The sequence below is a fragment of the Choloepus didactylus genome, chromosome 4, assembly GCF_015220235.1.
Source record: "Choloepus didactylus isolate mChoDid1 chromosome 4, mChoDid1.pri, whole genome shotgun sequence".
Classification (NCBI taxonomy): domain Eukaryota; kingdom Metazoa; phylum Chordata; class Mammalia; order Pilosa; family Megalonychidae; genus Choloepus; species Choloepus didactylus.
In genome coordinates this window covers 36335444-36595674 of record NC_051310.1, presented here as the reverse complement: position 1 = coordinate 36595674, position 260231 = coordinate 36335444, and the positions used below count along the sequence as shown (strand labels likewise).

Here is a 260231-nt window from a genome sequence, read left to right as displayed (position 1 = left end):
TTTTCTGGGGTATATACCTCTGAGCCACCACATTCCCCAAAGTACAATGGTGAAATAGACATGACATAACTCTTACAGGCAATTTTGTTCAAAAAGGGGGAAAATGGGAGTCATACAGCAATCACAGATTCATACCAATTCTGGAATCTACCTGAGAACATGTTGCCAACTCTATGATTATGCTGTCTTTCTCTGTTGGTTGTCCTCTCTGGCTCTTGGCTCCACTCTGAATTGAAGTGTTTATTTTCCATGAGAAACTTGAGTTAGCAATTACAAAGCCTCCCCATCCTGATTCCTACATGTAAAATATTAGGGACCTAAGTACCCTTTTTCCTTTTGTACTGTCTCTTTTTCAGTTCAAGCTGGTACCACTTTCACCAGAAAAATTCTCTGAAAAACTTCTCTGAGTTTTCTACAAATCTTAATGAAGACCTGGACTGGTAAGATCATCACTCAGGAAGTGAAGCCCAATGATGCCAGCAAGAATGTGAAGGCTACGATGCAGGATAAGGAAGGCATCCCCCCTGAGCAGCAGAAGCTCATCTTCGCTGGCAAGCTGCTGGAAGATGGCTGCACTCTTTCTGAGTACAACATCCAAAAGGAGTTCTGAACCTGGTCCTGCACCTCAGAAGTGGCTGTTAATTCGTCAGTTTTGCATCACATTGGCCCAATGATGGTATTTGCCCTGATTTAAGTTTAGAAATTACCAGTTTCAGTAATAGCTGAACCTGTTCAAAGTGTTAATAAAGGTTTTATTGCATCACAGCTTAAAAAAAAAATCTTACTGAGTTTCATTCCATAAGACAAAATTCACCACTACAAATATCTAGGGGATGAAAACGTTTCTATCTTACACTCCCTGTGAGGTTGCTACAGGACAAAAACCATAAAATTCCAAGAAACACTATTATTTAATAGAAAAGATCCATTAGGCACATGCTTAAAATCTTTAGAAGAGAGGATTGTGGGAAGATGCTGTAGTAAACTTTGGGAATCAGTGCCTCCACCAAAACAACTATGGAACTGGCAGGAATGTGTGAATCAACTATTCTGAATCTCTATAATAGAGTCTTGTTGAATACTGTGCAGCTTCCAGGGAAAAGCTGGACAAAGATGTCAGAAAGTTGCAGTAAATGTCAGTGAATTTCATCCACAGTGTAGCGGCTACCATTCCCCACCCACCAGCTGTGTGGCAAGCAGCAGTGGCGACGGCAGCCTAGGCTCCTGGTGCAGTTTGCTGAGGCCAAGGTGGGCTTTAAGGACTGAATCCTCCAAAATCTGAGGAGTATGCTCTGATCACTGCTTTTTTTTTAAATGCAATTTTATTGAGATATATTCATATAACATACAATCATTCAAACTGTACAATCAGTTGTTCACAGTATTATCATATAGTTGTGTGTTCATCGCCACAATCTTTGAACATTTTCATTACTCAAAAAAATAAAATTAAAATTAAAATTAAAATATCCAAAGCATCCCCTTCCCCTCCTCCCACCCATTGTTCATTTAATTTTTTAAAAAAACAGTTTTATTGAGACATATTCACACATGCTACCGTCGTCCACAATCGATTATTCACAGCACCATCACACATTTGTGCGTTCAACAACAGAATCAATTTTTGAAACTTTTCCTTACTCCAAAATAAAAATAAAAGCAAAAAAGAACACATAGATCGTTCTATCCCCTCCATCCAACCCTATTCTTCACCTAATTTTGGTCTCCATTTTTCTACTCACCTGTCCATACATTGGACAAAAGGAATGTGAGCCACAAAGTTTTCACAATCACACAGTCACACTGTGCTAGCTACAAAATTATATAATCATCTTCAAGAATCAAGGTCACTGGTTTGCAGTTCGACAGCTTCAGGTATTTTCCCTCTAGCCATTCCAACACACTAAAAACTAAAAGGTGATATCTATATAGCGCATAAGAATACCCTCCAGATTGATCTCTCGACTCCATTTGAAATCTCTCAGACACTGGAACCTCATTTTGTTTCATCTTTCTTCCCCCTCTTGGTCAAGAAGATCCTGTCAATCCCACATTGCTGGGCCCAGGCTCATCAACAGGAGTCATTTCCCATGTTTCCAGGGGGATTTAGACCCCTGGGTGTCATGTCCCATATAGCGGGGAGAGTAGTGAGTCCACCTGACAAGTGGGCTTAGAGAGAAAGGGGGCCACATCTGAGCAACAGAGAGGGTCTCTGAGGGGTAACTCCTAAGTAGGCTTAGCCTCTCCCTTGCAGCAACTAGCCTTACAAGGGAAAATCCCCAGATTGAGGGCTCAGCCCACTAAATTGGCAGCCCTCAATGTTGGCAGTAAAATCATCAATAACCCAGGTGGGGAAGTTCAACATTTCCTCATTTCTCCCCACAAATACCCTTTTACTCTCTGCCCATATCACTCTGGGATGTATTGGGATTCCACCCCAGTCTGTACAAACTCATCAAGTCCCACTTCCCTTTCACAGATCTGTGCCACAATGATGTTCAAACAAACTGATCATACAGGTTAAATTATCTAGTGTGCTACAGAAAATATAGATCCTGCACCAAATAAACATCTCCTCCCTTGGGCTCACACAAAGCTTGTAGTTTTAAAACCCAGTCAGTATTGTCCTTTACCCTTGGGCCTGATTTGCCTTAGTCCTAACCATATCTGCTTCATTAATATCTTCAATTGAAGTCTGAACTCTTTTCTTAGCCTTTCCAACAGTTTCCTCATGGGGTAATATTGACATTCATAGCTGCCAAGCTCCAGCTCCAAGTCTCAGATGTCAAACAGATACCCAAAGTTCCAGAGATCAACCAAGTTATAAACAAGGAGCTCAGCATCTCAGGATTTAGAGATAACCATTACAACTCAGGAATAGATGTGACTGCTGTAAGAGCTTACAATCTAGGGACCATTATAATAAGCATTCTCCTGGTAAGCTGTGCCCTAAGATTCAGTTCTCAAAGTTTACACATTATTGTTAGTCCATATTAGTGAGGCATTATAATGTTTGTCCTCTTGTTTCTGGTGTGCTTCACTCAAAATGTACTCAAGATCCATTCACCTAGTTGTGTGTCTCACAGCTTCATTCCTTCTTGTAGCCACTCAATATTCTGTTGTATGCATACAGCACAGTTCACTATTCTGTTTGTCAGTCAATGTACCCGTAGACAACCTCCATCCATTACAAATTGTGAATACTGCCACCATAAACACCAGTGTGCAAATGTCCATTCATGTCCCTGATCTCAGATATTCCATAGTGGGGTTGCAGGACTTGTGACACCCACATACCTGGCTTCTTGTGATCACTGTTTTTGATTCAGCTACTTCATAACACTGGGGAGCTGGCTCTGAGGGTGGCCATTGTTCCAACCACCCTCAGGAAAAAGCAGCAGAGGAACCCAAAAGAGACAGTGTCTCTTTTTTTCTCCTATTCTCACTTTCCATTCCCTATTTTGAAGCAAAAATAGTTTGGAAAATGAACAAACTGAGGACTGCAGTCCTCAACAACAAAACCCTAAAAATCCCAGGAGTAGGAGAACTAGACTTCAGAGTTACAACAACATAATGCTCAGAATGTCAGTTCTCAAAAAAATATTTTAAACACCCAAAGAAACAGGAAAGTATGGCCCATTCACAGGGCAAAAAGAATTTGCCAGAAAACATCCTTGTGGAAACTCATACATTGGAATTATTAGTCAATGATTTAAAACCAACTGCCTTAAATATGTTCAATAAGCTAAAGTTATCTATATTCAAAGAACTAAAGGAAATTAGGAAAATGTTGTCTAAACAAAATAAAGAGATGGAAATTATAAAGTGGAACCATACAGAAACTTTGCAGTACAAAGTACATTAATTAAAATGAAAAAACTCATTAGTTAGCATTAACAGAAAATTTTAGCAGGCAGAAGAAAGTGTCAGCAAACTTGAGAACAAGAAAATATAGCCAATGTGAGGAACAGATAGAAAAAAAGAAGGAACAAAAATAAAATAAAATCAACAGAGCCTGAGGAACCTATGGGACCCCATCAAGGATACCAACATACATATTATTGGAGACCCAAAAGAACAAAGGGAGAGAAAGGAGCAGAAAAAGTATTTGAAGAAATGATTGAAAACTTCCCAAATGTGATGAAAGACATGAATGTACACACCCAGGAAAGCTTAACAAACTCCTAGCAGGAGAAACTCTAAGAGATCTACACCAAGACACATTATGGTGACATTTTCAAAATTCAAAGACAAAGATGATCATCAAATCAGGAAGAAAGAAGTGACTTGTCACATACAAGAGATTCCACAATGACATTTACAGTTGGTTTCTCATCAGAAACCATGAAGACCAGAAGACATTGGGATGGCATATTAAAGTCCTTAAAGAAAAAGGAAAAAAAAACAAAACTGTTTACCAAGAATTCTATATTTGGCAAAATTGTCTGTCCAAAATTAGGGAGAAATTTACATTTACAGAAAAACCAAAGCTGAAAGAGTTCATTGTCAGAAAACCTACCCTACAAGAAATGCTAAAGGGAGTTCTTCAGGTTGAAATAAAAGGGCAGGGCAGTAACTTGAAGCTGTAAGAAGAAATAAAGAACACTGGTAAAGGTGACAACATAGGTAAATATAAAATCCTGTATTGTTATACTTTTTTCTTTGTAATTTATTCACACACACACCCCATGTGACTTAGAAGGCAAATGTATAAAATTACAGTATAATTAAATGTTAACGGGCATACAATATATAAAAACATAACCTGAGACAATTACAGTAAAAATGGGAAAGGACAGATATACATATATGTATATGTGTGTGTGTGTGTGTGTGTGTGTGTGTGTGTGTGTGTGTGTGTATTTAGAGAAAGAGAGAGAGAGACAGCTTGTTTACTATTTGTTTTCATTTCCTATGCTTCTTAAAGCAAATGCCATGAAATGATTCAGCTTAAACAATGGGAATTTATTCACTCATGCTTACAGTCCAGGAAAATGTCCAAATCAAGGAATCATCAAGGTGATGCTTACTTACCAAAGACTGGTTGCCAGCAATCCTTGGATCCTCTGCCACATGGCAAGGCACATGGTGGTATCTGCTGGTCTCTCCCTTCTCTTCCAGGTTTTCTTGATTTCAGCTTCTTGCTTCTGCAGCTTTCTCTCTGTGTGTATTCATTCTGTTTATAAATGATTCCAGTAATAGAATTAAGACTCATCCTGAAAGAGGTATGTCACATCTTCATTGAAGTAGGCTCCTCAAAAAGTCCTACTTACAATGGGTTTACACCCTCAGGAATGAATTAGATTTAAGGACATGTTTTTCTGGGATACATACAGCTAGATAACATAAATGAAATGGACAGATTTCTGGAAAAACACAAATTACTAAACTAACTCAAGAAGATATAAATCTCAACAGCCCAATAATCACCAACATAGAATTCTGAGTCTGCCAAAATCAACCTTCAAAATGAAAGAGAAATAAAGACTTTCTCAGACAAACCAAAATTAAGGCAACTTGTTGCCAATAGATCTGCACTGCCAGAAATGTTAAAAGAAGTTCTTCAGAGAGAAGTAAAATGATACAGGTCAGAAACATGGATCTACACAAAGAAAGGAAGAACAGTTGAGAAGGAATAAATGAAGATAAAGTAAAATGTGCTATTTTTATTTTTCTTAATTGATGTAACAGATAACAGTTTGTTCAAGATAATAGTAACAACAATGTATTCATTGATTTTAGTTATGGGTATGTGAAATGAATGACAGAAATATTACAAGGCATAGGAAGGAGGAATTGGGAATACTCTGTTATAAGGTACCTGTACTACCTATAAGATGGCATAGTGTAATCTGAATGTGAACTTAGATTAGTTTTAAATATGTATTGTAAACTCTAGAGAAACCATAAAAATTTATTAGAAAGAACCATACTTGACATGCTAAGTTAGGAAAGAAAATGAATCATATAAAAGGCTCAAAAAACAAGGGTGAAAGACAAAAATGTACAAAGAACAAAAACAACAAACAGAAGACAGTAACAAATATGCTAGATATTAACTCAACTATATTCCATAATCATTTTAAATGTGAAAGGTCTAAATACAACAATTAAAAGGCAGAGACTATGAGAGTGCATAAAAAGCAAGAGCCAACTCATCTCTAAGAAACCCACTTTAAATATAAAGACACAGGTAAGGGCACCATCTCAAGATGGTGTAATAAGATGACTCAGGGTTCTATCTCCCCATAGAAGCTTTGAAAAACCAGCAAGAACTGGCAGAAATATCATTCTCCAAGCTCTGGGAAACAGTTAAAGAACTACACTAGGAGTGAGCACAGAATCAAGAAAAAGGCCACTTAAAAGTGGCAGGATCTCATGATGCCCTGGCTAGCTCCTCCCCACAGGCTCAGCATGGAGTCGGCATGTGTTCCTAGTGCAAATTCCTGCCCTCGCTCTGGAGAGAGCAGAGTAATCCTCATGTGGTGAGGTAGATATATGATTTCTGACATTGGCCCTAGGACTACAATATTATCATCTTCCCTAGGATAAAGATTCCTCACGGTCCCAGGACTGCACTGTATTTCGTACAGTTCAGAAATCCCTTACCCAGGCAGTATGACTTGACTGCTATCCTATAGCATTCTGTAAGAAAGCTCCTTGAGAGGTCTTCAACCTGCAGGGCAAGTTCTGAGGCAGCAAGTCCCACAGGCAACCACCACAGATTGCACCAGACATACAGGCTCCCAGTGTGTACATGAGGGTTACTCTGCTCCCTCCAGAACCAGGACCAGGGCCATTGTAAATGCCTCAGACAAGACACAAGCACAGAAGAAATCAGGGAACCCTATGCTTTGGCTGAGAAATATTCTCTAACTTCACTGTATGCATAAGCTCTAAAGGAGAGCACTTGCACAGATCAATCTGCTAGTCCTGGGAAAGGTATTTTCTTTTTGCCTTCTTTTTCTTTGTTAGTCCCTGGCATTCAAGGAAAGCTCTGTCATAACACTAGCTGGATACAAGCTTAAGGAACAGACATCTCAGAGTCTAAATCCCAGTGATAACATCTTAAAATATCAAAATGTCTAAGTTTCCACAAAAGGTTACAAAACATACAAAGAAATAGGAAGCAATGGCCCAGACAAATAAGAGGATTAAGACATTAGAAACCATCAATGAGGAGGACCAAACCTAAGACATTCCAGCCAAAGACTTTTAAGAAATAGTCCTAAATATGCTCAAAGAGCTAAAGGAAAACAGAGACAAAAAAACTAAAGGAAATCAAGAAAGTGATAAACACAAAGAGAATCTCAATAGAGAGATGGAAATTATGGAAGAGAACCAAACACAGCTGAAGCCCAGAGTAACAGAAATTTAAAATTCCCTAGATGGGTTCAACAGCAATTTGTAGCTGACAGTAGAAAGAATAAGAGAACCTGAAGATAAGATGATTGAAATCATCCAGTCTGAGAAGCAAAAGGAAGAAAGAATGAAGAAAAGTGAACAGAGCCTGAGGAACCTCTGCAACACTATCAAATGTACCAATACACACATTGTTGGAATCCCGGAAGGAAAAGAACAAACAGAGCAGAGAGAATATTCAAATAAATGACTGACAACTTCCCAAATTTAACTAAAAACATGAATATACACATCCAAGATGCTCAATGAGTTCCAAATGGGTTAAAACCAATAGACCCACACTATGGCATACTATAATAAAACTGTAGAAGGCAAAGATAAAGAGAGAATTCTGAAATCTGAAAGAGAGAAGCAATGTGTCACACACAAAAGAGCCTCAGTAAGATTGTGTGCTAATTTCTCTTTGGAAATCATGGAGGCAAGAAGGAAGTAGGATGACATATTTAAAGTGCTAAAAGTAAAACTTTGCCAACCAAGAATTCTATATCTGCCAAAACTCTTTCAAAACTGAGGGAGAGATTCAGATATTCCCAGATAAAAGCTGAGAGACTTCAGTACCACTAGATAGGCCCCACAAGAGATGTTAGAGAAAATTCTTCAGGTTGAAAAGAAAGGATAATAGACAATAGATTAAAGCTGCACGAAGAAATAAAAATATGCAGTGAGGATAAGTTTACAGGTAAATATAAATGTCAGTATGATTATATTTTTGGTTTGTCAACTCCACTTTTTACTTCTTAAAGGATCTAAAAAAGCAAGTACATAAAATGGAATGATAAATCTATGGGTTTCAACTCATAGTGTATAAACATGTAATTTGTAACAAGAACCACATAAAGGTTGGGGGACAAAGGGATATAGGAACATAGTTTGTATATACTATTGAAGTTAAGTTGGTATGGAAGCTAAGAAGATTGTTACACATTTAGGATGCTGAATTTAAGCCCTATGGTAATCACAAAGAAAATACTGGAAAGTATGCGTGCTCATAGAGACCTTAATTAGAGGACAGGTTTTCAGGGTGGTGGGCAGATAGAATGGGGAGGTAATGCAAAATGGTTGTAGGGCTTCTGTTTGGGGAGATGGGAAAGTTTTAACAATGGAAGGTGGTGGGGGTACCACAATATTGTGAATGTGATTAATTCCATTTAATAGTGTGTTAGAGTGGTTGAGATGGGAAGGTTTATGTTGGATGTATGTTCCCACAATTAAAAATACATAAATAAATAAATAACAACTAAACAGACAATGACAATCAAATGCAATACATGATATTGGATGCCATCTAGCAAGGGAGGAGAAAAGACTCAAAGGGACATTACTGGGAAATATGAAAAATTAGAATATAGCCTATAAGCTTTATATCAATATTAAATTTCTTGAACTTGATAACTGCACTTAAGGTGATTACATAAGTGAATATCCTTGTTCTTAGGAAATGTACACATCGTTGTTAAGTGGTCAAAGAGCATGATGTATATACCCTACAGTCTAGTGTTCAGAAAATGCATTGATAAATAGGCAGATGGATGGAGGGAGAGGAAAGAGAAGAGCAAATGTGGCAAAATGTTAAAATTTGTGGATATGGGTATTTGGGGTGGCGGCTGGGGTTATGAGTTTATTAGAGTTCTCCATACGAGGTCTGTAATATTTTTGTAACTGTCCTGTAAGTTTGAAAGTATTTCAAAATAAAAAGTTTAAAAAATATCCCAATCTGATCTTCTAGGCTTATCTAATTAAAATATCAATGATCTCCCTTCTGTTTTTCTCCACATCTCTCACTATTCCCCTCTGAAAACATGCTCTCTAAACATGCCAACTTTCTTGCCTTTACATAAACTGCTTCCTCCCCTGTGACTCTCTTTCTGAACTTTAACAGGTTCTGCTGACCATTCTGTCCTTGATTCCCAGACTACGTTGTATGTATCTGTGTTGTAGCTGCTACTATGCCATGTTTTTACTTATTTGCCAGTTTTTCACATTAAGCTGTGAAATCTTGAGGTTCTCTATTTTTTAATCCCCAGCATCTAGCACATAGTAAGCACTCAATGAATTTTTCTCAAGTGAATTGATTTTTTAAATTATATACTTAATTATAAAACATTTTGTTAAAAGATTATAATCTCTGATTTCATGTTGCCTAATTTTTGTTTTTAAGTTGATGTTCACAATTCCTAAAACCAAAAGCAGAACAGAATATCAAGGCACCAAAATATGAAAGAAAAGTTAAAATGTATAATAATAATAATAATAGCTAACATTTATTAAGTGCTTATTAAGAGTCAGGTACTGTTATAGGTGCTTTACATGTTTTAATTCACTTCATTATATATAAGGTGTCACAGCCCATGAGGGCCATGACAGTCGAGGCCAAAGAAGACAACAAGCATTTTCTGATACATTAACTTTTATTCAGGGCTTACTTACAGGGTGAGAAGTCATGGAGAGATTATGACAGCTCTCTCAGGCCGGGCAGTCATCGCCTTAGCAGGGAAGAAGACCAAGTAATGCAAAGAGGACAAAAAGTCTTTAATAAGGGCTTAAGACAAAGGCCTTCCTAAGGGTGGGGGGAGCATAAATGTGGGAACAGGTCACTCTGACCTGAGAGGTGGTGCAGGAAGGACTAGAATAACACTTGAACAATTACATTTTGCTCTTTTTATGAGACTGAGAGCCTCTCACTTCCTGCCTGCTTCCCATAAAGTTACATTTTAAGGTCAATTTACCCTTTTTCTCTTTACTGGCTTAGAAAGACAATAGATTAAACATTTAGCTGCCTAGGTCATGCAGACTGCTGTGCACCAAAGATCTGCAGGCCTATTTTGCTCAGGCCATGGGTTGCCACAATCCACCCCTGCACAACAGTTTGCTTTGGCCATAGAACAGACTTTACATCCATAATTCACAAGAACAATACAATAAACAACATAGTAATAATATACTGGTACAGAGAGATAATAAACCTGTTAGCATGTGGTGCTCTGGTCAGGTTGATGAGTTCTACCATTTAGCACAAGTACGGCCTAGGCTAAAATAGCTAAAGGATAAAACTACCAGGCATTCTGCTTTATTCTGTATCTAGTTTTTACCATTTTTTCAACCTTGACCACAGAAATAAATTTCTCTTTCCACCAACTTTCTGCAACTTTCTATATACATTCAGGTTTTGTTCCACATCGCCCCCTTTTTTTTTATTCTGATACAACCAGTCATCTAGGACAAAACAACTTCCTTTTCCTTCAATAATAATTATAATAATAATAAAGGACATCCCTCATTCCCTCAAAACAATTCTGGAAATTGTTCTTAAGCATTTCACAACATATTATTACCCATAACATTACATTTGTTAGAAGGCTAAATAATAAAAACATTTTAGTCAATGCATTATTGAAATAGTAACATTTTTTTAACAAGAATTATCAACACATGTAAACATTAAATTGGACAGCTGAGTGGTTTAACGATATATATAAACTGAGTCTTCATAGTAGATAGAAGGGTTCCGGGTGAGAGGGGTTTAAATACCATGTTTCCTCCCCCTGCAGGGAGCCCTTCAGTTTCAGAACTACAGTTAGTTTCCTAGGTAATTCTAATACCCATGGGCTTAGGATTCTCAACCAGTATGGCTGCATGGGCCAGAACCAGAGCCAACTGACCTTATTTTCCCCAATTTCTAGTGTTTGTGGCACAGGCAAGAGAAAGTTATTATCATTACCCCATTGTGACTTGAAGGCAGCCAGCCCCTTTATCTGGAGTTAATGCTGATACAGTCCTCGAGTCCATCGGTTCTATCATCCTTTAAGTGTTTAGCCATATTTACGGTGGTAAAGGCATATTTTGTCCCTTTGGACAGAGGAAAGGGGCCAATACAGTCTGTTTGCCACCAGGTGACAGCAATCTGGTGTCCTTGGTGCCCAGTCTTCCGGCACAGCCATTCAGCCACTTCATGCATCATTGGTATTAGGCTGTGGAATTTCGCTGGGCATCCACGTCTATGTTACTTGGTAATGAATTGTCGTGGGCAGAGACATGATAAATGGTTACCTCATATTTGTGGCAGGCAGTCCAGATGTCTTCCCACCAGATGGTGTCAGTACTGGGCTGGACAATAACGGATGTCCAGGTAGTGGGTTGCCCATGTGCCAATCCATGCAGTCAGGTGTATTTCCTTGTCCATCAATGGTGGGCATGGGAGGAGCCACCTCAGGAGATCATAAGGAAACAGGACATGCTGCTCTTTCACATAGGAGGCTGGTCCTAAAGTTTCATGCACCGCTGTACTTAAAGAGCCGTTGTTAAAAATGTCACATCATAAGAGGTAAACTTTCCTCTATGTCAGTGTGCTGACCTGAGCACTCCCCAAGTGGGGCTCATTTATAGTGTCCCATATCTGCATATCTGTATGCGTATGGTCCTCTGTAAGGTTACTGGGCACCTGAGTTAGTCCTTCAACACTTGCAACAGAGGATTACAAACTGTGCACAATTGCTCTTTTAAAGGGCTGTATCTGAGTTCTGTGCCTTTCCATAGTTGGGACCAGAATCTAACAGGTACACATTTAGCTTGTTGCCTTTGCCACAAACCCCACCCAAAGCCAATATTGGCACTGGCCACATCCAAATCACAGGTTATATCGGGGTCCACCTCCCTTAAAGTCTGTGCTTGCATAATAGTTTGCTTAGTCTTTTTAAACACAGCCTGCTGTGGAAAATCCCATTCCCACACTTTTCCTTTTCTAATTAGGGTATAAAAATGTTTTTAAATTCATACTAAATAGAGTATAAACACTTCCCAATAACTTAAACCAAGAAAAGCCATCAACTGTTCAGAAGTAAGCAATGTGGGATAACTTTGCATTTTAACAACAACAGCTGAAGGAATAGCCTTAGTTTTACACAACCAGACAGTACCCAAGGACTTGATAGTCAGTCTCTTCTGGAGGTTTCCACATTTGAAGGTATCCTTGTGGAAGTACAGAGAATGTCTATTGTTGTTTTCCCCACATGAAGCCTAACACAGGTTGACTGGAAAAAATCTAAAAATATTCTAAAGAACATTTTAGCAAGGTTTAACACAAAGTTAAACGGGAGCAACCAGTCTGCTAATGGCTCTCTAGGATTTTGTCAATATTGGTTACTAGCATCTTTTAATTCGAACTCTTAGAAGCTGCTGCTACTACCTCACTGTGCCAGTTTGAATGTATTATGCCCCCAAATGCCATTATCTTTGATGTAATCTTGTGTGGGCAGACATTATCAGTGTTGCTTAGATTTCTTTGAGTGTTTCTTCGGAGATGTGCCCCACTCAGCTGTGGGTGATGACTCTGATTAGATATTTCCATGGAGGCACGGCCCCACCCATTCAGGATGGGCCTTGATCAGTGGAGCTATATAAATGAGCTGACAGGCAGAGGGAACTCAGTGCAGCTGTGAGTGATGTTTTGAAGAGGAGCCACAGACAAGAGGGACATGTTGAAGAAAGCACAGGAGCTGCAGATGAGAGAAAGTTTGAAGACGGGTGTTGAAAACACTCTTGCTCTGAAGAAGCTGAGAGAGGACAAATACCCCAAGTGCAACTAAGAGTGACATTTTTGAGGAACTGCAGCCTAGAGAGGAACATCCTGGGAGAAAGCCATTTTGAAACCAGAACTTGGAGCAGATGCCAGCCACATGCCTTCCCAGCTAACGGAGGTTTTCCAGAAACCACTGGCCATCCTCCAGTGAAGGTACCCAATTGTTGATGAGTTACCTTGGACACTTCATGGCCTTAAGACTGTAACTGTGTAACCATATAAACCCCTTTTATAAAAGCCAATCCATCTCTGGTGTTTTGCATTCTGGCAGCATTAGCAAACTAGAACACCCATCTTCTTTCCTCCATGGGGGATCAGGGTGCTTAACTTCTTCTGCTTTAACCATTTGTTGGACCAGAGGTTGAGTATGCCTACTTTCCTTAGTATCAATCTCCCAGTTAGACAGGGGATCATCATCTTTTGAGGAGGAATCAACAGGGTCCCACACTTTAGGGTCCCAGTCAGAGGAAGCCAGGATACGCCTAACTTGCCCTTTGGGCAGCTTTTGCCCTCTTAGTCTAGTGTGCTGGTATGCCAATATTTCTAAACTTTTATCCAGAGCGTCTTTCAATTCTGCTTGTACTTGCCTCATATCTTTTTCTAGCTTTAATTTACCTCTGAGGTGGCTTACGGCCACCTTAGCTGCTAAAGCTTCCTCAGCAGTGGTGCATACAGCCTCTAACAATGGCCAGTTCACCGTAGCCACAATCTGGTAGCCCTTTTTTTCTTTTTGAATCCCCAGTGGTACTGTGGCCTGATACAGGACGGCTATTTGTCCAGCCAGAGAGTTATAAACATTTCCATACTCCCTCGGCAGATTCCACTCATCCAGGAGGGTAGCCACCCTTCCCCACATAGACATCCATTCCACTGGGAGGGTGGGCACCCCTCCCCACATAGACGTCGCAGGCCTCCCCAGTATCCCGCCCGGGGCCTTCTCCTTTTCCCTCCCCAAGTTCATGTCATCAGTGCCCAGGACTTCCTCAGTCTCTGGCTGGTGGCTATTTGATTCTCCAGGCTGGCTCTGCCAATTGTCGCAGCCCATGAGGGCCATGCCGTCCAGAGGCCAAAGAAGACAACAAGCATTTTCTGATACATTAACTTTTATTCAGGGCTTACTTACAGGGTGAGAAGTCGTGGAGAGATCATGACAGCTCTCTCAGGCCGGGCAGTCATCGCGTTCACAGAGAAGACGACCGAGTGATGCAAAGAGGACAGGAAGCCTTTTAAAAGGGTTTAAGACAAAGGCCTTCCTAAGGGTGGTGGGAGCATAGATGTAGGGAGCATAGATGCACTACCTGAAGGGTAGTGCAGGAAGGACTAGAATAACACTTGAACAGTTACATTTTGTTCTTTTTGTGAGACTGAGATCCTTTCACTTCCTGCCTGCTTCCCATAAAGTTACATTTTAAGGTCAATTTACCCCTTCTCTCTTTACTGGCTTAGAAAGACAATAGGTTAAACATTTAGCTGCCTAGGTCATGCAGACTGCTGTGCACCAAAGATCTGCAGGCCTGTTTTGCTCAGGCCATGGGTTGCCACAATAATATTGCTATGAACATTGGCATATAATCTGAGTCCCTGTTTTCAATTTTTTGGGTATATGCCTAGGGATGGAGTTGCTGGATCATACCGTACTTCCATGTTTAACTTTCTAAGGAATTGCCAACTTTTTTCCACAGTGACTGCACCACCATTTTACATTCCCACCAACAGTGCATAAATGTTCTAATTTCTCCATATCCTTGCCAACACTTGCATTTTCCATTGTTTTATAACAGCTATCCTAGTTGATGTGAAGTGGTATCTTATTGTAGTTTTGATTTGCATTTCCCTAATAGTCAGTGATGCTGAGCATCTGTTCATGTGCTTATTGGCCATTTGTATATCTTCCTTAGAGAAACGTCTATTCAGATCCCTTGTTCATTATTTAAACTGGGTTGTTTGTCGTTGAACTGTATGAATTCTTCATATGTTCTGGATATTAAGCCCTTATCAAACATATCATTGGCAAATATTTTTTCCAAGTCTATGGGTTGTCATTCCCCTTTCTTGATAATGTCCTTTGATGCAGATTTTTAAAATTATGATGAAATCTAATTTATTTTTTCTTTTGTTGCTCATGCTTTTGGTAGTGTATCTAAGAATCCATGGCCAAAGCAAGCTTATAAAGATTTTCTTTCATATTTTCTTCTAAGAATTTTATAGCTTTAGCTCTTAAATTTTGATCTTTGATCCATTTTGAGTGAATTTTTGCATATGGTGTGATGCAAGAGTCCAACTTCATTCTCTTGCATGTAGAAAACTCTTTTACTGAGGACCTACTACAGGTGTACTAGTGCAATATTTTAATGTTAGATCATTTAATCCTCACAATAAGCCTTTTGCAGATAAAGAACTGGATTCAGAGGTTTAATTATATATCTTGCTAAAGATCACCTAACTACTAAGCAGCACAATCAAGAGTGGAACCTAGGTGGGTCTTAACTCCATAAACATCAACCTGCTCTTTAAGTGTGTCTAGGTACTATTATCTCTAGGAAACAGGGCTTGGTGAGTGAGGGATTGCCGTGGAAGGAGAGTAATTAGGACCATGTTAACGCTCTGACCGCCTGAATTAGAATCACCTGGGCCGCTCTTTAAAAATCCAGAATCCTGGAGCAGTCAGCATTTCTCCTAATCCTTTGGACCTCAGACTTTGTACCTCTGTTGTGACACTCATCATATTGGATTGCACAGTTAGTTATAACCAACTCTTTCCTGCATTCGGGGCATTACTGGAGTTAAACTCTAGGAGGCCGCACCCAGAGGTTCAGAGTGTCCTCAGGCCCGACCAATTGGAGTACTACGTCCGCCTAGAACTGCTTCCCAGGACGGTGAAAAACGCCAAGGCGGCCCACTAGTTTTGGGACACAGCCGGCATGGCGGCGACGGTGACCCTGGAACCCGCAGGCCGCTGCAGCTGGGACGAGCCAGTGCACATCACCGTGCGCGGACTAGTTCCTCGGCGGCCGGTCACGCTGCGCGCCTCCCTGCGCGACGAGAAGGGCGAGCTCTTCCGGGCGCGCGCGCACTACCGCGCGGACGGCACCGGTGAGCTAGACTTGGCGCGCGCGCCCGCGCTGGGCGGCAGCTTTAAGGGGCTTGAGGCCATGGGGCTCTTCTGGGCCCTGGAACCTGAAAAGCCCTTCCTTCGGCTGGTGAAGCGGAACGTGCAGACGCCCTTCGTCGTGGAGTTAGAGGTGCTGGACGGCCACGACCCCGAGCCCGAGCGGTTGCTGGCGCGAGCGGTGCACGAGCGTTACTTCCTGCGACCCGGGACGTTGAGGGAGCCGGTGCGCGAGGGCAGGGTGCGCGCCACGCTCTTCCTGCCGCCAGGTGAGCGACCTGCAATTTCCAGACTGTTCTTGAGAGCCTGGTGGACCCCGGAGAGCCCCCGCCGCCCTTTGCCTGACCCGGGAGCCATGTCGCTGTGGGACTACCCAGAGCTTATCCCCGCACTCCAGAATCACGGATTCTGTGTAGAGGCTTTTCCTCTGAAGTCTCTTGGCCCTTTTGGAGGCACTCTCCCTCCCTTAGCTGTATGCTAAAGCGTGTATCAACAAGTATTTATTGAGCGCCCACTTTATGCAAGTATTGGTGTTTCAAGCACCAATTTAGGCAATGGTTTCTGCCGGTCTGCGAAAATGATGTTCAGCTTTCTTTCACACCAAACTTCAAAGGAGATTAAAACCCACAGATAGGGCAGTGCCCCATAATCGTTAAAAAACAAAAACTACAAATACACAAGTCCTCCCCGGCTATCACCTTACCTCATGGTAAACAAAGAGTCTAAGGCAGTGGAAACGTAAAGGTATTATTTTGCCTCCACCTCCCCTTGCCCCTTCAGGAGACATTTGGCAATGCCTGGAGGCATTTTTGGTTGTCACAGCTGGGAGGAGGGTGCTATTGGCAGCCAGTGGATAGAGGCTTGGCATGCTGCTAAGGATCCTACAGTGCATAGGACAACTCCCCACAACAAAGAATTATCCTGCCGAAAATGTCTGTAGTGATAAGGTTGAGAAACCCTAGTCTAAGTAAAAATAGGATACTTGCTAGATAAAAATCGGCCTGGAAACAAGACCCCTGGCCTGCCTCCTCCAACCAAATTCCTGACTTAAACCCCTAGTATTTAGAAATGCCAGAGTTGCCACAGCAGTCCTCTAACCTGAATTCTGTAGTTATCCTCCAAAACAAGAGACCCTGCTTTTGTCTTTTTTTTTTTTTTTTTTTTAGAATTTTTATTGTGGTCACATATATACAGCATAACATTTCCCATGTTATGGGGAACACTTTCAAGTATACCACTTTCAAGTATAGAATTCAGTGGTTTTAATTACGTTTACAATGTTGTGCTACCATCACCACTGTCCATTACCAAAACTTTACCACCACCGCAAACCCAAACTCTACCCACTAAACATTAACTCCCCGTTCCCTACCCCAACTTCTTGCCCTTGTGTGCCCCCCATTCCTTTATTCTTACAGCTCTTCAGTAATTCACAACCTTAATTAGTGGCTGCTCCACTAAACTGTGCACTCCTGAGGTTGAAATTGAGTCTTACACATCTCTATATCCTTAGAGGCTTGCACAATGTTGGGATACAGCTGTAGCTCAATAAAGACTTCAAAACAAAAAACAAACAAACAAAAAAAAAAACACATACACAAAAAACCTCTTATCAGGCACAGTATCTGATATTCCTGGTCTAGACAATCTTGAATTAACTATTTCTGTGTCTACTGCATGTCCTTCTTAAAGTTTATTGTTCTCTGCCTCGAAGACTTTTGTAAATAAAAGTTTTGTTCCATCATTCAACTAATACATATTAAGTCATGGATTATGGTAAGTACTGGAATCCAACAGCAAACATGGGCCTTGCTGTAGTTTATTAGATTGTCAAGTCTAGAGGATACAGGCAACTACATTTGCTCCTATAATACATTGTGCTAAGTGGTATAATAGGGGAAATACAGGCCCAGGGTGCTGGTAGAAGAGGCTATCTAACTCATTGCAGCCTTGGGTTGAGTTGAATCTGGGAAACCTTGTAGGAAGTGAGATTTAAGCTTAGACTTGAAGACTGAGTGAGCTAGGTACAAAAGGTGGGGAGAGGGAGAGAACAAGGCAAAGGGAACAGTGTCTGTTGATATTCAGGGGCCAAAGAGAACATAGCATGTTTAGGGATGGCATTGCTTAACGCTGGAGCAGAGGGTGTGAGGAGGTGGGGAGTATATTCAAATAATTCTTTAAATATGTAGAGATCTTTACATCTCTCAAACCATTCTCAAGTGGGTATTCTTTTTGAAGACAAAGAAAATATGATGGAAAATGTATATGTATATGTTATTTCTAATTTGAATTATTTTTATTATTTTGGTTTTATGAAAATACATGGAAAATGCTGGAGAAACAGCACTTTATCCTCTCCTTCCCCCCTGCACATTATTTAAAAAAAAAAAAAAAGTAAAATAAGAAGGGAACACCTTCCACTGACCCTCCCCCCAACTTCCCTGGCTTCAAAAACTTCTGTTTGCTGAAGGCCAAAGTCTGAACCCAAGAATGGCTTTTCAGAGTCTAAAGCTCTTATAATTTGTTGTGCTTTCCAGGCATGGGGCCCTTTCCCGGGATCATTGATCTGTTTGGAACTGGCGGTGGCCTTTGTGAATACAGGGCCAGCCTCCTGGCAGGACACGGTTTTGCTGTGCTTGCTTTGGCTTATTTCAGATTTGAAGACCTTCCTAAATATTTGAAGAATGTGCACCTGGAGTACTTTGAAGATGCTGTGGACTTCATGCTGCAGCATCCAAAGGTGGGCTTTGGTGCTCTCCTAAAATCAGAGGCAATTGGTAGAGGGGACACAGAGCTGGATCTGTGAGCACTACCAGGAGACGTGGGGCTGGAAGTATGCTGTAAGACACAAAGGCTCCCTCAGAAGTTACTAGGATTATTATTTCTATTTCTACCTGTCTCTCTCCAATCCCTTAAGGCTATTTTGCTTACTGCCTTTTGTACTTCTTGACTGTTCTAGTTTGCTAATGCTGCAGAATGCAAAACACCAGAGATGGATAGGCTTTTATAAAACGGGGGTTTATTTCGCTACACAGTTACAGTCTTAAGGCCACAAAGCGTCCAAGGTAACACCTCAGCAATCGGGTACCTTCACCGGAGGATGGCCAATGGCGTCCGGAAAACCTCTGCTAGCTAGGAAGGCAGCTGGCGTCTGCTCCAAAGCTCTGGCCTCAAAATGGCTTTCTCCCAGAATGTTCCTCTCTAGCAAGCTTGCTCCTCTTCAAAACATCACTCACAGCTGCACTCCATTCCCTCTCTTTGAGTCAGCTCATTTATATAGCTCCACTGATCAAGGCCCACCCCGAATGGGTGGGGCCACGCCTCCATGGGTACATCTCATCAGAATCATCACTCACAGCTGGGTGGGGCACATTCCAAGCACCAAAACGTCTGCCCCACAAGACTACAAAGATAATGGCATTTGGAGGGGGAGAATACATTCAAACCGGCACATTGACCATAACTCAAAGAGCACTGGACTAAATGTTGTAAGCCTTGAGTTCTGGTTCTGCATCTACCACTAAGTGAGCCTCTGATCCTGAATAGACAATTGCCCTCTCTGGGGTTCAATTTTCTCATTTATAAGATTAATGTATATGTGTAGGGAGATAAGTTTGAGTATAAAGAGACATTTCTGAGATAATTGATGACATTTGAACAGGGACTATATACTTGATATTAGCAATCATTTTAATTTTGTTAAGTGTGATAGTGGCAGTATGGTTTTATAAAGAAAGTCTTCATCTGATAGTGGAAAAATTAATTAAAACATTTTGGAATGATTATAAATAGAATGATAAATATTCTTTGCTATTATCTAGACTTAAAAAGACCCAAACATTCTAATATTAAGGCATAAGATGTTCTGCAAAGTCTTAAGGATCTTCTAACTCTATTAGGGTTCAGCAACTGGTCTTCTAGCAGAGCTGCTAAAACCTAGATGACCTTGAACTGTGATGATTAGTTTATTTAGTGAGACAAGGCTCTGGAAAAAGAAGACATGAATACTATCACTTCTTCCCTTAGTCCTAGACAAGAGGGACTTCTACCTTGGACCCTTTGTTTTGGATGGCCACACTCTGGCCTTCCTTTGGCTGCACTCCTGCCTACAGGGTGAGGGTCAGGAAAATGTATGTACCTGAAATCCACGTCACCTACCCCCATGCCTTTGGGACCTGGGAAACCAGAATTCTTTGCTGAAACAATACTGTTCCTGCTTCCAGGACCTATGCCTCTTCCCTGGCTCCATCAGTGTGTATTCCTGTAGGCCTTGATTGTGCAGGTTGGGTGTCTGCTTGCATATGCAAGAGGCCCCTCGGGTACATAATGAAGCCAGGAATGGGAAGGGAAGTAGGTTGTGCTAGAGATGAGGGATTGGGACGAGGGGGTAACTCTCCCCATTGCCACATTCCAGCACAGAATTCCAAGGAATTTTAAGATTTTAAATTTGAGCCTGACCTAAGTTAATATGGAAATATATTTTTTAAGAAAGATAGGAGAGTGTTCTAGTTTACTAGTGCTGCCAGAATGCAAAACACCAGAAATGGATTGGCTTTTATAAAGAGGGTTTATTTGGTTACACAGTTGTAGTCTTAAGGCCATAAAGTGTCCAAGGTAACACATCAACAATCAGGTACCTCCACTGGAGGATGGCCAATGGTGTCTGGAAAACCTCTGTTAGCTGGCAAGGCACGTGGCTAACATCTGCTCCAAGTTCTGGTTTCAAAACGGCTTTTTCCCAGGATGTTCCTCTCTAGGCCACAGCTCCTTTTCAAAATGTCACTCTCAGTCGCTCTTGGGGAGTTTGTCCTCTCTCAGCTTCTCCGGAGCAAGAGTCTGCTTTCAACGGCAGTCTTCAAAATGTCTGTCTCAACTTCTGTGCATTCTTCAAAGTGTCCCTCTTGGCTGTAGCAAGCTTGCTTCTTCTGTCTGAACTTATACAGTGCTCTAGTAAACTAATCAAGGCCTATGCTGAATGGGCGGGGCACTTCTCTACGGAAACTATCCAATCAGAATTATCACCCACAGTTACATGGGTCACATCTCCATGGAAACACTCAAAGAATTACAATCTAATCAACACTAAGACGTCTGCCCACACAAGATTACATCAAAGATAAGGGCGTTTGGGGGGACATAATACATTCAAACCAGCACAGAGAGTATATTTTGTTTTAAGTTTCTTCATTTAGGGAATTTAGATCTTCATGTATATTCTTGGTCCAGACCCCAAAAATATTAGGGGAGGGCATGTATACTAGGAAATCACTTGATTTGCTTATTTAGAAGACACACCTGAACTTTGCGGCTTAGCACATAAGGAAAGAAAATGACCTTTAAGAAAACTACTTAGATAATATAAAAAATCATTGTTTTGCTCCTTCATTTATGAAATCCAGGATTGTTCTCTCTCTCTCTCTCTCTCTCTCTCTCTCTCTTCAGGTGAAAGGCCCTAGTGTCGGGCTTCTTGGCTACTCCAAAGGAGGTGACTTGTGTCTCTCAATGGCCTCCTTCTTGAAGGGCATCACAGCCACTGTACTTATTAATGGCTGTGTGGCCAACACAGTAACTCCTCTTCATTACAAGGATGTGACTATTCCTCATCTTGCCACTGACCTAAGGAAATTAACAATCACTGAATCTGGCATTATGGATTTTATGGATGTTTGGAACGACCCACTGGAGGAAGCCAACCACCGAAGTCTCATTCCATTAGAAAAGGCCCAAGGCCCCTTCCTGTTTATTGTTGGCATGGATGATCATAACTGGAAGAGTGAATTCTATGCTCGTATAGCCTCTGAATGGTTACAAGCCCATGGAAAAGACAGACCCCAAATAATCTGCTACCCTGGAACTGGTCATTGTATTGATCCACCTTATTTTCCTCCTTGTATAGCCTCTGTGCATGCAGTGCTGGGCCAAGCAATGTTCTTTGGAGGTGAGCCAAGGGCTCACTCAAAGGCACAGGTGGATGCCTGGCAGCAAATTCAAACTTTCTTTCATAAATACCTCAATAGCAAAAGGCCTGTCAAGCTCAGCAAAATATAACCTTGTAATCATAGACCAGATGCTATTAATAAAAATTCCATTCATACAGTGTGTTGCGATTTCCAGAATACCTAAGAACCGTTTTGTAACAAAGCAACCAGCTCAGCTTCCTTGTCAGGTCCTAACCATCATTTCTTCTCTGCTGGATATCCCCGTCTTGCCCCCAATTTTACCCAATGTATAGGCTTAACCCTAATGTTTCTGGAGGACTCTTCTTAACTTTAAGCAGGAAAAATATAAGAAGTGCTTGCCCAACTTTCAGTTGCTGGCCTTAGTTCCTTATGTCCCTGTTCTGAGGACTGAGATTGTGTATTGCTCTGGAGTCCCATATCCCCTTTGGACCCTAACAGGCCATGTCTGAGCCTTGAGTATCTGCCCACTCAAGTCCCTTAAGGAATGAACTGTGCCTCCTTCTGGCCAGTACGTATCCCTGAGTATGTACTAAAGACTTATCCCTGAACCACAGTCAAGTTTGGGGCTGTTACGTCTGCTGATACACTTCCTTTATGTTGACCATCTGTCTGGATTCCCAGTCACTATATAGTACTGCCTGCTGGGATAACTGCCTGATACAAACAGACTTTCGGGGCTGCACTTTGTGAGCCACTTTAATCTTTGTTAAGTCATATCATACATGCCAAATTTGACCCTCTCCCAGCACCATCTGCTCCTATGACCTTCCTACAGGGAATGACTGGGAGCAGTCTGCTCCAGCCCACTGCAGTGCACTGGGCACTATCTAGAGTCACGAGAAACCAGAGAAGATAGTCTTCCCTAAATGCAAGAAGGCTTTTCTGAGACTGCAGAGCACATAGTTTAATGGGTATATAAAAATTTTTCACCAGTTTGACTCTGTTCATGCAAATGGATAGATCTTAACTAATGACCAGAAATGTTTCTTACAGGTAACTTAATTTTGACCAATTGTTAAAAATCTCTTCAAGTGTAGTCATTCATGATGTATTATTTTCTATAGTGTGCATTCTGGGAGCCTTTGTTTTAACTCATTTCCAGGTGGTCTTAACTATCCTAGAGATGCCCTTGGGATGGAGAGCAACTGAAGAAGTTATAAGGAAAGTGGGTGGTGGTGATGATGGTGAGAGAAAGTGAGGGCCAAAAAGGTAGCACCAAAGCTAAGCATGAGGATGATGACCAGTCATCTCCATGTATCAAACCACTAGAGCACGATAGCCCTAGACCTCAATTTCTTCCTTTCTGATAAAATAACTGTGCCAGTTTGGATGTATTATGTCCCCCAAAACTCCATGTTCTTTGATGCAATCTTGCATGGGCAGATGTATTAGTGTTGATTAGGTTGGACCTTATTGGTTCAGTGTTTCCATGGAGATGTGACTCAATCAACTGGGGGCAAGACCTTTCATTGGATTGTTTCTATAGAGGTGTTGCTATACCCATTCAGGGTGGGTCTTTATTGGATCACTGGAGTACTTTAAGAAGAGCCACACAGGCCCAGACGCAGAGCAGCTGTGCATGACATTTTGAAGAGGATCTGCAGCTAAGAGAGGACAAAATGCCCCAAGAGCAACATTTGGAGAGCACCATTTTGAAATGCAACCTGGGAGCAAGTGGACACCAGCCACGTGCCTTCCGAGCTAACAGAGGTTTTCCAGAGGCCAATGGCCGTCCTTCAGTGAAGGTACCCTTTTGTTGAGACCTTATCTTGGACATTTTATGGCCTTCAGACTGTAACTTTGTAACCAAATAAACCTCCTTTATAAAAGCCAATCCATTTCTTGTATTTTGCATAATGGCAGCATTAGCAAACTGGAACAGTAACCTAAAAATGCCCTACACTAACTAAGCATATTTGGTTACTTTCCCCTCAGAATTGACTACATTTCATCACCTGCCTCCAAGATTTTGTTTCAAAAGCATTTCGGATTGTTACAAACCTACCTGAAATGGGGTAAAACAATGTGATTTAGAAGGGAGAAAGAAAAAAGTTATCCATAAAATGAAGCCAGAAACAAGGCTAATAAAATAGTGGCAATTATGAAGTCCTATGCACTTGCCTTGATTAGGTCACTCATTCAGTCATACATTTTCTAGTGGTTTACTGCAAAGAAGGAAGCCTAATCGGTTACATAAAAATTACAACATTCATAAAATAAGAACAAAGTCTGTAAATCAACTTCTCCCAAGGATTGTCATACTAAGACACATTAAACAATAGAAAGAGTAGTATCTTGAGGGCACCTCTACAGTAGCTATAAATCCCAGGCTCCACTGCTTACTAGCTGTTTGATCTTGGGTAAGTTATTAACCCCTCCAAGCCATCAGTTCCTCATCTATAAAGTGGGGATAATAATAGTGATAATAAAAGTAACTGTCTCCTTGGGATGTTTTGACCAAATTAGATATTCCATGCAAACACTTCACATATTTAAACTCTCCTATTAGTCATTATTGTTTCAGATGAGGAAATTGAGACCCAGGAGAGTTAAGATATGTGCCTGGTTAGTGGGAGAGTTAGCTCAATGCAACTCCAAAGCCCATGGTCTTCAGTCACCATTTGGTTCTACTGCTTTCCAGCCCGAGGAGATATGCTCAAATAGTGCAGAGTAGCATGGTGGGGACTACTGGAAAGTTAAGGGTAAGTTAGGCTCAGATATAAGCCAAGCCAAGTTGAAGAGTTTAGATTTGAAATGATAAAAAACTAAGGAACCATTTCTAACATAGTCATTTTTTAAAAATGGCTATCAGTAACTTCCTTGAAGTTTAGTGGCTCAAAGCAGTTTGAAACCAGAAAGAAATTCAATTAGAGACATTTTTAAAAGAGAAAACAACAAAAACAAACCAGACTATATAACCAGATTTAACACATTGTTCTGCTTTCCTTTGTATACCTAATACCCTTGAATTTACTTCCCTTAGGGTCAGAAAGGCCAAAGGACACTTTTGAAACAAACATGTTTTTGTCATCCACTGATAATTTTCAACATATTTTAATAAACTGTTACATATTTCAGCCAACTAAAAACATAAGAATTTCTTAATATTTTCAGAGTATTATGAAATAAGCTATATTGCTCATTTATTTTAAATGATCTTTGAATCCTGGAAAGATAAAAGCTGTAGAAGGCATTCTGTTTCTTTGGGTTGTAACATGCAGGTATATACAAAATCCAATATTCATGAGTACTATAATGATGGGTTTGGAGGCAGAAATAAAAATGATTTAATTTGTTTTTTCTAAAGCTCGGGTTCAGCTAATATATAATATATCCAAAGACAGAGTGACTTGAACAGGTACTTTTCAAAGCAAAGCGTTGTTGGATAGTTCTAAACTAGAAATTCTTGGTCCAGTAGCCATATGCTTTGAATGGCAGATATATTTTTTTAATAATTCAATTTTATTGAGCTATATTCACATACCATACAGTCATACAAAGCATAGAATCAATTGTTCACAGTATCACCATATAATTGTGTGTCCATCACCAAAATTAACTTTTGAACATTTTCATTACCACACACAAAAGTAATAAGAATAAAAATTGAAGTGAAAAAGAACAATTAAAGTAAAAAAGATCACTGGGTGCTCCCCCCCCCCCATTTTTCTACTCATCCATCCGTATACTGGACAAAGGGGAGTGTGATCCACATGGCTTTCCCAATCACATTGTCACCCCGCATAAGCTACATTTTTATACAATAGTCTCCAAGATTCAAGGGTTCTGAGTTGTAGTTTGAAAGTTTCAGATATTTACTGCTAGCTATTCCAATTATTAGAACCTAAAAAGGGTTATCTATATTATGTGTAAGAGTGTCCACCAGAGTGACCTCTTGGCTCCTTTTGGAATGTCTCAGCCACTGAAACTTATTTCATTTCCTTTCACATCCCCTTTTTGGTCAAGAAGATGTTCTCCATCCCACGATGCCAGGTCCAGATTCCTCCCCAGGAGTCATATTCCAATTTGCCAGGGTAAATACACCCATGGGTGTCAGATCCCACGTAGGGGGGAGGGCAGTGATTTCATCTACCAAATTGGCTTAGCTAGAGAGAGAGGGCCACATCTGAGCAACAAAGAGGCATTCGGGAGGAGACACTTAGGCACAAGTATAAGCAGGCCTAGCCTCTCCTTTACAGTAACAGTCTTCCCAAGGGTAAGTCCCGTGATTGAGGACTCAGTGAATGGCAGATATTTTAGATCCCTTAATCAGTACACATGAAGACACATGAAAATTATTATTTCATTTATAGGATTACATGGAATAAAATATTTGAAAATGGGAATATTTCCAAAATATTCACGATTTATATATGCACCCCTCTTCCTTGACACACTGATTTAATGGAGTGTTTTCACCTGGGTTAAATAACCTTTTTTTTACAAACGCATTTTCATTAAGGCAGAATTCTATACAAAATAAAATTTTAAATTAGATATTCAATATATGAATACATTCTTCCCTGTAAAATATTCAAGTAATACAGATAAAATAAAAGATCCTCTTAACCTGTTACCCCATCCCAGTCTCCTACCAGGGGTAATTACTATTACCAGCTTGAAGTGTATCCTTCGAGAACCATTTTCTATTCATGTACATGCAAATATATGTATAGCTAGAAAAATGGTTTTATTTTGTGTGTTCAATGTGTTTTCCTTTTTTATAAAACATAAATAGTACATGCTGATTGTTTCTCAGCCTTTTGGCTAAGATCAAGTGTAGTAAATGAAAATTTAAAAAAAAATCAGTGAAATATAATAAGAAATTTGGTTACTTTAAAAAGTTGGGTTATATGTAATTTTTACTTTTTCTTATTGAAACTTTTATATGTTTTCCAAATTTTATTCAAGGAGCATATATTTGTGTTGTAATCAGAAAATAAACAATAAACATTATTTTTACTGTTATCTCTAAAAAAAAAAAAATTAGTATTGTTGATATTCTACCTTTGCATGATGCTCTTAAATGGCTTGGCATGGTACCATTACCAATGTTATCTGTATTTGAAATTTTGATATTTTGTTCACCATGGACTTTTTGCATTACTTTTGATTTTTTAAAACCTTGCATTCAAATGCTATTTCCTGAGTTTTTTGGTGCCCCTTAAATTTGGGGCACAAGGTAAATGCCTCACTATCCTTCCCTGCTTTAAAACCTGAAGCACACTTTTTCACTTTAATTATTATTCTGGTTATTTTTGTGCGTGTGGTAATGATGGTGTTGCGGATTGATTTTGGTGATGAATGTACAACTATGTAACAGTACAGTGAACAATCAAATGTATGATTTGTTTTATATGACTGTGTGGTATGTGAATATATCTCAATAAAATGAATATTAAAAAAAAAAGAAAAATAGGGGAAGGAAACAAACAGAAAAAAAAAAAGATCAAGTGTAGTATAAATGGTGCATACTGTAAGCTTGTTTCTGCATATTAAAATACACTTTCTTGAGGCGGGGCAAGATGGCAGACTGGTGAGTTGTATGTTTTAGTTACTCCTCCAGGAAAGTAGGTAGAAAGCCAGGAACTGCGTGGACTGGACACCACAGAGCAATCTGACTTTGGGCATACTTCATACAACACTCATGAAAACGTGGAACTGCTGAGATCAGCGAAATCTGTAAGTTTTTGCGGCCAGGGGACCCGCGCCCCTCCCTGCCAGGCTCAGTCCCGTGGGAGGAGGGGCTGTCAGCTCCGGGAAGGAGAAGGGAGAACTGCAGTGGCAGCCCTTATCGGAAACTCATTCTACTGATCCAAACTCCAACCATAGATAGACTGAGACCAGACACCAGAGAATCTGAGAGCAGCCAGCCCAGCAGAGAGGAGACAGGCATAGAAAAAAAAACAACACGAAAAACTCCAAAATAAAAGCGGAGGATTTTTGCAGTTCTGGTGAACATAGAAAGGGGAAGGGCAGAGCTCAGGCCCTGAGGCGCATATGCAAATCCTGAAGGAAAGCTGATCTCTCTGCCCTGTGGACCTTTCCTTAATGGCCCTGGTTGCTTTGTCTATTAGCATTTCAATAACCCATTAGATCTCTGAGGAGGGCCCTTTTTTTTTTTTTTTTTTTTTAATCCTTTTTTCTTTTTCTAAAACAATTACTCTAAGAAGCCCAATACAGAAAGCTTCAAAGACTTGCAATTTGGGCAGGTCAAGTCAAGAGCAGAACTAAGAGAGCTCTGAGACAAAAGGCAATAACCCAGTGGCTGAGAAAATTCACTAAACACCACAACTTCCCAAGAAAACGGGGGTGTCCACTCACAGCCATCATCCTGGTGGACAGGAAACACTCCTGCCCATCGCCAGCCCCATAGCTCAGAGCTGCCCCAGACAACCCAGTGTGACGGAAGTGCTTCAAATAACAGGCACACACCACAAAACTGGGCGTGGACATTAGCCTTCCCTGCAACCTCAGCTGATTGTCCCAGAGTTGGGAAGGTGGAGCAGTGTGAATTAACAAGGCCCCATTCAGCCATCATTTCAGCAGACTGGGAGCCTCCCTACACAGTCCAGCAGCCTAGAACTGCCCTGGGCGGATGGCACTCACCTGTGACATAGCACAGTCATCCTTCAACAGAGGACCAGGGGGTGCACAGCCTGGAAGAGGGGCCCACTCGCAAGTCTCAGGAGCCATACGCCAATACCAAGGACTTGTGGGTCAGTGGCAGAGACAAACTGTGGCAGGACTGAACTGAAGGATTAGACTATTGCAGCAGCTTTAAAACTCCAGGATCACCAGGGAGATTTGATTGTTAGAGCCACCCCCCCTCCCTGACTGCCCAGAAACACACCCCATATAGAGGGCGGGCAACACCAACTACACACGCAAGCTTGGTACACCAATTGGACCCCACAAGACTCACTCCCCCACTCACCACAAAGGCTAAGCAGGGGAGAACTGGCTTGTGGAGAACAGGTGGCTTGTGGACGCCACCTGCTGGTTAGTTAGAGAAAGTGTACTCCACAAAGCTATAGATCTGATAAATTAGAGATCAGGACTTCAATTGGTCTACAAATCCTAAAAGAACCCTATCAAGTTCAGCAAATGCCAAGAGGCCAAAAACAACAGAAAATTATAAAGCATATGAAAAAACCAGACGATATGGATAACCCAAACCCAAGCACCCAAATCAAAAGATCAGAAGAGACACAGCACCTAGAGCAGCTACTCAAAGAACTAAAGATGAACAATGAGACCATAGTACGGGATACAAAGGAAATCAAGAAGACCCTAGAAGAGCATAAAGAAGACATTGCAAGACTAAATAATAAAATGGATGATCTTATGGAAATTAAAGAAACTGTTCACCAAATTAAAAATATTCTGGACACTCATAGTACAAGACTAGAGGAAGTTGAACAATGAATCAGTGACCTGGAAGATGACAGAATGGAAAATGAAAGCATAAAAGAAAGAATGGGGAAAAATTTTGAAAAAATCAAAATGGACCTCAGGGATATGATAGATAATATGAAACGTCCGAATATAAGACTCATTGGTGTCCCAGAAGGGGAAGAAAAGGGTAAAGGTCTAGGAAGAGTATTCAAAGAAATTGTTGGGGAAAACTTCCCAAATCTTCTAAACAACATACATACACAAATCATAAATGCTCAGCGAACTCCAAATAGAATAAATCCAAATAAACCCACTCTGAGACATATACTGATCACACTGTCAAACACAGAAGAGAAGGAGCAAGTTCTGAAAGCAGCAAGAGAAAAGCAATTCACCACATACAAAGGAAACAGCATAAGACTAAGTAGTGACTACTCAGCAGCCACCATGGAGGCAAGAAGGCAGTGGCACGATATATTTAAAATTCTGAGTGAGAAAAATTTCCAGCCAAGAATACTTTATCCAGCAAAGCTCTCCTTCAAATTTGAGGGAGAGCTTAAATTTTTCACAGACAAACAAATGCTGAGAGAATTTGCCAGCAAGAGACCTGCCCTACTGGAGATACTAAAGGGAGCCCTACAGACAGAGAAACAAAGAAAGGACAGAGAGACTTGGAGAAAGGTTCAGTACTAAAGAGATTCGGTATGGGTACAATAAAGGATATTAATAGAGAGAGGGGAAAAATACGACAAACATAAACCAAAGGATAAGATGGCTGATTCAAGAAATGCCTTCACGGTTATAACGTTGAATGTAAATGGATTAAACTCCCCAATTAAAAGATATAGATTCACAGAATGGATCAAAAAAAATGAACCCTCAATATGTTGCATATAAGACACCCATCTTAGACACAGGGACACAAAGAAACTGAAAGTGAAAGGATGGAAAAAAATATTTCATGCAAGCTACAGCCAAAAGAAAGCAGGTGTAGCAATATTAATCTCAGATAAAATAGACTTCAAATGCAGGGATGTTTTGAGAGAGAAAGAAGGCCACTACATACTAATAAAAGGGGCAATTCAACAAGAAGAAATAACAATCGTAAATGTCTATGCACCCAATCAAGGTGCCACAAAATACATGAGAGAAACACTGGCAAAACTAAAGGAAGCAATTGATGTTTCCACAATCATCGTGGGAGACTTCAACACATCACTCTCTCCTATAGATAGATCAACCAGACAGAAGACCAATAAGGAAATTGAAAACCTAAACAATCTGATAAATGAATTAGATTTAACAGACATATAGAGGACATTACATCCCAAATTACCAGGATACACATACTTTTCTAGTGCTCACGGAACTTTCTCCAGAATAGATCATATGCTGGGACATAAAACAAGCCTCAATAAATTTAAAAAGATTGAAATTATTCAAAGCACATTCTCAGACCACAATGGAATACAATTAGAAGTCAATAACCATCAGAGACTTAGAAAATTCACAAATACCTGGAGGTTAAACAACACACTCCTAAACAATCAGTGGGTTAAAGAAGAAATAGCAAGAGAAATTGCTAAATATACAGAGACGAATGAAAATGAGAACACAACATACTAAAACCTACGGGATGCAGCAAAAGCAGTGCTGAGGGGGAAATTTATAGCACTAAATGCATATACTAAAAAGGAAGAAAGAGCCAAAATCAAAGAACTAATGGATCAACTGAAGAAGCCAGAAAATGAACAGCAAACCAATCCTAAACCAAGTAGAAGAAAAGAAATAACAAGGATTAACGCAGAAATAAATGACATAGAGAACAAAAAAAGAATAGAGAGGATAAATATCACCAAAAGTTGGTTCTTTGAGAAGATCAACAAGATTGACAAGCCCCTAGCTAGACTGACAAAATCAAAAAGAGAGAAGACCCATATAAACAAAATAATGAATGAAAAAGGTGACATAACTGCAGATCCTGAAGAAATTAAAAAAATTATAAGAGGATACTATGAACAACTGTATGGCAACAAACTGGATAATGTAGAAGAAATGGACAATTTCCTGGAAACATATGAACAACCTAGACTGACCAGAGAAGAAATAGAAGACTTCAACCAACCCATCACAAAGAAAGAGATCCAATCAGTCATCAAAAATCTTCCCACAAATAAATGCCCAAGGCCAGATGGCTTCACAGGGGAATTCTACCAAACTTTCCAGAAAGAACTGACACCAATCTTACTCACACTCTTTCAAAACATTGAAGAAAATGGAACACTACCTAACTCATTTTATGAAGCTAACATCAGTCTAATACCAAAACCAGGCAAAGATGCTACAAAAAAGGAAAACTACCGGCCAATCTCCCTAATGAATATAGATGCAAAAATCCTCAACAAAATACTTGCAAATCGAATCCAAAGACACATTAAAAAAATCATACACCATGACCAAGTGGGGTTCATTCCAGGCATGCAAGGATGGTTCAACATAAGAAAATCAATCAATGTATTACAACACATTAACAAGTCAAAAGGGAAAAATCAATTGATCATCTCAATAGATGCTGAAAAAGCATTTGACAAAATCCAACATCCGTTTTTGATAAAAACACTTCAAAAGGTAGGAATTGAAGGAAACTTCCTCAACATGATAAAGAGCATATATGAAAAACCCACAGCCAGCATAGTACTCAATGGTGAGAGACTGAAAGCCTTCCCTCTAAGATCAGGAACAAGACAAGGATGCCCGCTGTCACCACTGTTATTCAACATTGTGCTGGAAGTGCTAGCCAGGGCAATCCGGCAAGACAAAGAAATAAAAGGCATCCAAATTGGAAAAGAAGAAGTAAAACTGTCATTGTTTGCAGATGATATGATCTTATATCTAGAAAACCCTGAGAAATCGACGATACAGCTACTAGAGCTAATAAACAAATTTAGCAAAGTAGCGGGATACAAGATTAATGCACATAAGTCAGTAATGTTTCTATATGCTAGAAATGAACAAACTGAAGAGACACTCAAGAAAAAGATACCATTTTCAATAGCAACTAAAAAGATCAAGTACCTAGGAATAAACTTAACCAAAGATGTAAAAGACCTATACAAAGAAAACTACATAACTCTACTAAAAGAAATAGAAGGGGACCTTAAAAGATGGAAAAATATTCCATGTTCATGGATAGGAAGACTAAATGTCATTGAGATGTCAATTCTACCCAAACTCATCTACAGATTCAATGCAATCCCAATCAAAATTCCAACAACCTACTTTGCAGACTTGGAAAAGCTAGTTATCAAATTTATTTGGAAAGGGAAGATGCCTCGAATTGCTAAAGACACTCTAAAAAAAAAACGAAGTGGGAGGACTTACACTCCCTGACTTTGAAGCTTATTATAAAGCCACAGTTGCCAAAACAGCATGGTACTGGCACAAAGACAGACATATAGATCAATGGAATCAAATTGAGAATTCGGAGATAGACCCTCAGATCTATGGCCGACTGATCTTTGATAAGGCCCCCAAAGTCACTGAACTGAGTCATAATGGTCTTTTCAACAAATGGGGCTGGGAGAGTTGGATATCCATATCCAAAAGAATGAAAGAGGACCCCTACCTCACCCCCTACACAAAAATTAACTCAAAATGGACCAAAGATCTCAATATAAAAGAAAGTACCATAAAACTCCTAGAAGATAATGTAGGAAAACATCTTCAAGACCTTGTATTAGGCGGCCACTTCCTAGACTTTACACCCAAAGCACAAGCAACAAAAGAGAAAATAGATAAATGGGAACTCCTCAAGCTTAGAAGTTTCTGCACCTCAAAGGAATTTCTCAAAAAGGTAAAGAGGCAGCCAACTCAATGGGAAAAAATTTTTGGAAACCATGTATCTGACAAAAGACTGATATCTTGCATATATAAAGAAATCCTACAACTCAATGACAATAGCACAGTCGGCCCAATTATAAAATGGGCAAAAGATATGAAAAGACAGTTCTCTGAAGAGGAAATACAAATGGCCAAGAAACACATGAAAAAATGTTCAGCTTCACTAGCTATTAGAGAGATGCAAATTAAGACCACAATGAGATACCATCTAACACCGGTTAGAATGGCTGCCATTAAACAAACAGGAAACTACAAATGCTGGAGGGGATGTGGAGAAATTGGAACTCTTATTCATTGTTGGTGGGACTGTATAATGGTTCAGCCACTCTGGAAGTCAGTGTGGCAGTTCCTTAGAAAACTAGATATAGATTTACCATTCGATCCAGCGATTGCACTTCTCGGTATATACCCGGAAGGTCGGAAAGCAGTGACACGAACAGATATCTGCAAGCCAATGTTCATAGCAGCATTATTCACAATTGCCAAGAGATGGAAACAACCCAAATGTCCTTCAACAGATGAGTGGATAAATAAAATGTGGTATATACACACGATGGAATACTACGCGGCAGTAAGAAGGAACGATCTCGTGAAACATATGACAACATGGATGAACCTTGAAGATATAATGCTGAGCGAAATAAGCCAGGCACAAAAAGAGAAATATTATATGCTACCACTAATGTGAACTTTGAAAAATGTAAAACAAATGGTTTATAATGTAGAATGTAGCGGAACTAGCAATAGAGAGCAATTAAGGAAGGGGGAACAATAATCCAAGAAGAACAGATAAGCTATTTAACGTTCTGGGGATGCCCAGGAATGACTATGGTCTGTTAATTTCTGATGGATATAGTAGGAGCAAGTTCACAGAAATGTTGCTATATTAGGTAACTTTCTTGGGGTAAAGTAGGAACATGTTGGAAGTTAAGCAGTTATCTTAGGTTAGTTGTCTTTTTCTTACTCCCTTGTTATGGTCTCTTTGAAATGTTCTTTTATTGTATGTTTGTTTTCTTTTTAACTTTTTTTTCATACAGTTGATTTAAAAAAGGGAAAGTTAAAAAAAAAAAAAAAAAAGAGAAAAACAAGGAAAAAAAAAGATGAAGTGCCCCCTTGAGGAGCCTGTGGAGAATGCAGGGATATTCGCCTACCCCACCTCCATGGTTGCTAACATGACCACAGACATAGGGGACTGGTGGTTTGATGGGTTGAGCCCTCTACCACAGGTTTTACCCTTGGGAAGACGGTTGCTGCAAAGGAGAGGCTAGGCCTCCCTATGGTTGTGCCTAAGAGCCTCCTCCCGAATGCCTCTTTGTTGCTCAGATGTGGCCCTGTCTCTCTAGCTAAGCCAACTTGAAAGGTAAAATCACTGCCCTCCCCCCTACGTGGGATCAGACACCCAGGGGAGTGAATCTCCCTGGCAACGTGGAATATGACTCCCGGGGAGGAATGTAGACCCGGCATCGTGGGACGGAGAACATCTTCTTGACCAAAAGGGGGATGTGAAAGGAAATGAAATAAGCTTCAGTGGCAGAGAGATTCCAAAAGGAGCCGAGAGGTCACTCTGGTGGGCACTCTTATGCACACTTTAGACAACCCTTTTTAGGTTCTAAAGAATTGGGGTAGCTGGTGGTGGATACCTGAAACTATCAAACTACAACCCAGAACCCATGAATCTCGAAGACAGCTGTATAAAAATGTAGCTTATGAGGGGTGACAATGGGATTGGGAAAGCCATAAGGACCACACTCCACTTTGTCTAGTTTATGGATGGATGAGTAGAAAAATAGGGGAAGGAAACAAACAGACAAAGGTACCCAGTGTTCTTTTTTACTTCAATTGCTCTTTTTCACTCTAATTATTATTCTTGTTATTTTTGTGTGTGTGCTAATGAAGGTGTCAGGGATTGATTTGGGTGATGAATGTACCACTATGTAATGGTACTGTGAACAATCGAAAGTACGATTTGTTTTGTATGACTGCGTGGTATGTGAATATATCTCAATAAAATGAAGATTAAAAAAATAAAATAAAATAAAATACACTTTCTTAATACTTGTACCAGGCCAAAGGACAATAAAGATTATTTCATGGGGCAGCTTTCTCAGTGGAAAAGAAAAACTTATGAGAAAACGGACACCACAATCCCACGCCACCCCTCACATCTGGGCTTGTTTTAGGGCTTTGTGCGCATTCAGGCCAAGGGAATTTCTCTCCATTAATTTCCACCCTCAATCCCTATCATTTTATAGCTCAATTCAGTGCCTCATGTAAAACTTTTTAATTTTGACAGCCTTTCTTAATCCAGGGCAAGGGAGGAATAATCCGTTATTTCAAGGGAGGAAACGAATTTGGCAGGAGCTTGGCATACGCGAAACCAGGTTTAGGGAACAGTGTCCCCTGGTGGCCAGTGAGGGATTTTAGAGGCGGTGACCCGCCTGCATTTTCTGTCAGAAATCATTAGCTTTTCATTCTCTCTACGTCGCGAGGTAGGCTCGGGATGAACGCCTGCCTCTCCCAGGCAGTCCCGCCATGGAACCTCCCAAACAACCGCCGACCTCGGGTCGCCCTAAATCGGCCTAGCTGGCCCCCTTTTACCACGTGGCGCCCCACGGACCAGCCCAGGCCTTCTTTCGGGTTCGACCCCTTTTGCCCCCTGGGGCCCCGCCCCTCCCGGCCCTGCCCCGCTCCGTCCAGTCCAATCAGCCCTGCCTTTGAGCGCCAATCCTCTGTCTCTCCGGTGCCAGTCTACGTCCTCTTGTGGGCTGGGGTCATAGCCGCGGCGATCTCAGGGCTTTGTGGCTAGCGCCCGGGCCAGTCTTGGAGGTGATTTACACATCTTCCCTTTTCTCCCGCAAGGACGCGATCCTGACCGTTACACCCCAGACTGGGCTGCCCACGAGTTCCTGGATATCAAAGTGGAGGGTTTAGGCCGCCTCTTCCACTCGCTGGCCCGCTACGAGGCGGACAGCGGCGGAGAGCTGGACTTGGCCGAAACCAGGCTCTGCTCGGCAATTTCACCGGAGTGGAGCCCCCCGCGGGCGGGCTTGGAGGATTCCTGCCTCAGACAGAAAAGTCGAGGGGAGTGATGAAAAGCCCCCTCAAGGTGGAGGTGACCGTGCACCGCACGCCGCGGCAGCCAGCAGCGCCTCTGAGCCCGGCCCTAGTGCAGCGCAGTTTCTCCACCGCCGAATCGAGCCGCGCTCGGCTGCAAGCGGGCCGCCTGCGGGGCGGCTTCCTGTGGCCCCAGGGACGTGATGCCTTTTCTGTTGAAGGCCTTGCAGCGGATTTCGGGGATTGACTGGCTGCTTTTGAAAGCTGGCTTGCTTTGCTACCTAATTTATCAACTGAGAACAAAGCAATCTCCTTAATTCCTTATTTTGTCGCCTAGACATCAGGCGGGACAGTATCACCAAGTTCTGCCTAGGATCTAAATTTAATTTGCTTGGATACATCTCTTCTGCCCACCTTCTAAATTCTTATGTGCTGCAGACACTATTCCTTGTTTGCACACACCTTGCACGTTTGCTCTATTAAGCTTAAAATCGCTGTAAAGTTTCTAGCATTAAATTCTTCTTTACTTAAACACTTCTATCTCTACTAGTCAGAGCTTTGTGCTGATTTAGCTTTCCCATTACCATGTTTGGTAAAAATAAGAATAGTGGGTTCAAGTCTGTATTTCACTGGTATCTGTTCAAGCCCCAAATTGACTGAAGTCCTATTACATTGCTCACTCTTTTGTACTGGCTCCATTGGAGGATAAAGATGAACTTTTTGCTGTTGATGTCTGATGACTTGGAGACATTTGCCATGATGAGAAAAACTATTTTGTTCCTCATTTCATAGATCAAAGGACAACTTTCTTATTTTATAAATGACGAAACTGAGGCATGAGCTGCTTTTAACCAAATCAAACCACCAGGTGTCACTAAAATCAGAGTGTAAGTGAAACTCTTTGAGATCCAAGATCTGACCTTCTTTTAGGAACTCCGTGAAATAAATAGGTTTTTCATTTTTAAAAGCCCAATCTAGCTCTGTCCTTATCCCTTCCTCTCAACCCCAAGATCCTTAGGAACAAATAAGAATCGTTTAAATGAGAGATTTTAAACGTTTTCATAACTGGGGGAAAACATTGCTATTTGAAATTGCCCATATAAGGTCCTAACAATTTTCCATACTGGGGATTAAATTACTGAATTGAAACAAAATAAACAAATAAGAAATTATCAGTCATTTTAATGTGGTAATCAGGTCAGTATTTTGAAGCGTGTGGTTGGAAAACTATTCCCCTAAATGGTGTGCTATTAAATAGAGAGGATTTGAGGGTCTATATGTTATGTCCATTTCATGCTTTACTTTAGGCTTCCTGGACTAATCTTAAATCCAGAAATGCTTGAAATTTATGTAATTTTTAGAAGGGTCAAATCAGGATACGCTGAGATATCTGAATGTTAAGAAAACTACCAAATTAACATCAGCACCTTAATATATACACTCTGGGCTCTCATTTTGGTAGCTTGATGTGCCCTAGTTTGTTTCCAGATTTAAAGACTTAGAAATATCTTGGCATTTTAGATCTCTTGATCTGATTTCTGTCCTAATGTCCTTACCTCTTACTCTGTTCTTATAGATTTATCTGCATTTTTACTCTATTTGGAATAACACAGAGGCAAATATATGAAAAAATACTAGGAGACAAATGGCTGAGAAATTCTTCTTTTGGAATGGTGAATAAAAAGTACAATCTCAGATAGGAATGTTGAAAGAGACATAATAGACCAACATTGGGATGCTATTATTTGACATTTTACTACCTTTCCACACATATTGTTCACTTTTCTTGCACCTACATTAGATGTTTAAAATGGTTTAACCTTTGTTTAATTATCAATTTTGGGGATTCTGACCATTCACTGGGAAGTCAGAGCCCCTTAAAGTGGGATATCATTTTTTTAAATTAAATTTTATACTTTCATAACTCAAAGCCTGCAGAACTATTTATTTAGATTTAGCAGGACTTATATTTCACACTTTTTGCATGTTTATTACAAATTTTTATAATTTTTCCATTTCCCACTGATACCCTCACAGGGAGAGAAATATAAAAAATATTTTTATATTTACAGCTTCAAAATTGTCCAAACCAATGTCTATTTCAACCACAAGAATAAATGTATTTCAATCAAAACAGCTGTGTTTTTTTTTCAAAGCAAATAGGCAGGTGTTTAAAAGAGAAAAAAATGTAAATTATACAATTTGAATTTTATCTAGAAAATGTTGGCTGGGTGTTATAGTCCGTTAAATGTTCTGTCAGCTAATACAAGATTAATCCCTTCTCCTGGTTTATAGGAAACAGTCCTTTTGCTGGTTTGATTGATATGTTTGGTGGTGGAAGTTTAAAGGAATCTCGAGTGAGTCATCAGGTAGTCGAGGTTTTACTACTCTGGCTTTGCCATTTTTGACTCTGAAGATCTACCTCCAATCTTGAAGGATTTAAATTTAGATTACTTTAACGAGGCAGCTGAATTTGTGCAGTCACCCAAAGGGGAGTGGGATGGCAGAGGGAAATGTGTTTTGGATGAGCACATTATGACCAGAGAGGGTGAATAAAGAAAGTGGTACTAATGGGTCAGAAATTATCTATAACAAATACCTGTTGAATTAATAAATTAAAAAATGAAGCAATGGCACTATTCACCATCATACTTTCTTTTTCTTTCTGTCTTTTCTCCTTTTCTTTTTCCTCAATCGGCAGGTCAAAGGTCCAATGTGATTAATTACATAACTTTTTCAACATGAAATGTATTTCTTATTTCAAATATTAAAATACCCACATTATAGAACAATCAGAAAATAGACCAGCAAAATGAACAAAAACCCTTATAATATCCTTCCAAATATATTTATATATACCTATGTGTGTTTTGTATAACTTTTTAAGAGGCTATTTTGTTTGGTAACTTGCATTTTTACTTAATACATCATGACCATCTTTACATGTTAATAGATGCTTTACAGTATCATTTTTAGTGGAAGTATATTTCATTGTTTGGATGGTCACTAATACTAACCAATTTCCTTTTGTTGACATTTGGGTTGTTTTTCTTTTTGCTATTAAATCTTTGAACATTTATTGCTGGGCACTTGTCTGATGATTTCTTCAGGATGAATTCCTAGAAGTTACAAAGGATGCAAAAGTTTTTGAAGCACTTAATACATATTGCCAATAGCTTTCCAGAAATGCTATGTCAATTATTAAAAGCAGTTGTATTTGGGCATCCCATTTTTCCATATCCTTCGTTAACTCTTGAGTATTTCGACAATTTTCGTTTAATTTGATGGGAGGAGGGAAAAGACATCGCAGTTATGTGAAACCAACATATTCTAAAATATTAAAAATGATACTGAGCTTCTGGCATCTTTGACTCCCTGGAGAGGCCGAGAAAAGGAAACTAAGTATTTGAGGCGAGTTTAGCTCTAGACCTCATTAGTCGGATGCCCAGGTGAATCACAGCATGAAGTTAATTCTCCCTCGTCTAGACTAGGAAGGGAAAGGAATTCTGAAAGGGGAAGGAAATTAAAAGGTCTTTTATGGGAAGCGCAATTTCAAGGTTTAAATTGCAGGGGTGGGAAAACTGGCACGTAACTTCAATTTAGCTAAAATTGCTTCCGTTGGGGAAAAACACGTCTCAGGATCACTGGTTGCGATTAAGCGCTACACGTCCCCGGAGCCCAACACTGCTGTCGCCACAAAGCGAGCCGCATCGGAACAGGAACACCCGGGCGGCCAGCGCTCCGTCCCAGAATGCCTCGCTCGAGCTACCCTGAGGGCGGAGAGATGCGACTGCTGCCGGGGTAGGGATCGGCGGAGGGCTCTGAACAGTGTGCGCACGCGCAGTGACCCTAGCGGGCCCTAGCAACCAGAGCAGTGACAGTAGCAACCGCCGGAATGGTGAGTACCCTCCCGGCCTCATAACCGAAGCTGAGAAGAGATTGGGAGTGCAAAAGGGTAGCTTGGAGTGTTGAGGGTGGGGGTCCTCGGACAGCGGAAGGGAGCCGGGAGCGGACGCTAGCTTCTCGAACTCAGAGGCCTTGAGGCTAAAGAGAAGCCCGGGTAGCGGATGGTCTGGACAGAGGGTGGTCTGGAGCGGATTGGAGGTTGGGTTAGGTGGAAGACTCTGGCGAGAGAAAAGGGTGGGTTAAGCGCAGGAAATTCTAGAAAAAGAGTGGACTGGGGTGGAAAGGTGATGAAAGGAAAGCGTGTGGGTAAGGATATCTCCTGGCATAGAAGTAATTTCTTCCCCTGGAGAGGTGAGGTTTGAGAAGGGTCGCTGGTTACGCGAGGGGCGTGTGTAATACGGGCTGCAGCAGTGTTCTTAACCTGTGATATACCCAGATTGCTCTTCGAATGACGGTGCTTTCAGTTATTAGGTAACACTGTGAAACCCAGCCTGATAGAATGTATTAGGGCAGTGTTTCTCAAATACCAGTATGCATGAATATGGAATATGTTATGAATTTTTAATATCCGTTGGGGGACAGTCAGTGAGGGTGATGATTTAGGAATTTACATTTCGACAGTGTCCCTCTTGTGATTCTAAAATTGGAGGACTTTGAGAAATGCCGCGCCTTAAGGCTGAAATATACCAGTGGTCTATCTAATCAGAGCTGTTCGTGAAGTAAGGATTTTACCTAGTGATGCTCCTCAACTTCTATTCAGTGTTTACTTTCTTGCTTATATACTTGGTAGTTACAACTAGTAGTTTGAAAAGGGATATTGTTGGATATTTACAGACCTAGCCAAAGCTATTTAGCAAAATATGTGATTGTCCTGTTTATGAGATGTTTATGAAGAATAAGTATGACTAGTTGCCTACCTTTTGCAATTCTAATGCTGTATAAGTGGACAGAAATTGAGCCCAGGAGATTGAAATGATTAGGAAGTCATGCCCACACTTAACCACAAGATGAAATACCACTCTTTTTGAAGCAGGTTTTACCCCCTGCTTCCCTTACTTTATTCCACAGGCATTTGGGTGAAAAGCAGTGCCAAGGGAAGTAAAAAGTTCTGAAACCTATGTTTATATTCAGATGAAGAAAGAATCAGCCCCAAATAATTCTGAAAATACGAAACATGGAAATTATGGAAAATCTTCAACTAAGGAATTACAACCAGTAGTTAAATGAAGCTATCAGAGGTTGTAACTGGTAGTCCTGAGACCCTTCAGACTTGGTTTTTCTGGCCCATGTAGAATTTTGAAAATTTTAAATTCATTTACAGTGTCTTAGAAAGTAGCATATTTCTCACTAAAACCCAGACTCTGGCTTCTCTGAAAAATCAGAAATACCATATTTCACTATCAGACATGTTTTTTCACATTTAAATATTACTGAATGATGGTGCCATAAAATTATAATTGGCAGCATCTTTTCTTTTTTAATAGTACATAAAATAAGGATGTTACAACTAACGGAGTTTTTATAATTGAAGAAATGTGGAATTAGGGTAACTCTTGGTCCCAAATCCCTCCTGCCAACAGTTGTCTGGAGCTGGGTAGAAGTTAAACACTTTAGATGGGCTCTGTCCTAATCTTGTCAGCTTTACCCTTCATGATGTCCTCTTGGTCCTTGAGGCATTTGAGTTTTTGACTCCTGCTATCTGTAGGAGAATCAGTGATTGTATGTGAATTCTGTATTATCAGAATAGACAGCTAGATTGCCTCCAACTCCTTATTTCCAAAATGTTGTGAAAGTATTCTTGTACGTGTCTTCTTATGGAGCAATACAAGAATTTCTCTGGGAAATATACCGAGGAGTAGGATTGCTGGGTCATAGGATATATGCATGCTTGATTTCCCTAGGTTCTGTCAGACTGCTTTCCAGAATGCTCTACCAGTTTTTACTTCCTCCAGGAATGCATGAGTTCCATTTCTCAACATTCTAATCAACTTTCTACCTTTTGCTAGTTTGAAAGATTTATTTTAGTATCCCATTGTTTTACTTTTCATTTCTTTGATTATCATTGAGTTTGAACACCTCTTGATATTCTTAATTTGGATTTCATTTTCAGTGAGTTGTCTGTCCATATTCTTTGCCAGCTGTTCCATGTTTCTTTTTGTTTTTGAATTTCAGGATTTCCTTGTATATTCTAGATTGTAGTCCTTTGTTGGTTCTACATCGAAAATTTTTCCTCCCCCATTTTCTGTTAATTTTGTCAGTGCTGATCTTCACCTGCTAAACTCCATAAGTTCTAGTGTTTGTCAGTTTATTCTATTGGGTTTTCTATGTAGATGATCCTCTACACATAGTGACAGTTTTATTTCCTCCTTTTAATCATTCCAATTTGTATTTCTTTATAGCGTTGATAAAGACTCCTTGTACTATGTTAAACCAAAGCAGTGATAGTGGGCATCCTTGATGTGATTTGGATCTTAAAGGGAATGCTTGTTTCTTTCCCAGTTATGTCACCTTTTTAAAAATATTTAAGAGAAACATCCTCAACACACATATACACACATCTGGATATACCTTACCAAGCTCATTTTCTTTCTTCTTAGTACTTATCACCTTTCATATACTATATAATTTACTTACTTTTTATATATATTGTTTACCATCTGTCTTCTTCTAATAAATATAAGCTCCATGAGGAGCTTTGTTTTCTTCATTGCTATGTCCTGAGTGCATAGAAGAATGCTTGACACATAGTTGATAATAAATATTTGCTGAAATAAATGAATTTCTCCATTAAGTATGATGTTTGTTATAGATTTTGGTATACAGCTATTATCAAGTTAGTAATTTCCCTTCTACTCTTAGCTAGAGCTTCTGTTATCAATAGATGTAGAACTTTATCAAATGGTTTTTCTGTATTTATCGAAATAAACATGTTTTTTTCCCTTAATCTATTACCTGTTGTGCTCCTGGAATAAACCATTCTTCATCATCCTTGTACACCATTGGCTTTGGACATCTAATATTGTATCTAGGGTTTTCAAATCTATGTTGAGAAGTAAAGACTATTCTTTATCTGGTTATGAAATCAAGGTTACCCTAGCCTTGTAAAATAATTTGGCAGCTTTCCCTCTTTTTCTGGTTTCTGAAACATCTTGTATAACAGGGAATATCTATTCCTTGAAAGCTTAATAGAAGTCTGTCTAGGCTTGGAACTTCAGAGGAGGTTAGAGCTCTTGTTTATTATTTTCATTTTTTAATAGTTATTGGTCTATTGAAATTGTCTGATTCTTCTTGTGACAGTTTGGGTAATTTTGTGGGTTTTTTTTTTTTTTTTCTAGAAATGTATACCTTGTCTAGGTTTTCAAATTTATTACCATATGTTTGCTTATAATATCATTTTTAAAATTGTCTGTGATATCTGTAGTTATTTCCCCTTACTCATTTTCTATTTTTAATTTGTATCTTCTCTTTTTACTTATTTATTTATTTTTTTGCTCCATCAGGCTTGATAGAGATTTAAGAACCAGTTTTAGATACTGTTACCCACCCCACTCCCATTCTGTTATTCATTGTCTTCTTTGTATTTCCTCCTGCCTTCTTTCTTTGGGTATGCAATGATGTACTTTTTCAGATTTCTTGAATGCTTAGCTCATTTGTTTTCCATCTTTCTTGATTTCTGATAAATGAATTTAAAGCTTTGTTTCTTCTTAGGACTGTATTCCTCAAACTTTGTTTTATTATCTTTATAATTTTTATAATTTCTTTTTAACTTCAAAGTTATTTATTAGTTAGTCTTTACTTTTTAGACATAATGGTATATACTTGTAAATTTTCCTTTTGTTATTGTTTGGGGTTCCTTTTTTTTTTTTTAAAACAAAACAAATTATCACCAGCAATAATTCATTAACAATGTCTTCCTTTGCTCATCTGTAGAGTTTTAAATAGTGTATTAAATTGAATCTAAGAGGCATCATTATTTATGTTCCAATTAGAAAGAAAGATAAATTGGCATTAAACCATGACAAACACTTTTAAATCACTTAGATTTTTTTTATTTTACGCTTATTGATAGAGTCTTTTTAGATGTAGTTGGGTGTATAGATTTTTATCAGATGTCATCCTTTGCAAATGTAAAAAATATGTATATGAAATAACTGTGGGCTAATATTTTTCTAAAATTTTACCAATGCTACCTGGCCCACAGCAACAGTAAATTGTTTTTGATTGGAAGATACATCCAAATTTCAGAGATTTTAGAATGTAATAAAAGGTGCATCTTAGAGTCAATGAAATATGTATACATATATATTTATATATATTTTAATCTTCCCTGCAATATTATTTTTTGTTTCCTTGCATTATTTTTTATTTGTTTTATTCTGGTAATATGTATGTAATGTAAAACTTGCCATTTTAACCATTATTAAGTGTATAATTCAGTGACATTAATTACATTTACAATGTTGTACAACCATCAGCACCATTCATAACCAAACTTTTTCATCACATTACAGAAACACTGTACCTTTTAAGCAATAAATCTCCATTCTCTCTCCCGCAAACCCTGTTAAGCTCTAATCTGCTTTCTTTATATATGAATTTGCTTATTTATTCTAGATATTTCATATAAGTGGAATCATACAATATTTATCTTTTTGTGCCTGGCTTCTTTTACTTAGCATGAACCTTAGTGTCACCAAGTTTCATCCCTGTTGTAACATGTATCAGAACTTTATTCAGTATTCCATTGTATATGTATTCCATTTCCATACTTCTGTTGATGGACACTTGAGTTGTTTCCACCTTTTGGCTCTTGTGAATAATGCTGATATGAACATTAGTGCATAAATATCTGTTTGATTCCCTGTTTTCAGTTTCTTTGGCTGTACACCTAGAAGTGAAATTGCTGGGTTATGTGGTAATTCTGTGGTTAACTTTTTGAGGAACCACCAAATGGTTTTCCACAGCAACTGTACCATTTTACATTCCCAAAGCGTTCCTATTTCTCCACATCCTCTCCAACACTTGTTATGTTCCTTTTTTTTTTTTAAAGCCATCCTAATGAGTGTGAAGTAGTACCTCATTTTTGTTTTGGTTTGCATTTTCCTTGTGACTAATGATGTTGTAAGATATACAGAGGGACATTTGTATATCTTCTTTGGAGAAATGTCATTTCATGTCATTTGTGCATTTTTAAATTGGGTTGTTTGTCTTTGTTGTTGAGTTTTAACAGTTCTCTATGTATTCTGAATATTAAACCCTTATCGAATCTATGATTTCCAAATATTTTTTCCCATTGTGTAGGTTCTTTTCACTTTCTTGATAATGTTCTTTGATACACAGAAGTTTTTAATTTTGATGGAGTCCAGTTTATCTATTTTTCTTTTGTTGCTCATGCTTTAGGTGTCATATATAATAATCCACTGCCTAATACAAGATCCTGAAGATTTTCTCCTATGTTATCTTCTAAAAGTTTTATGATTTTAGCTCATTTTGTGTTAGTTTTTTTTTTTGTTTTTTTTTTTTTTTGCTTAATCAACAAATATTTACTGCATATCCATCATTTAGTAGTCTTGGAGTACTAGGAGGTGGGGTGCCAGGAAGGAGACAGATATGGTCTATGTCCTCATGGAGTTAAAATCAAGCAGTGGAAACCCATTAAATAAACAATTAAGTAGATACTAGTAATTTACAATCACGATCAGTGCTGTGAAGGGAGAACATGTAGTATTAGGAGAGCATTTTACAGGGATATCAGGTCAGGGAAGGATTAGAAAGTTTTTAGAGGAAGAACTTTCAAACCAAGCCTGAAGTTTTAAATGTTTCTTGAGTGAAAAATATTGGACATATTCATGCATTCTACAGAAATTTTTATTGCACCTCAGTTGTGTTTCAGGTGCTCATGACATAGTAAAGAAGACGTCAGAGCCAGTTGCTCACAGTCTCATGGATCTGACAGTCTATGAAGTCACGTTTAGATGACTCTATGTGTCCCTCATAATGTTGTTTAACTCCAGACTGTACTTTGTTTTGCGATAATAGTTTAGTTTGCATGTATACAAGTGGTTTTCATCTTATAATACTTGCCCATGGCTAACAGGTAGAAGTTCTGGGCATCTTTATTCATGGAGCTATTTTTCCCATTCTAACTACCTGCATCTCTGTGTGCTAAGTTTTTCATCACTTTGATCTACAGTTACCACTTCCACTAAGTGAGGGTTAGGGGCATGATGCCCACCCCCTCCCCACAATCTGGAAAATCCACATCAATTTTTTACCCCCGGATTTTAGTAAACTCCCTAGCTTGTAGATATTACCTCTCCCATTACTTTTTTTTTTTTATCTTCATTTTATTGAGATATATTCACATACCAAGCAGTCATGCAAAACAAATCGTACTTTCGATTGTTTACAGTACCATTACATAGTTGTACATTCATCACCTAAATCAATCCCTGACACCTTCATTAGCACACACACAAAAATAACAAGAATAATAATTAGAGTGAAAAAGAGCAATTGAAGTAAAAAAGAACACTGGGTACCTTTGTCTGTTTGTTTCCTTCCCCTATTTTTCTACTTATCCATCCATAAACTAGACAAAGTGGAGTGTGGTCCTTATGGCTTTCCCAATCGCATTGTCACCCCTCATAAGCTACATTTTTATACAACTGTCTTCGAGATTCATGGGTTCTGGGTTGTAGTTTGATAGTTTCAGGTATCCACCACCAGCTACCCCAATTCTTTGGAACCTAAAAAGGGTTGTCTAAAGTGTGCGTAAGAGTGCCCACCAGAGTGACCTCTCGGCTCCTTTTGGAATCTCTCTGCCACTGAAGCTTATTTCATTTCCTTTCACATCCCCCTTTTGGTCAAGAAGATGTTCTCCATCCCACGATGCCGGGTCTACATTCCTCCCCGGGAGTCATATTCCACGTTGCCAGGGAGATTCACTCCCCTGGGTGTCTGATCCCACGTAGGGGGAAGGGCAGTGATTTCACCTTTCAAGTTGGCTTAGCCAGAGAGAGAGGGCCACATCTGAGCGAAAAAGAGGCATTCGGGAGGAGGCTCTTAGGCACAACCATAGGGAGGCCTAGCCTCTCCTTTGCAGCAACCATCTTCCCAAGGGTAAAACTTATGGTAGAGGGCTCAACCCATCAAACCACCAGTCCCCTATGTCTGTGGTCATGTTAGCAACCATCGAGGTGGGGTAGGCCAATACCCCTACATTCTCCACAGTCTCCTCAAGGGGGCACTACACCTTTTTTTTTCCTTGTTTTTCTTTTTTTTTTTTAACTTTCCCTTCTTTTTTAAATCAACTGTATGAAAAAAAAGTTAAAAAGAAAACAAACATACAATAAAAGAACATTTCAAAGAGACCATAACAAGGGAGTAAGAAAAAGACAACTAACCTAAGATAACTGCTTAACTTCCAACATGTTCCTACTTTACCCCAAGAAAGTTACCTAATATAGCAACATTTCTGTGAACTTGCTCCTACTATATCCATCAGAAATTAACAGACCATAGTCATTCCTGGGCATCCCCAGAACGTTAAATAGCTTATCTGTTCTTCTTGGATTATTGTTCCCCCTTCCTTAATTGCTCTCTATTGCTAGTTCCCCTACATTCTACATTATAAACCATTTGTTTTACATTTTTCAAAGTTCACATTAGTGGTAGCATATAATATTTCTCTTTTTGTGCCTGGCTTATTTCGCTCAGCATTATGTCTTCAAGGTTCATCCATGTTGTCATATGTTTCACGAGATCGTTCCTTCTTACTGCCGCGTAGTATTCCATCGTGTGTATATACCACATTTTATTTATCCACTCATCTGTTGAAGGACATTTGGGTTGCTTCCATCTCTTGGCAATTGTGAATAATGCTGCTATGAACATTGGCGTGCAGATATCTGTTCGTGTCACTGCTTTCCGACCTTCCGGGTATATGCCGAGAAGTGCAATCGCTGGACTGAATGGTAACTCTATATCTAGTTTTCTAAGGAACCGCCAGACTGACTTCCAGAGTGGCTGAACCATTATACAGTCCCACCAACAATGAATAAGAGTTCCAATTTCTCCACATCGCCTCCAGCATTTGTAGTTTCCTGTTTGTTTAATGGCAGCCATTCTAACCGGTGTTAGATGATATCTCATTGTGGTCTTAATTTGCCTCTCTCTAATAGCTAGTGAAGCTGAACATTTTTTCATGTGTTTCTTGGCCATTTGTATTTCCTCTTCAGAGAACTGTCTTTTCATATCTTTTGCCCATTTTATAATTGGGCTGTCTGTACTATTGTCATTGAGTTGTAGGATTTCTTTATATATGCAAGATATCAGTCTTTTGTCAGATACATGGTTTCCAAAATTTTTTTCCCATTGAGTTGGCTGCCTCTTTACCTTTTTGAGAAATTCCTTTGAGGTGCAGAAACTTCTAAGCTTGAGGAGTTCCCATTTATCTGTTTTCTCTTTTGTTGCTTGTGCTTTGGGTGTAAAGTCTAGGAAGTGGCCGCCTCATACAAGGTCTTGAAGATGTTTTCCTACATTATCTTCTAGGAGTTTTATGGTACTTTCTTTTATATTGAGATCTTTAGTCCATTTTGAGTTAATTTTTGTGTAGGGGGTGAGGTAGGGGTTCTCTTTCATTCTTTTGGATATGGATATCCAACTCTCCCAGCCCCATTTGTTGAAAAGACCATTATGACTCAGTTCAGTGACTTTGGGGGCCTTATCAAAGATCAGTCGGCCATAGATCTGAGGGTCTATCTCCGAATTCTCAATTCGATTCCATTGATCTATATGTCTATCTTTGTGCCAGTACCATGCTGTTTTGGCAACTGTGGCTTTATAATAAACTTCAAAGTCAGGGAGTGTAAGTCCTCCCACTTCGTTTTTCTTTTTTAGAGTGTCTTTAGCAATTCGAGGCATCTTCCCTTTCCAAATAAATTTGATAACTAGCTTTTCCAAGTCTGCAAAGTAGGTTGTTGGAATTTTGATTGGGATTGCATTGAATCTGTAGATGAGTTTGGGTAGAATTGACATCTTAATGACATTTAGCCTTCCTATCCATGAACATGGAATATTTTTTCATCTTTTAAGGTCCCCTTCTATTTCTTTTAGTAGAGTTATGTAGTTTTCTTTGTATAGGTCTTTTACATCTTTGGTTAAGTTTATTCCTAGGTGCTTGATTTTTTTAGTTGCTATTGAAAATGGTATCTTTTTCTTGAATGTCTCTTCAGTTTGTTCATTTCTAGCATATAGAAACATTACTGACTTATGTGCATTAATCTTGTATCCCGCTACTTTGCTAAATTTGTTTATTAGCTCTAGTAGCTATATCGTCGATTTCTCAGGGTTTTCTAGATATAAGATCATATCATCTGCAAACAATGACAGTTTTACTTCTTCTTTTCCAATTTGGATGCCTTTTATTTCTTTGTCTTGCCGGATTGCCCTGGCTAGCACTTCCAGCACAATGTTGAATAACAGTGGTGACAGCGGGCATCCTTGTCTTGTTCCTGATCTTAGAGGGAAAGCTTTCAGTGTCTCACCATTGAGTACTATGCTGGCTGTGGATTTTTCATATATGCTCTTTATCATGTTGAGGAAGTTTCCTTCAATTCCTACCTTTTGAAGTGTTTTTATCAAAAAGGGATGTTGGATTTTGTCAAATGCTTTTTCAGCATCTATTGAGATGATCAATTGATTTTTCCCTTTTGACTTGTTAATGTGTTGTAATACATTGACTGATTTTCTTATGTTGAACCATCCTTGCATGCCTGGAATGAACCCCACTTGGTCATGGTGTATGATTTTTTTAATGTGTCTTTGGATTCGATTTGCAAGTATTTTGTTGAGGATTTTTGCATCTATATTCATTAGGGAGATTGGCCGGTAGTTTTCCTTTTTTGTAGCATCTTTGCCTGGTTTTGGTATTAGATTGATGTTAGCTTCATAAAATGAGTTAGGTAGTGTTCCATTTTCTTCAGTGTTTTGAAAGAGTGTGAGTAAGATTGGTGTCAGTTCTTTCTGGAAAGTTTGGTAGAATTCCCCTGTGAAGCCATCTGGCCCTGGGCATTTATTTGTGGGAAGATTTTTGATGACTGATTGGATCTCTTTGCTTGTGATGGGTTGGTTGAGGTCTTCTATTTCTTCTCTGGTCAGTCTAGGTTGTTCATATGTTTCCAGGAAATTGTCCATTTCTTCTACATTATCCACTTTGTTGCCATACAGTTGTTCATAATATCCTCTTTTTTTTTTTTTTTTTTTAAATCATCATTTTATTGAGATATATTCACATACCACGCAGTCATACAAAACAAATTGTACTTTCGATTGTTTACAGTACCATTACATAGTTGTACATTCATCACCTAAATCAATCCCTGACACCTTCATTAGCACACACACAAAAATAACAAGAATAATAATTAGAGTGAAAAAGAGCAATTGAAGTAAAAAAGAACACTGGGTACCTTTGTCTGTCTGTTTCCCTCCCCTACTTTTCTACACATCCATCCATAAACTAGACAAAGTGGTGTTTGGTCCTTATGGCTTTCCCAATCCCATTGTCACCCCTCATAAGCTACATTTTTATACAACTGTCTTCGAGATTCATGGGTTCTGGGTTGTAGTTTGATAGTTTCAGGTATCCACCACCAGCTACCCCAATTCTTTAGAACCTAAAAAGGGTTGTCTAAAGTGTGCATAAGAGTGCCCACCAGAGTGACCTCTCGGCTCCTTTTGGAATCTCTCTGCCACTGAAGCTTATTTCATTTCCTTTCACATCCCCCTTTTGGTCAAGAAGATGTTCTCCGTCCCACGGTGCCAGGTCTACATTCCTCCCTGGGAGTCATATTCCACGTTGCCAGGGAGATTCACTTCCCTGGGTGTCTGATCCCACGTAGGGGGGAGGGCAGTGATTTCACCTTTCAAGTTGGCTTAGCCAGAGAGAGAGGGCCACATCTGAGCAACAAAGAGGCATTCAGGAGGAGACTCTTAGGCACAAATACAGGGAGGCCTAGCCTCTCCTTTGCAGCAACCGTCTTCCCAAGGGTAAAACTTATGGTAGAGGGCTCAACCCATCAAACCACCAGTCCCCTATGTCTGTGGTCATGTTAGCAACCATGGAGGTGGGGTAGGCGAATACCCCTGCATTCTCCACAGGCTCCTCAAGGGGGCACTACATCTTTTTTTTTTTTTTTTTTTTTCCCCTTGTTTGTCTTTTTTTCTTTTTTTTTTTTTTTTTTTTTTTAACTTTCCCTTCTTTTTTCAAATCACCTGTATGAAAAAAAAAGTTAAAAAGAAAACAAACATACAATAAAAGAGCATTTCAAAGAGACCATAGCAAGGGAGTAAGAAAAAGACAACTAACCTAAGATAACTGCTTAACTTCCAACATGTTCCTACTTTACCCCAAGAAAGTTACATAATATAGCAACATTTCAGTGAACTTGTTCCTACTACAACCATCAGAAATTAACAGACCATAGTCATTTCTGGGCATCCCCAGAACGTTAAATAGCTTATCTGTTCTTCCTGGATTATTGTTCCCCCTTCCTTAATTGCTCTCTACTGCTAGTTCCCCTACATTCTACATTATAAACCATTTGTTTTACATTTTTCAAAGTTCACATTAGTGGTAGCATATAATATTTCTCTTTTTGTGCCTGGCTTATTTCGCTCAGCATTATGTCTTCAAGGTTCATCCATGTTGTCATATGTTTCACCAGATCGTTCCTTCTTACTGCCGCGTAGTATTCCATCGTGTGTATATACCACATTTTATTTATCCACTCATCTGTTGAAGGACATTTGGGTTGTTTCCATCTCTTGGCAATTGTGAATAATGCTGCTATGAACATTGGCGTGCAGATATCTGTTCGTGTCACTGCTTTCCGATCTTCCGGGTATATACCGAGGAGTGCAATCGCTGGATCGAATGGTAGCTCTATATCTAGTTTTCTAAGGAACTGCCAGACTGACTTCCAGAGTGGCTGAACCATTATACAGTCCCACCAACAATGAATAAGAGTTCCAATTTCTCCACATCCCCTCCAGCATTTGTAGTTTCCTGTTTGTTTAATGGCAGCCATTCTAACCGGTGTTAGATGGTATCTCATTGTGGTCTTAATTTGCATCTCTCTAATAGCTAGTGAAGCTGAACATTTTTTCATGTGTTTCTTGGTCATTTGTATTTCCTCTTCAGAGAACTGTCTTTTCATATCTTTTGCCCATTTTATAATTGGGCTGTCTGTACTATTGTCATTGAGTTGTAGGATTTCTTTGTATATGCAAGATATCAGTCTTTTGTCAGATACATGGTTTCCAAAAATTTTTTCCCATTGAGTTGGCTGCCTCTTTACCTTTTTGAGAAATTCCTTTGAGGTGCAGAAACTTCTAAGCTTGAGGAGTTCCCATTTATCTATTTTCTCTTTTGTTGCTTGTGCTTTGGGTGTAAAGTCTAGGAAGTGGCCTCCTAATACAAGGTCTTGAAGATGTTTTCCTACATTATCTTCTAGGAGTTTTATGGTACTTTCTTTTATATTGAGATCTTTGGTCCATCTTGAGTTAATTTTTGTGTAGGGGGTGAGGTAGGGGTCCTCTTTCATTCTTTTGGATATGGATATCCAACTCTCCCAGCCCCATTTGTTGAAAAGACCATTATGACTCAGTTCAGTGACTTTGGGGGCCTTATCAAAGATCAGTCGGCCATAGATCTGAGGGTCTATCTCCGAATTCTCAATTCGATTCCATTGATCTATATGTCTATCTTTGTGCCAGTACCATGCTGTTTTGGCAACTGTGGCTTTATAATAAACTTCAAAGTCAGGGAGTGTAAGTCCTCCCACTTCGTTTTTCTTTTTTAGAGTGTCTTTAGCAATTCGAGGCATCTTCCCTTTCCAAATAAATTTGATAACTAGCTTTTCCAAGTCTGCAAAGTAGGTTGTTGGAATTTTGATTGGGATTGCATTGAATCTGTAGATGAGTTTGGGTAGAATTGACATCTTAATGACATTTAGCCTTCCTATCCATGAACATGGAATATTTTTTCATCTTTTAAGGTCCCCTTCTATTTCTTTTAGTAGAGTTATGTAGTTTTCTTTGTATAGGTCTTTTACATCTTTGGTTAAGTTTATTCCTAGGTGCTTGATTTTTTTAGTTGCTATTGAAAATGGTATCTTTTTCTTGAATGTCTCTTCAGTTTGTTCATTTCTAGCATATAGAAACATTACTGACTTATGTGCATTAATCTTGTATCCCGCTACTTTGCTAAATTTGTTTATTAGCTCTAGTAGCTATATCGTCGATTTCTCAGGGTTTTCTAGATATAAGATCATATCATCTGCAAACAATGACAGTTTTACTTCTTCTTTTCCAATTTGGATGCCTTTTATTTCTTTGTCTTGCCGGATTGCCCTGGCTAGCACTTCCAGCACAATGTTGAATAACAGTGGTGACAGCGGGCATCCTTGTCTTGTTCCTGATCTTAGAGGGAAAGCTTTCAGTGTCTCACCATTGAGTACTATGCTGGCTGTGGATTTTTCATATATGCTCTTTATCATGTTGAGGAAGTTTCCTTCAATTCCTACCTTTTGAAGTGTTTTTATCAAAAAGGGATGTTGGATTTTGTCAAATGCTTTTTCAGCATCTATTGAGATGATCAATTGATTTTTCCCTTTTGACTTGTTAATGTGTTATAATACATTGACTGATTTTCTTATGTTGAACCATCCTTGCATGCCTGGAATGAACCCCACTTGGTCATGGTGTATGATTTTTTTAATGTGTCTTTGGATTCGATTTGCAAGTATTTTGTTGAGGATTTTTGCATCTATATTCATTAGGGAGATTGGCCGGTAGTTTTCCTTTTTTGTAGCATCTTTGCCTGGTTTTGGTATTAGATTGATGTTAGCTTCATAAAATGAGTTAGGTAGTGTTCCATTTTCTTCAGTGTTTTGAAAGAGTGTGAGTAAGATTGGTGTCAGTTCTTTCTGGAAAGTTTGGTAGAATTCCCCTGTGAAGCCATCTGGCCCTGGGCATTTATTTGTGGGAAGATTTTTGATGACTGATTGGATCTCTTTGCTTGTGATGGGTTGGTTGAGGTCTTCTATTTCTTCTCTGGTCAGTCTAGGTTGTTCATATGTTTCCAGGAAATTGTCCATTTCTTCTACATTATCCACTTTGTTGCCATACAGTTGTTCATAATATCCTCTTTTTTTTTTTTTTTTTTAAATCATCATTTTATTGAGATATATTCACATACCACGCAGTCATACAAAACAAATTGTACTTTCGATTGTTTACAGTACCATTACATAGTTGTACATTCATCACCTAAATCAATCCCTGACACCTTCATTAGCACACACACAAAAATAACAAGAATAATAATTAGAGTGAAAAAGAGCAATTGAAGTAAAAAAGAACACTGGGTACCTTTGTCTGTCTGTTTCCCTCCCCTACTTTTCTACACATCCATCCATAAACTAGACAAAGTGGTGTTTGGTCCTTATGGCTTTCCCAATCCCATTGTCACCCCTCATAAGCTACATTTTTATACAACTGTCTTCGAGATTCATGGGTTCTGGGTTGTAGTTTGATAGTTTCAGGTATCCACCACCAGCTACCCCAATTCTTTAGAACCTAAAAAGGGTTGTCTAAAGTGTGCATAAGAGTGCCCACCAGAGTGACCTCTCGGCTCCTTTTGGAATCTCTCTGCCACTGAAGCTTATTTCATTTCCTTTCACATCCCCCTTTTGGTCAAGAAGATGTTCTCCGTCCCACGGTGCCAGGTCTACATTCCTCCCTGGGAGTCATATTCCACGTTGCCAGGGAGATTCACTTCCCTGGGTGTCTGATCCCACGTAGGGGGGAGGGCAGTGATTTCACCTTTCAAGTTGGCTTAGCCAGAGAGAGAGGGCCACATCTGAGCAACAAAGAGGCATTCAGGAGGAGACTCTTAGGCACAAATACAGGGAGGCCTAGCCTCTCCTTTGCAGCAACCGTCTTCCCAAGGGTAAAACTTATGGTAGAGGGCTCAACCCATCAAACCACCAGTCCCCTATGTCTGTGGTCATGTTAGCAACCATGGAGGTGGGGTAGGTGAATACCCCTGCATTCTCCACAGGCTCCTCAAGGGGGCACCACATCTTTTTTTTTTTTTTTTTTTTTCCCCTTGTTTGTCTTTTTTCTTTTTTTTTTTTTTTTTTTTTTTTAACTTTCCCTTCTTTTTTCAAATCACCTGTATGAAAAAAAAAGTTAAAAAGAAAACAAACATACAATAAAAGAGCCTTTCAAAGAGACCATAGCAAGGGAGTAAGAAAAAGACAACTAACCTAAGATAACTGCTTAACTTCCAACATGTTCCTACTTTACCCCAAGAAAGTTACATAATATAGCAACATTTCAGTGAACTTGTTCCTACTACAACCATCAGAAATTAACAGACCATAGTCATTTCTGGGCATCCCCAGAACGTTAAATAGCTTATCTGTTCTTCCTGGATTATTGTTCCCCCTTCCTTAATTGCTCTCTACTGCTAGTTCCCCTACATTCTACATTATAAACCATTTGTTTTACATTTTTCAAAGTTCACATTAGTGGTAGCATATAATATTTCTCTTTTTGTGCCTGGCTTATTTCGCTCAGCATTATGTCTTCAAGGTTCATCCATGTTGTCATATGTTTCACCAGATCGTTCCTTCTTACTGCCGCGTAGTATTCCATCGTGTGTATATACCACATTTTATTTATCCACTCATCTGTTGAAGGACATTTGGGTTGTTTCCATCTCTTGGCAATTGTGAATAATGCTGCTATGAACATTGGCGTGCAGATATCTGTTCGTGTCACTGCTTTCCGATCTTCCGGGTATATACCGAGGAGTGCAATCGCTGGATCGAATGGTAGCTCTATATCTAGTTTTCTAAGGAACTGCCAGACTGACTTCCAGAGTGGCTGAACCATTATACAGTCCCACCAACAATGAATAAGAGTTCCAATTTCTCCACATCCCCTCCAGCATTTGTAGTTTCCTGTTTGTTTAATGGCAGCCATTCTAACCGGTGTTAGATGGTATCTCATTGTGGTCTTAATTTGCATCTCTCTAATAGCTAGTGAAGCTGAACATTTTTTCATGTGTTTCTTGGTCATTTGTATTTCCTCTTCAGAGAACTGTCTTTTCATATCTTTTGCCCATTTTATAATTGGGCTGTCTGTACTATTGTCATTGAGTTGTAGGATTTCTTTGTATATGCAAGATATCAGTCTTTTGTCAGATACATGGTTTCCAAAAATTTTTTCCCATTGAGTTGGCTGCCTCTTTACCTTTTTGAGAAATTCCTTTGAGGTGCAGAAACTTCTAAGCTTGAGGAGTTCCCATTTATCTATTTTCTCTTTTGTTGCTTGTGCTTTGGGTGTAAAGTCTAGGAAGTGGCCTCCTAATACAAGGTCTTGAAGATGTTTTCCTACATTATCTTCTAGGAGTTTTATGGTACTTTCTTTTATATTGAGATCTTTGGTCCATCTTGAGTTAATTTTTGTGTAGGGGGTGAGGTAGGGGTCCTCTTTCATTCTTTTGGATATGGATATCCAACTCTCCCAGCCCCATTTGTTGAAAAGACCATTATGACTCAGTTCAGTGACTTTGGGGGCCTTATCAAAGATCAGTCGGCCATAGATCTGAGGGTCTATCTCCGAATTCTCAATTCGATTCCATTGATCTATATGTCTATCTTTGTGCCAGTACCATGCTGTTTTGGCAACTGTGGCTTTATAATAAACTTCAAAGTCAGGGAGTGTAAGTCCTCCCACTTCGTTTTTCTTTTTTAGAGTGTCTTTAGCAATTCGAGGCATCTTCCCTTTCCAAATAAATTTGATAACTAGCTTTTCCAAGTCTGCAAAGTAGGTTGTTGGAATTTTGATTGGGATTGCATTGAATCTGTAGATGAGTTTGGGTAGAATTGACATCTTAATGACATTTAGCCTTCCTATCCATGAACATGGAATATTTTTTCATCTTTTAAGGTCCCCTTCTATTTCTTTTAGTAGAGTTATGTAGTTTTCTTTGTATAGGTCTTTTACATCTTTGGTTAAGTTTATTCCTAGGTGCTTGATTTTTTTAGTTGCTATTGAAAATGGTATCTTTTTCTTGAATGTCTCTTCAGTTTGTTCATTTCTAGCATATAGAAACATTACTGACTTATGTGCATTAATCTTGTATCCCGCTACTTTGCTAAATTTGTTTATTAGCTCTAGTAGCTATATCGTCGATTTCTCAGGGTTTTCTAGATATAAGATCATATCATCTGCAAACAATGACAGTTTTACTTCTTCTTTTCCAATTTGGATGCCTTTTATTTCTTTGTCTTGCCGGATTGCCCTGGCTAGCACTTCCAGCACAATGTTGAATAACAGTGGTGACAGCGGGCATCCTTGTCTTGTTCCTGATCTTAGAGGGAAAGCTTTCAGTGTCTCACCATTGAGTACTATGCTGGCTGTGGATTTTTCATATATGCTCTTTATCATGTTGAGGAAGTTTCCTTCAATTCCTACCTTTTGAAGTGTTTTTATCAAAAAGGGATGTTGGATTTTGTCAAATGCTTTTTCAGCATCTATTGAGATGATCAATTGATTTTTCCCTTTTGACTTGTTAATGTGTTGTAATACATTGACTGATTTTCTTATGTTGAACCATCCTTGCATGCCTGGAATGAACCCCACTTGGTCATGGTGTATGATTTTTTTAATGTGTCTTTGGATTCGATTTGCAAGTATTTTGTTGAGGATTTTTGCATCTATATTCATTAGGGAGATTGGCCGGTAGTTTTCCTTTTTTGTAGCATCTTTGCCTGGTTTTGGTATTAGATTGATGTTAGCTTCATAAAATGAGTTAGGTAGTGTTCCATTTTCTTCAGTGTTTTGAAAGAGTGTGAGTAAGATTGGTGTCAGTTCTTTCTGGAAAGTTTGGTAGAATTCCCCTGTGAAGCCATCTGGCCCTGGGCATTTATTTGTGGGAAGATTTTTGATGACTGATTGGATCTCTTTGCTTGTGATGGGTTGGTTGAGGTCTTCTATTTCTTCTCTGGTCAGTCTAGGTTGTTCATATGTTTCCAGGAAATTGTCCATTTCTTCTACATTATCCACTTTGTTGCCATACAGTTGTTCATAATATCCTCTTATAATTTTTTTAATTTCTTCAGGATCTGCAGTTATGTCACCTTTTTCATTCATTATTTTGTTTATATGGGTCTTCTCTCTTTCTGATTTTGTCAGTCTAGCTAGGGGCTTGTCAATCTTGTTGATCTTCTCAAAGAACCAACTTTTGGTGATATTTATCCTCTCTATTGTTTTTTTGTTCTCTATGTCATTTATTTCTGCGCTAAACCTTGTTATTTCTTTTCTTCTACTTGGTTTAGGATTGGTTTGCTGTTCATTTTCTAGCTTCTTCAGCTGATGCATTAGTTCTTTGATTTTGGCTCTTTCTTCCTTTTTAATATATGCATTTAGTGCTGTAAATTTCCCCCTCAGCACTGCTTTTGCTGCATCCCATAGGTTTTGGTATGTTGTGTTCTCATTTTCATTCGTCTCTATATATTTAGCAATTTCTCTTGCTATTTCTTCTTTAACCCACTGATTGTTTAGGAGTGTGTTGTTTAACCTCCAGGTATTTGTGAATTTTCTAAGTCTCTGATGGTTATTGACTTCTAATTGTATTCCATTGTGGTCAGAGAATGTGCTTTGAATAATTTCAGTCTTTTTAAATTTATTGAGGCTTGTTTTATGTCCCAGCATATGATCTATTCTGGAGAAAGTTCTGTGAGCACTAGAAAAGTATGTGTATCCTGGTGATTTGGGATGTAATGTCCTGTATATGTCTGTTAAATCTAATTCATTTATCAGATTGTTTAGGTTTTCAATTTCCTTATTGGTCTTCTGTCTGGTTGATCTATCTATAGGAGAGAGTGATGTGTTGAAGTCTCCCACAATTATTGTGGAAACATCAATTGCTTCCTTTAGTTTTGCCAGTGTTTCTCTCATGTATTTTGTGGCACCTTGATTGGGTGCATAGACATTTACGATTGTTATTTCTTCTTGTTGAATTGCCCCTTTTATTAGTATGTAGTGGCCTTCTTTGTCTCTCAAAACATCCCTGCATTTGAAGTCTATTTTATCTGAGATTAATATTGCTACACCTGCTTTCTTTTGGCTGTAGCTTGCATGAAATATTTTTTTCCATCCTTTCACTTTCAGTTTCTTTGTGTCCCTGTGTCTAAGATGAGTCTCTTGTATGCAACATATTGATGGTTCATTTTTTTTGATCCATTCTGCGAATCTATATCTTTTAATTGGGGAGTTTAATCCATTTACATTCAACGTTATAATCGTGAAGGCATTTCTTGAATCAGCCATCTTATCCTTTGGTTTATGTTTGTCATATTTTTCCCCTCTGTCTATTAATATCCTTTATTGTACCCATACCAAATCTCTTTAGTACTGAACCTTTCTCCAAGTCTCTCTGTCCTTTCTTTGTTTCTCTGTCTTTAGGGCTCCCTTTAATATCTCCAGTAGGGCAGGTCTCTTGTTAGCAAATTCTCTCAGCATTTGTTTGTCTGTGAAAAATTTAAGCTCTCCCTCAAATTTGAAGGAGAGCTTTGCTGGATAAAGTATTCTTTGCTGGAAATTTTTCTCACTCAGAATTTTAAATATATCGTGCCACTGCCTTCTCACCTCCATGGTGGCTGCTGAGTAGTCACTACTTAGTCTTATGCTGTTTCCTTTGTATGTGGTGAATTGCTTTTCTCTTGCTGCTTTCAGAACTTGCTCCTTCTCTTCTGTGTTTGACAGTGTGATCAGTATATGTCTCAGAGTGGGTTTATTTGGATTTATTCTATTTGGAGTTCGCTGAGCATTTATGATTTGTGTATGTATGTTGTTTAGAAGATTTGGGAAGTTTTCCCCAACAATTTCTTTGAATACTCTTCCTAGACCTTTACCCTTTTCTTCCCCTTCTGGGACACCAATGAGTCTTATATTCGGACGTTTCATATTATCTATCATATCCCTGAGGTCCATTTCGATTTTTTCAATTTTTTTCCCCATTCTTTCTTTTATGCTTTCATTTTCCATTCTGTCATCTTCCAGGTCACTGATTCTTTGTTCAACTTCCTCTAGTCTTGTACTATGAGTGTACAGAATCTTTTTAATTTGGTGAACAGTTTCTTTAATTTCCATAAGATCATCCATTTTTTTATTTAGTCTTGCAATGTCTTTTTTATGCTCTTCTAGAGTCTTCTTGATTTCCTTTATATCCCGTACTATGGTCTCATTGTTCATCTTTAGTTCTTTGGGTAGCTGCTCTAGGTGCTGTGTCTCTTCTGATCTTTTGATTTGGGTGCTTGGGCTTCGGTTATCCATATCGTCTGGTTTTTTCATATGCTTTATAATTTTCTGTTGTTTTTGGCCTCGTGGCATTTGCTGAACTTGATAGGGTTCTTTTAGGATTTGTAGACCAATTGAAGTCCTTATCTCTACTTTATTAGATCTACAGCTTCGTGGAGTACACTTTCTCTAACTAACTAACAGGTGGCGTCCACAAGCCACCTGTTCTCCACAAGCCAGTTCTCCCCTGCTTAGCCTTTTTGTTGAGTGGGGGAGTGAGTCTTGTGGGGTCCAATTGGTGTACCAAGCTTGCGTGTGTAGTTGGTGTTGCCTGCCCTGTATATGGGGCGTGTTTCTGGGCAGTCAAGGAGGGTGGGTGGCCCTAACCATCAAATCTCCCTGGTGATCCTAGAGTTTTAAAGCTGCTGCAATAGTCTAATCCTTCAGTTCAGTCCTGCCACAGTTTGTCTCTGCCACTGACCCACAAGTCCTTGGTATTGGCGTATGGCTCCTGAGACTTGCAAGTGGGCCCCTCTTCCAGGCCGTGCCCCCCAGGTCCTCTGTTGAGGGATGACTGTGCTATGTCACAGGTGAGTGCCGTCCCCCCAGGGCAGTTCTGGGCTGCTGGGCTGTGTAGGGAGGCTCCCAGTCTGCTGAAATGATGGCTGAATGGGGCTTTGTTAATTCACACTGCTCCACCTTCCCAACTCTGGGACAATCAGCTGAGGTTGCAGGGAAGGCTAATGTCCACGCCCAGTTTTGTGGTGTGTGCCTGTTATTTGAAGCACTTCCGTCACACTGGGTTGTCTGGGGCAGCTCTGGGCTATGGGGCTGGCAATGGGCAGGAGTGTTTCCTGTCCATCAGGATGATGGCTGTGAGCGGACACCCCCCTTTTCTTGGGAAGTTGTGGTGTTTAGTGAATTTTCTCAGCCACTGGATTATTGCCTTTTGTCTCAGAGCTCACTTAGTTCTGCTCTTGACTTGACCTGCCCAAATTGCAAGTCTTTGAATCTTTCTGTATTGGGCTTCTTAGAGTAATTGTTTTAGAAAAAGAAAAAAGGATTAAAAAAAAAAAAAAAAGGGCCCTCCTTAGAGATCTAATGGGTTATTGAAATGCTAAGAGACAAAGCAACCAGGGCCATTAAGGAAAGGTCCACAGGGCAGAGAGATCAGCTTTCCTTCGAGATTTGCATATGCGCCTCAGGGCCTGAGCTCTGCCCTTCCCCTTTCTATGTTCACCAGAACTCCAGAAATCCTCCGCTTTTATTTTGGAGTTTTTCGTGTTGTTTTTTTTCTATGCCTGTCTCCTCTCTGCTGGGCTGGCTGCTCTCAGATTCTCTGGTGTCTGGTCTCAGTCTATCTATGGTTGGAGTTTGGATCAGTAGAATGAGTTTCCGATAAGGGCTGCCACTGCAGTTCTCCCTTCTCCTTCCCGGAGCTGACAGCCCCTCCTGCCCCGGGACTGAGCCTGGCAGGGAGGGGCGCGGGTCCCCTGGCCGCAAAAACTTACAGATTTCGCTGATCTCAGCAGTTCCACGTTTTCATGAGTGTTGTATGAAGTATGCCCAAAGTCAGATTGCTCTGTGGTGTCCAGTCCACGTAGTTCCTGGCTTTCTACCTACTTTCCTGGAGGAGTAACTAAAACATACAGCTCACCAGTCCGCCATTTTGCCCCGCCTCCTCTTGTGTTAGTTTTTTATATGGTGTGAGGTAGGGGTCAACTTTCATTCTTTTGCATTTGTATATCCAGTTTTTCCAGCATTTCCTCCATGATTGGGCTTGGAACCCTTCTTGAAAATTAGTTGACCGTAGATGTGAAGGTTTGTCTCTGGACTCTCAATTCGATTCTATTGTTCTATATGTCCTTATATCAGTACCACTCTGTTTTGGATACTGTAGCTTTGTAATAAATTTTGAAATCAGAAAGTGTGAAACCTCCAAGTTTGTTCTTTTTTCAAGATTGTTTTGGCTATTCAAATATTTAATTCCATATAAATTTGAGGATTATCTTTTCCATTTATACAAAATTCTGGTGGAACTTTTATTGGGATTTCATTGAATCTGTAAATCGATTTGGGTGGTATTGACATATTAATGATATTAAGTTTTTCAGCCCATGAACATGGAATATCTTTCCATTTATTTAGGTCTTCTTTAATTTCTTCCAGTAATGATTTGTAGTTTTCTACACCTAAGTCCTTTGCATTCTTGGTTTTATTTATTCCTAGATATTTTATAGTTTCAGTTGCTATTTTAAATGGAATTGTTTTCTTGATTTCATTTTCAGATTGTTCGTTGCTTGTGTATAGAAGGACCACTGATATTTGTGTATTGATCTTGTACCCAACCACTTTGGTGAAGTCATTTATTAGTGCTTGTAGCTTTCTTGTACTTTCTTCTGGATTTTTTGTATATTGGATTATGTAATCTATGAATCAGGATGCTTTTAGTTCCTCCTTCTCAGTTTGGATTTCTTTTCTATTTTATGTCTTCTTTAATTTCTTTCAGCAGTATTTTGTAGTTTTCAGTGTACAAGTGTTTTGGTTTGCTAAAGCTGCCAGAATGCAATATACCAGAAATTGATTGGCTTTTTTTTTTTAATTGAAATTGTTCACATACCATAAAATTATCCAAAGATCCAAAGTGTACAATCAGTTGCTCATGGTACCATCATACAGCTTTGCATCCATCACCACAATTTTTTTTTTGAATTTTTAGAACATTTTCATTACTCCAGAAAAGAAATAAAGGCAAAAAAAGGAAACTCAAATCCTCCCATACTCCTAACCACCCCTCTCCATTATTGACTCATGGCATTGGCATAGTATTTCCTGTAGAGCAGGTATCTTGTCCATAAACTCTGTCATTCTCTGTTTGTCAGAGAATATTTTAAACTCTCCCTCATATTTGAAGGACAGTTTTGCCAGATACAGGATTCTTGGTTGGTGGTTTTCTCTTTCAGTATCTTAAATATATCACGCCACTTCCTTCTTGCCTCCATGGTTTCTACTGAGAAATCCACACATAGTCTTATCAAGCTTCCTTTGTATGTTATGGATCACTTTTCTCTTGCTGCTTTGAGGATTCTCTCTTTGTCTTTGATGTTTGATGATCTGATTAACTGTCTTGGCGTAGGCCTGTTCACATCTATTCTGTTTGGGTACGCTGCACTTCTTGGATCTGTAGTTTTGTGTCTTTCGCAAGAGATGGGAAATTTTCATTATTTCCTCTATTATTGCTTCTGCCCCTTTTCCCTTCTCTTCTCCTGGTGGGACACCCATGACATGTACTTTCATGTGTTTCATGTTGTCATCAATTCCCTGAGATGTTGTTCATGTTTTTCCATTTTTTTCCCTATCTGTTCTTTTATGTGTAGAATTTCAGGTGTCTTGTTCTCCGGTTCCTGAGTGTTTTCTTCTGCCTCTTGAGAGCTGCTGTTGTATGTCTCCATTGTGTCTTTCATCTCTTGTGTTGTGCCTTTCATTTCCATAGATTCTGCCAGTTGTTTTTTTGGACTTCCAATTTCTACCTTATGTCATCCAGTGTTTTCATTATATGCTTCATCTTTTTTGCCACATCTTCTCTAAACTTTTTGAATTGATTTAGCATTAGTTGTTTCAATTCCTGTATCTCAGTTGAAGTGTAAGTTTGTTCCTTTTACTGGGCCATAACTTTGTTTTACTTAGAATAGGTTGTAGTTTTCTGTTGTCTAGGCATCTGGTTTCCTTGGTTACCCCAATGAGGTTTTTCCAGACCAGAACGGACCCAGATCTCAGAAGGGGGCAACATTCAGTATTAGGGTTCCCTGCGGGTGTGTCCTAGAAGATTGATGCACCCTGTGAGTTCTCTAGCTGCTGCACCCTTCCCAACCTTCCCAGCAGGTGGCATCTGTCAGCCTGTTACTCCCAACTGGTGCGAGGAGGCATAGCCCACTTAGTTTCTGTTTTGGCTGTTTTCCCCCAGGCTCTGGGATCTGGTTCTGAATGGGAGGCTGGTAGGAGAGCTGGGCACCACCTCCTTCCTCTCAGGGAAGATATACCCCTCAGGGAGCTATCATCTACATTTAAATGGGTTCTTTGTCTCTCTGACTCTGCTATCTCCACCCTTGTCTGGGTCAGAGTGCTGTGAACTAGAAATGGCTGCAGCTTTCTCTACTGAGCTGCCCAGGTTGAGAGAGAGAAAAAAGGGACAGAAAGCACCCCTTCAGGTGCAGTCCATGGCCCCCCAGCTTCATCCGCCAGCCAGAGATAGCACCTGGTCCACTGGGCTCCCCCAACCCGGGACAGAGAAGTCCTCCAGCTCTTCAAGGTCAGTCGTCACTAAAAGCCTCTGTCTGCTTATTGGGGATTTGTAGTTTGCATTGAGCAGTCCACATTTGTCAGTCAATACTCCAGGTGGAGCTGGACTGAGGAACATATGCCTCTTCAGAGAGTGCTGCTGTCTGCCACAGTGAGGCCTTGCAGTTCAGGCTGCCATGGTGGGGGAGGGGGGGAGGTTCCCAGCATAGTTCTGCAGCTTTTACTTAGAGATTTTATGCTGCAATCTCAGGCATTCTCCCCCAATCTAGGTTGGTTCATGATGTGTGGGCAGTCACAGTGTCCCCCAGCAGTTATTCCAGAGCACCTACTAGTTGTTCCTGGTTGTTTATTAGTTGTTCCAGGGGTGCTAACTAACTTCCACTGCTCCCTATGCCACCATCTTCTTGGTCTCCTGATTGGCTTTTATAAAGGGGGTATATTAGGTTACAACTTTACAGTTCTGAGGCCATAAAAGTGTCTAAATTAAGGCGTCAAGAAGAGGATACTTTCACTGAAGAAAGATCAATGGCATCTGGAACACCTGTCAGCTGGGAAGGCACGTGGCTGGCATCTGCTGGTCCTTTGCTCCCGGGTTGCATTGCTTTCAGCTTCTGATTGCAGTGGCTTTCTCTTAAAGTGTCTGTGGGTTGTCACTTATCCTCTCGAGAGCAAACTCTTGGCTTCATCTCTTAGCTTAGCATCTCCAAATGTCTTTCTGTCTGCATCTCCAAGTATCTGGGTCTCTCAAGGTGAAAATTGAACAACCAAATTGCACCTAGAGACAGCTTTTTTTTTTCTTTTTTTAAAGGCAAAAGCAACAACAATCAAAGAAGCCCTGGCCAGATGGGTGAGTATATGAATTTTTCACTTTTTAGGAAACCATAAAAGGAGAATGTTGGGGTAGTTATTTAATTGTGACCACTCAACCCAAGGGATCCAGCAATTTTGGAACTGTTTAGGATTTTGACTGTGGTGGTAGATACATGACCCTACATAGATGATAAAATTGTATATAACTTAATACACAAGCAAATACATGTACAAATACATATCTACACAAATGAGTACAAGGAAAACTGGGAAATTCTAAATAAGGTTGGTGGATTGTATCAATATAAATACCCTGGTTGTGATATTATACTATAGTTTTGCAAAATGTTATTGTTTTCATTTCCTTGCTGCTGCAACAAATACTATGCAGTGGGTTGGCTTAACAGGACTTTATTGGTGCACAGTTGCAGAGGCTATGTTTGCTTCCTCCCAGGGTTGATATTTTACAGCTGGCCGGCTATCTTTGGAGTTCCTTGGCTTTTCCATCACATGGCAATGCACATAGCAGTGTCTTCTCCTTTCTCTTCTAGGTTCCTTTGACTTCTAGCTGCTCCTTGTGGCTTCTCTCTCCCTCTGACTTTCACTCTGTTTATAAAGGACTCCAGTAATCTGGATTAAAGTCCAACCTGATTCATTTGGGCCACACCTTAATTGAAGTAATGGCTTTGAGAGATCTTATTTACAGTGGGTCCAGAACCCTAGAATGCAGACCAAGACAAAGAATATGTCCAAACTGGGGTACACAATCAATCCACCATGGTTACCATTGAGGAAACTGGGCAAAAGGCACAAGGGATCTCTGTGTATTATTTCTTACAACTACATATGCATCTTCAATTAAGTAAATAAAAATTTCAATTAAATAATCTGACCTGGAAAATTTAAATATAGAAAGGCTGGTTCATCAATTATTGTAAAAAGGCTGTCATCTCCATGTTATAGTACATTTTCTTTTTCAATTTTATCATCATTAAACTATATGACATTTTCAGGTAATGGAATGCTATATGTTGTTGATTATCAAGGCTTTAGACAGATGATGTTTCTTATATAGTCCAACATAAATCATGCATAGACAAATGAGAAAATACTAAATAAAAAACTAAATAGTAGAGCAATATTAGAAAGGAAACCACATAATTTTTAAAATGCATAAAATATAAACCAGAAATATTTTGAATATTATAACATTCTATAATTTAAAGTTTGAATGCTTATAATTCAGCACAATTCATATAATTTCCATAGAATATAGAAGTGGCCCTCAGTTTCTATGACCAGTAATACCTTATTTGTCTAAGTTATTAGTAGGTATATTTTTAATAACAATGTGCCTTTTACTTTTATAGATAGGCTTTGAGTAAAAAGTCTTTCATTCTCGTTTTAGTGCTTATAAATTTCCAGCTTACTCTAATTGCCATTTTTACTGCTTTTTATTGAGCTATAATTCACATAACATAAATTTAATCATTTTAAAGTGTGTAGTTCAGTGATATTTAGCACTTTCACAATTTTGTGCAACTACTGCCTCTGTTAGTTCCCAAACATTTCATTATCCCAAAAGAAAGCCACTCACTTGGTTACAAAGAAGTTAGTCCCCATTCCTCCCTCCTTCCAGTACATTGAGCCACCAATTTGCCTTCTGTCTCTTCTGGATTTACCTGTCCTAGATATTTCATATAAATGGTATCATATGAGATAGCCTTTTTGGTCCAGCTTATTTCACTTAGCATGTTTTTGAGGTTCATCCAAGTTGTAGCATGTATCAGTACTATATTACTCTTTATGGCTGCATAATATTCCATTGTGTGTGTGTGTGTGTGTGTGTGTGTGCGTGTGCGCTACATTTTGTTTATCCGTTCTTCATTTATGAACCTAATTGCATTTTTAAAATTTGTTTCTTTTTGGTAAAGTATTTAATGAAAAATATGTTTTGTTAAAGAAAAAAAGTATGGAGGAGACTCAGTATTAGATTCAGTTTTCCTAGAATTAGATTTTAGGATTTTATTTTATTTATTTATAATAACAAGTGGTTGCTTGTTTATTTGTTCTGGCTTATAGATACTGTTTCTGGATTACATATGATCATACATCTTTCATTTTAAGATTGGGGACATCAAGCTTACTCTTTCACTGATTAATCAAACATTTATTGGGGGTTGTTCTGATTTGCTAATGCTGCCATTATGTGAAATACCAGAAATGGATTGGCTTTTATAAAGGGGGTTTATTTGGTTACAAAGTTACAGCCTGAAGGCCATGAAAAAGTCCAATTGAAGGCATCAACACAAGTATAACTTCACTGAAGGAAGGCCAATGGCATCTGGAAAACTTATGTTAGCTGGGAAGAAACATGGCTGGCATCTGGTGATCCCAGGTTGTGTTCCAGCTCCACTCTCAGCTCCTATGCATTCTTCAAAGTATTTCTCTTGGCTGCAGTACCTCCTTCTGTCTGTGAACTTTTTTACAGGACTCCAGTGATTCAATTAAGACCTACCCTGAATGGGTGGGGTAACACCTCCATGGAAATTATCCCATCCAAAGTTTTGCCCACAGTTGATTGAGTCACATCTCCATGGAAACACTCAATGAAAGGATTCCAACCTAATCAATACTAATACATCTGCCCCCACAAGATTGCATCAGAGAACATGGCATTTTGGGAGACAATATATCCAAACCAGCACAAGGATCTTCTAGGTGTCAGTTCCCGCTGTCCAACCTACATATGTATGACATACAAAAATAAGCACTAAATGGACATGTATTAGATCTCTATCTTTCGATCAATTGTATATTTTCTGTTTTTGATGTGTTGTCATTTGATTTTTAAAAATGAACCTTTTTTGTGTCTTATACTACACCAGGTTATAGAAAACAGGAAAGCAAAGGAAATGGTCCCTTAGCTTGAGGAGCTTCCAGTTTTGTTGTAGAAATAGAGCTAAAAGGTGTCAAGCCACTTAGAAAATATTATTAGGCAGCATATACTGGTATATTAATATGTGTGCTTAATATCAAAATTAAACTCTAAGGTAGAATTTAGCAGTAAATTAGAGTGGAGCAAATAGTTTTTCCTTAGATATGTTACAGAGAAAAAGTCTTCCAAAATTTTTGATATTTGGGGCATCTAGTTCAGGTTGAACTGTGTATAGAAAATGGAAGAGATGTCAAAGAAAATGGCTTATAGGTCTGAAGTAAAATTTAGGGAAAGTATGTTTACAACATGCCAGAATTTATGGGATGCAGCAAAGGCAATGCTGAGAGGGAAATTTATAATTCTAAATGCTTACATTAAAGAAGAAGAAAGGTGTCAAGTGAGAGACCTAACCTCACAACTGCTGGACCTAGGAAAAGAAGAGCACACTAAACCCAAAGTGAGCAGAAGGAAGGAAATAACAAAAATTAAAGTGGAGATAAGAGAAATAGAGAATAAAAAAATAGATTCAACAAAATCAAAAGTTGGTTCTTTGAAAAGTTCAATAATATTGACAAACCCTTAATTAGACTGACAAAGAAAAAAAGAGAGAGGGTGCAAAAAACTAAAATCAGAAATGAAAGGGGGGACATAACTGCTAACCCCACAGAAATAAAAAGGATCATAAGAGGTTGCTATGAACAAGTGTATGCCAACAAATTAGATAACCCCGATGAAATGGACAAATTCCTGAAACACACAAACTACCTGCACTAAATCAAGAAAAAATAGAAGATCTCAATAGACCAACAACAGGTAAAGAGATGGAATCATTCATCAAAAAACTCCCCAAAAAGAAAAGCCCAAGACTGGATGGCTTCACAGGGAAATTTTATCAAACATTCCAAGGATAATTAACAGCAATCTTGCTCAAACATGTTCAAAAAATTGAAAAGGATGGAACACTTCCCAGTTCATTCTGTGTGGCCAACTTCACCCCACAACCATATAAAGATGCCTCCAGAAAAGAAATTACAGACCAATATCCCTTATGAATATAGATGCACAAATCCTAAACAAAATATTAGCAAACCTAATCCAACAGCAGAGTAAAAGAATTATACACCATGATGAAGTGGGATTTATGAAAGTATGAAAGGGTAGTTCAACGTAAGAAAATCAATTAATATAATACACTACATTAACAGAAGGAAGGGAAAAAAAACACGTGACCATCTCAATTGATGCAGAAAAGGCATTTGACAAAATCCACCACCCCTTCTTGATAAAAAGTTAGAAAGCTAGTAATGGAAACTTCCTTAACATGATAAAGAACGTAGATTAAAAACCCACAGCTAACATCACCTTCATTGGTAAAAGACTGAAAGCTTTCTCTTTAAAATCAGGAACAAGACAAGGATGTCCACTGTCACCACTGTTATTCAGTATTGTACTGGAAGTTCTTGTCAGAGCTGTTAGGCAAGAGAAAGAATAAAAGGCATCCAAATTGGAAAAGAAGAAGTAAAACTTTCCCTCTGAACAGACGTCATTATCCTATATATATATATATAGAAAGTCCACCCCAAAAATCTACAACCAAGCTACTAGAGCTAATAAACACATTCAGTAGCATGTCAGGTTACAAGATCAACTTGCAAAACTCAGTAGTAAGTATTTGCAAAGTCCCCTTGAGGGACTGGGGGAAAATGTGGAAATATTAAACTTTCCCACCTGGGGAATTCTAACCCCAGGCATTAGGGAATTCCAATTCTATAAATCTAGCCCTTGATCTTGGGGCTTGCCCTTATGAAACTTATTCCTGCAAAAGAGAAGCTAAGCCTACTTGTAATTATGCCTTAGAGTCACCCCCAGAGAACTTCTTTTGTTGCTCAGACATGGCCTTTTTCTCTCAGCCAACTCTGCAAATAAACTCACTCCCCTACCCCCTAGGTGAGACATGACTCCCAGGGGTTAAGTCTCCCTGGCATCAAGGGCCAGGACTCCCAGGGATGAGCCTGGCCCTGGCATCATGGGATTGAAAATGCTATCTTGACCAAAGGGGGAAAAGAAATTAAACAGAATAGTTCAGTGACCGAGAGATCTCAAATAGAGTCAAGAAGTCAATCTGGAGGTTATTCTTATGTATTATATAGATAATCCTTTTTAGTTTCTAGTGTATTAGAATAGCTAGAAGGAAATACCTGAATCTTTTGAACAGTAAGTCAGTAGACTTGATTCTTTTTTTAATGCAATTTTATTAAAATGCATTCACATGCCATACAGTCATCCAAAGTGTACAATTAATTGTTCACAGTATCATCATATAGTTGTGCATTCATCACTACAATTTTTGAACATTTTTATTACTCCAAAAAATAAGAATAAAAATAAAAGTAAAAAAGACCACCCAAAACATCCTATACCCTTCCTTCCCCCCATTATTCATTTACTTTTTGTCCCCATTTTTCTACTCATCTGTCCATACACTGGACAGAGGGATTGTGAGCCACAAAGTTTTCACAATCACACAGTCACACCATATATGTTATATAGTTATAAGATTGTCTTTAAGAATCAAGAATACTGGGTTGCAGTTCAACAGTTTCAGGTGTTTCCTTCTTGTCTTTCTAACACGCTAAAAACTAAAAAGGGATATCTGTATAATGCATAAGAGTAACCTCCAGAATGACCTCTCAACTCCATTTGAAATCTCTCAGCCACTGAAAGTATTTTGTTTCATTTCTCTTCCTCCTTTTAATCCAGAAGGTTTTCTCAATCCTATGATGCTGGGTCCAGACTCATTCTTGGGAATCATGTCCCATGTTGCCAGGGAGATTTACACCTCTGGGAGTAATGCCCCACTTAGGGGAAGACAGCAAGTCCACCTGCTGAGTTGGCTTGGAGAGAGAGGCCACATCTGAGAACAAAAAAGGTTCTCCAGGGGTGACTCTTAGGCACAATTATAAGTAGGCTTAGCCTCTCCTTTGCAGTAACAAGCTTCATAAGGGCAAGCCCAAAGATCAAGGGCTCAGTCTACTAAATGGTAGTCCCCAAAGCTTGCAAGAATATCAGGAATTCCCCAAGTCTGGAAGTTTGATATTTCTACATTTTTCCCCAGTCCCTCAAGGGGGCTTTGCAAACACTTTTTATTTTCTGCCCAGATTACTCTGGGATGTATCCGGTTTTCATGCTAACCTATACATGCCAACCAGATCTCACTCCCTATTCAAGGTTCCATGTAATTATGGTAATTGAATAAATTGACCATACAAAGTAAATTATATGTTTGCTACAGAAAATATAGATTTTGCAGCAAATAAACATCTTTTCCTTTGGTCTCACACAGAAGTTGAAGTTTTAAAACACAATATAATCCTTTACCCTTTAGTATGATTTACCTTACTCCATATCTCTAATTGAAGTCTGATCTCTTTTTCCACTTCTTTAACAGTTGCTGTATGGGGTAGTGGGGTAATGCTGACATTCATAGCTGCCAAACTGGCTTTGAGTCTCAGGTGTCATACAGATACCAGAAGTTTCAGGGACCAATCAGGTTATACATAAACAGCGCAGCATCTCAGAATTTAGAAATAACCATTACAACTTGTGAATAGTTGTGACTGCTGTAAGAGCTTACAATCTAGGAACCTCTACAGTAAGCCTTCCCCTGATAACTTATGCTCAAGGATTCAGTTCTCAGAGTTTGTACATTATAGTTAGTCCATATTAGTGAGGCATTATAATGTTTGCCTTTTCATTTCTGATTTATTTCACTCAATAGACTTGATTCTTGATGACAGTTGTATTACTGTATAGCTTTTATCATGTGTCCATGTGATAGTGAAAACCTGGTGACTGACACTCCCTTTATCCAATGTATGGACAGATAAGTAATAAAATAATGACAAAATATATAAATAATGGGGGGGTAGATAAGTGGTCAGGGATGGTTTAGGTGTGCTTTTTTATTTTTATTTTTTTTCCTTATTTTGGAGTAATGAAAATATTCTGATATTGATTGTGGCGATGAATGCACAGCTATATGATGATACTGTGAGCCATTGATTGTATACTTTGGATGGATTACATCGTGTATGAGTATATCTCAATAAAATTGCATTAGAAAACTCAGTAGTGTTTCTCACTAGTGCATGGTGTTAATAATTGGGAGGAAAATGGAACTGTATTTTATGTATTTTATGCATGAATTTTCTGTAATCCTGCAACTTCTCTAACTTCAAAAAAGGAAAAAACACCCCCAAAAAGCAGTAGTGTTTCCTTACACTAGTAATGAACAATCTGAAGAGGAAATTATGAAAAAAATTCCATTTACATTAGCAACTAAAAGAATCAGATGTCTAGGAATAAATTTAACTAAAGATGTAAAGAACTTTTATACAGAAAACTACAAAACATTGCTAAAATAAATTAAAGAGGATCTAAATAAATGGAATGACATCCCATGCTCATGGATTGGAAGGCTAAATATAGGCAAAATGTCAATTCTTCTCAAAGTCAATTACAGATTCAACACAATCCTAATCAAAATCCCCAAAGCCTTCTTTACGGAAATGGAAAAGCCAGTCATCAAATTTATATGGAAGAATAAGGGGCTCTGAATAGTTAAAAATACCTTTCAAAAGAAGACTGGAGTTGGAGGACTCACACATCCTGTTTTTAAAACTTACTACAAAGCTACAGGGCTCAAAACAGCATGGTACTGGCACAGGAGAGATTTAAAGACCATTGGAATTGATTGAGAATTCAGATATAGACCCTCACAGCTATTGCCAATTGATTTTTGACAAGCATGCCAAGCCCACCCATTTGGGAAAGAATAGCCTCATCAAAACATGGAAAACTGGGAAAGACTAGGTATCCCTATGCAAAATAATGAAGGTGGACCCCTACCTCAGACCATGTACAAAAATGGAAGCAAAATGGATCAAAGACCTAAATATAAGTACCAGGACTGTAAAAGTCCTGGAAGAAAATGTAGGGAAGCATCTTCAGGACCTTGTGTTAGGCAATGGTTTCTTAGACTTTATACCCAAAATATGAGCAACAATAGAAAAAATAGATATTGGTATTAATCAATATTTAAAATTTTATGCATCATAGGACATCATTATGAAAGGAAAAAGACAGCCTACAGGATCAGAGAAAATATTTGGAAACCACGTATCTGATAATTCTGATATCCAGAATTTATAAAGAATTCCTATGACTCAACAACAGAAAGACAAACCAGTTTAAAAGTGGGCAAAAGACTTGAATGAATAGATATTTTTCCAGAGAAGACATACAGATGACCAAAAAGCCCATAAAAATAAGCTCAACATCATTCGCCATTAGGGAAAAATGCAAATCAAAACCACAGTGAGATACCTTTTCACACCCACTAGAGTGGTTACTTTTAAAAAAATGAAAAATAACAAGTGTTGGAGAGGATGTGGAGAAATAGGAATACAGGTTCATTGTTGGGAATGTAAAATGTTGCGGCTGCGTAGAATAGTTTGGCCATTCTTCAGAAAGTTAAGTATAGAATTACCATGTGACCCAGGAATCCCACCTCTAGGTACGTACCCAAAAGAATTGAAAGCAAGGCTTCAGACAGATATTTGCACACTGATGTTCATAGCGGCATTAATCACAATTGCCAAATGATGGAAGAAACCCAAGTGTCCATCAACAGATGAATGGATAAACAAAATGTGGTATGTACATATAATGGAATAGTATTCAGCCATGAAAAGTAAGTTTTTATACATGCAACAACATGGCTGAACCTTGAAGACATCATGTTGAGTGAAATAAGCCAGATATAAGAGGACAAATATGGTATGATCTTCCTGGTATGAAATAATTAGAATAAGCAAATTTGTGGAGTCAGAAACTAGAATACAGGTTACCAGAGACTGGGGTAGGGGTAGGGAATAGGGAGTTAATTCTTAATTGGTGTGGTTTCTTTTGGGATGATGGAAGTTTTGGTAAAGTATGGTGGTGATGGTAACACAACATTGTGAATGTAACCACCACCACCAGATTTATATATCTGAATGTGGTTAAAGGGGGAAGTTTAGGTGGCATATGTGTTGCTAGGACACAAAATTTAAAAATAAAACAGTCATAGAACTGTACAACACCAACAGTGAATCCTAATGTAAACTATGGACTATAGCTCATAATATATTGTTATCATAGTCTCTTATCAATTGTAACAAAGGTACCACATTAGTACAAAATGTTAAAAATGGGGGTGGGTATATGGGAACTCTGTATTTTGTGCATAATCTTTCTGTAAATCTACACTTTCTCTAATAATTAAAAAAGAAGTGTTAATAATAGGGTTGTATATTGGAAAAAATACAACTAATGCAAACTATGAAGAAAAAAGAAAAGTATGTTTAGGAATGAGGAATTCTTCCTAGGAAAGTGTTTTTGCTGTTGTGTTTTGTTTTTGTTTAATTGATGGATTCATAAAGGATTTTGAATATTACAGAAATAAAAGTTACTTTTTTACCTCCTTCTTTCCATTTGGTAGGGAGCTAATGAATTATTGAATTCAGCCATTTAGAAGCTTGCGTATTAGGGTGAAGAAGTAAATGTTTTTATTAACAGAATGGTAAAATGCACAGTTATTAAATTCTAATAATTGGTTTGAAATAAACATTGAAAAACCTTGGGAAATTCTGGCCTGTTTTTTGGTTGCATGTGACAATGAGGGATCATTTTCTTTCTTTTTAATTTCTATCACAGGAAGAGAAAACCGGTCAGAAGCCATCCGAAGCCAAAGAAATAAAGCTTTATGCCCAGATTCCCCCAATAGAGAAGATGGATGCCTCCTTGTCTATGCTTGGTAACTGCGAGTAAGTTCTCTTGTCTTTTTTCATCCTTCTAGTGTTGGTATTTGGTTTCCCTTCCTTTTCTCAAGGCAGGAACTAGAAAAAACGTTTAATTTTTCTGTGATCTTCATTTATTTTTTGTTTACTCTTGTAATGTTCTCTTTGACTAGGCCAAACATAAAGAGATTACTGGTTTATAGGATTATTAATAGAGGCATTCTGAAGAGTACAGTATTTTCACAATATAATTTTTATAATGTATCTGAGTATCCTCTGCCTGGAAAAAAAATTTCCTGGTCCCTTAGGAGAAGCCAAATGACACAAGAAAAACATTACTCTGTTATCAAATCTAGTTTCTCTTGTAAAATTTTCCACCAAAATTGGTAGTCTACTTATTTATCTGGTGTCTGAGCTATGCCTTTAAAAAAACTTTTCAAATTATAAAGATACATTGTAAAACATTGTAGAAAATCTAAAAAGCACCAAGAGAAAAATGTTACCATTAACCAAAATTACACCACCTTGTGAGAAACAGTTTTAGCATATTGATGTAAAGCCTTCTGTTTTAGTCTAACTGGGATCAAATTACACTGATTTTGTAATCCTGTTTTCCTATGACTTTAGGTGTCAGAGCTATATCAATTTCTTTTAATTTATCTTCTAAATACTCTACACAGTCTTTAGCAAAATTCTGTGATGGATGTGACATAATTATACCATCACATCTTATAACCATGCCTTTTGGCTGCAATATCTCTTGGCAGGGCTGTAGAATATTATAGAATTACTTGACGTTCTTTCTAACTTCTTTATCCCATGTTTTTCTAAGGGCAGTCCCCTGACTATCTGCAGAAGAGTCTCCTTATGCAGGAGATAAGCCCCACTCCAAATTTAAAGAACAGAATATCTATTGATGAAACCTAGGAACCTGTATTTATAATACACTCCTTGGGTGATTCTTAGACAGAATTTATGAACCATGCGTTAGACTGATATATGTCTTTGAGATTAAAGGGATAAGTAAAAATATTTGGTTATTGAATACAGCATATCACATAAAAATCCATCTCAGTATGCTTTTCTGGCTTCTAGCATGATTTCATATTGGTTAAATACTGTTTTATCATAGAGCCATCTCAAAGGCAAACAATTTGAGAAGGTTTTGTACCCTGTACCAAAGCACCTTGCAAACTGCATAGTTCATATTTTTGCAGACAATCTCTTTGGGCAGGCTGCTTAACAAGAATTAAAGAATTATTCCTCAGATTTCAAGCACTCCATTTTCCACTGTTAGTTCTTGGGAATGGGGATCACTAGAAAATATATGGGTTTGACCAGTAGTTTACACTGTACAGAATTGCTTTTGCTGTTTAACAAGAAATGAATAATTCCTCTTCCAGTCAAGTCATAAAGGGTAAGATCACAGGCTCCAGAGTCACATTTACCTGGATTTTAATTCTGTCTCTGCCACTTCCTGGCTGTGTAATAAATTGGGCAAATTGCTTAACATCTTTGTGCCTTAGTTTCCTCATTTGTAAAATATGGATAATAATAATAATACTTATCTTCTAGGATTATTTTGATGGTTAATACATGTAAAGTACTTAGAATACTGGGCATGTATTAAGCATCCAATAAAAATTAACTTTTATTATTTTTTACATGCAATGTACTAAGATATGAAGTATTTATTCAAGAAAGGAAGATTAAGAATGTGTTATGTTGTCTTTTAAAACTTTGGTTTTCTATAATTAAAATATGTATAGAAAAATATTTATGATCTATAAAAGTAGTTATCTCCAGGGGTGTGTGTGGGTTGGGTAAGATTACATATGACTTTTTACAATATATGTTTCTGAATGATTTAACACACAAAATAATATCTATATCCAAACATGCATATACATTGTTCTGTTTTTGACAAAAAGGAATCATGTAAAATCATGTAAAATGTATTTTTTTTAACGTATCACAAGTTTACACAAACTTTCACAGGGGTGCACACGCACATATATGCATCTACGTGTTGTTATATATACAATTTATATACACTAATATAGGTGTACACTGCTTTACACACAGCTGTACAGCTTCTTAGTAGGGTGAATGTGCAGACAGACCTACCCTGATGATATACACGCACCCAAATATACACCGAAACACAAACACAGAAGCACGGTGCAAAGGGTAGGTGGGTAGGGGGTGAGGGGCTGCAGAAGGGACTGCCTCTTAGGCAGGAACACAGGCTGAGTGCTTGGAGCTCCCTGGCAAGTGGGACAAGAGTCAGCCACTTGTTTTAATGGCAGTGTATTATTTCATTATATGGCAGTATTTGTTTTATTTGACAGATGTTTAGATTTTTTTCCTATTTACAATAATACAATAAATAACCTAATTCGCATATCTTTTGGTATTTGTATTAGTATTTCAGTAGAATTTATTCCTAGAACTGAATTACTGGATCAAAGAATACATGCATTTAAAAATTTAATAGATAACATCAAACTGCCCTCACAAACGTGTGTTGTTTTGTTAGTGTATTCTAAACAATGAGTGTGTATTATATTTGTAATCAGAAAAAAAATGAAGAATTTAAAATGAGGGAATAAGTGCCATGACTGAGGGGAAAAAGGGAACTCAGTATTAAAAAGAGAAATGACTTAGTTGTTATCTTATATGAGCATTTAAAGAATAATTTCTGCTATACCATTTAATTTTTAAATTAATTCAGGTTTCTCTTTGCTCTTTTTAAGGAAGCTTTCACTATCTACAAACTGCATTGAAAAAATTGCCAACCTGAATGGCTTAAGTAAGTTATCCACAGTAACAAATGTTTCTTGGATTTTCTAGTTACTGGAATAAACATTCCAGAGACACCATGTAATTCCAGAAGTTGGCATCTATTTTAACCACAGTAATTGTCAGATGACAGAGATAATATATAAACCGTGAGTCTTAAATTTGATTATCCAAAGAAAGTTAATGATAACATGAAAACTTGAACATTTTAAAGGTATTTTAAAGCTTTTATAGAGTTAGAATTAAGATGTCTTAAATAGAAAATCGTATTTTTTATTTTGTTTCTTTCTTCAGATTTGTCTAATGTGAATTCCAAATTTCTTATATTTAAAATTGAATTCCTTACAATCCCTTTTCTTTCTGTGCTCCTTGTCTTTGTTAGTGACATTGCCACCCTCCAGTTGTCAAGGCCCCTGACTCCCTATATGAGTTTCCTGTGGGTGCTGTAACATATTACCACCAACTTTGTGGCTTAAAACAACAGAAATTTATCCTCTCACAGTTCTGGAGGCAGGAGTCTGAAATAATTTTCTTTGGGCTGAAATCATGGTGTCAGTAGGGCTGCATTCCTTCCAGAGGCTTCAGGGGAGGCTCTCTTTTTTTTTCTCTCTCTTCCACCTTCTGGTGGCTCCCGGCATTCCTTTGCTTGTGTCTGCATCACTTCAGCCTCTACCTCCATGGTCACATTGCCTTTTCCTCTTTGGTCTATGTCAAATTTCCCTCTACATTCTATACAGATAAATGTGATTGCATTAGGGCCCTCTTTTACAAACCAAGATAATATCATCTTAAAACCCTTAACTTAATCATCTCTGTACAGCCCTTTTTTTTTTTTTTTTGCTAGGTAAGGTAATATTCACAGGTTTCAGGGTTAGGATGTGGGTACCTTTTGGGGGACCATTATCCAACCCACCATACTCGTTTCTTTCCCTCAAATCCTACATCCAAGTTCATCACTAAGCCCTGTTAACTCTCCTCTTTGAAGGAGCTCTCAAATAATTCGTTGATTTTCCATTTCCAGAAGCTACAGGTTTAATTGAGAATCTCATCATATCCCCCTTAGATCACACTTCTCAAACATTTTTGACCCCTTTCCACAATAAGAAATACATTTTAATTCATGACCTTGTACACATATTCATATAAATACACCTATCAAAAATACACCTACAAACTGTAATAAAGTTTGAAAAACAAAGTTTAGCCATGTTGCCTAGGTTGCAGTATAATTGTTTAAAATTCAGTTTCATTTTTTTAAATACTGATCACAAGCCACTAAATTAATTTCACAACCTATTAATGGGTTATGACCCAGAGTTTGAAAAATACTGCTTTATGGTTTTTGTCATTGCCTCCTAACTGATCTCTGTGTTTGCTGTCTTTCTGCTCTTCCCGTTGACTTTGAGCAATGATACCAGAATTTTCTTCCTAAAAATATTATTCTGATTACCATTCCTCCAGATGAGAGGATCTGAAATAGTTATTCTTATATAGCAGTTGGTTCATAAGGCAGAATAACTCTGTTGGCAATTTACTAAATATTTGTTGTATCAAAACCGTGAGTGGAAAACTGCATGACATGACTGTATTCAAAACTATGACTAAAAAGCTGCATGTTGTGAATATAAGAACCTCATATTAAAGATTAGAAAATAAATTTATTTTGTTGGCCTTATGTGTTGGGCAAAAAATTTATACTTTACTCCTTCAATTTATTAAGAAATAAACACACAACTTTAAAGCACTGTTTTGATTTTTATCAGAACCTTGCATGAAGAATAAAACAGTGTTGTGCTTCTAGTGGTGCCCTGCTTACACAGCATATAAAATATGCAAAACATATAAATGTGTTATTTTAGAACAATTCCTCTGTTAACTTTGATATCACAATTTATTTCCCTCTACAGTAATAAATAAGATCCTTTTAGCCATTTATTACCATTTTCGTGTGCATTTTTTTAAAAAGGATTTTATATTTATTTAGATAGTATATTTGAAGGAGTTGCATATATATGCCATCTCTAATTTCTGAGGTCACTTCTCAGTCCTCATCTTAGCTGACCCTATCAGCATATTTTGATGTGGAATGATTTTTCTTTCCTTTTTGAAGCACTTTCAGTGTTTGGCTTCTAGGACACTTCTGATTTCCTCCTACCTCTCTGACCACTTTCTCCCAGTCTCATGTCCCCAGCTTTTCAATGTCAGAGTGCTTCAGGACTCATTTGTTGGACCTTTTCTTCTTTCTTCACTCACTCTCTAGATGACCTCATCCAGAGTCACAGTTTTCCTGTGTATAAGCTGGTGGGTCCCAGATTTCTCTCTCTAACCCATATGTCTTTATGCTTCTCACTATCTGTTATGCTTCATACCTTACTTATTGTTTATCATCTGCAGGACAGGAATTTTTATCTGTATTGTTCACTGTTCTGTTGCAAATGCTTATGGTTGTTTCTAGCATATAGTAAGTGCTCAATAATATGTGTTGAATGAATGAATTTTTTAAAACTTTATATTTAGAACAGGTTTGGGTTTACAGAAAAATTGCCCACATATAGCACAGACAGTTTCCTTATACCCCACATGCATAGTTAGGAATGATTTTTTTGAATGATCTCTTCCTTCTACATGAAACAGAAAAAAAAGAAAGTGGTCATTTTTCCATATCAAGAAACTTTAAAAAATAATTGATTATGTGATTTTCTTAAATATTTAACTGTCATTAATTTATAATTATATAGGTTCTTCTTTCAGTAATTAAACCATTTCTCATGAATTAAATCACTCTTAAAATACCTTATCCTGAAAGTTCAGTGTTTTGTGTGAAAAAATTAAAAATAATTTATTAAATAACATAAATTAAAACCATCATTTATATAAATTATCTATGCCTGATACACAGACACTCACATACATGTCATTTATTGAACATGGACTAGGCAATAATGCTTTATGCTGAATGTTTTAGATACTTATCACATTTAATCCTTATAAGATAGGTATTATTTTGTCCTCATTTTACATGTAATGCAACTGAAATTCAAAGAGGTTCAGCTGCTTCCCCAGAGAGTTGGGATTTGAACCCATGTGATTGAATTTGTGTTCTTAACCTTTGAATCATGGATGTTTTAGAATGGTTCTGTCTAATAGAATTTTCTGTTGAATGATGGAGATGTTCTAGAATGCTGCCATCTCAATATGATTGCCATTAGACACAAAGAACTATTAAGCACTATTAAGAACTATTAAGTGTGGCTAGAGTGACTGAGAGACTGATTTTTTAATTCAATTTTTGTTAATTTAGATTTAAATAGTCACTTGTGGCTAGTAACTAACATACTGGTAGTTATAGAAGTTTAAGTTGTGAAAACTAAATGTGTACCTTATGTAAAAGTAGTCACAGTAGTTTCTTGGAGCAGAAATGAGATTTTCTCTATTTCACTGGAAATCTTTTTTAATTTAGAAAAATAATAAATGCACATGGTTTCATTCAAATGGTTCAAAAGGGGTTACAGTGAAAAATAAATCTTTGTCCAACCATAGATTCTTAGTTCCTCACCAAAGGCAACCAGATTATTTCTCTTCCAGAAATAATCTCTGCATATAAAATAGAAACATCCTTTTAAAAAAAACAAACAGGCATTTCATTTTTATAATGAAATTACAATCTATTTAAAATATTCAAAGCAAAAGAAGTTTTAAATACTATATCTATTTGATTTCACTTCTAATCCTTTGTGAAGTGAGGTGGAGTATACATAAATATGTTTCTGTTTTCTAGTGTGAGTCCTTATAACATAAGAGATTTGAAATAGATTTTCCTCCAAATTTAAACTTAAAATCTTCTTTACTCTTATTTTATCCCTATAATATTTTTACTAGCCAGCAATTTAAGATCATGCATTCCAAATAGGCAATTGTTTATTAACTCAATATTGGCATGATGTGAAAATTATAATTGCAGTTCTTACTTTGGATGATAGGTCAATGATATTTCCTACTTGATTAACAATTTTCATAAACACAGCTTTTCTTACACATTATGTAAGCATATTTATTACATAAAACTTCTTAAAGCTTTATTATTCTGGATTTATAATAATTGTGTAATATGATTCTCATAAACAAAAAAATTGCTTTCTTTCCACTACAGAAAACTTGAGGATATTGTCTTTAGGAAGAAACAACATAAAGAACTTAAATGGACTGGTAGGTTGTTATTTATTACTTTAAAAAAAAATGTGCTTTTTAACTTAATATAAAAATAATTCTTGTCCATTGCAGAAACCTTAAAATAGAAAAGCAACAATAAAAAGTACCTATAACCACTGGTAATTTTAAATACAGCTAACATTTTGAGTTACATCTTTCTTGATTTTTTTTGGATTCTTGGATGAAATCATGCTGTACATATTGTTTTTTATCTCCATTTTTACTTAACATATAGTGATCATTTTTCCACATCATTCATTCATTCAACATATTTCCTGAATTCCTACTTTACGCTAGGCACTGTTTTAGGAACTGGAGATTTAGCAGAATATAAAACAAAGTGCTTGCTCTCATATAATTTATAATGGAGGGAGACAATAAAACAGTTGTGTAATATATCAGGTAGTGATGAGTGTGAGGCATATTAAGAGAATATAGAGTGATAGGGTGGTCTGAGAAGTCCTCTTTGTGGAAGTGAAAGTGTGAGTCATGCAGCGTCTGAGTGACAAGTGCCCTGGGCTGAGGGAACAGCAGGCACAAAAGTCTTGAAACTTGAGCCTCTTGGTATGTTTGATTATTTAAAGAGTTTGGTGTGTAAAAGCAAGAAGAGTTGAATGAAGGAGAGACAGTGGTCCTCAGTGAGGATGCAGAAGGAGCCAGGAACCAGATCACATGGGCCTATAGGCTATGATAAGTATTTTAGATTTTTTTTCCAAGTGGGTTGCAAAGCCTTTGGAGGTTTTTGATCAGACGAACTGACTTAAGTTTTTTAAAAAATATAATTTTTCATCATTATTATTATTATCATTATTATTATTTAAAAATCACTTTCCCGAACTTCAGGGATGTCTAGGCAGTGACCACCCAAACTTGTTCATGTTGAAAAGGGGTGTCGAGTTTATGTGAAAAAGAGACACATCTGGTTGATGTTCTTGAAGATGCTTTTGCCTCAGGGTTTTGGGACTTAGCTGTCATAGGAGTTCTCTGAAGGATTTAAGTTTCTGAAGAATATATTTAGTGAGTGAAACTTTTATAGAGCCTCAGACAGGGATCTGGGTTTTCTTTAGGGTTTTCGGGACTACTGTTGACTTGGGCTTATACTGCGGTCATTTGACATATCTAGATGAAGCTTATATAGGAGTGACCTCCAGGACAGCCTCTTGACTCTATTTGAATTCTCTTAGCCACTAAAACCTTATTTTGTTGCCTTTCTTTTCCCTCTTTTGGTCAGAAAAGGCATTCTCAACCCCTTAATGCCAGGGTCAGGTTCATTCCCGGAATCTGTGTCCCACATCGCCAGGGTGACTGATTCACCTGAGGGATCCTGGCTCATGTCAGGGGAAGGGTGATGAATTTGTTTGCAGAGTTAGGCTTTGAGAGAGAAAGTCCACATGAACAACAAAAAAGGGTCTCTGGAGGTGACTTCTAGGCATAAATATAGGTGGGTTTAGCCTCCCCTTTGCAACCGTAAGTTTCACCAGAGCAAGCCTCACCATTGAGGGCTTGACTTATGAAGTAGGGGGTTCCCAAGTTCACATAGTGTATGTTATGTCCACAATAATCCATCTATATCTCACATTATCATCACTTAGTTGTACAATCCTCATCACTCTCCATTTTAAACAATTCTCATGACCCAAAACACCTTGTAGCTCTTTTCAGCCCTTAATTATTTGTCCCTAGTATTTGTGTGGTACTAGTATGGTATTCCTTTTAATTATGGTCCCTAGTATGCTATAGGTAGATTTTTCCCGTATACCATGCTGTTATCAACTCTCTGTACCAGTGTCATACCTTAGAATTATATCATGCAAGCGCCTATCTGTATTTGTACTGCTTATCTGTGGGATATATGCCTTTAAACAACCCCTTTCAATTCTATTCACCTTCAATACAGCTCTGATACTTATAATCCCATTAACAAACAGTCATCACCCTTATACATTCCCAAAACTTTGAATTCACCATCATTAACATATCTGAACTACATTGAAAAATAATTTTTTATTGTTAATAATTATGAACATTTATTAAGCACCAAAAGTATACTGCAGTGGTTGTTATATAGAAACATAATTATTAAGATAATGTTGCTGCCATTGAGCTTACAATCTAAAATGAAATACAACAAGAATGCTGTAAGCCTACCTCAAAATTTCCTTAACTTAGAAATGCCTATTTTGGCAAATGCGTGAGGCAAGATAACCTGTTATTTTAGATGCAGTATTAATAAAGCTTGAAACATGATCTAAAGAATGTTGTACTTTACCCAGAAAGAAAAATAATTTATTTTTAATTGTGATAAAATATGCATCATAAAAATAATTTTAACCATTTTTTTTTGTTGTTTTTTTTTGTTTGTTTGTTTGTTTTTCATTTTTATTGAGATTGTTCAGATACCATACAATTATCCAAAGATCCAAAGTGTACAATCACTTGCCCCTGGATACCCTCATACAGCTGTGCATCCATCACACTTAATTTTTGTTCAATTTTTAGAAACTTTTCATTACTCCAGACAAGAAATAAAGTGAAAGATGAAAAAAGAAAAAAAGAAAAGGAAACTCTAATCCTCCCCTATTCCTAACCAGCCCTCCTCAATTGTTGACTCCTAGTATTGATATAGTATGTTTGTTACTGTTTATGAAAAAATGTTGAAATACTAACTGTAGTGTATAGTTTGTAATAGGTATATAGTTCTTCCCTATATGCCCCTCTATTATTAACTTCTAATTGTATTGTCATACATTTGTTCTGGTTCATGAAGTGATTTCTAGTATTTGTACAGTTGATCATGGACATTGCCCACCATAGGATTCAGTTTTATACATTCCCATCTTTTGACCTCCAACTTTCCTTCTGGTGACATATATGACTCTGAGCTTCCCCTTTCCACCTCATTCACACACCATTCGGTGCTGTTAGTTATTCTCACGTCTTGCTACCAACACCCCTGTTCATTTCCAAACATTTAAGTTCATCCTAATTGAACATTCTGCTCATACTAAGCAACCACTCCCCATTCTTAAGCCTCGTCCTATATCTTGGTACCTTATATTTCATGTCTATGAGTTTACATATTGTAATTAGTTCCTATCAGTGAGACCCTGCAATAATTGTCCTAATGTGTCTGGCTTATTTCACTCAGTATATTGCCCTCGAGGTTTTGTCATCAACCCATTTTTTTTAATATGGTTTTGTTCACTCACCATACATTCCATCCCAAGTAAATAATCGATGGTTTTCTGCATGGTCATACATTTATGTGTTCACCACTTTCACCACTATATAAGAGCATCTACATTTCTTCCACAAGGCAGGAGGGAGAGTCAAAGAAGGTAGAGAGGCAAAAGAAAGAGGAAAAAAAAAATGACAGCTAGGAAGCAGCAAAAGGAAAAATAACCTTAAATCAAAGTAGAATAAAGAATCAGACAATACCACCAATGTCAAGTGTCTAACATGCCTCCCCTATCCCCCCCTCTTATCTGCATTCACCTTGGTATATCACTTTTGTTACATTAAAGGAAGCATAATACAATGATTCTATTAGTTACAGTCTCTAGTTTATGCTGATTGCATCCCTCCCCCAATGCCTCCCCATTTTTAACACCTTGCAAGGTTGACATTTGCTTGTTCTCCCTCGTAAAAGAACATATTTGTACATTTTATCACAATTGTTGAATACTCTAGATTTCACCAAGTTACACAGTCCCAGTCTTTATCTTTCCTCCTTTCTTGTGGTGTCTCACATGCTCCCCATCTTCCTCTCTCAACCGTATTCATAGTTACCTTTGTTCAGTGTACTTACATTGTTGTGCTACCATCTCCCAAAACTGTGTTCCAAACCACACACTCCTGTCTTCTATCACCCTGTAGTGTTCCCTTTAGTATTTCCTGTAGGGCAGGTGTCTTGTTCACAAAGTCTCTCATTGTCTGTTTGTCAGAAAATATTTTGAGCTCTCCCTCATATTTGAAGGACAGCTTTGCTGGATACAGAATTCTTGGTTGGTGGTTTTTCTCTTTCAGTATCTTAAATATATCACACCACTTCCTTCTTGCCTCCATGGTTTCTGCTGAGAGATCCGCACATAGTCTTATTAAGCTTCCTTTGTATGTAATGGATTGCTTTTCTCTTGCTGCTTTCAGGATTCTCTTTGTCTTTGACATTTGATAATCTGATTATTAAGTGTCTTGGCATAGGCCTATTCATAAGTCTTCTGTTTGGAGTACGCTGCGCTTCTTGGATCTGTAATTTTATGTCTTTCATAAGAGATGGGAAATTTTCATTAATTATTTCCTCTATTATTGCTTCTGCCCCCTTTCCCTTCTCTTCTCCTTCTGGGACACCAATGATACATACATTATTATACTTTGTTTCATCCTTGAGTTCCCGGAGACATTGCTCATATTTTTTCATTCTTTTCTCCATCTGCTCCTTTGCGTGTAGGCTTTCAGGTGTTTTGTTCTCCAGTTCCTGAGTGTTCTCTTCTGCCTCTTGAGATCTGCTGTTGTATGTTTCCATTGTGTCTTTCATCTCTTGTGTTGTGTCTTTCATTTCCATAGATTCTACTAGTAGGTTTTTTGAACTTTTGATTTCTGCTGTATACATGTCCAGTGCTTCCTTTACAGCCTCTATCTCTTTTGCAATATCTTCTCTAAACTTTTTGAATTGATTTAGCATTAGTTGTTTAAATTCCTGTATCTCAGTTGAAGTGTACGTTTGTTCCTTTGACTGGGCCATAACTTTGTTTTTCTTAGTGTAGGTTGTGATTTTCTGTTGTCTAGGCATGGTTTCCTTGGTTATCCAAATCAGGTTTTCCCAGACCAGAACAGGCTCAGGTCCCAGAGGGAAGAAATATTCAGTATCTGGTTTCCCTGCGGGTGTGTCTTAGAAAATTGCTCCACCCTTTGATGCCTCAGGTCACTGTGCTTTTCTGCCCAGCAGGTGACGCCTGTTAGCCTATAATTCTTGACTGGTGTGAGGAGGTATGGCCGTGTTCCCCCAGGCTCTGGGGTCTGGTTCTGAATGGAAAGGGCCCCACCCCTTTCCTCCTAGAGAAGACAGACCCCTCAGGTGGAGGTCATTAGCATTTCAATGGTTTCGCTCTCTGCTTGTGGTGTCTCCACCCTTCCCAGAGTCACAGCCCTGGAAACTGAAAATGACTGGGGCTTTCTCCACTGAGCCAAAAAAGAAACAGATAGTCCCCTTCTGAGAGTCTCTGGCTCTCCCAGGTCAGTCGTCACCCAAAGCCTCTGTCTGTTTTTTTGGGGCTGCGTACCTGTAGTGAGCAGTTCACACTCCCTACTTAAAACCCCAGTTGGAGCTCAGCTGAGCTGTATTCACTTGCTGGGAGAGAGCTTCTCTGTGGCACCACGCGGCTCCGCAGCTCGGGCTATGGGGGAGGGGGTCTCCCGACCTGGTTCCTCAGGTTTTACTTACAGATTTTATGCTGTGTTCTCGGGCATTCCTCCCAATTCAGGTTGGTGTATGATGAATGAGTGGTCTCGTTTGTCCCCCCACAGTTATTCTGGATTATTTACTAGTTGTTTCTGGTTTTTTGTAGTTGTTCCAGGGGGACTACTTAGCTTCCACTCCTCTCTATGCCGCCATCTTGCCCAAGTCCTATTTTAACCATTTTAACTGGACAGTTCTTTGACATTAAATGCATTGAAAATACTGTGTGACTTTTGCCACTCTTTCCAGACTATTTTCATCATCCCAAACCAAAACTCATTCATTTAGCAATAACTCCCTACCCCCATTCCTGGTAACCACAATTCTTTCTGTCTCTATGAATTTTCTGAGTATTTCATATAAGAGGAATCATACAATATTTGTCCTTTTGTGCCTAACTTATTTTGTCCAATATGGTGACTTCAAGGCTCGTTCCTGTTGTAGCATGTACGAAGTGCTTCACTTCTTTTTACCTTCCTTTTACAACTGAATAATATTCCGTTGTATGGATATACCATATTTTTTTTATCAGTTCATCTGTTGATGGACACATGGGTTGCTTCCACATTTTGGCCTTGTGAATAATGCTGCAAGGAACCCTGGTGTACAAATGTCTTCCCTGGTCCCTGTTTTCTGTTCTTTTGTGTATATACCTCGTTGTAGAATTGCTGGGTCATATGGTAATTCTGTGTTTAAGTTTCTGAGGAACTGTCAAATTGTCTTCCACAGTGGCTGTATCATTTTACGTTCCCACCAACAATGTTTCCAACACTTGTTGTTTTCAGTTGTTTTTTTTTTAATAACCATCTTAGTGGGTATGAAATGGTACCTCAGTGTAGATTTAATTTGCATTTCTCTAATGGATAATGATGTTGAGCATCTTTTCAAATACTTAATTGGCCATTTGAATGTCTTCTTTGGAGAAATGCCTTTTCAAATCCTAGGCATTTAAATTGGGTTGTCTTTCTGCTATTGAGTTGTAGCAGTTCTTTATATATTATGGATATTAGACCCTTGTCAGATAAATCATTTCCAAATATGTTCTCCCATTCTCTTTTCACTTTTTTGATAATGTCTTTGATGCACAAAAGTTTTTAATTTTGATGACCATTTTATCTATTTTTTTCTTTTGTTGCCCCCTTGCAAAATCTAAAAATCCATACCTATTAAAAAAGTCCTGAAGATATTTCTCTATGTTTTCTTATAAGCTCTAATGTTTAGGTAATTGATCCATTTGCAATTAATTTTTGTATATGGTGAGAAGCAGGGGTCCAAATTCATTCTTTTGCATGTGTATATCCAGTTGTCCCAGCACCATTTGTTGAAAAGACTATTCTTCTCCCCCATTGAATGGTCTTGGCACCCCTTGAAGAAAATCAAGTGGCCAACAGATGTGTGGATTTAACTTTGGAATCTAAATTGTATTCCATTGGCCCATTTGTCTATCCTTAAGCCAATATCACGCTGTTTTGATTACTGAAGCTTTATAGTAAATTTTTAAATCAGGAATTGTGAGTCCTCCAACTTTGTTCTTTTTCAAGATTGTTTTGATTATTTGGGGCCCCTTGCAGCCCTGTACAAATTTGAGAATCAACTTTTCTATTTCTGCAAAAAAGGCTTCTGGAATTTTGATAAGAATTGCATTGAATTTGTAGATTGCGTTAGGCAGTATTGACATCGTCACAATATTACGTCTTCCAATCCATGAACCAAGGATGTCTTTCCATTAATTTAGCTCTTCTTTAATATCTTTCAGCAATGTTTTGTAGTTTTCCATATAACAGGTCATTCACCTCCGTGGTTAAATTTATTCCTAGGTATTTTATTCTTCTAGATACTTTTGTAAATGGAATTGTTTTTATTTTTTCACTTCCTTTTCAGATTGTTCATTACTGGTGTATCAGTACTAAACTGACTTCTGCATGTTTATTTTGTATCCTTTAATGTTGCTGAATTTGTTTATTGTTCAAGTAGCTTTCTTTTGTAATCTTTGGAATTTTCTATATAAAGGATCATGCTGTCTGAAAATAGGGATAGTTTGACTTCTTCCTTTCCAATTAGATGCCTTTTATTTCTTTTCGTGCCTGATTGTTCTGGCTAGAACTTCCAGTACAGTGTTGAATCACAGTGGTGACAGCAGGCATCCTTGTCTTATTAGTGGTGACAGCAGGCATCCTTGTCTTATTCCTGATCTTAAGGTGAAACCTTTCAGTCTTTCACCATTGAGTATGTTTCCTGTAGGGTTTTCATAAATGTCCTTTATCATGTTGAAAAAGTTCCCTGCTATTCCTACTTTTCTGTGTTTGTGTGAGTGTGTGCGTTTACCACAAAAGGATGTTGGATTTTATCAAATGCTTTTTCTGCATAAGTTGAGATGATCATTTGTTTTTTCCCTTCGTTCTATTAATGTAGTATATTAAAATGATTGGTTTTCTTATGTTGAACCATCCTTGTATTCCTGGAATAAATCCCACTTGGTTATGGTATGTATTTTGGTTTGCTAAAGCTGCCAGAAAGCAAGATACCAGAAATAGTTTGGCTTTTACAATGGGGATTTATGAGCTTACAAATTTACAGTTCTAGGTCCATGAAAATGCCCAAATTAAAGCATCAACAGGATAATACATTTTCTGAAGAAAGGTTCCCGGCATCTGAGGACACCTCTGTCACATGGGAAGCACGTGGCTGGCGTCTGCTAGTCCTTCACTCCTGAGTTTTGTTGCTTTCAGCTTCTGGATTCAGTGCCTTCCTTTCTGAGCTTCTGTGGATCCTCTCTTAGCTTCTCTGGGGCTTTTCTCTCTGTGATCTTTTCTTGGCTTCATCACTCTGCATTTGAATGTGTTTTATCCTCTTATAAAGGACTCTAGTATGAGGTTTAAGACCAACTTTGAATGATATGGGTCACATCTTAATTGAAATAACCTAAACAAAAGGTTGCACCCACAAAAGGTCTACACCCACAGGAATGGATTAAAAGAACATGGCTACATAACAGCTTCAAACTGCTATGGTATTTCATCCTTTTAATATACTTTTGGATTTAGTTTGCAAGTATTTTGTTGAGGATTTTTATAATTTATTCATAAGGGATATTGGTCAATAATTGTCTTTTCATGTGCTGTCTTTATCTGGGTTTGGTATCAGGGTAAAGCTGGCCTGATAGAGTGAGTTGGGAAGTACTCCCTCTTCTTCTACTTTTTGGAAGAGTATGAGAATAATTGGCATTAAATCTTCTTTAAAGGTTTGGTAGAATTCAACAGTGAAACAATCCAGTCTTGGACTTTTCTTTATTGTTAGGTATTTAAGTACTGATTCAATCTCTTTACTTATAGGTCTGTGGAGAGTTTCTATTTCTTCTTGCATCAGATTAGGTAATTTATACCTATGGTGGTTTTGAGCTATGTACCCCAGAAAAACATGTTTTTAAACTTAATCATTCCTGTGAATGTGAACCCAGTGTAAGTAGGACCTTTTGATGACATTACTTAAGTTAAAAGTGTGGTCAAACTGAATCAGGATGGGTTTTAATCTTATTATTGGAGTCCTTTATAAGAGAATGAAATTTAGGCAAATAGAAGAAAGCCACAGAAAGCAATGAGTTGAAGGTCAGTTGTACCTGGAAGGAAAGAGAAAGACCAGAAGAGGCTATCATGTGCATTGCTATATGACACAGGAGCCAAGGACCAAAGATCACTGGCAACCAGCACCAGAATGCCAGTCTTTGGGAAGAAAGCATTGCCTTGATGATGCCTTGATTTGGACTTCTAGCTTCAAAACCGTGAGCCAATAAATTCCCATTATGTAAGCTAACCCATTGCATGGTATTTGCTTTAGCAGTGAGGAAACTAAAACAGTATGTTTCAAGTAATTTGTTTTTTCATCCAGGTTTTCTAATTTGTTGGCATGTCATTGTTCATAGTACCCTCTTATAATCCTTTTCATTTCTTTAAAGTTGGTAGTAATGTCTCCATTTTTATTACTGATTTTAGTTATTTATGTATGCTCTCTTTTTTCTTTGTCATTCTGGCTAAAGTTTTGTTGACTTTATTGATCTTTTAAAAAACCAACATCTGGTTTTGTTGATTCTCTCTTTAGTTTTTCCATTCTCTATTTCATTTATCTCTTCTCTCATCTTTACTGTTTCTTCCCTTCTACAAACTTTGGGTTTAGTTCGCTCTTCTTTTCCAGTTTCTTTAGGTGTGAATTAGGTATTGGTTTGTGGTCTTTCTTCTTTTCTCATGCAGTCATTTAGAGCTATAAATTTCCCTCTGAGCAGTGCCTTCACTGCAACCAATGAGTTTTAGGATCAATATGGCAGACCCTTGTCTTCCCCTAGGTATTTATAGAATCCCAGATTCTCAAGTTTTTCTTATAATATATAATTCCTTCCATGAAATGTAATATAAAACCAGAGACCACAAAGAAATTATAAATACAGGATTAAAAGCATGTATGAACCATCACTTGCTTAGATATCTTTACTTTTTATAAACTCATATCATTAGCACTCAACAGTTTGTTTTCTTTCTAGGATGTGTGTGTATACATTTTACCAGTCTGAAGGCATTACTACTTACACATTAACTAAAGAAAAATAAAGCCGCATAAGGGGATATAGATGCTGGACTTGAAATAGGATCACATACCAGATTAATTATTCATCCAGACACACTAGCCTCATATCATGTTTTAAATAGCTGCCTCAGTGAATTAGAAAAGACTCCCCATACCATATGAAATGTGGAATGTTAAATTGAAGAAAAGGTATCTATTTAAAACTAGTTAGGAAAACTGACTATTAATGTATATTATAAGCCCATTCATCTGTATCTATTATCTGGCCTCTGCCTTCCTTTCTGATCTCATTTCCTATTACTCTTCCTAATTGCTAACCTCCACCCACTGGCTTGCTTTCTTTCTTGAACCCACCAAGTTCAAGACCTTCATACTTGCTGTTCCCTCTTCCTTAAAAACTCTGTTACCCTGGATTTCCACATTGCTGGCTCCTTTTTAACCTTAACTCCTCAGCTCACCTTCTCAAAGATAACACCTAAAGCAGTTTCCTAGGCTGCTTCGAAAAATACCATGAAATAGTTTGGCTTTAACCATAGGAATTTATTTCCTTATGGTTTTGAGGCTGGAAAAATTTCCAAATCAAGGCATCATCAAGGCAATGATTTCTTCCCGAAGACCGGCTGCTGGGGATCATTGGCTCCTCTGTCACATGGCGAGTCACATACTGGTGTCTGCTAGTCTCCCCCTTCTCTTCCAGGTTCATTGATTTTAACTTCTTGCTTCAGTGGCTTTTCTCTCTCTCTCTGTTTGAATTTCATTCTCTTATAAAGGACTCTAGTAATAGGGTTTTGACTGATCGTGATTGAGGTGGGTCACACCTTACTAAAGTAGCCTCATCAAAAGGTCCTACTTACAATGGGTTCATACCCTACAGGAATGGATTAAATTTAAGAACATGTTTTTCTGGGATACATATAACTTCAACCCACCCCAAGAGCCCTCACTGCAGTCACTTTACCGTTATAATTTTATTTTTCATATTATCTTTCTTACAAATTGTTGTTTGTCTGTTATGTCTCTGTGCTGGTTTTGATCTATTACGTCTCCCACAAAAGCCATGTTCTTTAATGCAGTCTTGTGCATGGGACTTATTAGTATTTGATTAGGGATTGAAACTTTTTATTGAATGTTTCCATGGAGATGTGACTGACCCAACTGTAGGTGAGAACTTTTGATTAGATCATTTCCATGGAGATGTGGGCCCCGCCCATTAAGGGTGGGTCTTAATTAGATCACTGGAATCTTTTAAGAAAAGCTGAAAGAGACATTTTGGAGAGAAATGAAGATATGTAATCCAGAGTTTTCCCCCAGGAGAAGCTAAGAGCTGACACAGACCAGATACTTGGAGATGCTAAGAGATGAAGCCCAGAGTTTGCCCCTGAGAAGCTAAGAGAGGATCTCCAAGAAGCTTAGATGCACAGGAGGTAAAGAAGCTAAGAGAGACAGAAGCCCAGAGACATTTTGGAGAAAGCAATTTTGAAACTCAACCCAGGAGCATAGGACCAGCAGATGCCAGCCACATGCCTGCCCAGCTGACACAGGTGTTCCAGACACTGACACAGGTGTTCTTCAGTGACGGTATCCTCTTGTTAATGCCTTAGTCTGGACACTTTTATGGCCTCAAAACTGTAAATTTGTAACCAAATAAACACCCTTTATAAAAGCCAATCCATTTCTGGTATTTTCTGTAATGGCAGCATTAGCAAACCAGAACAGTCTGTATCTTTCTCTTACACATACACACACAAATCTAATTGTTTCAGTGAAGGCAATGCCCATATCACTTTTGTTCATCAGCATCTACAATAGTGTTGTACATGTAGTGCACACTCAGATATTTGAAATACCAGTGTGAAAGTCTTTTTTCTTCCTACGTGTCCCCCACCTCTGTGAGGTAACCATGATAATATTGTTTTGTAGACTTAAACTTTTTTCAGTGCACATACAAATAAATATTCATATATTTGTATATATATGTTATATATGTTTGTACTGATATACAAGGCATATTTTTCTGTAATTTAGCTTTTTCATTAACAATATAAAGGGGTATCATAGCTGTATAGTTTTCCACAGTATCAATATACAGTAATTTATTTAAATATTCTTATCCTGCTGGGTGTTTGGTTTATTTACAGGTTTTTTCTTTGGAGGGAAGACAGTGTTGTCTTTTTTTTTTTTTTTTTTTTTTTTCTATTTACCAATCATGCTGCAGTGAAAATCCTTCTTCTTTTCTGTTTCAACAGTTATTTGAATGTGTGCATAGAAATGATTCCTAAAAGTAGAAATGCTGAGGATATATGTGCATTTAAGTTTTTGATAGGTATCTTAAGTTGCTTCCACAATGCTTACCAGTTTCCACGTCCATCAGTGGTATGTTGATGAGGATTATCCCTTTCACCCTCAACATCACTGATTATTATCCATATTTTTAGTTTTTGCCAATATGATAGGCAAGAATGATATCATAACTTTTTTTAATTCTTTTTTTCATTTTATCTCATTTGATTTTTTAATTTTTTAATTTTTTTTAAATTCAGGTTTATTGAAATATATTCACATACCATACAGTCATCCATGGTATACAATCAACTGTTCACAGTACGATCATATATCACCACAATCTACTTCTGAACATTTTCCTTACATCAGAAAGAATCAGAATAAGAATAAAAACTAAAAGTAAAAAAAGAATACCCAAACCATCCCCCCATCCCACCCTATTTGTCATTTAGTTTTTATCCCCATTTTTCTACTCATCCATCCATACACCAGATAAAGGGAGTGTGATCCACAAGGTTTTCACAATCATACTGTCACCCCTTGTAATCTACATTATTATATAATCATCTTCAGGAGTCTAGACTACTGGGTTGGAGTTTGGTAGTTTCAGGTATTTACTTCTAGCTATTCCAATACTTTAAAACCTAAGAGGTGTTATCTATATTGTGCATAAGAATGTCCACCAGAGTGACCTCTCGGCTCCATTTGAAATCTCTCAGCCACTGAAACTATTTTGTCTCATTTTGCATCCCCCTTTTGGTCAAGAAGATATTCTCAATCCCACGATGCCAGGTCCAGATTTATCCCCAGGAGTCATATCCTGCGTTGCCAGGGAGATTTACACCTCTGGGAAACAGGTCCCATGTAGGGGGGAGGGCAGTGAGTTCACCTGCCCAGGTGGCTCAGTTAGAGAGAGAGAGGGCCACATCTGAGCAAAAAAGAGGTACTCAGGGGGAGACTCTTAGGCACAATTATATGCAAATTTAGCCTCTCCTTTGCAGTAACGAGCTTCATAAGGGCAAGTCCCACGAAGCCCTTATGAAGGGCTTGGCACATCAAACTGCCAGTCCCAATGTTTGTGACGACATCAACACCAGTCCAGGTGAGGAAGTCCAACACTTCTGCACCTTCCCCCAGCTCCTCGGGGCAGGGGGGGGGGGGCGCTGTAAATATATTTTTTATTCTCTGCCCAAATTACTTTGGGATGTGTCACTGTTTCACTCTAACCTATACTAACCTACCATATCTCACTTCCTATTCAAAGTTCCATGTAATTGTGTTTGAACAAACCGACTGTAGAGTTATACTGTTTAGAAAATATAGATCCTGCACGAAATAGACATCTCTTCCCTTGGTCCCACATGGAAGTTGAAGTTTTAAAACACAGTCAGTTTCAACCTTTACCCTTTGGCCCGGTTTGCCCTAGTCTGAACCAGATCTGCTTCATTCATGATATCATAACGTTTTAATCTGTAGTCTCTAATTAGTTGTAACTTTACATCTTTTATACATTTATTAGTCATTTATGTTTTCTCTTTTGGAAACCAACTAAACATATTCTTTATACATTTTTATACTGTTTTTTTCTTTTTCTTATTGAAGTCTAGGCACTTTTCAATACTCCAAATAAATACCTATTATTGAAAATATTGTTACTATTATTATTGTTTGTTGTTGCAGTAACAATTTATTGACTATGTACCAGGTTTTTTACATGCAGTTTCTCATTTCAAACTCACAAAAAGTAGATAACATTATTATCCTCATTTTAAGATAAGGAAACTATCTTAGATAGTTATGATATGTACCCAAGTATAGTGAATAGTGAATAGGTACTCTTAAACACTGTTGCTGAGTTGATTTATTCAACTTCTTTGGTGGGCAGTTTGTAGTAACTGTCACAGTTTTAAATGTGTATGCACTTTGTCTCAACTACTCTATATCTAGGAGTTTTTCATACACATACATGGACAAAGGGTGTGGACCAAGTACATTCATTGTAATATAGCTTGTACAAAAGATTGCAAAACCTAAATGTCTGTCAGAGTGGACTGGTTAAACACAGTGCCTACTTAAATATATATAGGAAATTGTGTTGGTTGGAATGGTCACACCTTTTGAAAAAAAAATTTTAATGTTTGGTTTGGGATTAATTTTACTACATTGTTCATCCTAGCTGTTGGATTTGTCAGTCCATCTTTGTGGACATTGATCACTTCTCAAATGATTAAAACACATAAAAATATTATGCTGGTTAACAAATTTTTATATTTAGGGAAGTACGAGGAATAGATTGAAAATGTATTGAAAGACAGAACTACTCCCTGCACAGCCAAGATTTATAGAGCACACATAAATGAATATGAATAAGAAATTCTCATTCCCCAAAGTCATATACCCAAGTAAAGAAAAATCCCACAATGCATTAAAATTTGGTTATGGTAAAACATCTGCATCCAACTGACTGAAAGCTCAACTAAAACTAAACACCTAAAAAGTGAACAAACCATCACAGACGTCTTCAAAGCTATTCTAAGAGAATTCCTATCCTACCCTGTCCTGTCCTGTCCCGTCCTGTCCTATCTTATTCTACCCTACCTTACCCTACCCTACCCTGTTCTAACCTATCTAAAATGAGTTGTTATGATTTGTTAGTAGTTAAAATAAACAAACTTTTGGTAAATCAGTAAGATAGTAAATTCAGCAAATGGTTATTTGGAGAATTGATTAAAAAAAAAAAAAAGGCCATTTGAAAATTGGCCATTTGAAAAGAGCCCTTGCCTGTACAGTAAAATGACACTAAGTGGCAGAACCCAGAATTGAGCCTAAATCTTATCATGCTCTGATCAATATTTTTTCTGCTTCCTCACACTCTGTAAATTGTAGACATGAGTAGGATGAGATATAAGGCAATAAAAATGTATGCAATAAAGTTTAAGTTATTTTAAGACTGATTGCCCTCCTCCAAAACATATATATGATACAGTAATTGGATCCTTTGGGAGAAGATGTTGGAATACTAGCTGAGAGAGCTTGGTTAAATCACAAAGTTCTGATATGAGTGCCAGGGTGGACATATTTAAACATTTCTTTTTCTTTGAAACGGTTGTTCCTTCTACTTGGACACTTGAAACTAAACTGAATTGTGGGGTTGGGATGACAGAGCTAACCAGGCTACTCCATTTTCAGCTTTTCCCCTTTTACCAATATGGAAAACCATTAAAGATCTTCATCCAGGGTATATTTATTCTCTGCAGTGTTTAAAGGGACAGTTACCAGGACATAGACCTTAGCCCCACATTGTAGACATTACCATGTGGATATAGGTAAACTATTCTAGAATAAGGGGAGATTTAGCATCTAATTGATCCTGCTTAGTACATTTTTGTTTTTTTAAAGAAAAAAAAAATCACTGTATTTTGTCCTATATCCGTAAAAGAAGGAAAGGTGTTTGTGCCACCATTGATTGTATCTAGCATTTAAGAGGCAATATGTTACAGTCTTCATACTATAATGAAAATATGAGGAGTTCAAACTGAATTTTATACATCAAAAAAATGAGATGACTTGGTAGATGGGTAGCAAGATGGAAAATGGATATTCAGATATTTATTATAAAATTCTTTAGACTTTTTTATGTTTGAAATTTTCCATAATAAATGCTAAAAAAAACCTCTGAATTTTAGACCTAGCTCTACTTCTTAATAGTAGTGTGCTCTTAGAAAAAGTTCTTAATTTCTCTATAATAGAAATCAAATAACCTGAAAGTATTTTGAAAACTAAACTCTTGAACAAAAGTGGTAAAATAGTGCTATTATTTCCCCTCTTGGTGATTTCAGTATCCTTTCTTAGTAAAACAGTGTGCTTTGTGAGTTTTTGTTTAGTGAAGCAATCTCAGAGAAGTCCAGATCAGTTTGAAAAGGGGAAGAGAATTTTGTGCTTGGCTTCTTTGATGAGAAGAAAACTACCACACAGCCTTCAACTGCAAGTATACAGGCAGGTCTCTCTGAAGGCCGTTTTCTACAGATGCTTCTAAGGAAGAAGGAAAAGCTTAAAAATAAGCCTATGAATCAGATTGCTTTCTTTTTCAGGAAGTAGTAGGGGACACATTAGAAGAACTGTGGATCTCCTACAATTTTATTGAGAAGTTGAAAGGGATCCATGTAATGAAGAAATTGAAGATTCTCTACATGTCCAATAATCTAGTGAAAGATTGGGGTAAGCTGGGGTTGGCTCTTTGCTAGTCTTCTACCTCCTGTTTATAGAAAATAGCCAAATATGGAAAAAGATGTAAAATGGGAACTTTTCTTTCTAGGCAGAGAAATAGCTATAGAAGTTCCTATATTTCAGCTAAATGCTTGAAATTTATATTTAAATATTTACTTAGCGTAAATACAGTTGGATATGTCTTAGTCCTATTAATCATGGAAAAAAATTATTTGTCCAAAGACTGAAAGGAATCAATTTAAGTTTAATAATTTGGGGGTAGTGGGGGTGAGATTTGTTTCATTTCTATATTACTTTGTTTTTTAATCGAGCCCTGCTGTGTGCCGTGAACTATGCCAGGCTCAGGAGATACACAGATGAGTAGGACATTATCCCTGCCCTCAAGGAGTTCACAGTTTAATGGAGAAGATGAGTTTATAAACTAATCATTATAAAACTGTATGATAAGTTCTGTAGTAGAGATTTGAATGAGCTGCTTTAAGAATTTGAAGATGAGGGAATGTTGTGCTGGAAATTGGTTTGTTGTTCTTTTTGATTCTGAACCTCAACAACTCTTCTCAGACCATCCTTATGTCTAGCATAAAGGTAGAACAGAATGTTTTCTGTTTCCCTCCCTTTCTGTAATGTCTTCAGAGAATGACCTTAGATGGTATAACTTCTCTTACTTCAAAAGTTCAAACAACTAGTTGTCCTGAATAGTCACGAACTATTGTGGGGGTTTGAATTTAGCCCCACAAATTGCAACAGTAAAACATGCCATTTTAATATAGAATATATTTTTTATACTCGTAGCTGAATTTGTGAAGCTGGCAGAACTGCCATGCTTGGAGGACCTGGTGTTTGTAGGCAATCCCTTGGAAGAGAAATACTCTTCTGAGGGGAGCTGGATTGAAGAGGCAAGCAAGAGAGTGCCCAAACTGAAAAAGCTGGATGGTGAGTGACTGAGCACTGGCTTAGAAATGTTTTCTAGGTATAAGAATTGAATTTTGGGCATGGAATGATGAAAAAGAAGCAAAACTAAAGAAAATGATACATTGTCTCTAGTCTCCAAGGCCATTTCTGTCCATAGTAAATTTAATTGTCCAGGTTTGGGTCAGGATGAGAGAAAAACTCCTAGGATATTTAGACTGGTACAAGGTCACTCCTGGACTAAAAGCTTATAAGAAAGCTGGACTTATTTTCAAGTCACAAAGGTATTATTTTGCAGAATAATTAGATATAACTGGTAAATAGTAGCTTTTCCTCAGTTGAATCAAAATTTTAATGTTCTCTCGCTCTCTCTTCTAATTTTAGTTTCCCAATATCTAAGACTGGCATCTGTGTCAATAGATATCCCTAATTGACTGGGTTCAAGTCCCAACTCCATCACTTAATCGCTTTTGTGACCTTGTGCTAATTAATCTCACTAAACCTTACTCTTTTGAAGTCTAAAAACTAGAGATGATACTACTACTGCTAATTAATCCTTTTAGAGACTACCTCATTATGTTGCTGAGTATTAAACGAGGTAATGTATGTTAAGCATTGAGCACAGTGCTTAGCACAGAGTAAATATTCAACAGACATGTTATCCTTATCATTATGTAATCATTTTAGTAAATTTTTATCACGGTTATATATATATAACATAAAATTTGCCATTTTAACCACTTTATGTATACAATTTAGTAACATTAATTACATTCGCAATGTTGTGCAACTATCACTACTGTTTCCACACTTTTTCATTAACCCAAACAGAAACTTTATACCCAATAAGCAATAACTCCCCATTCCTCACTTCCCCCAGCTTCTGAGAAGCCCTAATCTACTTTCTGTCTCTATAAATTTAACTATTCTAATGCTTCATGTAAGTGAAATAACACAATATTTGTCCTTTTGTGTTTGGCTTATTTCACTTAACATAATGTTTCCAAGATTCATCCATGTTGTAGCACATATCGGAACTTCATTCCTTTTTATGGCTGAATAATATTCCACTGTATATATATATTACATTTTTAAAATTCATTCTTCTGTTAATAGACACTTGCATTGTTTCCATCTTCTGGCTATTGTGAATAATGCTGTTACAAACATTGGCATGCAAATATGAGTCCCTGTTTTCAATTCATTTGCCTATTTGAGGTCCCTTGAAATTTCAGATGAATTTTAGGATGGATTTTTCCATTTCTGCAAAAAATACTGTTGGGCTTTTTTAGGAATTACATTGCATTTGTATATTGCTTTGGGTAGTATTGTCAACTTAACAATATTAAGTCTTTCAGTTCATGAGCACGGGATGTCTTCCCATTTGTTTAGGACTTCTTTAATTTCTTTCAGCAGTGTTTTACAGTTTTCAGTATACAAGTCTTGCACTTTCTTGGATAAATTTGTTTCCAAGTAATCTTATTCTTTTTGGTGCTATTGTAAATGCAGTTTTTTCTTAATTTCCTTTTCATTTTGTTTGTTGTAAATGTATAGAAATATAACTTATTTTGCATACTGCAGCTTTGCTGAATTCTTTTATTATCTCTAAGTTTTTTGTGTGAATTATTTAGAGTTTTCTCTAAAATATAAGATATTTATCTGTGATTTAGCAGATTTTAATATAAATCCACAAACTCAGGTGTACAAGAAATATTTCAGTATAAGTTGACCTAATTTTGACTGTGAATCCACCCCCCACCACCACCACCACTCCCTACTACTAACACCACCAATCCAATTTAGTTGGGCTGTTAAGAAATTTAGTGTGTCATTCTCAAGGTTCTCCCCTGGGAATATGCAACAGTTCTATGGCCAAGTAATGGGGAATGGTCTGCTAGACATTGGTCAACTGTCCTCAAAGTTGACCACTCAGATTTCTACTGTCCCCATTCCCAAGGCCCCTTTAATACTCTTGGCTCCCAGCAGCTTCCAGGCTGTTCTTGGATTATGGAAATGCTTTTTTGAGAATGAAATTCTTGGTGCTTATAGGATTATCTCCCAGATAAAACACACAGTCATTCCTCTCTAGGTCTTTTCTCTTTTGCTAGCCCAAAGGAAATCTTTCTAGTCTATGGATATTCACCATCCCCCCTTCTTCTTCTCCATACTATTCTTTGTCTTCTCGCAAACTATATCTTCTCTGTGGTCTTCTTAGGCTTTTCAAAAATGAAAGACAGTAAATCTTATGGGCTGTTTCACCTTTCCACACTGCACCTGAGGTAACGAAATATAGAGCCGACTAGCCTACCTGACTGAAGGGGGTTGGGGAGGAAAATGCTTAGAGGCCAAAAATTAGTACTGTCATCCACATGATGATGATGATTATCATCATCATACTATGTACCAAAAACATGTTTTCCTTATTGTCTTCATCACCATACCCATACTGATATTCACATCCAGAATAAAGGACCTAGTCGTCTATGGTTGAGGCTTCCTTGTCCCTCACTCTTTTCTTCCGGCCTCACCATTTGCTGCCCTGTGTTCCATTCTGTTTGTCCTGTTCTGTGCTCTCCATCTCTCCCTTATCACTTCTCTCTGAAGCTTGGTACTCAACCCTTTTTTCCACCCAAGCTTACTACATCAGTGGTTCTTAAACGGGCTCACCCCATAGAGGAACATTTCAGACTCTCTGAGGAGAAAGTGAAAGAAGGGTATATGATTTTGAAAAGTTCTGTGGGTGATTCTGATACGCCTCCCCAGGTAGAGATGTACTCATCTCTCCTCCAGTTGAGAATTATTGCCTTTAAAGGCTCTTAAATAGCTCTTCCTGCACCAAAAGAATTTTTTTTTGCTGTCTTTAATCATTAGTTTTTATTTTATTGTAAAAAAGTTTACAGGTAAAAGAGCATCACTATACGAAAAGAATTCTGTCAGCTCAATTAAGATATAATTGACATAAAATAAACTGCATTTATTTAAAGTGCATAATTTGATAGGTTTTGCCATATGTATACATCCATGAAACTATCACCACAATCAAGATAATGAACATATGTTTCACCCCCAAAAGTTTCCTCATGTCTCTTGGTAATCCCTCCCTCCTGCTCCTCCCTACCATCATTCACCAGGTAATCACTTATCTCCTTTCTGGTCCTGTAGATTAGTATGCATTTTCCAGAGTTTTATATAAATAGAATCATGCACTATGTTCTCTTTTTTTATCTGGACACATACCTAGGGGTAAAATGAGATGGACAGGAAATTTCTTCCTGTAGGGAGGAATGGGGATAATCAGGAAGAGGCAAACAGGCTTCTAAGGTACTGGTAATGTTTTATTTCCTAAATTGGGTGGTGGGTACATAATCATTGGTTTTGTTACTCTTTAAGTGATTTATACTATATTTGTAAAAATGAATATTTTCACAATTAGAAAATAAAATAGAGAAAAAGAGAATGTGGAGACATTAGAGTCTCGGACTTCGCTTTTTATGTTCACCTTTGGTTGGACTCTAGAAACCATTTGAAATCATTTGATTTTACTGTAGATAGTAAACCTCTCCCCTTAAGAATAGAACAGAATCCCTATTGTAGACCCTGAATAGAAGAAGTCACATTAGGGCCCTTTGGCCTGAGAATTGACATCAGGCCAATCTGAGCAGCCTCTAGAAGAATGACCTTGGTCGTTCCAAAACCAACTGGGGATAAACCAGAACAGTGATGGTCACAGCTGCTAACTGGCCTATTTTTGCTCCTCTTCTGTTGCTTATACACAAAACTGAGGGATCTTAAAAAGTTAAAATGAAAAAGACAGACAATACCAAATGTTAGTGAGGATATGGAGCAACTAGGACTTTTGTACCTTGCTGGGTATGAAATGTAGTTTGGTATAACCAAAAGCTCTACATACACTCCCCTATGACTCTGCAGTTCCTCTCCTAGCTATATACCCACCAGAAAAGGGTATATTTGTTTACTAAAAGACATGTACAAGAATGTTCATAGTAGAACTATTATAATAGTCAAAATTGGAAACAACCTAAATGTCTATCAACAGTAGAATAGAATAAATAAATTATGGCATTTTCAGACAATTAAACAGCAATGAGAATAAATGAACTAAATTTTACACAACATGGATGAATCATACATAATATTGAGCAAAATAAAACTGACCCAAAAGAGTACATACCATATCATTCCATTCATATCAACTTCAAAAACAGGCAAAATAGTCTATGGTATTAGGATAGGTACATTAGGATAGAATATACTTTTTGAGAGGGGTTAGTGACTGGAAGGGGGCTTGAGGAAGTTTCTCAGGATCTGATAATATGATCTTTCTTAATCTGGATTCTGGTTACCAGACGTGTTCACTTTGCTAATATTTATGAATCTGTACACTTACAATTTGTGCACTTTGTATGTATAATTTATGTACTTTGTATGTTTGTTATACTTCAATAAAACGTTCACTCTACCCCACAAAAATATAGTTCTCAGTTAAGGATTACAGATGCTGTGGAGGATACAGAGAAGTAAAACTATGCTTACTGTCATAAAAAATATAAATTTGCATCTAAGAAGTCATCACAGAAAAAGAATTGTGATTGGTTTTTGACTAAGGATAGGATTTGGATGGGAGGATAATTGGAGAGGGCATTCCAAAATGGAGGCACTTTGTTAACCAATTGTCCAGATGCAAGACTGTGCAAGATGAGTTTGGCAGATAGCAAATTGATCAGTTTTGCTGGAGTAATGTTGAGTGGCTGAGAACTTAAGATTGGATGGTTGGCTGGTATCGAATTGTGGATAGACTTCAAATTCCAGAGGTCAGAAAACTGGTCAGGCTCTTGGCCGATTGAGGGCCTGCGGATGTGTTGTGTTTTCTCTGCAAATTTTCTTTTTAAAAAAATTTGTCCCCATTGTTTAATAGTTGGGAAATTTACATAACATTCAGATTTCTGGCAATACTAAGACCATTTATTTTATTCTGAAAAAATTTTATTTTTCATTGGTCATATTTATTTGTCATTAACATGCAAATTTTTAATGTATTTGGGGCTTACCTCATTTTTCTGCCTGGAACCTGTAGGCATTTTTATTTGCAGCCCTGCATTTGGGAAGCTGAATATTCATAAGTATTTATACTAATCCATCTCAGAATTCTGAGAGGATTTTTGGAGAATTTGAAATTAAATAGATTATTTTATGAAATTCCTTTTATTATGGCACAGTTCACAGTATCTCAGAGTTCCTCAGGTCAACAGGAAAATATTTTCATTTAGAGTTTTGACAATTTGTTGCAACTGCCCAGAAATAATTTTCTTTTTCATTTTAGGTACCCCAGTAATTAAAGAGGATGAAGAAGAAGAAAACTAACTCACATTTTTCACTTTCTATTAACTTATTTAAATATTATAAAAACAATAGATAAGTTTTGTATAATTATCTATTTTAAAGATTCTGTGTGGGGCAAAAAGTTCTTAAGAAGATAAAACAGATCTCTCATTCCCATCTTTTTCTTTCTTAATTTACTCAAGCATTGTTTCTCTCCAAAACTGGTAACACTAACTTCATATATTCTAGCCTTCTTTTTAGAAACTACAAATTTTCAACTTCTGTCTTTAGTCTCAGTTATGTACTTTGTGGCCCCATCTACTGAAACCTTTATAGACTAATTGTTTTTAACAACAAAGGAACAAATGTGATTGATTACTAAATTTGTTTAGAATTTTTTTTAGGTCTGGCATTTTAAAAAGTATACTTGATTTTTGAATCTGTGGACCATCTTTCCTGGAGGTTCGTCTCCTTACGATTCAGAAGCACAAAGGTGTCTTGCCTTTGATTCAGAAGGTAGCATGTTGGTGGGAGGAGCTACTCGCATGAACACAGCAGCAACCCTAGGACCAAGATCCCCAAATTCAATTGGAAAAGCTATGGTGAAGAAGAAAAAATTAATATCTTGGAGGCCTTCTATCCCGTTTTGTATTTATTTATTTGTTTTTTTCCAAAAATGTGTGCATTATCAACTGGAATTTAGGTTGTGTTTACCTGCATGGCCACTCGAGTCATTGTGCACAGTCATTCTGTAATATAGGTTGGTGGCTAAGTGACTGTCATGATCATTCCTTTTCCAATAATGTGGTCATGCTACTCATGTGGACCTGGCCTAGGCACTTTTTTGGTTTATAAGGCAGTAGCTATATTTGAATTCCTGGCCTAAATGCTGGCCAGTGATATATGTCAAAATTTGCCCTAATGACTGGTTTGGTGACCCTCATTGTTGGGAAAGTGATTGTTATGGTTATAAGGGTATAGAACTTAAAGATTGGATTTGGTACCTTTCAATAAATGAAACCTAGAATTTCAAAATATATTTTTTAAGAAGTTCTAAGTTAAACAGTTCTTAAAATGTATTATGTAAGTGTTGTGGAGGGAAGAGAGAAGAGATGTTTCATTATGGGATCCCAGGCAAATGGCAATATTTTTGAGGATTGCCTTCTTGTCAAGCATTGTAGGTGATTTAAATAGATGCAGAGCTTAGAATTTATCATGAAAGATAAAAAAAGTTTATGGTATTTCTCTTTTCTGGAAAATGCAGGACACTGTAGTGAGTAATCAGATGAAGACCATAGCAGGCCATGTCACTATCACTAATAGATTGCAGAAAAGAAGTCAGGAGCCATCTGCCAAATTGTGCCTAAAGTCCTTAACCAGAAACTATTAAGATTCTTGTTTCCCCATCTAATTGTGTGATTTTACTTGAGTAAAATCACAGTTAAAGAGGGGACAGTCATTTTTTTAAAGTGGTTGCATAAGTTGTCCTGGGTTTCAGTAGTTTTCAGCTATCACTTAAGTAGGAATTACTTGATTTCTCTAAGAGTCCTTCTGATCAAAAGGGACCACTGCTTTGACAATCAACCCTAAATACAAACAGTAAGTGGAAAAATTAGTCCAATGCCTTTTTATCTCCTTTTAGCTCTTCCTTATAATCTAATAAAAAGTAAACCTTTACTCTGCTCTCACCAACTTACACATTCAAAGTCTTTGGGCATTTCTTTTGTGAACCATGAGTCTTCATTCCCCTTGGTGATATTTACTGCCCACTAAAGGACAAGAGGGAAGGTGATCTTCTTTACTTGTAGTTTGCACATCATCCAGTAGGCAAGCTCGAAGCCATATTCTAATGTGTGGGTACATTTACTATAAGTTACCCTGGAAGTGAATTTAATAGGGAATGGATGACTTCATAATGATTTTATTTGTAAAATGGCTTACAGTTTCAGCATTTGATTTTTCTGAATTCCGTAATACAGAAACTGATTTTCTCCTTGTTTATGAATGTCTTTTAATCACTGGTAGTCCTCAGGAAATGTAAGGTGCTTTCTGTTGTCAGTTTCACACAAAATTCCTATTCATTTCCATTCAACAAATATTTGATGGCCTTCGATACATCCTTTTCTAAAGCCCAAACACATGCCATTAGAAAATGGAAGTTAGGTGTATGGAGAAATTCAGGATATTCTCTCAAGTCATTCCTCAGATCATCCTTCACTGCATAAATTTGGCTGATATTAAATGCCTTTGGTTTATACCTCCTGGGTTAGATATTTGAGCTACTTGCAATGGATACTCTTCTGTGCTCTTGTTTTAAGCATTATGCTATTTTAGTGTGGATCATTTAAATTTCTTCTAGTCTTAAAAATGATGGCAGCACTCTAGAATTAGCCCAGTATTTTCATCTTCCACAAGAAATTTGATCTAAGTCTACTAAGGAATTCAACTTTTCTATATTCCCTAACTCTAACTTTACTACCTGGTCAGGCTTTGAAAGGTTTTTGTGTTCTTTGTTGATAGGAGTTTGTTCCTTTAAACCAGAGTTTCTCAAATTTGGCAGTATTGACATTTTGAGCCTGCCTGATAATTCTTTGTTGTGTGGGCCAGTCCTGGCTTCTACCCACTTCCCAGTTGTGATGACCGAAAATGTCTTCAGATATAGCCATCTGTCCCCTGGGGTGGGAGGACTTTGCCCCTAGTTAAGAACCAAATGCTTTATCCCAACCTTGCTGTTGTTCAGGGACAATTCATCTTCACTGTGTAGCCATATGTCACCTGAGTTTTTATCATCTAAGAGAAGGGGATGTACTTAATAATGATGGATGGAAGGAAATGACACTGGTGTTTCCCTTTTTTGTAATGCTCATTTTTAGAACTTTACAGAACATTAGAAACTCAGGGTTAGAAGGTTCAACTTATCTTTTTTCAGCAGGGTCTTTACTTTCATTTCTTAGCATTCTTGCTTAAGACAGTGATCATTAACCTACCTCTTCCTCAATAGCATCAGAATCCAACTTTATCATAGATTTTGCTTTGTCTCTAAACATTTTGAGTGTACTTTAGAAAATGAATCATCATTCATTAAGTATGATTCAGTCCAGTGATACTTAGATTTGTGTAGACTGTAACATCATTAAATACATAAAAATATTGTGTAAAATTTGGTAAGCATGTATGAAAGTTAGCTGCTGTAGGCATTGATTTGAGTATGATCAGAAGAATGTCTGTCTATGATAACTGGTCAGTTTACTTGGTATGGGTACTAGATCCATTCCACAAATAGAAGTGGTAAAAAGACACTTAAATATGGTTGTGGGCAGAAATTTTACTTGAATAGGTGCCTCTTCTGATACCTTTTATCAGTGTCTAAAGCAGAATAAGGAAGAATAAGAAAAATGAATCTTGACTGTTAATTTATTCTCAGAATTGGTGAAGTGTAAATAGAGTTGAAGACAGTTATCTCCGTAACCCAGAATCTTCCACCTTTCATTCTTTGGACTAAATGGAAAAAGTGTAGGGCCCAGAAAAGTTGGATTCATTCACTTTAAAAAGTTGGGGGAGTGTTCAAAGCTTTGATCATTAGTAGAGCAGTTAGTGTCTTTCTGACTGCAAACTATCAGTTCAAAGCCCTTTATACATTGTTAAGTATTGTTAAAGGTAGAAAACTGCTGAACTGCAAGTTACCTTTTACCAGAAATTTATTCCTTTGACACACGTTTTCTTTATTTAGGCTGCAAAATGTCTGTAAATAATGAACTATAAGACAAGATTCAGTGTAGGAGGGTTGGTGCTTCTGATACAGATAACTTGACCATATTCCTTTATCCTCACTCTCTGTAGCATGTCTCATTGTTTTCTTTTTGTAAAATCATAAAATAGGTGCAATAAGAAAATAAGGATGTTTAAAATCACTGAACTCTTTGAAATCCCTTATCTATGTAACTATTCTGCCTTTTTATAAACCAGTGACTGTAAAGGAAGAAAAATGAAAGGAAAGTCTTACTTTTTTCTGAACTAAGATAAATTAAGTAAAACTTTTTACTTGACACTTATTTGGAGATGACATTAACTGGATTCTAGTTATTTTCTCATTTTGGACAGTTTAAAGGGGAACCAGTCAACCAAATTTAAAAAGGGGGTAAGGAAGAGTAAACTATTTTTCAGCAGATTTGCACTTTAAAATTATGAACTGGATGTTGGTGGAAAGTACTGCCAAAGGGCAGATGGATTAAGTCACCTAGCCTGCACGTGAATGTTAGAGTCAAACCTCACATGCTTGTACTAAGCCTATAGGAGCAGGAGCTGTCAGCACAATCAGAGTTGGGATTTCCGGCTTTCCCTACTTGGGGCTATCTCCCCATCTGCTACATCCACAGTCGTCCCTCTGGAGGATGTGTCAAGTAGAATACTCCTACTCAGAATAGCAACTTTGTGAGATATATTTTCCACATCTAGATTTTAAAAATTTACTTAGGTATTGGATAAATTAAGCTGTGGCTGTTATGAGTGGGAAGTTCTTTGCTTCTTTGATCAGCGGGTGCCTGCCTCTGAGGTGCTATTGCCTGGAGGAATCAATCCCATCAAAAGACTGGTGAGCTGGAAGTGGAAGAGAATATACATATAGCCAGTTAGTTCTCCCAGGTTGCAGTCATGATCAAGAGCGTCATTCCACAATCTGGCTTTAGAACCAACACCAATCTGAAGAACATTTTAACATCTGTTAATACTTTGGTAATAATCTTTTATACAAAGGCATTTTGTAGCATGACCTTACGACTAAACTTATTGTGTGTTAAATTATTTAGAATTGTTGAGTTTCAGAATGTTATTTTGTGCGACTTATTTTAAAATAGTAATAAATTGTGTTATTTTATATAAAAAAAATTGTATCACTTTTGGTTACATGACTGTTAGTTTTAGCTGATATAGAGCAACTCTGTGAATTTCCAGTGATACTCAATTCTGATGAAATTCAGCCTTTGGATAACATTTTTTTCCCAGGCAGTTTTTATGTGTGTAAGGGAGAGAGAAAATGAGACTCATTTCTTTATGCTGAATTTTTTTTTTTTTTCCTTCCCAGTTCACTACTAGTGATAATCTCCTCTCCCAGGTTTGTCAGCCTTCTCCAAAAGCTCTTTGGGCACCATTTCATAATTATTAGTCTCCTGGAAAGCAATTACAGGGACAGCAAATTACTACGGCACTTGACCATTCCTCCTCTCCTCACTTCCATAATGGCACAAAGTAAGGGTTAGATGATAGGCCTTTGAAATGCAGTCTCCTGGAAAATAACCTGACCTTGACCAGCCCATTTTTGATACACAAGAAACAGGAAGAATCCTTCACTGTCATGCAACACTACACATTTTGCGAGCACATATTCTGTTGTATCCACTCAAATATAATTGTGGTCACAGGAAAAGATTGTAACACAGTTTCCATTTCTTTGGTTATAAGGATACATTTCTTGCTGCTTGACCTCCCTTAAAAAGCAAAGTTTAATTTCCGAGCCTATAAAGAGAAACCTTAGTTCAGATCATAAATTGTTCATTATTTTTGGTTCATTGTTTCCTATAACAGAAGATGGACAGCTAGGATCCTGACATTGTTTTTTAAATATTATATATTATATATAGTAAAAATATATATAAAGTTAAATACAGTAATAAAAGTCAGAATCCTAGGTGATATTCCCCCCTCCAATGATTCAGTCAACTATACAGCTATAAAAGGTATCTCTCTCAGTACAGACATAGAAGGATGCCTAGAACATACTGGGAAAAAATAAAGAACCTGTTTGTTTTTAAGAATGTGATGTGTGTGTGTATCCATATGGTGGCTGGTCAGCGTGTGTGTGATGGGAACATATGGTGGGGAGTAGAGGACTGTGGCATAGCAGTATGTAGTGGGAAGATACAGCATTTATGAGGAATGTGTGTAGGGGGATTGAGGGAGAGGCATGTGGTGGGGGTGGGTCAGGGACATACAAGAGTTTATGGCAGGTGGGGGAAGAATGTGGGGAGGTAAAGACACAGGAGTGTATAAAACATCTGGAAGGACACATACCCATATTAGCTTTTATATATAAATTTTGTACCTTCTGTATGAATCTGCTATGATTTAAAAATCTTGTTACTAGGGAAAAACACCACTGAACCCTTATCTTTACATAATTTCTAGATTTACTAAAGATCTCAAAAGACAGATACCTCCAATCTGCAGCCAAATAAAAATGTTTTGACCCAAATTTCCCTTTTTTAAGCTCTTGCTATAAAACATTCATTTTACACATGAATGTATGCTGAAGAGTCAGTTATTTCTTCATGAAACAAAAGTTTAGCTAAATAGGGATTTAAAAAGGGAGAAAAAGCATTGCCGGATAACCTCCCCAACCCCATTTCAGAATTACCTAAAAAAATATTTTACCTACATGTCAATTTAACCTTTTACTATCTGCCTTGAAGGAAACATATAAAAATTGAATACATTAAAAGAAATTACAATTTAAACTCACATAGCTTAAAAATAAATCAAGGTTTGATTTTTTTAAAAAGGAAAAAATCGTCATACAAAAAAGGATATAGAGCTTAATTACACTGAAGAATTTTATACATGACAGAAAAAAACTTGACAATAGAATTTTTAAAATATTTTTATTAGTATATATGTTTGATAACTTCAAATTTTAGAACGCTTAGAATCAGCATGAACAAGGAGACCTGTTTGATGACAAAGACGTGAAATGGGGGAATGTATTATTACTCTGGCAGGTTCACATCAAGTTCTCATGTGATTTATATCTGTAACTTATACAGTGAAAAATTCTTGATTTACACACCTCTACAGTTGCAGTATTTTTTTAACACCCCAGTTTGTAGTCTCAGAATACTTTTCAATTAAACTGACCAAAATGTTTAAAGATGAGAAATAGGAAATTTGCACTTCAGAGTTAAATAACAATATCTAATTCACATCTTTCCATTAATATAAACTAGGAACAATTTACAGTAAGCACAAAAACTATCCACGATATTAGTAACAATAACAGTTCACATTTTTGCTGAGCACTTCCTGTGAGTCAGGGCCTGGGCTAAATGACTGAACATGCAATTTCTCATTTAATTACCTGGAAGGGAAGTGCACAGGTACACTTGTTTTTCACAACTGACAATGATGCCATGAGGACAGCTCACACTGAGCAAGTGTCCAAGCCTTTACCTGGCATTTCAGCCAGCATGAAGCATTTGTATTGTAGCAGTTCACAGTGCTCACTTGCACAATTTTACGAATGCTACACAAATACACAGGCCTGGATCGCCACCACCCACCCCCACCCACCCCCCAAAAAACCAAACCAACCAGAACACATCTATGCATTTACTGATCAGAGACATCTATAAAACACCAACAACGGAAAGGCTGTGATCTAGGTCTGCACTAAAGCCCCTTTCTTCCAGCGATTCAGAAGTGCCCCTCCAAGCCTAACTGCAGGAGGGCAGCCTCAGCCTCCTCCTCCTCCTCCTTGGCCTCCTCCTCTCGGATCTGCACCAGCAACTGGAAGAGGTTAGGGGCCGGCCCTTCCGCAGCCCCGGTCAGCCACAGCTGCCTTCGGATGGCCCCGCTGTGGTTGGCCCCGGCAATGACTTGCTCCAGGCGGGCCTGGTTCACGTTATCTTTATCTATGGCCCCCTTGTCCACCACCTTCTGCAGCAGAGGCTCTAGACGAATGACATAAGCAGATAACTTTTCTCCAGGGTTCTGATAAGTGTTCAGAAATCTGACCTGCGCATCCCTAGAGCTCTCCACGCTTCCAAACACCTGCTCAAGAGCCTTCAGGCATTCGGCGGTGGTTATGGCGGGGTTGTTGGTCTTAAGGATGCGAATGACATCCGAGGCGGGGCCTCTAAGACTCTCAATCAACCGCCGCCTCTTTTCTACATCGGACACTTGCCACTCCTCCATGACCTCATTAGTGTGCTCCAGCCAGGGATCAAAAGTCTCCTCCCCAGGCCCCGGGATGTCCCTCCCCGAGAACAGCGTCAGCTTCTTGTACCAGATGGATTCAACAAGAGGCTGAATAACATTATCCAAAATATAATTCAGCATCTCTGCTGGCATTTCTGGACCTGGGACCGGGGCGGGGTTCTGAAACCCAAGGACCCGGGCAACATCTTGCACGGTCCACCCCTCTCTCGCTAGGAAGAGATGCAGCCTTTCTAAAAACTCAGCGTCGGAAGTTGGGGGCTTAAAGACCACTTTCCAGACCCCGCCCTTACCCGGCATCTCCCGAGGGATGGCGGCGTAATCGACAGCGCCAGTGAGCTCTAACAAGGCTGCTTTCGCATTCTCTTCCCTCCAGAACATTCTCCCAAGCACTCGATAGGGTACCTGGGGCATCGCGGCCTGGAGGGTCTCTTCGATTTCAGCCTCGTCACAGTTCACTGGGATCCCCCAGACCAGCAGGGCTCTCTGGGAGTTCACATCCATCCCCCTGCACCAGTCTTCCAACAATGTCATCGCCATTTTCCCAACTATCAAGTGGCGCCAATTCTACAAGTACGGATTCGATTGTGGTTTTGGTCTAGGGCTTAGAACAATGCCAGACTCTCCCCCAAATAAGCCCGAGGGAGGCAAACTTCACCAATCACAATTAACGAAAGACATCAGAGTCCTATTCTTGCCTTTCCCCTGCCCCACCCCAAATACTACTCCCTTAAGTCCGTCGGGGCGTTCTCGGAGCGAGGCCTCGGAGACGCTCAGTCCAGGCAGTCACGCGGCCGGCGCCATCTTGCGTCCCCAGTCAGGCTTCGCGGCCGAGGTCCGCCGCCTGCAGACAGGGCGTCGCGTCGCGGCGAGGAAGGCGAGGCACAAGGGCGGGTGGAGAAGGCTGGCGCCTCCGAGCGAGAGAGGCCGCCGGGGTGTGGCCGCCTCTGCTCGCAGCCGGGGCGCTGAGCACACGCAGCCGCTTCAGGCGTCCATCAGGCGTCCATCAGGCGTCGGCGGCCAGAGCTCAGCCTTCAGGGCGGCGACCTGGCGGACGAAGACTCTGCCGTCCACGAAGGGAGTGACTGTCCGGAGATCAGGTTGCAGAGGCGACAGCGGCTGGACCAACCGGGCGCGACTTCTCGGCGACCCTTCTAGGCAGCGAGGACGACCGAAGCGGAGGTGCTAGAAGGACGGAGAGGCGAGGCTATAGCCTCCAGAGACCAGCAGAGGCGGGGCGGCCGAGCGCGCCAGCTGCAGCGGGCTCCGGTGCAGCGTGGTGGCAGGAGTACTCACCCCGCAGCAAACCAAGGCGTTACTGCCGCAGTGGCGGGCGCGGCCCAACTCACGAGCGGCTGCGAGCGCGCCCCGCCCCCGCGTCCGAGCCCCACGCGTGTAGCCATGGCAACGGTGTCCCAGGCGACGGGAGATCTGCGCGCTCCCGCATGGGTAGGGGTTCTGGCACTGGTTTCTTTGATGGCGCATTTCCTTTTTCAAGTTTTCCAGACCTTTTTTTTTTTTTAATACAATGAACAAATACTGCTGAGCACCGTGTGTAAAAAATAACGATCGCTTCACAATAAGGAAATAACAAACTATGATACTACAGCTCATAGTAACTTTGGAAATTTCCTGTATATCTATTTGTTAAATCATGCTTTGCAGGATATTGCCTTTTTGTATGTATATTATATTCCATTATAAGGAAATAACTGAAACTGTGGAATTGTAACCTATAATAGTCTTTGAAATTTGCTACTTGTTAAATTGCACTTGGAAAGTTATCACTTTTATGTATGTGTTATATTCTACAGTAAAAAATATGATTAAAAAATAATGACCTGTGTGGGGAACCAAGCTTTTCGTGTCACTTAGACCATGTCCGGGGCGCCCTGTAAAGATGTGTGTCTTGTGACTATGACAGCAGCGTTAACCATTGACCCCAGATTGTTCTTTCTTATCCACAGCAGGATGTAAAGATTAATATCTGAGAGACCCTGAATGCTTTTGATCACGTAGCGTGATTTAGCTTTGTGTAACGAATAAATAACTGGAGCACAGGTGCATCAGCACCCACTTGGCACATGATGCAGTGGGCCCCCTGCTCCCTTAAATCTTAACTTTGTGTCTGTGTCTCACTTCAGCATCACCCTGTCAGCAACAACTGGCACCCAACGTGGGGCCCGAAGAACCGGACCTGGTTCCTGACAGAAGAATCGCTTGAAAGACTGAGGTACAGCGGCGCTGGAACTCGGGTGGAGGTAAGGGCCATGTTTTGTATGCTTTCCTTGTAGAACGACCCTGAGCATTTTAAGCAGGGTAATGGGTAATGTTGAAGGACACAATAAATATGTGCCATATATTTCCCTCTTGCGGCAGCTGCTGCGGGCCGGCAGTGTCAAGGTGGGGAAGTCACAAATCTTAGAATTCCTGCAGGATCATCCATATGGGAACTTCCCATTGGGAGCTTACCATTATACAAGTGTGCTTCCCTTTAAAAATGCATGATGTATCCCTTAGCTTAGTGAGAATTTGGTTGTGTTCTTTCTATAACGTTGCTTGGTAAAATCAACAAAACTATTTGTATGGTGATGACATTCAGAAAAGTCCAACAATGAGCTTGAATTCAAACAAAAATCAAGGCTTCCTTTTCTCATGCACAAATTGTTGTATGAGCATGGTATATTGCACCTTTGATTCTAGAACTATTTTTTCCTTTAATTGCCAGTTTTGCAACATTTTTGAAAAGTGGGGAATTTAAATAAAATTTAAATTTTCAGCAACCAAAAAAAAAAAAAAAAAAAAAGAATTGCTGCAGGTTATTGAAAAATACTGCTCTTGGTTCCCTACCCTTGGCTCTCTTAAATTGCACGACTGGGAGCGGGTAGGTAAGGAATTGAAACAAAAACATATGCAAGGAGTTAATCTACTAACTGTTACTATTTGGTTTACATGGTCTGTAATTAAGTCTGTTCTTGAGCCTCTAAAAACTGATGAGGAGGAGGAGGACGGGGAATCTGGTGATAGTCCTAGTCCCAGTCCTCTTTCTGAAGATGAGAAGGATGATAAAGATCCTATAAAACCTGCTAAAGTCTTTTATTCCTGTCAATGCCCACAACCTCCTTCTGCTCCTTGTTTAGATGAATGGCCTCCTCCTCCTCCACCGCTTCCTCCTACACCTAGCAATACCCAGGCACTTAAGCCTGCTTGCCTTTCAGGTGTGCAGCAGGGCCTGGCAGAGGCTAGGCAGCAAGGAGATTTAGAGGCTATATGTTGTCCTGTTGCCTTCTCAGTTACGATTCTTGAAGAAGTACCTCCTGGCCAAGACGCTAATAATCCTGGTGGACTTTATACTTACTTCCATGAGCATGTCCCATTTGCAGTTCTTAAAGAATCGAAAAAAGCTGTACAAACATATGGGGTTCATTCCCCTTTTTCAGTTGGCATATTACAAAGTTTAGCTGAAGGTTCCCGTCCAATTCCCATAGATTGGACCACGTTAGCCCGTACAGTCCTTAGCTCAGGAGAATATCTACAATTTAGGACTTGGTGGGTGGAACATGCAGAACAACAGGCTGCACATAATCAGCAAAATAAGGTAAATATAAATTTAGATCAGTTACTGGGCCAAGGAGATTATTCCACTGTTGAGAAACAGTCTGTTTATAACGATCAGGCAATCGAGCAGATTCGCCGTTGTTATTTGCAAGCTTGGAACAAAATTGAAGCTAAAGGCAAAGCTGCACAATCCTTTCAAAAGGTTTTGCAAGGGCCGAAAGAATCATATCCAGATTTCATTGCCCGGCTCCAAGAAGCAATACACCGGCAGGTTAATAGTTCAGAGGCTTTGCATGAGTTAGTTCAAGAACAATTGTCCTTGCAGCATATCGAAGAGTCTTTTAGTCCTTGGAATTCTCCTGTGTTCCCAATAAAGAAAAAATCTGGGAAATGGAGAATGTTAACTGACCTAAGAGGTGTTAATGCTGTTATTCAGCCTATGGGACCTTTACAACCTGGGCTCCCAAATCCTAGCATGATTCCTGAAAACTGGGCCTTAGTGGTCATTGATATTAAAGACTGTTTGTTTTCCATCCCCTTAGCCAACCAAGACAAGGAAAAGTTTGCATTTACTATTTTGTCACTTAACAACAAAGCTCCTTCAAAACGATATCAGTGGAAAGTCTTACCACAGGGGATGCTAAATAGCCCCACAATATGTCATACTATGTGGACCGTGCCTTACAGCCAGTCTATTCAAAATTTCCTAAAGCCTACATCATCCATTATATGGATGATATTTTGTGCTCTGCACCTCAGGAGACTGAAGTAGACGCTTTGTTCTATGCTGTTCAAAAAGCTTTACAGGATGTAGGATTGCATATTGCTGCTGACAAGGTGCAACACACTTTACCAGTACAGTATTTGGGCTCCACTATTGACAGACTTACAATTCGACCCCAAAAAGTACAACTCTGCAGAGATGCTGTTACCACCTTAAATGATTTACAAAAACTACTAGGGGATATAAATTGGCTTCGCCCCAAAGTAGGCATAGCTAACTATGAGCTCTCCAACCTATTTTCTCTCTTTTGTGGGGATTCTAAATTAAACAGCCCTAGATCTTTAACTTCAGCCGCAGAGAAGGAATTACAATAAGTAGAAGCTAAAGTTCAACAAGCTCAGATATCCCGCGTTGATCCCACTAAACCTTTGTCTCTCCTTGTCTTTTCTACTCCAAAATCCCCCACAGGTTTGCTTTTGCAAAATGAAAAACTTGTAGAATGGCTATTTTTGCCTAATTCTTCAGTAAAATCCATATCCCCTTATTTAGATCTTCTAGCCACCTTGGTTGCTCAAGCAAGTAAAAGAGCAAAGCAACTTAATGGTTTTGACCTCTGCCTCATTGTGCTCCCAGTAACAGCTAAAGAACTCTCAGTTATTTTGCAACAACATCTAGCTTGGCAAATTGCTCTAGCTGACTATGTTGGCCAGCTGGATAATCATTATCCAAAAAATGACCTTTTCCAATTTATTCGCCGTACATGATGGATACTGCTAAAATATAGTTCTTGTGAACCTTTGATTAATGCTCCCATTGTGTTCACAGATGGATCATCTAAAGGTCGAGCTGCCTATACTGGCCCTAAGTCCAAAGTTTTAAATCTTCCTCATTTCTCTGCCCAGCAAGCTGAACTGGCTGCAGTAATAGCTGTTTTAACAGATTTTCCTGAAGCCATTAATATTTTATCTGATTTTGCCTATGTTGTTCACGTAACTAGTAAAATTGAAACGGCAACTATTAAGCAACAGTTGCCTCCTTGTTTGTTTAACCTTTTTCTTGAGCTACAATCAGTTGTGCGTGCTCGTATCACTCCCTTTTACATCACCCATATTCGTTCTCATACCAATCTTCCAGGCCCTCTAGCAGCTGGCAATGCTGCTGCAGATAAATTATTGCTACCTGTTATTTCAGAAGCTTCTCACTTTCACTCACTTACTCATCTTAATGTACAGGGACTACTGTCTCGATTTCCCCTTACTAGAGTACAAGCTAAAGATATTGTCTCTTCCTGTCCAAATTGTCAACTTCTCACTGCTCCTTCATTACAGGAGCCTGGTGTCAACCCTTGCGGTTTAGCCCCTAATGATTTATGGCAAATGGATGTTACTCATATTCCCTCCTTTGGCCGCTTAGCCGCTGTTCATGTCAGCATTGATACATACTCTGGCTTTCTTTGGGCCACTGCACAAACAGATGAAATATTTCATCATGTTCGAGCTCACCTCTGCCTGTTTTGCCTCTATGGGCTTGCCCCATGCTTTAAAAACTGATAATGGCCCAGCCTATACATCTGCAAAATTTGCTAGTTTTATTACAACTTGGGGCATCCGTCATACTACTGGTATTCCTTATAATCCTCAAGGACAGGCAATTGTTGAACGTGCCAATAGTACATTAAAAACTATGTTGCAAAAACAAAAAGGGGAAGATGATGGAACTCCCCATGAGAGATTATCAAAAGCCTTATTTACTTTAAATTTTTTAAATTTTTATGAAAAACTGGGCGGCACTGCCGCAGAACGGCATTTCCCGACTGAAAAAACACAAAACCATCGCTCTCAGAAAGCACCTCCCAGACAGAGGCAAGATGGCGGCATAGAGAGGAGTGGAAGCTAAGCAGTCCCCCTGGAACAACTACAAAAAACCAGAAACAACTACTAAATAATCCAGAATAACTGCAGGGGGACAAACAAGACCATCCACCTCATCACACACCAACCTGAATTGGGAGGAATGCTGCGGGTAGCTGAGCTTGTGCCTCGACTTACCAGGCCTGGGCCAGGGGACTTGATATCACCCCCTGGGGAGGGTAGTAGGTACGGGCGTGAGTGCCCTCTGCAGCCCCCCCGAGCCTGAGGAGCGAGGTCAAGGCAGCTCCCTTTTCCTCACCCAAAATGCCACTGGCAGGGGAGGCTTGCCGGAGGAAACCGCCTTTCTCCCAACTGCCCTTTCCCCACTACCTTATCTTACCCACCCACTCCCTGGTGCCAAGGCCACTCCTGCCACCGCCAGTGCGCATGCACCGTGGCCAGAACAACCCCCGCCCGCTGCAACGGCTCCTGCGTCCTCTCAGAACCAATCCTAGCCCCTCTCCCTTCAATATTGCCATTTTAGGCTACTTCACCTCCTTTCCAGCCCTGCCCCTCTTACCAGCCTATATAACCTGTAATCACCCCTGAATAAATCTCTTTGGCGCATACCCCTACTGGATGAAGAGTGTTTTTGTCCTTATCGCCGCCCTCCTTGCACGCCTCTCGCCGAGGACTCTGGCCACGTCCTCCGCCTCGCCCTCGCCTCCGGGAAAGAGCCCCCGCCGCCGGTAACCTTTAAGCAGCCCCGAGAGCTGAGGGCTCGGCTACCGGCCACCACTCCCCCTAGAAGCAGTAACCCCGACCGCAACTGGTGCCCCGTGTGAGGAACGTCTCCACACGACAGTTTGGCAGGTCACTCGCTCGCCCGGACGCCTCTCCAGCTTCCCGTTTCCTCGCCTGCAAGGTAGGGCCGCCTCTCCTTCGCCGCTTCCGGAGCCGTGTGAGGTTCCTTGCTCCGAAGCCGCTCCTCCCTTCCCCCACGCTCTCTTCATCCAGTAGGAACTCCTCCCTTCCCCCACGCTCTCTTCGTCCTCTTGTATGCGCACTTCTATGACCCCCGTCCCTCCTAACACTCTCCCTCTTCCCCTCCATTACTTTGCTGTAGTTCTTTGTATCTTTCTTTCCTCATTTGGTGCCGTGTGCCTCTTTGCAACTGCCCCCCCTGACTGCTCTCGTTGCCAAAGGGCACTGCTTTCTGCTCTCGCCGTCTCCTTCGGCCTTGCAGCCACAGTTTATCTCATTCTCTCTGCTCAGTAAACTACTCCTCCTTCTCCTCCCCGCCAGCCGGCCGGCCCGGCTCGGGAACAACTCCCCCTCCTCTCCCCTCAGCTATGGGTAATCGTATATCTACATGTCAGGCACCTCAAGTTCGTGCTCTGGCGGGTCTCCTAGACACGCATAGCTGTAAAGTGTCTGTCCGGCAGCTGCAAATATACTGGGATCTCCTGCTGCCCTTTAACCCATGGCTCACCACTTGCCATCTTTGGGACCCTGTTACTTATGATCGCCTTATTGATCGAGTCACTAATGCCATGGAACATGAGAGCAAGCGCTTCCCTCCTGGCTTGCTCCCCACCTTGATAACCATCCGCTCCTGCCTTCAAGGCTCCCTCCCCCCTGATAGAGGCCCCGTTAAATCCAAAGAGGCCCTATCAACCCAGCCAACAGACTCAGATAGCGATACTAATTCAAATCATGACTCGGACACGGAGTCCTTAGTCGAGCAGATTAACAACGCGCTCGAGGTGACTCCCAAAAAGCAAAATAACACTGCGCCACGCCAAGATGGCGAACTTCCTCCTTCTTCTTCCATCGAGGGGAGGAAATGCTCTGGTGATGACATCAGCCCTAAGCTGGGCCAGAAACCGCATACGCTTTACCCCGCCCTTCCACAGGGCGGAGCTAGTCCACCATCTTATGCCTTGGGCCCCACCCTTTCACAGGGCGGGGCTGATCCACCATCTTGTGTCTTAGCCACGCCTACCGCGCCGCCATCTTGCGACGCTTGGGGCCTCCCACTCCCGCCTCCCCCTCCGGCGAGCTCCCCCTCGGAGCCGCTACCGGCAGCTGCCGCCGCTCCTCCCACCCTGCCGACTAACAACCCCTGGCTGCCTTCAGCACCTCAAGGCAACCCTTGGGGCAACGCTCCCCCTACCCCCACTCCCGCGCCAAGTCCTCTGCAAGCGTGTCCTCCTTTCTCTCGTGCTTTTCGCTGTTTTCCTCTTAACCTTGCCCCCACCCCACAGAGGCCGCATGACTGGTATCCCATTGACTTAGATACTATCAAGCAGCTTCGCAAGGCCGTCAAGGAGGACGGGTTAGGTAGCCCATATGCTTCCCAAATACTACAGGATCTCGCCATGAACTATTGCCTCCCCCAAGACTGGGCCTCGCTTGCCCGTTCAATTTTTAACCCCGGTCAGTTTGTTGACTGGCGTGCTCACTTCCAGGCAGAAGCAGCTAAGCAAAGTGAGCAAGATGCAGCCCTTGGAGTCTATCATCCCCCCGAAGCCTATTTGGGCACTGGAGCGTTTCTAAATGCGTCTGCTTATATTAATGCCCCTGCTGCCTTCTGGACTGTCCTCAGAGGCATCGCCTTGCGCGCGTTTGCCAATTGCTCTGCCCGTCGACCTAACAAATTTACCAAGCTCTTCCAGGAGCCGAGTAAGTCTTTCACCACCTTTGTCTCCAGAGTCGAAGAAACCTGCGCTCAAAAGGTAAGTAATCCCCAGACCCAATATTACATGTGCCCATCCTCAAATCCTGAAAAATCGTACTACAATTCCCCCAACAGGTACTACTGTGCATACTGGGGGTGTGAAACATTAACCACTAATTGGAAGCCTCCTGTTCCTAATCATTACCTTACCCTAAAGTGGGCCCCTACAGGGTGCAAACTCCCTACAGTTAACTGGCTCGGCCAAGAAAGTGAGGGATCCTGCACACATCTTAATCTTACAGTGCAGCTCCCCACTGATCCCTCCTGGTTACTCGGTCAAACTTGAGGCTTCAGAATCTATAAGAAAGGAGCCGACCGAGGATCACTTATTCTAATAAGAAAGGAGGCTTTAAACCAACCAAAGAAAAATACTGTTATAAAAAAGCCCTTTAACATTGGTCCCAATAAAGTCATTAACCCCCTTTTTCCACAGCTCTCCAGCCGCACCTCAGCTCCAACCAGCTGCACCTCAGATGCAAACAGCGCATCGCCAACCCCACCACCCCAGCTTCCTCTGCCCCCTTCTCGTTATTCCTCTCCCCTCCTCAGCCTCATCCAAGCCGCCTTCACCTCAGTAAACTCCTCCAACCCCAATTTTACCTCCTCCTGCTGGCTCTGCCTCTCCACCTCTTCCTCACTGTACGAGCCCGTTGCCTCCAACCTCTCCTTTTCAGAAAGCACAGAAGACAGCCCCTCGGAATGCAGTTGGAATACCTCTGCCGTCCCCCTGACCTTTCATTCAGTCTCCTATACGGGAAAGTGCGTCCGCCCTCGCTCCAATAACTCTCCCGACCTCACTGCCTGTGCCAGCTACTCATCTCCCAGTAGCTCGGCAAAATTTCTCATTCCTCATAACTCCTCCCAATGGCTCTGCTCCTCTACAGGACTTACCCCCTGTCTCAGCACGAATATCATCAGCGAATATAAAGAAACTTGCCTCCTAATTGTCCTTATCCCTAGGGTCTTATACCACAGCGAAGAAGACTTCTTCCTCCGTCTGGAAAGAACTGCAGCTCCTGCCCTTCTGCAAAAGCGAGAGCCCATCACCGTCCTTACAATTGCCTCCCTCCTAGGTCTTGCCGGCGCTGGCACCGGAATCGCTGCGTTAGCCAGTCAAGGCTCCGCCCTAACTCACCTCAGGGCGGCTGTTGACGAGGACATTCGTCACCTACAAAACGCTATTTACCATCTAAAAAATTCTGTCAATTCCCTCTCTGAGGTAGTGCTCCAAAACCGCCGAGGTCTTGACCTTCTCCTCCTCAAAGAAGGAGGCCTCTGCGCCGCCCTAGGAGAAGAGTGCTGTGTATATGCCAATTCCACAGGTCTCGTCGAGGACAGCCTAAAAAGGGTCCGAGAAGGACTGGAAAAGCGTAAAAGAGATCGTGAAGCCACCAATTATTGGTCCAGTTTTTTCACTCCCATCCTCCCATACATCCTTCCTTTTCTTGGCCCCCTATTAATAATTATTCTAGCTCTCATCTTAGGACCCTGCATCATACGCAAAATTGTCCAGCTTGTAAGAAAACAAACGGATGCCATTTTTTCCTCGTTCGTGCAAATCCAGTATCAGCGACTCGCCACCTCTGACGCCCCCCACTCCAAGATGACAGCCAACCCTCCGCGACCTCAACGCCACCGGTCAACCCGCCGACCGCGAGGCCCTTCTCAATCACCTGAACATCGCTCTCACCTCGAGTTCCAGCTTCTCTGAACCCCTGAACTTTAAACCCCTGAACTTTAAACCCCTGAACTTTAAACCCCTCACCTTCGCCCAGCCCGCTGCAGCGAAGCCCTTGTCAAGCGCCCGGGCACCACACCTACACTGAACTCCAGCCCCGCTGAGCCACCGTCAACCCCTTTTTCCCTTCCCTGACCTCCCCCTTCCCTCACCCTTAGCGGGCCTCTCCGGTAAAGCCTCTTCCTCTAATTAGAAAAGAAAGGGGAATTGCGGGTAGCTGAGCTTGTGCCTCGACTTACCAGGCCTGGGCCAGGGGACTTGATATCACCCCCTGGGGAGGGTAGTAGGTACGGGCGTGAGTGCCCTCTGCAGCCCCCCCGAGCCTGAGGAGCGAGGTCAAGGCAGCTCCCTTTTCCTCACCCAAAATGCCACTGGCAGGGGAGGCTTGCCGGAGGAAACCGCCTTTCTCCCAACTGCCCTTTCCCCACTACCTTATCTTACCCACCCACTCCCTGGTGCCAAGGCCACTCCTGCCACCGCCAGTGCGCATGCACCGTGGCCAGAACAACCCCCGCCCGCTGCAACGGCTCCTGCGTCCTCTCAGAACCAATCCTAGCCCCTCTCCCTTCAATATTGCCATTTTAGGCTACATCACCTCCTTTCCAGCCCTGCCCCTCTTACCAGCCTATATAACCTGTAATCACCCCTGAATAAATCTCTTTGGCGCATACCCCTACTGGATGAAGAGTGTTTTTGTCCTTATCGCCGCCCTCCTTGCACGCCTCTCGCCGAGGACTCTGGCCACGTCCTCCGCCTCGCCCTCGCCTCCGGGAAAGAGCCCCCGCCGCCGGTAACCTTTAAGCAGCCCCGAGAGCTGAGGGCTCGGCTACCGGCCGCCACTCCCCCTAGAAGCAGTAACCCCGACCGCAGAATGCCCAAGAACACAGCATAAAATCTGTAAGTAAAACCTGTGGAACCAAGTCGTGAGACCCCCTCCCCCATAGCCCGAGCTGTGGAGCCCCGTGGTGCGAGAGAGAAGCTCTCTCCCAGCAAGCGAATACAGCTCAGCTGAGCTCCAACTGGGGTTTTAAGTAGCGAGTGTGAACTGCTCACTACAGGTATGCAGCCCCAAAAAACAGACAGAGGCTTTGGGTGACGACTGACCTGGGAGAGCCGGAGGGTCGCCTTGACTGGGTCTGAAGGGGACTATCTGTTTCTTTTTCGGCTCAGTGGAGAAAGCCCCAGTCATTTTCAGTTTCCAGGGCTGTGACTCTGGGAAGGGTGGAGACAGCACAAGCAGAGAGAGAGACCATTGAAATGCTAATGACCTCCACCTGGGGGGTCTGTCGTCTCTAGGAGGAAAGGGGTGGGGCCCTTTCCATTCAGAACCAGACCCCAGAGCCTGGGGGAACACGGCCATACCTCCTCACACCAGTCAAGAATTATAGGCTAACAGGCATCACCTGCTGGGCAGAAAAGCACAGTGACCCGAGGCATCACAGGGTGGAGCAATTTTCTAAGACACACCTGCAGGGAAACCAGATACTGAATATTTCTTCCCTCTGGGACCTGAGCCTGTTCTGGTCTGGGAAAACCTGATTTGGATAAACAAGGAAACCATGACTAGACAACAGAAAATTACAACCTACACTAAGAAAAACAAAGTTATGGCCCAGTCAAAGGAACAAACGTACACTTCAACTGAGATACAGGAATTTAAACAACTACTGCTAAATCAATTCAAAAAGTTTAGAGAAGATATTGCAAAAGAGATAGAGGCTGTAAAGGAAGCACTGGACCTGTATACGGCAGAAATCAAAAGTTCAAAAAACCTACTGGTAGAATCTATGGAAATGAAAGGCACAACACAAGAGATGAAAGACACAATGGAAACATACAACAACAGATCTCAAGAGGCAGAAGAAAACACTCAGGAACTGGAGAACAAAACACCTGAAAGCCTACACACAAAGGAGCAGATGGAGAAAAGAATGAAAAAATATGAGCAACGTCTCCGGGAACTCAAAGATGAAACAAAGTACAATAATGTACGTATCATTGGTGTCCCAGAAGGAGAAGAGAGGGGAAAGGGGGCAGAAGCAATAATAGAGGAAATAATTCATGAAAATTTCCCATCTCTTAAGAAAGACATAAAATTACAGATCCAAGAAGCGCAACGTACTCCAAACAGAAGAGATATGAATAGGCCTACGCCAAGACACTTAATAATCAGATTATCAAATGTCAAAGACAGAGAGAATCCTGAAAGCAGCAAGAGAAAAGCAATCCATTACATACAAAGGAAGCTTAATAAGACTATGTGCGGATCTCTCAGTAGAAACCATGGAGGCAAGAAGGAAGTGGTGTGATATGTTTAAGATACTGAAAGAGAAAAACCACCAACCAAGGATCCTGTATCCAGCAAAGCTGTCCTTCAAATATGAGGGAGAGCTCAAAATATTTTCTGACAAACAGACAATGAGAGACTTTGTGAACAAGATACCTGCCCTATAGGAAATACTAAAGGGAGCACTACAGGGTGATAGAAGACAGGAGTGTGTGGTTTGGAACACAATTTTGGGAGATGGTAGCACAACAATGTAAGTACACTGAACAAAGGTAACTATGAATACGGTTGAGAGAGGAAGATGGGGAGCAAGTGAGACACCACAAGAAAGGAGGAAAGATAATGACTGGGACTGTGTAACTTGGTGAAATCTAGAGTATTCAACAATTGTGATAAAATGTACAAATATGTTCTTTTACGAGGGAGAACAAGCAAATGTCAACCTTGCAAGGTGTTAAAAATGGGGAGGCATTGGGGGAGGGATGCAATCAGCATAAACTAGAGACTGTAACTAATAGAATCATTGTATTATGCTTCCCTTAATGTAACAAAGGTGATATACTAAGGTAAATGCAGATAAGAGGGGGGGATAGGAGAGGCATGTTAGACACTTGACATTGGTGGTATTGTCTGATTCTTAATGGTGGGTAATGTCCATGATCAACTGTACAAATACTAGAAATCACTTCATGAACCAGAACAAATGTATGACAATACAATTAGAAGTTAATAATAGAGGGGCATATAGGAAAGAACTATATACCTATTACAAACTATATACTACAGTTAGTAGTATTTCAACATTTTTTCATAAACAGTAACAAACGTACTATATCAATACTAGGAGTCAACAATTGAGGGGGGTTGGTTAGGGATAGGGGAGGATTAGAGTTTCCTTTTCTTTTTTTCTTTTTTCATCTTTCACTTTATTTCTTGTCTGGAGTAATGAAAAGTTTCTAAAAATTGAACAAAAATTAAGTGTGATGGATGCACAGCTGTATGAGGGTACCCAGGGGCAAGTGATTGTACACTTTGGATCTTTGGATAATTGTATGGTATCTGAACAATCTCAATAAAAATGAAAAAAAAAAAAAATACAAGTAATGGAATAAATACATGCAATGCCATGTCATTTATGTAAAAACATGAACAGCATTATGTGTTGTTTATGGAGTCGCACATAGATAGAAATAAAAATAAAGCATGCATGGAAATGAAAAAAAAAAAAAAAAAAAAAAAAAAGAAAGCACCTCCCATATGGTGGAAGGATGTGTTAACCAATGAATGGACAATGGGAAAATTACTAACATGGGGACGAGGTTATGCTTGTGTTTCCCCAGGTGACGGACGAACTCCAATTTGGATACCAGCCTGACGACTGAAGCCGTACCATGGAGCCAACAAGAAAAAGAAAATTCCTGTGGGAATGCAGTTCCAGGGTCTGACACTGAAGACGACAGTGATCAGGCCGACACCCTGAACTAGGGAAGCCCGGACACCCAACTTGGGGACAGATAAAAAAGCTGTGTCAGGATGCTGAAAAACAAGTTCAGCAAGCTCAGCTGCCTATGACAGGTCCTAACCTGACGGCGGCAATGTTGGCTTTAATTGCTGTTGCTGTGAGTATATCTCCGGCATATGCTCATTCTGGAAATTATACCTATTGGGCTTACATTCCTAATCCTCCATTGCTACAGCCTGTAGAATGGGCTCATCCTTGTCCCACTGTATATTTTAGCAACGGTACTTGGCTGCCTCCTCCAATTGATGAAAGACTTCCTCAGTTTCCTGAGGAGGAAGGAAAGAACTATTCTCAATCATTAGCTTTTACCCATTTACCTTTGTATGTGGGACAGGGTGAAGGATGCCTGGCCCTGACTTGGCAAGCATGGTTATCAATCATACCCAAGTGAGATAATGTCTCCAAAGCATCCCTGTTCCTAATATCTAGCTATAGTTTTGCCTACAATGAAAATATTACTATTCGGGACCATGCTCCACAACGCCCTATTTGTTACATACCAAAACACTGGTCACCAGAAATGCAAAGGGTATATTGGGATAATTGTAGAGCAGTTAGTGGGGTGTTAGTGCAGAATGGTTCCTATGGAATTGTAACTGACTGGTCCCCTAAGGGGTATACAGTTCAGAATTGCACTAACGCAAAGTGCTCTGATTACAAGAGACTAAAATGGGAAGTTCATATTTATAATCATTCTTATAGTAGTCAAACCCCAGTAAGATATCCTATTATTTGACATGGCGTTGGCTGGTCCCCACCCAAACCTACTTTAAATAATTCCTATGTTCAGGATATGCTTTGGAGGCTCCCTATTAGTTTGCATAACATTTCCAGATGGAATGGGAATTATACAATTAAGATTAATTATACTCTAAATTTTACAAAAATAGATACTTTTGGAATACAAGCCTGTGTTGGAGATCCTTATGTCTTTTGGGTAGGAAATCTCACTATTAATATTATTACTAAGGAAATCAATTGTATGGAGAATAGAAGTTGTTCACTTTATACTTGCTTGAATAACACGATAGACTCTAAAAATATTACTGTTGTAATTCTTAGATGACTCAAAGGCCTGTGGCTCCCTGTTTCACAGCACAGACCTTGGGACTCGTCACCTGATATGCATATGTTACTACAAATTTTAGAAAAGGTATATAAAAGAACAAAGAGATTTCTTGGACTGTTAATAGCGTTTCTGATTGGCATAATAGCTATTGCAACCACAGCCGCTGTTGCAGGAACAGCACTACATCAATCTATTCAAACTACAGCAATTTGTTCAAAAATGGCATAGAAATGCGAGTAAAGCATGGGGGAACAGTTACAAATTGACAAAGAAGTTAATGCTCGTCTCGTGGATCTAGAGAATGCTGTTCTCCTTGTAGGGGAGGAAGTTGAGAACTTAAGATACTGGTTTAAGTTACAGTGTGATTGGAATACATCAACATTTTGCGTCACTCCCCATAAATATAACGACACCCATTTTACATGGGATAGAGTCAAGAGACATTTAATTGGACATCATGGTAATCTTACCATGGATATTTTAAAATTGCAAGAAACAGTAGATAATATCCAAAATGCTAATCTTAATGTTCTATCAGAATCAGAGACAATGCAACTTATTGCCGATGGCTTTAAAAAATTAAATCCTATAGTATGGGTTAAATCCCTTGGTGGTGGGTTCCTGGGTAGTATTCTCCTAATTTTGTTAATCATCTTATGTCTTTGTTTAGTCCTCAGATGCACAACAAAAACCCTCTCAGATCTAAAGCAGAAAGAAGCTGCTTGGTCCATCTTGTCTGCATTGAAGAAACAAAAAGGGGGACATGTGGGGAACCAAGCTTTTCATGTCACTTAGACCATGTCCGGGGCGGTGACCTGGAACGCTGGGTCACAAGCCTACATGGAACGCCATTGTAGGCACGCCCTGTAAAGATGTGTGTCTTGTGACTATGACAGCAGTGTTAACCATTGACCCCAGATTGTTCCTTCCTATCCGCAGCAGGATGTAAAGATTAATATCTGAGAGACCCTGAATACTTTTGATCACGTAGCGTACTTTAGCTTTGTGTAACAAATGAATAAATAACTGGAGCACAGGTGCATCAGCACCCATTTGGCACATGATGCAGTAGGTCCCCTGCTCCCTTAAATCTTAACTTTGTGTCTGTGTCTCATTTCAGCGTCGCCCTGTCAGCAACAGACCTGGAGTGGACCTAAGAGAATATTGTTGAAAGTGCACCCATCATGCATGCTTGTCTGCTCAGGTGGCTCACTCAACCTAGTTTATGTTGCATAGTAAAATGCTCTCTTCAGCACCCGGGCCACCTGACCACGCTGCACCCTCCCCGTTTCATCCCAATGAAACCATAATGTTGGAGGTGAGCCATTTACGTTTTTGTATGAGACGCTGAGTTTAGACATTTTCTTGTCTAAAATTTGCTAAAAGATATATATTTCTACTCAGACACCTTTGTAACAAGACCAACACCAGTCTGATATTTGTCTTGTCCTGGAGACATTGACAATGGACCAGTAAAACAGAATCTTTATGGTTCAAAATGTCCAGTGTAATCCCCTACATGCAAAACAAGGCCTAATTATGTCAATCCCAGATGGTTAAAAAAACCCAAAAGAACCCAGCATTCAACTCTGAATTTTTAAAACCTTATTTAATAAAAGGTTTAAAGATACAGAAGAACATTCAAAAGTAAATAAGTTACATAGGTACGTTACAATCACATCAGCAAGATTTTCTTTAGTGTATTAATTTTTTTATAAAAAGCACACAAAAAATAAAATCTTCAGTCTGGTCTATCACAACTGTACAGCAAAAGAGGTAATATTTATATATATGTACACTATTTTAATATGTAACAGTCTTTTTAAAAAAGGGTGCCACAGGCCAGCAAACACACAAAAGGCAGTGTTTCTGATCGTTTTTTTTTTTCTTTTTCAAAATAAAAGGAATATACTTATTTATATGCTATTAAAATATTTGTACAATAATTACAGACTGTCAAGGCTGTTCTCCTGTACTCTGTCCCCTCGAACAAGGCCTTCAACTTTAGAGACTGAGGAAAAAGTGGTAATAGCTGCAAATTGTTAGAGGCAAATGTAGGGAGGATGCAGAATTGTTTTATAAAAATACGCAAACTTCCTGTAAACCTAAGGAGTTAGGCTTGCCAGTCTGGTAATAAATACCATCCCGGAAAAGTAAGCCCCAGTGAAAACATATTTAAACAGCTGAGGCTGGAGTCCATGTTGTATTCCTCCTTCATCTTAACATCTGGCACATGAGAAGAAAGAGGTTAGGTCACTGAGGCAGTTAAACATAGGCGATCCCTTTAGATGTAAGCAGCACATGACCTCTGTGCTAGGGGCAGACCTCACTTAGCACAGCGGGAGGTGGGGTGGCAGAAAGGGCTTGAGGGGGCTGCTGAAGGCATGGAGAACAGTGCTGACACCACTGCCTCCTTGGGTGGGTAAGAGACCTCTGAAATGGTCTAGAATACAGGCACTAGGTCAGCATCATGCCCTTAGCTGAGTGCAGATGGAGGCCAGGAGACGGATGTGGTGGGACAGTGTGGGGAGGACATTATAAAGCTGGAGGTGTTTGTCATTTAACTTCCTAAAGCAAAGAACTCTGAAGAGAAGAAAGGGGGACAAAAAAAAAAAGAGCTGACCGTGTTCACGGGGGAGAAAGCACCATGAAAGATATACATACCGGCTTCTATGGCTGGGCACTTGCCACAATTGCATCTGCCATCTGAGCATTTTAATTTTCACATTGCATTCTAGATATAAATCCATCCTGAAGCATGGACCCTCCTAAAATACAGTGTCTGGTGAATAGGCTGCTGGACAATTAATAGTTTCCCCACCTACATTCATCTGGTCTGGTCTCCACGAGCTGAGAACAAATCACTTACTTGTTGAAAAAAAAAAAAAAAAAAAGATGTCAAAGAACTAGATGCTACCACCAGACAGCAGGGTCTCATGTGATTGAAGGAGGTTTCTGTTACCACATGTCCATAAAGAGGCCTGAAACTAAATGCAGTTTAAACAGAAAACAAATGTGGGAAACAGAAGTAGCACTTTGGGGCTAAGCTGAGAAGGCACTCAGATTACACAAGTGATTTAAAAGTAAGCCTAAATTTGCTACCCTCCTGATTCTAGAGGGTGTACCAGATTTTTGCAATCCTGGGCCATTTTGCTTATAGAAGTTTGTGGACGAAATTAATTGGGAAGTTAGAGATCTATGAAGTCATCCAGGAGTCTGGGAGGGGGACGAATTTTGTTACTCTTATAGGTGGGGTCCTACAGAACCACATTAATAATAAATGAATGCTGAAAAATACCTGATAGTGCATAGTTTAGAAACAAAACTCCCTCCCCACTCTCAGTTACAAACATGACGCTTTAAGACGGCTGTTTCCTAAGGAGTAGCAGAATGGATACTCTGGGGATTCTTCCTAACATGTTGACTTGCCATACTACTTGTATTCACTTAGAACTACACAGCTCAAGTTGAATAACGAGCAGAAAAATAACTCAGCCCTCCTATGGGACAGGCAAGTGAAGGGGCCTCCAGAACCTTCCAGCCCTTTCGCCTCTGTGACTCCATGCTAAATAAGGCTTTTTCAAGTCAGGATCCAAACCTGACAAACAAAAGCAGAATTCTGGCCTCCTGCCAATCCCCTCAGGCAACTTGAAAGTACAGTCAGAAAAGTAGCAAACAAAAACTGCCTTTGATCTTCCATATGCTCCAGCTAGTCTCCTTGTGGCTCTGGTGACACTATCCACCTTTCTACCATCTTTCAGTGCTGCCACCATTCCTGCTGGCAAGAGCTTCCAGAGCAGAGGTGAAGAACTTAGGGTTTGGGGAGGGGGGTGGTGCAGGGAATGGTGCCAAGAAGGTGCCTTGTTTAGGGATAAATGCACTTGGGCCTCTGGAAAACAGGCGGCCCCTGGTCCCTGAGAGGATGTTAAAAATTAAATATTAAAAATAAATAAATAGCTCTTGAATGACACGAGTCAAGGAATGAAGGCTCCTTTCCAATCTAGTTAGGAGACCTCCCTCTCCCAGGGAAAGATCCAGAAATCTCTAGCGTGCAGGACTGGGGGGCTGAGCTGTGGGCATCAGCCTTGGACAGGGTGAAGGGAGTTGGGGGGTAGCTGCTGAGGGCAGGACAGGGGCAGGCTGGGAGCTTGCACCGAGGAGGAACAGGCTGGGTTGCTGGGGATCACGCCAGACCTCTGCACGCCCTGCTCTAGGCTAAGCTCCCATGGCAGCCTCCAGGGCCCGAAGGTATTTGGCAAAGAGGTGACAGGAAGCAGGAAGAGCCACATTTGTCAAAAGCCTCCTCAGGCCTAGCCCTGCAGCTTCCAACCTCTGCAGTTTCCTTTCTTCCAGCAGGCTGAGAGTTCAGACAGGAACTCGGGACCCTTTCCCAAACATCTGAAAATACTTTCCAGCCCAAGCAGGGCTGCTAGCAAGCAGCAAAGTAGGCACCTGTCCTCGGACTCTCCCACGATGCATTCTGGTGGCCTCCCAGGAGGAGGTGGCCAATCTGAGCACAGGGTCACCGAGCAGCTAAAGGCTTGGACCACCACACTCTATCCAAGGGAGTGCCTTTTTCTGGATTTGGGGTAGGGCCTCTGCAGCCCCTGAGGCCCTCTGGGGAGGGGGAGTAATGCTGCGGGAGCGGGGGAGGGGTGAGCTTGTGCTTGGCTCACCAAGGCAGCTTCCTGGAGACTGAGGGGAGGACTGTGCGGCAAGGAAGAAGGGACGAGATGGCGCGGCAGCAGAGATCAGAGTGTGAGAGGAGGCGGAGGCCGGAGCCCCTTCGAAGGGGGCAGCCCAAGCGGGGACGCTCACGGTTCCACGAAAGCAAGAGGACAACTTCCGACAGCCCAAATGCCAAGAGAACTGGATGCTGCTGCCCATTAACACTGCTCCTTGGGGCCTTTATAAATAAAAGAGCCGTTTACTTGACTTGCTTGCGTTTTCAGAGAAAAGGCCATGGGGTTCTTTTCTCAATCCCTCTCGGGGTTCCAGGGTGTTTCCAGGCTCTTCCGCCGCCCGGCGCAAGGGAGAGGCCATGGAGCCCTCGAGAGGGGGTTCGGGCCGGCGGCTCTCCGGGCGGAGGCTTCCCCGCGCTCAGCCCTTCTCGCCCGCGCCGCCCTCATCCCGCAGCGCCTGCTGGTGAGAGGAGGCGGCGGCAGCCGCGGCGGCCTCCTTCTCCCGCTGTCTCAGCGCTGCAGCCTTCTTCTCCTGCTCCGCGTGGCTCTTCATGTGGGCACTGCGGCTCTTCACCTTGTAAAACACCCTGCAGCCGGGACAGGCGGGAGCCCACATAAGATGCCTGGTCCTCCCAGTCCCTGGGGCCCACCAGATTAGTGTGCATGCATGCGTGTGCGTGTGCATGTCCATGTGTGCGATGGGGGCTCCAACGGGGGCCTTAATGACTTGCCCCGTGCCACACTGCCCACCCCTCACCCTCAGCGGCACCGAGGGGATGGGTTCCTGATCAGGTGCCATCACCCCTCTCTTCTAAAAAGCTGCCAAATGGTATCACTGCCCTAGAAACCCCTGAGCCAATCAGAAGACAAGGTGAAACCTCTGCGAGCCTCTTCTTCCCGTCCACCCGACATTATGCCCTGCCCCGAATGCCAGCCCCGCTTGGAGACAGAGCCTGCCACCTTACCTGCCACATTTTTTACAAGGGAAGGTGTTCTCCTGATTCTGAGTCTTACTAAATGTCTCTGGTTTCTTCTTCTTCTCCGAAAAAGGCAATGCCCTCCGTGACTTCCCTGCCCCCTCCCTTGGCTTCTCTGAGGCATGGCCACCAGCAGACCCTGGGGCATTGGGCTCATGGCTTCGGAGGATGAGGATGTCGTTGGCCTGGAGAGAATCAAACAAGGAGAGTTGAGTGATTTGGGGAAGAGAGAATCCAGAATAATGGAAATCTTAGGGAAAGGAGAGCCCTTAGAGATTCTCACACTCCTGCCAAACGGGCATCTAGCATCCGTTTGAAACCGTACAGTGATGGGGAATTCCATGCCTTCTCAGCAGCCTGTTCTGCCCCTGGCCAGCTCTCTCGTTTAGAAATTCAGGAGACAGCCCTAGAAGTTCCAGGACCTCTTGATGCACCTGAAGGGGGAGCTGGTGTCTCAATTAATGGAGCATGTGTTTCTGTTTTCTGTCATTCAGTCCCTTTGTGTCTTTATTCCACAAATGAGATTCAGGTCTGTGTGATGTACCAGGTGCTGGAAATACAGAGGTGGCACATGGGAGCCCTGGCCCTCCAAGAGCTCAGTCAAGGGGAAGGGACAGGCAGCTAGCTTATGATGACACAGCACAGGAGATGGATGGAGGGGAAGAGCAGGTGCCACAGGGACGGAGAGGAGGTCCCCTGGCGCAGACCTGGAGGAGGTATGTCTCAGGCCCGGTCCACCAATTGTGGGCCTCGGGCAGGGGAGCCCCAGATGGCAGTGGGAGGTGACAAGGATGTGGGCAGTGTCAACCCTCAAAGGAAAGCGTTCACAAAAGACAGAACTCGATAGAGCGAGTACACAGAGCACAGACAGCTCTTGGTACAGGAACAAAGCTCAGAAGGCGGCAAATCTTGGTGTTTACTGTTTATGGTTTTTTTTCCGTGAGCATAAGTGTATAACCCAAATTAAACAAACAAACACAAAAAACAGCCTCTCCTGGCAGTTCCCCAGCAGACCCCTCCTCCTCCTGGCACCTTTTCCTTCCCCTCTGTGCCGGTTTGGATATATTATGTCCCCCAGAAAAAGCCATGTTCTTTAACGCAGTCTTGTGGGGGCAGATGTATTAGTGTTGACGAGGTTGGAATCTTTGGATTAGGTTTTTCCATGGAGATGTGACCCACCCAACTGTGGGTTATATCTTTGATTAGATTATTTCCATGGAGATGTGCCCCACCCATTCAGCATGGGTCCCATAAACTGGAGCCCTAAAAAAACTCACAAACAGAACGACCTCAGAGCAGCTGCAGCCGAGATAGACATTTTGGAGACAGCCATTGAAAGCGGAATTTTGCTAGCCCAGAGTTTGCCTGGGAGAAACTAAGGGAATACTCCCAGACGTCTAGAGAGGAACATCCTAGGAGAAAGCCATTTTGAAAGCAGAACCCCGGAGCAGACACCAGTCACGTGCCTTCCCAGCTGACAGAGGTTTTCCAATGCCAATGGCCTTTCTCCAGTGAAGGTAGCCTATTAATGATGCCTTACCTTGGACACTTTATGGCCTTAAGACTATAACTTTGTAACCAAATAACTCCCCTTCATAAAAGCCAATCCATTTCTAGTGTTTTGCAGAAGGGCAGCATTAGCAAACCGGAACACCCTCCTGCCTGGTCTCCTCCACCCCATCTTTGGCTCCCTGTCTCCACCAACCTCTACCCTTCTTGAGGGAGCTCTCTCTGACCCGTGATGTCATAGGAGTTCAGAGGACTGGGGTGTAACCTCTGGCAACGTACTCTCCTCCATATGCAAAATGGGGGTTACCACTTTATGGGGTTATTCTGAGGAACTAATGAAATAAAAAACATGAAAGCACTTTGCAGACACATGTGTGAGGGGCCATTATTGTTATTCCAATCACTGCAGCTCAGAGGTAGCTCTCTTAGGGAGAGCCCAGTCTGGGACACAACCAATGAAAGCCTCCCCAGTCTCCCACATACCTTCTGGGTTTTCACAAAGCCTCTCTCCCCTGTGTCTCATATATGGAAGCAGTATAGTATATGAATTAATAGCAGGCCCTGGAGTCAGACTGCCTACCAGCTGCACACTAGCTGTGTTATCTTGGGCCTCAATTTCCTCTTCTGTAAAATGGGAATAATAATAGTACCCACCACACAGGTTGCTCAGAGGATCAAATGAGCTAACATCATAAAGTACTTGGAGCATTTGCTGCTACTATGATCATTACAATCACTGTGTGCCCACTCTGCCTTCCCTCCCACACCCCCCGGGCCCAGTTCCCACCCTCCTCCTGGCCCCACTGGTCACACTCACCGACTCATTGGCCTGTAGCGTCTGCGTGGCTTTGACAGCCGCTGCTCTCCGACTCCGCTCGCGCCCCTCTTCCTGCTCCCCCTTCTCCTGGATTTCTGGCACTTCCTCCTCCCCTTCTTTCTTGGTCTCCTTCACCTCCCTCTTTGGCTCCAGCCTTTCTTCACTAGGGGACTCTCTTCTGGGAGGAGGCACCCTTGGAAACTTCTGGGAATTCTATGGGGGTTAGAACGAGGGCAGGGAGTATCAAGCTCAGTCTGCTGCTGCGCTGTACTGCATCAGTGCAGACCCAGGCAGGCCTCCACCAGTCCCCGCTCTCCTGCTCCCTGGGCCCAGCCCGATGCTGCCATCACAACCCTCCCAGGGCTAGTTGGCCTGGGATAAAAGATGGAGGCTGGAGCCCAGGGAGCCCTTGGTAAGGGTGGGAGCCACTGGAGATGGAGCCAGGGGCCAGGGGAGCGCAGGCTAGTCTGCCTTACCCCCCACTCCTGGAAAGCTTGGCCCCAGGCCCCCAGCTCAGCCCTGGTCCCAGGCCCAGCACAGGCTCTAGGCAGCTGAGGCTGGGTGGGGAGTCACCTTAATATCCACTTCAACCTCTTCCTGGGCTGACTTTTCGTCATTTGTATCCACATCCCCGAAGGTTAGGGTCCCGTTGCGGCCGATTTTCACCTGCTTCTTGTAGGTATAGTAGAACTCCACGCACTGGGCCACGGTCTTGGTCTGGATCTGGTTTGAAGCCAAAACTGAGGTCAGAGCACCCCAGTTCAGCTCACCTGCCTCAGGATACTCCAGCCTTTCTCATCCCTGCATGTCCCCCCCTTAACCTAAGGCCAAAAAGCAAACCCAGTGTGTTTCGGGAAACACAAACCTTTCTCCAGTGTCTGCTCTGCAACAAGCCACTGACAAGGTCATCAATGAACTGGGCAATGCTGCAGCACTATAAATGCCAACACTGGAACCACTGAGGAGATCTGACTATGGATTGCATATGAGATGTTGTGGCATCGGTTTAAATTTCTTGGATGTGATCATGGTATTGTGGTTTCGTGGGAGAAGATCCTTGTTCTTACAAGATACCTGCTGAAGACTTTAGGGTCAAGTGTCACAAGGTCTGTAACTTACTCTAATGATTAATCAAAAGAAAGAGTGAGCACAGGTGTGTGTGCATATGTGGGTATATGTATAGATATAAATAGGAAAAGCAAAGGTGGCAATTTGGCAAATCTAAGTGAGGAGTAAGATGGGTGTTGACTGCACTATTATTCCAAATTTTGAAAAGTTTGAACTTTTTCAAAAAAAAAAAAGTTAAGGGGGGAATCCAAGTCTGCCACCGCCCCCTCCATGCCTATTCGAGGCTAACGCTGCAGCAACCATCCCTTTTTCTGGATCCTACCCCTCCGATGTGTTTACCACATGTGCTCCCTAGAGCTGCTGCCTAACTCTCTGCTCTCTCTGTTAGTGTGTCTGGCGCTGACCCCACCTCCCACCAAAAAAAAGTTAAAAATATGAACTATAGCTAACAGTAGCATTTTAACATTCTGCATCAACTGTAACAAAGGTACCACACCAATGCTAGATGTCAACAGTGGGGGGTATATGGAAATATTATATTTCTTATTCCTAGAAAAATATTACATGTCACAGAAACAACCAAATTTCCTTGTCAGTTACACTGCTTTACTCTGATACTTCTCTGAAATGTGTGTGGTTAGGTACAGGGCAAAGCTTCATCTTCAGCCAAAAAAACCCCAAAAAACAAAAAACTTCACAGAGAAACAAGGAAAGTATATAAATTATGTTCTACCTGTCAATTAACATAACCCTGGTAAGAATGTAAAGATGGGACAGGGTCAGTTGTCTTGACTGACAGGGCCCCTTCTGACGTCTTGAACTTTTTATATGTAGCTACATATTTCTATGGGATAGAAATGTGTCCTTGTTGTCACAGTCTGTTTTCTTAATAGAGGCTTTTCCTTGTTGCAAAGCTACTGCCCAACTAGTAGCTAAAAGTCGACTAAACTTCCCCTCCTAGGGAATTCCTGCTATTCTCACAAGTAACATATATCACCCAAAGCTCTGGAATACATAAGCCTTACATAGAAAATATGCTAACAAGCCAAGCCCTCAATCTTAAAGCTTGCAACTGTGAACCTTATTTCTGTAATAATGAAACTGAGCATAGTTGTGGTTAATGCCTAAGACTGCCCTCTGACTCAAGTGTGACCTCCCTGTAAGCCAAATTGCAAATCAACTCACTACCTCCCCCCTACATGGGACATGACTCCCAGGGATGAATCTCCCTGGTGCGAGGGAATATCATCAAGCGTTAATCAGTGATGCATTAGGAGAAAGACCTTGATCAATAAGGGGGGAATATTAAAATACAGAGTTTTTATGGCTAAGAGATTTCAAACGGAGTCAGGAGGTCATTCTGGATGTTACTCATACACAAGTCTCAGCCAGATTTCACAGACTTCCACAGGATGTAAAACCTCAAACAACAGTGCTCCTGAGGGCCCTAGGGACATCCAGACAACACAGGCAAGTCACAGAGTGACATGAAATCAACACACACACACACCCCCTCACTGTGGGTTCTGTCTGGGAATCTATGAAAAGCTATTTCCCCAATATAACAGGTATATTCACCTATAAATCCCCTCATGCTGATTATTCTACTTCTTTTATTTGAACCTGTTATTTTCAATTTAGTTGTTAAGTTTATTTCTCAGAGATGGAAAGCCTCCGGATTGTGCCTACAGCGGTTGAGCCCTGAAGCCCACCAGGTATGTGGTCAACTCCCACTCTCCAGTTCTTCGGGTCTGCCCTGGACAACTAACAAAATGATGATGACAGATCAGCCCCATCCTGAAAGCTAGGAGTATCTTCATCTGCAAGCAAAACAATTCCACTCCTCTGCCCCATAATATCTGCATCCCTCCTTAGCCTAAAGCAGCTGAATGGTCATCATCCCAAATCCCTCAAGATTGAGAAATGAACAAAAGTAAGAGGGGACTGTAACCACTGACTACAGCAGATTGTTACTGTAGTTATCTTGTGTTAACTGAGTAATTTGTAACACTGCTATTAAAAAAGAGAGATTAGGGACATGATGTATGCAAACTATTAAGAGGTCCAGGGGAAAAATAATAATGTGTACATGTTAAAGACTGGTGAATTTGGGTAATGAGTATAAAAGAGTTCATTGTAATATCCTTGCAACTTCTCTATAAATTTGAAGTTATTTCAACATAAAACATTAAAAAAAGAGAGAGAGAGACAAATGTCAAGCCCAGAGAACACTTAAGGCATTCCATAAGGCTAGAGCCCATAAAATGAACCATGATAAACCTGCCCCGTTCTACCCTGCTTCCTAAGAAATGCAAGGGAAGTTGCTTTAGTGCTAGGTAGAAAAGAAAGGAGGAAAGTGGAGAGGAAAGTTCCTGACTAGTTTTAAGAGGAGTCAGCAAACTTTTTTCTGTCAATCACCAGATATATTTTAGCCTATACATGTATTTTAGGCTTTGGAGGCCAAATGATCTTTGTCACAACTATTCAACTCTAACGCTGTAGCACAAAACAGTCATAGACAATGTGTAAACAAATGAATATGACTGCATTCCAATAAAACTTTATATATGGGCAATGAAAAAAAAGAAAAAAGTTAAGCACCACCACCATTCAAAGCTAGCTCCAATCATCGACCCAGTCAAACGATTTTGTTCTTCTCTAGAGAGCAGCAAATGACAAGTGAAGACAGAGAAACGTCAAACTGTCCACTGCGTGTCTGTATGTAGGGAGCAGGGGTGGTAAGGAACCCAAGGGAAATTAACAAAAGAGATCCCTGGAAAACCTGAAGAGTAAGGCAGCAGGCTCAAGTCTTGTCCCTAGCTCTGTCACTAAATGGCTGTGTGACTATTAAGTCACTCACCTTTCCGATCTCAGTTTCTTCATGTAAATAATGAGACTAGAAGACTCCAAGGGCCTCCCAAACGCTGAAATTCTAGCCCTCCCGTTTCACAAATCCATTTGGCCACTGGGTTTCATTTTGGGACTATTTTCCCATGCTCAGCTGTTCCCTCTGACCGCCGCCAACCAGGCTTTTAGACTGGGCAGCCTGCACGGGGAGCCGGGAGCACCCGTCCCGGGAGCCCAAGGGGTCAGTAAAGGTCTCGGGGCCTGAGGGGGAAACAGACATGTCTCCTCTCCGAGGAATGGCCAAGTGGCAGACGTATTCATTAGATCTGTTTACACTTTTACTATTAAGCCTCTCAGATCACCTGTCTGACGGTCTGCTCTTTTCATTACAGAATTAGGGAGGCCTTAGGGATGCCACAGACATATCCTTCCTAGCAGTATTGCCCAATCAGGGACAGAGTGTTACTAAAACAGAGCCAACGACTGTCCTCACGACAGGGCCCGGGAGGGGAGATTTCACCCACACCCCATCCACCCTCCAGGCCCCACCCTCACACAATCCACAATCCCAGGGGCCCTCTGCCGTCCACACAGCTCACTCTCCCCACAGCCCAGATTCCATTAGACAGGACTTGGAAAGATGTGATTCCTTGGATTAGCAAAATACTCTCCTCTCCCCAAAGAATATGGGAGAAGACAGATAAATTGAGGAAACTCTACTTGTCCAGCTGAGTCACTGGAAGGAGGGCCTGGGAATGCCAGGAAGTGGGCTGAGGCCCCCCAGGCCAGTTGCAGGCTTTCTGATCTCCTCAACCTAGGGTGACCCCCTCACCCCACATTAATCATGGCCTTCCAAGTGCTCAAGCACTTGGGGAATGACTGGCCCCTGCCGGCAGCCCTCCTGGCCTCCTGCCCCTGCCTGCCTATTTTAGGTTTGATGCCACTGGGTCTGACGCCTGCTCGGGCCTCTCTGGATCTGGGACCCCAGAGCATGGGACAGGGCTCAGAACCAAGGGGCAAAGGGCCTGGTGTTTTTTTTCCCTTCTGGTATTGTTTAGAAAGTTGTCTCAGGGTGCTTAGTGGCAGTTTCCTAACTCTGCTTTTTAAGAGACGCTTGGCCGGCGACTGCAGGGAACCTGCTGGCAGAGGGAGCTCCCAAGTCACCGGGCAGCCCCTGCCCCTCACCTGCCCTGAAAGAGCCCCCAGCTCACCAGCTTCTGCACCAGGAAGAAATCCTTCTTGTAGATGGCAATGCCCTTGTTGAACAGCTTCCTCTCCGCCATCTTCCACTGGTCGGAGCCTGGAGGGCAAAGAGGGAGGTGGGGGGAGTGAGGCGGGCAGGACTGTGGGGGTGATTCTGACCAGCCGAAAAGCAGCTCTGCAGTCATTCAGAGCTGGCTCCACATCCCGCTTCTGGGGATTTCTAGCTGTGTGGCTTAGCCTCTGGGCCTCGCTCTCCTCACTTGTGAAATGGGAACTAATAACAGAACCCACCTCCCCACTGGTGGTAGGGCTAAATGAAGCAAGCATGCAAAACCCCGGGTGCTCTGCCTGTGGCAGCTGGCAGGGATCAATACCACTGGCTGCTATGATTACGTCATTCGGTCAATGTCCCTCTTAAAGTACAGTGCCCTGGACTCCATGGTACTCTAGGGGCCATCTAAGTTCTAGGCACCTGATGCCTATTTGGATGGCCCTCCCTGGGCTCCTGTCCCTTGCACCTGCGCCTGGGCACTTTTTTTTTTTTTTTTTTGCGGGGATGGACTCCCACCTGTCCATCCCCTTTCCCCTCCCCCTCCAGGGCACAGGAAGCCCCTTAGGAACTACCCCAACTTTGATGCCAGTTCCCTCACCTGGTCTCTGCTTATCACACCCCCCCCCCCAATATGTGGTCCCCCTGCACCCTGTGCCATGACTCAACACAGATCAGGGCCCCACTGATGCTGGAGACCCCTTAAGGCTCCAGGCCTCAGGTCCACCCCCAGCCAGGCCCACCTGTGTAGTGATAAGTGGCCAGCGGGTGGTTGAGGGGCCGAAGGGGCTTCTTCAGCAGCAGCTTATTCAGCGTCTCCTGGAGGGGAAGTGATAGGAAGGTCAAGGCCCTGGCAGGGGTCTCTGGAGGGCTGAGCACCCTAGGCCCTGGGCAAAATTCAGAGGGTGGAGACTTACTTTTGCCCCTCTTAAATGCTGAGGGATAAGAGGCCTAGAAGGATTAAGAGATCATGGGGGAGGGAGCTGCCCTGGACTCAGGCTCCCGGGCCTCTTATGAGGGAGCACCCAGCCTGAAAGGGAGGTGGTCTTTTGGTGACAGTCCTGTCTGAGGGCTGGGGCCACTCTGATCTGCAATCAGGGATTAGGCTGGATGCGACGACCCCAGGCAGCGAAGTCTGGAGTTTGGAACTAGGGCTTCTTCAGGTTGAACCCCTATAATCTCCTCCCCAGTCATTCCTTCCCACCCCCCACCCCCTTCAAATCAGCATGCCAGCAAGCTTGGCTCCTGGACAGCAGACATGGATGCATGGCAGCCTCCCTTGGCAGGGGCAGAGAGGGGCATCTCACCAGGATGTCTCCCCTGGACTCGTGCAGACAGTGCAGGGCCAGCTCCTGGTTGGTGCCAGCACCGGGGAAAATGCTAGAGCAGGCAGCTGTCAGCAGGTCTTCCACTGGATGCAGGGGAAGAGGAGAGAGAATCACTTTGAGGATTGGGGCTGGCTGGGGCCTGGGCCCGGGGCTGGGCCTCGCCCACCTGTCCACCCACCAGTCCTGTTTGCTTGCTCCCTCCTGGGGCCCCTCCTTACCTTGCCTCTGCTTCTCCCGGCTGCTCTCTAGGTCCTCCCACGGCTGCCACACCAAGTCAGCCTTGTGGGGGTCTGCAGCTGCCAGGGCACGGTCCCTCAGAGAGGGGATTTCTGCTTGGAACCGAGAGCCCACGTTGATCCGCCTGCAGGGGTGGAAAGGGTAGGGAGTGAAGCCTCACTTCGTAGGGACAGGGAACCTGACATTTTCCCCGGGGATGCAGGGGTAGTTGGCAGAAGCTTAGCACAGACAGGGCTTCAGCTTGGACATAAGGAAATCTGGCTTGGGGGAGGGCGGGGGGCGGCTGGCAAGGCAGAGGTTGGAAAGGGGAGGAGACACTCCAGGATTACAGACATGTAGAGTCCATTGGGCTACCTTCTGGCTCGCCTCAGAAGTAAATTCAAGCTGAGCTGTTCCTTCCCTTTCCCTGCAACTTCCACACAGAAGCAAGGTGGGGACAGTAAAGCCCAGGGCAGACTGCAGAATCCCACAGACCCCTCTGCTCACAGGGACCCCTGCATGCACTGGACCCCACTTGCCACCACCTCAACCCAGGCCTGAGGGAGGGTGGCACTTACGGCTCGATGCTGACTGGGGTGGCCTCCCCCATCACAGAGAGGACGGGCGGGGTGACTTCAGCGCTATCTATGGGACAAAGAGCAGGTTAGTAAGTGGCACCCTCCTCCCTTCAGCGAAGTATTCCAAAACTGCTGCTTTGTATGCACAAGAGCCACAGCAATGACCTGCACAGGTTTGAGCTGGAAATTGGGCACCCTGAGGTGGGCTCTGCCCTGGCTGATAGTGAGGACTCAGGCGCCTGACTAAATATCAGGGCGCCTCACTTTTCTCACCTGCAAAAAGGGGCTATTAATACCCATCTCCTAGGGCTACTGTGAGGACTGAATGAAAGAACGCACAGAGCACAGCACTCAATACACATGTGTATTCCTGTCACCACAACTGGTACCAGCACTCGGGCCCTGTCCCTGCTCAGAACTTTCTCCAACACAAAACTCTGGGTGCTCTAGTGAAGAGGATTAATCTCTGGGCACACCAGGAAAGAGGTGAAGGGGGTCACTGTTTCGTAATTGTCTTCTCACTTCCTTTCTTGATTCTCTGCCTCAGTTTCTGCAGAACAAATCTTAATGCCCCATGATCAAGACACACCGTTGCTCAAAAGAATAAATAAATAAATAAACAAATCTCGGTTGGCTCCCCTACTGCAAAGTGAGAGAAAACCTGAAATCCTCGGCTCGGAATTCCAGGCTCCCGTGACCTGCGCCCCTAGCTCCCCCTTCCACCTCGACCTCCACCCACCCCCTTGCCTGCACCCTGCAGCCCAGTCGACAGCTTACCTCATGCTCCCTCAGTCTCCCTGCACAGGCAACTTCCCTGCCTTCGCGCCGGGCATTTCCTCTGCCGAGGCGGCCCTCCCCACCCTCCGTGGCTCCACCTCCTCCTGACTCTTTTTCCTCAGCACCCCAGGCAAGAAGCCTCTGCATTCGGAGCTTATCACACACTGCAAATCACACACTGTCTGGAACCTCTGCTTTTCTGCCTCCCTGACTTTTGTGTTGACTCCCTAAAAACCCTGCACTCTCTCCGGGACAGACTGTGGCTTGCGGGCATTCTCACAGGACCCGGTTCACGGTTTTCCACACAAGTGCTTGATGAACACTTGCGGATGGACTGACCTCTCCTTGGCTGCCAGTCTGGTCTCTACAGTGGCTTCTTCCTGCACGACCCAGGCAGGGGGAAGCTGCACATGGAAGTGGGAGGGCCAGGAAGCCGGCCAGCCCCGGGCAAACCACTTCTCGCCACAGACACCAGGGGGCACCAGAGAGCTGTGCCGGGGGGCGGGGGGGGGGCATCTGGTCATAGGTTAATCAGGTGAAAGGCCTCACCCGTGTTCACTCCCACTTAATCCTCTCTACCACCCTAAGAGATGGGATTATTCCATTCTGCAGAGGAAATGGATGCCTTTGTAGAGGGGGCAACGTTTCCCAGCATACAGTCACCAAGGCTGGCCCAATCTTTCCAAAATGTCTGCTCTTGGCCAAAACGTCTGTTCGAGAGACAGAGGGGACAGGATCTACCACGTGAAATTAAGAGCAAATGAGACGTACCAGGCATTATGCTGCTGCTCTGTGTGTGTTAAAGCAGCTGGTCCTCACCACAACCCTACGAAGTAGGCTTTAGGCTGAGCCATAGGAAACTATTTATGGATCCAAAAATCGCTGAATACTGTCAATTTCATATGGGTCAACCGTATACTACTACTATCCTCATTTGAATAATGAGAAACTGAGGCCCAGAAGAAGACTTGCACAAGGGGATATAATAGTAAATGGTGAAACTGGGATTTGAACCCAGCGGTCAGGCTGACCCAGGCTGTGTTCTTGAACCAGGACAGCTCCCTTTCCTTCTCAGAGAAGGCGTGGAGCTCCTTCTCCCACAGCATTCCAGCCCAATCCCCATCAGACCCTCAAAGCCAAGTGTCCTCCCTGCCCACTCTTCTCCCTCCTCCACATTCCCCTGCCCCCACGGCCACCAAGGGGTTTAACTCACTGGACCGGAGCAGGGTGCGATGGGCACTCTTGGGGGTGATGGGAGGTGGGGCCGGGATGCTGCTAGTTGACATGATGGCGTTGAAGTAGAGGCCGGAGCCTTCCCGCACAGGGCTGAGGATGGGGGGTGGCGTGTAGGGTGGCAGCTCAAAGCTCCGTTCAGAGGGGTGGTCAGCCAGGCGGACAGGAGAGCGCAGGTGGCTCTGGTATGGGGTGATGTTGGAGTACACGGGAGGGGCGATGAAAGTGCCTGCCTTGGTGGGGATGATCAGGGGCTCAGGCCGCGGCCGCTGCTTTGGTTTCCGCACCGAAGCCTCCCCCTCCACCTTGATGTTCATGTCCTCAGCCTGGAGGGAAAAAAAAAGGCTCACCCTCCTACATACGTCCTGGGAAGAGTGAAGTCTTGACCACTGCTTGCCTGTGTCGCCTTTGGAACTTGGCCTACCCGTCACACCCACCAAAGCCAAGTCTGAAAAAGGAAGCTTGTCAAGGGCCTTGATTGTCTTTTTCTAGAAGGGACAGAAAGTAATATTTTAGGCTCTGTAGGTCACTCATGGGCTCAGTTGCATATTCTTCTTCTTTTGTTAAATAATCTTTTTAAAATGTTCAAACCATTCTTAACTCTGGATCTGGCCATAGCCATAGTTCCCAACTCCTGATGTACCATGCGCTGCAGGGGCAGGAGAGTGCAGCAGTTAGGGGCCCAGGCTCTGCAGCTGGACGGGTGGGACTGGGGTCCAACTCCTGTACTTGCCACTTTACTGACTTAACCTCTCTGTGCAGCAGCATTTTAAACAGGGGAATAGTAAGTGCCTACCTATCAGGCACTTCACAACCCCCGTGGTTGTGAGGACTGAATGAAGTATCTAATGGAAATCCCTGGGAACAGCAGGTAAAATAGTAATTACTGTTATCACTACTTAAATGCATTAGATGGAAACCCCTACTATGTGCCAAGACCTGAGTTGGGAATGGGACCACAAAATGAACAGGACAGTCCCTGTCCTCAGAGAACTTTTGTTCTCATAGTATTAGTCCTACTAGGAGAGGCTAGTCCACTCAGGCTGTCAAGGGTTGGCCCTTCTGGCTTACACTTCTCCCTGCCTGATATACCTCATGGGCCTCTACAGAGAAGAGAAGGCAGGGCTGTAAGGCATAAAGGCCTTTCCTTGCGCAATCCCTATCTTCTCAATCAGTGGGAGAGCAGAGCCCTGCAGGGTGAGAGGCCGTCTCTCTGAGTGCACCATCTACGGATGAAGAAGAAATGAAGCTGATCGTTCTTCAGTCCTTAAGGGAATGATATGATTGCACCAAAAAAAACACAGTGAGCCAAAGGCCCGCAAACATGCTAGACAAGAAATCCAAGATGAACTCAGCTACCTATAATAATCTGTATTTTTATAATAAGGGAAATGGATTTAAACTATTCTGAATATTTAACAATATTAAGAAAGAGATGTGTATTTTTTAGGTGTGATAATGTGGTAACATACTGAGGTTGTGTTACCAAAAGAGTTCTTGTACATCTACTTCAGATACAAACTGAAGTATTTATGGATGGGATGATACAATTTTTTGGATTCGCTTTAAAATAATCCAGTGGCAGGGAGAAGTGGAGGTACAGATGAAACAAGATCAGCTATATTCTAATAACTGTTGAAACTGGGTGATGGGTAAATAATGAGGCTCATTATACTATTCTCTCTACTTCTGTGCATGATTGAAAATGTCTGTAATACAAAGAAAAATAATAAATACAAGAACAACAAAAAATAAACAAGCCCAAGAAGCCTGGTGCAATGGAAGCACTCACAGGTGGGGACTCAGGAGAGCCACATTGCAGGACTAGCTCTGCCATTACTCGGCTATTTGACTTTAGGTTAAGCCTCCTGGCCTTTGCTGGATCTGTTTCCTCACACGGGGGTGCTGGGCTGTATAGTTCCTAGGCTCTTTCCTGTCCACGCAGGACAAGCTGCCAGGCCTCTGGCCTCCAGAACACACTTTCACTCAATCAGAGAACAAAACCCCAGAGAGCAGACACCGTGCTGCTCATGATTTGAAGCTCCCCTTGCTGTTACAGAGGATAGGTTGGCAGGCCAACTCCAAGCTGAGAGGAACTAGAAAAGCCAGGCATATGGGTGTCTCTCTCTCTCTCTCTCTCTCTCTCTCTGTGTGTGTGTGTGTGTGTGTGTGAGAGAGAGAGAGAGAGAGAGAGAGAGAGAGAGAAAGGCAAAGAGGTGAGCCTGCATTTGGAGTCGTGTTTTCCCTAGAGACAGATGCTGATATTGGAAGAGGGAACTAAGAGGCTAAGAAGTAGAGCAGAGCTTTTAACAAATTCAAGGAGCTAGCAGAATAAAAACCGGAGTTTAGGGACAGGCAAAGAAGGAAAACCTGGTAAACCCCCCAAGCTTTAATCTGGAACTCCAAAGGTCTATCCTTTCAGAATAAGGATAAATCAGAAATAAACTAGTCCTCACATGGAATGAAACCCAACTTCAAAGCATCTCAATCTCTGATTAAAGTGATTCAGGTTGCTAGTGTCCTTTGCTACCTGTCAGAAGCAAGATAAATCCTCTCTGGAAGAGGAGGACATCATCCAGAGACTTTACCAATGATTTTTTATATATAATCTCTGACTCTCAACAAAAAGTAACCAGATATCGAAGGCAAGACGTGATTTAAAAAAATATAAGTAACAGGTAATAGAAACAGACTCTCGGGAGATCTCATTAATGGAGTTATCAGTCACGAACTTTAAGAAAACTGCTTAATTTATTAAATAAAAGGCAAGGGTGAGAATTCCATCAAAGAATTAGAATCTCTAAATATGAACTAAAGGGAAATTTTGTAACTGAAAAATAGAATCACTAAAAATCAGAACTCAGTGAATGGGTTTAACAGCAGATTAGACACAGATAAGAAGAGAATTAGTAAACTGAAATACAGGTCACATTTAAAAAAAAAATGGAAAATATAGAAAAGCACAAGAGGGGAAATGGTGGAGAGGTCTAACAAATGTGCTTCTGCAGTACCAGAAGAAGAAGAGAGAGAAAATGGGGCAAAAGAAATATTCAAGAAGTACTATAAATTCCAAATAGTGTAAATACAAAGAAAACCATATTTAGGTATAACACAGCAAAACTGCTCAAACTCAAAGACAAAGAAAAAAATCATAAAAGCAGCATAAAAAAATACTTTACACTCAAAGGAGCAGAAATATGGCTTACAGTGATTTCTCAACACTGTAAGAACAAGGTAGTAAGATCTTTGAAGTGCCAAAAGAGAATAAATAACTGCCAACCTGGAATTCTCTACCCATCAAAATCATCCTTCAAAAATGAAAGTGAAATAAAAACATTTCAGAAAAATCAAAGACTAATAAAATTCATCACAAACAGACTCACCCAAAGGAAATATCTAAAGGGTGTTCTTCAAGCAGCACACAAATGATCCAAGATGGAAATTTGGAAGTATACAAAGAAATGAAAAGCAACAAAAAGGCTAAGTATTTAAGTAAATCAAAAATGAATACTGACAGAACAAAACAATATTACAATGTTCTGTGGATGTTAAAATATATAGAGAATGAAAATGCATGTCAATAATTCTATAAGTTGGGGGCTGGGGGTTGGAGTTAAAGTTTCCTAAGAACTTTGCATTCTCCTGGAAAAGGTAAAAATATTGAATTATATTAGATTTCAACAAGCCATGGACATATGTTTTAATCTCTAACAGCCCTTCTCAACCAGAGAATTAAGCCTGAATTTTATAAGGCATTAATTGTACATAATGAGTTCTCTCTTATGCATCTAGAATGGTACTAGCTATGTGCCATCCTTTGGAGAATTGAGAAAATAGTCACTCAAATCACTTTTTGTAGGGCTTAGTTCTCTTGTAGAAAGCCAGGTAAGAAAGCCTGCTTGGATAACCACTAAAAGAATAATAAATGAATGTATAACTGACAAGTTAATAGAAGGAGGAACTTGAATAACAAACCTAATTAATCCAAGGGGGAAAAAAGGAGTAAAAAGGAACACTGAAAAGGCAGGATGGGATAAACAGAAAGCAAAGAGTAGATGACAGATTTAAACTCAAGTATATCAGTAATTACATTAAATGTAAATGTACCAATGCTCTAATTAAAAGAAAAAGATTTGTTAGCCTGGATAATAATAAACTCCAACTATATGCCACTTGAAAGATACACTTTAAGTAGAAGGATACAGAAAGGTTGAAAGTAAAAGGATGGAAAAAAACACACTCCAAAAACACTACCAAAAGAAAGGTGGTATGGTTATATTAATATCAGACAAAATAGACTTCAAAAGGCAAAAAGGTTACTAGACATAAAAAAGAAACATTTCATAATAAGAAAGTGTTTAATTCAGTTCTAAATGAGTATGTCCTAATAACACTGCCTCAAAATTAAACAAATATTGACAGAACTAAAAGAAGAAACAGACAAAACCTCAGTCTTTGTGGGAGATGTGAACATACTGAAAGAACAACCAACATGTCTATATCCCAGTGCTTAGCACAGGACCTGACCGATGTTAGGGGCCCAGTTAAAATTTGCTGATCTGGAAATAAAGATCTACCATCCCAGATTTTCCCAGATCATCCAATTTCAAAAGTAAAACTCTCATTGTCCCCCCAGAAGTACATTTCCCCTGAAGTTTGGTTTGGAAAACATGAATGGTATTCCCAAGGGTTCCTTGAAAACCTCCTACACTGCCAGGTTCTCCTTTTCCCATGGGGTCCTAGGTCCCCACGATCACTCAGTACTGGAGGTGTTTGGATGCAGAGCCTCTCATACCTGAGCTGGGGCATCGGTCCCAGGGATACGGGTGGAACGCCTCCGGGTGACAATGACTGATGGCTTGTGCTCGGCAGGATTCTGCTCCAGACCCTTCCTGTCCTCATCAATACCTCCAGCCTGAACTGCCTCCATAGGGTCCACAGTCCGCACAGGCACAGACACAGGGATGACAAGTGGCACCATCCCACTGTCCTCTCGGGCTCGCCTGGTGGCTAAGGAAGGCTCAGAAAACTCCACGCCGCACTTGGCAGCTGAGGCCAACACACTTTTCCGCTTCTCCTCAGAGCCATTGGCATCCTGGAGAGGAAGGGGGGTAAATGGAGGCAAGGTTTAGCAAATAAGGCCTGATGTGTTGGTCCAGGATCCCCATCCCCATTTAATCCAGGGACTCCCAAGTGTCTTTGACAATCTGACCCTTCCCTCACCACCTTTTCTCCCACCAAATTCCCAAATACTCTCCATAACCTCCATTCTGCCAGGTCCTCCCCTTCTGGCTTGGAACAGAGGTCCCCAAATGGCCACCTCAGGCCACAAGTGGCTTACAGATGTGTTTTTTTTTTTGGCCTGGAATATCAAATAGTATATAACCATTCAAAATACATCTCTGCAGCAAAAAGTAAACAAGAAACCTGTGGCAATATGGTGGAGTTCGTATCTGTTCCCCAATGGGCAACTGGCTAGAGTAAAACCTGGTTGTCCCCAAGGACAGTCTCCTATCAACCTGGCCCTATAGGCACTGGGGGTTAAGACCCCTGGTGAAGGAAGGAGAAAATACTGGCTTAGAATCAGACACACAAGGCTTCCACCCCAGCTATGTGAAATCCCTTTTGAGCCTCAGCTTCTTTAGCTACAGAATGGGGATAAATGCCAGTGCCCCTTCTCATTGAATTTGATGATAATTATTTGTTATCAAGTACAAAAAAATTCCTAGCACAACACAGGTTCTCAAATGCTGTTTGTTCCTCCCCATCATTCTTTTTTTTTTTTTAAATCAACTTAAGCATAATTTACCTATGACAAAATGTACCTATTTTTAATAATGATTCAATGCATTCTGACAAACTTAATCAATCATCTGTGCAACCACCACCCCAATCTTGTCTTTTATATGCTGGGTCTGGAAATGGCTTCCCCTTTCCTTATTCCCAGTCCTTCAAGGCCCATCCAAAGGAGCCAACCCACAATGGTATATTGCAACTTCCTGCCTGCTGACTCTCAGTGAGTGTAAACCTCAGCTTCCCTTCAGGTCTGGGTGCTTGTGCATGCAGAGAATTCAGAACTCCCTGAAATGTACAGGCTCATTTTCAGACCATTTTTTTTCACCGACTTGAAAAAAGTCCCCTCCTCTGCCCTCACACCGCTCCCCCTCCCCCTCCTGCCCCAACCATCCTCACCTTTGAGTTCTGCAGCGAGGCCAGCTCCACTGCTTTCTGGGCCAGGGTCAGCAAATTGGCCTCCTGGGACGCCCGGCGCCTCCGTCGCGTGCTCTGGATCACCCCACCCCGCAGCACCTGCCCACAGTCCCCTGTGCCCACTGCCCGCATGGCCTCCTCAGTGCTCATGGAGGGAGCCTCCCGCTCCCGACCATTGGGCGCCAGTCTCTCCCCATCAGGAAGCAGCTCCATTGGGAATCCCAGGGCTTCAGGATGGGGCTGTCCCAGGGGGCCAGGTGGGGGCTGCTGCGGGGGCCAGTGATGTAGGAACAGGTTGCTGGCAGGGTCCTGCCCAGGTTGGGTGCCAGCCCCATCCAGGGCAGTGGGAGGCAGGACACCCTCCTTAGAAAGCCGGCGGGAGCGGCGGGGGAAGGCAATCTGGGCCTGAGGTAGCACAGGCTGCGGGGCTGACTCCTGCAGGAGAGCCTTGCGCAGTTCGGGGTTCATATCAGGATTGGGGGGAAAGGGGTATGGTGCCATGCTATGGTGAGCCAGGTGGGCTTGTCCCAGGGGCCCAGCTGGCTGCAGGCCAAAGTCCTGGGGCGGCTGGGAGGGTGGCTGCTGCATGGGGTAAAAGTTCTCAAAGAGCTGCATCTGGGGCAGGGCTGCCTGCTGCTGCTGCTTCTGCAGGGGGAAGGGGGCGACAGGGTTGGGGGGCGGTGGGCCCTGCCGGAAGACTTGCCGGTTCACCTGGTGGCCAAAGGCCAGCTGGAAGGGTTGCAAGGGCAGCGTCTGGTTTGGGGGCTTCTTGGCTGTATGGAAGGAGTTCAGGGGGGCCTGTGGCCGCCCCACCTCTAGCTGCACTTTCTGTGACATCATTGGCCTCACTGCATTCCCGTAGCGGTCCAGTTGTGGGCCACCCCCTTTCTCCCGTTTCAGTGCCTCTGGGTGGTTATAGTAGGCAGAGACTCCCACACCAGGATGGGGGCTCCCCTTGGGTCCACTGTAGAGAGGCAGGCTGTGGCAGTTCCAGGTTGAGTGGGGGGGAGGCTGGCCAGGCTGCTGTTGCCAGCTGCTGTCACCGACACCCCCACCCCCTCCACGCTCTGGGCCCCGTCCCGGGGCCATCACAGAGTTGGGCCACATGGCTGCTGTGGTCCGCTCAGGCCCATATACTGCAGAGTTTAGCAGGGCCAGGCTGTTGGGAGGGGACAGTTCCACAGGCTGGGAGGTGGGGGCGCCCCCTACGGGACCCTCATGCCCAAAGTAGGACTCCTCCTTTACTCTGGTGACCTGTGGAGGGGCTGGGGGCTGCTGTGGGGCCTGCAGGGATGGGGGCTGCTCCTTGGGAGCTGGCTCCTGATCCCCAAAGAAGAGACAACGCTTCCGCTTATTCGGAGCCTTGGACTGGGCCTGGAGGTTCATGGTGTGGTCAACTGGGCCCCGGCAGTGAGCCCTGCTTCACCAGTTGCCCATGCCCTGGGGAAACGTGCTGCTGGAAGCCCAGCCCAGCCCTAGTCCAGGGGCCGGTGGGGGCTGGGAGCTGGGGGCTGGGGGGTGGGGGTGGGCAAGAGCAGAGGAAGACGCTGGACGACGCAGTCAGGCACAAGGAGAAAGAACTGCTGGCTCCTCCTTCCTCTTTGTGGTGAGGCTCTCAGGAGCGTCTACTCTTCCCAGTTCATGACGCTACACAGGGTCTTGGAGCCTGCAGAGAGAAGTAACCACAGCTCAGCCACAGACTCCCAGGACGCGCTGGATGTCAGCACAAGTGTGTCCCAGGGATGAGCCCCAGGTCACAGAGATGCATTGGTGAGGCAGGAGTAAGACCTTTGGGGGAGCTGCCAGGATGGCAGCAAAATCTGTAGCATTGCCCAAGGAGCTCTGTGACTCTCTTACCCCACCATCTCGCTCTCCTGCTACATTTGGTTGTATGATCCATGTACTGCGCAAAAGCATCTGCCAAGGAGGCAATTGGGGCTGAAGATCCAGCGTGAGCCCCCGTGGCTAGGAAAAGGGGCAACAAAGGCCATGCTGGACCCTCTTCTTGTCCTAACCCAGGCTCCAGCCCACTGGGCAGCCAGGTCACGTCCTCCTCTGGCCATGCAGTAGCCTCCCCACTGGACCCAGAAGGATCTTGACCCAGCCAATGACTCCTCCGATGCTCCATGCCTGTCTCACACACAGGAAGTGGAGAAGAGTCATTCCCAACACAACCACCCTTCCTACGTGGGCCCCAGTGTCTGGAGCCTCATCAAGCCCGTGTAGAGCCCAGGGGCTAGGCTCAGCAGCCCTTTGCACTGAGGCATGCAGGCCCCAGAAGGGCATATGCAGCCTCGGCCCCACCCCTGGGTGGAGCCGCTGGGTGGGGCTGTGGCTGCCAGAGTTTTCCCCAAACTAGCATAGAACCTGTTTCGCAGCTTCGGCTGCTGGAGGCAGGATCCAGCCCCGTAGCTGGTCAGCAGCCTCCCTGCAGCGGCCCCCACCCTCACTGCCAAAGAGCCCCTGACATCCTGGACAAAGGCATAGTATAACTAAGACACTGGGAGAGCTGACTGCTAGAACTTAGGCCTGGAAGGTTTCTCCAGGATATAGCACAAGTAAAGTAGAAGTGGCTTTTCTCTTTTTGTTTTCTAACTTGATAAACGGAAAAAAAAAAATTTATCCTGCTACAGAACAAAGAGTCGAGACCTTTGTTTCACAACTTACATAGCTGCTTGCATGTGTTTTTTAAGACATTTAATCATTTCTGAGAGAATTTCTTTTTCCTCTGGGAAGTTGGTGGGTTGGGAGCTATGTGGCCCGTCTCCTCCCCAAGCTAAGATTCTGGTCCTCCTGGGTCTGTCGGGATAGGAGGGGGAAAGGGAGAGGGAGCTCAGACAGCTGGGGGAGCAGAGTGTGGGATAACCTGCAGGCCCAGGCGAACCTCAGACCCTGCACGCTCCAGGTTATTGTTAGTGGCGCCAAGAATTCCCAAGAAACCAGCCCAGAGCGGCGGATGTCGCCAGCAGCCTCTCCGAGGAGGGCAGGGCAGGGCGACTCTCTCCCAGCGACGCCCCCCGCCCCCGTGAAAGCCAGCCCCTCCCCGCGATGGCGGTGGCGGGCTCTCCCCCAGAATGCCCCTTCCGCAGGCTTCAGGGCCCAGGGGAGGGAAGCTCGGGAGCTATCGCTCCCCCGCACTCTTCCTCGGCTCCCAGCCCTCCCGGGGAGCCCGCGTGACTCCCGCGTGACTCCCGCCCGGCCCCCTCCTTTATCTTTCACTTTCCCCAGCACCAGAAGGGGAGGAACTTCCTCCGTGATTTCCTTCCTCAGCTCGCGGGCCTTGGCGGGAGTGAGAGGGGGACCCTCCCCGCTTGCACCCACTTTGTCGTCTTATATGGAAGCTGGGGGAGAGAGGAGAGCCGGAGACAAGAGGGCATCCGAGTCACCCGGGCACCTGGGCACAGAGCGGAGGATTTTGCCAAGCAGAGAGTGCCCAGGGCCAGAGAACCACCTTTTGAACAAACCCTTCTCTTGCTTTTAAACCCTCGTGCCCTGAGAGCAGACCCAATTCTGAGCACAGACCCGAAAGCCAGCCCCCAGATTGAAAATAACCCGGGGTCAGCAGGAAGCTGCAGTGTGGAGGACTGCACAGCCAGGCGATTACCTCTCTGAGGGCGCTTCGAGCAGACCCAACCAGAATTCCTGTCCTCGGACGGAGGAAGGAAGAACGTGAGCGAGGGGAGGGGAGCGCCTGGGCAGCCCACGTGCCTCTAGGGGGCTGGGAGCCCCCCCTGGTGCTCGTCTGCGCTCACACCTCCACTCCCCGACAGAGTACACAGATGCTACTCTCTCATCGCCGCCGCCCCCTGCACCCCCTATCACAGCCCCGCCGCCATGTGAGCCACGGCAAGGGCTTGGAGCCTGGAGGAAAGGAAGGCCAAGGTGGCCGGTGGGCCCGGATGCACGTGTGGGTGTGCATAGAGGGTCCCCAGGCCCAGGGATGGCGGCTCTGCCCCTCCGAGTGCGGGCTCTGCACACTGGGGTTCAGAGTGGGGGGAGGCGGGGGTGGAGTCTGTGACTGGAGCTCCCCAGCCAAATTGCTCCGGCTCATGGTAAAAAGAGAGGCCCCAAACGGCCCCAGTTCTGCTCACCCACTGCCCAGAGTGGAGGTCAGGCCGGGAGGCGGGGCTCAGTTGGTCTGCCTCTCACCTCCCCACCCCCCAACTGCATATCAAGGAGAGTGCATCCCACCCTTACTCAGGGACCCCACAGTAGGCTCCCGAAGCTGGCCAGGGACTTGCTTAGAAATCAAGGGGGCCGATTTGGGGGAAGCTGAATGCCCCAGAAACACGGGCACCCAGGCCTGGGAACTCCAGCAGAGAATGACCATTGTCTGGGGCTGTGGGGAGAAGAGGGGAAAATGCCTAACAACCCGGAAGGAAGGGGGGAGGGGACGCACCCAGGCAGCAGGGCACTAATAACAGTGGTGATAATAATAATAGTGCACTCTGCCAGGCAGTCCTGAGTGCACCCACAACAGGCTTGTAAGGCAGGCATTGGTATTTTAACCTCTGTTTTACAAGTGAGCTAGCAGAGGCTCAGAGGGGCCAAGTTATTTGTCTGTGGGCACATAGTAATGTTGCAGAGCTGACACTTGAACCCACCGCCACCTGAATCCCATATCAAGCTCTTACTCCTCATCCCCAAGCCCCCAGGTCCCTCTCTGCACAGCTTGCTTGCACAGCACACTCCCCACCTGTCTTACAGCACAAGTGACCCAGGAAAGCATTTTCTGGAGACAGATCTCTCCTTACGGTCATTGGGAAGCCCCTCACCCCTGCCTGAACTCTGGCAGGTAAACCTCTCCCAATCTCCCCAGTTACAGCTAAATCCTTCAGTCCTGCAGGAAAGAAGGGAGGGAGGAGACGGAACCTCACAGAGAGGCCAACAGGTGTGTGAGGTCTACCTGCAGGGACACCTGATCCAAGATACTTCCTCCTCACTGGCCCCTTCTGCCCTGCCCCCGGGGCTTGGGCTCTGTGGCCAAGCAAACCCACCTGGACTCAGTTCTGGGAGCTGCTGCTGGGGCTTCCAGCTCTCAGAGCCCCTGGTGCCCTGCTGCCCACAACCCTGGCCAGGGCTGGGCCACTTCCTCCCATTTCTTCTATCCCAACCCCACTTCTCACCCTGCAACTTCTGTCCCTCAGGGAGAAGTTGGCCCAGCCTTCCTCAGTGAGGAGGAGGAAGGAAGCCCTCTTTTCCGAAGGCTGCCAACCCATGGCCCAAGTCCCGAGGGTGCAGGGAAGAGGATGTAATCAGGAACTTCTGCAGGCAGCGCCCTCACCCCCACCGGACCTGCTGCGAGGCCTCTGACAACGGATGCCAGAACCTGCAAAAGGAAACCCACAGTCGCCGAGGGGCCCCAGACACTGCAACCTACTCCATCAGTCTGATCAACTGTCTGTCCACTCCTCCCTTCCTCCAGGCTCCTCACTGCTGCACCGGATCCCCAGCCAGACCACAGAGAAGGCAAGAGTGTGGTATCAATGGCATGGGCCCAATGAGGCTTTCCGGAAGGTCTGTGTTGAGAAGTACTTTCTCTCTACGGAAGGAAGCAGTGTGCACCAAGAAAAGAAAACAGTGCTGCCCACATATGTGTTTGGCAGGTGCCAGGAAGGCCAAACACTGCGCTGAGGGTGACACCGTGCTCCAGAGGCCAGGGGTGGCAGCAGGAACACACACCACTCCCCAAGTGGCAGCCAGCAGCCCAGGTGCAAGCCCACCACTGGAGGCCGACCCCAGGAGAGTCCAGTGAGCCTTCAACACCCTGCCACGGGGCCAGGCCCATGGCCACTGAGGGACCAGGGCCACTCACCAGCCCACTAGGGACATTCAGTGCATTCACCAGAGAGACAAGACTGCTGCTCTCAGCCTGGTCCCAGTGGCCTCAGGGGCTCAATACTAACCTGGAGGTGAGAGCCAACTGGAGGATCCCCTGGTCCTTGGAGGCTAGTGCTCCAAGCTCCTGTTTTACAGCCTGAGCCACCCCAGTCCCCAGAGGCTCAGCACTCGGTAGGAGGGTAGTCAGAGCTCATGCATCTCCCACCCAACGGCAATACAGACCCAGGCATGGCATTCTGCAGGGCCCTGCATCCCCAGGTCAGCCAGTTCCCTGAGCACCAAACAGGCTGTCTTAGCAGAAAGTCTAAACTCCTTACCCTGCCCACAAGTCCCTGCAGGCTTTGGTTCCTGCCACCTCTCACAACACTCCATGCTTCAGCCCTACCTTCAGTGCCTCCAACACGCTGTTCCCGCTTTGCTTCTTGACCTCTGACCAGCCTGTACCCTCTCCCTGGGACATCTTCCTATATCTTCATCTAGCAAGTACTACTCATGCTTCAGGTCTCAGATACTGCTTCCTCTGGGAAGCCTTCCCTGATCCCAAGGTTGAGCCAGGAGCTGCACTATGAACTCCCAGCACCTCCTGAACCCCACCACCATGCTCAGCACACTGAATTCCGGTGCTTATTTCCTCATCTCCAGCAGACAGCACGCTTCCACAGGGCAAAGTTTGCAAACCATTGTATCTCGGCACTTGGCTTGGAGCTGCACCCAAGGGCTCGGTGGGTCAGGGCTAGGCCTGGGCAGAGGCACTGCTCAAGACCAGCATCTCCACCCTGGGCTCTTGCCCAGCCCTAACTTCCAGCCTCCCTCCCTGATGCACATCCGACTTCCCCATGATGCTGAGACGAAGTCTCCTGACCCCACCCAACCTCAACCCATTGGTGGGCCCAGGCCCTCTCCAACTAAATCGTGGCATGAGTCCTTCTCCAGTTGCTGGTCCACAAGCCACTTGCCCCTCGATGGCCCCTTGACTGCCACTTGCTGCCCCACACTATGAGCAGGCCAGCTAAAACGTGTCAGCCCCACCACTCCCCTGCTTTTCCTCCCCTAAGGCTTCCCACACCCACCTAGATCATGGCCAAGGATCAAATCTATGTGTCTGTTTACCTCGTGCCCTGACAAGGCTGAGCTGGGCCTCAAGACACAGGTCTGGCAAGGAGACCAGGGGGCCATGGTCAGGAGCCCTCCCTAAAGGAGCAAAGCATGGCCAAGCTGGCCCCCCCAGCCTGGCTCACATCCTGAAAAGCTCTGTCTCAGAAACTCTGGGGCCTTTGGCTACAGCCAGACTGGATAAGTGGCCTGGCACTGCTATCTTGGGCCACAGGGTTGCCCAGGTCCTAGACAAACCTTCTCTCTGAACACAGAGCAGCTGTATATCCCCTATAACACCCAGGCTGGAGTTCCCCATTTCTCCAAGCCACAGGACATGCAAGTCCTGTTCTCAAGGGGTTTCAAACCAATAAGGAAAAAGATGTAGACGCTACACAGATGTGGACCTGCCCTCCACAAGTGACACTTCCCCGGGGGCATGAGAGAGCAGGGGGGACATCCCATGATCTGCCCATTCCCAATCCAGAGAATCCCCTCAATCACTGCTTCCCTGTCTGAAATGCAGAACCCAGGCCGACAGGCGGGTGAGTCACTAGTCCCAGAGGTCTCAGCCAGCTTGGAAGTCCTGCCAGGGTTTGAACTGGCTGCAGTTTGAGCCCTGACCATAAAAAATGCCAACACTGAGAAGCTTTTAAAGAGATATGTGTGCAAAGGGAATTCTTTGCCTTATGAGGCACTCTCATGGCTCCATCCAGGCTTCAACCTTTATCTCCTCTCTCTCTCCCCACCCCACAAACACTCCCAGGATGTCCATAGGAAGCCTGGATAACCAGGTCCATCGTATAGGGAGGAAACTGAGGCAGAGAAGAAACACAAGGTCATAGGCAAAGTCAGGAAAGGATGAGCTTTCATCCACACTGGCAAGGGCCACAAAGGGTCTCAGGCAGCCCAGGGTACCAACTTCCAATAGGACTCAGGAGTCCCAGGGGGAGTCAAGTGGAAGCTAGCAGGTTTAGGCTCTCTCCACAAGAGATAGAGCCATCGGCCCTGTGCTGTGGCCTGATCCTCAGGTGACTGAACCTCTGGGGTGGGCCTCAGGGGGACTGCAGGGGCCCTTGGTCTCCTCGCAACACTCCCTATGCAGCTTGCACCACTCAAGGCTGCTCCAGTTCTCCCACCTCTTCTGGAAAGTCCTGGCTCCTGGCAGGCCCAGGGCAGGGCACTGTGAATTCTCTGGCAGGTGCCAGACTCTGCCCTGGACCCAGAAACAGCTGAGGCCATGTGACCTTGCCCTACCTATTCCCTACCACACACGCCCTGCTGCAGCCCTGCAGGTCTGCCCACTGTCCCTGCACCCATTCAACAAGCATTTGCTGCAGGCCAGTCTCTGAAGAGACATAAGAGACAAGGTATAGTCTCTACCCTCACAGAGCTCCCAGACCAGTGGTGGAGAAAGGCACAGAAACACAGGTTAATTATAATGCAAGGTGGCATGTGCAGGGCCTACAGATATGCAGAAAGAACGGGTGACCCAAGGGAGAGCTCCCTGACTTTAAGCCCCATTAACACTGTTTCCTCCACCTGGAAACCCTGCCCCCACTCTGACAATCTGCTTCCTTTAAGACTCACCTCCTCCAGGCAGCCTTCCAGCACATACTGTTCTCACCTTTTCTGAATCTTAGTGCTCTGGCTCAGTATTAACCACTATCCAATAATGCTTCTTCATTTCTCTCTTGTTTCTGCACCAAGGCCATGGGGCCTGGAGACAGTGTGCCCAATGGAGAGGCCAGTGGGCTGGTTATCAGATAACCAGGATGTGGTCCAGGAGCTGCCACTCACTGGTTCTTGCCTTTGAGGAACTTAAGAATTCGGGAGGGGAAAGGGGGGTAGACCTGTGTCCAAAAGCAAAGAAATAACTTTGCAATGAGCAGTCACGATATGAAACAGTAGCCACAAGCACCACCTCCATGCCCAGCATGTGTGCGTGTTGTTTACTTGTACAACTTCTATTATTTTCCATCTGAGAAATAAGGAAAGGGGGAACTCTGAAAAGAAACTCGTCCCAGGTCACAGAGCTCATGAGTGTGGAGCCAGGATTCAAACCCAAAGCCTTCCAAACTCCAAACCAGGTCTCTCTCCATCATACTCTGTTGCCTGTCTACGTTGAGCTGGGTTCTCAAGCTTTAGTGTGTGCAATAAGACTCACCCTGAGAGACTGGTTCATTGGTCAGGGGATGGAGAATCTGCTATATAGTTCATAAGCACCCAGGCAGTACTGAGGCACTGGAGCTGGGAAAGGTCTGGTACAGTTTCTCTAGACCCACTGCTCCCATTCCCCAAAGGCACTGCCTGTCAGAGTGTTGCTGAGGAGACATGAGGTGTCCCATAGAACCCTGGGTTAGAGTTTACTCTCAGCCGGCCCTAGGACTTTGTGGCTCTTACAGTGTCTGCGGACCAGCTTAGTACCCCATGTTTACAGTCACTGTGCTAAGTTCACTGTAGGCAACATCTCATTTAACCATCACTCTTCTTTGCTTCATTTTATAGGCCAGGAACAGTACACTAATATATATATTTAACACAAAAGAAGACAGTAATGGAGGACTAGAGGGACAAAAAAGACGTAAGACTTACAGAAAACAAATAGCAAAATGGCACGCATAAATCCTACCTTATAAGTAATTACTTTAAACGTAAATGGATTAAACTCTGCAGTTAAAAGACAGAGATAGGCAAAATAGATAAAAACACCAATCCAACTATATGCTGTCTACCAGAGACATATTTTCAACACAAACAGGTTGAAAGTAAAAAGATGGAAAAAAATATTCCATACACATTGTAACTATAAGAGAGCTGGGGTGGCTAGATTAATCCTAGCAAAACAGACTTCAAGAAAAAGAAGGATGATTTGTAATAATAAAAAAGTCGACCCATAGAGAAGATATAACAATCACAAACATCTGTGCGCCTAAGAGAGCCTCAAAATACCTGAAGAAAAACTCCCTTCAGAAATGAAGAGAGAAACAGACAATTCAAGAATAATCATTGGAGACTGCAATATTCCACTTTCAGTAATGGATAGAACAACTACAATGAAGATCAACAAGGAAATCAAAGACTTGTACAATACTATAAACCAACCAGACCTAAAAAACATCTATAGAACACTCCACCTAACAACAGTAGAATGCATGTTCTCAAGTGCACAAATCATTCTCCAAGATGGATCTTATGTTAGGCAATAAAACAAGTCTCAACAAATTTAAAAGGACTGAATTCATACGATGTATGTTCTCTGACCAAAATTGAATAAAATTAGAAAACAGTAACATAAAGAAATTTGGGGACTTTATAGGCCAGGAAATGAAGGTAAGAAGTTAATAACTTGCCAAGTTCTCCCAGCTCAGAAAAGCCGCTCCCTCGTTACTCAGCCCATGTTCTCCACGCCTTTTGTACAGTCCTGGATAATCATGGATCCCAGACTATTGGGTACTTTGGGGCAGTCGCTTTCCCATCCCCCACACCAGACATACACAGAACCTGACCCCAAGCTTGATCCCAGAGTTAAAAGAGCTGAGGAAGGGAAGGCCGTTGGGGTTGTCACGGCTTGTCCTGCAGCCCTGCTTCTCCCTGGGATAATGGCCACAAATATTCTACTCCCCGGCTAGTAGGGAACATCCAAAAAGAAGATCCTTCCCCAGAGAAGGGAGCTAGCATTTATACAACATCTCCCCTGTGCCAGGAACTTTACACACCCTACTCCATGCTTACAAACTGCCTGGTAGAGGGCTCTTCTTGTCTCCATTCTACAGAGGGAAACTGAGGTTCTGCTGTTAAGATGACAGAAGCAAGATTCAAATCCTTGTCAGCCCTCAAAGACCCCAGCTCTTTCCATTATCCTTTGGGAAAAAAATCCCAAATCTGCACTTGTTCTGGGCCTCAGAAAGAATGCTACATGTGAGAACCCCACCAGTCCAGTCAGGGACCCTCCCCTTCACTGTGCTCCCTTCCAGAGCTGCTGCTTTTCCTGGGGATGCTGGCAGAACAGAGTATGTAGACCCCACATCCCACCCCAAGAAATAATCACAGTCCTGATCTGCCAGACTAGGGACATCTATAAAAACCCCTGGAAGCCAGGAGAACTACTGGGACATTGAAGTGGGGGGACTGCAGAGGTGAGGTGGGAGCTGCAGGGCAGCAGGTCTCTCTGAACAAGAGCCTCCACACCACATGGAGAAAGGTGGCTCAGTCCTTTCTTCAGTGCCAACCAGCAGAGCAGGGCCCGGCTGGGGAAACTGAACAGATTCCGAATATTAAGAGATGTCCGTACTCACCTTGTCCAATTCCTTATTCCACAAAGCAGTCCAGAGCAGGGAAGAAACTTGCCTGAGGACACATAACCAGGAGCCCAGCAGGGCCTAGAACCAGGAACTTCCAATCCAAGTCTTCATGCCTCCACTTAGGCTGGCCCCGCCTTTTGGCAAGACACTTGGACAGGGCTTAGAGCCAAGGTGAATTACCAACATCACATAAATAAGGCTTTCTACTCGGCCACCATCAACACCTCTAACATTTCATGATGTGCCAAGCTTGGGGCTAAGCACTCCACACACATCAACCCGTTTAATCCTCACAAGGTAGGTATTATTCCTCTCCTGTTTACCAGCAAGGAACCTGAAGGTCCAAGGGGTCATATCACTTGCTACAGTCAAGCAAGTATAGAGGCAAGGCCAGGAGGGAAACCCAGGCTTGTCTGTCTCCAGAGTCCTTCCTCCAAACTTCCTCCCCCAGGGCTGGAGGCCCGGCCTCCTGCCTAGACACCATGCCACATGGGCTGGGCTGGGCATCAGCAACACCCTGTGCTCTGCAGATTGGGGCTGCTCATGTCTACTCCACGGAGAGCGGCTTCAGCTGGTGTGATGTTCCAGCAGTGGGGCTGTCTGGGTAAGGAGGATGGGAGAGGCCTGGTAGGGGAGGGGCTTTGAAGAGGAAGAGGCTTCAGGTGATCGTCACCACCAGGCCAACTTGGGGCAGGCTCAACATCTTCTGCCCAAGAGGAAGCCACACCCCGTCCACACCCCTCCTACCCCATACCCACAAGTGGCCAATAGCTCTTTTTTTTTTAATTAAATTTTTTTATTAGAGCATTTACAGAAAAATCATTCAAATAGTAGAGTTGCCATATACCCCCCCACACACATAGGTTTCCCTATTATTAATATTTTGCATTAATGTGGTACCTTTTTCACCGTGGATGCAAAAATATTATTATAATTATACTATTAACTAGTTCATAGCTTACATTAGGGATCTCTTTTTAGGCTGTAAAGTTTTATGGTTTGCTTTGTTTTGTTTTGTTTTATTCTGATAACATATATACAACCTCTAAAAGTTTCCCATTTTATCCACTTTCCATTGTACAATTTAGTGGTGTTAATTAGATTCACAATCTTATGCCACCATCACCACCATTCATTATCAACACTTTTCCATCACCCCAAACAGAAACTCCGCACCCATTAAGTTTAACTCCCCAATCCCCACCCCCACCTGGCCCCTGGTAACCTGTATTCTCATTTCTGACTTTATGAACTGGCCAACAGCTCTTTAAAAATAGAGCCTTGACTCTTCCCTGATTGTCAGCTGCCAGATGCCCCGAATCCCCTTGAGGCCAGGCTCCTGTCCCTTCTCCTGGCACCCTGAAGTCTAGGTCAAGCCTGCTCCACACTTGGGTTTCTACTGGTGCCAATGGCCATTGAGCATCAGCCCCCAGTCACAGATATCCGCGTCTACGGCCTTTTCTTCCTAAGAACTTAATTAAAACCCTAAATAAAGGCTGTTCACCCTCCATCTTGAATAAGGGAGTGACTGATTGCCTGCCTCCCTCCAAAGGTCACCGGTACAAATCTCTGTTTCATGGCTGATGACACTGAAGCCCTGAGATACAAAATGACTTGCCCGTGGACAGACACCTGGCTGATCGCTTGGGTAAAGGTGTGGTCAGAGCCTCCCAGGTGGCTGTTCCCACTGCTCAGCGCTCCCCAGACTGGGCATTGCCAGGTCCTTGACACTTGGCTCATCTCCTCTCCAGCAGGAAGGTGGCACAGGGGCGTCTGGTACAGTGAAAAGGCTATGAAGCCTTCATCAGCCCAGGCCCACCTGCCTGGCCAGCTCCAGAAGGGGACACGACCTACCTGGTGGCCTGGCAGGGGGGCTTCAGCCAGTTTGGGGTAAGGGCAAAGACTGGGGGTGATACGGTTCCCCAATTATCTGCTGGTGACCAAGAGGCACAAAAGCTTCTCCCAGTAAAGGGGGATCTCAGCATGGCCGCCTGGGGGTGGCCTCCCAGATGGGCTGCAGAATGGACACAAAGCCACCTCCTTCATTCACCTGGCCATCAGCTCAGCGTCACACCCTTTCTCAGGCCCCGGTCAAGAGCCAGGCCTCTGCCAAACACTCACACATTCCTTGCATTTCTCCAGAACTGTGAGCAGCTGCTGTAGGGCCTTTTATCCTATGTTGATTTATTCTTTATTGTTCCTGAAATACACCCAGAGGCCTTTGGCACAGAGTGCTGGGCACCGACAGAGCATCGAGCTCAGGCCCCAGAGTGCACACCAACCAGGCTCTCTGGGACCAGGGCCAAGCCAGCTGGAGAGCTGGGCCCAGGGATCAGACCCGGCAGCCAAGACCCCACCTATCCCGAGCCTGTGGTCCCCAGAGCTGTTCTCAGGTCTACAGAGTCTGGGATGTGTCTGGGGACACTTGGAAGGTCTCCAGGATGTGTGTGTGATGTCCTCAGCAATCCCTTGACCACCACCACACACGCACACACACACACACACACACACACACACACACACACACACACACACACACACAGAGCTGAGCCCCAGAAGTCTGTCTGTCCTCCACAGCAGGTCCCAGGGCTCAAGGCTGGGCTTCAGGCTGCCCTGTGAAATGCTGGGAGAGGGAGGCCTCAGAGAGGGCCCCCTACCCTTCCCAATCCAGAGTATCTTCCCTCTCAGACAGTCAAATGGTCCCTGAATTCCTACTAGCTTTGTTCCCAGTGCACCTAAAAATAACCCAGAGAAGTGGGGAAGCTATATGGTCATAAGAAACAAGGCTTCCGGTCAGAATGTGTCTCGGCTTCTCCTGCCACCACCCTCTCTGTGAGAAGCCTCCATTCCCTTGCCAGGAAATGGACATGATGTCTTCGTAGCACAGTTGTTGTGGTATTAAATAAGGTAATACACACACAGAAAGTGCTTGGCACAAAGTAAGTGCTCAATAAATGTGATTTCCCTTTTCCTTTCTCCCTTCCTGGGTAGGGGGAGCTCGGGTGTCTTCATCAGTCTTCAGCACCTCAGGAGTCGCTGGATGGTCTGCCAGTTCCCCAGCCGGCTGAGAGCAGGGCTGGCCCAGCTGGAGCAGAACATGGAGACACAGAGTCCCAGCCACAGCATCAGATCTGCAGACACGCAAGGCATGGGCATCTGGCCCAGGGAACCCGGGAGAAGAAAGCCTTCAGCAAACCAGCACAGGCCTCCCCTGGACTCAGCTCTGCTGGCAGTGCCTGCAGGGGCACCGTGGGGTGAAAAGTCCTCAGAGAATACCTGGCGCCACAGCCTGAGAGAGGCTGGGGAAGGGATGGCCACAGGAAGTGTGAGTGTGAGAGCTCCAGTCCCAGACACCAGGGCCTGCCGGGAGCAAGCGAGCCCGCCCAGTGGCCGCCACAGCCAATGTCCCACAAGTGGAAGTGCCTCCTGGTTATTTTAGGCACCTCTTCTGCCCAGAGCCAGCAAGGACAGGCAGCTGCTAGCAACATGGAAGGGCTGTTTACGCTCAAGGGTGCAAGGGCTGCTGCAGGGACAGAAAGAACATCAGCAGCCACCGTGCAGATGGGCCTCGGCCCCCTTTCTTCCTCTCCCACTGTCCCCATAAGGCCCAGTTGAAGCACTGCACAGCTGACTTAGCGTTGGTACTTCTGCTTTCACTCAGATCCAGCCTCCCAACCACAATACTCACTCACACACACACACAAACAGACAAATAAATAACTATGGAGCCAGCTGAGGACTGAGCCACACCCCAGCTGAGACAGTATTCCTCTGGGCTCTTCCACCCTGGAGCACAGTGGGGGGTGGCGGGGGCGAGGGGCGGCCGAGGAGCAGCCCCCTCTTCCCACCCTCCCCAGGTGAAAGTGGAGACAGTCTGTGGGAACCCCAAGCAACTCATCGCCTCTCAGCTTCCCCATTTGAAAATGAAGAAGTTGGACTGTGTCCCAAAGTGTTTTCCAGCTCTGGGATGACTCCCAATAGCTGGGGAAGCCCAGGACTGTGAACCGGGGCAAGCCGGGGTGGGCAGACAGAGCAAGGCCAGGTAGGGAGGGAGATCTGAGCCGCAGTGGAGGCAGCGGCCAGGTGTGTGCCCCAAGAACTGCCAACAGGCTACAAAGAGGAGGATGAAGGCAGACGGCCAGCCCACGTGCACTCTCAGGGTTTTGAGTTATCACTTAAGCTGGTTTCTGAGCTTCCTGTGGCCTTCCCCTCCACAAAACTGGCAAATTCTGGCACCAGCAGGCTGGGATGGGGCCTCTGGTCTGCCCAACTGCTGGAAAAAGGTGGGAATCAAAATTCCCTCACCATTTTCCTTCCTCTTTGGACCCCACTTCCCTGGGGAGATTGAGTGGCTTCAGAGAGAACCCCCTTCTGGCTGCAAGCTGGGGTGAATTTCCCTCTCGCCAAGCCTGGCCTGGACAATTCTTGCCCTGGCTGCTCCCCTCCCCCTTCCAGAGACTCCTGGAGGAAAAGGCGCTGCCTGGAAAAAATAACGCTCTCACCACGAGCTCCCGGAGGCTGGGGAGAACGGCAGAGGGAACAGGGAGCACCTACCCCGGCCACAGCACCAGGCTGTGTTCCAGGAAGAGCAAGAGTGGCTGCCAGGGAAGCCTGGGGCCCCTGCCCCGCTCCTCCCCGCTCCAGGCCTGCAAACCACAGCCAGCAATTGCCACCCTGGGAGAGACCCCCCCCCCTCACCCCAGCCAAACCTCCGCTCTTCTCTGCCATGTGGCAACTTTCTTCTTACGTAATATCTTGGTGCTCCCCACCACCTCTGCTCTTATTTCGATTGGTGAAAGAGCCAAAGTGCAACTCCCACCCTCAGCTCCACCCAAACCTCCATGGAGTTCACTCGGGGAGGCTTCAGGTGGAGCAGAGACAAGGGGACATTTTTCTTGGCTGAGAAAAGCAGCCTTCCTCCTGCCCACGTGAGCAGTTCAGCCTGGGGCCTGGGCGGGTAGGCTCAATCTGATCTCCTGGAAGCTGCGCCCTTAATCCTCGGCTGCAGGGACAGAGTCCCTAGCAAGTGTGTACCGCACCAGGGTCTAAGCAAGTCTCTGCAGGGATGGATCACGTAGCTGTTCTCAGGGCCTTGGGAGGTTAGAAAATTGGCTTCCTCACTTCTTTACACCAGTTTACAGCCCCAAAAGCCTGGAAGCCTCTGCTCTCCCACCACAAGCAGGACAACCTTCATTTGTCTTCCCTGGTAGGAATAAAAGGCAAGCAAGAACTGGACTTGGGAGCTGGTGAGATGACAGCAACCATTTGTTGAGTACCTACTATGTGCAAGTCACTTTACAAGCATGCTCTTGTATAACCTTCATGGCAACACCACAAAGTACTATTATCATCCCCATTTTATAGGTGAGGAAACAGGCTTGAGAGGTTTAGCAATTATTGTATGATCTCACTTATATGAAATAACGAAAATATGCAAATTCACAGAGAAAGAAAGTAGAGTATAGGTTACTAGGAGTGGGGGTAAGGGAGGGGATGGGGAGTTAATACTTAATGGGTGCAGAGTTTCTGTTTGGGGTGATGGAAAAGTTTGGGTAATGGGTAAGTTTGGGTAATGGATGGTGGGGATGGTAGCGCAACACTGTCAAAGTTTATTAACCCACCGAATTGTGTATTTGAAAGTGGTTAGAATGGGAAAATTTATGTTGTATGTATGTTACCACAATAAAGATAAAAATAAATTGGGGGGTGAAAAAAAGAGGTTAAGCAATGTGCCCAAAGCAAGTGGAGAAGCTGGACTATGAACCCAGCTCGGCCCAGGCCTCTTTCCTGTGCATCCGCCAGGCTTCCTTCGGGGTCCCTGCCCAGGGTTACCGTCCACACGCCTCCTAGGAATGGTGTTCTGAGTGTGGGGGTGGAAGTGGGTGCGGATGAGTTTTGCTTTGATGGTTTTGGAATCTGAGTTGATGCCTCCACTAAGAGCTGTTATTGTTCCCAAGAATGTGACTGTGAAAGTCCCTGTAATGTGTGTGGTATTAAGGGTGGAGGGGGAGAGGGTGAGCTGGTTTCCAAATAGACGTTTCCAACACCAAAGTTATGCTGTAATGCTTCCGATTCATAAAATGAGCTCACAGTCAGCGTATCCTATATATTGTTTTGAATGCAAACACAGATCCCTTCGTAAGAACTTGAGGTTCCAGCACACTCCACGTAGTCCCCAGCCCAGCGCTCAGAGTTTTAGTCCAGCCACACACAGCCAGAGTTCTAAGGTGCAGAAGCAACCTCTTCAACAGAGTAGGACCACTGGCTGCATTTCCTGTGGCCTGCAGTGGGTCTGAGAAAAACAGAGCCTGCAAGGCTGCTTCTGTACTGAGGCATGTGCGCATGTACGCATGCTGCCAATCTGGCCTGGCCAAAGGTAATGCCCAGGTTAGCAGATTACCAGGCAGGAGGCTCCACAACTCTTTCACCCTGAGGTCCTGAGAGTCAGAATGACTGAGACATGCTCTCCAGAAGGCCAGCTGCAGTGCAGTACCAAGGAACTGAGCTTACCGGCATCAGAATCGAAAGAGACTGACCCCTTTGAAACCAGCAGTGGGGGCTCACTGGGCCCACCACATCCTGAGTACATATTTTTCTGATGGGGAGCTTTCACTCATTTTGTTCAACATTTACTAAATGCTTACCAGATACTGGGTATTGTAGGAACAAAAATACTGAAATGTGCTATAGCTTTTTACATATATCAACAACTCTTTGAAGGAGGTATAGAGAGGATATCAAAGTCCAGGAAGGTCAAATAACCTGCCCACAGTCACGGAGCTAGTAAGCAGTGGGGCGGGGATTTTGAACCCAGGCACTCTAGTTCCGAGTCTGTTTTGACCCCCACCCTCCACGATACCCATGTACATGTATAAGTACAGAAGGTGGAAATGAGTGTTCAGAAGAAGGCTAAGGCTTTTAGGAAAAAGTGGCACTTGAACCAGGACTAGAGGGATACAAAGGAATATCCAAGCTACTTTTGGCCACCTCCAATCCACTGTGAGCAAGGAGGGGGCTCACCCCCTCCTGGACACTATGCCCCCTGTACCTCACCTCCTCCTCCCACCACCCTCTTCTCCCACTCAGGGTCCCAGAGGCCTCAGCACCCCTGAGCAGCCTCTCTCTGGCTTCTGTAGACCCGGGAGGGCCTAGGCTGATTCTGCCACTATACATCGTCTTTTCTTTTCTCTTTTTTTTTTTCTTCTTTTTCCACGTATTAAAAGCAGCAGCCCACAGGCCAAACATGTGGCTATTTTTAAATCCTACATTCAAAAGCAAAACCCTCATCCCTTGGGCACTCGGGGCACTGTTTCCTGGGGTGGAGTGGGGGCTGACAGCCACAGGGTGTCGAAGTTCTACCCTGAGCTTGGAGAAGCAACACTGGCAGTGGGCAGGCTGTCCCAGGGCAACCTGCATGGCTGGAGGCAGGGGTGAGGGGGCTCCAATTTGTGTACCCCTTGTCCCTTGGGAGCTACTCTGACTAGCATAACCTGCCAGCAGCCAATCCAGTTAGAGTGGAGACTGGATCAGACCCATGTGATGATCTGCTTTACACAGTAATTGAATGTTTACACCCCTATTATTCACTGTCCAGAGCAGTAGGAAAAAGAGGACCCATAAATTCTCAACTTGGGGAGGTTTCTCCTTTTCCCTTCTTCCTGAAGCCATCTAATAAGCTGTGGGAAGGTTGCATTTCTCTGATCTTAAAGAGGCATGTGCCTCACCTCTCCCGGGAGGCTCTGGAGCAAGACAGGTGGTCTCCTCCCTCTGCCTGGGACCCAAAAGAGTGGAATGGCTTCGCCTCAGAGCTGCGTGGCTGTCACCAGACCTCCAGGCCACCACCAGCCATCACCCCTGCTGGAGCAAGCCAGACCTGGCCTCCCCACTCCACACTCAGCCACCGCTGCCTACAGGACTCCCCAGCACATATGCCAGAGCAGCCTCCATGGTCAGCTAGGGCAAGCCAGCTTTCCCGCCATCCCGTGGCCCCCTGAGGAAGGCTCTGCAGGGTGGCACACAGGTCTGATGTGGGACAGTGGAAGCAGGAAGTAGTCACCAAAGTTGTGACCAACAAAGTTTTAAATGGGGCAAGAAACTTCCCCTTTCATCCTTGCCGTGGCTCACACTGGAGCTGGGCTGGGAACACACAGTGGCCTCCCCTGTAGGTGACAGGTACCTCCTGCAGCTCTTTCCTCCTCGGGGCTCAGACTTGAAAGCCCCTGGGCGGCACCAGGTTCTCAGCTTCCCCTCGGCCCTTGCGCAGAGGCGTGGGTGGAAGGGCAGCCTAGTACACATGCTCAGGTCTGAGTCGGGGCAAGGCGCAGAGTCCAAGCAAAATCCGGGGATCCAGCGTTCCTGATAGGGACCACCCAGCACAGCACACCGTGAGGCGCCGCATGGGCCTAGCAGGCAGCTCCCGGGCCACTCCAGCACGGAGAGTGCGGGGGCGGACCGGAGGGATGACAGGTCTGAGGTGCGCCGGCAGTGCCTGGGTACATGGGGTAAGGCGGCTCTACGCTTGCCTGCCTGCCCGCCCCAAATGCTCCAGCTTAGGCCTCTACTGCACTTGCCCTAGTTTCCTGCCACCCCATTTTGTCCCCCAAACTCCCGGCGCGGGGACAGTTTCGATGCACCGTCCACTTTCCCGTGCACACTGGAAAGGGAGGGGGCTCCCGCGCCAAGTTCCTGCAGCTCACAAGCCCCTCCTCGCGCCTCCTGGCCTGGGCTCCGTCATGCAAGCCAGTCCCTGCGGACACCACGTTCTCTCAAGCAAAAGAGGAGCAGCCGTATTCCTGAGCCGCCGCCGCCGCCGCCGCCGCCGAAGGCCCAGCGGGTTGGGAGGGTTTTCCTGCCCAGGCCGCGCCCGGGTGGGCGGGTGCCACGCGCGAGCTGCGTAGCTGCACAAACACAGCGGGTTTGGGCTGCACACGCAGCTGCGGGGTGAGGGGTAGTGCGGGGCCCCGGGAGGGGGCGGGCTGCGGGTGGCAAACGCACGTACACACGCACACACTCCCACAGTCGTCCAGGCCGCAGAAGTTACCTCGCGGCGTACTCCCCCCGTCCAACCCCTCCCCCTCCAAAACCGGGCGCCCCCGCTCCGGGCCGCGCCTGCAGAGCTGCAGCCCGCGGAGCGAGAAGCCACCGCTTGCGCGCAGCCCGGGATCCCCTCGCCGCCGCCGCCAGGGCGGGCTGCGCCCTGCCGCGTGCAGGCCTCAGCCGCCGACCCGGCACCCCACTTACCCCGCTCCTGGCCGAACTCCGACATCGGATGTCCCCCCTCCGCCGCGGGTTTGCCGCCTTTGGTCGCCTCCCGGAGTTCAGCCGGCTGCACGCAGTCCCCGATTTTAAAAACAAACAGCGCCGCGGCTTTTCCGCGGCGCTCTCTGGGCTTCCGTCAGCCCGCGCCTCCGAGGCTGGGAAGTTTGCTGGCAGGGCCCAGGCGGGACGCGCGGGCTGTCACCCCCCGGTCGCGGCGCAGGAGCCTCGGGCGCGCTGCGCGCCCGCGGTGTCCGCCTCGCGATCGCTGACTCTCCCTCCCTCCGTGTCACCCCCAGTCCTGCGATGCAGTGTCAGGATTGCACGGCTCTGACTCATCGGTTGAGCTCACAGCTTGAAAAAAAGAGAGAGGACGAGAGGCAACAGCGAAGGAGGAGGACTCTCTGGCGCGCTACAAAGGATTGCACAACTCCGAGCTGGGAGCGCGGAGCGCCCAGCGGCCGGCCGGCGCGCGCGGCACGGCGGCGAGCAGGAACCAGCTCGACCACTTCATCAGCACAACTGTCTCGGAGCGGCCTCTCTGCCTGCAGGCCCGGCGCCGCCCACTTCCTGCGACCAAATAAGGCCGGGGAAGGCGTCTTTAAACCTCTGGCGGCTGCCCGGGCTGGGGATTTCCAGCAGACCTCACCTCCACTCCCGAGTCTGTAGCCACCCTCCCCCAGCCGAGGCGGGCGCCCCCGATGGCTTTGCTGGAACCAACAGGCCACGCGGCTCGTTCCCTTCACACCAAGGTCAGGAGGAGACGGTGACGAAATGTTTGGAAACCCATCGGGCCTGCCAGGAAACTGTGTGTATTGATGGTGGGGAGGGCACAAATCGCTTTCTTCCACAAAGGAAACTCTCGCTGGTTTTGGATACGGTAAATTATGCACGATCCTCTCCAAGGCACTTTATTAAGAGGCTTCCCAAGATTCACTTTCTGGATCCTAGTTAGTGTAAAGGTTTTTGAGAAACTGGTCCTAGCCCTTAATAAGGACTATATTTCAGTTACTTAGGTGATGAAAAGCTCCTGGATTTCACTCTAGTAACTGAGGCCAGAGTTGAGAGCTTTCACTCCATGCCCACATTTTCCTCTAGCTTTCCCATAATCCCCCTGATGGATTCTCTGGTGCAAGCGCTGATGGCTTCTTGCTGACTGGTAGGAAGATGGGAAGCATTTCTGCAGAACAGGGGGCTCTTGCTGGCCAGCACATGCAATGAGGATCCAGGGCCCGGGGGGAAAGTCCATGGGAGGGAGCCCTGTTCTGTGGTTCCTTCTGTGTTTTTTGTTTTGTTTCAAGGAGATGGGCCACAAGGAAATTTGCCTTTAAAGAAAAACCACTGAAAAATACACTGTCCTGGCAGTTACTTTTTCCTGTGGCCAGTCCTGAAGATCAGGTGCATCCCAACTTTCACAGGGAGAAAGGGAGGGGCAACAGAACACGATCCTCGCAGCACAGGCGGTCAGAGCCTTTGCCACCAGGAGTGGATGACAGAGAGGACACTGGGAACTTCTGCCTGGAGACTCTGCAAAAATCCACACTTGCTTCTAAGGGGCATGGCCTACTGGTTGCCTTCCACCCCTTTGCTGGCAGGAGCACTGTGTGCACGTGGAAGTCACACCTCACCAAGAGGAAAAGGGCTTATTTGCACCATGGTGTGACAGAGGTGTCAAAGTAATGACAACTTTAAAGAGTCTTATCTACAAACTGCAAGATAATCAAGCCAGAGACTGGACTAGACAACCTCTAGAAATACCTTCCAGTGTAAGATCCATGATTCTGTGATAGTAAAAGATGAATGGAAGAGCCTTTTACAAAGGCAGGCAAAGTCTCTGGATTTAGCATCCCTATGACAGTATTGTTCCTGACAATTCTCAAAGCACTTCCCCACCCACAGCCTACTTAAACAACTCAGTGTGGCAGAGGTTTTTAATCCCTCTCACTCATTTTATGGATGAGAACACTGAGGTTCAGAGAGGATAAGTGATTTGCGGCAAGGTCATGGGGCAAGCCAATCATTTGCTACTTCTCTGCTTCACTTCCAACCTCCTCCAGAAGAAGGCAATGAACGACTGATGGGCTGGGTTGCTCAGGCAAGCAGGCCCCTAAGTGGAGGGTCAGACTCAGAGGGTTCCTGGCAGAGGCTTAGTGTAAAGCCTTTTGGCTTTTCCCATTTGCCTGGTCTCTTCCCTCCCAGTAGCAAATCACCCAAGCGAGGGAAGTGAAAGCAAAGCCTCTTGGTCTTCAGTGCCCACTGCTGCCAGACTCTTCTGCAGACCTACTGCCATCCTGACCTCCCCCCTGCAGCTGGCCTCAGGCCTGCCCCGAACGAGCCTCGCCTCACAGCCCGAGAGAGGCAGTGCAGACCAGCCCAGGGATGTTCCCAACCAACCAGAAAACCCAGCTGGGGAGAGCACATTCCTAGAAGAGCCTGCTTCACAGGCAGCCAGGGCCCAGCCTCCAGAGAACAAATGGGAGCCGCTCCAAAGGGCACTTGTCCCACCAGGACTCCCTCCCTGACCCACGCTGGGGCGGGTCAGGAAGCAGCACAGGGAGTAGGGGTAGATGGTGGGATTGGCGAGAAACTGAGAAGCCAACGGACCTGGAGGAACCCTGCTTACCCTGGGGCAGCACATCCCTCACCCCAACCAAACTTCTAAATTCGGGCAGCCCAGAAAGAGAGAGAGGAAAAGAGGCACATATGGGTACAGGGGAGGAAGGCTCAGGACTGTCCCAGAAGGCCCCCACCTGGCTGGAGGAAAAGTCCACCTCCCAAAGGCAGGCAGAGGACAATGTGTAAAGAAAGCTGCAGCTCTTTCGGGAAAGCCCGCAGGTCAGTTTTGCTGCAGATATGACAGTGCAGAATCACTATGTGAAGTGAAAGTTTTGGTTTTAAAGCTCCAGTCCCTCCTACAGGGCTCAGGGGCAGCCAAGAAGGTGGCCTTTGGGGCACACACAACACAAATAAGTGTTCCAGGGACCTTATCCAGGCTCGGGCTTTCTTTCTCCTGCACTGCCCTTCTTAAGAGAGAGGAGAGAGAGGAGTACAAAAGCTCCAGTTCCTGGGGAGCAGGTCTGAGGAGACACTCCAGGAACAAAGCACCCTCGACAGGATTCCGAACTATGGGTCCAATGAAGGCAGAATGCGACAGAGAGAGAAAGCCTCCTGGGACCGCATCGGCTGTCTGGACTCTGCTTGGAGTGGTCCATCTCCACTTCCGGGGCCATTAAGAAGCTTCCATGGGTGAATTTGATGGTATGTGAATTATATCTCTATACAATAAAGCCATTTAAAAAAAAAAAAAAAAGCTTCCGAGAAAGCTAGGTTCTCACTACCTGCCTCCAATAACTTTCTGCTGCCATCACTCGCTATTTTTTAATTGTGATAACATATAACATAAATTTTGCCATTTCAATATCATTCACTATTTTAAAAGTCCCCATGCATTCCTGTGCTTTTCCCACTTTTCCTTCTCTGTCACTACCTGCCCTTCGAGGCCAGCACGCTTGGTGTGTTTAAGTGAACAACCAACCTTTATGGGAACGTGGGGAATTGGGGGTGCAAGCACACAGTTGAGGAAAGTCTAGCAAGTCCACAATGCTAGGTTCCTTATGTTCCTTGTGTTCTTTGTCATTTTCCTTTGTAGAATAAAGGTACTACCTTCTAGAACCTCATTCCCCTATGTCTACAACAGAGGAAAGAGAAGACTGTGGAAAGAACAGGGAGCCAGGAGTGAGTTTGGGTGCTGCCTAACTAAGGCTAACTTGTTGTGTGATCTTTAGGAAATCATCTATTACCTTCTCTGAGCCTCACTGTTTTTGGCCCCTATTAGATGCTCAGTAAGTATTTGTCACATGACCAATGAAAGAATGAGTCAATCTGCATCTCCTAGGGGCTGGGGAGAATCAAAAGGACAAAAAACTGTTTTATAACTGTATCATGCTACGTACATGGTAGGAGTTAAAATTGTTATTATTTTTATTATTCTATCCGAAAGCCCCTTCTCCCAAAACCAGCTTCTTGCTTTCAAGTAATTAGCTCCAGGCAAGATTATTTTTTTTCCCTGAAAAGACCTCAGATCTACCCCATTAGCCTCAGGATGACCCTGTCCTGGGCTCTGTCCAGAGAGGTTCTCTAGCTCTGATTCAATGTCCCACCTGAAGCATCCCTCCATGGCTTTTCTCCCAGCTCCTGTTCTTTGTGTCCTTTCCTCCAAGTTTTTCCACAGTGCTGCCCACCCAGCCTGAATAGGGGCACTCCCTGAAGGCTATGCCTCCTCCCAGCACCTTCACCCTTTGATGCCATGTTCTTTTCTGAAGGAACAGGGAGCAAGCCCCAACATACTCCAGCCATCGTATCTTTTTGGGTAATGAAAATGTTTAAAAATTATATTGTGGTGACAGTTGCACAACTCTGTGCATCTACTAAAAACCATGGAATTGGGCAGATTTTATGGTATGTGAATTATATCTCCATAAAGCTGCCTAAAAAACAAACAATAAAAACACTACCCCAGCCATTAAGTTAACTGAGAAGTACCGAGACGTCCCTGAACCGTCTTCTTTTTCACCCTTGAAAACCCAAGGGACCCTCCTCAGTTAACATTTACCTCACCTGTTCTGGGGCAGGACCCTGCCTGCCACACCAGCCCACAGCTGTCACAGCCCTCAGTAGCCCCACCATCCTCCTTCCCAGCCACCCCAGCCCAGCCAGGTTCTGAGTGCCTTTGTTAGGTCAGAGAGGGAGCTGGCAGAGGTCCCCAGCTGCTGCTGTCACTCTGGGAAAGACGTCTGGCTGGGCATAGGGAGGAGGAAGAAACGGGTGTGGCTGCCAGGGCGGGCAAGCCAGCAGGGCCACGGGGACAGAAACACCCTTTCTTCACAGAGGCAGAGTTGCCAGCTTCCCAAAGACCTCATTTCAGCTCAGTTCCATGTCCCCTGCAGAACCAGCCCCAGGCACCCTCTGTCTGCCCTCACTGTTCTCTGCAGCTTGGCTTCCTTACCTGGCAGCAGCAGGCCAGGAGGAACGGGAAGCCCAGAGATCCAGTGTGTGCAGCGAGGGAATGCGTTAAGGCATTATTTTAAAATAAAAACAAATACTGATACATCATGGAATAGATGCCAAAATTCATATTCTTGGAAGTGTACAAGTTAAGAGTTGAGTCTGAATCCAAATCTTGGCTCACACCTTGGGCAAGTTACTTAACTGCTCTATACCTCAGGGTTCTCATCTGCAAAATGGAGATGGTGAGTCCTTAAACAGCGCTTGGCACACATTAAATCTTTTGTTAAGTGTGGACTATCATTTTTTCTCATCTCCTAATTGCTCTCCATGCTTTTATTCTTGCACGCCTACCATCCACTGCCATCAGAGATCATACCTCATTTAAAAGTTCTTCAGCAGCACCCCTCATCTACTGCATAAGGCTGAGGCTGTTAGCCTGGCACTTTCGTTTCCTGCATGATCCAGCCCTGTCCCACCTCCCAGCCCCAGCCCCACCACTCTGTTCAAGAACCCCAAATTCCACACAGTCATACAACCTAAAGTTCCCTGACATATGCCTTCTTACCTTCACATCTTCACACATGCTTCTCCTCTCTCCACCTTCATCCACAGGTAAAGTCACACCCAGGTCTCCCACCAGACTTGAGCTTAATGTCAGCTCTTCTGGGAACCCTTCCTTGACTTCTCCAAGCAGGGGAAGGACACTGGAGGGTAAGCAGTTGGCACCCTCGCAGATCCCGTTTATCCATCCCTCAGCTGCTGTGAGTGTGGCTGCTAAGGGCTCACAGCTGCCCCCTTCTCAAAAGGAGCCTTTGCTGGGAGATAGCACCACAAGGCAAGAGGGGAAGGGTCCAAAAGGCCCCTAGTAGGACCAATTTCGTGGTGGTGCAATCCATGCTTCAGGGCTCCCTGTGGGATCAGGATGAGTTGCTCCACTCCAACTGCTACACATCCTTCCTTGCTTAGCTTCTCCCCATGTTCTGTCCTGCTTCCCTCACTCCCTTTCTCCTGAAAGCATTTCCTCAATAAATCCCATGCCCCTAAATCATCATTTCAGGCTCCCCCCTAAACTCCCATGGGATCATCTGACACCGTTTATTCCATCACCTACACATCTCCCTACTAGGATCAGAGCTCCAGAAGGGGACAGCTTGGGTCTTAGTCACCTCGGTATCCTACAGGCACCTACACAGGGTGGGTGCCCAGGAAATGCTTGTTGATAAATGCATGAATAAAATAATATATGTGAAAATTTAAGGCAAGCAATAAAATGTAAAGCAAGCGTAAGAGATTATGCTACTGATACTATTACCACTCTATTTAGTTAATTCTAAGATGCACATTTCCCCCTATTTTAACATCTCTGAAATCAGGATGCTTGATAGCATGTCACAGTTTAGTAAACAACATTTCTCTTTCTTAGCTGTACCTAAAATAACCATACATCTTACAGTCAATGGCTTTTTATGTTCAATGGTGTTTGGTATCATCATCATCATCACCAAAATTTGATCTCCTGGGTTCTGGAGCCTGTAATGCAAAGTCCACAGAGCTGTGAGTCCCCGTTATCTGAGCTCAGTAGCTGTCAGGCAATCAAGCTCTCATAAAGTGTCCAGGGTCCAGAAGAACACCTGTGTACAAACACTTCTGGAAACTTCCATGAAAGCAGGTCAATGTGATATGGAATGAGCACTGGACTTGGAGTCAGGAGAGCAGAGTTCTAAGCATAGTTCTTCCTCTAACTTTTTTCTGGATGACCCTACACAGGATCTATCTTAACACATTTGTCAAGCAACTACTAAGTGCTTGACTGTGATGCAAACCCAGCACCCTGAGAGGAAGCCATTATCCCTATTTTATAGATATGGAAGCTGAGGTTCAAAAAGGTTAAACAGCTCCCCCAAGGTCATGCAGATGGAATCTGACCCAGGGCTGTCTGATTCCAATGCCTCCTGGCTTTTGTTTCCACAAAGTTAATAAAACGAGGGGTCACAGACTGAAGGCTCATAAGCCATTCTGACCCACATACACATTTTATTTTGCCCATATATTGTGTTTTATTTTCATCAGATTGAATTACTGCCAACATTTTAAAATCAGGAAATTTAAACTAAAAATCAACAAAACTGGTTTGTCTTGAAAAAACCCGAAGACTGCCACACTGAACTCTTCCCTTGGGGATGGAGCTGAGCAGCAATGGGGGGTGGCAGGGGGGCGGGGGGAGGGAGTAGCATCGAGATGGGAGTAGCAGCATGGTGGGAGTAGCACTGCAAAAGGAGTAGCACTGTGATGAGTCTCAAACATTCCACTTTTCCACAGTCCCCACTCTTCCCTAGGCCGTGGGTCACTGTCATTTGTTATCACACTTGCGCTGTTTTCTTATGCCCAGCCAGCGTCTGCGGGTTCCCTGCAGGCCTTTGTGTGATGACTCCTGGACTAGACAAACACCAGTGCCCTCTCCAGCTCTAACAGACTGTGGCTCCTCCCAGAATCTCCCTCCAGGGAGGTAACATTAAGGACCTACTTCAGGAACCACTCAGGCAAGCCCCCTGCCTCCCACATCCCTCCCACCCTTCGCGCTCCATGAGAGAGGCCCCCAGTGTCTGTCTCTCCAACTCCCTCTAGCCCCACCCCTGCCCCAGAGCTTCAGAACCAGCCAGGAAGGAGGCCGGCGTTGCTGCGACAGTGAACCAGGCAGGTGTGGAGATGAGCTGGACGAGGCCGAGGGCGGAGCTGGGACTGGGGAGACAGCCAGGGAGGAAGAGAGGACTTTGTGTTTCCCAACAAAGTGGTTCAAGGAGATAAATGTAAGTGGGGAGGTTCCACAGTCACAGGTGAGCACAGTTTGACACATGAGGAAACACACACAGTAAATCATCAAGAGAAAAAATGTACAGGCTCAGCAGCAATTTAAGATATGCAAATTGGAACAGCACTGAGGCTCCATTATGGCCCGAGTCAATGAGAAAATAAGTCAATACACAAAACAAGAAAACTGTGGTTGGCAGGGCTACAGGCAAACAGCAGCACATACGTGGCTGTGCCACTATAAACCATTTAAATATTTCTAGAATGCCATTTGGCATTATGTTGCAAGAGTTTGAGACTTTTGCCAGGTAATTATGATTGGGGGGTTATATCCCATGAAAATAATCTGAAATAACACCACAGTGGAGTTCTTACAAAAGAGGCTCATAGTACCTATGAGTATTTAGCCAAAAAATTAAAATCCATTCAGGTTATGGTATGCTACACAGCAGAGTAAAATATGAAAGGGATTGACTCATGAAACCATTTGAGGAAATCATGGTGCGACAAAATCAGCACGTATGTCATGGAGGATTTACAACGATGTTAAAACTTCCACAGGAACATAATAGCAATCAGAAGTGAATTTTCAACAGTATAAATAGCTAAAGTGCAATGTTTATTCCATTAAGCTGATCAAAATGGCTATAATAATAGGATAAGAGCCATTGAACAGAATTTCCTCATCATAAAAATACCCTGGCTCATGGCCCCAGGGGGCAGTTAGCCCCTGACCCATGGCTTTATAAGGAAGGAAAAAGAAATATAAAGGGGATGGGTTACGATTTTGGGCAGAGGGAGAGCCTTAGAACCCAGGAACTGCAGCTTCCCTTATTAGGAAGGCTTTGAAAGACACCTACCCCTCCACAAAGAAACCAAGTTACACAAATAAACCCACACCATTTAACCTGCAGCGTTGCTGGGTTCTAACTCTTACTGCTGCACTTGCGCTCTCACTTTTACTAATACTGTATTTCAGCAACTCTTTGTGGGCTAGCCTAGGAACCCAACCACCATTTATAGCATTGTTTCTATGGAAATATGTTTCAAGCTTCAAGAAATTGAGCTGCCGACAACCCTGGGGGCACACATGTGATCTCTAAATTAGGGAAGTGAGACCAGCAGTTATGCTGGGCCCTGGGCTCAGGGAGAGGAGCTTGTTACTTAGATTTTGTGGCAGATAGGTTGAAGTAAGCTCACCGTCACTATGGGGGATGGGGATGAGACGGGGCATTTAGGAATGAACATTGCATTCTAGGTAAGCTAGTGGGAAGCCCCCACCCCAAGGACACACACGCACACACGCACACACACAATTTAAATCTTTCTAGAATGTCGTAGAAGATGTGCAGTTAGCCTGAGTACCCCTCATGAGTCTCCAGGTGAGCCCTGAGCCCACACTCTTTCCAAATGCCTGCTCCAGGCATGGTAGATTTCTCTCTGACCCTGGCGAACCTCCGGCTACAAGGCCCTATTTCAGTCTCATCTCAGAACAAAAAACTCCAAATCCTTGACAGTTCTGGAATTCGGCTTTAGCAGAGATACGCTTGAGATAACCAGGCCCAGCAGGGCTGGAACATCTCCCCACACATGTTCTGTTCCAGTGGCTTCTGAGTGCAGGCTCCAACCTGCCCACTCAACATACGCCCAGGGCTCTCCGGCTCCCACCTACTTCGGGATTCCAAACAACACCAAAGCATCTTCATTTCCTGCCCTGGACCAGGCTGGTCACAGTCGCAGGAAAGGGATGATGATGAGCTCCCCGGAGAGACACACCACATGTAAAGAAAGTACCCCACTAAGAAGAAAAGGGGAGAGGTAGGCGAGAAGGCCATTCACTGGGCATCCTGTGGTTCCATGATGCCACAGGGGCATGAGAAGGTGGTCAGAAGAGCGTCAGCTGCTCAGCCAAAGGGCCAAACATGTTCTGCAGTCACAAGTGCCAGCAAACTAGATGGCAGGCTGGGGGGGATGGGGAGAGGCACAGGGCCCTGCTTGTTAAACCAGAGGTGGATTGCATGGATGTGTGGACTTTGGGGGGCCATCAGTAAAGGGCAACTCTAAGTTTCATAATAAATATGTGTGCACAACCTATAAACACCCAAGACACTCACTCACTCACGAGGGCTCCACTGGGCTAGGCAAGGCTGGAGGAGGTCAGTCTGCAAAGCACACCCTCCCTGCTGCGTGTTCACTCTGCAGAAGAAAGCATCAGCTCCCTCCCCTGTGGGACCAGGCAAGCAGCAAGGTGAGTAGGCAGCTAAGTGCTGCACCTCAAGGGCCACAGGGGCTCACTGGGCTGGGTCCTTGGAAACCCAGGTGTGCATAATCATCTGGGGCTCTCAGGCCAGCTGGGGGTGGCCAGCACCAATACCAAGGCCAAGTCCACGCTAGGAGCCCCACAATTATACAGCTAGCAAGCACGGGAAGTCATGTGAAGCCAGCCTTCTAGTTACTCAAAGACCCAGTTGGCCAATCTGAATCCTCCAGCCCCTGTAGTGTTGGTGACTGATAAGACAGAGCAGTTCTTTCTTCCTGGTGATGACAGATGGGAAGCTAGAAGTCCCTACCCTGGCCTCCTTCACCCAGATCCAAAGACCTTGATATATTAAGGCCCTGCCTTTCAAAAAAAAAAAAAAAAAAGGAAAAAAAAAGGTGTATATATACTATATATATACTACTAAAGCAATTTCACACAAACAAGTACTGAATTCATAACTTCTTCACCTAAATCCAGTTTTTGCATTATGCCAATTTATACTACAGCCAATATATAACCATTATAATCAGTTTTTTTTAATCAGGTGTATACGCAATTTTGTGTTTTACTTTTTTCACTTAATTTCCCCAACATTTTCCCATGAATTAATAACATCTTCACATTGATTTAACAAATGCATAATACTCCATTAAGTCTAGGTGTCAAGAATTACATAACCACCTGAAACATGTAGGCTGTTTACAGTTTTCTGCTATTTTAAACAATGTTGCTATAAATATCTTAGTGCATATAGCTCTTTTCCTTTTTAGAATTATTTCCTTAGAACAAACTCCCAAGTGTAATATTAATAGGTAAAAGGAAATTGACATTTTTCTTTATGGCTTCAAGTTCTACATTTAAGAAACACTGATACATGTGAGTCACTTGGACACCTCCCATTCCTGCCAATGGAGGTCTGCTCTTAAAATCCACTTTCCCCCACTCCCCATTGTGTCGGGAATCCCCAGTACGAGCCTTATGATTGAATGGATGGTGGAGATAACAGTTGATTTGCTCTGAAGGGATGAGGAAAGAAAAGCAAGAGATGTGGTAGAAAGTCTCAAATACCATCCACCCTAGAGGGCAGACTGATGGCTGTCAGGGCTGAAGAGGGAGGGGAATGGGGAGTGGTTTAATAGGTACAGGAGTCTCTTTTCAGGATAATGAAAATGTTCTGGAATTAGATAGCAGTGACGGTTGCACAACCTTTTAAATATTCCAAAACCCAATGAATTGTACACTGTTGAATTTTATAGTACATGAATTATGTCTCAATTAAAAAAAATGCTAAGTGGCAGATAGACCCAACATAACTAGTCAATAACAGGGAAGCCTTTGACCAGGAACCCCAGTTCCACTGTGCTAAGCACAAGGGGTGCAGGTGTCTGCAACCCGCCAGGCTCCATTCACAGGCCCGTGGAAATTTCAAGCAGGGAAGGACCACATGCAGCCTACACCCCTTATTTAATAGATAAACGGAGACCCTCAGTCCCTGCTTTGGGGCTCCACCCCTCCCTGCGATCACTGACAGGAAGCTCTGTTCCTCTTCCCCTCCAACAGGAAAGGCCACAGCCTGTCCGGACTGACTCGTGACCAGATTCGAACAGGGCTCTTGTTTTCAATCGAGCCCCAATCTCTCCTCTCACTGTCTGCCAGCTCATTTTCCCTAGTGCTTTCTCTGTGCAAAGCCAGTGGACAGTGCTGGGCATAAGAACCAAGGGGTCTGCTAAGAGAAGACAGGGATTTATCCTTCCTCAAGGGTTGGGCAATGGGAAGGGAAGTCTCTGCCACTTTTAAACCAGTTCCTCATCATTGGCTCCTGCCCTGTGCTCTGTGGAGGTGCTCGATGTCCCCTCAGAGTCCTCCTCAGGAAGAATGAGGACCAGGGGTTGGGCTTTGTGTCCTCAAACCTTATTTCCACCCTCACAAGGGTCTTCTGGTGGGCTCAGAGGAGCAGCAGAGCTACGGAGGTGGCGACTCCACCGGCAGGTGCTAAGGGATCTCGGGGCTGGCTGATATACAGACAATCAGCTCACCAACCAGAGGCCCCCAGGTCCTGGGCCTACTCACTACTACGTCACATCCTCTCAGGCTGCCCTCCCCAACCCCATACTGGGACAGGCACACCCACAACTAACTCGTCCCACAGTGGGGCAAGTTCAGTTGCAGAAATTCCAAGGTGGCGGCTCAGGAAGGCAGCATGGAAGCAGGTGTGACTTCTGGCTGTGTCCTGCAGGTCGGCCAGGAGTAACAGGGCAGGAGGGGCCTTCCAGGCAGAGGGAACAACACAAAGGAGTGAAAGAGCCTCAAGGAGCAATCAGTAAGAAGTCGGCCAGAATACAGAGCGCTAAGCTAGGGAAGGGGAAATGGCAGAAAAGGCCGGAAAGGTAGGATGGGGCTCAGAGAGGGCCTTTGTGCTCTTCTAAGGAATGTGAAGTTTCTCCTGCAGAGCTTGGGCAGCTCTCAAAGGTTTTTAAGAGGGGTGACCAAAGCTGTGTTTTAGTAAAATATGTCAGGTCCTTCAAGACTTCTTATTCTTCAATGCTACTTTTAATGTAATTCATTGAACCCAGACAGAAGGGCAAGGTCAGTGTAAATTGATGCCAAGGCCAACACGGGCTAGGAACACCCCTGCTCCCGCCCTCCCAGGGGCCTCTGGACCCCACACTGGTCAACAAGCCTAAGACACAGGAGTCGCTTCCAGTCCAGGGAGGCCAAACCCACCCCACGACACACCTACTCTGGGGAGGCTGCAGCTCCACACTTTGAGGCACCAGGGGAAAAGACTCTTGGGACGCTGGCAGTCACCTCAGCAAAGATTCCAGGGACTTCAAAACTGCATTTTCCTTTTTCTTTTTTAAGGAAATGAATTCCTTTGTCTAAGATTATTGGGACAAAATGACCAAGACTTCAGTCAAGGTGCCACCACTTCAAAGAGCTAGAACCAAAGGATCTGAGGGCAAGAAGGGCTGGAGCAAACTCACAGAGACAGAAAGTGGATCAGAGGTCACCGGGAAGGGGCTGGGGGAAGAGGGAATGGGGAGCTACTGCTCAGTGGGTACAGAGTTCCCGTCTGGGGTGAATGGGTTTGGGTTTCTGTTTTAGTAATGGAAGTTGGCAGTGGTTGCACAACACTGTGAATGTAAGCGATACCACTAAATTGTACACTTAAAAAGGGTTAAAATGGGAAATCTTGTCTACATATATATATATATCTGCAATAGATTTTTTTTTTTAAAGTTACTCAAGCACAAAGCTTCTCCTTTCTTCCATGGCTTCTCTCAACTTGTCATAGTGCTTTATTTGATTTTCGATGTCAATCTAAGTAAATAAAAATGAGAGATTTTTTTAATTAATTAAAAAAATAAGATAAAAAGGAGCTGGAGCTCACTTAACCCGACATCCTCTCATTTTATGAATGAGGAGACAGGACGGGGATGTGGATGGAGATGCTGACAACTCCAGGCAGACTAAGGTCTAGCTCCTTTAGCTCTCTCTCAGGCAGGATATTGGGAAAGTACCTCAACCAGGTCTCTCCAAGGCCTGGGCTCCAGAGCCTACATCTTCAGAACTGAAGAGGCACCTGCTCCTGTCTTCTGAACACCTGGGGTTCTAGGGACCTCAATCGTCCCACAAACCAGTCCTGAAGCCAGAACTCCAAACTCTAGTCTGAAAACCAAGGTGGCACCTCCCAAACACCTCCCAGTCTTACCCAACCCTGGAGAATTCAAGTTCTAACAGCCTGTTAGCCAGAGCGTGCCAAGCCTGGGCCTCTGACCCTGCAAGGCAAGGCAGTGCTGAGGTTTTCCAAGTGGAATCAGATAGGCAGGGAGGATCCGGATACTGGGATAACCTCCCTTTTCCAATGGAATCATTCAGATTCCAGAAGGGTAATCCAATTGCAAATGAAATGCTCAGATCTCCAGTGCATATAAGAATCCTGAAGCTCAGCTGGAGACTAAAGGATTTGGAAAGATGTTCAAAAAGATTAAGCTCAAAATGTGGGCTTTGACAGTTGCCTAAGGGGGATTCCCCACATCCCTCCTCCCAGCACTGCCCAATCATCCTGTGCTGAGGGCTCAGATGGGCTCCAGGCTTCCGTGACGGACACTGGTTTTTTGCCCGCCTGGTATGTGCACCCCTTCCCAGGTTTCTCACATTGGCTTGGGAGTCCCAGTAGGAGGCAGTGGTCCACCTGCCACTCAGGAAGCTGTAGCAGCCAGAGCCTTGCTCCTTGGGACACCCGCAGCAAGAATATGGACATGTAACCTAAGTTGGCCCAATCAGATGCTCAGCCTGGGCTCTGCCTCTGCAGTGAGGGGCACAAAAAAGCAGGGACAGTTCAGAACTGACTCTGGAAGGGGTGGCAACATCCACTGTGACTTTAGTTCCAGGCACCCAACTTCCCACGAATCCTGCCCAATTTCTGAGCTCCATTCTCCAGCCTTCCCTGCCATTTAGTAAGCCATCAGATATCCCACCAGTAAGTCCCTTTTATGCTTAATTTAGCTAGAGTCAGCTTTTGCTGTGTGCAGACTTGAGCCCTAGACTATCCCAGAGTGTCCTTCCCCCTCCACACTGGCTTCTGCGGCCCCTGGGACAACACCTGTGCCCAACCCTCCGCCTCTTCTTCTGTGAACAGAGTCTAATTAAAATACCACACACACCAATTGAGAGGATGCAGACCCAGCATCTCACGATCACAGATATGGGCAAATGCCACACATGCTGCATGGAACAATCTACCCTGGCCCTGGTCCTGACCCAGTTTGGGAAATCAATATCAGAATTAAAGACCTCCCTGTCCCCTTGGGCTCTTCTCTGGGGTTCTTCTCTATTTTCCCACCAGCAGAGGGGAAGTTATCCTGGAGCCGAAGTCAGGAGACCTGGGTTCTAGGACTTGCATATGTTACTTCCCTTGGGGAACCTGGTGCCCCGCATTTCACAGGGAGGTTAAATCAAATAAGAAGCCCTTCTGGCAAAGGTCCCCCAATAACCTCGTAATTTCTACATCAGTCATTCTTCTGGGTTCTCTTTTTCTTGACTTCACCACTGATAAACAGTTGATCAATTCAAATTCAATTTAATAACAATCTAGGGAGACCCTTGCACTGTGCCAGGATGCACAAAATCACGGTCCCTGCCTCATCAAATGTCAAGTTCCTTCCTCTATCGGCTTCCCTGGCACCATGTTCTCCTGGGTCCCTTTCCCTCCTCATTGCTGATCCCTTCTTAGTCTCTGTGGTGACACCCCTTATACCACACCCCTTAAATGTTGACACACACATACACACACACACACACAGAGCACTCCACATGCTCTCCTTGAGTGATGTCATCTGCTCCCTGGCTCCAGCTGGCTCACTTTATGTGCTGGTGATTCCCAAATGTCTGTTCCAGAATGTCTGAAAGACAGAAGGGGCTAACAGGACTAATCAGGTACATCTGGAACTTGTCTTCAAGCTGCAGCTGCACTGTAAGCATCGTTTTTGCTTAGACAATATGCTTACTTGGAGGGACCTGGTTAAGGTTAACAGAGATTATGTGTGGGGAGTGGGGACAACACCCCGATGCCATCTCTTGGGGATCTCCTGCCCCAGACCCTGTGTCCAACTGCCCCTTGGACATCTCTCTTGGATGTCCTACAGGTATCTCAAACTCAACATATCCAAATTAGAATCTATCTTTTCCCTGAAACCTGCTCCTTCTACAGAAACTGGGGCAAACCCTTTTGACTTCTCTCTTGCTCCCTACAATCAGTTGGTTCCTGATCAACCTGATTCCCTTGACACCTTTCCAATCTGGCTTGTTTCTCCCTTTTCCTCTTAAAGCAACTGCTCTGGCTCAGACTTGCTCTGCTTTGCAACGATGACTGCAATGACCTCCTCAGTGGTCTCTTTGCAGCCCGTCTGACCCCATCTCCAGTCAGTCCTCCACACAACAGCTGAATGATCTTTCAAAAAGAAAATGTGATCATGTCACACACGCACACACAGCCAGCCTAGTCCTCGGTGGCTCCCCACTGCCCTCCGAATAAAGTACAAACCTCCTAGCTGACACAAATGAGTGGCCCATGGCCTGGCCCCTGCCATCAGCACTCCATCCCACCCAGGGCTCCATCCACACCCCACAACTTGCAGTTCCCAGAGCAGACCTTGTTGAGTCACACCTCCAGCCCTCACTGAGCTGTTCTCTGTGCTTGGAATGCCTTTGTGGACACCCCTTGCCACCTGCTGGACTCCTACTCGTTTCTCATAACTCAGCCCTAACATCAGCTCCTCCAGAAAGCCTCTCATTCATTAATGCCAGCGCATTCACCAAGCACAGGTACAGTGCAAGGAAGGCCCTGGGGGTCATCCTAGGCCTTTCCCAACATTACTCTCTCCTTTGACCTGGCAGAGTGACCAATCCCTCCTCTGAGTCCAGTAGATTCCTGAATACTATTCCATTAACTTTTGTGGCACTTAATTGTTCTTGGCTTTTGTGCATATCTGTTTCCCTCACAGGCCATGAATGCCTTGAATGGGGGAGCCTGAATCTTTTTTATCTTGTATCCCCAGTACCTAGCACAAAAACAGGCACACAGTAGGGGCTCATTACATGCATGTAGCATGAATGAGTGAGAATATGAAGAATGTAGGGGAAACATGCTGTAAACCAGGATGGGCAGGATTACCACTGCTGCTGCTGCAGCCAATTTTCCTTTTCTCCATAATTGGGGAAATCCTCAGTGCTGGCTGGGTAGGTCAGCACAGTCTCCTTGGAGAAATGGAGGGAATTCTGAGCCTTTCCACCACCTCTACTGCAAATGGAAGTGGGAGTTGGAGAGTGGCTATTGGCTCCTCAGTGGTCCCACACATGCTGCTAGGAGACCTGCCAAGGAAGTGAATATAGATTCATGCTAGTAGATTCTGTGCAGGTTTCTTGCAATGGACTGCAATATCGAGGCTGGGGAGGGGAGACAATGGGAGGGAAGAGATGGAGAGGGGACATGGAGGGCTAGGACCTTAAAGCTGAGGAAATTCTGTTACACCTGAGCACTGCCCTCTTCCAGCCCCACACCAAGTGCTGGTCCTACATCTGCAATCCTAGGTGATATAATCGCAGTATAAAACCTACTCTGTGGAATAAAAGAAGCCAGACACAAAAGGTCACATATTGTGGGATTCCATTTATATGAAATATCCAGATTAGGTAAAAACACAGAGATAGAATATAGATTAGTGGTTTCCAGGTGCTGGAGGGAGAGAGGAACAAGGAACGACTGCTTAATGGGTAGAGGTTTTCTTTTGGGGTGAAGAAAATGTTTTGGAACTAGATACGGGTGGTGGTTGTATAACCTTGTAAAATGTTCTAAATGCCACTGAATTGTACATTTTAAATGGTTAATTTTCTGTTATGTGACTCTCATCTCAATTAAAAAAAAAAAAAAAAAAGCCAACCAAGGATGTGTGAAAGAATTGACATGTGCCAGCTTTCAAAAACCCGTTAGAGGTTAAAGGCACTCTATGTTGATGCCCAACTACTTGGTGTGAATAGACTTAATGAATGAAGTTAACCAAATAACAAACAAACAAACAAAAAACCCTACTCTGAATCTCCTCTCCATTACACCCTGCTCACCTATTCTAAGAGTCTCACTTAAACTCACAAGTCTATTTCCAAACTTACGGCTTCCATGGTCTTCCCACAAAGCATGGGACAATGGAAATTCTACATATGTCCATTTAAATCATGCATATTGAAAATATTCAAGCTTAGCCACACGGAAAGGAAGGGAAGGGAAGGCAAGAGAAAAGAAAAAAGAAAGGAAGGGAAATTATGTTCTACACTTAGAAAACACTAAGGAATCTAGCGGTCAACTGAGACTGGTTAAAAGGTTTTGGAGATATACACCATGACCAAGTAAGATTTATCCCAGAAACACAAGGGTGGTTCAACATCAGAAAACTAATCAATATAATATACCACATTAATAAAATGAAGGGAAAAAAAATGCATGATCATCTCAATTGATGTAGAAAGGCATTTGACTGACAAAATCCAGCACCCTTTCTTGTTTAAAAAAAAAAAAACACACTCTGAAAACTAGAAATTGAAGGGAACTTCTTCAACATGATAAAGGGCATATATGAAAAACCCACAGCTAACATCATACTCAATGGTAAAAGACTGAAAGTTTTCCCCCAAAGATCAGGAAGAAGGTAAGGATGCCCCCTTTTACCACTGCTATTCGACATTTTACTAGAAGTTTTGGCCAGAGCAATTAGACAAGAAAAAGAAATAAAAGGCATCCAAATTGGAAAAGAATAAGTAAATTAATCCCTACTCACAGATAACATGATCCTATATATAGAAAATTCCAAACAATCTACAAGAAAGCACTGTGCCTAAAAATTCATTCAGCGAAGTGGCAGGCTATAAGAGCAACACACCCAAATCAGTGATTTTTCTATACATCAGCAATGAGCAATCCAAAAAGGAAAAAGAAAACAATTCCATTTATAATAACAACTAAAAGAATAAAATATCTAGGAATAAATTTAACCAAGATTGTACACAGAAAATTACAAATAATTACTGAAAGAAATTTTTTAAAAACCTAAATAAATGGAAAGATATTCTATGTTCATGGATCAGAAGATATAATATTATTAAGATGTCAATAATATTGACAGATGTACAGATTCAACACAATCCCATTCCAACAGACTTCTTTGCAGAAATGGAAAAGCCAATCATCAAATTCATATGGAAGGGCAAAGGGGCTCTGAACAGCCAAAACCATCTTGAAAAAGAAGAATAAAGTTGGAGGACACGTACTTTCTGATTTCAAAACTTATTACAAATCAACAGGAATCAAAACAATGTGGTACTAACACAAGGACAGACATATGGACCAATGAAATAGAATTGAGAGTTCAGAAATAAACCCTCACATCTGTGGCCAACTGATTTTTAACAAGGGTGACAAAGTCCACTCAATAGGGAAATAACAGTCTCTTCAACAAATGGTTCTGAGAAAACTGAATATCCACATTCAAAGGAATGAAATTGGACCCTTACCTCACACCATAAACAAAAATTACCTTAAACTGGATCAAAAACATAAATATGAGCTAAAACTATAAAAACCTTAAATTAGGCAATGGATTCCTAAACTTTACACCAAAAGTCCGAGCAACAAAAGAAAAACAGAATGCTTTGGGAAATCAATAGTTTAATAGCAATTAAAATTACAATTAGCTAATACACTTGTAGGAATTCTATTAAACATGTGACCCACTATCTTCTTAAAGACACTATCCCTTCTGCCTTGCTTTTTTTTTTTTTAAGTTTCTTCTTTTTTAAGTCTTTGTCTACTTCCTTAAGGAAACTGAAGAGATGAATTTCTTGGTTTACAAACAAACATTCTAGAATTGATCATTATGATAACTTAAGATTGTCGATGCAGGATAGCCAAAGGAAATGGAATGTGGGGTTTGTGCCCTGACTCTTCCATTAAAGAAGTCACTCAGCCTGTCTGAGCCTTAATAAAAATGAAAGCCTTAGCACAGGTACCCCTCCCAGCATTAAATTCTGTTCATTTTCCAAGAGATGTAGCCACATGATTCTCTGAGATCCTGTTACTATAGTTACTATAAAACAGGGGCTGATTATACAGTCACTAAGATTCCATCAGGTTCTAAAAGTTGTTTATGTTATGAAACAACAGATTCAAAGACACTGATTTATTAAATTTGTTTATGCATAACTTTTCAGAAACAGTTTTTTTATATAAATTCTAGTTTTATCCATATATATTCATTAAGAATTTTCAATTAAAAGTGATTCAACATATTAACTGCAACATTGTATGTAGTAGCAAAAGACTGGAAACAACCCAACAGGAGACTGGTTAAATAAATTATGGGATTTTCCTACATCTGAATACAATTTAGCCATTGGAAAAAATGAGGCAGCTCTAAATGTATTAATATAGAATAATCTCCAAGTTATATTAAGTGAAAAAAGCAGGGTATAGAATTCTATAGTACAGAATTCCACATATAACATGCTAGCATTCGTTTGTATATTCATATTTTCTTCTATTTGCAAAGACTATCTCTGGAAGGGTAGCTGAAAAGTGACTAAGTGTTGTTGCCTATGAGAGGGACACTGCAGGATTGAAGAAATAGGGGACATTAGAGGATGAGAAATTCATTTTTTCAAAGTTTTATGTGATCAAATCTATCAGAATTTTCTTATGGCTTCTGGGCTTTGAATTTTTCTTAAGGCCTTCCTTCCCTCAAGGTTAAAGTAGATTTTCATTGTATTTATATATGTATATTTATATATATATTAATATTTTCCTCTTTTGTTTCATTTTTGAGACTCACTTTACATTGTATAACCTAACACATCTTTTGAATTTTCAACCACCTTTTCAAATATAAAATAGAAAATTGAAAAAGAGAATCTATCAGGCTTTATTTTTAAATAAAACAAACCTTTCTAAACAAACTAGCTTATAGGGTTCATTTTATGGTTTCTAAATTATATCTCAATATAAAAACATTAATCTCTCATAAGGCAAGGTTGTGATTCAGAGCACGAGAACTGGGGTGAGGAAACAGAATCCTTGTAGGCAAGGATCTTCCCAAGACTCAGCTGTACAGTTTAAGTTTCATAGGTTTAATACCTATTAGGACAAAACCAATGCCCGACCGTCTGGGAAGCAAGCATCTCTTTGCCCTCTGCACAAGCTCTGCCTGAGAGGCCTGAGAGCTGGCCTTATCTCCTCATAAGAAGGCCAGGCCAACCCACCCAGATAATAAACCCTCCCTCGCCCCCAGAACCTGTGTTCCGGCAGAGGGCATCCTGGGGAAGGTCAACCAGGGCCCAGTTCAGGACAAGGTGGGCCAGTGCCCAAGCTGGACGGTCACTGTCAGGCCCCCCGGGGGAAGGGGGACAGGAAACGGAACAGAACAGTGAGGGGCAAAACTGAGAGGAGCCAGAGAGAGACTGGTGGGCAGGAGAAGGCAGGGGTGGGCAAATGTCCAGACTAAAGGAGCCACGGTGCTTGGCTTGCATGTGGTGCGCCGTGTAAAGACAACATCGGACGGCCACTGCCATTTGTACCCCCATCATCAAACATTTACTTAGGACCTGCTGTATGCTGAGTGCAGGACTTGGGCAAAGAAAGGTATATAAAACAGGGGCTTCCAGTCTAGTTGAAAAGTTAAGATATTTATCCCTGCAAAGGTACATTTGAGGAGCTCAATGAAGGGTGTGATCAGAGCCACGGCTCAGAGGAGAAACTGAGTAAGATTCAAGGTTTTCCTCAACGCAGGCTTCTGTGGATGATCCCAGAGTCTCAGGGGGGAGGCTCCCAGGCTGACAAGAAATTCTGCAGAGGAGGAGAACGGGAATGGGGCTGGAAAGAGAGCAGGCCTGAGCAGGCGGGGAAGAGGAGAGGGGAGGCATTCCAGGTCCAGGGAAGCAGGAGAGGTAGAGATGGTTGCCACCAGATGCTTGGACTGGGTCACTGGGTCAGAGCCAGAGGTTAGGGCAGTGAACAGTGGAGGCCAGCATCCCAGCATCCTGTGTGGAAGTCCTTGAGTTTCATGCAGGCAGTAGGGAGCCATTGAAGGTTTCTGAGCAGGAGAGCGACCCGTGCAAACAGGCATTTTAAGTGGGATTACGGAGCAGCCCTTTACCCGAGGCTTACTCAAAGCTTTGTGTGTATTTCAAGTAGCATTTGAGAGAGACAGTCATAAAGCCTTTGCCCTATGTCATGTGGATGGAGGAAAAAGGAGGCTTAAGGATCTCACAAAGGGATGTTTCAGCGAAAAGGAGAGATGAAGCGGGGGTGGGGGTACGTTTTAGAGGAGGAAACGAGGCTGCTGGACGAAACTGCCAACCACAGCATCTGGAAAATTGCAGTGCTTTCTTTAGAGTCTAAAATGCCCTCTTTTGGCTGGGGGTGTTCTGCCTTCTTTTATGGAGATTAATTGTGATGTCAAAACATTGGATTGTGGTGTCAGGAATGAAGCAGCCAGGAGGAGGCAGATGAATAGAAATATAAATATCAGGCCTGGATAGCATGGAAGACCTTCATTCTAAGACCCCCCTCTTCCAGGGGACTTCTCAGTTTGACTTTCTCATTGGCACCCTGGGGTTTTTGCCACAATTACTGAGTTTTCTAATAACCTCCAATAATTTTCCTCTTAAGACAATAAAATGATTCTAACAAAAAAAACCTCCGTCAAGTTTTGAATCAGAGCTTTTCCAGTATTATTCCCAATTGTACATAGCAGGCAGGGCTGTTCCGGCGCCATGAGTCGGGCAGCAACTTCATGCCATAAATCAGCATTTACGTAAGGTGGGAGAGGAAGTCGAGATTAAGTTTCCGGTCTTAAACTGGGCTGGGAATGACTGTGGGGTGGGCTCTGAGGATGCAGAGGCAAAGCAAGGGGAAGGGCCTGAGTAACGCACAAAAATCAGTCAGGTTGAACTGAAGATCTGGAGGGGTAACTGATCCAGTGACTCAACAACTCCAGGGAGCCTGGCTTCCTTCCTTCTCTGTGCCTTCGCAAGAGGTCCCTCCCCTCCACTCTCCACTTCTGAAGGGCCTTTGGGTACTTTTCGTTCTGCAGGTTCTACATGGACACAAACAATCGGAATCTCCTAGTTTGCTTTCCTTTGGGGTCAGAAGAGACTGCTCCCCTGCCCCTAAAGACTAGAACTGTCTGCTCAAAATGGATCAAGGATCTAAGTGTAAGAGCTAAAACTATAAAACTCTTAAAAGATAACTTAGAAGTAAATCTTCATGACTTGGGATTCAGCAATGGATTCTTAGATATGGCACCAATTGCACAAGCAACAAAAGAAGCAATAGATAAAACTGATTTTATCAAAATTTAAAACTTTTGTGTATTGAAGGAAATTATCAAGAAAGTGAAAGAACCTACAGAATGGGAGAAAATAGTTTCAAACCCCATATCCCATAAAGGTTTAATATCCACAATATATAAAAAACTTTTACAGCGCAACAACAAAACAACAACTCAATCAAAAATGGGCAAAGGACTTGAATAGACATTTCTCCAAAATAGATACAGAAATGGCCAATAAACACTTGAAAAGATGCAAATTAAAACCACAATGAGATACCACTTCATATCTACAAGAATAGCTATCTTTTTTTAAAAAATGGAAAATAACAAGTGTTGGAGAGGATGCTGAGATACTGGAATTCTAGTGCATTGTTGGTGGGAATGTGAAATGGTGCAGCCACTGTGGAAAGCAAAATGGCAGTTCCTTAAAAAATTAAATATAGAAATACCATTTGACCAGACAGTTTTAGGTATATACCCAAAGAGAACGAAAACAGGGTCGCAAACAGATAGTTGTACACCAATGTTTACAGTAGCGTTATTCCCAATAGCCCAAAGCTGGAAGCAACCAAGTGTCCATCGACAAGTGAATGGGAAAACAAAATGTGGCACATACACACAATGGAATATTATTCAGCTGTAAAAAAAAGAATGAAGTTATGAGACATGCTGCAACATGAGAGAACCTTGAAAACATGCTCAGTGACATCAGCAAAATACATAAGGACAAAATTTGTATGATATCATTTACAAGAGATGACCAGAAATAGCACATTTGCAGAGATAGAAAGCAGATTAGGGATTGGGGAGGAAGCAGGAGGGGACCGAGTGTGAAGAAGGGGGGAGGGGAAGAAGGAGCATTTGTTCATAAAAAAATTTTTTTAAAAACTAGTCCTGAGGACTAACAGGCCCTCACTAAAGCAGCCCTGGCCGGGTGATGCAGCTAACCAGGACCTTGACAACAAGTTAAGTCAAAGCCCAAATGTACCTAAAACAGGGGCTTGTGTAGTAACCCATGGTGACTCGCACCGTGGTGGTATTTTGTTTTGTTTTGTGTTTTGCTCTAAACCTCATTCCCCTGTGCAACTGTGTCATAACGTCCCAGACTTCCCAGAAATGTTCTGATTTCACCTATTTGTCCTCAAGTCCCTAGAAGCACACAGGTAGCTGCCAGTGATTGTGCCCTAATGTTCTGGTTTGATAAATGGTCACTGTGCCCATGACACACAGCTGGCATGAGGCAGCAAAACAGCATTTCCTGTCCAGGTGAAGCTCAGTTACCTGTTCGGGGAGAAGACCAGGTGTGGGGGAGTTCCCACAGGTAAGGGCCCTGGGTGCTTGCCCCTCTGTGCAGCAGTGGGGTGGTGCCACTGAGTCACCCAGCACCCTGAGCAGGGCCTTGGAAATGCTCACAAAGCGACAGCTCCCACGCACAAGCATCACCAAGGAGCATGGGCTGCTGTGGACCTTTTGCTTAGAGGAGGCTGAGATTTGGGATGTAAGGATGGCACTGCACACATCCTGTACCTGCTGTTTGACTGGGTTTTAAATCCCTCTCTTACAATTAACCACCTCTGAGGCCTTCAAGGAGAACCTGTTTGCCTTCCTTCCACACTTGCAGGGTTGGTCCTTTCCTGTGCTGCTGTGGCATCCTGGTAGGTGTGGGGACACCCTCCCACACCATCGCCATAACGTGCTGCAGTGCTTGGGAAGTGGGCCTGGGGCCCCTTTGGAGAAAAGGTGCATGAGTCATTCCTCTGCTCCCCTCCCTCCAGACGCAGTCACAGACACATAGTGTCAAAGCCCCAGCACTTATCCTTTGCCATTTTGAGCTGTTTCCCCTTTGCCCAGAACACAATAAAGGAATTAGGACCCACCTACTAAGTTTCTGCAGCTGGCACTTCAAGGCTCAAAGTCTAGCTCGCTGGCTCAGTCACATATGTCTGACGTGTCCTCTTTGCAACCCGGCCCCAATCCAGGCACCATGCAATTTTGCTCATTCAAACAGCTTTCCCGTTTAGGGAAGTCGATAGCCATCTCCCATCTCCTTTTCCTGCTGACATCATCCCACATTTTATACAGACACAAATAAGGGTACAGTTCCAGTGGAAGGATCAAAAACGAAAGGCACATTTCAGTCCCCCAGGCTTCTTAAGCCTCTCCACCTCTCAGACGTTTAGAAGTGGTCAAAGGTGAGGGAGAGGCAAGGAAATAAATCACCTAACAAAGGTCAAAGGGCAAAAAGATCTTGGCGACTGCAGCTCAGGCCCAGATCTGTCCTGAACATTTGCAATGCAAATCTGCGTTTTGTTCCCGGCCACCGAGGTCTTGCACAATAGCCTGTGTATAAACATCCACGCCAACAATGCCTGACTGTGCAATCACGCTGTAATTACACGCCCGCAGGAAGCTGCTGCTAGGAACTGCACTATTCAAACTCCAGACATCCCATCTCGAAGTCTGCAAGGCACGGACGCACATTCCTGCACACCCCAACGTGTCCCCGCCGCCGCCGCCCGGCCACTGCTGCTACACTTACCTGCAGACAGTCTCAAAGCCAGGGAGCCCGGGCCCCCGGGCGCCACTCGCCGGCGACCAGCCACAAGTTACTCTGCCGGGATGTCATAAACTTCTCAGCTGTTCTTTAAAAACCCTGCGCCACGAGGCTACCGAGGGCGGCGGGAACAACCACCAAGTTCCCAAACACATTCCTGCAGCCCTAGCAGTTTTAGAAAACAGAAAGAACTAGATGTCAGAGTCAGAGGGTTTCTGAGTCTTATATAGAAAGCGCTCACATATGTACGTGGGTGTGCTGACAGTTTTTAATGGCTAAATTGCAAAGTGTTAGGCCTTAGCGATTACTGCCATGTTCAGGACATGGTGGAGGAGTACAAAGGGGGAGGGAATCAGGAGAGATTTGCTTTAAGGGGATTTGGGGACAATTCCGGGTTTGTTTTCCGAAAATGCAGAGGCTTGTTTTCCCAGACTTCCAAGTCGTGGTCTGCTCTTGGTCACTGGGGGGCCAAGCAAATAAAATTGTGTGGGGGGCGGGGAGGTGGAGTTCCTTTAACATCCTTCCTGCAACCTCATCGAGAGCAGTGAGGAGAAAGAGAACACTTCCCTGGGAAAGACTGGGCGGGGACTGGAGGGCTACAGGCAGAGGACTTGTCCCGGTCGCTAGCCCCGAGGAAGGCCCTTCCCCGCACCCCTCCTCTCGCAAAGAGCGCCTGCAGCGCACTCGGCTGCAGCCGTGGTGTTTTAAGTCCCACAGCAAGCCAGTGACCACAGGGGCGCAACCCCGGACCCCCGATCCCGTCCTCCGCGCTACGGGTCCGAGGCCCTCCCTGCTGCGCTCCCCGGACCCCGGCTCCCGCCCCGCAGGCTCAACACGGCCCCCCACATCCACGCCCTCGAGCCATGCCCGAGACCGAAACGTTTCCGAGTCCCACGTCCGCGCCCCGGCGGCGTGGAGGGGACGCCGAGTCCGCGGCTCACCTGGGCACTGGATCCCGGCGCTGCTCCGAGGGGCGCGGGGCGCAGGCGAGCGCGGCCCGCAGACTCAAACTTTGTTGCTCTCGGGACGGCGCAGTCGTCACTTCCTCGCGGCGCGGGCGGCGCGGCCGGGGCTGTGACCCAGCAGCTCGCGCGGTGGCGCGCCGGGCCCTGCGGTCGTCGGCCCCGCCCGCACCCCCGGCCCCGGCGCCCCTGGCCCTGCGCGCCCTCGGCTGTCGGGGAAGCCGGGATCCCGGAGCCGAGTTTGCACCTTTCTTGGGAAGATCTCGCATCGCCGGGGTCGCTTCCGCGCGGAAGAAGCGAAGGCTCCCTGTCCTGAGGATGGGGCTATAAGGTGGTCTTGGGGTTTAAGAGCTGGGGGGGGGGGGGTAGTTCAAGGGACCGGGGAGAGCTGGGGTTCCAGAAGAACTCGCCTTCCCCAAAACAAAAGGGTGGAGGAGGAGGAGAGAGATTTTCAGTTCGGGATTGAGGCCAGAAAGGTCCTAGGGAACTGTGTTTTGCCAAATAATGCCTAACTGGGCCTTATAACACCGGTCTCCTAACCGGAGTTCTCTGTCCTACCCCATACTCCCCATAGTCTCTGTCCTACCCCCATATTCCCCATAGTCTCTGTCCTACCCCCATATTCCCCGAAAGGGTCTGCACGACCATTCTTCGTCCTTTCCACCGGTTATAAGGGCGCAGAATGTTTACCAATCATCACGCTTATTTCAGTGCTCAACTTGGGGCTGCAAAATGGTTTCTGTTCTAACTCTCCCCTTGACTTCCACCTCTTCCTTTTACACTCTCACAGAAGATCTCTTAGGGGCCTGATACATTCCCTGTTTCATCTCTAGCCAAAAATGACTTAGAGGGTAAGATGGAGAATGGAATCCTGAGAAGAGGAGCTTCAGGCAATAGTAATTCAAAAATGTATCATTGCCCAAAGTAAATTTTCTCACTGTATTAAAAACTGCAACAACAAAAGCCACCTCTTTTGGTTTCTGATAAGTAACAACAAAATAGTTAAACAGCATTCTTTGGGGGAAATTCCTGATCCCGTGAGACTGGAGAGAAAACGGGGTGATGGAGTTAGCCTTTGCTGTGGTTTTTTTGTTGTTGTTGTTGTTTTTTAAAAAAAGCCGACATTTGAAACTGCAGTGGAGGGCTTTCATAACAGAAACATTAGCTTCATTGTAGCTTCTCTCCGAAAACAGGGACCTTCTAAAAGGTGGCTCAAAGTCATCAGTTAGAGCTCAACAATTTTCCTTTTTTCCCCAAATACTGCTTCTACCAGCAGTTGGCCAGATCACAGAAACTCCCCTTGCCAATACTTCATCTTTTTACTAAAGCACAGGAAACCATAGACTTGAGTGAAGGCTTTGTCCAGGAAGGTGGATGTGAAACTGATGGAAAGTAACATCTGGGAAATGATCCCCAGGTCTGCCTTAAAAACCTCATAGGAAGCCACAGATGCAGACTCCACCCAAAGGTTGGGAGTAGAGGCTCAAAGCTCTCCTAGCAACATGAAATCCCCCACATTGCAGCTGTTATGCGCTTGTTCTGATTACTGAGACATTAATGGCACATTAATAAATACAAAATGTACAATGTAAGAAAAATATTGCTACAAGAAATTAGTGATTATTAGACTCTCAATAATGATAATACGCTGAAATTTTTGTTATTTTCTCCAACGGGTGGAAGGATTGCCCATTTCAGTTTTGGAATAGATTTTAGAAATAATTCCTTAGTCCTTTCTGCTTAAGGCAACCAATGATATAATCAACAGGAATGGAGACAGTATGTCACCAAGGCTTCCAAACAACCATGTGATAATCTGCGTTTGCTAGAAAAAGATCAGAACATTTCTTTGTTCAGCATTGTGATTCCGAATCCTCAGTCACAATTCCATGAATATTCAGCATTTCTGCATGCAAGGAGCAATTAGCTGACGTGTAAATGTGTAAAGGCCTGACGCTTACATATATGCACACACACACATTGCAGCTTAGGGTGGCGGTTGCTGGAGTACTGCAGCATACAGATGCGTGTTAGCCCGCTGCTCCGCTGGGAAGCTGTGGTAGGCAACCTCCAAGTCGGTTCCCGATGATCCCCTGCCTCCTGGTGCTCATGCCCTGCTGTCATCCCCTCCCCTGGAGTGTGGGCTGGACTTACTGACACACGTCTTACAAGCAGAATATGGCAGAAGTGATGTGATGTCACTTCTGAGATTAGGTTATAAAAAAATCCTGTGGTTTCCCTCGTGGGTGTGCTCTCTCTCGCCCTCTCTTGGATCGCTTACCTGGAGGGAAGCCATGTCCTGAGACCGCCCTGCCGAGAGGGTTTGAGGCCTGCCAACAACCAGGCATGAGCTTGGAAGCAATTCGCCCACCCGGATTCCCCACCCGCATGCTAATCAAGCCTTCAGATGAGAACTTTAGCCCCAGGCAGCAGCCTGACTCCAACCTCAAGAGAGACCTCCAGTCAAAGGCACCCTGCTAAAGTGCCCAGATACCTGAGACACAGAAACTGTAGGTTAATACATGTTTGTTGTCTTAACCCACTAAGTTTGGGGTAATCTGTTACACAGCCACAGATAACTAACAAAAAGGACCATGGGAAAGTCAATGCAGGCCCAGTGACGACCTAGCATGGCCTTCCTGGGCCCTCTCCTGGGAAGCAGACCATGGAAAAAGAAACAGGGATCTAAACGACACCTGAGTGTAACACACAAATCCAAAAAATAGAAGCCCTAGCCCTCCCTGCTTTTGCAGAGCAAGGCTCATCCTTGAATTTAAACTAGGTCAGAGGGCGTGGACTATTGCTCAGTCCCAGGTGGCCTTGGTACTGGGAGTCACCTATCTGTCAGCATGTGCAAATGTCTTTGTGTCACAAGAACTGGCACCTGTCCAGGAGTTGTCTTCCTCTTCCTGGGGGCATTTACCCTGATCCCCGAGTCCTCAGGACACAACCAGGGGCCATGGGGTTAGGCCTGGAAGGAGGGCTTGAAAACAGGGCCTTCAACTCTGGCAGACAAAAAGGGTAGGGGATTCCACTGGGGGTCTAAAAACTAGAAAGGGAGGCTTTGTGGTCCTGCAGCTGAAGAGTAAGTCATGGTCTGTCTCTGATAAGAATCACCTCCACAACTGCTTCCAGGGCTGTGAAGAACATTCTGTCCACATGATGGTGTCTTTCTCTCAACATCATTTCCTCTCTGATCGGAACAAACTATTTACTTTGAAAATATGAAACAAAGTTTTAGGAAGCAGGAGTGATGTTACACCCCATCATCCCTAACCAGGGCAGCTTCCTACCTGTGCTCACCACTGCATCCCCCTCCCCTCCACTGATCCTACACAAGCTGGCAATTCCAGAGCCTGCTTCTGTTTTCCCTCCAGAGACGCTAGGCTCCAGTTTTTCTCATGTGCAGAGGCCGCAGCTGCTGTGTTGCCATGCCGTCATCCGGTTGCTATGACTCGTGAGGTTGTGGATGTGCCAGAACGTGAATCTATTAATTTAACAGGAACTAGGCTCAGCACATACATTCCTTGTTAGGTCATTTGCTTTGCTACCTAAACCACATCCAATGTGTTCAGCAATGGGCACATTTCCTACAGTCTAGCTTTGCAAGAACGCCAAATGCCCTCTGCATTTTGAGTCTGCACAGTCAGTTTTATGTTATTAAATTACTGTGGAGGGTTGATTTAAAAAAAAAAAGTCAATTAAAAAAAAAAAAAAAACAAGGAAAAAAATATGCAGAGCCCCCTTGAGGAGCTGGTGGAGAATGCATGGGGTATTGGCCTGCCCCACCTCGATGGTTGCTAATGTGCTCACAGACAGAGGGGACTGGTGGTTTGATGGGTTGAGCCCTCTACCACAGGACTTGCCCTTGGGAAGACGGTTGCTGCAAAGGAGAGGCTAGGCCTCCCTATAATTGTGCCTAAGAGCCTCCTCCTGAATGCCTCTTTGTTGCTCAGATGTGGCCCTCTCTCTCTAGCTAAGCCAACTTGGCAGGTGAAATCACTGCCCTCCCCCCTATGCGTGATCAGACACCCAGGGGAGTGAATCTCCCTGGCAACGTGGAATATGACTCCCGGGGAGAAATGTAGACCCAGCATCGTGGGATGGAGAACATCTTCTTGACCAAAAGGGGGAAATGAAAGGAAATGAAATAAGCTTCAGTGTCAGAGAGATTCCAAAAGGAGCTGAGAGGTCACTCTGGTGGGCACTTTTACGCACAATATAGACAACCCTTTATAGGTTCTAATGAATTGGGGTAGCTGGTGGTAGATACCTGAAACTATCAAACTACAACCCAGAACCCATGAATCTTGAAGACGATTGTATAAATATGTAGCTTATGAGGGGTGACAATGAGATTGGGAAAGCCATAAGGACCACACTCCCCTTTGTCTAGTTTATGAATGGATGAATAGAAAAATGGGGGAAGGAAAAAAACAAAGGCACCCAGTGTTCTTTTTTACTTTAATTGCTCTTTTGCACTTTAATTATTATTCTTGTTATTTTTGTGTGTGTGGTAATGAAGGTGTCGGATTGATTTTGGTGATGAATGCACAAATATGTAATGGTACTGTGAACAATCGAATGTACGCTTTGTTTTGTATTGAATATATCTCAGTAAAATGAATATAAAAAAATTATTGTGGAGGACATAAAGACATTCTAGCTTGGGTATGTGAACAGAACAATTCAGAAAAAAATCGAGGGGAGAGGAATGATTAAAATCTCTGTTCTTCATTCCTTGAACATTTAGACCTCTTCTACAGTAAGTATATGTACTAACTTCAGCAGGGACCCCTCTCAGATCTCAGAGGGTTCCCTCTTGAGCTCTCCAGCAGCAGACTGAGATGTGTGTGTGACAATGAAGGGAGCCACCATCCTTTACTGTTGAACACACAACGGGCATTTTTCATTCATCCCCTCGAATAACACATACTGAGTGTCTACTAGTGATGTGTTAGGGATGCAAAAAATGAAAAGGACAGTGTGTCTCCCTAGTGGGAGTGAAAGACACATAAATTACAATGCAAGATGAGAAGTTTTACCTTGGCTTAGAGCCTATGGGATCACAGAGAGGGAAGCAAATAATTCTGGGGAAAGGAGTTACAGGTCACCACCAATGTTTTGCTTTTTTTTTTTAAAAAAAAAAAAGAATACATTAAAAATGATCAGGAGGTAGCACATTAAGTAACAATAAGTATTGTTTATGTTAGCTTGTGTTTCAGTTATGTACAATATATATGTATATTTGTATGGGCCATGGTATAAAACACATTTCCTATATGCAGGCAAAGTATGAAAGTCCTGGGTTTGGAGAGTAGTAAGTAACCACCACACTGAAGACCTATGATGGACCAGGCCTCAAGGTATTATTGTCATGTGTGTAGTCGAAGAAATTAGCCATGATGTAAAAGATTTTCCAAATCTTTCCACGTTCTCATTTCTTAGTAAACCAAAGACCAAGCCTGGAAAACCAGCTCTTTGAGTCCTTTCTTGACAGAGCAGAGGCGCCTTCCACACACAGCTCCTAGGCCAGCTCTAAGGCAGTGAAAGAGTAGCTATTCCCTCTGTGGCACCCCACACAGTGGGAAGGGGAAAGAGGAGAGAGAGGAGGGTCAAAAGTGCCTCATGATTTATAACTTTTTGTCCTCTCTGAGTCTTGGATGGGTGTGGGAAAGGTGCAGTGTTACTCCAAATGCAGAGGGAGCTCCCCACTTGGGATCCTAGGAGGAAGTTGCCTCTAAGGTTGTTTCGTACCAGTCAGGGGGTAGCCATGTTAAAACGGATCTGCTGGCCAAGCTGGTTAAGCAGAGAGAGGCTCTGAAGCTTAGCTCTCCTAAGTTCCCACAGTTCCTGCATGGCAAGGATGTCACGTTGAGAGCCAGCGGCCAGCTGTGAGACTGCCCTGATGACACAAGGAGATGCTCCAGCAAGTTCAAGGGAGGACCAGGGGTCTGCACCAGTGAGAAAGTGTGGGGGGGGGGGGGGAGCACCAAGTTGCAAGAGGAAGAAGCCAATGTGAAGGTTGAGGGTTGGCTTTGCTGGGGCCTGAGGAATGCGAAACAGATTCACCTACCATAGATGTTAGCAGCAGGGGGCTAAAGAGCAGGTAGAAACCAAGAAGATGAGGCAGCTGAGTATGGTGATTTGGGGCATGGATTCTGCACTGCTCACAGATGCCTAGCTTCGAGCCCCATCTCTGCCATATCCTGTCTGTGTGACCTTGGACAAGTTACTTATCCTTTCTGTGTCTCAGACTCCTTATTTATCAGTCTCCTTATCTATAAAATGGGATGATAATAACAATAGTTTATACCTCAAAAACTTGTTATAAGATTAGTTTATAAAGTTCTTACATGATAAGTGCTATATGAGTTTCAGTTATATACGTAAATCATTCGCCAACCAAGAAGATACTACATGGATATCACATGATTCCAAGAGCCCCCAAATTGGACATGCAGTTAAAATCCCCCCAACCATCAGCTCCTGGGGAGGACCAGATCAGCTGTAGACTGTACATGTAATATGCTGAGTAAATTAGAAGCTTTGACAGTGCTACACGGTCTAGTTGGGAAGACAGACATTGAGCAAGCCTTTACTTACCTCTTGTTGTCCAAATCCAATTCAAGAGGTAGGCAGAATAATAGTCCCCCAAAACATCCATGCCCTGGAACTTGTGAATATGTTAGGTTACATGGCAAAGAAGAATTAAGGTTGCAGATGGAATTAAAGCTGCAATTTGACTGACCTTAAAAAGAGACGATTATCCTGGATTATCTGGGTAGGCCCAATGTTATCAAAAGAGTCCTTAGAAGTGGAAGAGAAAGGCAGAAGAGAAGTCAGAGTTAGAGGGAACTGTGTCTATGTCAGAGGTATTCAATTTTGCTGGCTTTGAGGATGGAGAAAGGGAACTAGGAGGAGCCAAGGAATGTGGGTGGCTGTTAGAAATTGAAAAGACAAGGAAAAGGATTTTCCTCTAGAGCCTCCAAAAAGGAATGTAGCTTTGCAGGCACCTTGATTTAGCCTGGTAAGATCCATGTCATACTTTTGACCTACAAAACTGCAAAATAAATTTGTGTTGTTTTAAACTACCAAGCTTGTGGTAATTTGTTACAGTAGCAATAGAAAACTAATTCAGGGAAAGTTCATTTTCTAAATGTGATGTTTTCTGGGAAGCGCTTACCTCTTATATTAGGAGCCCCAGTTTTCATATTAGGAACAGAAGGGCTAGCTTTGGTGACTCAGGATGGGTCAGACAAAATCCCAAGATGCCAGGTCAACAGGAGCTTCTCAGAGTAACAGGTCACCAGGAACTCAATGCTTGAGTCCCAAACTCTGAGATAGTAGCTTGAAAGCAGTTCCCTGGCTTAGAGATGAACTCTGTCCACACATTATTTCTTGGAGCTTCTCCAGTGTGCAGACCACAATGCGGAAGTCAAGTGTAAAAAATGATTAACAAAAGTAAACTAAACTCAACTGTCAAAATAGTCTGTGGAAATTCAGTATGTTCAATGACCAGAGGTCCCCACCCAGAGTTTGTAAATAAATCTTTCTTGACACAGTGAATAGAAAAACACAAACTCAAGAATCAAGGCAATCTGCAGTGTTCCTGGGACTAGATTGTTCAACAAACTGGAGGCTCCTATGGTTTGCACAGTTTGCGTTTTCCTGTTTGAGAACAGGTGAATATTTATTGGCATGCACAGCTCAAAGGTCAGAGCTGACTGCACAGTGGGGAGGAAATCTTTTCACAATCCCCTGCCAGTAATGAATATTGGTCCTGAGACATCAGTCTTAGCATAATGTGGGAGGTGTCATTCAAGGTCATAGGTCAAAAGGTTCCTAGGATCCTTTAGGGCTCATGGCTTCATTTTGGAAGAAGGAAATCCTCCTGTCCTGGATGTAGTAATATCTGGGGATTATAGCAAGGGGCTAGGTCTATGACAGTTTACAGAGTCCATGAGAAGCTACAGCTCTTTGGGGATCTTCATGAGCAGAAATTCTTCACAGTAGCGCCAAGAAACTGTGCATAAAAGCTGCAGTCTGTGGATTGCTTAGACAAGGCAGAAGAAGCCATAGACCCCATAACTTATCCCGTTCTGTTTCCCAGCTGCAAATAGAGTTCCACAGAAGGGAATGAAAGGAAAGGACTACTTTGGATAGCCAGGTCTCTTATTATATTTATATGTTACGAGGGCAGCCCACCACACCAGCTGGGCCACCTGTGCCCCCAGATCATGCTTCCAGAATGGCTATCTAAAATTACCCCACTTGAATGGCCTTTGCCCTGCGTTGGGCTTTGCCTGGTTTCCTGACATAGTTTTTGCCCTTTACCCTCGGATGGAGGGTGTGGTCACTGACTCACCAGCCAGAATCACACAGACTGAGTCCAGTCAATTGGTTAACTCCCATCCAATGTAGTGGCAAAGGGCCTGAGGACCTATGGAATGCCACAGAATCCCTCTGTGGACTGTGTCCCCTGCCCTGGTGTGGCTCCTGCAGTATCTAAGACCTCCTGTCCTGAGCTCTTTGACCTTCCTTTAGCCTAGGAAGTCAGCCTCCTACAGGCAAAGGAACAAAACTAACAGCCTTGAGGCCTGACAGCCAGAGGCCTGAATTCTGGGTCTTGATTATAGATACAAAATATCTACCCAAAAGATGGAGCCTGGGCAACAAATAAAGCCTTATTTCATGGTCCATCTAGTCTCAGTTTCAGATGAGAGACTAGACCAAGTCAGGGGTCTGGACAGTATCATGGTGGTTGGCAAATCTTTTCACATCTATTGCAGGTAATGTTGGACCTGAAGCAAGAGATGGGCGTGTATCACACAACCAAATTACAGTGGTGGGCACCACGGGTTCTTCCAGCATGCAGTATCTTCAGGAAGCAGGTAACATTTGGGAGGCTACATTCTTCTCCCTTCTGAAGAGGCATGAGTTTCTAGGGATTTCTAAGAGCTATGCAGAGGAATTATTTGAATTGTCTAAACCCTGTCAAGGAATTGAGTTGAGGGCTGGCTACAGAACATCAAAAAGTGAGACACATGACAAAATCCACAAACAAACCACCAAATACCAATTTCCACAACTGAGACCAATAAAAATCAATATAGAAAGAACAGAGCTAGTCCACTTGGGTTTCTGTTTCCCCGTCTTCTCCATCCCTTGTCTTGTGGGATAGCTAGAGGACTGTGAACCCACTTTCCATATATGTACTTAACTCTTTGTGGGAGACAGTTCTCCATGAGTTTCTTACATTTCTGTATGCCTTGCAAACAGAGTCACTGACTGCCCTTTTTCACACTATCTTTTTAAAATAGTGTCTCTCTCCAAAGCAAAGTACAGGCATGGTTATTGTCTATTATTAAATATTTAGTTCCCTAAACTAAGGGTTCCTCTCCTGTGATTTATGCCACTGTATGTATACAGGTGTCTCTTAGCCCACTGCATTGCCTTTGGGAGTTGGGGATCAGGAACCCAGCACAAGGAAATACCAGTATTCTTGTTCCTGTTATTACTGAAAATGATAAGGCCCTTTGTCACTGACCCAGGAGTCTTGTGTCTTCTGCCAGCATCCATGAAACTGTGGCAGGATAACTTGTTAGATTGCAAGTAGGGAAAAATCTCAGACCCTTCACAGTTTTTGACAACCTCTCCTTCCTTTCTCTTGTAACACATGCCTTCAATCCACCAACTAATTCTGCTCATGCCTGTGATCCTTAAAACTACCTTGATAGCTTGAGCCAAATGCAAACTACTCCTATAGGGGTGGTGACAAACCATAGTAACAAATTAAAGAACACAACTGAAGCTATGGCAGGACCTGCTGACAGAGCTGAGATATCGGGAAGCTGGGTTTAAGACTTAGGCCAGAAGGTCATTGTATTTCTGGGGGGTTTATAGCTTTTTGTTGCATATATGTTCTAGTCAACCGACTGACAGGCAATTCTGAACATGGTTAGGTGAACAAATTCCTTGGTTTTCTCATCTGTAAAATGAGATGAGTTGGATTAGATTATTTCTGGGATTCCTTCTAGCTACATAAAATCTGTCCTTTATGAATTTGTAACAGGGCATTCTAGCACACACATTAGGCACTGATCTAATTTAAAATAGTGATTTCAAAGAGGACTATGGGGTAGTGGAAAGAACATAGCATCAGAAATTAAGAAACCCAAATTCTACTAAGCCCATTTCTGCCCCTACCCACCTGCGTGAACTTGGGTAAGTCTCTTATCTTACCATGAGGTGGCAAGTGTGAGCTGTATACAGATGATGATTTTAGACAGTTCAGGGATGTGGCATTGACTTAGGCAGCAAAAATGTAATTTTCTTTTCATTTCTCTTTTTATTTTTCTTATTATGCCAAAGGGTGCCTCTCGGTTTAGTGCTGGCATGTCTTTAACAATGCTTTAATACCTACTAGTCTCCTTCCCAAGTTCAGACATTTCACAGGCAACACTAGCAAGAGCATTTTATAGTATTGTCTAGCTGTCATTGCTTTTTATTTTGTTTTGTTTTGCCTTCCATTTATGGCAAACAATACAAGTTTCCCATTTATGGGAATGATTGACTGTAGTTGCACAACTCTGAGATGATACGAAAAAACAATGAATTGTATAATGTATATGGTTGAATCGTACAATAGGTGAACTATATCTAAGTAAAGCTGTTTTTTAAAAAGTCAGTTAATTAAAGTAAAAAAGGAGGACTAATTTAAATAAAATATTAAGCAAAAAATGGTAAAGGTTGTCAGTTGATATGGAAAAAATTGTGCAGAGGATGGATAGCAATGAATAAAATTTGGGAAAATAGTGGTAGGCTTTGGAGAAAAACACGTCTGCGAGTAATGTGATCCTGGACAAGTTTCTTAACCTCTGTGAGCCTATTTTCTTCCCTTCAAAATAGGACTAGTGATCATTTCTGTATTCAGAAGATGATTTTAGATGGTTCAGGGATGTAGCACTGAGTAAGATAGTGACTTGTGAAGTGAGAGATAGCCTAGCGAAATAAACCTGCAGCCCAGAGCTGGGAACAGAGATGACTTCTGAGAAAGGGGAAGAGTTGATGATGCAACTAAGCACTACCCTGGTACCAGTCCCTGGGCTTCACTTGTCAATTCCCACATCCTCACAATAACCCCATGCAGTAGGTATTATTAGGCTCATTTTTCAGATCACTGCACTATGGCCCAGAGAGGTTAGGTCACTTGTCTGGAGTCACAGAACAGTGGCCCAAGACGAGGCTCCTGTTCCTTCTCTTTTATCACAATACCCCTTCCCCAGAAACCTTGAAGGCAGACCTGATTAAATAGGGCTCACCTGTCTATGGGTGGGTGTGAGAAGGAGCTCTGGAGCTCTGTCTCACAGGTGAGAATCTTTGTTCTTGCTGCCAGTCCAGAGTGGCCTCAGGGATCCTGTTTCCTGGGTCTGATCTCCTATTGTCTTCCCATCTCCAGTTGTCTGACGGAAAATTCTTTCTTCCCCAATCCTCTAGGGGCTGAGTCCTTAAGTTGGCCCCCTGTTCCTGTTTTTGGGTTCCTACCACCTCCTTCTGGACTTTTCTTACACCATCCACTTGCCTGTTTGGACTTGGCCAATTGCTTGGCATAGGACCAGTACTGACCCTTGACCCTCTGTGGCTTGGGCTGCTGAGTGACTTGGTCCTCACCAATCTTCTTGTTTGATGGTGACCTCCCTATAACTAAGTAATCAAACCTAGACTATTCTCTCTTTTGCCACTGCCCATTTCTATTTTAGTTCCCATCATCTCCTGTGGACAACTGTAATAGCCTTCAGTCTTGTTCAACCCCACTTTTTCTCCAATGTGTTGTTAAAAATAAGCTGTCTTTTATTCCTGCAAAGAAGAAACTAAGCCTACTTATAATTATGTCAAAGAGTCACCCCCAGAGAACCTCTTTTGTTGCTCGGATGTGGCCTCTTTCTCTCAGCCAAATCTGCAAATAAGCATATTATCCTCCCCTCCTATGTGGGACATGACCCCCTGGGGTTTGAGTCTCCCTGGCAACGAGGGACAGGACTCCCAGGGTTGAGCCTGGCCCTGGCATCGTGGGATTGAGAATGCTGTCTTGACCAAAAGGGGGAAAAGAAATTAAACAAAATAAAGTTTCAGTGGCTGAGAGATCTCAAATAGAGTCAAGGAGTCAATCTGGAGGTTATTCTTATGCATTATATAGATATTCCTTTTGAGTTTCTAGGGTATTAGAATAGCTAAAAGGAAATACCTGAATCTGTTGAACAGTAATCCAGTAGACTTGATTCTTGATGATAATTGTAGAATTATATAGCTTTTATCGTATGACTGTGTGATGGTGAAAACCTGGTGACTGACACTCCCTTTACTCAGTGTATAGGCAGAAGAGTAATAAAATAATGACAAAAATATATAAATAATAGGGGGGATATGGGGTATGGGATGGTTTGGGTGTTCTTTTTAATTTATTTTTATTTTTATTTTTTTCTTTATTTTGGAGTAATGAAATGTTCTAAAATTGATTGTGGTGATGAATGCACAATTATATGATGATACTGTGAGCCACTGATTGTATAGTTTGGATGGATTATATAGTATGTGAGTATATCTCAATAAAATTGCATTAAAATAAACAAAAAAAAATAAGCTTTCTGAGTACAACCTGATTGTGAAACTTGCCTGTTTAAAATGCTTCAGTGTCTCCCCAATGTCCTTTGGATAAAGTCTTGACCGCTTAGCCTGGCTTTTAAAGATCTTTGTGAGCCGGTGGCCTACTGAACCCTCCAGCCTCCTCTCTCTCCAATCTCATCATCCCCTGTGAGCTGGTAGTGTTGACACTATTTACAGTCTCTGAATGCTTCTAGACATTCTTGACACACAGTCAGTATGTGCTAAGTGGCAATTAGTGCACCATGGCCTCTTGGTCTTTGTATGTGCTCAGTCTGGAATGTTCTTTCCATCCCCATTTTCCCAACTAGTTCTGACTAGTCCTTTTGGACTCAGCTTACATGTCAACTCCTCCAGGAAGCCTTCCTTATCCCCAATGTTAGGTGCGTCTTTATGTGCTCTGATGGAATCCTGAGCTGCTTCTCTTGTTATGAGGCAGAACTTTAGCAGAGTAGCTAGAAGCACAGGCCCTGGAGTCAAACTCTCTGGATTTAAATTCTAGGTATGACAGTTCCCAGTTGTATGACCTTGGGAAAGATATTTAACCTCTCTGTGCCTCTATTTCCTCATCTGTAAAGTGGATACAATAATAATACCTACCTCATAGGGCTCCTGTGAGGATAAAATGAAATAATGCATGGTCAATGGTGAGTGAACAGTCTGGCAGAGAATGAGCACTCAGTGCACATTAGTTATTATTATTTCAGCACACATCATATTCCATTGTAAATGCCAGTTTCCTGGTTTGTCTTCCTCACTCTAAGCTCACTGAGTGCCTAGCATAGAACTTGACACAGACAGTGCTCAATACATATTTGTTGAATAAAAGAAGGAATGAATATCTCACTCCTTGGTTAAGCTCAGCAGACTTTGCCTGATGCTGAAGTTCTCTCTGGATTCCCAAGACCAGTTTCCCCTCTGCCCTAGCCTGAGTAGGCTGCAACCCAAAGCCTGCCTATGACATTCTGATTTCAGATCTAAATAACTGGACTCAATTCCAAATAGAAATGCCCCTAGGGAGTGTAGAAGGGAAATCTCTCTCACACAGCTTTTTCGAAATGTCTTCTCAGTGCTTCCACTTCCTTTTGCTCTAGTTTGTTCTGATGAGACTTGGACAACACCCAAATAGGGCAGGTCCTTCATCCCGTCAACAGGGATTTGCTGGGCCAGACACTGTTGGGCGCTGAAGATGCCAGGGGTGTGAGCCCTGCTCCCAGGGAGGTCTCAGGGGTGCCCAAGTCCAGACCCAGCCAGCCAGGCAAGGTGACGGAGTGCCTACGGCAGACATCAGGATTTAGCTGAGCCACGGGACTGGGAGGCAAGTCATGAAGGCAGGACCAGGGAATCTGGTTTCCAGGATCTGAAACAAGTCAAAGGTCAGGGCAGGAGGTTAGCAACACTGACAGTCAAGGCTGGCCAAGGTCAGAGTCCAGCAGGTGAGTACCCCAAAGGCCCAACAATGCCAGGGAGAAAACAGAAAAGGGGCTGTTTTTCTGTCTCACCCTTACTTATTCTTCCTTTTACAGGGGAGTTGTCCGCAGACAGAGAGAAAGCCACTCAGGACTTTGCACGACAGCAGGTAAAGGTGAATAAAGCAGCGGCAGCTTTAGTCATGCCTACTTGGAGCAGCTTTAGGTCCCCTGCCAAGACCTGTCCCGGGCAGGCAGTGCCAGTGGGGCTGGCTGGCCAGGCCTGTTCCTGGGCTGCAGCTGGCAGCATGGCATTAGGGAAGCACACAGGATGGAGTGGGGGGGTGGGGTGGGGGCAGACTCTGCCACTATACCAGCAGTGTGACCTTGCATAAGTCACTTCACCTCCTGGGTCTCCATTTTGAAAAAGAGGATTGAGACAATGTTCACATCTCAAATATGAACACTCTTTTAAAAATCTCAAAGACCCCACATGATAGTTACTGATGACACAATTTTGGCATCAATGGATTAAAAAATACAAAAGGATAAAAGGTAATAACTTTCAATAACTTCTGTATCTTTTAAAGGAATTTGCATTTTATTAATCCCAGTGGCATCAACAATCATTTTAAAAAAAAGTAGGAGTGCAACATCTTTTAAGGTTCAGGGTCATGGCTTCCTAGAAAATCTCCTACCCAAATCCAACCAATAGGGATTTCATCTTTCTTAGAACTCAAAGAAATTAGTCGCTTATACCTCTCACTTGAAAATACAAGGGGAAGCAGAGCACTGGGCAGTGTTCCTCAAACTTTGACTTAGTACAGGGGTCATCAGTGATGCTGATACAATGGAACAAAATTTGAAAGGAAGGATGTGGGTGATGTCTGTCACTTTTTGGCTGCCCAGCTTTGAACTCCTTCCCAGGTTTGCAGAGCCAATTGCCCATTGCTTCTCACTACAGAAGCTAAAAACGCCACACACTTGCTTCCCAGCCTTCCTTCTCACTAGGGCTTAGTTAGCCACATGGCCTGAGCTCAGCTAATCAGATGCATCGTCCTGGACTCTGAATCGGGATCGGGGAACACAGAACCCAGCAAAGAACTTTATCTGGTGAGGTGGCTGCAGCCGGGGCAGCCATGCCCAGATTCCAGAGGTAGAAGAGCAGGGACATTGTTCAGGGTTTGGCACTGGCAATGGCACAGGCTGTCCAGAGTTCTGAGACAAGGGCATGATTCTTTGGACATCTTCTGAGCTGTAATTGTGGCTGTTCTGGCTGCTGCCTACCATTCTGTTTTGCCCTGAGCCTGGCTATCCTGTCGGTCCAGAGATTCTGTGGGCTACCCCAAATCCCTCCATGAATTCCTCTTCTGCTTACATCATCCAGAGCCAGTTCTGATCACATTTTTAAGTCAGAACCCTGGCTGATTCACAGTCTTATGCAGAATGACATCAAACTTATTTTTGTGTTTTGCTTTGGTCACACAGTTCTGAGAAAATTCTGATGGTACAGATGGATGGTGAAATGATAAGGGTAGATACTACTCCATTGTGCCTCCCCTATGCCATGCACTGTTCTAATCACTTTTACATAAATTGACTCATTTAATCCTTATTACCACAGACCTTTGAGGTGGATCTATTGTTCACATCCCCTTTTTATAGATGAGAAAACTGAAATTCTGAGGAGTTCAGTAATTTGCCCAAGATCAAGGATTTAGAACAAGGCAGTCCTGCTCAAGGTTGATGTTCCTAACTCCAAGCTGTGCTGCTATTTGCCTTTTTCTTTTTCTTTTTCTTTTTTCTTACAGTTTGTCTTTCAAGGTTAGAATAGTCTTCAATTAAGCCAATCTAGAAGCTAGAGAGAAAAGTAGTGGAAATTTTTGTTTCAAAGTTGAATGAATACTATCAAAATATCCAACAACTGTTCTTCCTCATCATAAATACAAAAATCAGACAAACACACACACACACACACACACACACACACACACACTAAATCTTACAACAAGTACTGTAACAGCAACACAGTTTTAATACTCTGCAGGTCATATTCACTTGACAGGCCTGTGGTTTATTGCCTGGTGCCCCTGAGTGCAGGAAAGCACACAGGTCTTCATTGCGTTGCTCTTTGTAAATAGATGTGCCCCGGCTGGTGTGGCTTTACAACCTCCACATGACGCAGCCACGATCTGTGCCCACCTAGACTCAGAAACTCCAGGAGCTTGTGCCATTGTCCATGCAAAAATGAGTTTACAAAAGGAAAACAAACACAATGATGCAGATATGTCAAAAAGGTATGGGAGGCAACTGAAAGAACTCCCAGTGGTGAAAGCTGGAACAATTTGAGCATCAAAATAAATAAAGTAGTATTGGATTATAACCCAAAGTATAAAATAAATATCCATGAGTCCATATAGATATGTATGTATACAAAAGGAATACTGTAAAGTGGAGAAATTAGAGAAAAGCTACTTCAGCAAGGTGATCAAGGTCAACATCAACAGTGATACATCTTGTTGATAGTATGTACCCATCGTACTATCTTGTTGATGGTATGTACCTTGTTGATAGTATGTACCCATAATATGAAAGTGATGGAAATGGCACTTTACCTCTGTGATCTTCCTCCCAAAACCCACAACCCTAGTCTGATAATGAGAAAAACATCAGACAAATTCCAATACGGAGACATCCTGCAAATAATGAACCAGTACTCCTCAAAACTCTCAGTGTCATCAAAAACAAGGAAAGTCTGAGAAAATGTTCACCACCACAAGGAGCCTAAGGAGACATGACAAGTAAATGTAATATGGTATCTGGACAGGATCCGAGAACAGAAGGAGGCCATTAGATAAAAACTAAGGAAATCTGAGTAAACTATGGACTTCAGTTAACAATAATGTATCAACATTGGTTCATTAACTGTAACAAATACACCATATATATTAACACCATGTAAGGTGTCAATCATAGGGAAACTGGGTGTCTGGGGTGGTATATTGGAACCCTCTGCACTATCTGCTCGATTTCTCTATAAATCTAAAACTGTGCTAAAAATAAATTCTATTAATAAAATAGTAATTATAATAATTATTAAAAATTGACTACACTAAAAAAAAAAAACAGTGCACCTGCTGATGAAAGTTAAACCACTGAAATCTTGACATGCTAAAAATGAGTCATACATTCATATTGTTATAGACCAAACACTTTTTAAAATTTTTTAACAATTTTTTTATTAGAGTAGTTGTAAGTTTACAGAAAAATCATGCAGAAAATACAGAATTTCATTATACCCTCCCCCCATTATTAACAATAAGCATTACAATAGATGAAAGAATATTATTATAATTGTTATTATAACAATTATAGTCCATAGTTTACATCAGGGTTCACTGTTTGTGTTGTATGGAGTTTGTTTTTTTATTCTTAGTCACATATATGCAACCTAAAACTTCCCTTTTTAGCCACATTCAAGTATATAATTCAGTAACGTTACTTACATTCACCATGCTGTGCTGCTATCAACACCATCATTATCAAAATGTTTCCATTTCCCAAACAGAAATTCTATAGCAGTTAAGGATTAACTACCCATTCCCTACAGCCACTCTGGCTCCTGGTAATCTGTATTTTAGTTTCTGGCTCTATAAATTTCCTTATTCTAATTATTTCATATCAGTGAGGTCATACAATATTTGTTCTTTTGTGTCTGGCTTATTTCACTCAACATGATATCTTCAAGCTTCATGCATGTCGTCACATGTATCAGAATGTCATTCCTTTCTATGGCGGAATGATATTCATTATATGAATACACCACGTTTTGTTTATCCAGTCATCCAGTTAAGCAATTGTGAATAATGCTGCCATGAACAAGTGTGCAAATATCTGTTCAAGTCCCTGCTTTTTGTTCTTTTGAGCATATACCTAGAAATGGGATTGCCAGGTCATATGATAATTCTATACTTAAATTTCTGAGGAACTACCAAACTGTCTTCTATAGCAGCTACAACATTTTACATTCCCAACAATCAGCGAGTGTTTCTATTTATCTATATCCTCTCCAATACTTGTTATTTTAGATTTTTAAAACTATAGCCATTCTAGTGGGTGTGAAACGGTGTCTCCTCAGGTTTTGATTTGCATTCCCTTAATGGCTAAAGATGTTGAGCATCATATTGGCCATTTGAATATCTTCCTTGATCTATTCAAGTCTTTTGCCCATTTTTGAAATTGGGTTGTCTTTTTATTGTTGAGTTGTAGGATTTCTTTATATACTCTGGATATTAAACCCTTATCAGATGTGTGGTTTCCAAATATTTTCTCCAATTCTGTAAGTTGTCTTTTTTTTTTTTTTAATGTGATTCTATTTATATTACAGGTAAATCCATAGACACAAAAAGTAGATTAGTGCTTGCTTTAGTCTGGGGGGGTATTTGTGTGGATGATAGCTAAAGGATAAGTGGTTTTTGTTTTGTTTTGTTTTGTTTTTTGTTTGTTTTTGATGGTTACTGTTATTCTTTTTTTTTTTAATATTATTTAGATATATTCACACAACATATGTTCTAGTTTGCTAATGCTGCCAGAATGCAAAACATCAGAAATGGATCGGCTTTTATAAAAGGGAGTTTATTTGGTTACACAGTTACAGTCTTAAGGCCATAAAGTGTCCAAGGTAATGCATCAATAATCGGATACCTTCACTGGAGGATGGCCAATGGTGTCCAGAAAACTTCTGTTAGCTGGGAAGGCACATGGCTGGCATCTGCTCCAGAGTTCTGGTTTCAAAATGGCTTTCTCCCAGGACGTTCCTCTCTAGGCTTCAGCTTCTCTCCAAAATGTCACTCTCGGTTCCTCTTGGGTCGTCGGTCTTCTCTTAGCTCCTTCGGAGCAAAAGTCTGCTTTCAAATGCTGTCTCCAAAATGTCTCTGTATGCCGAAGCTCCTCTCTCAGTTCCTGTGTGTTCTTCAAAGTGTCCCTCCTGGCTGTGGCAAGCTCGCTCCTTCTGTCTGAGCTTATATACTGCTCCAGTAATCAAGGCCCACGCTGAATGGGTGGGGCCACACCTCCATGGAAATTATCTCATCAGAGTTATCACCTACAGTTGGATGGGTCACAGCTCCATGGAAATACGCAAAGGATTCCAATCTAATCAGCACTAAAACGTCTGCCCCACAAGATTGCATCAAAGAATATGGCTTTTTCTGGGGGACATAATACATTCAAACCAGCACACCATAGAACCCATCCAAAGTATATCATCAGTGGCTCGCAGTATCAACACGTGGTTTTGCACACATCCCCATGATAAATTTTAGAACATTTTCACTGCCCCCGAAAATAAATAAGAATAAAACATTAAACCCAAATTCTCCCATACCCTTTGCCAGCCCCCCCCCACTGTTGTTGACCTATAGTATTGATGTGGTACATTTGTTATTGTTGATGAAAGAATGTTAAATATTACTGTTAACTCTAGTCCATAGTTTGCAATAGGTATGTTTTTCCCATATGCCCTTCTGTTAGTAATCCCTTGCAATAGTGTCATAGATTTGTTTTAATTCATGAAAGAACTTTTTTCTATTTTTTATATTTGTACAGTTAATCACAGTCAGAGTCCAGTATAAGATTCACTGTGCTTTACATTCCCATGTTTTAACCTCCAACTTTCCTTCTGGTGACATACATGACTCTAAATTTCCCCTTTCCAATTTTGACGCACAAAATTTTTTAATTTTTAATGTAGTACCACTTATTTCCTTTTCCTTTTGTTGCTAGTGCTTTGGGTATAAAAGTAAGGTACTGAAAATGATTTGGAGTTTTATAGTTATGGTTTTCATGTTTAATCTTGATCCATTTTGAGTTGATTTTTGAATATGATATAAGGTAGGGTCTATCTTCATTCTTTTGAATATGGAGATTCAGTTTTCCCAGCACTATTTGTTGAAGAGACTATTTTTTCCCAATTGAATGGACTTGGTACCCTTGACAAAAATCAGTTGGCCATAATGTGAGGACTTATTTCTGAACCTCAGTTAGTTTGATTCTATTGATCTATAAATCTCTTCTTATGCCAATATCATGCTGTTTTGATTACTGTAGCTTTGTAATAAGTTTAAATATTGGGAAGTGTGAGTTTGCCTATTTTGTTCTTTTTCAAGATGGTTTTGGTTATTTAGGGCCTCTTACCCTTCAAAATAAATTTGATGATTGGCTTTTCCATTTCTGCAAAGAAGGTTTTTAGAATTTTGATCAGAATTGCATTGAATGTGTAAATTGTTTTGGGTAAAATTGACATCTTAACAATATTTAGTCTTTCAATCCATGGACATGGAATGTCCCTCCATTTATTTAGTTCTGCTTTTATTTCATTTAGTAATGTTTTGTAGTTTTCCATGTATAAATCTTTTACTTCCTTGATTAAATTTATTGCTGGATAGTTGATTCTTTTAGTTGCTTACTGTAAATGGAATTTTTTCTTGATTTCCTCTTCAGGTTGTTCATGACTAGTGTATAGAAACACCACTGATTTTTTGCATGTTGGTCTTGTACCCTGCCACTTTGCTGAATTCATTTATTGGTTCTGGTAGCTTTCTTGTGGATTTTTCAGGATTTTCTATATATATGATTATGTTATGTATGAGTAGGGATAGTTTTACTTCTTTCCCAATTTGGCTACCTCTTATTTCTTTTTCTTGTGTAATTGCTCTGGCTAGAACTTCCAGTACAATGTTGAATAACAGTGGTGACTGTGGGCATCCATGTCTTGTTCCTGGTCTCATAGGGAAAACTTCTAGTATTTCATTATTGAGTATAATGATAGGTGTGGGTTTTTTTCATATACAAATCATGTCAAGGAAATTTCCTTCTTTACCTAGTTTCCTAGGTGTTTTTTTAAATCAATAAGGGCTGCTAGATTTTGTCAGATCCTTTTCTACATCAACTGAGATGATCATGTGTTTTTTTCCCCTCATTCTATTAATGCGGTATGTTACATTAATTGATTTTCTTATGTTGGACCACCTTTGCGTACCTGGTATAAATCCCATTTGATCATGGTGTGTATTTCTTTTAATGTGCTGTTGGATTTGGTTTGCTAGTATTTTGCTGAGGACTTCTGCATCCATATTCATAAAAGATATTGATGTATAATTTTCTTTTCTTATGGTATGTTTCTCTGGCTTTGGTGTTAGAATGATGTTGTCCTCACAGAAAGAGTTATGGAGCATTCCCTCCTCTTTAATTTTTTGTAAGAGTTTGATTAGGATTGGTGTTAGTTCTTCTTGGAATGTTTGGTAAAATACCCCTGTGAAGCCATCTGGTCCTGGGCTTTTCTTCCTTGAGAGGTTTTTGGTGACTGATTCAATCTCTTTACTTGTTATTGGCTGGTTGAGACCTTCTGTTCTTCTTGAGGCAGTGTAGGTAGTTTGTATGTTTCTAGGAATTTGCCCATTTTATCTAGGATACCTAATGTGTTGGTGTACAGTTGTTCACAATATCCTCTTATAATCTTTCTTATTTCTGCAGAGTCAGTGATAATGTCCCCCATTCATTTCTGATTTTAATATTTTGCATTTTGTCTCTTTTTTTCTTTGTCAGTCTAGCTAAAGGTTTGTCAATTTTGTTGATCTTTTCAAAGAATCAAGTTTTAGTTTTGTTGAGTCTATGTTTTTTTTTTAATTCTGTGCGGGACACTGATTACGTGCTTCAACTTGGCGGGCCTGGGCTGGGGGACCTGATCAGCCCCTGGGGAGGGTGGTGGGCACGGGCGACAGCGCCCTCCGCAGCCCCCCGGGCCTGGGAAAGTGAGGCCGGAGGCAGGCCCCATTTCCTCACCCAAAATAACACTGTTAGGGGAGGCTTGCCGGAGGGAACCGCCTTTTCCCCACCCCCTTATCTTGCCCGGACACTCCCCGTTGCCAGTGCAACTCCCATTACCACCAGTGCGCATACATTGTTGCCAGACACCGTTACCGGAGCAACTCTCGCCCCTTTTCAATCAACCTCCGCGCCCTCTCAGAACCAATCCAAGCCTTTAACCTCTACAGCTACCCCGCCCTCTAAACGCCCGATATAAGCTTGTACTCTCCCCTAATAAAGCGCTCTCTCTCTCTTGGTTTCTTCACCCTAAAAAGAAACGTGCCCCGCCTGTTCCTTTCTCGCCGCCCTCCATACTTTGCACGCCACCCCGCCGGGGACCTGGCCAAGTCCCCCGCCTCGCCCTCGCCTCCGGGAAAGAGCCCCTGCCGCCGGTACCCTCCAAGCAATCCTGAGAGCCTAGGATTTAGCAACCGGCCGCCACCCCCCCCCCCCGACGAATCAACTGCGACCGCAATTCTGTATTTCATTTATCTCTGCTCTAATCTTTATTTCCTTTGTTCTGCTCACTTTGGATTTAGTTTGCTCTTCTATTTCTATATCCTCCAGGTGCGAAGTTAGGTCTCTGATTTGAGATCTTTCTTCTTTTTTAACATAAGCATTTAGAGCTATAAATTTCCCTTTCAACCCTGCCTTTCCTGCATCCCATAAGATTGGTATATTGTGTTTTCATTTCATTAACCTCAAGTTATTTCCTGATTTCCCTTGTGCTTTCTTCTTTGACCCATTGGTTAAGAGTGTATTGTTTAATTTCCACATATTTGTGAATTTTCCATTCTCCCTCCGATTTCTAGCTTCATTCCATTGTGGTCAGAGTAGATACATTGTATGATTTCAATTTTTGAATTTACTGAGATTCATTTTGTGACCTTCCATGTGGTCTATCCTGGAGAATGATCCACGTGCACTAGAGAAGAACGTGTATTCTTCTGCTGTTGGATGAAGTGTTCTATATATGCCTGTTAGGTCTTGTTGGTTTATAGTATTGTTCAGGTGTTCTGTTTCCTTATTGATCTTTGTCTAAATGTTCTATTATTGAAAGTGTTACATTTAAGCCTTCTACTATTAATATAGAACTGTATTTCTCCCTTCAAATCTGTCAATATTTGCTTCACATATTTTAGGGTTCTGATGTTAGGTGCATATGTATTTATAATTGTTATGTCTTCTTGTTGAATTGACCCCTTTAGCAGTATGTAGTGACCTCTTTGTCCCTTGTAACAGTTTCTGATGTGAAGGCTATTTTATCTGGTATTTAGTATAGCTATCCCACCCACCACTCTTTTGGTTACTATTTGCATGGTATATATTTTTTCCCATTCTTTCACTTTCAACAAAATTGTGTCTGAGTTTAAGGTAAGTCTCTTGAAAATAGCACATAGTTGTGTCCTTTTTTATCCATTCTGCCAGTGGACTTTTGACTGGAGATTTCAATCCATTTACATTAAAAGTAACTACCGACAATACAGGACTTCTACCATTTCTACCATTTTGCTATTTGGTATTTGTGTTAGGCCTTTTTTTGCCTCTCAATTCTTCTATTAATGCCTACTTTCATATATATTTTATTTTTTGTAGTGTACATTTTGAGTTCCTTCTCATTTCTTTCTGCATGTATTTTCATATATTTTCTTTGTGATTACCACGGGGCTAAAATTTAACATCCTAAATCTATACCAATCATGTCTGATTTGATACCAACTTAACTTCAGCAGCATACATACATACTGTTCCTATACCCCTCCATCCCCCCACTTTTTACTTATACTGCTTATAAATTATATCTTTATACATTATATGTCCAAAACCATAGATACATAATTAATTTTTATGTCTTTGCTTGTAAGAAATAAAAAATGGTGTTTCATATAAAAAAAACACTATGGAATGGTACTGGCATTTGTAATTACCCATATGGGTACCTTTACCAGAGGTCTTATTTCTCTATGCTGCTTCAGTCCACTTCCTTTCAGTCTTAAGATCTCCCTTTAGTCTTGCTTGTTACATAGGGCCAGTGGTGATGAATCCCTCAGCTTTTGCTTATCTGGAAATATCTTCACCTCTCCATCATTTTTGAAAGGCAGTCTTGCTGGATATAATATTCTTGGTTGGCAATTTTTTTGTTTCAGCACTTTAGTTTGTCCTGAGAGGTGGGGCAAGATGGTGGCATAGGGAGGTATGGAATTTAGTTTGTCCTCTAGAGCAACTAGTAAATATCCAGGAGCAACTAGTAAATAGTCTGGAACAACTGTTTGGGGGACATCCACGACCGGACACACATCATACACCAGTCTGGAATTGGGTGGAATGGCCATGATGCCAGCATAGAACTGTAAGTAAAGCCCATGCATGGCTGATGCCCCTCCGCCACTGGCACAATAGGCTGAGCTGGAACACTTCCCTGTGGGAAAAAGAAGCAGCCTCTACTAGAAACAAGGAAAAGTAGTTCAACCAAGCTCCAACCGCAGTTTTAGCTAACAAATTTGGACCACTGAATGCAAGCTACAAGGACAGATAAACCCAGAACAAGCAGGAAAGGAGCGCTTCATTCTCTCCTGCCAGAGAGGGGGTGGGGCTGATGGAAAATAAATAAATAAATAAATAATAACAGAGGCTTTTGGAGTCAGCTGAGCTCAGAATACTGGAAAAGTGTTGTGTCCCAAGAAAAGGGACTAGGTACCAACTCTGGCTCTTGACTGGTGAAACTGGGAGACTGGGGACTGGCTCTGAAAAGGGGGTTTCTTTCTTTTTTCTTCTCTCATTCTAAGTAGCTCATTAGAGTAAGCCACAAGCATTTTCAATTGTCAGTGTTGACCCACTGAGAGAAAGGAAGAATTCAATTGAAGGAGATATTCCCTAAAGGGCATATTTTCCCTAAGAAAAGGCAGGAGTCAGGCCCAGTTCAAATGGATGCCCTCCCTCAGAGAATTCAGAACCCAGGGCCTGGGGAAAAAATAAAACGGAAACAGATAAGCTTGGCTTCTGACTCACCCTCAGTCCCTGGATGGGACAGGGTCTGCTGAGAATTAAAGGCACCAAACTTCTTTAAAACAGTGGGGAGCTGCAGGCTGACAAGCACCACCTGCTGAGCTGGATAGGAAAAGCGCAGAGTCTAGAGGCTTCACAGGAAATTGAAAACCTTCTGGGTCTCATCCTCAGGGAAACTTGATACTGATTACACCCTGCTCTGAGACCTGGGCCTGCCTGGTCTGGGAAAATCTGATTAGGGTAATAAAGGAAACTAGATATCCAGACAACAAAAAATTACAAGTCACACCAGGAAAAATGAAGATATGGCCCCATCAAAGGAACAAACTTATACTTCAAATGAGATACAGGAGTTGAAACAACTCATTAAAGATGTTTAAACAAATATGATAAATCAATTTAAAAAAATCAAATCAACAAATTGAGGGAAGATATGGAAAAAGAGATGAAGGATATAAAGAAGACACAGGGTATCCATACAGAAGAAATTGAAAGTTTGAAGGAAAAAAACCATTGACGGAACTTATGGGAATGAAAGGCACAATAGAAGAGATGAAAAACACAATGGAGACATATGACAACGGATTTGAGAGGCAGAAGAAAGAATTCATGAACTAGAGGACAAGACATCTAAAATCCTACATACAAAAGAACAGATAGGGAAAAGAATGGAAAAATATGAGCAGGCTCTCAAGGAATTGAATGACCACATGAAGCACATGAATATATGTGTCATGGGTGTCCCAGAAGAAGAAAAGAAGAGAAAGAAGCAGAAAGAATGGTGTAGGAAATAATCAACTGAAAATTTCCCATCTCTTATGAAAGATATAAAATTACAGATCCAAGAAGTGCAGCTTATCCCAAACAGAATAGATCTGAATAGACCTACTCCAAGACACTTAATAATCAGATTATCAAATGTCAAAGACAAAGAGAGAATTCTGAAAGTAGCAAGAGAAAAGCAATACATCACCTACAAGGGAAGCTCAATAAGATTATGTGTGGATTTCTCAATAGAAACAATGGAGGTGAGAAGGCAGTGGTATGATATATTTAAGATACTGAAAGAGAAAACTGCCAACCAAGAATTCTATATCCAGCAAAACTGTCCTTTAAAAATGAGGGAGAGTTTAAAACATTTTCAGAAAAACAGATACTGAGAGAGTTCGTGAAAAAGATACCCGCTCTACAAGAAATACTAAAGTAAGTACTACAGGCAAATAGGAAGATAGGAGAGACAGAGAGGCCTGGAGAAGAGTGTAGAAATGAAAACTATTAGTAAGGGTAAAGTGAGAGAGAAAAAAAATAAGATATGACATATGAAATCCAAAAGACAAAACAGTAGATAGTAGACATTATGTTGAGTGAAATTAGCCAGAAACTAAAGGGCAAACACTGTATGGTCTCACTAATATGAACTAACCTTAATGAGCAAACTTTGAGAGTTAAAGTTGAGAACACAGATTATCAGGAGATAGAAAGAGGGTAGAGATCAGGCATTTGATGCTGAATGAGTACAGAATGTTCAACAGAATTGATTCTAGAGATCCAGAAATGGATAGCACAATACTATGTGATGGTAGCATAATATTGTAAGTACTCTGAACAAAGATAAGTGTGGGTATGGTTGAAAGAAGATGACTAGGGGCATGTATGACACCAGAAGGAAAGATAGAAGATAAAATCTGGGATTGTGTAACTTAGCAAAACCTAGAGCGGTCAATGATAGTGATTAAGTGTAAAAATATAAGAATGTTTTTACATGAGGGAGAACAAATGAATGTCAACATTGCAAGGTGTTGAAAATTGGATGGTGTTCTAGTTTGCTAATGCTGCCAGAATGCAAAACACCAGAAATGGATTGGCTTTTATAAAAGGGTGTTTATTTGGTTACACAGTTACAGTCTTAGGGCCAAAAAGTGTCCAAGGTAACACATCAGCAATCGGGTACCTTCACTGGAGGATGGCCAATGGCTTCCGGAAAGCCTCTGTTAGCTGGGAAGGCATGTAGCTGGTGTCTGCTCCAGAGTTCTGGTTTCAAAATGGCTTTCTCCAGGACATTCCTTTCTAGGCTTCAGCTTCTCTCCAAAATGTCACTCTCAGTTGTTCTTGGGGTGTTTGTCCTCTCTTAGCTTTTCCAGAGCAAAAGTCTGCTTTCAAAGGCAGTCCCCAAAATGTCTCTGTAAACTGCAGTCCCTCTCTCAGCTCCTCAGCTCTCTCAGCTCCTGTGCATTCTTTGAAGTGTCCCTCTTAGCTCTAGCAAACCCAGTCCTTCTGTCTGAGCTTATATAGTGCTTCAGTAAACTAATCAAGGCCCACGCTGAATGGGCAGGGCCACGCCATGGAAATTATCCAATCAGAGTTATCACCCACAGTTGGGTGGGGCACATTTCCATGGAAACAACCTAATCCAAATGTTCCAACTTAATCCCCATTAATATGTCTGTCCCCACAAGATTGCATCAAAGAACATGGCTTTTTCTGGGGGACATAATATACACAAACTGGTACAGATGATATAGGGGAAAAAATACAATCAATGCAAACTAGAGGCTATAGTTAGCAGTAACATTGCAATATGCTTCCATTAATTGTAACAAAGGAAACATACCAAAGCTAAATGTCTATAAGAGGGGAATATAAGGGAGTGGTATGGGATTCTTGGTGTTGGTGTTGTTGTCTGACCTTTTCATTGTATTGTATTTGTATTTTTTCTTCTATCTTTTATTTTCTTATTCTTCATTTTTTTCTCCTCTTTCTCTTTGTAAAAGAAATGGAAATGTCCTTATATAGATTGTGGTGGTGAATGCGTAACTATGTGATTATACCATGAATTGCTGATTGTTTACTTAGGATGGATTGTATGGTATGTGAATAGAACTGTTAAAAAAATAAACAGAGGGATACAAGTGCTGGAGAAAATGTGGAGAGAGGGATGTACCTATTCACTGTTGGTGGGGAAGTAGAATGGTGCAGCCCCTCTGGAGGGCAGTGTGGTGGTTCCACAGGAAACTAAGTATGGAGTTGCCATATGGTCCTGTAACCCTGTTATTGGGTATATACTTGGAGAACTGAGAGCAGAAACACAGATGGATATTGGCACACTAGTGTTTACAGTGTAAGTATTCATGATTTTCAAGGATGGAGGTGGCCTACGGGTACATCGACTGATAAATGGAATGGTGAACTGTGGTGTATATTACAATGGAATATTGAGCAGTAGCAAGAAGGAATGAAGTTGTGAGTTATGCAACTAGGTGAATGGAACTTAAGGACAGTATGTTGAGTGAAATAAGCCAGAAATGAAAAGACAAACATTATAACATGTCACTAATATTGACTAATATGTGAAAACTCTAAGAATTGAATCTGAAAACAGGTTATCAGGAGTAGGCTTATTGTAAAGTTTCCTAGACTGTAAGTTCTTATGGCAGTCACATCTATTCATGAGCTGTAACAGTTATTTCTAAATTCTGAAATGCTGAGCTGTTTGTGTATAACCTAGATGGTCCCCGGAACTTTGAGTATCTGTGTGACACCTGAGACTCAGAGCCAGAGTTCAGCAGCTATGAATGTCAGCATTGCCCCATATAGCAAATGTTAAAGAAGCTGAAAAAGAGATCAGATGTTGTTCTAGCTTGCTAATGCTTCCAGAATGCAAAACACCAGAGATGGATTGGCTTCTATAAAAGGGGGTTTATTTGGTTACACAGTTACAGTCTTAAAGCCATAAAGTGTCCAAGGTAACACATCAGCAATCGGGTACCTTTACTGGAGGATGGCCAATGGCGTCCAGAAAACCTCCATTAGCTGGGAAGGTGCATGGCTGGCATCTGCTCCAAAGCTCTGGTTTCAAAATGGCTTTCTCTCAGGATGTTCCTCTCTAGGCTGCAGTTCAAAATGTCACTCTTAGTTGCACTTGGGGTATTTGTCCTCTCTTAGCTTCTCTGGAGCAAGAGTCTGCTTTCAACGGCCACCTTCAAACTGCAGTTCCTCTCTCAGCTTCTGGGCATTCTTCAGTGTCCTTCTTGGCTGTAGCTCCTCTTCAAAATATCACTCACAGCTGCACTGAGCTCCCTCTGCCTGTCAGCTCATTTATATAGCTCCACTGACCAAGGCCCACCCTGAATGGGTGGGGCCATGCCTCCATGGAAATATCTAATCAGTGTTATCACCCACAGTTGGGTGGGGCACATTCCATGGAAACACTCAAAGAATTCCAATCTAATCAGCGCTAAAATGTCTGCCCCACAAGATTGCATCAAAGATAATGGTATTTGGGGGACATAATACATTCAAACCAGCACAGATGTCAATTAGAGATATGAATGAAATGGACTTGGTTAGGACTAAGGTAAATCAGACTAAAAGGTAAAAGGCGTTATTGACTGCGTTTTAGGGTTTCAACTTCTGTATGATCCCAAAGGAAGAGATGTTTATTTGGTGCAAAATCTATATTTTCTGTAGCTAAATAAATACATAAATAGTTTGTCCCACTGCCTTCTTGCCTCCATGATTTCTGATGAGAAATCAGCATTTGATCTCACAGGAACTTCCTCGTATATAACATGTGACTATTCTCTTGCAGTTTTCAAAACTCTCTCCTTGTCCTTAACACTCAACATTTTGACTACCATGTGTCTGGCCTGGTTTAACAGGTCTGGGGTTCAGAGGGATTCTTGAATTGCATATCTTGTCTTTCATTAAATTTGGGAAGTTTTCTGGCATTGTTTCTTTCAATATTCCTTCTGCCCTTTTTTCCCTATCTTCGTATTCTGAGACTCCTATAATACATATATTGGCATACTTGATGGTGTCCCACAGGTCTCTTAGGCTGTTTGCTTTTTTAAATTCCTTTTTCTTGCTCCTCAGCTTGAATCATTTCAGTTGTCTTGCCTTCAGGTTTTTTGATTCCTCTGCCAGCTCCAATCTGCTGCTGAAACCTTCTAGGGAATTTTTCATTTCAGTTATTGTGGTCTTCAACTCCAGTGTTTCTGTTTGGTTTCTTTTTAAAATTTCTATCTCTTTATTGAGATTCTCACCAGTGTTCATTCATTGTTTTCCTGATATCCTTTAGTTCTTTTTCTGTGCTTTCTTATATCTCCTTGAACATATTGAGGATCATTTTAAAGAAGTTTTTGTCAAGTATGTCCAAAATCTGGCCTTCTTCATTGATGGTTTCTGGATTTTTGTCCTTTTCCCTTGGATGCTCCTTCATTTCTTCTTTCTTTGTTTGTCTTGTAATCTTTTGTTGCACACTGTATATTTTAATATTTTAAAGTGTTAAACCTGGGATTTAGTTCCTGAGCGGTCTGTTCCTTAAGTTTGTATACAATGAGGGATATGACAGATTTCCTTGAATGTCAGGAACTATCACAAACAAACGAACAAACACAAAAACACCTTTCACAGTCTGTTCAAAGATGCTCTTCATTAACTGATGCCCTCTGTCAGGGTCTAGTCCTCCTATCAAGATCAGTCTGAGGTGAATGTGAAGTGCAGGGTCCTCTCTGTCTTTTCTTAGCGTGAGTCTTGTCCTGGGCTTTTGCTTGCTCATGACCTTAGAAATGCCCCCATTTATAGGAATTCAAACCCCCTCCACTCCCTATGAAATAGACCTTCTCCCTCTCCCAGGTGCTCTACTGTATTGCTTAAAGGGGATAATCCCTTGTCCCAGACCTTTTTGACTTAATTGTTTCTTATACTTCTTTAGCTGCCTGCAAACTGCTTCTGCCTGCAGGGCAAGTCCTGAGACTGTGAGCCCCTAAACGAGTTTTCTGGTTTAGTCTTTCAGGCTGTCATATGATAGATTAGGGGGGACGCAGATACCTCAGTATATGCATAAGAGTTACTCTCTCCCTCTGGAACTGGGCCAGGGACCCACATAGTGCAGGCTGGCTCCACACCATGCCAGGCTGGGGCTAGGGAGGGGCCAGAAAGAACATCATGAGCTTCTCCTTCTGTTTTTAAAGCTGCCTTTTCTTGATTCATCCCTGGCTCAGTTACTGCAAACTTGAACTGTTTTCTGGAGTTTAGAGACGATGGCTGTGCCAGTTTTTGCTAGCTACTCAAAGATTCTATAGAGGAACGGCGTCCTGGAGCATTGTACACCACCATTTTGATCAACAGGAAGCCCTAAACACTTTCTAATAGTAATTATAAAAATATTTTATATATGCTAAAATGAAATTCTAATGTTCACATTGGCACACCTGAATCACCTCAGAGAAGCTGAGCACAGTTTGGTTTGAAGTCCCCTGAGCTGCTCTGATGGAGGGAAATGGAAGACAATGCCCTTGATCTCTGCCCCTAAAATACTCTGGGCCTCTAAGATAGAGGAAAAACTCCATACCTCAAGGCAAAGCCATTAAAAGCATCTCAATAACCTCCCCTCCATCCCCACCCCCACTAAAGACACTGTGCGAGCAACTGTGTGAAGCCAAGGCGGCAGTTGTCTTTGTCCTGCATTTGCCTTTCAAGCCCAGAGCTCCTCGGCAGTGGGAAGGGCAGAAGGCTGGTATTAAGCTGGGCAACAGATGGCTGGGACATGTCCTCTTTTTGTTCAGCTGCCCTGTCCAGCCTGCCAAGCTGTGTACATTTCAAACGTTTGAGGTTCAACTGAGGAAGACAAGTAATGATTTTAAATCACTTGTTGAAACAAATGGCTAATCCTTGGGTAGCCAGAGAGGAGTGCTTTAAAACTCCACTTAAATCCAGCAGGAGGGAGGGGGGCAAGGAAACCCTGTGTGCCTTCTCCACTTTGAACCTGGGTCAGGCCATTCTGGGGGTAACTGGGCATTTGTCCAGTGCCCTGGTGTGTAGCCTGCTTTCTATGCTTTTGGGACAGGTAAGGTGTTTGGACACATGTGTTTATTTGGGGTGAGAGTGACGTGGGGAAAGACTTTTTAGTATGTAGGCTTGGATCCTGAGAAGGGATACATGACAGCATTGGCTTCCTGGTCCGGAATCAGGATACCTCTAGGTCAACCTGCTTCATAAACTCAGTCATCTCTACCTCCCTGTCCTTGTTCAAGCTCATCTTACTTCTTGCCTGGATTACATCAACAGTTTCCTACAATTCCCTCTCTCCTGTGTCATTAGACTACAAGGGATCATCTCCATTATTTTACAGCATCTCCCATCATGAATATACCCTTTCTTTGCCTCCACAAGTTCTGATACATGCTACGGCAAGGATGAACCTTGAAAACATTATGCTATGTGCAAGATGCCAGACACAAAACGCTACATGTTGTATGATTCCATTTATATGAAATGTCTAGAATAGGCAAATCCGTTGAGACAGAAGTAGTTTCTTAGGGCTGGAAGGTTTGGAAGGAAATGAGGAGTGCTAGTTAATGGATAGAGAATTTCTTTTGGGGGTGATGAAATTGTTCTAAAATTGGTTGTGATGATGATTTCACATGTTTGTGAATATACTAAAAATCACTGAACTAGACACTTTATATGGGTGAACTGTATAATCTCAATAAATAGCTCAATAAATAAATAAATATCTCAAGAAATAAATATATAAATATTTCAATAAATAAATATATAAATATCACAATAAATATATAAATATCTCAATAAATAAATGAATATAAATAAATATATAAATATCTCAATAAATAAATATCAATAAATAAATATCTCAATAAAAATCTCAGTCAATATCTCAATCAATATCTCAATAAAGCTGTTAGAAAAAAAATCCAAGGTTAAAAAAAATCTATGATGAGATCACCAGGGAAATATGAACATGGAATTATTATTAATGTTTTTGAGGTATGATAATGATAATATGGTTATGCTTTTCAAAAGATTTTTCTTTTAAAGATATATGTGGAAATATTTACAATAAAGTAATCATGTCTGGGATTTGCTTGAAAGTAAGGTGTTGGCAGGGAGTGGAGGATAGGGATGAATCCAGGTTGAGCTGACACTTGTTGAAGCTTGGTGATGAATAAATACTTGGGATCATATACTGTTCTCCTTACTTTTATATATAGTTAAAATTTTCCGGAAAAAAAAAACCTGTAAGAACATAAATAGGGTGGTCAGGGCAGTTCTCACAGTCTTTGAACAAAGACTTGAAAGCAGTGAGGAAATATGCCATGCTGCTGTCTGGGAGAAGCGTGCTCCAGGCAGAGGGTTCAGCCATGGAAAGACTTGGAGACCTTTACCTGGGTTGGAGGAACAGCAGGATTGCAAGGGTAGTTGGACTGGAGTGAGCAAGGATGAGATGAATAGACTATCTCAGGTAATCTCTAGACAGATAACTGGAGACAGGTGGTATAGGGCCTCACAGGCCTCCCCAAGGACTTTTTTACTTTGAGTTGAGTGAGGAGCCATTGGGCAATTGTGGGCAGGGCAATAACATGATGTGACTGATTTTTTTTAACTTTTAATTTTGAAATAATTTTAAACCTACATGACAGTTGCAAAAATAACACAAACCCCAAACAGAGAACTCCAACATCCCCCATCCCCCAGATACCCAGAGCCATCCTTTTTAACCTTTTGCCACATTTATCTTGTCATTCTCTTCCTCTCTCTCTCTCTCCCTCTTTCTTTCTCTCCTTCTCTTTTTCCCTCTCGCTCTCTCTCACTCTCTCTCTTTCATCTATCTATCATCTTCTGAACATTCCAGAGTAGGTTGTTCATACTTCTTGAACACATAATAGTTCCATATACATATCCTATAAATAAGGATATTCACTTACATAATCACCCCTAGTGCAATTATCAAGATCAAGAAATTTAACATCAACATAAAGCTTACATTCTATATTCCAATTTTTCTTATGTCCCAGTAATGTCCTTCTGAAACTTTTCTCCTCCATTCTTAATCCCATCCAGTATCATGTGTTGCATTTAATTGTCATTATTTCTTTGCTTTTTCTTTCTTTTTTCAAATTGTGGAACTACATATGCAACATAAATCTTCCCATCCCATCCCCTCCCAAGCATACCATTCAATGGTGTTCCAGTTTGCTAGAGCTGCCATTGTGCAAAATACCAGAAATGGATTGGTTGTCATAAAGGGGATTTATTAGGTTACAAATTTACAGTTCTAAGGCAATATAAGTGTCCCATCTGAGGCATCAACAAGAAGATACCTTCATTAAAAAAAAGCTGATGGTGTCAATAACACCTCTTTCAGCTGGGAAGGCTCATGGCTGGCATCTTCTGGTCCTTTGCTCTCAGGTTGTGTTCCAGAATAGCTTTCTCCAAAATGTCTCTGGGCTTCTGTCTCTCTTAGCTTCTCTCTATTCTCTTCTAGGTTCTCCTGGGGTGTTTCTCTCTAAGTGTCTGGGAGTCCTCTCTAAGTTTCACCAGGGCAAATTCTGGGCTTCATCTCTTAGTTTAGCATCTCCAAACATCTTTCTGTCTGCATCTCCAAGGGTCTGGATCTATGTCGGCTCTTAGCTTCTCCGGGGGGCAAACTCTGTGTTACATATCTTAGCTTCTCTCCAAAATGTCTCTTTCAGCTTCTCTAAGCTTCTTCTCTCCATGAGCTCCCTTAAAGGACTCCAGTGATCTAATTAAACCCACCCTGACTGGGCAGGGTCACATCTCCATGGAAGTATTCAATCAAAAGTTCTCACCTACAGTTGGGTGTGTCACATCCCCATGGAAACAACCTAATCAAAGGTTCCACCCTAATCAAAAGACTAATAAGTCTACTCCCATAAGATTGCATTAAAGAACATGGCTTTTTTGGGGGACATAATAGATTTAAAACCAGCATGCGTGTGATTAATCCCATTCACAGTGTTGTAGCACCCTCACCCTACATCCATTTTGCATTAACTCCCCATTGCTTCTGCTTTCCACACCTGGTAACCTGTACTCTACTTTCTGTCTCCAAGTGTTTGCATATTCTCTGATAGTAATTGAATTTTAAAGAGTTTACTCTGGTTGCTGTGTTGAGAATAGACTATATGGGGATGAAAGTGCTTTAAATACTTGAATGGCTTTGCATTACTTTCATTTGTTTTATTACATTTTATTCTTTTGATATGGAATATAAATTTTTACTCCTTTGTGTTATTAATCTTTCAATTTAATTTAATTATATTTGAATAGGTAGAATGTTACCATTCTCTCTGATGGGTCCATGCTCCGGCTCCTGCTTGCTTCTCAGCCTCACCTCAGGTGAGACTCCCTCTCTTGCTCATTGGCCTCCTCTTCATTCCTAAAACAAGCCAAAGTCCTTCAAGCCTTGGCTTTTGTATTTATTGTTCCCTGTGCCTGAGACATGTGCTTAGACATAGTTCCCTGACAGGAGTGCATAATCAGTTATGTTTGGAGACCACTGGTTTACGGGATCAAACATGAACGGCTTTACTTGGCTTACTAGGTCTACGTCGCACCAACTCTAGACTTCCTCTCAGGTCTCACCCTTCACCAAACCACAATGAATTGAGGTTCTCTAGAAGAAATCTTGAGAGATGCTTGGGGTCAAGTCTTGCTTTACTAAAGGAGGTTGCAAGGGAAGCAGTGATATGAGAAGAGAGAAGAAGCTAAGAACCTGCTTTTGGGGTGGGGTGAGATGAGAGCTGAGATGCAGCAACTGCAATGTGAGAGGCATGGTGGGGAAAGAGCAGACATGCTTCAAGGGCTGATTAGAAAGTTTTGTTGTGTGACCTGTGCTGTCTGCCCCTCCTTTACCTACTCATGGAATGCCTTTGGAATAGGGTGACTTGGTGGGATAGGCCTCCAGGGAATAGCAGGGAAGCTATTCTGTTTCTTTCTCCCTCACTGTAAACCCTCTAGGGTGGAGACTGTTTCCAGTTTTAGATTTCCCACTGACCACCAAAGTGCCTGTCACTTCATACATAGTTGGTGAATGAATGAATGAATGAGTTGAATGAATGACGCTCTCTTCACCCTTTGCAGAGGGTCTTCACTTTTTTCAGAGATTGTACTCCTCTTCCAATATAACAAAATATGGTTTGTGGTAGGCTGAATAATGGCTTCCCAAAGATGTGGTAGGTTGAGTTAGGTACCCCAGAAATAAAACATGTTCTTAACCTTAATCCATTCCAGTGGGTATGAACCCATTGTAAACAGGACCTTTCAGAAGATGTTATTTTTAGTTAAGGTGTGGCCCAACAGAATGAGGTTGGGCCTTAATCCTATTATTAGAGGCTTTATGAAGAGAAAGGCATGTGGAGGAGGAGAAGCTGGAAGTCAAGGGAGCCTGGAAGAGAAAGGAGAAGATGCCACCATGTGCATTGCCATGTGACAGAAAAACCAAGGACAAAGGATTGCTGGCAGCCAGCCCCAGAATGCCACAGTCTTCAGGAAGCAAGCATCACCTTGTTGATGGATTCCTCCTGGCCTCAAAACCTATTGTTTAAGTCAACCCATTGAATGGTATTTGTTTCTGAAGTTGGAAAACTAAAACATATGTCCATATCCCAATCCCTGAAATCTGCGAATGTTACCTTTACAGTTCAGCCCCTGTAGTAAAAGGGACTTTGCAGATGTGATTAAGTTTAGGATTTTAGCTGGGGAGATTGTTTTGGATTATCTTGGATTACACTTGGACCCAGTGTAATCATGAGGGTTTTATAAGAGTCAGGAGGATTAGAATCAGTAGTAGGAGCTATGACAAGAGAAGCAAGAAGCTGGAGTGATGTGAGGAAGGGACCACCAGTCAAGGAATGCAGTTGACCTCTAGCAGCTAGAAAAAGCAAGGAAATGGATTCTTCCCTCAAAGCCTCCAGAAGAAACCAGCCTGCCCACACTTTCATTTTAAACTCATAAGGCTCATTTCAGACTTCTGACCTTCAGAACTGCCTCTCTGATTGGAAAGCCCAGACTGCTTCCTGTTTTCACTAGCAGCTTCAACCTTACGTGAGTGTCTGCTTGCTATGTGCCTTGTGACTTGTTATGGGAGTCGCGATGAGGCACACATTACAATTAGATGACGACCTTGAAAAGAGAGCCCTGGACAAGGCAGGAAAAATAATGAGGGCAATCAAGAGTGTCACTTGGAAACCACTGGCTGTTTTGAAAAGATTGAGCCCTGCATCAATCATTCTCTATTTACTCAGAAGGAAGAAGATGAAGAAGAAATTAAAGACACTGTTCCCTTCACCCTGCTTCTCTTTCTAGATTTTGATGAGATTTTTGAAAGGAAAGACAAAGAAAAAAGACAACAGAAAGCTACTGGGTGAGGACCTTGAGCTTGAGTTAAAAGGGTCTCCTTATTTGACCATGATGTAATAAGACATTTTTTTTATATATGAATAGCATTGTTCTTCCGCATCGTCATCTTATGAGCTATGAACTTATCTCAGTAGTATTGCTATTAGACTATTTCAAGATTTTTTCTTAGATTTTTTTCCCTAAAGCTTTTAGGGAGAAAAAAAAACAACAACAAAAAAAGAGAATTATTTTCCAACTTAATCATACACCTAATTTCCCAGGCATGGTCCTGAAGGACCTAGGTGGTCCAAAAACTCATATGCTCCTTCAAAAGTAAAGGTTTGTTGAAGGGTGAAGTTTACACACACTGGGTGTGTTGTAAGTTAAGCAGGAGTTGCTCAACAAGGAGGCCCTAAACAGTTTAGAGACAGAGTCAGCACAGGTGTAGTGGTGTGTGGCTGCCCCTGGACTGGGGGTTCAGTGAGGGCAGAGGCCATGTCTGTCATACACCATTGACACACAGTAGGTGTGCAGTAAAAGTTTGTTGAATGAATGAATGAGAGAGACTATCACATATAAGAAAGTGGAAGTTCTGCAATGGCTGGTAAAAACTAGAAAAAAGAAGTCCAATTTAAAAATTCATTCATTCTCACACTGGACCTGGAAATAGCTTCTCCAGATGCTTCTCAAGGAGACTGAGTGATATAGTCAGCACCAAACGCCCATCAGGGGACTCCAGCACTCCTGGGAACAGCACTAGAGTCCCATTTACAGATATCAGTGTGGACATTCTGCCCTTCAGATAAAGACTACAAACTTTTTTGTGCAAGCTGAGAAATCCTTAACCTTGGGAGGCATTTGGGGAACATATTACAATTAAAATGGGATTCAGTGACCCAATTAATCCTCAGAATCAGTTGTTACCTGCTCAGTCACTCCTTTTTGGAAATCGACAAGAAAAGCAGTCTTCAGTTGACCAAATTCCCAATGTATTAGCCAACCTGTCAGGCTAAACCTTTCTGCCCTTCTGGTTATACAACTCCAGCCCAAGGGTCATGCTTACCGTGGGTAACCATTTCTAGGAGACAGTATTTCCTTGCCTTTCCTTCCTGGGCAGGAAATTTACAATCAGCAAGATGCATCACTGGGACAAAAAAAGTTTTTTATTCATCAATCTCTGGCCCTTCATGGTAGGGAACAGTTTGAGGTCCATAGCTGGCAATGTCACTGCTGTTAAGCCAGTGCTTCCCATTTTTATTTATATCATGTCATGCAGAGTTCAGGCAAATAGAATTAATAAAGCCCTGGGGAAAAGCCACAGGGCTCCTCTAGCCACCCCAGGCCTGCCAGCTCTCCAGGGCTAAGGTGATCACTCTCATAGCTCATTGGAGATCTCCTTACGTGTGGACCCTGGGAGAGAAGCCTAGGGTGGGACATTTGTGCCCAGATGTCAATCTAGAGGTAAGACTCTGTGTCTCTGTCACCCCCATCCTACATTCCCCACTTCAGTGGATTCTCATTTGGTGACTTTAGACATTTCCCTCATCCACATAGACACCTAGCTACCTGTAAGAAAGGAAAGAGCTGGTCCAAATTATTTCACCTCCATGAAGAAAGACTATGCTCCTAATTCTTCACGTGAGGCAACTGGTCACAAGTAGAAGAAGTGGAGTCTACATTCATGAAGGAGTTCAGTGGCCAGTCCAGCATCATAACTCAAACCCATGACCACAAGTTTCTTCTTAGAGTGCAGTCTTTCTTTATGGGAGCATGAAAGTCTCTACATAGGAAAGATGGCAGGGAGGGCACTTTTGAGCAGGGACATGGACTCTAGAACAGCATCCATCCTTGATTATGTGAAGAATTTTACCCAGCTTCCCGCTGCAGTTTCCTGAAAGGGCAGCATCTCTTCAAGAGCATGGATTCCTCTCAAATGCCACCTCCTCCAGGAAGCCCTCCTTGACCACTTAGCCTGAATCTGGTGACCCCTCTCTGTGCTCTATTATTTACTTCTACCACAGCACCTACCAAACCATAGAATAATTTATTGTCTTTCTTACCAGGCTGCAAGTTCCTGGCTCTTGCTTTTCTTTTTATTGCCTAGATCCAGCACACACCAGGCACACATGCCCACTAAATGAAGTGAATGTTGCAAATCACTTTGGGGACAGTGGATGACCACTTCTGTAAGTCAGCCTCCTTTAAGCCACTTAATTTCTGCTTGGTTGTGTTAACAGCTCCCCTCCTGCTCACACCTGGTTCCAGGCAGCTTATAAAATTGGCGGTGGCTGTGCTCTAACTCAGGGAATCACCCGACTTCTCCTTCTACTTTCCACCAATCCCTCTTGCTCAATTCCAGTTTCCTCAGTTTCCATGAGTTTGCCACATACCCAGGTTTTTCCACTGCTAAGTGACATCTTGGAAGGTGTCAGTTACCCTTCTGCCCACGGGTGCCCCGTCTTGATCGTGCCCCACACCTCCCTAAGCCGCTCTCGCGTGGGCAAAGCCTCGTCACGCAACCCAGGACGATCGCTACTGCCCTAGGCTCCCGCTTATCTGGGAGAAGGGATCAGGCTTTATGTGACCTTCCTTCTTTTTATTTATTTATTTTTACTTTCTCCTTATTTATTTATGTATCCATTCATTCATTCATTCGTTTTAACCCCTTATCGAGATACAACTCACATACCCTAAAATTTACCCTTTGAAAGTGGGCAATTCAGTGGTTTTTAGTATATTCACAGAGTTCTGCAACCATTACCACTATCTAATTTTAGATAATTTTTCATCACTCCAGAAAGAAACTTGTACCCTCCAGCAGTCACTACCCATTTCCCTCTTTCCCCCAACCCTAGGGAAACTCCAACCTACTTTCTTCTTTATTTTTTTTAGAGCAGTTGTAGGTTTACAGAAAAATCATATAGAAAGTAGAGAGTTCCCATATACCCCCACTCAACACACACAACACCCTATTATTAACACTTTGTACTAGTGTGATATTTTTGTTCCAGTTGAAGAAATAAAATTATTACAAGTATGCTACTAACTTTAGCCCACTGTTTACGTTAGAGTCACTTTTTGTGTTGTACAGTTCTATTTTGTGTGTGTGTTTGTGTGTGTGTGTGGTAATTTATATACAACCTTAAATTTCTCTTTCTATTCCTTTTCAAATATACAATTCAGTGGTGTTAATTATATTCACAAAGTTGTGCCTCCGTCTCTAACCTACTTTCTGTCTCTATGGATTTGCCTATTCTGGACATTTCATACAAATGGATTCATGCAATATATTGCCTTTTGTGTCTGGCTTCTTTCACTCTGACATTTTCAAGGTTCATCTATGTTGTAGTATATATTAGTACTTTATCCCTTTTTATGGCTGAATAATATTCCATTACATAGACAAAATATATTTTTGTTAATCTATCCATTGGTTGATGAACATTTGGGTTGATTCCACACTTTGCCTATTATGAATAATGCAGTTATAAACAAACATTCATGTACGAATTTTTGTGTGGACATATGTTTTCAAATCCCTTAGGTATATACTTATGAATGGAGTAACTGGGTTGTACGGTGACTCTTTAACTTTTTGAGGAACTGACAAACTGTTTTCTAAAGTGGCTGCAATATTTTACATACTCACCAACAATATCTGAGGGTTACAATTTCTCCATATCCCCACCAACACTTTTTATTATCTGTTTTTTTGATTCTAGCCATCCTGGTGGGTGTGAAGTGGTACCTCTTGTGGATTGATTTGCATTTCCCTAATGACTAATGATGAGTATCTTTTCATGTATTTGTTGTCTATTCAAATTTTTTCCCTATTTTTAAATTGAATTATTTGTCTTTTTATGGTTGAGTTGTAAGTGTTTCTTATATATTCTAGTTATGACTCCTTTATCAGATATATGACTTACAAATATTTTCTTCCATTCTATGGGTTGTCTCTTCACTTTCTTGAAGGTGTTCTTTGAAGCACAAAAGTTTTCAATTTTAATCAAGTCCAATTTATCTATATTTTTTGTCACTTGTGCTTTTGATATCATATCTAAGAAACCACTGCCCAATTCAAGGTCATGAATACTTCTTTGTTTTCTTCTAAGAGTTTTAAAGTTTTTATCTCTTATATTTAGCTTCATTTTTGATTTATCATCTCCCAAGGACAAATGCATTTCATAGCAGGTTTGTTTGGTGTCATTTCCTCTGCATTATCTGTTGCCTTTACACTAGAATGAAATACCTCCTTAATAAAATTGTTCATATTTAGTTTTTCTGTGAAACAGGCATTCATACCTTCAACAACCGTTGACTCCCAACATGTCAAAAGCAAACACATATGTAATGACATATGCTTTCTAGCCTCCAATCAGAGTGTGCCCTGCCACTCTGGCATTGGCAATTTGGGATGTCATTTGAAGTCTGGTAGTTTAAAGCAGGATGGATAATCTTCTGTGACCTTAATCCCGAGAAGAAGGAATACAACTACAGAATTTTTCAGAGAGGACCTTGCTGCTTGAAAAGCTGTCACCTCATCACAAACCCAACCACCATGGGCCTTTTCTGAGTCTGTGGCTCATTGTTCCTGCAGTTGGTTGTTTGGTTCAGACATTGTTTGAGTCATTGTCTGCCAAGATGTTTGAGTCTTGGAATTCTTCTTTATGCCTCTGAGCAAATAATATCACATTTTCTCTATGGATTCTGCATTTGTTGGTCTTTGTAAGTTGGTGGCAAAATTAGTCTTAGTTTCCTTGAACATTGATTTTGTATGGTTGTTGATCCTCTCCAACTGGAATATTTGTTCTCATATTTATTTGTCAGCATATCCTTCAACTTCCTATTTATTTAGCCTTGGACCCCTTCAGAAACAAGAAACAAATTCATTTAAAAAAAATCAAACTCTGTTTTTTATATGGTTGTTTCCTAGGATTTGGATTTAGATTTGGCCCTAGAAAAAAAGGGCCATAAAGACAGTTTTAATCTGAGACATGTTTGCATATACAGCCATTACTTATCCTTTTTTGAGCCAAACCTCACCAAACAACGTAGTTAGTAAGGGCTACCTTGATTAATTTCTACAATGAGATTATCACTTTATCTAGGGGAGAATCAGCTAAAATCTGCCCATCCAAAGTCTTCACTTTCTAATAAGTCTGTCCACATGATATGCAGAGAGATAGCTCAATTACTCTTTCCAGAGAGACTTACAAAGCTTATCTGTGATTATCTTCTGTTATCCAATAAATGGTAATAACATCCATCAAGCAGGAAGTCACTGTGTGGGGAAACCTGCAAAGACCACAGAGCACATAAGCTCTTGGCTGTCAAAACTCCACAGCTGTTTAGAAGTGTGGATCCAAGGAAGGCCCTGACTTCTTCCACCGTTGACTTGTTCCTGGAAATGCCAGCGCTGCCTAGTTAGGACAACATCACTAGACCTGAAGCCCAAACTGTGGCGTGGGGTCTTGGCCCTTCTCAGCATCAGGATGCTTTTTAATGGAAACAACTGGATTAATAAAGTGTATGTAAATTCCATTTACTGTTGATCCCTAAAAAGATGCCCATGATCTCTTGTTAATCCAGGTGAAAAGAAGCAGCTATAAAATGGTACGTATAATATGATGTCCCTCTTTGTAAGGTGTTTGTGTATACTTACTTACAAAAGTCTAGAAAAAAAGATACATTAAATTGTTCTCTCCAGAAAATAAAACTACAAATTTTCAGCTTTACACTTTAAAAAAAGATTTAATGAGTATATTTTACTTCCATAATAAAAATAAATTAAACTAATTCTATTTTGAAAAAAAACAAAAGTTGAGGCCTTACCTTGAACTCAAATGTCTATTAAGAATTTTAAAAATAGGCAAGCAAGAGCGTGTATTTGAATCTGCTACTCTGCAGAGAAACTTAAAAACAAGCAGCGTTTAATGGTGGAGAAGCAGGCCAAATGTCTGCTGCTCAAGCAGGCGGGGCCCAGCCCTAAAAATTCCAGGTCATGGGGCAGTTTGCCAGGGCTATAGGCTCATGGTGCTTCTGCCCCCTGCTGGATAACTCAGGAAAGTGCAGGCATTGGCCCAAGGAGTTTCTCCAGGGTTATGACCCTAGGGAGATGAATGTTTAAGCACCCAGTGATACTTGGACAAACTGACTTTCTTGTTCAAAACTGTTCTGGAAGATCTTACCACTGGGCAAGTAATCATGCAGCGATCTTTCATGCTTCCCACCCCCTTTCTCTTCCTCTATTCACATGCCAGTTCACGTGCAATTGGTTTATCTGGGCACATATAGCTTTTGCTATGATCTTGACTCTATTCATTCCTAAAATTTTCTATTGGCACAAACCATTCCTAATTTGCACTTTGACCATGTTTGCTTCAACATTCTCTTTGAACAAGGGTTTTCTTTTGGAGTCTCAGCTCCCAGATTTGTAACAAATATTATAACAGTCTTAGTTTGGGTCCCCCCAATGCAGAGCCTGAGACAAGGACTTTGGTGACAATGGTTTGTGGGGGCGGATATCTCAGAGAGGAATTGGAGAGAGGGATACAGGGAAGGAGGGAAAGGCGCCTAAAGGTGCCTTATGAGCTGCTTATCTCTGTAGGCAAAACTTTCAATCCAAATGGAGACCCTCTGAAGAACCATATAGAAACCACCTAGAATTGTCCCTTGGACATGTGGGAAGTCAGGACATTTATCCAGCAACCCTTGTCCTCCACTGGTTGAAAGCTGCCCCTGGAGGACAACCCCGCACCACCTCAACCAACTCCTCTGTCCTCCCCTCCTCACCCCTCAACACCACCCCTTCAGTACCTATGTCTGCTAGCAGACTGAGCATGCTTCCAAGCAGGGGAGAAGGTCCCAAAGCAGAAAAGCTGAGTGACTCCCTTGGTGCTTGAGATGGAAAACCATTATCATGCCAGGGAACATTGCCCACAGCTACATCAGAAGTCTGAGATGAGCCAGGGGATGTGGCCTGGGTTCCAACAGACGCTAAAACAGCAACCAGCTGTGGCTGCTCTGTGGGTGCTCATGTTTTTGTCTGCTAACTGCTATCTGACCCACTTCTCGCCCGGCACCTTAGTCTTCACATACTGACTCCATCTCAGTCCTGCCCCAGCGACCAGCTCAAACCTCCCACAGGGCCAAACCTTCTAGAGCATTCCCTCTGCCCCGCTGGCCCCAGCCCCTCTGCTCACCCCTCTTGCCTTCAGCACCCACCTCTGCAAATCTGGCACTTTCTACCTGCCCAGCGGGTAAGCCCCTTTCATTTCTCTCTATTCCTCTTCTCTCTCCCTCTTCCCTTTCTTTCCCTCTTTCCGATTTACATTTTAAGCCTGCTAGGCTCCCCCAAAGCATCAGTGACTCCTACTCAGATAATTTGCTTCCCTGGTCTCATAGAAAAATGCCCACCGTCAGCATCAAATAATAAAAATAAGCATAAGGATATCTAATAGTGTTTGAGCTCTTACTAAGTGACAAGCACTGTGTGAAATGTGATTCAGTCATTATCTTATTTAATCTTCACAGCAACTTTATGAGGTAAGTACTACCATTATATCAATTTTACAGATGATGAATCCAAGGCTTGGAGAAGAAGAGTGACTTATCTAGCTGATGGAACAGAGGCTCAAGCGCAGGTGTCTGGCCTGGAGGATTGCTTTTTGATCCCTTTGCTACCAGTGAGCTTAGCCATTAACTACAGACTGACCCTTACAGACTTGTCTTTACCTCTTGTGCCTGGGTTTTGACCTTTCAAACTGACAGTCTTCAGTGTTCCTTTTTTTCTCACAGGAGTATTGAAAGTATGAAATAATATGTTTTCTAAAAGCTAAATGTAACACTTTGGCTGTTTGTTTTGTTTTGTTTTGTTTTCCTTGGTTTATGCAATGCTTTTTTCCACAGCCAACACTAATGAATTTCTTCCTCCAGTTTCCTGATACCTGATTCTATAATTAGAAGATAGTTCATTTGATCTTGTCTAACAGTTACGTGGGAGAGTTTCCTTTTTTTTTTTTCTTTGCAACAGCATTATTGAGATATAATTCTCATACGATATTGTAATACTGACTGTAATTCACCCACTTAAACTGTAGAATTCAATTGTTTTTAGTACATTCACAAGATTTGCAAACATTACCACAATCAATTTTAGAGCATTTTCATCACCTCCCCCCCAAAAAAACCCTCCAACTGTTACCTCCCATTCCATCTCCAAACATTCCATCCCTAGCCAACCACTAATCTACTTTCAGTCTCTGTGGATTTGCCTATTTGGGGCATTTCATATAAATGGACTCATACAATATGGCCATTTGTATCTGGTTTCTTTTACTTAGCATGTTTTCAAGGTTCATCCATGTTGTAGCATATATCAGTACTTCATTCCTTTCTATGGCTGAATGATATTCCATTGTAGAGATATATCACATTTTGATTAACCATTCATTAGTTGATGGATATTTGGATTGTTTCCACTTTTTGGTTATAATGAATAATGCTGCTATGAATATTCATGTATAGGTTTTTGCGTGGATGTATGTTTTCATTTCTCTTGGGTATATACTTAGGAGTGGAATTGCTGGGTCACATGGTAACTCTGTGTTTAAACTTTTCAGGAGCTGCCAGACTGTTTTCCAAAGTGACAGCACCATTTTACATTCCCACCAACAGTGTATAAGATTTTCAATTTCTCTATGTCTTCTTCAACAACTGTTATTATGTCTTTTTTATTATAGCCATCATAGTTAGTAGGTGTGAAATGGTATCTCTGTGGTTTTGATTTGCATTTCTCTGATGACTAATGATGGTGAGCATCTTTTCATGTGCTTATTAAACATTTGTGTATCTTCTTGGAGAAATGTCCATTCAGATCCTTTGCTCATTTTTTTTTTAATTTTTAATTTTAAATAATTCCAAACTTGGAAGGCAGTTACAAAACTAATACAAACCTCATACAGAGAACTCCTGCATACCCCCACCCCCCAGATACCCAGATCCACCATTTTTAACATTTTGTCCCCTTTGTCAGATTATTCTACCCCCCTGTCTATCATCTATCTTCTGGACATTTGAGGGTAGGTTGCACACATCATACTCCTTGAACACATAATATTTCCATGTACATTTCCTACAAACAAGGATGTTCACTTATGTAATCACCTCAAGTGCAATTATCAAGTTCAAGAAATTTAACATCGATATAAGGCTAACATTCTATATTCCAATTTTTCTTATGTCCTAGTGTTCCAGTTTACTAATGCTGCCAGAATGCAAAACACCAGAAATGGATTGGCTTTTATAAAAGGGGGTTTATTTGGTTACACAGTTACAGTCTTAAGGCCATAAAGTGTCCAAGGTAACGCATCAACAATTGGGTACCTTCACTGGAGTATGGCCAATGGCGTCCAGAAAACCTCTGTTAGCTGGGAAGGCACATGGCTGGCATCTGCTTGCTTCCAGGTTGTGTTTCAAAATGGCATTCTCCAAAATGTCTGCATCAGCTTCCAATGGCAGTTTTCAAAATGTCCCTCTTGGTTGTAGCAAGCTTGTTCCTTCTGTCTGAGCTTATATAGTGCCCCAGTAAACTAATCGAGGCCCATGCTGAATGGTGGGGCCACACGTCCATGGAAATTATCCAGTCAGGGTTACCACCCACAGTTGGGTGGGTCGCATCTCCATGGAAACACTCAATCAAAGAATTACAATCTAATCAACACTAATACATCTGCCCACACAAGACTGCATTAAAGATAATGGTGTTCTGGGGGACATAACACATCCAAACTGAGACACCTAGTAATGTGCTTTTGAAACTTTTCTCCTCCATTCTTATCCAATATCATGTATTGCACTTAATTCTCATTATCTCTTTGCTTTTTCTTTTTTTTTTTTTCAAGTTGTGGAAACATATATGAAACAAATCTTTCCATCCCAACCCCTCCCAAGCATACCATTCAGTGGAATTCATTACATTCACTTTGAGGTACCCTCACCACCATCCATAGCTAGAACTTTTCCTTCGCCCCAGAAACCCTACAGTCATTTTGCATTAACTCCCCATTGGCCTTGCCCACCACCCCTGGTAACCTGTACTCTACTTTATGTCTCTATGGATTTTCATATATTCTGATATTTTCTTCATGGGTACATAGGGCTTAAATTTAACATCCTAAATCTTTAACAATCTTATTTGCTTTGGCACCAACTTAACAACTTTACCCATTTTTAAATTGTGTTGTCTATTTATTATTGAGATGTAAGAATTCTTTATATATTCTGGATTTGAGTCACTTTGTAGATATGTGACTTGCAAAAGTTTGCTCTTATGCTACGTGTTGTCTTTTCACTTTCTTGGAAGATATATATTAAACTTTCACAGCCATTCATACCTGAATAGAGTGAATTTATGATACTTTCCTGAGAGCTCATTTTGTTAGCAGAATCTGGGAGGAAGCATAAATGCACTAGGCCCTGATTAAAGAGAAGCCAGTGAGGTAGAAAGGATTAAGAAAACCTTGCAAGTGAATGTAATACCCTGAAACATTCATGAGTATTTAGGGCAGAAAATAAAGAAGTATTTGCAAAGTCTCCTTGAGGGACTAGTGGAAAATGTGGAACTATTAAACTTCCCCACCTAGGGAACTCCAGATATTCTCTCAAGCATTAGGGACTCCCAATTTAATAAGCCAAGCCCTTGATCTTGGGGCTTGCCCTTATGAAACTTATTCCTGCAAAGGAGACGCTAAGCCTACTTATAATTATGCCTAACAGTCACCCTCAGAGAACCTCTTTTGCTGCTCAGATGTGGCCCCTCTCTCTAAGTCAACTCAGCAAATAAACTCACTGCCTTCCCCTCTATGTGGGATGTGACTTCCAGGGGTGTAAATCTCCCTGGAGATGTGCGACATGATTCCCAGGGATGAGCCTGGACCTGGCATCACTGGATTGAGAATGCCTTCTTAACCAAAAGGGGAAAGCAAATGAAACAAAATAAACTTTCAGTAGCTAAGAGTTTTCAAATAGAGTTGTGAGGTCATTCTGGAGGTTATTCTTATACGTTATTTGGATATTCCTTTTTAGTTTTGAGTGTGTTAGAATAGATAGAAGGAAATACCTGAAACTGTTGAGCTGCAATCCAGTAGCCTTGATTCTTAATGATGATTGTGTAACTATATAGTTTTTATGGGGTGACTGTTTGTGAAAACCTCGTGACTGCCTCTCCCTTATCCAGTGTATGGGCAAATGAGTAATAAAATAAAGACAAAAAATAAATAAATAATAGGGGGGATAAAGGATATGGATGTTTTGGGTGCTATTTTGTATTTTTATTTTTTATTATTTTGGGGGGGTAATGAAAATGTTCTAAAATTGATTGTGGTTATGTGTGCACAACTGTATGATGATACTGTGAGCCATTAATTATATTCTTTGGATGGATTATATGGCATGTGAATATATCTCAATAAAATTGCATTAAAAGAAAGAAAGAAAGAAAACTGGCAGCTCCATCCTTTCCAAGATGACCTTTGCCTACTGTCTAACTTTCCCCTGCTTTTTCAAAGGTACAGGCTCTATTAGCTAATAGTGCAGCCTATTTGTGGAGTATCTATTAGCCCCCAGACTCCCTTCCCTCCAGGGAAATGTTTTGGAGCTAACTTCTTGCTGGGGCTGCAGGAATGTCCCACGCTGGAGCCCAGGGTCTGGGATTCTCAAAGCAAAGTGCCAACGGTCAGGGACTAGGCAGAGGTCAGGTGTAGGGAGGAGGCAGTGCTGATGGCTGATCTGCCTTGGAATAGGATGACCTGGTGGTTTTCCAGGCAGTTTTGGAATTATATAGCCCTTTGCCAAACCTGACCACTTCTCTGCAGTTATCCTGGAACCTGGACTGGATTAGCTATACAAAAAACAAAATCTGGTTTTAGGGGCTGGCTGGACTGCCTGCCTGCTTCTTCCCTCTCTCCCTTCCTCCCTTACTTCCTATCTTCCTTTCTTCTTCAAAAGAGTGAGATCACACACACACACACACACACACACACACACACACATGCTTAGAACATAGTTGAACCATTTAACACATAATTGCAAAGCAACTCTCTGTGTAACTACCAAGAAGATCCCTGTGTGTCTCCTGCATGATCACAACTCCCTCCCCCCTCATCAGAAGTAACTACTATTATCCTAACTTTTATGATATCAATTTCCTTTTATTCTTTATCATTTACCTAGTTTTAAACTTTATATCTATGGATTCCTACTGTATATACTTTCTTCTGTGTTGTCCTTCTTTTCCTCAGCATTATGTTTGTGAAATTCAAACAAGTCGCTGGCTGTCCCTACAGGTCATTACTTTTCGTGACTGTGTTGTATTCCTTTGTGTGAATATATTACAATTCATTTTTCCATTCTACTGGTGATGCACAGGGCTATTTCTAGTTTGGGATTATTATGAACAACGCTGCCAAGAACATTCTTGAACATATACTCTGGTGCACATGTGCAAGAATTTCTCTAGGGTAAAGACCTAGTGTGCCGAGCCCAACAATTTTCCAAAGTGATTATACCAATTTATTCTCTCACCAGCAGTATATAAGAGTTCCCATTGTTTCACATCCTCACCATCACTTCATATTGTCAGAATTTTTTTTATTTTGCTTCTTTTGTAGGTGTGCAATGGTATTTCATTGCTATTTTAATTTGAATTATCCTGATAATTGATAAAGTCAATAATCTTTTATATATATTTTTTGTCTTTTATGTGATGTCTACTCAAGTCTGTTGCACATTTTTTTCTATTGGGTCTTATGTCTTTTTTATTATTGATTTATTGGAGTTCTGAATATATTCTGGATATTAGGGCTTTGCTGGTTGAAAATTTCTTCTCCCACTTGGCAGCTTGTTGCTTTAGTTTTTCTAGGTCATAGGGAAGGAGGCAGCAGGGGCCTCCAACATCTGAATTCCTTTGCCAACTGTTTGGGTTTCAGGGAAATTGCTCAGCTTTCATAGACAACAGCTGCCCTTTCTGAGTCAACCTGGAGTTCCTGGCACTATAACCAGGGGCTCTGCTCCTGCGAGGCAAGCTACCCAGGGAACGAGCAAGTCCCCGGTGGGAATGACAATGTGTGCTGTGCAGATAGAGCCTGTTTTGTGCTTTCTTCCCTCCTACTCTTCTTCGTTAGCAAGGAAAATGTTTGGGCACTGTATCAACACATAAACTTTTACTTCACACATCAGTGCCAAAAAGAATAAAATGGGAAAGGACTTAGAGGTCAGCCAATTTCTGAAGCCCTTTTTCACTAAGCCTAGATTTTACTGTCTAGACAACAGCAGATGCTACTTAAGAATGGTGAGCAGACCGTGCCAGGGTGGAGGGAGACGTTCACATCTTGCCAGAGGGCAATGGGTACCTGCATAAGCATTTGAAGCCAACATAAAGAATGCTACTAATGAGCATGGAGATCATTAGCCACCCTCCCCACTCCCTGTCCCCAGTACCTCTCTGAACCTGCGAAAGGCCCTGATTGGCTTCCAGAGGAAATGAGAGGTAATCGAGTTGTGGATGTAATATTAATCTATATTATAATCTATGCTAATTCTCTCTGAGTGGAGGCCTGACTCTCTGGTGAGGAGGGTGTGGTGGATCCTGAATTTATGGTCAATTTAAATGCATTAATTTTCACATGTGACAGGATAAAAAACACTTGAAGTACAGTTAGTCAGTCTCCACCACTCCCACCACTCCCTCTCCCACCACCACCTTTCCCAGTGCCAACCTCTTGAGGAAAATTACTGATTTGTGTGACATGAAAACCCCACTATTTGTAGGCTGGTGCAGTACTGAGGGGTGGGACATAGTGTGTAAGAGAGCCCACCAGGGCTAGAGAGTTCAGGGAACTGAACATTTGAGCAAGTGCCTTAGGGAGTGGAACTTTGGAGCTAGAGAACTTGCTGTCTGAGTAATGTAACTCCTTCCTCACACCCTCTCTGAGAAATAGGCTTTTCTCTGAGAAAAGGCTTTGTTACTTTCAAGACTTTTTGAAGTCGGATTTGTGTTTCTTTTGACCAGAATGCAGTGCTGAGGTAGGCTTTAAGGAAGGAAATGGGAGCTCGGATGTATTTGGGTCATTTTCCTGTGTCTCTTTATCTGCCTCAGCCGCATACTATACACAAACATTTATCTACCATATGACTGTGAAATTATTTAAAGCCTGGGAACTTTGGGATCCCCTGAACCTTCCCACAGGTACAAGGAGAAACCTGTTCCAGCTAGAACAACTGCAGTCACTCTGATGGTGCCTGTGCTGAACCAGTGTTCAGAACTTGTGAATATCTCCCTTGTACACATACAAATGGCTTAATTTTTTTAAAACATATAGATGGTTTTTGAAACCTCAGGGCAAGCCTAAACATTTAACCTTATCAGATTCAGTCCCTTATCCCATCCAGTGAGACCTACTTAGGTTCTCTCAAAAGCTGACTCTGAGACAATGATTTGAGCTCAAGTAGTGTATTTGGGAAGTATCCCAAGAAACTCCAATAGGAGCCGGAGGACTCGTGGGCGCTCCTCCCCGACCCCCCAACAAGGTGAGCCAGCAGGTCATGAACAATGTGTGTAAAACACCACTGCACGCAAAACCTGAACACTCCTTCAGAGCAGCATGGCTGCTGCGTCACTTCCGCCTCCCAAATCTCGTGCAACTTTGCCTGGTAACCCAGCCGAACTCAAACCGAACAGGGGAGGGAATTCTGGGAAACGTAGTTCCAGCTGAGCTATATTCGCGGTACAAAAACCACCACAACTCTTCTGATGAGTGTCCAGAAACAATGGTTCTCAGTCCACAGATTCAGACGGCACTTTCATTATTTTCTGTATCTACTTAGTTTCTGTATCTGAGCTCCATTCTGACAGGCTGGCAAAATAATTAACTTTGTTCATTCCTGGTACTCCCTACTTTGGGATCAGGCAAATTCCGTGATTTTGTCCATTGACAAATTGGGAATGCCCTTGGGTCACGGAGTCATCCATGACAGCTGTATATTACCACTGAGACTAATATTGCCCCTTTCCAAGTAGCCTCTTCACATCTGGTGTCAACCTTTGCTTCATACTCCTTGGGACAGGGGGCTTGTTTGCAAGGCTGAAGACCCCATGGCTTTTTTCTCTGGGGTCTTGCCACCTCCCTGGGGCCCTGCCAGGAAGCCAAGACTGAAGAGAATCTGTTCCATTCAACTTTCTTAAAGACATTCCACTGTAAAACTCTTGAACCTTTTCCTTCTCTCTTCTTTACTTCCACCACAAACCTTCTCTACTCTCCTAAGGACTTCGTAAACAAGAATTAAAAAGGCTCTTTCTGTCTTCTGCCCTTTCATATACCTCCCTGAGGCTCTCTGCATGACTGAAAGAAAATACAGGGAGGAAAAGCATAAATTAATTTTTTAATATACAGGTATCTGGGGCTGTGGTGACCGCTTGCTCCTTCCTCTGTGTTGGAACAAGGGCCCTGTTCCGGTTTGCTAATGCTGCCATTTGCAAAATACCAGAAATGGATTGGCTTTTATAAAGGGAGTTTATTTGGTTACAAAGTTACAGTCTTCAGGCCATAAAATGTCCAGGGTAAGGCATCAACAATAGGGTACCTTCACTGGAGAAAGGCCATTGGCGTCCTGAAAACCTCTGTTAGCTGGGAAGGCACATGGCTGGCATCTGCTTGTTCCCAGGTTGCATTTCAAAATGCTATTCTCCAAAACGTCTCTCGGCTGCAGCTCTGAAGTCCTATTTGTGAGCTTTTATAAGACTGCAGTGAACTAATCAAGGCCCATGCTGAATGGGCGGGGCCACACTTCCATGGAAACATTCAATCAGAGGTCACACCCTAACCAAAGGTGTCACTCACAGTTGGATGGGTCACAGCTCCATGGAAACAACCTAATCCCAATATCCCACAAGACTGGATTAAAAAGATCATGGCTTTTTCTTGGGGGACATAATATATCCAAACTGGCACAAGCTCCACCATCCTCTCTGCCCCAGGTGCTTCTCCCCATCCTGCAGGATGGGCTGGGAGGGGAGAGGCAGTGGTGTGAGACCTCCAGTCTGTAGCAGCCCTTGGACACCCCAAGGGGCTGAGAGAAGACATGCAGTTGAGAAAATGATGCTTCTGGTTTTCTGTGAGCTTGGCAAGTCTTCCAGCCTCAGGAATGACACCATGAGAACTGCTGGGCACTTTGGCTTATATTCCCCCAGCAAAGAAAAAATAGCCACACAGTTAGTCACAAACTTGAGGCTTAGCAGAGGCAAGAGCTGTTAAATAGAACACACTTGCAGACTACAATTGACAGAAACTTTGAGAAAAAAGATGAGTTAGAGAAAAAACAATTTCAGTGGATCTCGTAAGTGTGGCTATCTGGGTATTTCTCCCATACAGGCTGACCTCTGGGAATCACTAATGCAGTAGGATTTAAGATAAGTCCAGGCACACCTTTGGGTACAGCTACAGCTGCAGGATGAAAAAATTCAGTCCAGAGAGGCCTCCAGAAAAAAAACAGTAAGCTTTCAAGTGTTCCAATGATGCCAACATGCAATGAGCTGGACTTTACGCTGTTCTTTGCAGTAAAAGGTGATGCACTGTATTTGCACGTATACGAGGTATATGGGGACTGTGCGTGCTCTGGCATCTAACACAGGGGCCTCAACAATTGTTGGATGGCACAGAGTGTAGCATAGAGAGCAACGTTAGATGACTACATCATCAACTGAAGCCTCCGTCATCTAAAGAGCTCCTTAACAAATATTTCTTTTTGCCAAGACTTTAATAGAAAATTCGTAATAAATTTACACAGTACAGTGTAACTTCTAACACACAAAGACATATATCGTTATTCATATATTCATCTATCCACTTTTACTAAGTATCTGTCATTTAGCTGTTTCTCAAGAGGATGTTCAATAGCCGGCTGTCAGCAATCCTTTTTCAACTAGTTTCTGAAAATAGTTGACTTAATTGAATTTTCTCCCTGGGAGTAATTCACCCATTGTCAAGGATTCGGTTGCCGTGGCAGGATGAGTTTTAGACCAGCTGCTCTTGGCACACCTTTCAGTTTCTTTTCATTCCTGATTTTATTGTATACACCCCTCACCCCGTCCTTTCCCAGGTACCTCCTCCTTTCCCCACCCAAGGACATCTACTCAGTGGTGCTGGGCTATCTATCTGTCAGAAGGTATTATTGTAATGCTGGGTTAATGAATTTTGCATTCAGGTTGAAGAAATGGTGAAATCTACTAACAAACAGTTAATGACCTCAGAAAAAATGGGGACTGGCTACAGTTATGAATGGATAACAGATTAAAACCTGAATTTGCTGTTCATGGGAGAATGTGGCCTGTACACTTATGAGCATTTCCTGATTCCAGTTACTTTTCTCCTTGTGAGTAAGTCCAGGTGCCATTCTGAAGAAAAAGACATCTGAGTGATTACGTGAATAGTTAAACTATTTTTACTTCTATATAATCTCTATGTCCCTATATCTTTTGTAAAACTATGTCTTCTCATGATAAACACTGAAAGAGCATATTAATTGCTCATACAGTAAGATAATTTGTTGGGGAAAACTGGTCCTTTCCCCTACTGTCTGATGGGGTTTTTTAATGTAATTTTACTGAAATATATTCACATACTATACAATCATCCAAAGTGTACAGTTGTTCACAGTTCCATTATGTGGTTGTGCATTCAACACCACAATCAATTTTTGAACATTTTCATTACTCCAAAAAATAAAAATGAAAATAAGAATAAAAATAAAAGTACAAGAGGACACTCAAAGCATCCCATACCCCTCCTCCCCCATTTACTTTTTTTATTTATTAAGATTTATTCACACACCATACAATCATCCAAAATATACAACCCATTTACTTTAAAAAATTTTTTTTAATTGAAGTATATTCACATACCATACAATCATCCAAAGTGTAAAACAATTGTACACAGTATGTCTGATGGGTTTTTTTTAATTTACAAGTAACTTTTTATTTTTCTGATGGTTTTTTGAAAGGTAAATTGCTAAATTTTATACTCTGTATTTCTGCTCTTCATAAAATATAGAATAGCATTGTTTAATTTATTTTTTACTATTTTATTATATTTTGTTATTTTTGGTTTAGTACTGTAAATTCCATATTACACAGTCAGAAAATGATTTGCTAGTCAAGTAAATTTATTTTACTTTTTCTTTTAATATGTTTTAATATGTTTTACTTGTAATTTTTATTTTATTAAAGCATGTGAAATTTTCATTTTTTTGGACAGACATTGCTATATTTGCAGTCCTGCACTGGATATTTAAAAAAATACTGGCCCAATGTATTGGAAGAAAATCAGTAGTATCTGATTAATTTTTAATATTTGGGGACTTTAAAAAAATCAGTGTTTTGGTTTAACTAAATAAAAACATTATATTTTAGATTTACTTTTTAAAGAAACAACTGTTCAGGTCATTTTAATATTCATTCCAGTCTGATGTTTGTGTGAATTTATCTGCACAGTTGCCATGAAACAAGTATAGGGCTTCTTTGTGTTTAGTTTAGGAGAAAAACACAACACCTGGGCCCAGATGAAGGAGATCCATCCAGTAAAAATAGCCACAGTGTAAGATGTTTAAGTTTCTTGGCTGCTAAACAAATACCATACAACGGGTTTGTTTAACAGGAATTCATTGGCTCACTGTTGCAGAGGCTAGAAGACTTGCTTCCACTGGGGGTTGATATCTTCTGTCTGGTTGGCAATATTTGGGATTCCTTGGCTTTTCTGTCACATGGCCATGCACATGGTGGCATCTTCTTTCTCTTCCAAGTTCCTTTGATTTCCAGCTTCTGGCTGCTCCATGTGGCTTCTCTCTCCGTATGACTTTCCTATTTGTAAATACAAGATTTTATAAAAGTGTCTCATGCAACTGTGGGGATGCATGAGTCCAAATTCCATAGGGCAGGCAGCAAACTGGCAACTCCAATGAACACGTTCGATGAACTTCTCAGAAAACGCTTTTTTGGCTAGCCAGAGAAGAAATGAAGGTCCTCTCTCTTTCTCCCTTAAAAGGCTTCAACTGATTGGATTAAATCCAGCTGATTGAATTCTCTCATTGTGAAGACATGCCCTTCATTAATGTAGTCAGTCACAGGTGCAGTCAACTGCCACAAATGTCCTTGCAGTAACGGTTAGGCCAGTGCTTGCTTGACCAGACACCTGGACACCATCACCTGGCCAAGTTGACACATGAACCTAACCATCACACTCATATCCTCCATATATGATTTATTTAATTTTTAGAAAATAACATGTTCTAGTAAAGCATTCAAGTTTGTGATTTATAGTAATCAATCTTGATTCTTCAAGTTTTTATAATTTCCTTTTTCCCTCAGATAATCGTGAGCAAAATAATTACTAATTAATTGATATCACCATGCTTTCCTCTGCTATAAAAAGCCAAAACAGAAACTCTGTGTGTTTTTATGTGTAGGAACTGGAGCTACTCATGCCCAGTATATGCAAGGGAATAGAGGAGTATTTATGATCTGTATCTACATTGTCATATGGATGGATACATATCAATAAAGACTTGACTTTAAAATTTACTGCCCAGTCACATGTGGTAACTCCTTATGACTAAGTTCTGGCCTCAGGAGAAGGAAGGTGATAGAGAGTACAGATTGGAGATGGAAATTGAAGAGCTTCTCCAAGTGCTAAGAGATATCACATCTGAGATTGATTCTGACGAGAATGCACATGGAGGTGTGGATTAGAAGCTCACTTGAACCATAAACTCTCACCTGCTGCTCTTGGATGGTCAATAAGGCAGGGAGGAGTAGCTGGAGCCAGGTATCAAGAAGTCCTCTCTGCAGGATCAGAGGGCCATGAGAGGGGCAAAGGAGGCAAAAACATGAATTATTTAAAAGTAGTGTTCCAGGTTTGATGTTGCTGGGACCAACCCTCTCCTTTCTCACAAACTGAATTGGAAATAGAAAGGGAACAAGGAAAAGGCAAACAACAGCATTTAAAGTTGTTCCTCAGCAGTGCCTTTTCTCGGGAGGTCTCTCCTCCAAGCAATAAGTAAGCACAAGATTCTTGTGAAATAGCGAGATAACAAGTGAGAGTGTTATTAGTCCAACAATGTATGCTTCGTTTTCCCATTACTGTAAGAGAAAACTCTCAGGGGAGTGGAATTCAACACTCAATTTAACACTAGCACTGCATACTAATTCATGTTGAAATGTAAAACCAAAACAGTTAAGAAAACATCCAGATAAAATGAAATGGGCCGTGATAATGGTATGGTTTTTCAATTGTGGGTCTCACATTATGAGGATTACAAATTCTTTCCTTAGTGTTAAGTAAGATTCTCGATATCTCTGGTGATAAATATAAAGGCAGAAAATTGCAACAAGAGGGGCTCTGTGATTGGCCCATAGATGAATGAGATATCACATAGAGGATGCAGAGACTAGACGAATACCTGGTTTTAGCCCTGCTCTTCAATGGGTTGGCTAATGCTTTACACAGTCTGACCACATGCTTGGAAATTTGACTGAGATACTGCTAACAACTCAAATTGGGAAAAGATCCCTCAGACTTTCTGTTAACTTCATAAATATTTATTGCATTTCTTAGTATGTCAAAGACTATGGTAACAACTAGGGCTCTAAAATAACCAAGATACAATCCCTAGGTCAAGAAGCATCTCTAGTAGTGAAAGAAAACATGTAAATGATTGTTAAGCAGAGCAACAATGTACTTAGAGAGCGGGCACAGAGAAAGGGACTCCTTCCTAAGAGAGGTCAGGAAAGGCTTCCCTGAAAGTGGAACTTGTGATCTGGTGTTGGAAGAAAAAACGAGTTGGCTTCCAGTTAACAAGGAAAGAGTGAACATAGAAGTTACCTCTGCTTCCTCCTGAAACCCTACTAAAATGACAGTAAATATATGTGTGTGATTTGTGTGTGTGTGTGTAAGGCATAAATCCACCCACAAGAAAAAATAATAGGACAACAGAAAAAATTGAAATCTGGAAGGCAAAGGACAAATGTTAACTGACATAGTAGGTTCCCTAAAAGTTGAATCTTTGAGAGGAAAGCCAAGAAACACCCAATTTGTATCATAGAAGCTCCTAGATGACTCCCAAACTGGTGGTACCAGGACTCTGAAAGTGAAACAATTGGTCAAATCTATCTAAGAAGACACTAGACCCCTCTAAACTCCCCTGCCCTCCTCCATTGGGGGTATCCATTCTCCATCCTGCAAAAGACTGGGGGGCTATGTTCTGGAGATGGTAAAACTGAGGGTTTCTTACCAGGGAGTGGAGGGAGGACATTACCAAAACAAAAGGATTAGATGGAAGTTTACATACCCAATGTCACCTCTTCTCCCAGAACATAACAGTCTTTTCTGAGCCCAAGAGAAAAAAGACCAGAAGACAATGGTATTAAGTTCCCTCAAGAAATAGCCTAGCCATATTACCCTATGGTACATTAAACTGTTAATTTAGGATTTCTTAATATCTTGTTTTATCTGGTATTGCACAAAATAAATGTCCAAAAATAGTGGTGTCATTTTACCCTATTATTGCAATCACCACCCACCATGCAACTGAAATACTCCTACCAAGGTAAGTAATGACTTTTCTGTGATCCAAAAGTCAACTCAGTTCTCATCTTCCTTGGCCTTTATGCAGCCTTGGCCACTATTGACTTAGCCCTCTTTCCTGAAGCTGTCTTTCTCCCTAACTTCCATGACATTCTTCTAACTTGGTTTTCCTCCCACCTTTCTGGTCATTCTCTCCCTGCTTCTTTGCAGACTCTTTGCTCTACCCACTCCCTAAACGTTGGGTTCTTCAGACCCCTATCGTGGGCCTTCTTCCTATTTTTCTTTCTAATCTGCTTTCTGAGTGATCTCATCTTGCCCCATGGATCCTGACCCTCCAAGTATCTGTAGTCCAGTTGCCTGTTCTGGGCTCCAGACAGACTCTTACACAATCTGCCTATTGGCCATATCCACCTTGATCTATTTATTATCAAATCCTGTTGATTCTAACTTCTCAACATATCCCATGAATCAGTGTTTTTCTCTCCATCCCCACTATCATTATCTTTATTTAGGTCACCATTATCTTTTACTTAGATTCCCTCTCTCTACTCCCACCAATCTAAAATTCATTTTCCTTATTGCAGCCAGAGGGACCCTTTTAAAATGCAAATATGATCAGGTCCAACCATCTTTAAAACAAACAACAAACTTTTGATAGTTTTCCATTTATCTTAGGATAAAACTGAAACGTTTTAACAAAACTAACAAAGCTCCTTATGATCTGGTCCCTTCCCACCTCCCTTGTCTCATTCCTTTCCACTCAACCCCCTTGATGGTTAAATTAGTTGGAAAGATGTTCAATATAACCTTTAGCTGGAAAATGCTTAGTACAGTCTTAGGTAGCCAGAAAATGTTTATTATAATCTCTTCACTCAAACAGCTTTGATACATCTAAAGCCTAAAGCCCTTGCTGGAATAACTTGTTGTTGACCTAATCTCAAAAGTTTACTCTCTGCTCCTAGTTACATTAACCAGTCCTTCTCAGCTTTACTTGCAGGAATGAGATAACATCCTAAAGCAGGATGGAACGGCACCAGAAATACCATATGGACCAGTAAATCAGCACCTTCCTGCCTTAAAGGACAAAGGCCTGAGATGCCTAGATGATCAGCAAAGAGAGGAGGACCAGGTCTCTGCCATCACATTATATCAATATCAAAACCCGCACTGTGGTTAAGGACACAGCTGATGCATCACTGGAGCTGGGAAAAAAGGATGCTTGACCCAGAGGTAACAGAATGCACTGACCAAACAAGAATGAAGCAGGTGACCATTACTCAATTTTAATGAAGGCTGTCATGATTACTCAGTTTTCTTTAATTATTTTCTCTTTTTCTCTTGACCCTAGCCCTTTCTTTTTCTGTTTTGGCTATAAAAGCCTGAGTCCCCTTTCTCATTTCTAACTGGTCTTGGAAAGATTTCCTCCAGTTCCTTGTGTGTGCACTTAACAATAAAACTCACCTTCTCACCAAGAGACTTATTTCTCTGTTTGGTGTGGGATCAGGTGGGCCAAACTATTGAAAACTGTGTTTTTTAACAGTATCACCCTCAAACTCCTAGCTTCAGCCATATTAAACTTCTTTCAGTTTTCTGAAAATGCCTTGCTCTCTTTTCCCTCCAGCTTTTAATAGATAATATTCCCACATTCTAGAGGGATTCTCAAGCACAACCCATTCTGCTCCCATCCCCACCCCTGGGCTAATTTGGCATACAATCCTTCACTTCCTCCAGGGGGTCTATTCTGAATCCCCAGACAGGGGTAGGTTTTCCTCCTAAGTGCTTTCATAAAACCCTGTACTTCTCCTATTGTGACCCTGGCAACACTGTATTGGAACTGACTGATTACTTGCTTATCGTCCCCATTAGACTAAGTTTAGTGAAGGAACAGATTGAACCCACTTGCCTTGCTTACCATTGTATATCACTGTGCCTGCCATATCATGGGTAATAAATAATTATTTGCTTGATGAATGAATGAATGAATTAAGCATATATTGCCAATCTCACTCATTTTTGTACTTTTCATATACTGCATTTACTGTTACTATCCTGTCTTCCAAACTGGGTTTTAAACTTGTGTGGGTCAGGTTCTCTAACTTCCATTTCTGTGGTATACTGGGGCAGTTAGATAGGGAAGGAGGGAGGGAAAAGTGACCCTAAGACTCAAAGCTAGCG

At 42.5% G+C, this 260231-nt stretch overlaps 4 protein-coding genes and 2 long non-coding RNA genes across 10 annotated transcripts; 4 read left to right on the top strand and 2 right to left on the bottom strand.

Annotated features, from left to right (window-relative positions):
- The first annotated feature begins 15791 nt into the window (after window positions 1-15791).
- Window positions 15792-23686, top strand: ACOT6 (acyl-CoA thioesterase 6). The gene is made up of 3 exons (XM_037835287.1): window positions 15792-16375; window positions 18644-18846; window positions 21549-23686. The coding sequence occupies exons 1-3, from the start codon at window positions 15919-15921 to the stop codon at window positions 22152-22154; spliced, it is 1266 nt and encodes a 421-aa protein (XP_037691215.1). The 5' UTR covers window positions 15792-15918; the 3' UTR covers window positions 22155-23686.
- A 16535-nt stretch (window positions 23687-40221) lies between these two features.
- DNAL1 (dynein axonemal light chain 1) lies at window positions 40222-111179 on the top strand. Its single transcript, XM_037832332.1, has 8 exons — window positions 40222-40316; window positions 65811-65849; window positions 75507-75616; window positions 78346-78401; window positions 82542-82597; window positions 99005-99131; window positions 99933-100073; window positions 105391-111179. The coding sequence occupies exons 1-8, from the start codon at window positions 40314-40316 to the stop codon at window positions 105429-105431; spliced, it is 573 nt and encodes a 190-aa protein (XP_037688260.1). The 5' UTR covers window positions 40222-40313; the 3' UTR covers window positions 105432-111179.
- An 846-nt stretch (window positions 111180-112025) lies between these two features.
- PNMA1 (PNMA family member 1) lies at window positions 112026-114733 on the bottom strand. Its single transcript, XM_037832331.1, has one exon. The coding sequence runs from the start codon at window positions 113910-113912 to the stop codon at window positions 112851-112853; it is 1062 nt and encodes a 353-aa protein (XP_037688259.1). The 5' UTR covers window positions 113913-114733; the 3' UTR covers window positions 112026-112850.
- Window positions 114734-127560: 12827 nt separating this feature from the next.
- Window positions 127561-129956, top strand: LOC119531263. Its single transcript, XR_005216290.1, has 2 exons — window positions 127561-127888; window positions 129531-129956. It is a non-coding gene; the product is annotated as an uncharacterized LOC119531263 (long non-coding RNA).
- A 494-nt stretch (window positions 129957-130450) lies between these two features.
- MIDEAS (mitotic deacetylase associated SANT domain protein) lies at window positions 130451-199388 on the bottom strand. Of its 5 annotated transcripts, XM_037832326.1 has the most exons (14): window positions 199295-199388; window positions 198339-198518; window positions 152337-154020; window positions 150940-151239; window positions 146125-146470; window positions 144135-144201; window positions 143559-143701; window positions 143320-143423; window positions 142756-142831; window positions 141972-142060; window positions 137419-137568; window positions 136846-137058; window positions 134508-134704; window positions 130451-134129 (listed from the first exon to the last, which is right to left on the bottom strand). In XM_037832326.1, the coding sequence occupies exons 3-14, from the start codon at window positions 153738-153740 to the stop codon at window positions 133961-133963; spliced, it is 3258 nt and encodes a 1085-aa protein (XP_037688254.1). In that variant the 5' UTR covers window positions 153741-154020; window positions 198339-198518; window positions 199295-199388; the 3' UTR covers window positions 130451-133960. The 5 variants fall into 5 exon arrangements, with proteins under 5 accessions (XP_037688254.1, XP_037688256.1, XP_037688255.1 ...); XM_037832328.1 differs by lacking the exon at window positions 198339-198518 and having other exon boundaries at window positions 199295-199387; XM_037832327.1 differs by lacking the exon at window positions 199295-199388 and having other exon boundaries at window positions 198339-199281.
- An 11-nt stretch (window positions 199389-199399) lies between these two features.
- On the top strand, window positions 199400-260016 carry LOC119531260. The gene is made up of 4 exons (XR_005216289.1): window positions 199400-199646; window positions 208108-208209; window positions 213505-213557; window positions 259042-260016. It is a non-coding gene; the product is annotated as an uncharacterized LOC119531260 (long non-coding RNA).
- The last annotated feature ends 215 nt before the right edge of the window (window positions 260017-260231 follow it).

Excerpts from the sequence above, each read along its gene's own strand:
- ACOT6 (XM_037835287.1), top strand. The coding sequence starts at position 15,919 with ATGGCGGCGACGGTGACCCTGGAACCCGCAGGCCGCTGCAGCTGGGAC. Across the intron at positions 16,376-18,643 it reads CACGCTCTTCCTGCCGCCAG|GCATGGGGCCCTTTCCCGGG; the intron begins GTGAGCGACCTG and ends TGTGCTTTCCAG. Across the intron at positions 18,847-21,548 it reads TCATGCTGCAGCATCCAAAG|GTGAAAGGCCCTAGTGTCGG; the intron begins GTGGGCTTTGGT and ends CTCTCTCTTCAG.
- MIDEAS (XM_037832326.1), bottom strand. The coding sequence starts at position 153,740 with ATGAACCTCCAGGCCCAGTCCAAGGCTCCGAATAAGCGGAAGCGTTGT. Across the intron at positions 144,202-146,124 it reads TCGCACCCTGCTCCGGTCCA|ATAGCGCTGAAGTCACCCCG; the intron begins GTGAGTTAAACC and ends TTTGTCCCATAG. Across the intron at positions 142,061-142,755 it reads GGCCACTTATCACTACACAG|GCTCCGACCAGTGGAAGATG; the intron begins GTGGGCCTGGCT and ends TTTGCCCTCCAG.
- DNAL1 (XM_037832332.1), top strand. Across the intron at positions 78,402-82,541 it reads TGCCAACCTGAATGGCTTAA|AAAACTTGAGGATATTGTCT; the intron begins GTAAGTTATCCA and ends TTTCCACTACAG. Across the intron at positions 99,132-99,932 it reads TAATCTAGTGAAAGATTGGG|CTGAATTTGTGAAGCTGGCA; the intron begins GTAAGCTGGGGT and ends TTATACTCGTAG.
- PNMA1 (XM_037832331.1), bottom strand. The coding sequence starts at position 113,912 with ATGGCGATGACATTGTTGGAAGACTGGTGCAGGGGGATGGATGTGAAC.